The following is a 288,358-nucleotide window of genomic DNA, read 5'->3' as shown; positions in this document are numbered from 1 at the left end:
GATAATGTAATATGTAATGTTTTTCAAGTAAAATTATTGTTAATGTAGGTTAAGTGTGAATAATCGATGCAATTTATAAGAACCTGCTGACGAGTTGTATGTATGCAACTCAGCAGGACTTTAATTTAAGACTATTTTGTAAATATTTTTGAAAAATAGAACAATTTTTTTTTAATGTATAATAACTAAAGACTTGAAGACTTGTACTAAAAATTAATTTTAGACAGTTAAAAAAATATATATTTATACCCTGATGAAGAAGCTTGTGAAGGTTTGAAACCGGTCGGTACAAAAATCAAACTGAAAACCGGGTTGTTTTTTTTATTAATTTTAGAGCTAGCATTTTTGAAGTCACTTAAATAAAATCAATTGACAATTGATTGGCCTAGAAATTCTACTTTTTTAAACAGCGCCTAAAGTTATTAATTAAATTATAATATTAAAACAGAGATGATGAATATTTTTGAGGATAGAGTATGGAAGTTAAGCCCAATTGGTATACAGATTATTAAATATTTTAAAGCCTTTAATTTGCATGCTGATTGTGTGTGATAATTTCCGGCGCATATAAATAGTACTTTTATTTTAAATACACTTTTTTAAGCGATACCTTTAGTTGTTTTTATTCAATTGAAAACGTCGCACAATATTTCGGTAGTCAGATGGCAGAAGGTATCGTCTGTTTTTTTTTCTGTGTTTTAGTTTTCAAAAGTTTAAATTAATATTTTAGTAAATATACATAAAAAAAACAACAAAAAAACAGCATTAGTTAGAATGGTATTTTATCATTAAAGAATAACTTTAAAATATTTTAGTTTGTGGATTAAAGTCATGAAATTTAGTCTTATTTCAGCTCTTCTGAACATTTTTGAAAACTACAGATGGTCCCTTTTGCCATCTGACAACTGATTTATTGCCAACAGTTTAATTTACGACAAATCATCACCCGTCAAAAAAAGGTCAAGAACATTGACCTTTGAATATCCAATATCATCCACTTCGATCCGTATTTTGAATACTTCAATGTGGTGATTTGTGTGGTTTTTGGGAGCACAATGCAGCGATGATAATATTGAAGAACAAGTGAATCTTGATGAACAAGTTGAAGAGGAACCAGCGAAATTCTTAAGTTCTCGTGTTTTTTGTTCACACTACCGGATCTTCCTCGAGCGCCATCATACCGACCAAACTAAAACATTTGCCCGCCATCTCTGGGCAAGAAATTAAACTACACATTTTTAATTAAAGAATTTGATTAATTGTGCCGTCATGAACCGGTTTCATTTATCACCCTTTTAAAAAGGAATAATCGTAAAGTGTCAAATTAAACCTCTGGCCACAAGTCTAATTATTAAAATTCAATACATATCGATGTATTTAAAAAAAAGTATGTGCTGTGTTCTAATTTTTTTGCCATTTTCTTTTTTAATTAATATTTTCAGTGCTGCAGAAAAGCGTTTTTTTCTTATATTTAGTAACATGTTATAAATTTCGTTACCAAATATTTACTAACATTTGTTGAGTATTAAATATTTGTTTAGTTTAACATTTAAAAAATATGCTGTTTAACGCCAAATCTGCCTTTGTCAGATTTTGGTTTAAATAAAGTAGGAATCAGAAAAAGTTTTTGAGTAACCATTTTTCTAGTGATATTATAAGTGCACAGCCACATTGAGAAATTTGTATAAAAATATATTTGTTTTACGTATGTACTCGCGTTTATGCCAAAATACAATTTTGGTAACAAAATTTTATCTGTAATATAATATTGGTTGCGCCACATGTATCATGTATATTGTGTAGTGCACATTTACTTTGTAGGTTTCTGTGTTAAATTTATTGCTATCTACTGAGCCCTGGCGGGAATATCACCTCAAAACAGTGCTACATGTAGAGATATTTTAGATAATTTGTATGTTTAAACTCATCCAACATTTTTTTCAAAGTAAAAATAACTTTTGGATCATAATTCTAATATTACCATTTTTTTTTCGATTTTGTGGCTTGTCACATTTTTGCATAACACCATCTAAATATAATTTGTCCCATTTTTAATATTTATCAAATCATAATGTCTTCAATTTTCCGCAAACATAATAATGATATGCTTTTGTTACCTATTTGTATAAGTCTTCATATTGTGTCAATATAACGTACAAAAATAATTGCCGTTGTATCAATAATATTTTATTCGTTGTCGTTTTTTAGTTTTGATGATAAGATTGAAAGATAAAATAATATACCATATTTGATAATTCAACAATGGTCTTCACTAAATTAAATATCGTTTCAGCTTGAAAATGAAACGTACCTATTTGTCTGATTTCTTTAGAGATGAAAAAAATTTAAAAGGCCCTTGTCCTTACAAACAATTTATAATAATGCTCCTAAGGACAAAAAAGACTTAACCTTTTTAGAAAAGTTTCAGATAAAAACTTATCTTCACTATCGTCAGTTTATTATAATTATTTCTCATAAGTATTTTGAGTACTAACCTATGTATTAAAAAATACAATATTGATAAACTCTTTGGGGAAAATTTTAGAAGGAAGAACGTGTAAACATGGGCAGAACGGTGAATAATGCACAGCATGTGAGTAATGCCACTGCCTTTTAAAATAGAACCAGAACCTTCGACAAGGGTTTTTGACTCGATACTCAGGTAAAAATTCTAGAAACGGAAAACGAGTGGAAAAAACTCCGCCTTGCAGTGTAGTAATTGGCACATTTGCCCACCATGCTTGAGGTAATGTGAAATATTGGTTGTTGTATTTAACACAATATTTGTACCAAAGGTGCAAGTATTAATTTTCTGACAAATTATTTAACCCTAGGATAGCAACACATTTTTTTCAAGCGTGAATGTTAACCGAAGTGATCGGTCACCCCAGTAAAATTAACGAAAAAAAACAAAGTTTTGAAGTAGTTGAATATGGATTTAATAACTAAACAAACAATAAGGAACTTTTTTGATGTCAGTTTTCAATAAAATTAAATTATAAAAAACATGAAAAATAGGTATCTTAACACAATTAATAAATTTCCTTTCTATATTCAGGACAAGCTGGCTTTTTAAATTTAATGCACACAATTGAGTCTTTTTTATCATTTTTCATAGACATAACCGACATTTAGCTTGTTTTTGCAATTTAAAAAGTGGTTAACCCTTAAAAACCTCTTCTGGGAGGCTCAAAACAGCACAAATAGTTCTTGCTAACTCACGAGGTAAGTTTAACTGTAAACGCTGTTTCATATGTGGTTCAACCTATTGTATTGCCATTTTTTTCTAGAAGCCACTTTTTTATTTTTTAGCTGGTGTGTTATGACGTTTAACTTCTAGGTACAATTAAAAAATAATGATGCCTGTTTAATCTAGCATCCCAAAAAAAAAAATTAGAGGCCAGCGACGTGGGCCTCTGGCTGTCGAGCAACCATGCATCATTTTATCAAAAGTTAGATATCTATCAAGTCTGTTTTGTTAGTGAAACGTTGATTTTTGTACTTTGGAGCACTTTTTTAATCTCTTGGTTTGTATATTTTACTATCAAATCAATAGGCTAAGAGAATAACAACGCAAATGTATCTTTCTCATCTTAAATAGTTTCCATTATTGTTTGCGGAGTTTTCTGAGGTTTACAATATTATAATGAAGTGTTCTACTTGATGATACTACTACAAATGACTAGAGGCAGCCATTTTTCCTTTTTAAACATTACCTCGATATTGAATTAATGGCACGTTACCATCATTAGAGCCGAAAATGACATCTCCTTCATCTAATTAGACTGAGACGTTATTTTTGCAATCTGACGTTTTTTCGGTCTCCAGCATTGCAAATTCTACATCATCATTTTCAGCAATATTCATTAGGTAATGTTCAATCTCTTTGTCATTAAACAACGCTATTTTCAATCTTAAGAAACAGTTACTGAATTTGAGTATGCATACAAAATACACACGTAAATAGTAACAGGGGTGACGCGTCACCCCACATATATCCGTATCCCTGAAACCACGTCCTTCCGCTGCCCACGTGCAACGGCTACTAATTAAGCACAACAAAACAATAGAATACGTGAAATGTTAGAACAAGACAGTAAATCACTTTTGAGATATTAGAGCGTGATTGGTTTTCAGGGGTGAAGAGTCACCCCTGTTTAATCCACCATCCTAGGGTGACTATGCTTCCATATAAAATTAAGTTGACAGATAACAAAAAAAGATAAATCAAAATCTGTCTGAAGAAAATTAGAATAAAAGAAATTAAATTAAAAAACGAGTGACATGTGGAATACGTGAAATAAATATTAAAAAAAACACCGTATATTCCTCCTTAGAACAGGTTTCCTTAGTGAGGAGGACTCTAAAATTAATTTTCTTGAAAAATATTTCATGTTGTTTTAAAACAACAAGCGGTTCTAAGCTGCAATATTTTATCATACTTGTACTGGCATTGTAACCGTAAGACAGATCATGTTATCTCGAATGTAATTAAATACTGTAGATAAACCTGCTTTCACTGGAATATCAAACCTCTGATCCGTGTATATATACTATCTCTGAACCGAAACCCGGCTGTGTTCATATTATGCATATTACATTAGGTTTGAGTTATTCTGCTTCTGGATCCAAATAGTGCACAAAGGATTCATTCCTCAGAGGACATTTAATATTCTTGAAGTATTACAGGCCTTTCACAAAGAATTTCTAGGTAGCGATTCCATACACAATCATTATCGGCAAATATTAAGACGATATTCTTAACTTTCTTCTATTTTTATCTACCTCCAAACTGCAAAACCGGCTCTACCAACATGATAATTCGTGTTTTCAGAAAGATGATATCCATAAATAAAATAAAATGGAAATATTTTTTTTTTGTAGTGGCAATATTTCTTCCAAATTGTTGTCATTTGCCATTTCAACGTCAAATGATCTGACACATAAACTGTAACTTTATAAAATTTTAAAGTTTCAACAAAAAATAGGCGCTATCATTGCGGTCTAAACTTTATAACTTTACTCCGCTCTCAATTTCAAATAAAAATTCACTTATTTCTGTTTCGTATTTGACATGTGCTTTTGTGACAAATAACATATGCTTTTCCACAGAGTGTTCAGCATTTTTTTTCTTCGAATTATCTTGTCCTATGGTCAAAAGTGTCGTAGTCAGATATTTAAAAACCAAAAAATGATTAAGACACGACGCGACGTATATATTCTTACAAACCAAATTTATTACGATATTAAAATTAACATATTACAACAGAGATGAAGAAAATTTTAGAGAAGGTAATATGGAAGTCTAGGCATCTACAGGGCTTATGACCTGTCATTGGCTGGTTTAAGTGGCCACTTTACACATTGTGCAACATTCACCATTCTGCCCATATTTGAACATTTACATTCCTTCAATTCTTTCATCTGTTGTGAAGTAAAAGAGCTGAAACCTTTATTTGTGCAGGTGAGATTTATCTAATTGAATTTTTTCACCTACATACTAGGCAACGCCTACAATTTTTTTTTTTAATTTCTATATTTCTTCATGGACCCTGTAGATGCCAACACTTCCATATTACCTTCTCTAAAATGTTCTTCATCTCTGTTGTAATATATTCATGTTAACAGCTCCCCGGAGAGTTGAATCCAGTCCTTGTCTACAAAAATTTAGACAAACTCAATATGTTGATATTAAAATTGTTTGTATTGTAATTGAAATTATTATATGTTTCATATCGTTATCTATTATTATTACTATTTATTATTCTTACTATATATCTTATTTATTACTATTATTATTTATTATTCTTTAATTGTCCAGCCCTGTTCTATAAGTTGTTAACTTTGGATCCGTTTGTTAAATATTGTTAACCCTTTCGTTAATAACTGTTGCAGTAATAATTTTGGTAAATTAAGGCATGTATCATTCAAATTTAAGTGCTTTTCCGAGAAAAAAAAACAAATTTATATGTACACCTACATTTGTGTATTTTTTTTTAAATAGCTCTTATCGCATAATCGTATTTTGAACGAAATATTTTACTTTTTTTAGCGAATGACAGTGTATGCACTGAAAATAAATTTAAAATGGAGATTTATGCAATTCTTTCTGAAAGTATTTTCATGTTGCTATTTCAGAGTAAGATGAAAAATGACTGAAAGAAACATGACCGCTCAAGCTTAAAAAAAAACAAAATTTATAAAGAACACAAAGTGTAAATTACAATTTAAAATACAGCAACGACTAGGTTTTACCCTCTGGGGGTCACATTTAAGGCTTGTAGTCTGGTAAAACGGACGGTAAATTAGGAAATCATACGATTTTGCCATCTTAAAACGAATGTTTTTTTTTAATCACGCAACAATAAGAAAGCAAAAAAACATAAACTAGATCTAAAAAATATTTTTTAAAAGTATTTCTGTTACAAAATATTCTTAAAAGTTTTGTGTAACTCAAATATTATTACTTTTAGACCTGCAGATTACGCCATTTCAAATTGATACTTAACTTATGTATATTTAAAGACAAAGTATCGAACTAATTTTTTTTGTAATTATTTAAAGATAATAAGTTGAACATGAAAGTAGAAGAAGCAGAATTTTGATTTTTCGTTTTTGAAAAAAAATACAAGCGTTTTAAATTTTTTTGACATTTTCCTTTATTTCTACGTAAAATTATGCATTCGGTAATACTTAAAAAAATTAAGATTTATTGAAATATCCTTAAAACCTTTTTTTCTAAATGAATACACTCTTTTTTTCAAAATAAGATAACTTTGGTTCTAATATTTAATTTAAAACCACATCTTATTTACGTTTTCATGACCTTTAGACCTGCTTGTACCAAAAACGATAATAACAATAACGACATTACGCGATAAAAAGAAACATTCGTTTTAAAATGGCAAAATCGTATGATTTCCTCATTTTGAGTTCGTTTTACCAGGCTTAAGAGAAGAGAATATTTTTTTTATTTTAGTATGTTTTTTTTTGTTTTTTAGGAGTATATTTATAGAATATTTACATAAAGGTATGGTAATAATATGATAATAAGTAATAATATGTACATAAAACTGAAATAACATAACAGCAAGTTAAGAAGCCCGTGGTCTCACAACAAGCAAGGTACAGCAGAAACTTTATAACTATCCCTTGTCATACGTGAACCATGTGCGTAAATATTTTAACTGCCGCGTATTATACTGGTGGAGGTCACAATTCAAGGTATAGCCAAAATTAGTAAGAGTTTTTAATTACGATTTGAAGCACCGTTTTTGGAATCTCATAATAAGGTTTAAACGTTGATTATTCTTATCATTAATTTTAGTGCTTCCACACTTATAGATTATGCAGAAAGGGTATAGTCTAAGCTTATAACCGAGTTGTACAGTTTAAACCCGCACTGTGCCAGCGGATGCCTTGCAAGACATCGGACCCTTCCTATGGTATGACCGAATATAGGAGAATGTCAGTAACGTATTTGACGTGCGTTTCCATTAGTAAACTTATTAATATTATCAAAGCTTTATTATGTATAACTTTTATTTCTAATCCACACTTTTTTTATGGCAAATCCCTATATGCACGACAAGTACACAAGTGTATAATTTAATTGTTCACTGCATGATATGGAAGTCTAGGTATTTACAGGGCTTAAGACCTGTCATTGGCAGGTTTGAGACGCCACATTTTCCACCGTGAAACATTTACCATTCTGCCCAGGTTCGAACGTTCATATTTATTCGATTCTTCCAACTATTGATTTTTCAGGGGCTGAAATCTTTACCGATGAGATTTATCTGACATAATTATTTCTCTTTTGTAACTACTCGGCAACGCATGAAATTTTTAATAAAGCTTATATTTCTTCTAGGAAAAATACGTTTATTAAAAAATATGTTGAGTTTGTTGACAAAAAAAAGACAAGTTCTACTTATCACCCGGGTGATAAGTAGAACTTGTCGGCGGCGCCGGCGATGATTAATAAAGAACCTTATAGCAATAAAATTTTGCGTGATCCCCTAACAAACACTTTAGGGGTACATCAAGGCAGCGTTTTGGATCAATCCTATTTCATTCATAATGCAAATATTCTTTGTACTAAAGAACATAATGCAAAAATAATAAGATTTGCTGATGTTTATGCCATTTGCATAGATGAAAATATTTTATGAGAAACTCACCAAAAAGCAGAAAGGGCTTCTTTGACAATTTACTTCTTAACTTCAAATAAAAAATAAAAATTTGTTCATTTCTTAGTAACCAAAAAAGAATATCCAAGGTGTGAGAAATTAATAATTCATACTTCTTAACATGTAATGTTGTGTTGTGATTAGAAGTGTTAATTTATTACTAAAGTTTATTATGTAAAATATCTAGAGCTTAGTTCAAAATTCTTTGAGCTTGTTTGCGCAAGAACGAGGGATTTTAAATTCAAACCACGTTACAAAGAGTGAAATCATTTTTCGTATAAATACAGCTCGTTTGAATGTAATTAAGTCTCTTGCAGGATACACAAACTTGAGGTTAAAGTAGTAGAATTTGTGCTTCGAAAATGACCCTTTTTAAATCCATGAATAGTCTTTCTGACAGCAGATTGTTTGGTGTAAACCACGATTCAAAATGCCAGCATCGAAATATTTGAGCTTCATTGATAAACATGTTTGCCAAGCCAAAAAGTAATTAAATGGTTATCAGACTCGACCAGGATCATCTGTATTGAAATTTCGCATTAATATATTTTTAAAAAAGCATTTTAGATTGTCTCCTTTCCATGTTGCGTCAAAACATATGAAAATCAATATTATTTAGTTATTTGAATTTTTTCGTAGATTTTTTTCGATAAAACTCCATATTTATCCCAATTTCAGTATAAAACTTTCCGAAAAATTAACAGTTTTTGCAAACCAGTTGTAATTTTATTTATGTTGTCTGGCCGTTAAGTAAATACTTTTGTGATCTTTTCATACACAAATCTTGTTAAAACTATTATAAAAGTTCAAAATGTTGTAAACAATTTCCCAGTCCTAAAGATGCCTTCTTTGGCGGAAGCGCTCGTTGGTCAAAATTAAATTAATGTTAAACTCAACCAAGAAGTTAAATTTATACTTTTATCTAAATCATTAATATATTTTAAATAGAATATTATCCATGGCTTTATGCCACTGAGTTCCTCCAGGGTACGCTTGGTTACAGCAGTTTGAAGACCAGAAGGAATGTGTATTTAACTACGCACTTCTTTCGATTGTTGCGTGGTATTATTGACAACCCTAAAACTATGCTGAACTTTTATGTTCCGGATAATGGGCAACTATCATGATTTTTTTATTAGCTTATAAATTAATCTAAAAAATCACAAGCCGATCGGTACTATTCTTATAAAAATATGTTAAGAAATAAGGGAGATATAAAGGATTCAATTATAGTAATTTGAATGGTGCCAAAAACAAACAATTCGTGACGTCACTAAGTTTGACGTCATCAAATGCCGAGATAGTTTTTTCGTAAAAATGTATGATTCGAGTAGAGTAAGTGGAATGGGGTGTTTTTGATCAGTTTCGAACTTTAAACGTGTGAGCGAGAAATTAATAAAAACTTGATGATCAAAGTCAACCCTTCGGAGCGGGGTCGCTTTGATACATCACGATTTTATGCGTTTGTTTTGAACATTTTATTTTATTTTTTCTTTATTTAGATAAAAAAAATATAAGTATATAACGTATATTACATTACTACTTAAGACATTTTTAAATAAATTTTATACAAATATTTTCATTGACGTTTCGCTTTACTTAAAAAAAAAAAAACAATTCTTGTGTATAAAATGAGGAGTGACGTCTTACAATAATTTGTTTATTTTATTTTTAATCAGTAAATATTTTTTGTATAACATATAAATTATAAAAAAACGGTGTTTTCAGTCAGTGCTACACAAAAAATAATTATAAATATAACTTTTCACTTCTTTCTGAATTATATTATCCATTCTCTAATAATAAATTACTTACAAAAAAAAAAAACTCAGGTATTAAGAAATTATGAAAAGACGTGTTATTAATAAGCGTTTAAGTCGAATCTCATGAAATAATTAAGTAAATAAAAATAATATACTTTAATTCCACATAAAACAATTTTTTTTTCTTATTATTGTAAACCAAAAAATGGAATTTTAATATAAACTCAAAAATAACAATTAAAATATAAATCAAGTTTAAAATTGAAAAATATTATGACGATTAAAAAAAATGTATTAATGAAATATTTCAAATAATTGATAAAGATAAAATAATAAACCTTGCTTTCTGATTGAACATAATTATCAGTTAATAAATGTATTATTGTGTTTAAGAATTTGTTTATTGGCTGACATTATTATCGAAACAGAATGAGAGGTTGTTGTGTTTTTTTATTTGATGAAAACTTATCTTTCACAGCTTTTGAAAAGATTTATTTTACCGAATAACTTAGAATCCATTTCTTTATTCCAGGAAAGCAATTATTGTATCTGTTAATTTTTTTCTTACAAAGACGTAAGACATACTTGGGAAATTAATATTGGCCAAATTTAACAGTTTTCGACAAAATTTCACAAGAAGTGCAATTGAAGTGTATGAGGTTTTTTACAAGCATTTCGTAACAATTATCTGATTTACTAGATAAATCACTTCACCATTATTGTTCGAGGACGAAGCTTCACATTTATTTTCTCACCTTCAAAAGAAAATCTTTTAGACTCGCTCATTTGAGTCATTATATTTTGTATTTATATTCTGAAATCCCGTATGTTAAAAGGAAATCCCCAGTCCCAACATTTTACTATCGCTTGGTATATAAAATTTTCCTTCTGTTCTGGAAAACTGGCTTAAATGCTTTTAAGGATGTTAAACTTTATATTATTCATTGTATAGTGTTTCAAATAATATTTTGTAATGGTTGGAAGCAGCCTGAATTTTCATAACAGCTTTTCCTAGTATTTTAACGAAAGATTTTTTTGTAGGCCCTGTCTCAAAACTTTTATTAATAAGTTCGAATCATGTCACTCGCAATAAAATATGAATATAAAATGATCAATTTCGGCTCATTTTAGAAAACTTCTTTTTATTCGTTAAGAAATATAAAAAAATCATAATAATGGACACTCGGTGATATAAATACCAATGATGTCAAGACAATGCAAATTACACGAAACTTTTATCATTAAATAAAAAGTATATCACTATATTAAAAAAATATCTAGACAATTCCATTTCAAACTTCTTGAAATCTTACTTGAAAAAAAGTTATATAACAATTGCATTTAAAGCGTGTTCCGTGGTAACAACCATTAAAAAAAACAGTTAAAATTTACCGAAATGTATTAATGATCAGAAGTTATAGAGACAAATATAAACAATACATCCACTGATCAAAGTCGCCATACGATTGAAATGTCGCCCCATTTTACGGTCGCCATTTATTTCAAGGTTGGCTAGAGAAGGGGAAAAAATCATAAAGAGCAATACGCGTCGTTTCAATTTCTATTCGGATTACCAACATTTAAAACAAATGCACGATTCGTGGTGTACTGTTGGGCGGGTTTGGATGATCGAATTTAGTACCAACCGAATAAAATAGCTTTTCTGAGATGTTGAAAATAGTAAACGAAAGTTATGAATGAAATTATTGATTATAAGTGCTTTTATAAACACTAAAAGAGTCTTTGAGAAATCATTTATATGTACAATATGTTAAATCCGATATTCCTCCCGGGTGATAATACCCTATTACCTTAGACAGCGTTAGCATAGACTGTTTCACATTCCAATAAACAGGACTAACCTGACAATGATTATGCCTGTTGGAAGGGCTATCTCTATGTCGAACAATATGACTTTGGACATTGACATTTTTCACGTCTCTGAGGGGGAGTTTTTCGTTACAAGATTCTCTAACTTTTTAAACATATTTTTCTCTGGATATTATGTATACTTATGTGTTATTTTAGTATATACCTAATTTTACTTTAGTATTTTAATTATTTCTATATGTATGAATTAAGATATTCCATTTTGTATGAATAAATATAATTGAAATTGAAAATATTATTTAGGGAAAAATAAATTTGTAATGAACACAAATTTAATTAGGATCATGTCACAATGATAATTTGTAATAGTTGAGATATTGATTGAAACAAATCACCATTAATTGGGCTCCATATTTTGTAATTTTCTGATCAGTATCCAAGGGTTGTCTCCGTTTTCGTTTCGTTCTCCAAGGCCAACCGCCTATCTCATTATCAAAAGCCACATACCAAAAAGATGATTCGTCATGACAAATCGCTCACACCCCGTACCACAGAGATATGGCGAATGTTGCCAGTGCAAAAACCACGTGACAAAGCACCTACTTAAATTTATTCGTCACAATACATAATCATGAATGTCCTAATATTAACTTAAATCAAATTATCAGTTAACTATAAGTCAGTGTTTAATATTAAAAAGCTAAACATTTTACACTTTTTAAGAAATAACCAATTTGCTGCTCTTATAAACATTTTTTTCTACTCTCATTTTTACTCGCATACCGTCATTTAGTTCTGAAAGCAAATAAAAAAAAAATATTTAATTAGGTTTTTAATTATTTTAAGATGTCATGCCAACCGCTTTCAGGACTTTGACTCCAATCATTTCTATTCCTGCAGCAGAAATCTAGCTTTGTACAAAAGTTCACTTGCATTAAAAGAAATTAACGGAATTGATTTGTACATCACGACTTGAGCCTGTTGTTGTATCGGTGACAATTTCACAAGTATTTATTTATTTATTCATATTTTTTGCTTACAAACTATAATTAATAATAAAAATAATGTGACCTCACTGGGGTTTCCCGTGCCGAGGAATTTAGTTTTTTGAAATTACGTTTGAGAATAAAAAAAGAAGACTAACCTAAAAACAAACATAATAAACAAATATTCAGACAGTTTTAAAAATAAGGTATGTATGAACATCTTTATTATTTATATTACAAAACACACAATGAAAATAACAAAAACCTATCATCAGCTATACAGCAGGGTGTCCCAGAAAAATTAAAGTTTTTTTTTTCAATGCATACCCTCTAGTTTTGTTTGAATGATGTCAAAACACTTATAAATAAAATTTCACGTAAATTGAATCACGGCAACCCATGCCGACTTGCATCGGAACTTGTCAGAACTTACATAGTACGGCGCGAGCGAACTAAGTGTTAATGTGCTTGTTATATCGTGTTTGTTTTTATTAGTGAACGCATGGTTTTCGTTGTGTCAACATGTCTGTGGAGTTACGCAGTTCTTAAAAGGAAATATTTTTGGTTGGGGATATAAAACATCAAATTACAGGTTCTAAACTTCCCTCTAATGGACAAGTGCTGGTGGTTTTATTTTATAATATTCGCAAAGTCAATTTAAGCGTCAATGAAAGTGCAAATCTTACTATTCGTGAGTGCATTATTTATTGGGAAAAGGCACGTATACCGACTAAATCTTTACTTAACTGTGTTAAGAAACTTGTAGCCTTATACCAAGATTGGAGAAATTTGCAAAAAGATGCAAACAAAACTCAAGATGTGTTTGAGCAGCGTCGACAAGAGTTTGTTACAAATACAAAAAAAATATTTGATATTGCACATGCCGATGCGTTTCAATTAATAAAGATAAATGAAGATAAGATTTTTTGACAAAAGCATAAAGAGCCAGGACGACCCGGACCACTTATTTGGCATCCATAACACCCTTTACGTCTTCTCATGAGCCATTACAAGAAACTTCATATTCTGATTCTGAAATAACGGACTTACAAGAAGATTTGTCCATTCCAATTGAGAGGAAACAGACCGATACTATTAAAACTTCCGTGAAGAAAAATTTCGTTACTCCAAAACTGGTGGCGGCATTAGACAGGTGTCAGTTAAGTATGAGAGATTCTGTCTTTATTATTGAAGCAACTATTGAAACATTTGGCCACAACACTGACAAATTTCTTATAAGCAAGTCCTCCATCCAAAGAATTTGTACAGAAAAGCGAAAACAGCGCGAAGAAGCTATAAAACTTAATTTAAAAAACGATGTACCAGATACTGTAACTGTCAACTGGGATAGGAAACTGTTGCTGGCTTTAGATGTACGCAAATCTAAAGAAAAACGTCTACCAATTGTTATTTCATACGATAGTAAAGAACAACTTATTGCTGTGCCAAAATTAGAAAACTCATCGGGAAGCGACCAGGCACAAGCAGTTTGGAATTCTATCGTTGACTGGAATCTTGAAGATAAAGCACAGATTCTCTGTTGTGAAATTACTGCTTCTAACTAAGGCCAAATTTATGGTGCACGTGTACTTCTCGAACAGAAATTGAACAGAGAAATGTTGATTTTTGCTTGCCGCCATCACATCTACGAATTGGTACTAAAAGCTGTGTTCGAGGCCAAAATCAGCTAAGTCACTACAAGTCCCAATATCTTTTTATTTAAAAAAAATCGATCAAACTGGAAAAACATCAATTTAGAGAAGATACAAAGCCACAAAGAAACGCTATTACGTCTGAACGATTCTAAAATTGATGAACTTTTAGAGTATTACAGAACTGAATTGACCAAAGAAATTGTAAGAGATGACTATCCAGAGTTAATAGAGCTCGGCATAATATTTCTTGGCGGAGATAAAGTTAATGAATTTAAAATTCGGCCTCCAGGCACCATGCACCAAGCAAGATGGATGGCGAGAGCTATTTATTCATTAAAAATATCGTTGTTTCGCTCTCAATTCAAAATGTCAAATAAGGACAAAAAAGCTCTATTAGACGTCTGCCTGTTTATCGCGACATTCTATGTCAAGCACTTTAGCGGTAAAAGTGCCCTACAAGGACTTGTGCTTTTTGAAAGCTGTGAAGGCATACAAAATGGTCGACAAAACTATATCAAAAGCGGCTATACAGAAGTTTTGCCAGCATTTGTGGTATTTAGCAGACGAAGTGTCTATCTTGTCTCAATTTGACGATGATATTAACCAAGAAAGTAAGGTTAAAATAGTTGCTAATTTGGCCAAAGAAAATCCATCGGTCCACAATAAACGCTACATTCCATCAAGAGACGAACTTGGTGGGCCTCTTTTCGAAAAAAACATCGATGACTTTGTTTCCATGAACTGCAGATCTTTTTTCAGGCGACTCAAAATTGATGACAGTTTTCTTATGGAGTGTCCTACTTTGTGGCCTGCTAATGCTTCGTTTTAACACGCTAAAATGAAGGTGCAGTCACTAAAAGCAGTTAACGATACGGCTGAAAGAGCTGTTAAGTTGATGCAAGACTTTCATGGCTTAATCACAGTGGACGAGGAACAAAAACAATATGTATTACGTTGCGTACAAGAACACAGAAAAGTATATCCTGACTGTAAAAAACAAACCTTAAAAAGAAAATTTAATTAATAATGTCCTTTAAATAATTAATATGTATAATACATAATAAATATGATACAATAATCAAAGTACCATTGTTTTATTTACAAAATAAATATTAAGTTAAAATATTCCCCTATAGTTTCCATACAAACTTTTATATTCAAAGTTTGACATCAAGTCGGCACGGGTTATCGCTATCCGATTTCAATAATATTTATTATTTTCGTTATTAAAGTCAAATGGGACAAAATAAGAAGGTATGCGTGTCTCAATCTGTAAAAAAAAAAATGCCCTTATAGTCTGGGACACCCTACTATACAGTTGTGGAGCAGTTGATTTAGTATTGGTATGGGCGAATAAGACAATCCATTTTACTTCTACCTAGCTTTACTATCCATTTTTTTATGGCCTTTTTAAACATTTTCTCATTTCTAATTGCTTTAATAGATAGTGGAAGTAGGTTATAGATTTTAGTTGAATAATACTCAAAATCCCTTTGTCCAAAAGTGGTATTAGTTTGTATTTGTTTAAGTTGTCTATGTGTCGAGGATCTAGTGATTATATTATTTGTATGTGATGTATTGTGGGAGTCATGTCTTTCATTTGAGTAAGAGTAGTTTTTGAATCTATAAGTTAGTATTGTTTTAGCGTATAATTGTTTTGGTGTCATAAGTTGTGATTTATGGAATATTTCTTCAGTACATGTATGGTTGGAGCTTTGGTCGTTTTAGGGAGAAATTCTTCTTTTTAGTTTTAAAATGGAAAGGATGGAACTTTTTAGGAACTGTTTGTATATAACCTTACCTTAGGGTGTGACGTAACAAATGGATAATATAAAACCTACGTAAAAGGGACGTCATCATAGTTCAAAAAATAAAAAATTGTCCAAAGTAAAAGTCTCATTGTTTTCAAGTTGTTGACGTTTTTTTTTTTATTTAACGAAAATTGCTCCCTTCGCCACTCTATTCGTAAATAATACTTCAGGTAAACGGATACCAGTACCTGGCATTTGAATAATTAATACCTTATTTAATTAATTGAATGTAAACAAAATACACTTAAATAGAGGGGATCAACAACTCTATTGACATACGTATTGCTATAGTTACAGGTTTTTGTGCCCTGTAATTCACATTGAAGTGTATAACCATATGTACTTATTTGTCGAGGATACTGGCTATCAATCGGAGAGACGTTCATTTAAGTGCTCACTAATTTTGCTGACGCAACTCAGATATTCTGATCTATTTGGGTATGTTTGTCCCTTATCTACTAGGGTGCAGACCCACCTACCAATAGTTGTTTCCACGGATAGAGCATTTTTTTAGCTAAATAATATCACCTTGGCCTAATTAACCTATTTTATGACGGTTATAAAAATATGATTTTACTTTTTCTTGTTTAATGTACAAATTAAATTCAAAATAGAAACCATCAAGGCATTAATAACGATTTTTACGTTTTTTTTTGTTTCTCATATCTTTTTAGTATTCATATTTTTTTCCCTTTATTAATGCATTCTACTTGAAAATTATATTATCGGCCCAAAACAGGTTATTTGTATGTATTTACAAATAACAATTTGCATAGAAACATACTCGTGGCATAAATTTTATCGAATAAAATAAGCATTATATTCTCCAAAAGGAAAAAGTTTACTATCTTTTTTGTTTCCAAATAAGTTAATTTTGTTACAGAAAAAAAATTGATTAAATAAAAGCTAAAATAATATTTTATATCATACTGAAAAACGAACTTTTTTAATCTCACAGGAGCTTTAGGAAAGGAGCATATTTTAGCATATTTAATTGAATGCTACGGAATAATTTTCACTGTTGGAAAGGTAAAATATGTTTCGACTGGGTTGACAATCTCAAATTCAAAACGTTATTTTATTTATTCTTGATAAACACATTAAAATTTTAAAAATATTATTAAAAACGCATTTTATTGCTATTGTGAATCATTTGATTAATGGTATTATCTGAGCTTATAAATTAAGATAATAAATTAATCTATTTTGAAATTTCGGTCCTGTTCCTAAAAAATATGTACTGTTAGTATGTTTTAATGTAAAGGTAGATTGGGTAGTCAAAATGATGATTATTTATGTTACGCTCGTGATAATAAGAGTCTGCACAATCTAGTTAAAATTACTGATAACAGTGTTTGTTATTTCGTTTAAAAATATTCTTATGTAATTTTGAATTATGTTTTATGCACATTCTGTTTTATGAAAATATCATTCTGAGTTTGTAATTTAAAAAACCGCGCTCAAGGTATTATGTTTTCTTTTTCTTGAGGTTGGTAGGGCTATAAAGGGCTACGTGTCAATTTTGATCTGTTGGGTAATTTGTTTGTGGCAGCTGTGTAAACAAGTCGATATTTGGTGTGTTCGTGAATTTCGCTTAATTTTCTTAAAAAAGATCGACGCAAATCTGTCGCTGAAGAGATGCTTTCTATGAATGATACCACCGTTCAGCACATTACTACGGGTGACGAAACGTAGGTGTAGGAATATGACGTGGCAACAAATTAGCAATCTTTGGAGTGGCGCTTGCCAACTGAACCAAAACCCAAAAAAAACACGCCAAAGTCGCTCAAAAATCAAGAATGTTGATGTTTTTTTAGATTATCATAGTGTTATGAACTCGAAATTCCTATCAACAGGCCAAACAATCAAAAAGCAATAGTATTGAGATGTATTGAGGCGTTTGAGGGATAATATTCTTCGGAAAAGGCCAGATTAATGGTATGATAGTTCTTAGTTTTTGTCTCACACACATCTTCTTGTATGCCATTATCTGCCCAAAAACAACCTTCACCTTCTTCTCCATGCTACGTTTTTGCCTGATTTGGATTTGTGTGGCTTTTTCTTGTTCCACAAACTAGAATGACCACTTTGCGTAAAACATTTTGTAACGATTGAGGTGATAAAAAAAATTCACAACGGGATAAATTGAGGGAATAATATAAATTTTGATGAACTGTTTTTTTTTACTAATTCCGGGTCATGTTTGAACATACGATATGTAAGTATCATTTGCGATACATAAAAATATAATAACGCAATAATATCAAAAACTATATATATTTATTAACGTAGATATTACAAAGGTACCTAAATAAATTTCGTTATCAATGAATATAATTTCTCAAAAGCAATAATTATTATAAATTCATGTCAACTGTTACTACCAATAATTATGTAAAAAACGAAACCCTGTAAAGCTCGGTTCATCACGAATTGGGAGTTGTTTGTCTAAATTTATACTAAAAAGACGCATGCGAGGGGTTTAATTTTTTTTCTCGATAAATTAAAGAATCTTTAGATAAAGTTTCTGACGTGTTTTATTATGCGCATCAAATTCAACATTCTTTTGCCTTTTTAATTTATCTTTTTCCCACGAACGAACTCCTTCATACTCCCAGTTTACCAGGAGTTTTTTTTACTTATTATACAAAATAAAAGACTGCGGTTGGTAGTGTAGACTTTTACCTCTGTTTTCTGCTTTAAAATATAATTCCATGCATTTTCAGCATTATTTTCTTTGGTCGTTTTGTTTTCAAAAAATTTTTGCAAACAAAAAATATGAAAAACAAAAGGCATCAAAATACTCATATTACATGGGTAGGTTTTTATTTAAGGATTTTATTTGAGAAAATGTTTGTTTTCTGGAGCGTTGTAAAAAATAAATGTAGGTCAAGATACCTTTTAACAGTGCGTCTGAATATTAAATAAACCTCTCTTTATGTATTAATACCTGTCGGTAAACCAAGCAAACATAAAACTTTGCTTATATACTCGTAAGCAAGCACATTAGATTATTTTAACGAAAACTATTTGTCACGCACACATAAACATCGCTAATCAAAGATTTAAATGCAATCAACAAGCAAAAGCTTTTTTAAAAAAATGTTTTTAATAGATACATTTATTAATTTTAAATATATTTACAACTTTAAGATAAAATTTGATTGTCACATCTTTTTACAATAACATATTAATATTTGCGCTCTAAATTACCTTTTTTGGAAAGCATTTTTAAAGAGTTGTCAATGACTCGAGTTGCAGTAGAGCGGGGTTTAAATTTCTGACATTTAATCCGCGACACATGACTGACACGGTATATTTGTTTATGAGTGTTTGGAAAAATATAAAATGTTCAAAGCATTATGGGCTAACTGAACAAAATGGTATCAAAAGTTTCTGATAATAACTTTACTTAGTATTTGTTTTAAATGAATTTCGTGTGTTATATTTGAGTTTTTGAAATATACCCAAATATATTCAACAACGAACAGTTATTTAACTTAAGTAAGCACGCGTATCCTTGTAAATCTTTTGAATCTTTAAAAACTATATTTTCATTCGCCTTATCTCATATTTTCACGCTTCCGCTTGTGGTACGTTCTCATAAACTCAGCGGAATTGAAAAACCACCCTTTGATACACAAATAGCTCTGAATATGAAGTGTTTTAGTTAATGTAACACCGAAAATAAATTAAACGGGAGATTTAGGTATCCTTATAGAAACGAATGAAATTCTATATACTTTTTTTTATTTACCAATTTTTTTATTTACCATTTTTTTATCACTCAGCCCGAAACAAACGAATTGATTTGCCTGCATATTGCTCATAACATAAACAATCTAGTTTCAAAATATACTAAATAACCTTCACAGGACTAAAAGAATAGAATTTCCTGATATTTGTATTTGTAACACTTTATTCCTAACCCTTCATAAAACACCCCCTCTCTCTTATAAACACACACGGTATTCCAAAAACTGTATAAACTGTATAACCTAAACTGTATAACCTGATACTATGTGTTTGGCAATCCGATAAACTATCAGTATTAAAAATAAGAATAACGATTTGATTGTCAGACAATTAAAGTAAGGAATCTGAGAACTTATTGAGGATAGTCATCTAAATATTATGTTATCCCGTTAAATCATTTATAAATTATTGTATTTTTTGTACTTGCATATATTTATATATTTAATCCTTTGTTTATATTAACGTAAATTGTATTTTTTTCTTCTCTTTTGGGCTTCAACTGTTTTCCTAATTCTGAAATATTATTTTTATTTATAGGAAACATATTCAATGATCATATTTGCCGCAATAAATCGGTTTCTTAGAACAGACATTTGCCCATATAATTGCAACATTAACCGATTGCAACACTAGACATACTAATATTTCTGACTTGCCGACCTTTCATATAATGAGCCTACTCCTAGTACATGCAAAATTTACCAGAGTGTTTTTTGAGCCATTTTGTAACACATGAAATGTATGTATAAATTAATAAATAAACACATACGCACAGGTGTCCTCACACAAACTCTTATTTCACACCTACTTTCTTAACATTACAGTGTATTTTTGTGGATTTATCTTATTGGATTCATTTTTTCGTTTTTTTCCTTTGCACTTTGTAACAAGTGCCCAAAAAAATTCCAAATAAGTTAAATTTCCATCAAATTATCGGAAAGAAGAGAACAATTATTTTTCTCATTTTCCAACAAAAAAAAATCCGAAAACAAACCCCACATAAAAAAAATTTACCCACATTTACACCAATAGAGTTTAACGATAAGCTCTCAATTGTATGTGCCCCTCGGAAAAACTCCTCGTCCACGCGCCCGGACTCGAGGAATTCCGGGCAAATACTAGCAAATGAAAACCGCCGGTCTAATTACTGCTCAAAAACCCTGTGATCCACGATGAGACAAATACAGGGACAATACGTCTGGCTTTGACCATTCTTTTGGGCGTTTAGCCCAGCAAGAGGAAAACGTTTTCAGGGAAATTTCGCAGCCAGATGCTGTCGCGCATACGCTGCCGTCCCCTTTGAAGGCCGATTGTCCCGCATCCTTCTTCAGCTGAGAGGTCTGCGGCGCAGAACCTCCCCACTTATTACCTTCATAACACCGCATACAAAGAGGACTGCAAGCAGTGGGAACCTTCGTTCAGGTCTAGACGAAGTGAAGATCAGACTTGCAGGGGAAAGCGGTCGACGGTTCTTGGAGCCGGAAAAAAGTGGAGTTAGAGGGCAAAAGAAAAAAATACTTTTGTTCCTGATAGAAATGATCATTTATTTTATACAAAGTTGTCGGGCTATATCAATTATTGCACATCGTGCCGCAGTATGTCACGGCACAATTCGAAAATGTTTACATTTCAAATGGTTCTAATTTTTTTGGAAATCAATCGGACCAGAATCCTAGACTAGAATTGGGTTGTGGTCGCGTAACTCACGGGCCAGTTGCCCGAGGTTCAAACCCCTTTCGACCCAAACTTGGTTTTTATTTTCTAAATGTTCGTCATTTACAACTTGTTGAAAATGGCCACCAAAATTGAAAAACTCTGGTAAATTATAAGAACGCTAATATTTTTTTTTTTTTTAAATATGTGTATTTAAATATCTATCATTTTATTTTCAATAATTTTATCTGATAGAATCAACGAACATCAGATCCCAGCCAACTTTCAAAGTTTAAACTATTTCTCTTTATTGAAAGATGGGCCTAGGGAACTGGTTTTTATCCATTTTTTACAAAATAAAAGTGTTTCGAACCACTAAAAAAACTAAAGAGGTAAAATTTATCAGGTTTTATTATTTTTCTATATAGATATTGCCTGACTTGATCGCAAAGTGTAAATTACAGGATAATACTTCTTTCTTCGCCGACGTTACCAAACCAGAAAGATTTTAGGGTCCTAAAAAGGGACGCTTCAAACTTGTTCCGCCAAAGGGTACGTTTTTCCCCCAAGGAGACGTGGTCCATACAACAATTAATAACCTTTTTACCACTGTCGCTGCGCATTCGATCCGATCAGCCCAAGTCGAGATATTTGTGTTTCAAGGAATGTGATAAAAAATTAATGAAAAAATATAAGATAAAAAATGTTGTCATTTTTTGTGCCAATATCTTTTGACCGTGATGATATGATGATCGTCGAAAACCGAGACAAAAACTGACTTGTGGCTGCGTGTTTTCCGTTTTGAGGAATTTCAAATATTTCCAATACAAACCAGTTTAAATAGTTCGCGCTATTTTCACTGGCTTGGAGATTTTTCAGTGCACGATATTGGGTTTTCCCAAAGGCCATTCCATCCATCAGTCTTCGTGGATTTGTGTTGTCTACCTGATTGTACCAAAAAATAATACCCAGCAAATAAATAAATAATTAAACTTATTTGTTTATAAATTTGTAAAAACCACTTTAATTTAACAAATTACAACAGGAATGAAGAATACCTTTAATAAAGAAATTTGGAAGTCTAGGCATTTACAGGGCTTATGACCTTTCATTGGCTGGTTTAAGTGGCCACTTTACACACTGTGTAACATTCACCATTTTGCCTATGTTAGATAATTTTAAAGTTAATTTAGTTACTTTAATTTAGTTATACATCGACCGGTTTCGAGGTTACTACCTCATCGTCAGGAATTAATCTAACGTATAATTAATCGCATTAAATATTGTATGAAAGAGACAGAAAAATGAAAAAAAGGGAGAGAAAGAAGATAAAATTAATCGTAATGGGAATATTTTTTAAAGAGGACTTGAAGTTAAATTTGATTAATTTTTATTATTTGAAGTTTTTTGATTAGTGGCCTAACTAATTTCTTATCGTTCTAAATTGTCTTAACAAAAACCATTTTGTATAAAATTTCAACACCCGTTTCTTGATGAAAATTATGGTTTTCGTATAAAAGATGGTTTGCAAATTCTGAAAAATTATTATTACTGAGACATCTTATACGTTCTTTGATTTTAACTTAAAATTAACGTGAAGTTTTTCTTATATAATTTGGAAATTTGAAACAATTTAATTTATAAGCTCCCAAATTATTAAATTTATCATCCTTATCTTTACAATTTAATAATATTTTACTTATTTTATTACAAGTGTAAAAAGCTGGTCTAATATTGTTAGCTAAAATCTGAGGGACATTATTAGAAAATAAATTAATGTACAATATTCTACGCCAATGCTCATTATTATAATATAAATAGCAACGCGAGTAATTATAAGTTAGTTTAATTCCTGACGATGAGGTAGTAAGCTCGAAATGAAATGTCATTCCACAAAGTGAAAAATGTATTAGATAACAATAATATATAATCAATAATTATTTAAAAAAACCATTACACCGAGATGTAGTTTAATAATACATTTCCCGGCGCGTTTGAAATTGCGCGACAATATTTCAATAATAGCTTCTTTGTCCGTACCAGACTAATAAATTATGAAAAAAATTCAAAATGAAATTGAAAAGACATAAAATATATTTTGGAGTGGAGTGCACCGGACTTTCTTAATTCAAAATAGTATGTAGATAAAAATGTAAAATATAAATTGTAAAAAAATCGTAAAAATCCTAACATTCCGAAATTCAAATACGGTCTGATAAAACAGTTTTTTTTTTTTATCACAACGACTTTTTAAAAGGCAATAAACTGTGTGAACTACTGAAATTGCAACCCTTTGCAAGGAAGAATATCGCAATCTCCGTATGAGAGGCAATCGCTAAAAGTTTATAATTGAGTTGCAGAAATCTTCAAGGACATAGATCGCCTACTAAACCTTATTCAAATATGTTATAAGCTCACGAGTCCAATTACACTCTAAAAAGCACGCAATTCAGAAATGATTAATTTAAAAGAAAACATTTAGCATCAAATTTAAACGTCCTATATTAAATATTCAACGAAAATTATCATATTACCTCTTTAAGGCTGAGCTCTAAAATTCAATTACACGCGGTGATGTAACATTGTGTTACCTCAAAAAAAAACGTAGTTCAGACATTAAAAAAAACAGACAAAATTTTAAATAATTTCTTTCCCATAATTCATAAAAGGAAAATATGTAATTTCGGCCTGTAATTGCAAAATAAATTTAAAGTAAAAAATACGCCAGTCATATAACTACCGTACCCTCCCGCTAACTGCCAATAAACGACTGATTGAATGAATTTTATATTTTGTTTTTGTCTCTTTCACATAAACACCGGCCACAGAACAGCGCCTCAGTCTTCCTTCTTGTAAGTTCAATTCTCGCGCTTTTTCTTATACAAACAGTTTTACTGTAGTATTTGCATCACTTTCATTGGTGAAATTATTAATTAATTAATATTAATAAAGAGATTTAGCGGTACAATTTTATGCTCTTATTTTTACCGCGCGAAATAAAACATTTGTTATATTCAATTACCTGTAGTGCTAAAGTTCCTCATAGAAGCATTTTAAACAGATGATTACATGATTTAAACACGATGCATGGTGTCCGGATTCAATCTTAATTCAGTCAAATTAAATAACGATTAAAAAACTCTCATACAATTTCAGTACCTATATGGGTGCAAATCCTGATACCTTACCGAAACTCAAAACACCAAACTGCATAGTTTTAAAATAAAGTGCTTAAGATTTCGAAGGTAGACGCGGCAGACTCTTGTAATGCGGGCTCGCGCCGTTCTGAAAGACCATTGATGAAAAGTTTTCGGGCTCGTTCAGCGGAAGTATGGGACGCTAGATTGACGCGGATGGAGGCTAGAGTTCTGACTATTTTTATAGGGTCTCCTGAAAGTGTATCCGTATATTATGGAGCGTATGATCTTCGTAAATTCGACCTCATAACCAAATATCGCACGCAACTACACTGGCTCAGTATCAGGCATAGAATTTTATCACTTCTTCACAATACTTTTAATAATCCCACTTCGCCTGTTTATCTGAGAGAGCCCTTCCAACCTCACAACACGGACTATCGCTTCGTTCTAGTAACGAGAGAACCCTTTTAATAACCTCTGATTGCTCTAATTTTCTTGCCTTCTTTTTCACAGTAGTAACTGCTTGATTGTGGAATAATCTACCCACTAATGTTAGAGACGCCGCTTCTTTATTTACATCGTCATTACAAGTCAATATTAAAATGTTACGATTTCAATATTTAAGTTGCTCCCTTATTCTTCTTCTTTCCCCGTCCTCTCTCATTTCTTCATGGTTTAACGTTAATTTGTTCATATATTTTTATTTTGTTTTTAATTTGGTATAAAATTGTAAGATTCAATATGTCCATGTACTTGCAATTTTCTCAAACTGAACGGTTTGGGTAGGTCGGAAAAAATGCCTTAAGGCAATTTACCCGCCCTTATATGTTTATAAATTGTATTTATGTATAAAATGTTAAATAAACAAACTAATAAAAATGCGAAAAATAATAAAAACAACTTTTTTATGATGTTAAATGGGTAAAAAAACATTAAATGTTCAAGCAACGACTATTAGAAAACAGAACAATATTTCTGTGTTTTTTTAAACTGAGATTAATTCTTCTAACTGTCTCTTTTTATTATAAGAACGTTTAAAACTCCTAATTTGAATCCGTTATAATATCAGAGAATCATTATTATTTGTTGCCGTTTATTTTTGACATATATTTTACCGGAGATACGCGATACTCGCCGACGTAGGCTTGATAAAAATACTGTGATGGGAAAATGTAAACGGAATCATTCACCAATCTGATACTTCCGTATAACGTAAAAATAAAGTTTCGGTACACCTACAACTAATAATCTTTTTTGGATTTCTGAAGATAATGAAAATTATTGCGTGTGAACGTTTCAGCAAAATTGTCCAACCAAAAGTTACGAATTTATTTTTTTAATATCGAAAACTACCAAGTTATACTGGTTTTAAATTATAACTGTGAAAAGAATATTTTGTGATCTATTCTTTGTTGCTTTTTGTTGTTGTAAACATAAAAAATGCCGGCTTCGTGGTATTGTCAGCTTGTTTGCTTGCCATACAAGAGGTGTTGGGTTCGATTTCCAATATGGATGATGTGAAATATTTATTTTGAACGGTGTTTCAACATTAGAATATTTCATAGTCCCTGGACTCGCACCTGAAGCTTAAGACTAATCATCTTTCCTTCAGGAACAAAATTGATCAAGATACGCTGCGATTGGTGTACCAATGCAGTACGCTATGCATCTTTAAGTGCGGAAAGTGAATGAAGAAGGAAAAATAGAAAAAACATGAATAATTTAATATTATCGCACAATTTACCCGTTAAATAGATTTTGACTCTTGCTACGCTCAGGAAAAAATCTGAAAAATAAAATCTAGTGGAGATTAGTTCGCTTTTTACTGTACCGGTTGGCGCGTTCGCCTACCATGCTTGAGGTCCTGGGTTCGACGGATGCATGAGAAGGTTGATATAAAATACATGTTTAAAAGATGGTTTTATAATGCTATGTTTAACTGTTGCTGGACTGACACCTGTGGGTTGATCACCATACCATCCAGTAACAAGTGATCGAGATATACGGCGCTACATTGACAGTCTGTTGGTAATTTACAGGAAATTATTGACAAACTGCCAGAAAACTCTACTCGTCTGGGTCTTAATATTGATACTTAAAAAAACTCATATTATATGAAACAAATCCTGTCCTGACCCTAATCAGCCTCTCTACAATAATGGACAGAGGATTGAAAAAGTTGACAGCTTTAAATACTTGGTAGTTCACATAAGTGAGAATGGAAGCATGCACAAAGAGCTCGCAACCCGCCTAAGAATTACTGCAGCAACTGTTGGCATAATGCGTGTTCTCTGGAACTCTAGTCTATACTCGGTCAAAACGGGATGCCGATTATTCAACTCTTGTAAAATGCCAGCACTCCTATATGGGTACGAATCTTGGCACCTTTTCAAAACTCAGAATACCAAACTTCTGAGTTTTAAGAGTATGTGCTCGAGGTGAATATTAGATTCGATTTTAACATTGAAGTCCGAAAACGGACGCAACAGCCTCCTATAACGAGCGTTTTGAGGATGCGGCGGTTGACCTGGCCTATACATGTGCTGCATATGCCTCAAAAGATCCTAAACCCACGTTGTCTCTTCTTTAAACCTGCGGGCTCACGCCATCCTGGAAGGCCGTCGATGACGATCTTTCGACTTTATTCGGCGGAACTAAGGGGCGCTAGATTGACTTGGAGGGAGGTGAGAGTGCTAGCTGGCGATAGGGTCTTCTAAAGGCAACTGGTGATGTCCACATGCTCCACTATACAGCGGATTTGTAGAAAAAAAAAAGACGAAGGCAATGATATAGAATACAGTGCTCTTTATAACATCCTCGGTGAATAACAAGGACGTCTTATTATACGTAATATAATATTGACGATGTTTTTGAAAGTTATTTACGCTTTCTTATTTCCCAAATTGTTCCCAACCCAGAATACCGCTGGTATCAATTTGTTCGGAAAATCAATGCTCCGATAGCTTTATTAGACCATTATATTTGTCAACAATTGAGTTAATCGAATAAAGATAATGTCACACTAATTGGTATGTATGTTGCTATTAGTGATTATTTTAATTGAATAACAACAACATTGTTCTGATTACACAAATACATTTTTCTGAGTAAATGATTTGATGGTATTTTCAATTAAAATGACTCAATGGTTTATAAAAACAGTACCAGAAAATTTATGTTAGTTGAATTACATAATTCCTGTGCTATATTTATTATGGGGTTGTTATTCGTTACGAAGTTTTTTTATGCGTTTGTTAGTAAAATCTACTTATCTAGATCAATAATATAATTCTCTAAATGAGTGTCCATGACTTACAGGTGAAAAATTATTAAAAAATAATTTCGTAATAGACATTATATTTTGATCAGAAATTTGGAATCAAATAATTAGTTTGGAAGGAGGCAGGGGGGGGGTCCTTGAAAGAAAAAGAATTAAATTAAAACATGACGTGACGTTACGATTGTAAGGATACAAAATAACGTTTCGGGGGGTTTTTTAAAGTTTCCAATAAAGATACATTTATTATATAAAAAAGAAGCTCAGTTCAAAGTGTGGCTCCCTGAACAGAAAAGGAATTTTTATAGAATTGATGTGGTACGTTGAGGAATAGTAAGGATCGTCTTCTGAAAAGAGCGAAGTTAAATGCCATGATCAGAAAATTAAATGAAATTCATAAGGGTTTCAAAGAACATTATAAAAGAAGTAAAAAAGATAAAATCATGATTCAATTATGCATATTCTCTCAGCAGTCTCATGAATTGGCATCTTCCCATTGAGAAAATGGTATCACAATTTTTATGAAAATATTTTATTCCTTAATCACGTAAATTTTAACTGTCAATATAAAAAATACATTAACATATTTCAACCGAGATGAAGAACATTTTAGAAAAGGTAATATAGAAGGCATCTTCAGGGCTTATGACCTGTCATTGGCTGGTTTAAGTGGCCACTTTACACACTGTGTAACATTCACTATTCTGCTCATATTTGAACATCATTGAAGTCGAAAGAGCTGAAACCTTTATTTATGCGGGTTAGATTCATCTTGTTGAATTATTTGACCTACATACTAGGCAACGCCTGAAAATCTTATTTTTTTAAATTTCTATACTTTTTCATGGACTAGATAGATTTATCAACAATATTTTCAGCTGGTCCAAATTTTTGTAGACAAGGACTGAATTCAACTCCCTGTGAGTAAAGTGGCCACTTAAACCAGCCAACGACAGGTCATTAGCCCTGTAGATGGCTAGACTTCTATTTTACCTTCTTTTAAATGTTCTCCATATCGGTTGTAATATTTTTATATTAACAGCTTCCCAGGGAATTGAATTCAGTTCTTGTCTACGAGAATTTGGACATACTCAAAATATTGTTAAAAAATATATACCTACTCATTAAAGCCCCTTGTCAACATTTTTTACTGCAAAGGCGTTTGACATAATTAAATAAACTTACCTTGTTCCGTTATGTAAATTTACTATGAAAATATTGCTGTCATGAAAAGTAAAAATATTTTAAACCTGGTAGAAGAGTATTTTTTGTGTAATGTAATTGGCGCAAAAAACAACATTTTCCCTTTGAGGGTATTTAAAATACGTTTTAATCTTAATTTGGATTTTTCTCCGTGACTTGCTAACTAAGTTATTGTTTATTTTATTTTATTTAAATACTTTACATACATACATACATATGTATATACACATACAGTTTACTTACAAATGCAAAAGGGTGAGCATATTGCCTTTTTTTTAGGTTTTTCATAAAGGCATTTTTTTCCTACCTACTCAAACCGTTCATTTTGAAAAAATCAGTGGTATATGAACATTGAACATATTGTAGGTATATTAACATTAATGAATATATATTTTTTTAGAAATAAAAGTTCACTCAGTATATTCACTTTACTGAGGAGCGAGAAGGGGGTAAAGGGGGAAGGAAAGAGGGAGGAGAAATGAAAAACTCAAATATTCAGGAAGTGACATTTTATACGTGATTTAAATAAAGAAGGGGCGTCTCTGACATTAGTGGGTAGATTATGTCATAATAGAGCAACGACTACTGTGAAATATGAGGCAAGATAAATAGAGCGGTGAATAGGTATAAAAACGGTTTTCTCGTTACTGTAATGAAATGATAGCCCATGATGTGATTGAGGTTAGAAGATCTCTCTCAGATAAACAAGTAAAGTGGGGTTATTAAAAATATTATGAAGAAGTAAAATATATTTATTTATTAATGAACGGCCTTAGCCAATTTGTACAGTTTACATACATGTTATTTGAACAAAAAAGAATTTATAAATATAGAATGCATAAGTTAAAGACAGAAAATTAAGATAGTAAATTTAAACAAAGGTATGGATAAATAGTCTTACAGTGGCTCAGTTTAGCCATGGCATCCCTCACACTCTTGTTGATATTAACAAAAGATCTGCAAAACGCACGATGATCCGGCTCAAGAAACTACAAGTCACTGGAATAGTTTACTAGTCTACTCATTCTTGACGTTGGGCTATAGGCTTTCATAGCTTTAGTTAGATTTGCATATAGATTTTCCATAGTTAGATTTGGGCATCTCAGATACAGTTAGATTTGCAAGATTTGACATGCAAAAGATTGTTTTTTCTAGCGACACGAGAGGAAACATGAAAGGGTGTTATTTGTAACAGAGAAGGGAGATTACTCATTAAGTTCAGTATTTTAAAAATGCATATAATGTCCAACTCTGTTCTGTGGTTCTCCAATGAAGACATTTGCAAACGTTTGTCTATATCAGCATGGGAATAGGTTCCTCTTTTGAAGCCGAGTAACCATGCGACTCTTCTCAGAAAACAATGCTGGACGCACTCCAAATGGTCAATATGATACAATGTGAATATTTTTTCTATGCCTGATAATGAGCCAATGTAGTTGCTTGCGATATTTGGTTATTTGACCGAATTGGCGAAGATTAAAGATATGACGTATAAAAACATTATGCGATCATTCCTTCTTACCCATTGTAGAATACTGGATAGCAAACATCTGCATAATCTAGGAGTAAAAAAAGTAAGCTCTGGACTAATGTAAGCGTAAAATTATTCGTTAAAAAATTATGCAGTATTTTAAGTGAGTGCAAGCTGCCGTATATTTAAGCAGGTTAAGATTAAGGAACATTTTTTTCAAAAAATACTTACATTATGTAAAGCACCTATTTAGATTTAAAAAGAAACAATTTTATACCTACGATATTTTATTAAGTGTGTAAAAATACATAATGAATAAAATGCTTTGTATATACCATCTTCAAGAAACGCTTGAAACATTATAATATATTCCCAGAATCCTGAACTCCTAGAGTTTTTACTGCTTTTTTTATCTCAAAAATATTTTTTTTTTAATCCCTTTTTCTTTTCTCGGTTCCTTTTTCTCTCTTTTTCCAAACTCATTATCTGATCCCACATTCCTCGTCATTTAAATACGTATAACATAACGTACATTTAAAAAAATAAACATATCAATGCTATTATGTGCAAGCCTTAACTCCCAATAAAAAAAAAGCTGTTATTTTGAATTAATGAGGTTTATTTTTTATTTTATTTTATCATATGTATGTATTTTTTGAAAGTGTGTTTTTTTCTCTTTCTACTCGGTATTTTGCTTGGTTTTTTAAAATATGCTTTTTGCTATAAACATACATTTATTTTTTAACTATAACTTTCAATATGTTTCTTACTATGTATTCTGTTTTTATTTCGCATTTTACTGAGTTTTAAAATATTTTTATGTACATATTTATATATTTTTTATGTTTTTCACTCTGTTTTTTACTTTGTCCACCATCTTTATAACTGTTTCTGTACATTTATCACTGTTTTTTTTTTTTGGCTGTCTTAGAACGGAGTAAATAACCCTAGTTAGGCAGTCAAAGCAACTTTGTATAAATTATAATTTTGTATGTGTAATATAATATTATAATAAATAAATCAATACATAAATGTATATTTATGGTTTTTTAATACAAAATTTTGACCAATCTCTTTTTTTGACCAAACTGTTTTTTGGTTGGCTGGAAGATATTGCTTTTAGCAGTAAGTGTGACAAATTACCTATGCTTTGAATTTGAAGTTTTAACTAAATAAATATATACCACATACGAATTTAATATTAGTTAGAACGCAACTAGTTTTGGATTATCTGAATTACCGATCATAATTTTTACCCAGTTTGTGTTTAAAGCTGATGATAGGTTATTCTTAACACATGAAACTAGGTATGTTCTAACTAATATTGAACTTGTATGTTGTATATAATATATACAAAGTGTTTATTTAAAACATGTTTGAATCATATTTAAAATGACATTTTTGATATTTGTAGCAATAGCTTTTTATATCATTGTTTTATTTTTATTAAGGGTAGAGGAGGAGACAATTGTGTTTATGGTGGGGTAGAAAAAGAGGAGAGGGTTATTGTGTTTAAGGTAGGGTTAGACTTTATAGATAAAATATCAAAAATATAGCAAAGACTTATATATATTTTTTTTTTGCCTGTTTTTTTTATTTGTAGGATTTCTTAATTATTGGATTGATTAGTTTTATTATTTAAGTGCAATATTTAGATTTATTGATTGATTTGGTGTTTATTTTGTAGAGCTCCATATTTAAACTTATACTTAGAAATCAAACACTGATTTGAGTCTACTGAACACTTTATTTTATTTTTACAAATATAAACATATAAAAATAAAAACTTCGTGACAATTGTTTCGCCTTATTAGGACATTTTCAAACGAATGTGAAGATTATTTGGATTGAATGTCCTTATATAGTTATATAATTCAAGGTATTTAAGTAGAAAATAAAAATAATCTTATGAACTATAGCATGTACATTTATATTTTATATATTTTGATAAGAAATTCTTAAAAATAGAAATATTGTAAAATATTTGTTTATATAAATTTCCTCATAATGTTTTAATCATGTTTTAAAATTAAAATGAACAGCAACCTGTTATAATATTATTGATATTTTTATTATTGATTATTATTGATATTATATATATTATTTAAATTAACAAAACAATAAAGTTTCATTAATTATCTCACAATACATACTTGTATGTCAATAAATACTTACTTTGTTATATTTTCCCCGAAATTCAAATATAAATACCTAAATTCCCCATTACCTATTAAACACTTAGCCTCACCCTTAAACATTGGTTTTTCCCTCAATTGTGATTAATGTACATGCAATAGTTCATAAGATTATTTCTATTTTCTACTTCAATACCTTGAATTATATAACTATATAAGGACATTTAATCCAAATAATCTTCACATTCGTTTGAAAATACCCTAATAAGGCGAAACAATTGTCACGAAAATTTAATTTTTACATGTTTATATTTGTAAAAATAAAATAAAGTGTTCAGTAGACTCAAATTAGTGTTTGATTTCTAATTAAAAGCAATATTTCGACTCTGTTCACAAAATTAAACCCACTAATATTTTCACTGTTTTTACATATATACATATAATGTACGGTTATTTATTAAATAATCCAAAAGAGGGCAACGTGTAGTTGCCGAAACTAGTTGGTTGTATTAATAAAACATGTTTCGTAAAACCGAGTTATTTTATTTTATCTCTCAAAAAAGTACAATGTTATTCATTGAAGTAAATGCTGAAACAATATACGTATGTGCAAAAATACTTAAAGACGTTCACTGGATTTTAACTGAGTTAAGTTTACTAAATAAACAGATGTAGAAACGAATATATATTTTTTTTAGAAATGACAATTTATCAAACTGTTTTCAATATTTATGATATTATAGTACATCCGCAGATATACAAAATCTCTCTCTGTGCATGGATTTTATCAAAAAATGATTAACAGACTTCATCATTTATATCATAATATATAAATCGTATAAATCATCATTTCGTGCCTTGATGTCCTAATTCCCTGACTGTTAAATCAAGTTATTGAAAAGGTGAAGAGTTTTAATTACCTGAGCTCGTATTACAAAAGAAAGTTAACATTTATCTTTAATTTTGTCTACGAAGTAAAATTATGTTTTCTGTGTGAAAAATAGAAAATGAATAAAAAAAATCTCAACTTGTTTTATTGTTGGCCTGAAATTAAAACATAAAATAAAATTTTTCTTCTTTTAAAAAACCCGCACTATCCTGGATTCAAACTAAAGATATGTACTTTTTTTTTTCTTTGATATATTTTTTTGCCCTTTAATAATAAGAAATATATTTATGTTTTTTTTAATATTTTTTATTTCCTTTTTTAATTATCATAAAAAAAATACCATAAAGTATTTTACAGAATATTTTATTTTCTCTTTTATATGTTACAGAAAAATATCATAACTGTCTGTTTATTAGAGGAGCAAAAATTCATTAACATCTTCTTGTATACCCACGAACAGGCCATGCCTTTGTGGGATTTTTTGTTTACTATTTTTACTATTTATATATATTTCATCGCTATGTAATTGTCCTTTATTTTTTGAATACTCTGGTTTACTTCTTATGTATGTTGTAAAAAAAAAAAAAAAATTATTAAAAAATTTGAAAAAATTTAGCATATTTCAAAAACAATTGTTGGTAAATATTTTTTTTAATGAGTCAAATTTGTTACAATAAGTATTTGTAAATTAAAAGGTCACGTGAATCTATTTTTTAAGGTTTTTTTCAAAAGTCTTTGGAAGTAGGTAGAAGAAAAAGTGAAAAAATAAAATGAATCTCCGTTTTATGGTAATGAGTGACAGTTTATTTACAAGAATTGGTTTTTGGATTTCGTATTCAAATTACCGATAGTCAACTTTACGATAAGAAACCTGGGTCCGTTTTATAATTTATGTAATTTCAATTGTATATACCAAGTAAAATTTAGTTTTCTGTATATAAAATAGAATTGTGTCAACAATTTCTTTTCTCAACATGATCAGTTACAGGTTGCCAACGATTTTATTTTGTTTTTCATACAAATATAGAAACATTCCTACATAAATATCGATTTTACTTTAAACTGTTTCGATATGTACCGATGAAGATAGCGTTTGTAATCGCGGCCCTGGGCTTGTATTTCGAACGCGTTTACAGCGCGCTATAATGCGTATTTAGTACGTAAAAACGCGCCATACCGCGCTATAATTTCGTTTGGAATACCAGCCCAGGAAGTGTATGTTATGAAAACGGAAACATTAGAAAAAATCTGAGAGTCCGTATAAAAATAACCGACGCCATATCCAACAGTATGAAGGCTGTCTGGAGATCAAATATTTACTACGTAAAAATCAATTCTCCTAAACGAATGCGTACCGTGACACCTCACAGCAAAATAGTGAGTTTTAAGAATACGTGTGTTAAAAGAATATTGGATGTGAAGTTCTCGATCTACAAACATTTTTTTTGCCTAATGTGGAAGCATGAAACGAAGCAGATGAATGGAAGACAGTAAATCAAATCTTAGCGTGCTGATCTTATTTTTAAAATATATTTCAGTCTCGTTTGTTTCCTAAATCCGGAATTGGGAAATGAGAAATAGTCGGAAACGCGATTGCGTATGAATGTTAAAGCACGATCATATACGCATGTTTCCGGAATAAGTCCTGAAAATCTATGGTTTTGAGAGCGAACATCCACGTTTCTTCTTTAAGCACCGTACTGAGCTTGTGGATATTGGAGCTTTCGAGGCTAATTAAATCTATTATATAAGAAGTATAAAATCACGCTGTTCCAGATATAAAACAAAAGGGTTGGCCATAACTTTATACCTAGATTCAATTACCAAAAATAAAATAATTTTAGGACTTTCAAATGTTGTATTTACATTTTCAGAAACAACAATAAATGAAAAGTTTAATAATATCTAAGTTTTAAAAACTACATTGTCCAAGTGAGTTCCACCAGCTTGTTGACATTGTTAAGGAGGGTTCGCAAATTTTAAAAAATCACTTTAAAAAGTAGCCCGTGGGATGGCGTTTATTTCCCGTACAATGTTTTATTTTAACTGATTTTTCGTTATTGGATTATCTTCATAGACTCTTGGTTTTAAGTATTCTTACAAAAAACAATCACACGCGCTGAGATCCGTGCTTTGTGGTGGCCACTCAATGTCTCCTCCTAGTGAAATGAGTTTTCCGGGAACATCTCCTTCAAACGGTCGAAGATCGGTATCATTCGGCTTCAACTCTTGCATCAGATGAATTTTACTGGGTTTTAGATGTAAATCATTGCGTAAATTTTTTTATAAAGTGGTCTTCTTGTTGTTTAAGGCTTGGCTTTTCTTGTGAGTTGATATGCTGAATAACTTCTGGTATCTTCGCCGACTTCGGGTGGCCTTCATTCATTATTCTTACTATTGAGCCGGTTTTCTCAAACACTTTGATCCATTCCCGAATAGACTTTGCGCTTGGTGCTTGACTAATGTCTCGTAAACCGAAGTGATCGCGGTACATTCGTCTCGAAACCGTCATGGAATAACTTTTTGCGTAATATGCGTGAACACAAAACGCGCGCTGCTTTCCCGTAAATGGCTTCATGGCGACTAAAAATTCCATAAAATAGCGCATTTAACGTTACCCCTCGCACAGCGCCCATTCTACGTATTATTAAAAAAATAACAAAACGAACTGTGAACACAGTTAAAGCCCACCCTGTACCATACATAGTGGCTTTTTAATGTGTTTTCCTATTTGCTGTGTCCGGGTGGACGAAGAAAATGATTCTATCGATTTTTTTTATAACTTCGTTTATCTACCAAATTTCTCCATTTTTCAGACAGTCTACTATCGGCTTTATAAAGAAATTTACTCTACTCTTTAACATAACCATTAACAAATCAATTAAGTTTCATACTAAATAGTTACGTTAAAACTAGAAGAAAGAGAAAGATCGGTTGTTAATGGGAAATTGGAAAGTTCAAGCTGTTTGAGTATTATAAAAATCTGTAATGATCATATTTTAAGGAACCCTAAAATATTTAACGTAGATTTATTTATTTTAATCCAATATCAAGAAAGTGCAAATTGTGCAACAGCATTTAAAACGTAAGTATATTATACAAGATGCCTTTTTTATATTAATGTATTCATTTTTACAAAAAAATAATTTTGATTGCTAAAATTGCTAGTTTTATTTCGATGCATATTTTATTTACCGTTTTTATTACGTTTATATCAATGAATGTTTTTTTTTACACTGATTTAATTTTAATAATTTGCATTGGTAATATTATTTCATTAATGAAAACATGTATCAATAAGATGTATTTTATTTTCATGAATTATTTTTTACAATAAATTGATTTCATTTTTAGTCAATTTTTTTTATTAACCCGCCAACCCTCTATTAAGAGGCTTGTCAGCAGGTGGGAAAGATGGGATATGGCAGGAGGTTGAGACCAATTGAGAAAAAAATCTTTCTTGAATTTTTTCCTTGCAACTGGCGGGAATCGAACCCGCGACGCCTGTTTTACAGTTAGCCGTCTGACCAACTGCGCAACGACACCTGTCCGTTTATATTGTTAATTTTATTAAAATGTGTATTTATATTTTATTAGTGTTTATTTGTAATTGATGAAAAATAAGTTTTGTCTTTTTTTATTATAATATTTCTGTATATTATGTATTATTTTTCATTGTTTGTAAACCAAATAAATAAATAATCTATATTGAAATTCTATATATCTAACAGCTTGCATTCTGAAAATGATCACTGCTGGTTATGAAAATACATGATATATATAATCTGTTTTTTGTTTCATAGATCTGTGGCATTACAGTAAAGAAATGTTTGTCACTAAATTTAATAAAATTACATTACATATTTAAGAAATGTCTACGCAATGTTAGGTGAAGAGATACAAGTTGGAAAAAATGTATTTATTTTAATAATAGAAATGAGTAAACTAAACGTTATTAAATATTTCTATATAACCACTTACCGACTTTTCTTTGTCTACCAGTTTCGATACGTACCCGTGTTTTCGTCAGGACGCCAATTAAACCAACATGCAGAACCCACTATACACCTTCACTATAGTTGTTGCAAAAATACACGTGCATTTTAATAACCACCCCTTACATGCACTGATTAGATTTCAAAATATTTTATGTTGTGGGAGAAAATGGTTGAAAAAAGAGGGAAAGGTTGAAGGAAGGGGCGTAAATTTAACATGTATATGGTGACCATTACAATGAAACATCGTATAATGGGCTATATTTAAAAGTTGTTTGATTATTGCTCAAAGAAACCGGTAGACAAAGAAAAGTCGAAACGTGGTAATGAACATTTAGTAAAATGTTTGACCACAAAGTTAATGCTTACAAATAACACCAGGGATAGATAACATTCTAAAGAAGGTAATATGGAAGTCCTGGCATTTATTTATAGGGCATATGACCTGTTGTGGATTGGTTCAAGTGGCCATATTACACAAATATTTAAAATGTTTTCTATCCCCGTTGTAATTTATAAGTCTTAATGACTCCCTGGGAGGTAAAATCCTTGAGGTGATTTTCACAAAATGGCGCTATATAAATTATCCAAACATTATTGAAATCCTGTCTTTTGTCTACAAACATTTGAACCGACTCAAAATATTGTAACCAAGTTCATGCCTAAAATAATAGTCATAAAATAAATTAATGTCGTATAATGAGAAAGTTCAGTGCTACCGGAAATCAGATACAATATCATGTCTTTCTCGGTTTTCCTCGTTTTATGCATCCATCAACATTCGAATCGTAGATCCTTTTAACCATTCTTTCGCCGTCCATTCGCTCTACACGTCCAAACCATCGCAACACCCGTTTCTTGATTTTGTCGATAACGCATGTCTCAGCCTTACAAGTGCACGGATCTTGACATATGTGCACTAATAGACCCATACATTCGCCTGAGGGATCGCATTCAACCGACTTTTATAATTATTTTTCCAATTCCATACTTCGCTCCCATACATTAAAATCGGCAGCAGAACTCTATGGGAACAGTTTTTTTGCCTGCTGCTACAATTTGCCAAGGTTGTACTTAAAAAAAATTAACAAAAACGGTTTTCGTATAAACGAACTGCTTTGAATGACGTCACAAGTTGTTGTGTATCAACCAATTAATTACAGCGTTGACATGTTGTGATAGATTTTCGATTTCCGGGAAGCCATTTTTCTCAACGTTTAGTATTATTTGATAGCTACGAGATTCTACTTTTAAATGACACGACAACTCAAATAGAAAAATTAGTGAAATCACTGGAAGAGTGATTTTAAAATTACTTAACTTTAAAAAATCACAGCGACGAGAATACGTTACATACAAATAAAAATATTTTTTCTTTGGCTTAGTTTGAGTCTATGAATATTTTATTTTTTTCAATCTACCGAACTTCCTTATTCTAAAGTTATATTAGGTAAACAAATTGATTATTTAATTGGTATAAAAATTGACTAGACCAGCATGAAAATAGCAAATATCATCACCCTAACTCATAAAATTAAAAAAATCTCAAATTGTCATAATAAATATTAATTCGTTTTCAATTTGGACTTATATTCTTAAATATGTATTTTCATTCCATTTTTTCTATCCTTGGTTCGTCTTTTCTCTCTCTTTCCAAACACATAATCTGATCCCACATTCTTCATCGTTTAACATGTAAAACATAATGTACTTTTTTTATTTTATTAAAGTCAATATGTGCAAGCCTTCTCTCCCAATTTGAAAACCACTTTTATTTTTAATTGAGTTTTTTAAAATTTTATGTATATACCTACCTTAAGGTATTTTGATGTTTTTTTTTGGTACAAAATTTATACCAATCTTGTTTTTTTGGTTGGCTGAAAGATATTGCTTTTAACAATAAGTCCGCCAAAGTACGGTATTTTTGTACTTAAAGTTTTAAATAAATAAATAATCTTTATGTGTGTAAAATTTATTTATCCGCCAAGAATTGCATTATTTCAAATTATATATTTAAAAAAACTTCGCTACTGAAGTACAAACTGTTTTTACTCTCCCCTGAAAAAGAGGATTTCAGGGACTTATGAATTTTACAAGTAAAGCAGGCGATATACGAAGAAACACAAAACTTGTACCACTTTTCCCGAATTCTTAAGAAACGCTTTCTGACTTTTCTTCATACGAACGTAATCCCATATTTTATCCCTGGATTATGGCACTAGATGATTGCTTTCTCACGCAACATATATTTATCATGGGCGTGTCTCTATTGTTTTGTTTTTTTTATACAATTGTTTTTATGGGAGTTAAGACCATTCAAAAATCCATTAAAGCGCCAAGTTTTATTTACCGCCTTATGACGTACTGTGTACTATATGATAAATGATTTTTATAAACGGAACAGCTACCGACAAAGAAAATTTCTACAAAAATACATGTAATCAGTTCAGTTCTGGGATGCGGAAAAAAGGACAACGATACGTCGATTTTATCGACTTTTGCTAGGCATAATCAATTCAATGTTCAGTTGTCTTTTTTGCACAAAACCAATTCATCAAATTTCTCTACCGCTGCATTTCTCATATAGTGTCCATGCGGCTCGACTGTGGAATCATCTCCCATCCACCATCAAAGATGTTACTACAGTCTCTCCGTTTAAATCACGTCTAAAGAAACATCTCCTTTCTCTTCCTTAATCTCTCCTAGCTTCCTCTTTCCTCTTTTTTTCTTTTTCCCATAAAGTAATAGTACTCATTTAAGGTGATTAAACGAATTCGTTTATTTATATATTTTTTTAAATATTTAACTTTTTAATCTTTATTTTCCATTAAATATGTTTCGGAACTTAAATTATAAAAATAAAACTATTTATTGGTTGGTTGGAAAAAATCGCCATTTGGTAATTAGCCCGCCAACGTACAAATAACATTATTAAAACTAAACTTCTCTTTAATCATTTGAAGTTTTTTCTAGGATTTTAACTTAAAATGGCTCAGCTGCACAATCAACTAATAGTGTTATGTACCTTTTTACCTAAATTCTACAAGTTGTTTTTTTATTGGTCGTTTGTTTTAAGTTGTATTTACGTCGTTGATTTTAAGATTAAACATATTTTTATTTTGTATCATTCAAAATATATTGAAATGTATTTTTCATATTTAAACTACATAAAGTATTGATAAAACAGGATTTCAAATGAGCGGTTTTTATTATTATCTAAAAACCTGCTTGACCTCAGTAAAAATAATATTTGTGTAGTCAGGAAACTATTATGTCGTCTTACAAATATTTCGAATTTTTCGTTAGTAATTTAATAGCTTGTTTATTCATTTTTTTAGATCTGAACGTAATAAAAAATATATTGGTTTATTAACTATGAGCTATTTTTTTTATATACAGATTGACAAAAAAAACAAACAGCGGTCCGCAAGAGATAAAAAATGGTCCTCGAAAGATTTGGAAAAACTTTTATTTGTTCTAAATTATTAATCCGTTGTTGCGCAGGCGGTGCAGCGTATATTGTATGCAGAAAATTATGGCAAAAATTAAAAAAAACATTAGGGCTCATCTGCAAATATTGGCTGATGAATTCAATCATAACTTCCTAGGATATAATAAAACTATCTAAAAGCTAAAGTTGACCAAAAACTGATTCGCAACTCTTTTGTATGTACCTGATGATGTTACATTAATTAAAAAAACTTAGTACTTACTATTTCGACCAATTATCGCTTTCACCGTCTTATGGGCATCTTCAGACTGGTAAACATTACACAGTGTTAGGACAAATTATATAAAACTAAATTTTATCTTAAGTAAAGATACATTTAAAAATAAGTTGAAAGAGATACAATACGTACTATTTCAATATTCTATGAAAATATTTATTGTTTTATTACAATGAACAGGGTCCAACTAAAAGGACTAATTAGAGTTTTTTTTATTCTATCTGCTGATTTATTAAAATTCTATCAAATTATTTTTTATTCAATTTATTTCTAAAATTTCTAATATATCTAATTTCAGATAAAAAATTTCAGAGATAATATTTTTATGTCTTTTGATTCGTCAAAATTATGTTTTAACTCATTTAAATGTGATGCATAGTTTTATATATCGTTATTAAATCTATGTGAAGCTAAATGTTATTTCCGTCTATGTTTAATTGCTCTCTCGTTTTGTCCTAAATATGAACCAGGACAATTCCAGGTTAATTCATGAATTCCGCTTTTTGTAAACTTATTGACCTGATTTTTGTTATTAATTAATGTTTAGCCCAAAGATTTTTTATTTTAAAACGAAGGTAAAAGATTTTTTTTGTAACAATTTTATTGCTTGTGTTTTCAATATAATTTAATTTCACTCATTTTTTATTTTCTATGTGCTGGAGAAGTTGCAGAAGAAGCACAGGAAAAACACATTGAATTTCAAAATGATACGAAATGTAAGGACGCGTTTAAATCGGATTCTTTTGAACAAATGGAAAAAATTGCCTTGCACTATCTCATGCATTTCTCCACCACTTATTTATGTGAATAAGAGCTTTTTGCTTTGCGGGTTATTAAAAGCAAGTTCAGAAATCGATTTAAAGTAAGTGCTGATGCGTTTAGCTTTGAACAATGTTAGCCCCAAGATTATTTATTTATTTTATTAAGGAAATCATAGTCTTTATATAAATACAAGGTAAAAAAGAACAATTAAAAAAGTAAGACCAATAACAGATTTCACATTAATTTATTATGAATGCAGAAGGAGAGGGGAAAAAATAATCAAATTCTAAAAAAAATAATATATCAAAATATTAATACTAAATAAAAAGAACAAAGGGAGAAGACATTACATAGCTTCAACTCTATTTTCCTCCTCTCTCTCTCTGCTTCCATAAAAATTCATTTTTCTTGGTAAAAATTTACAACCAACAATAATTAATTAGATGCAGTTAGTAGATGTACATATAAATAAGTAAAAATTAAGACTTGAAATTAAAAGTAAAAATTAAAATTAAAATTAAAATTGAAATTAGATTGAAATTTTAATTTTAATTTTAATTTTAATTTGAATTTTAAAAACTTAAAATTAAAATTAAATTAAAAATTTAAGTTTAAATTTCAATTTAAAAAAAAAAAAAAAAAAATTAAAATTAAAATTAAAATTAAAATTAAAATTAAAATAAAAATTTTAATTTTAATTTTAATTTTAATTTTAATTTTAATTTTAATTTTAATTTTAATTTTAATTTTAATTTTAATTTTAATTTTAATTTTAATTTTAATTTTAATTTAAATTCAAATTCAAATTTTAATTTTAATTTTAATTTCAATTTTTTTTTTTTTTTTTTTAAATTTAAATTTAAACTTAAATTTAGAAATAGAAAGACAACTGAACATTGAATTGATTATGAATTGATATTGAATTAAAATTAAAATCAAAATTAAATTTAAATTTAAGTTTAAATTTTAAAAAATTAAAAAGTTTAAATTGAAAGTCAAAATGAAAAGTTAAAAGTTAAGCAGGAGATAAATTTAAAATGTCTTTAACAGATTTGATAAAAATATAGTGTTTACGGTTTAATATGTCGATATCACTAAAACTGTCATTAAAGGTAATCTGTATTCTTCAAAGAGTGCTATTTTTCATATAATTAGTCATTGAATTATAGAAATGTCGAAGAGTAGAGATTGACGAGCTCTACGAACAGGAACTTATCGAACTGGTATAGAAGATGCGAGCTCAAAAAGCACATTGACGCAAACCATATTGAATTTTCTTCTAAAAACGTTTTGTTTTCTATTATAATGGTTCTATTAATGCATGTTAGTTTTGAGTTTAACGAATATACGAAAGTTTATTTTTAGATTGACAAACATTTTTTTTTCTTGAACCCTCTGGTCCCTTCTAACAATGAAATCAAAGTGGTCCCTGGTTACAATCAACTTCTTTTCTATTGACATATTATTTAAATCACCGTAGGGGACCAACTTTACTATTTTTAAACGTATAACTCCTTGGGCTTCTATCTTTGAGGCTTGTTGCGGATATGGAACGAAATCATAAAAAAATACACCACAACACCCAGATCAATTGATAAAAATATATTTCTTATTTTTTTTTTTTCAACTGGCGGGAATCGAACCCGTGACGCCAGTGTCAAAGTTGGCCAAATTACCAACTGCGCCCCGATGCCTGTCAATGCATTTACAATAAAACATTTAGTTTAAATCGAAAGAATCCTGTGCCTTTATTTATATTATTTACCATTTACTTAACTAATCAAAAAAGTTTTAAATGGAATTGATTTATGTTTCCCGTTCAACTCATTTAAAAAAAAAAACAGACTGGTAAAGTGAACAATCTTTATAACCAGTGTAATTGTTACTTTATTTTAACATAGCTTTTAAAGCACTATTTAATTTTTGTATTCAAAGGATATAAACGAAAATCTCAAAAGTAATTTTTCTTATTGACAACCAACAATTATTTGCGAAATCATTTGAAGCTATATAATTTCCCTTTGACTAGAAAAGTTTCTACTTTTTTTGTCTGTGATGAGAGAGTTGCCTTGACAGGGGTACCTTTTAAAATGTCACCTTGATTAATATTTTTCCAACTGATCAACCAACCTACCAAGAGAACCGTTGATTTAAAATATTGCCTATTGAACTTTTTCCTGTGGCTTTACATTTTTTTATTCAACATAAAATGATTTCGACATTTTGACAGCAAACAAAATTAACTAATATTTTTAAAACGCACAATGATAAATTCTTCCGATACGTGTATACAAATAATATTTTGTAAACATGTCTACAAAGTCATGGGCATACTAAGTATGATACGTTAGTTGCCGCCAAATCGTCAAATGTGTCACTCAATTAGACGGCTAGGCCATTTATTTAATGCCGGCATTCAATTGAATAGCTAGGGCGTTCGTTGAATAAATTAAGATAGCTCTATATTCAGCGTGTTGGCTAGTTGAAAGCTAGGCCTTTGGAAACGGCCGAACCAAAAACCGCCAGTGGTGGTATTCTTTATCTTCTCTACCCCCTAGAAGGTGATTAATTTGAATATTTTGCAAACTGTCTGTTACACACTGATAATTAAACGTCAAATGGTGTATAAAACTACTTCAAAAATTGAAATAAAACTAATTAAATTTGGTCAATTCAACCGAATTAAGTGTTTTGGGTAATACTTAAAGTCGCAATAATGTTCCAAATGAAAATCATTGGGTTTGATTTCACGTGTTCATATTTTTTTACGTTTCATCATCCTAGGATATATATGAAGCAAAAATTAGTCGCATGGAAAAAATAAATATCCTCTTAATTAACCACGTTCTAGGGCTCTGGGGTATAGAGAAGATTCGTGATTGCACGCCAGGTTAGGTTAGGAAAGGTGTGACTAGGTTTAGTAAAAAAACTTGTTATTTTATTATTTAACTTGATGGAATATATTCTAACCTAACCTTACTTCTAAATGTAATCGTATTTGGGTTGGCTTTAAAAAAGTTGTTTTTAGTAAGTTTTTTAAAATAGTGATTGATTTTTTTTTTTACATTAAACGCCCATAGGGTTTTTACAATACAAATTTGCTTATATAAAACATAATAAAGTTTATAAATAAAAATAGGTAGCAGATAGATGAGTACAGAGGTTAAAAAATTAAGTTGATAAAAACACATGAAAAAAATTATAGTAGTAGTAATTCAAAAATTCGAAAGTTCGGAGAGCAATTCACTTGGATAAGGAAATGTTTTAAAAAATAACAAGAGCAAAATAAGCAAGTGGCTACTCTATCAAAAGTTCATATTTGAATAGAAGCTTGTGTGTAAATATTTTAATTTTTCGTACATTTTCTTGTATTTAAAAATATATATATATATGTATGATTATTTCCATGAACATGTATATTCTGATCTTTTCGGCTGTCAATTCATTGTTTTTATAAATGTAGATAATATTATAAAAGTTAACATAAATATAAATCTCAAGCTACAGAAAGTGGCTTGGTGGGATTTTAGTTTTAGGGAATGTAAGAAAATTGAAATATTAAAAATGAAAAAATGTTTAATTATATTATTAAAATAAATATTGTTAAAAAAGAAAATGAACGAGAATAGAACAAATAACAAGAAAGACAGAGATGCTGTTATGTAGCCAGTGTTTGTGTGAAAGAGATAATAGTATCCAGATAGCACGATAGATACATGTATCATGCATAAGACAAAGAAAACATTAGTCGTGTGTGTTTTTCTCAATCGTCCAGTTATTGGCGGTGCGCGAGTGTGCACGCTAGTTAAATAACCGGCATAATTACGGTTTTTTAATTTTGTTTTACTATAAAATACTTCAACTAAAATTTTGGAAATGGAATTTGAAAACCGTATGTCTCCTTTTTTTTCTAGTGTTAGTACTTCAGAATATTGTTTCTTGCATTAAACGTAATAAAACGTTACAGCAGCGCTACCAAAGGATTGTTTAGCACAGCCTTTTGAGAGTTATGATCTATCAACTGGTTTTCGGCATAATAAAAAATAAAAAAATCGTATTTTGTAAATTCGTTTTAAAAAATAATACTCTCTTATCTTATATCTTGTAAAGTTGTTGTCAAATTAATGCATTCAAATAATTGATTTTCAATTTCGTAAAAATATTATTGAATAACAATTATCGTAATCCATTTAAACAAAAAGGTTGGATATCCTTTCAAACGACCCCGAATTTAAGGGTTCTTTTATTTTTCTACTGCAAATAATCGCTTCTCATCACAGGGGGTCATTAATCATAATCATATTACCACATCGTATATCAGTATACATACATAGTCGGCTTCTACTACAAGACACTATAATAACTGGAGAGGCAAAATAAGTAAAGAACCATTTGAAATATGTGAATCATAAAAATCTCAACAACAGGACAAAAATAAAAACAAAATAAATAGGATTAAAGAATATATTGTTTTAATTTGATTTTTATTTTATATTGAAAAAAACTACAGGTGCCATATTATATTTATTTATTAACGGATATTGTCCATTTATACAATCAACGGGGTTTAAGTATAACAACAAAGGAAGAGTTAAAAACATTTTTTTTAAAGAAAAAAAGCATTGACAAACATAAAGGACATTAAGACCAGATCTGGACTATTTATTTAGTGCCTGTTTAAATCGCTGTAAACTTAAACCGTAAAATTCCAGATCTTGTCTTGAATTAACAATACGACAAAGACGGGCCATTGGAGAATTAAGAACATAGTTTGTTATATGCTGATCGATGAACAGTACTTGTAGCCGACGTCATAGTCCTTTATTTTATTATTGTATGTTAGTATAAATGTTTCAATGATTATTTTACTTGTATTCAATATATAACCTAGTATGTATGAGTCTGCGAGGCTAATACCGTGTCTAACCGGCCGCTGCCGTATAAAGGACGAATTGAGCGGAGCGTGTCAAGCTAGCGGCCCTTTCACGTCCGCTCTAGTCGGCGCTCGATTGTGCAATGGAGGGACGGAGGCGGGGGTCGGGGCTTATACGTTTTTTTTTTTTTTTTTTTTTTTTACCTAACTCTTTACTGACATGAATGTTTCCCAACCTGAAGGGCCACTGAATTTAGTTTGGTGTACCTGCACTATGTGCATTACCACCATTACAAAACTGAAGTTAAATATTTCAAACTGAATTTATTTCAAAATTTATCACTTTCATAGGGAAAAAGATTAGAATTAAAAAACCCTAAAGGCTTATACGTTGGCTAGGGGGCGCCTATTTACGTTGGCCGCTCGGGAGAATACTTGACAAGAGTAGGGGGCCGGCACCATTCCCATACCTAAGTTAACCGTAGGGTCAAATTTTGTAATCTTGTATAAATATGTGCACATGTGAGAAATAAAGACATCGATCGAAAACAGTAAACACTCTCTTTTAACTCTACTCTGCCCGATTACTTCGCCACTTCGTCTTCAGATCTTCACTACATCTTTCCTGGACTCAGCCGAATCCAGAAGCGGATTTACAACCTGCTAGCCGCCACTGCCAGCCGACAGTATTTGGAATAAATATTCATTCCTACGGGCTACTGATACCTATCGCAGCTCACAGTAGAATACCAGCGCCTTGCCGAGATTTTTAGTCTCACAATTCTTTATACGAGGCGGAAACGCGTCTCGTACAGTACTCAATTGTTTCTCAACCTACGAGTCGGAATATTGAATTTTACTTGTCCCAGTAATGATTAATATTATTGTTTTTAATATTATTGACTCCCCTTCGTGCTGCTGCGGATATCCTAACCTCTGAACACATCTTGTGGTCTTGTCCCTTTTCCCTTCTCTATGATTACCGAATAGAGCTTCTCGCTACTATCCGTGGCCCCGATATAGGTCCTGTTGGATATACAGATCTGGTGGCTTCTAAAAAGAATTTCAAAGCTTTTAAAAAGTTTTGTAATCATTTCGGCGAATTGATCATGTCCAATCAATGTAATCCCTCTCAGTGAAGAATTCACTTCCCTCTCTTCTCAATCCAATGAAGTACATATTATGTACTTCTGGATTACTTTCTTTCAGCACAAAGATGCTAAGGCTACCATATTTCAGAGAGCTCCTTCGGGCAGCTTTTTTCGTTTGACAACGAGAAAATTTTCCGTGTATGTGGGCACCACCAAGGAGACTTATGTCCTCAGATGCGGTGTGCGGTATGTGGTGGACAAGCTGTCCCAGTAATGATGGAACATCGATTATACTATTTAGTATGCCGAACATATTTATATATGGAATCAATATTAGTTTTTGTAGACTAGAAATATTTAACATTGACTCCACATCAGCATAAGAGTAATAACCTCTCTCTAGTCCAAGCATCCACGCTACTTTTCGAAACAAGCGATGTTGCACTGATTCAATGTGATTTATGCGATTCACATAGAATGGATACTGGACCACGGAGGCATATTCATATATGATATTAATTTGCGAGTGCGGATTATAAAGATTGACACGGATTAGATTTAAAATATTTATTACAAGAAGTTACAAACCATATCACCATATAATTTATCAAAAGGAATTCCAGAAGGAAGCTAAGGGCCCTGCGTGCAGATGAGAGGCAATATCGAGAAGAAATGCCGCGAGCGATGTCCTTTCAAGTGTCATATAGAATCTCGTATAAAGTGAAGTTAGGTTCGTTTCAGGTTTGCCAACTAAAAAAAGCGTTCCAGAGTTGGCAACCTGATCATGTTTATTCAAGTACTTCGCTCTCCGCTACAATATGAAAAATTATACAATTCTAAAAATAGTGTTAAATTAAGTTAAAGTTTTTCACAAGTATAATTATAGAACATGTTAGACAATGAAAAGGAAAACAAAATATAGAAAACATACGCTTAAACCAACATGGTTTTCAAGAGAAAAAAAGGAACCGGAACCACTGTAGTAAATTTAATATTTTACATTCAAACAAACATGGATAAGGAAACTTAAGATGGCTGCGTAACGTATGCATTATTTATTTTTTATTTTTAAATCATACAACACAAATTATTTTACAAGTATAATGCATATAAATTACATTCCCAGGAGTGAGGCTTTCAAGACTGAAGGAAATGGTAAATCTACCAAGGGAGATAAGGTCGTTAACATCACATGACACGATTTAAAATCAAACTTTGTTTTTTTTTTGTTGAAAATCGAATTAAAACAGTACGTGTATAAAATATAAGTGCTTTGGTAATTCAATTTTTTTTTTTAAATTTTATACATATATTTGGACTTCGGTATTTTAAAGCCTTACGTGTCATTTACGAGGCTAAGGTACTCGGACAAAATCGTTTTTATTTATCTTGGAAATGGAATGTTCGATCGCTGATTTTAGTTTATTACCTTTATGAGTCCAATTACCATTGCTGCAAAGTCCAAGAACAATGGCGCGTGAAAACTACTTTTAACGACAGTGTGGATATAGTCATTTAACTTTTTTTTTTATACGCCTCCAATCGTTTGCGAGTGATTTTGAGTCATTTAACTTCACCGCCCATAATTTAAGGCGAAACCATAAAAACACATTTTTGAATTCCGTAATTTTCTTATTTATTCTATTTTATTTATTGAGGATATCAACAGTAAGACATGTAAAAAAATATAACAAATAAAATATACAGAGAATAAAACCAATGACAGATATCCACAGAAATACATTAAATACACGTACAATACATACTAGTGTGTTTGTGTGAGTGTAAGTGTGTGAGAGGGCGGGTGAGTGGGTGTTTTATTGGAATGAGTGTGGACATGTGTGTAAATATTATTGCACAAGTGTAAACAATATAAAAATATATAATATAAAAAATATTAAAATTTAATTTGTACTGTTTAGCCGGGATGTAGTATCATGGTGGTATAAAAATGAAAACCCCGCTCTTCCAAAACTTTATTCATATTTTTCTAGCACAATTTTTTGCGAATTTTAAAAAACGGCCTTGTATTTAAAAAAAATTAGGACAACAATAAAAACCTATAAGAAAAAATATGTTTTTCAACATGGCCCCAATTACAACAGGAACTAAAAGAATTATCTTTAGTTGTCGATAAAGTAACTTTTTTACTAGTTTATACATCTATCTCTGTTAAAAATAAAAATCTGCTGACAGGGCGGTCTCGTGGTTTAGTCGAGTTTTGTGTTATTTTTTGTGTGCTCTTTGTATCATATTAATTTTTGATGAATAAAATACTTTTTTTTTTAAATGTCCCCTAACGCGATCTCACCAAAAGCATTTCTTAAATAAACATGTTTTATAGATAAGCATAATAACAGGCATTTGACAGGCGCAGTTGGTTAGACGGCCAACTGTGAAACTGGCGTCGCGGGTTCGATTCCCGCCAGTTGCAAGAAAAAAATCCAAGTAAGGTTTTTTTCTCAATTGGTCTGGGTATTGTCGTGTATTTTTCGTTACCACCATCCATATCTTCTTATTCCCACCTGCTGACAAGCCTCAAAATAGAGGCTCAGCGGATTATTCCTTTAAAAAAAACCATTAAGGCTTTGCTCGAACGTTTTAACACTTAATCCAGAAAAATAAATTCAGTAGCTAATCTTTTGAAAGCAATTTTCAACTTTTCCCAGCATAGGTTATTTTAATAACAAATATATGTGAAAATCTCGCATTATAAAAAAAAAAATGGGGAAAGTTAAAACGTTTTGTTTTAAGATGTCTATCAATCATATTTCCTACAGCTTAGTTGAGATAACGGTATTTTCATAAAAAAGAAAGAGGTTTATATTCAAGTATTATTTGAATCGGTGCAATATGGTCCTGTGGCTAGTGTCTCGGACTCACGGACCAAAGGTCTGTAGTTCAAATCCCACTTTACCCCAACTTGATTCCCATTTTCTAATAGTGAGTTATTTACAACTCGTTGAAAATGGCCCTCAAAATTAAATATTTGGGTAAATCATAAGAACGCAAATATTTCTTTTATAAAAAAAATAAATAAAAAAAAAGATCTAAATTAATGTTATGCTCATTTACAGACTTTTTGATTTCAACCATTTTTTTTACTGTAGATGTGTTCATTTCTTCGTCAGGACCATAATTGTGAACAAAATGTTCCTTCACGTAGGCTCAGAAATAATAGAATTTCTTTGACGGGCATCTCTACCCAGAATGATCCGACTTTTTAACAAGAAATAGATTCTGAATAGTCCTAATTTTAAATTAAATAACCTAACTAATTAACTAGTTGTAACATCAACAATAGGCGGCCTCAGGGTGTTCTGTGATGTAATTCACCGCTGTAATTAGGCCTTCTGGCCTGTTGTGGTTAAAAAAAAAAACTAAAAATTAAATAACAATATGCAATATTCAATAAATTCCTTACACCTATAATAATATAATCAACTTGGATTCTGAATATTACGGGAAGTTAAAAAAGTTATCTTCGACTGTATTTCAATATTTTGGGTATGTCCTTATATTTGAAGACCGACTCTGGAATTTAACCCTCTTACATGTCGCCTAAAAAAAGCGTAGTAACGAGTCAGTTTAGATGCGTTGGAACTTGCGTTCAATAAGCTCCGTTACTAATAGCACCTTAATTTTTTTATAACAAACATATATTATCGAAGCAGAACTTTGGCAACACCGGTGCGTTGGGTTCTTTTTTCACTCGAAAAAAGAAGCGTTTGACGGAAACTGCCAGTTTTCCCGCGCGTGCTCAGTTGAAAAGCCAAAGTGTAGTCCAAAATACCGGATGGGAGAAGCGTCAAAACGCTGACGTAAGTGTTTAACATTTTATTTAAATAGTGCGTATCTCCAAAATCGGATTTTGTCTAATTTCTTACTTCTTTTGTCATCTAGGCTTCGACCAAACTTCCTATCAGTTCTATATTCCTTTTCTACCATGTAAAATCACCAAATTATTATATTTACTCATTGGATTACATTTTACACGTCGAATTGACGATTTAATTTTATATATCATTGCACTCAGCATATGTAAAAATGGTATTCGTTCTATATGAACTAGTTCCAACCTCAAATTTTGCAAATTGCCAAATATAATGTTGCAAGATCTCAAAGATTTTTTCTCTGAAAGCTTGAGAAAAGGCGCAAGACGGATTCCCTAAAACACCAGCAAGGAATGAAACTCATCCATGTGTTTTCATAATGCAACGAGGAAAAGAACATCACATTCTCCAGCTTGATTATATTTCGTGTCAAATTATTTTAGGAATTTAGGTTTTGTTTGATTAGCAGAAATTCTTGTGACAAATTAAGAGTTTCACTTGGTAAAATCTTTATATATTATTTTTGTTCTCCATGTTGGTTGAGATAAATGCTGTTAGATATTTATCAGATGCAATTTTTTTTATTTTCATAACAGATCAGTCAAATCAACCAAATCGTGACCCGACAAGTATCGGCCCAGCAGCTGACGGTGCCACTACAGAAGAACTACTATGGAGATAGAACGATGGGGAGTGTAGTACTAAAACTGTTTAATTTAATACCTGTTGAAAATGTGTGGAAAAATACTTAAATACAATTTTTAAAAAATAGTGAAAAACTTATTTAAACTAGCAAGTGAAACTTGAGTGCAAAAAAATAATATTATTAATCATGTAACCCGCAGACAAGCCTCGGTTTTGCGGGAACAATTATACAATTATGTATGTATATTTTTATTTGTTTAAATAAATTAATATAAAAAAATGGTCGCTTTATAGGTATATTTTTTGTGGTAATTTGTAACATTTGTAAAGGTAGTTTTATTTAAATGGAAGATATAATGATGAGGTTGCAGGTAACATTTTTTATTCAACGACTATTCTTGTTTGTAATCGATGGATTCATTTTTAAGCAATTTTTTTGCAATCCCATCATGGCAAATAAACGCCATTTTAAAGCATTACGAGTACAAATTTTCTAATAAACATGATAATCAAAAATACTTATTGAAACTTTTTGAACAGGCAGTGTTTGAGTGTTATGAAAGAAGTGAATTTTAGACTGTATATTTTTTATTTTAAAGCAATTGTAAACTATTTTTTTTTTTCATTGATCCAAGGGTGATGCAGAATTTTATAATAGTTGATCATTTCAACAATATTCTCATTTATTTTTTGGGGGAATATTATGTTTATTTTTTTGTTAGAAGTGCCCACAACTAGGAGGCAGTCCCTCACTTTAATTGAGGTCTCATTTTACTCTTGACTGGCGACGCTGGTGAATGCGTTAATGAAAGTCAGCCATTTAATACTGGATTTATTTTTTTATAATTTACAAATGGGTACATTATTTATTTATCTCAGTGATGTCCCTTTTCCTGTGGCATTTATTGAATGGAAACCTAAAGGTACAACTTGCTTAAGGCCGATTTAAACATCGACCAAGATTCACCTAAATATTTATTTATCTTTGTTCTTTCTGATTAGACAACCCTTACATTGTCTGGGATGAGTTCGTATTTTATCTTGATCTGTTTGAAATGAGCAACATTAATATGGTTGATTTTTATTCTGTGGCCATCAATACCATGTAGGTGATCTTATGAGCACTTACATGCGTAAATTACGGTGCGCGTTACAGCGTCAAATAATGTAAAAAGACGTCCGCTTTTACTGAGTATATTATACAAATACTGAAAATTGAGTAAAATTTTAAATAAACTTATGTTTCACAATCGTGAAACTTCAAAAGTTTTTCAAGCCAATGACAAGTCACTGAATGTGTCCCATAATTATTTAATTTCGGTTTAGACATTCCTTTGTTTATATTTCACTCATGTATGGAAAAGTGTTTTCCATTAAATGTTTCCCTTTGTCGAGTTTATTAGGGAATGTTAACTTCAACAAAAATCTTTTACAAAGAGATTGATGAATAAAACAAATTCTTCTTAGGACCTCACGAAAAAGGGATGGTTTTTATTGTTTTTAAGGGATCCTGAAACCCCTCGCATTTTTCGTGACTGAATTCTTCACTAGAAGAAAACCGGAAATAAAACAACTGAACAGGGTCGAAGCGTTGGAAAACCTACATATAAAAGATTTATAATTTGAAGATGAATAAAATGTTAAAGGCGATTCTATTTTATATAAACACGATGCCAAATGCTTTTCTGCTAACTGCATCCTAGAACCTTTTGTCACGGGAGATAAAACCAAAGGAAAAAGGAAACTACTCGTACTTAACTATGAATTTTTATAGTTTGTGGTCAAACAATTCAACGAATATTAGTAAATATTTGTATATTGAAACTTAACACCGTCACAAAAGATCTTCACGGGTCGCAGTGACGTCAGGAGCCTGCAAAGTAGTGGCTCCCACCTCTTAGACTAAAAAAAGAAGAATATTACCGCTTATCGATTTTTCTGTGTCTATCGTTTTTGAGACGTATCTGTCTCTTCGTCAGGGCACAGTATGTTAATATCTATATGGTTGAAAAAGCGGTTCAAAATTGAACGAGATTATGTAAAAACGAATTCTGACAATAGTTTGTACTGACGTCAGGTATTCGAAAGGTTGGGGGACTTCGTAAGGCACATGATGGAAAGTTATTTTGAATTTTATTTAGGAGCTGGTACGAATCAGCTAGACTGTTAATAATTTTATAAAGGAAAGTGAGGTCAATAATTAATGTTTCCCTTTTTCAAGATTAATGAGTTTGTGAAAGCGTGCAGATAAGTCATGATTTGGAAATGTGAGAGAGCATCGGAAATTCAAATGCATAAAAAAAAACTTTTGTTCTGTCTGCAGCCTGTCAATATAAGTAATGTATTGTGGATTCCAAATAATGGATGCAAATTCTAGATGAGTTTTTACAAAGGTAGCTTTAATAAAGTTTTTTTATTTTAACTTGATTTTAAAGGGCTTACACGTAAGATGAAACCTAACATTTAATTTATATTTTTGTGCAACAGCTATGGTGAAGGTGTATAGTGGGTTTTGTATGTTGTTTTGATTGGTGCCCTGACAAAGAGACGGGTACGTCTCGAAACTGGTAGACACAAAAAAGTTGATAAGTGGTTAAATACAAAAGTTTAATAAAAATTAGCGAAAATTCTTCCTTTATGTAACAAATCCTTACGGTCGTAGATCAACGACACATGCGTGAAATGTGAGTTGCTTGTTTTTCAACTTTCATATGAACGAAGCTTATATTTACCGCAATAGATGTGTTTTTTTTAACTGCTCTAACGTCTGTGGAAAGATCTGGCAGAACAGTCGGCTGTAGCCTCGTTAAGAAACTTCTCCGAAAAGGAAACCGCAGAAAACTCATTTAAGAGAAGCCGGACTATTGGCAGGCATCAACAGACCTTCCGTTTCACATATTTGACAGACAGTATTCAGCATTTTGTGTTCTATTTTTATTTATTTTGACAATAACCTTTTTTATTTTAACCATGTCGCTGCGTCCATGCAACAGTAGGATAATCAGATAAAAACGCGTTTTTAGTTAAGAAGGGCATATTAGGTGAAAAAAAACGTATGACTTACTGTTACATCCATATTGTGTATTTTGCGTAAGTTATGTTTGTTGTGTTACTATAGTTTTAAGAAATTGTTTTTGTATATTTGGATACGTTTATTTATGTCAATTGTTTGTGACAATACATATGTTTTTACTAAAAAAAACAGAGGCATTGAGGGGATCTTGAGCGGTGGGGACGAGGTGTTTTCCTCTGTCCATACATCCTCCTCCTCCCTTCTTAATCTGCATAGAGTTTTTATTCCTTGGAATATTTAAAATAACTTTCTTCTATGCGCAGCTGACACAGAGTCCCCCAGGACTCTATAACAGCTGTGGGTGGATAGTGGGCTTAAGGATCTTCCCTCAGTGTTACATTCAAAAAAATAACAAAATAATATTAATTTAACAGTTTGTTTACAGTTGCTTTATTTATTTTACTTTTTATATTTGGATCACGCAGCACACGGTATGGTTTAAGGTCTCTGCTGTACCTTGCATGTTATGAGTACAATAAGCTACCGGAGTCCTATGGAACATAAAAAAATGACGATATGAATTCAAAAATTACTACTTCAGGAGGTACATGGAAGGTAAAATTTAGATTCAAGTTCTTCTTTGACCTCGGATATTTCTTCTTCTTTTCTGTCGTTCCTCAGTTCTGAAGTTTGTGATCATTAGTACTCTCACCAGCTATTCCATTGACAAAGCGTCTCCACCCTTCACGGCTTTGCGCCGCCCTCTCCACAGCTTCATATAAGGTCACCCGTGAGGTTGTTTTCACCTGGTAGATCCATCGAGATGCAGCTCTGCCTCTGCTTCTTCGTCCTGGCACAGTGCTCGTAATTATTATTTTCTCCAGATTTTCCGAGTCACGTCTAGCTATGTGACCAAAGAACTGCAGCATACGTTGGTAGCATAAGGCCGATAGGCGATTTTTTATGTTGTTTATGTTTAAGTCAAAACTTGCTTTGAAGTGGACACTTTTTTTCATAGAAGCCTATTTAAAATATGTATTTTTTACGATATTTGAGTTTGTCCAAATATTTGTAGACTAAAACTTCACTTAAATCAACAAATGGAAGAATTGATGGATGTTCAAACATAGGCAAAATGGTGAATGTTACACAGAGTGTAAAGAGGCCACCTCAACCAGCCAATGACAGGTCATAAGCCCTGTAAATGCCTTGACTTCCATATTACCTTCTTTAAGGTATTCTTCATCAATGGTGTAATTTCTTAATATAAAAATACAAATAAACTGAAAGATATCAATTTGTATGTTCCCAATAATTATGCTGGAGAGAGATCTCTAGCACTGTTCAACGCACCTAGAAGCCGTACAAATGCAAGTCAGAACTCACCCATTAATAGGGCAATTTGCTTGCTGAAAACGGCTTCTGCGGATAATATGTACCTTTTTTTCAGTACATATCAACAGTTTTACAGCTATCTGCTTTCTATTTATTAACTTCTACCTTGTATTTACTGTCATCATTACGTAATGGGTTAAATAACCTGTTAAATAACAGACTACTATTGTCAAATAAATAATAAACTAGAAGGCAACAGTCAGCTGCTGGAAAGATCAGAAAATAGATGTTTATACAAATAGTAATAAAACTTGTTTTAAATAATGGGAACTATTTTAAATTTTTATTAAGTAACTAACGCGGACTAATTTTTTTTAGGTCATTCATTGGTTGGATTCGATCATATGATGTCGAGATGACAATTCAGTAGAACTTACCGAGGTAGATAGAAATAGTACAATAGTTAGTCTCGATATGCACAAATGAAGATAGCGTTCATAATCAACACTTTCCTCAACTTGACAACACTCCCGCTTTTTCCTAATTCCAGCAAAAGTTTATATGCCTTTTTAAAAAATTATTTTATTTTATTTTCTTTTATTTATTTTTTATTATTTTCTTTTATTTTGGAAACTAACAGTACAGTTACAAAGTTTTATATTTTACACAGTTAGACTTAACTCTAATGGACCAGTGAAGTTTCCATATTATAAAGTAATTGTATGTAAGGTTATTAATGAAAGTACAAAAAAGAGAAGGACAAAAAAACATAAATGGAAGTTGTTTTTACCAGCGTATTAGTGTTGCCTTGATTCCAGAACAGTGTAAACCCCTTCTCTTAGTATCAGATCCCTACTGGAGTATCTTGTGTTATGGTTGTCGTTGATAGTTAGGTATTCGTCCATATTAAGGATGTAAACACTACCGCTCTTTACTCGTATATTTACAGTTGAATAATATCAAGTACCCTGAATTCTTTGAAAGTAAAGTCACTCGGATAAAGAAACGTTTTTTTTTATTACAAATGTGGTTTTCGTGTAACTTCCCTAACCAAATAGATCATGCGTCAACACAGAATTTGATTGTGCATGGTATAGGTATTTTAAGTCCGTGACTTGAGGTATATTTCTGAGTGGGACGAATAAATTAATGTATTAAGAACTTTTTTTTGCGGTTACAATTTCAATTTGTTCATCCCACCTCAAATACTGGCTTTTAGTTATTCCCAGATATATAACACTCTGCACACTACTAACTTTTACGCAGATGCAATTCACCATAACTGAATAATTATAATATAGTTGTTATTCGTAGATTTCTTAAGGTTATCTGGCGGAGATTGCACTAAAACGTATAAGCCTTGTTTTGTGTGAGTTTAATGTAAACATGTTTTCGTCTAACAATTTTTAATTTTAGTTTTATCATTACTAGTTTTTTTACGAGCTTCTAACCTTTTTGATGCACTATAAATAATAGCTGTATCATCATAAAACGAAATAATTTATCTTTTAAATATTTTTAAAAACGCTATAAAAACAGTAGATGATTTTTACATTAAGCCGTTTCCGTTATTTTAAATAAATAAAAACTTTTTTTTTTTAACTACCTATTTCTTTTTTCTACTTACCAGTTTCATAGCAATACAAGTTTCTTTATCAAGGCATACTTAACTAATGGATTCTATCCTATTTATTTTTTATCCGTATTATGCTGTGTATGCAACTAATAAATCAAGTCTATTCTTCTCTAAGGATAGGAAGCGTAATTTGAGGAGGATACGTTTAAAACTAGACAGGATTGGACCAAAGGAAATACTGTTTATTTGGCTATTTGTTATTTTTTTCTTAATGTGAATCACTTCTTTAAATTTCTAATATTTCTAATTTAAATATTTTATTTTCAACATTGAGAACTTTCAATACACTGTCTTTATTGAAATTCTAATTATTTTCTATCAGACGGTTTGCGAATTCGAAAAAAATATTATTATTTAGGCGCCTTTAGAGTTCTTTTACTCTAATATTAAAGATAGGGGGTGAAATCCAGTCTTTTGTCTACAAACATTTGGACAAACTCAAAATATTGTCTGATTGGTTTGAATACTTAAAAATGTTACATCTTAAAACTTCATTTTTTGACATTCATCCTTTATATTGTGTGCCCTTCATTTGAAAGAGATGTCGCAAAACTTTAAACTGCCATTACATCTCAACTTTACAAGTAAGTTTAGATTCGCAAAAGATGATTTCTTGCCAGAGATAGGAAGGCTTTCAGATATCATTTACTTAGAAAAGTATACGTTTCTTTAAAACGTTTTCCTTGGAATTTCTTAATTCAATCAATTTTGATAAAAAAAGTTGTCAAGGTCTCAGTACGTTGTTGCGTAATAAGTTTTGAAAAATCCGGAAACAGGTCATTCATCATTTTTATTTATTCATTTATTTATTCATATTTTTTCTCTTGCTGTAATAAATAATAAAATTAATGTGACCTCACTGGGGTTACCCGTGCCAAGGACACTTAACAATATATATTTTTTGAAATATTTTTACATTTGATAATAAACAAAGAAGACTATTTTAATAAACAGAGATAATCAACAAAATGTTCAAACAGTTTTAAACAATACATATTTGTGTTTATAATTAATTTATGTACATCTTTATTATTTATATTACAAAACGCACAATAAAAGAACAAAACCTAACATAAGCTATACACTTGTGGTGCAGTTGATTCAATATTGGTTTGGGTGAATGATACAACCTATTTTACTTCTACCTAGCTTCATTTTCTCGTTACTAATTGTTTTAATAGATAGTGGAAGTAGGTAGGAAGTAGGTTTAGATTTAAATAGAATAATACTCAAAATCCCTTGGTCTGTGTGGTATTAGTTTGTATTTGTTTAAGTTGTCTTTGTGTTAAAAATCTTATGATTTTATTATTTGTATGTGATGTATTGTATGAGTTATGTCTTTCATTTGAGTATCAGTAGTTTTTGAATCTGTAAGTGAGTATTGTTTTAGCGTATAATTGCTTTGGTGTGATAAGTTGTGATTTGTGGAATATTTCTTTAGTTGATGTCTGTTTTGGGCCTCTGAGTATTATTTTAATTATGGAATTTAACATTGCAACAAAAACACTATTTAAAACTGCTTTATTTGCACCAACCCACGCGATTATACAGTATTCCAAAATTGATTGGCACAATGCAAAATAAATCTTTAAAAGTTCCCTTATATTAATTATATTACGAGTTTTTTTGAATATATTCGTTAGTCTTTTATGTTTATTTGTAATATTTTTAATTTGTTGTTTCCACTTTTAATTTATATCAATAATAACTCCTTAATATTTGACATTATCTATCTATCCAATATTGGGCGATTACAATGAGCACTTTAAAGACATTCATTTTTATGCAGTTTGATGTTTAGATAAGCATTTTGTGAATAGTTTCTAGAACTGATTTAAAATGGAATGAATTTAGTATTAATTAAATGTGTTGGATGGATGGATGGTAGAAAATTTGACCATATGGGCTTCATCTAATCGGCCCTGCGGGCCTCGGTTGATTAAATCTCAGGCACCGATAGAAATTGCCCCTTTGGGACACACATTTTTTTTTTGTTATTTGGTGCAATCTAAATTAAATAAAGAAGAATTTGTTACTCAAAATAATGCGACCAAAACCACAAAAAAATTTACAAGTATATTAAATATCTACATAAAAAGTTTGAGAAGTAAGCGATAAACATTAAATAGTAGAGAATCTGTAAAAACAAAACTTCAGTTTTTTTTTACATTTTTTAAGTTATTAAGGTCAATGAAATACTGTCCATTAAAAAAAAAAATGCTAATTATTAATAATTATTAAAAATATATTTAAATGTTTAATTTTGAATTCCCGCAAAAACAGTTTCCATTGGCCACGCCCCTAATACGTCACAATTTATGATTATTTGTTTCTGGCCGTTGAAATTTGAGTCAAACATTATCACGAATCTTGACGTCACAACAACCAAGGCCAAACACGTCGCTTTTTTCTAAGAACGTTTTTATTTTTCTTTTTTACATTTATGTATGAAAACATTTCTCCACAATATTCATGTTGATTTTGCAAATGCAATTAACCATTAATCCTTTAATCCTTAATCCTTTTTATATATTTTTATCGAAATGCGTAGTATGTGATATTTCCCGATTTTGAAAATAATATCTAAACAAATATATTCTTTATTTACATTTATGTCAAGATTGAAATATCACTATCTTAATATTTAAATTGTTCGTTTATCCTTTTTTTTCCTTCCCATCCCCTCTACTCTCTTCATAGAATAGTGGTATTTTTTTTATTCATAGTCAAGTGTTAAATTCTTACTAATTTTTATTTTGTTAATCTTTGTTTTTAATTTTTGTACAAAATTTTAAGATTCAATATGTCCATATATTTGTAATTATCTCAAACTGAACGGTTTGGGTAGGTAGGAAGAAATTGCCTTGAGGCAATAATCCCGCCCTCATTTGTTTATATATTGTATCACTCAATCAGTTTTGGAATATGGGATAATTTGATGGGGATGTGCAAATGACACACTGATCAAACAAATAATAATTGCACAAAAAGCTTAAATAAAAATTATCTTAAGAGTCCCAATCAGAACTAGCTCCCTTGGTATATTCGAAAATCTCAATGTTAAATCTATAAAACAACTTTATGTAAAAGCTTTGTTTCTATACGCTCGTAAACATTATTTTCTACCTTCCGTTACAAAAACAAGAGTTACTAGATACTCCACCCTGATGCTGCAAAAAAAAAAAAATAAAAAAAAAACCTTCGGTCAAAGAGGATTAGCCTACTACTCGGTTAAAGTGTACAATCTACTTCCATTATCCATAAGGACAATTATTAAGTTCTCACAATATAAAATTGCTATTAAGAAATAGATAGTGGAGGTGGATTGCGCACGGATCGATGAGTGGATCAAGCCAAATAGGTAAAATGTGTGTACTGTGTATGAAATTTGTTATATTGGTGTGTAACAATTGGTTATGTTTTTTGTGTTAATGATAATTAGGTTAATTGGACTAGTTACGTTTTTTGTATTTTTATTATTATGTAAACTTTGTTATATGGCTATTCCTAGGCATGTTTCACATTTTGTAAAATGTTTCCCTCGGCACGGGACACCCCAGTGAGGGAACATTATTCTGAATAAAAAAAGAATTCAAACAATGTAAAAGTATGAATAAATAAATACACAAAGTATAAAAAGTGTTAAATAAATAAAATAAATGACCAAAATTGTCAAGGTTTTTTTTTTTGAATTGATGTAAAAAGTTAATTCAAATATAGAGAGATAATTATTTTTCCGATCGAATACTAAATTTTAACAGATGCAGAGGTTCCTGGTTTACTGTTGATACTCAGAATAATAAGGCTCAAATTCCTGTTCGTGAGTATCGGAGACAGACGCAATCAATCAATTCTAAAGTATTAATATTATACATTATTTGGAATTATTTGAAATTTGTTATAATTGGGTATTATGGTGACAATAATACAAAACATTTCTGCACTTTGCATTTAATACAATTTTTTAAAAAAGGCTAACACATCTTTCAAACATTTAAATTAACGTTTTGAAATATTCGACTGAAAATCATTGTTTACCATCATTTCAATTTAAGGTTACAGGAGGCAAATCACTGAATAAAACAAAAACAACACGACATGCATTTTTATAAGCACATGCACTGATTAGGCCAAACATGCACTGATTATGGAAATAGTTAATGTTGTTTGAGAAATAGTTGAAGAAAAAGCGGGGGGGATGAAGGGAGGCGCGTGAGTTTAATAGGTTTAGACTGACCATTACAGTGGAACATCGTATAACGGGCTATATTGAAAGGTTGTTTAATTACTTTAAGCCCATTATTATTATTTGTATGTAAGATTTTAACTCCTGCATTTTTATTTAAGTCGTGATCAAAATTGATTAGGTGATTTGCGAATTCGGAAAAATTGTAACGGTAAGTGGGGATATAAAAAATATTTAATAAAATTATTGACAATGTTTGAGTATGTCCAAATGCTTGTAGACTGGCTGGATTTCCTCTCTAGGGAGTTATTCATATTAAAATTTATTTCAACAGAGAGGGAAAACATTTTTGATAGGGGAAAATGCAAATCTAGGCATTTACAGGGCTTATGACAAGTCATTGGCTGGTTTGATGAATATTAGACCGTGTATAAAGTGGCCACTTAAACCAGCCAATGACATGTCATAAGCCCTGTAAATGCCTAGACTTCCATTTTCCTTTCTCAAAAATGTTTTCCCTCTCTGTTGAAATAAATTTTAAAATGTTTGACCACAAAGTTAATGCTTTATATATTAATAATAAATTGCCGCATAACTTTATCGGACAACCTGTGGAGTTAAGATAATATTGTAACCCCTAGAGAATAAAGTTGTTTCAAACTGAAAAACTTTTGTCAACAATAACAATAGTTAATAGAATCTTTAGTTCTTGGAAAGTCTTCAAGAAACTATTACCTCAAAGGATAAGACCCTATTTTCATGAACAGAGTTACTAATAAACAAGTTCAAGATTTGAAAGAGGCTTCAAACTTAGTATTTTGCTCAAAATATATGCAATTGTCTGATTGGATTTCAGATTTAGTTTATTTAAAACTAAATTGTACGGCCGAAATTAATATATTTATTTTTATAAATATTCTTTCATTATTCTAAAATAAAGTCGTCTTAAAAAAATTAGGTATTTGTAAAATTGAAAGCTTTTGATTGTAATAAATACATTCAGTTGTAATAATGAATATCTCGATTAATCTATAAATGAAGTACAAAAAAAATGCAAAGAGTATGGGTTATTTAATTATTTTGCCTTTATTGACCACAAAACACTTTTTTAAATAATGGTCCCTTTACAATGACAAAAATAACTTAAACACCCAAATACAATCTGGCAGACCACTAAACACGTATTTAACGTACTTACAGTATTTCAAATTTAATTCAAACTGACGTGCGTCCAACATAAAGTATTTCTCCGAACTGACAATTTGAAGTGTTAAAATTTTTTTGCGCGCTGCCGCCGGCCGTTTCGAATTATTCCTAAAGTTTAATTAACAGAAAAGGCATTTCTACGAGTTTTTGCCTATGTTTCTTCATCTATTTCTCGTGAGATTTTAAAAGAAATTTCAATATCTTAGATAATTAACCTTACTTTTTGTATATAGTAAACAGTTCATTTTTAGGTAATGATGCTTCTTCAGATATGGTTTTAACTAGAATTGTAATGGGAAAAATGGTGAATGAATAAAATTTTACTTACCAAGCATCCTTAGGACACGCCTTGACGACTGACTAGCTCTTCTTATCGGAACCTTAGGTCTTGTATTATTTGTCATTCGGAGCGACCGGTTATTGGACTCGACTTGAGTCCTCTCTCTCTTCATCATGTTTGAGCTCCTCAACCGGAATCCAATCATAGCGTACAAAACCGTGATGAGAGTCATCGGCGTGACGAAGAATAAAAATGTGGAAATCTCGAAAGAATGCGTCAGAATAACGATCTTCTGGGTGCAGACGACTGTGCCTTGGTGCATCACGAGACCAAATTGAAAAGCCTGGGGGATAGCAAAAGCTAAAGCCACTAACCATATGATCAGAATCAGCTTGATCGCTCTCGACAGTTTTGACATGGTGTGAGAGAGGAATGGATGGCAAATAGCCACGTATCGCTCGATCGTGAACGCTGTTATTGTCAGTACAGTGGCATTTGCTGATGTTTCAGCAGCCAGACCTCTCAGCACACAAAACACCTCTCCGAAAACGTAAGGATACCGTGACCAGATGGAGTACATTTCCTGTGGAAGCCCGCTTATTAGAAGTAACAGATCTGATATGGCCATACTGAACAAATAGTAATTTGTGGCAGTGTGCATAGACTTATTTTTTGATATTACAACACACGTGCTTACATTTCCGACGACTCCAGTTATAAATATTATAACGTAAATAATCGTCACTGGGATAACTATGTACAATGGATCTCTAGTGGGATCCATTTCTTCTTCAGTATATTGTGCAGGAACATTAGACAAACCGCTGATATTGTTTCCAATCATATCTGACACCGTGCTTGTATTTGTATCGTACTCCATTTTGTAGTATTTTTTTGTTTGTATCTGCCTTTAACTTGTTTTTATTCAGACTGTAATGTCTTACTTCTGTTAGTTCTCGAGAAAGGTTGTTTAATTTTCTTTATTTCTTTTTTTATCATGATGCGGCCTTTGTTGAGTGTCCACCAGACCTGAAAAAAGTACAGATTACAATTAACGTACCTAGTGAATACATATATATAGTACCAACTATAATTTTAGGACTTAAAGCGTTAAACATTCTAAACGGAACTTACTTTTGATCCCTTGCAAAACGAATTTTGCGTAAATAGAGATCGTGTCAACTTATTTTAAAGGAAATTTTTATTTGAATAAATAAAACTATATCCCTTTTCAGCCTTTTTAAAAAGTTTTTCATATATAAATTGAAATGTCGGAAAGCTTTTTTCTTTTAATCTTAACGTGTAATATGTTCAATAAAAAATTGTTAAAAAACAATAATGTATGGACAATCCATTCAAATCTTTAATCCCAAAAAAAATACAATTATAGGGTTCTTATGATTTACCCAAACATTTGAATTTTTAGGGCCATTTTCAACAGGTTGTAATTAATATTAGAAAATAGGAATTAAGTTATGGTAGGATAGGTTAGTAGTCACAATCAGAAAACTTTCATATTTTAATATTTACGAAAGTAAATCTCTCATAAAAACCAACAAATATACGGTCCATTAAAACCATTACCTCTACTGAATGTGTACGCAACAATTCTTTTTTTTAATCAGAAAAGAAATAAAGGCATCCTAATAATTGGCCATAGGTTTTTATCATTAAAATGAAATCGAGTGCGAGATGGCGATTTTCCTGTTTAACTTAAGAGTAAAATCCTAGTTTTTTTATTATTTGAATATTGATTTTGAACCCACGACGCCCACAGCCTAAATACATAAATACAAGTTCAACGACTTTTGTTTACACACTCGTACATCCTATATGAATAATAATAAAAAACAATATGTCCGCGATCCTACTTTCATAAAGATTTTCTGAGTTTTACCATAAGCTTTCTGTAATCTGCCACGTTAAAGGGACTAAAATGTGTTTTAGGAATTTCGTTTTATATTTTTATACTGACAAAAAGACGAGAATTCGAACATATTTCACACTGTCAAATAAATCTTGTAGATACTCAAAGTAAAACATATTATTTGATGATTTAAATATACATAATGACTAACAACAAATAACAAAAGGAGCTTAAAATAAATAATGATGAGTACTCGTTATTATTCTTTACCTTCCGTTACACTTATTACGTTACAATTATTGTTTAGCCATTTACACGAAGAAATGCAGCTTTATTTTATTTTTTTGCAACTACATGACATTGTGTGACAGTGTGATAGTTTGATTGACATTTACATAGCTTTAATAAGGATATTGGAAGATAATACTTTGTCATATGCTTCGGAAAAAAGTTACTCGTAGCTCATAGCCAAATTGCAGGAAATCAGTGAGTTTAAATATTGGTTTAGAAGACATTTTCATTAATAAACTTGTGCTGACGCCCTTAAACAATGTAAATGTAATGCAAGGGAAGTAAATAATATCACTTTTGACAAGTTATCACTTTACATAGAAGTTCATTAGCTGTTATTTTTTGTTTGAAAATGAGGTAAGAACAAACATTTTCCAAGGTCCTTAAGTTGCTGCATTACAAATACAAGAATTACTAGAATTACTAAATACAAAAATTACTAGATACTCCACCCTGATGCTGCAAAAAAATTAAAAAATAAATACAACCATCGGTCAAAGAGGATTAGCCTACTACTCGGTTAAAGTGTACAATCTACTTTCATTATCCATAAGAACAATTAGTTAGTTCTCACAATATAAAATTGCTATTAAGAAATGGATAGTGGAGGTGGGTTGCGTACGGATCGATGAGTGGATCAAGCCAAATAGGTAAAATGTGTGTACGGTTTATGAAATTTGATCTATTAGTCTATATGTATTGGTTTTGTTTTTTTATAACTGTTTTAGTTTTTTATTGTTTATTATGTTAATGATAATCAGGTTAATTAGATTTATTACGTTTTTTATTGTTATTATTATGTTAACTTTTTTAAATAGCTAATCTTAGGCATGTTTCACATTTTATAAAATGTTTCCCTCGACACTGGACATCCTAGTGAGGGAACATTATTCTGTATAAAAAAAATACAATCAATGTAAAAGTATAAATAAATATGTTTCGTAAATTTAAAATTAATACTCGTAAGTATCATTTTCGTTGTATTAAAAAGACAGTAAAGAGATATTATTTTATTAAAAAGATAGTCAAGAGGTATGATTGAATTGTGTCCACGTAGAAAGGGCATGTACCATACAAACGAAAAAAAACAGCTTTTTTTAACTCTTAAAAGGCTGTGGTAGTAAATTATTTTGCGCGCGGTGATGTATTTATTTATTTAACTTTTTGAACATACTGTTATTTGAAAATTGGCGGGTTTATTGCCAAATGGCAATTTCTTCCAACCAACCAATAAAATAAAAGTTTTATTTTTATAATTCAAGTTACAGAACATATTCAATAGAAAAAAAAAGATTAAAAAGCTAAAAGTATTTAAAAATAGAAAAAAACGTATTTATTTATGAATTACCTTAAATTAAAATTATTACTCAATGGGAAAAAGGAAAAAAGAAGAAAGAGGAAAAAGGAAAGGAGGAGAGATTAAGGAAGAGCAAGGAGATGTTTTTTCAGACGTGATTTAAACAGAGATAATGTAGCAACATCTTTGATGGTGGGTGGGAGATGATTCCACAGTCGATCCGCATGGACACTATATGAGCTAGAGAAGAAAGAGGAATTGTTGATGAGTATTAAGAGAATGCCTTTAGAATTAGAATGAAGAGGTAAACCATGAACTGATAAGCGTTGAATTTTTTTACGCAGGTATATAGGAGCGTAAGGACTATGAAGTACATTGAACAGAAGTGAGAGGGAGTGATAGTCTCTCCGCTGTCTAATTTTGAGCCATTTCAGTTGCCTACGATAATCAGAAATGTGGCCATATTTCCCAAGACCAAAAATGTACCTTATGCATGTGTTCTGAATTCGTTCAAGTTTATCAAGTTGCTCATAGCTTAAATCAGTCATGGAAACATCAGCGTAATCTATAATGGGTAGTAGTATTGCTTGTACAAGGGTGCATTTAGTACCAATGGGTGAGAATTTTTGCAACCTTCTAAGTGAGTGTAGACTGAACAATATTTTGCGGCTTAATTCATTAGTATGAGCTCGCCAGCAGAGATGTTCATCCATTTGTACTCCTAGATTTTATACGGATTTCCTGTATTGAATATTGGTACCATTGACAATAAGAGGATTAAGTGAAGGTATGTCTAGCTTACTAAGCAATCTTTGACTACCTGCAAACATAATTTGTGTTTTAGATGGGTTTATTAGTAAACCATACTCTTTTGTCCATGTTGACACGCAATTTAGTATATTAGACATCGATTCTATTGCTTCGCTGGTGTTTTCAGGTATGCAATGAAGATATAATTGTAAATCATCTGCATAGAGATGATATGAACAATTGAGACAATCTGCAATCGGATCAATAAACAGGGAAAATAGTAATGGTGATAAAACTCCACCTTAAGGTACTCCAGCGGCAATATCAACCCATTCCGATTGATGATCTGGTGTTTTGATGCACTGTTGTCTAGCTTGTAAATACGATCCGAACCATTTTATAACCGGTTGTGGCATTTTTAGTGTTTTAAGTCTAGCCAACAAAAGATCGAAATCCACAGAGTTGAAAGCGCTGCTGAAGTCGAGTAATGTTATCAAGGTTAGCATTTTGTTATTCATTGTGTATCTAATGTCATCTGTAACCTTGATTAAAGCGGTAGTTGTACTATGGTCCGCACAAAAACCTGATTGATTGGGATCAAGAAGATTATTTGACAATAGATAATTATTTAGCTGATTATATACAACTCGTTCAATGACTGGAAAAAATTGAAAGAATAGATATGGGTCTGTAATCTTTGACAGAAACTGGTAACGAAATTTTGGGAAGTGGTATAATGAATGCTTTTTTCCAAGCTTCAGGAAAATCTCCAGTATTTAAAGAATAGTGATAATTTATAATGTCAGTAATAACCGGTAAGATAATAGGAAAAATAAAGTGTATCAATCTCATACTCAGCTGATCACTGCCCACAGATTTGGTTTTTATAGAAAGTAAAATACGTTGAATATCAGTTTCTTGAACGGATAAACTAAACTAAATATAATAAATCTGGCATATACCTATTGAATTGTAATGATTGCAATTCAATCTACATTGAACAACCAAAATAAACTTTTGTATATATATATATATATATATATATATATATATATATATGTATATATATATATATATATATATATTTATATATATTTAGGAGTAAAAGAACACTAAAGGTGCCTTAATAATGCTGTTTTGCTGGCAGATTGCATTGCCGATCTTCGAGAGCTGTTAAATAGAGTGGATGCATTTGACGAACAACTAAGTTTAACAATCAATATTGGCAAAACAAAATAAATAACATTGGGCCGACTTGATTACTCCGCAATTTTTCTTAAATTAAACATTGAAAAGGTGGACAAATTAAAATACCTCGGCAGCATTCTTACAGAAACCCTTGACCCAGATATAGAAATTAAATGCAGAATTGAGACAGCAAGAGCTGCTTTTCATCAAATGAAATCCCTCTTCTGCAATGCTAATCTTTACTTGAAAATAAGGCAAAAATTGGTAAAATGTTATGTGTGGTCTGTATTATTGTATGGCTGTGAGACTTGGACTCTGAACTTGAACACTATGAATAGGCTGGAGGCTTTTAAGATATGGTTGCATTGATGTGGTTGCAAATTCATATCTGGGTCATATAATGCGTGGAAATGAGGAACACTTGCTTCATTTAATTTTGAAAGGCAAAATTGAGGGTCACAGAGGGGCTGAAAGAAGACAGATGTCTTGGCTGCGAAATATACGAGACTGTACTGGCTTCAGGACTGTGGAGCAGATTTTCAGGGTAACACAGGACAGAGATACTTTTGCCAGAGTGATTGCCAACGTTGAGGATACCTGACAGGGCACTAAGAGGAGTAGAAGAATAATATGTTTTTTTTTAATTCGAAAAACCATTTGCGAATTCTTGCTTACATTTATTTAGTCTTAGATGTATTTATTTTAAAATCTCATTTGCAGCTATCTCTAGCTTTAAGAATTCATCTTTATACGCTATGATTGGAGTACCAATAAAGGGCCCTTTGCACCACTGGGTGCAAATAAGGAAATGCTTTTTCTTTTTTTTTAAGTGCACAATATATCTCAGTATATAATGTGAATGTTTCATATTCAATTAAAATTATATACTTTGTTATTATTAGAGCATACGTAAGAATATGTTTGTCAGTGCTCTACCTTTAAATTCAAAATAACAAAATAATTCTAACAATAATATCATTATGTTCCGAAAATTGCGAGAAATAAAATTTTAAGTATTGATTTTCTTAGATCGTCACATTGGGTCTTGTAGCACGGGGGGTGTGAAAGGGATAAAGATTTTTTAATTTTTTTAATATTTTTTTATTATTATTTTTATTTTAAATCTTGAAATGGGGCGCACATAAACATATTTTTATTTGTGCTATTATAATAAATATGTACATATTTATTTCATTTATAAGTTATTTGACACATATTTCTTAACATTCTATTGGAAATTATTTTTTTTTTCTTCATAAAGATTGTTTCCTATTTCATCATATTTTTCTACTGCCTTATATAAAATATAATTTTTTGTCTTCTCCTTTTCTCTAAGTGGTAGTCTGATTTTGATTTTTTTTCTGGTATGGTGATCATGTTCATGTTTGTTTTTATCATTTTTTTCCAAAATGCTATGTTCTAAAAAAAAACGAAACATACTACACACAAACATCATCGTACTGTAAAATATTATTTGCTTGTTGTAAGTACTAATTAAATACCAAATTTACACTTGTGTATGGTTTTTTTTTTTCAAAATGATTTTTAAATCTTTATTTTGTAATATGGTTAGTTTGTTTAAGTTTTCTTGGTTTGACACAAATAATATGCTGCTACAGCAGTTAATGCCTAGTTTAATAATTGTGTCAAAAATAATTATGCAAGAATCCTTATCAACAAATCTTGAATTTTTTCCCAAATTTGAAAAAAAATGCAATCGTTTTCGTTACTATCTTAGTATTTTGAAGTAATGTAAGTTTGGAATCCATCATTACACCCAAATAATTAATTTCACTACTTCATTCAGATTTCCATAATTAACACAAATATTACTTGTATGACAAAACGTACCAAGTACGTTTACCATTAAAAAAGCAAACTTTACGATAACAATGTCAGATTTAACATATTCACACTGGTGTTGCCATATCTCAAAACTTAAGTAGCAACCCTCGCATTACTATTTGGATATATGTTGATCAATGTTTACCATACTTCCTTGATTTCATGTATAACTTCCTTGGCTGTTAGCAATTTTATCGATATAGCTGATATCCGCGCATGTCAGCAATAATTTGTCATAAGTAGTTCAGGCGTTTTGGTCATCAATTTTTAACTCACAGGAAATGTGTGATTTCCTTTCTGCATTGTTTGTTAATACGATTGTAGGTCTGTTGACAGTGAACAATTATTTCTGGAAGTCCTCACTCATCCATCATTAACATATTTAATTTGTGTAGCCATTATTTTACTGGGCAGATGCTCTACACATCCAAACCAGTGCAGCCATTTCATTTTGTCTTATGTTGCTGTGCATATTGCACAGATCTTGACATTAGTTTGTCCATCTATCTTTAACAGTTTTATCACAAATTCTCAAGATAAAACGTATTTTAACAGTAATCAGCTCACTTTCGTCCCGGTACCGGAATTTCTAAGTTAATTGCTTATTTGGCCCCTGGGATAAACACAAATTTTCCAAAGTTGATTTTAGTGCCCCTTACATAACTTTCCTGGTACTCACCCTTTTTATTTCTCTAGTAAACATACTTCCTAACAACAGAAATTCTTTTACCTGATTTTGAATGAGCCTTTTACCTCCGTTCACAATAATTTTACGTTTAAGTCATACATTTATCCCTTTTGAAAACCATGACTATCAAATTATCAACGTTTGTTGTACTATGAAAGACAAAGTTGATAATTTACACTATGCACAATGAGTAAGTTCATTCAGTATTGCCTAATTATTAAACTTAACAGCTCTGGAATGATGATGAATCGTATTTAATAGTACCCCCAAAAAGGTAACAAAAACGTTTGTTTTATCTATTTACCATGCCTTTTATTTCAGAAAACTGTAGCGTGCAGGATATAAACTAATACAAATCCTGACGAGACATGGTGGATAAATGAGCTACTTGTACATATTTAAGATATCTGAAATCAACACCTGCCCATGCGATATTACTCTCCAAGATGTCCTCTCCGTTGATGCATTGCCCCCTTTTTCAGTTTACAGAGAACGCAACTAGAAGCGCAATGTAAAAGTCTGAATGAGGATTTACACAATGTTCAAAAAGTAATAAGTCATAAGGACTTGTCGAGAGAGATAGAGAAAAAAAATCAAGTGGATCGAAAGTTATGTTTTCAAATGACAACAGTCCGCCTTCTCCCGATGAGTTTTTTGTGGTTTCCTCGTCACTAGAGCAAATGCAGGGAAGTTCTTCAAACAGGCCATGGCCGAAACATTATTTTTTGGAAAAAAAATAATATATATATATCTGTTTGAAGTAAATATAAACCTTGTACATAAGCCAGGTAGAAAAAAATACAATTTTAAGCTAAAAAAGTATGGACTTATTATCTTTTCCTCCCAATTCAAATAATTCATTGAGATTATTTTCTAGACAATGAAACACCTACATTTTGTCTGAAAATTGGTGATGCTTTGCTTTTAGGAATTTCTGGTGTAATTATACGTAATCGGGCGTTTTAGTGTGAAATTTATTCAGGAATTTAAATTTAATATATTCATCCATTTACAAGAGCTAAGTAAATGAGTTTGACATTACGCTACGCAAGTACCCTGGGGTTATTGTCATTTGAATGAAATAAAATTATGATCACAAATCGTCGATAAAACTATTGTTCTATTCAATGCAGGGCCTGTCGTTGTCCACAATAATGGCACGTATTTAAAATAACTTTTAATTTACCTTTAGATGAAAGACAAATGTATTGTTTTCAATCTTTCAAATATACTTAAGAACCAAAATGTATTTAAAAGTAATTCAAATAGATCAATCAAAGAAGAAATCGTGTGTTAGAAAAACCACATTGTTAAACGAGGCTAGCACAGAGACATGCATGTTTTATAGGCCCAAAAATATTTAATTCCTCATTTACTGATAATATTCATTGATTCCAAACTTTCAAAATTTTTCTTCTTTAAAAAAACACGCACTATCCTGTATTCAAACTAAAGATATTAACTCTTTTTCTATGATATATTTTGTTGCCCTTTAATAATAAGTAATATATTTATGTTTTTTTTTTGTATTCCTTTTTTAATTAGTGCATAGTAAAAAAATTCCTTACGAAACTTTTTTTTTACTACACAAAAATACTACACAAAAATATTTTACCTGTCTTTTTATTATAGGAGCGAAAATTCATAAACATTTCTTGTATACCCACGAACAGGCCCATGCCTTTGTTGAATTTTTTGTTTACTATTTTTACTGTTTTTATGTATTGCATTGCTATATAATTATCCATTATTGTTTTAATACTCTTTTTTACCGCTTATGTATATTGTAGAAACAAAATATTTTATTTTTATTTTAATTAAAATGTCTTATTTTTGTATGATTTCTTCTAGATTCAGCTGAAAATATTTTAAGCTGAGGTCTTTTAGTAGTCTGAAATTTGACGCCGATAAGTTTTGGGATATTCATTCAAAACTATGTATTTAAAAGGTTTAAAAGATTTTAGGGTATTTTATTGAGATAAGTTGACCTTTTATACTGATCATTCATTTTATTATTTTGTTAATCTATCTACCAAGTTTTAGCTAGCGGTATATATAATTGGAACTATTGCTCATAACTAGAAAATAAAGTACATTCTTATCTCAGGATGAGGACAGTAGAATGAACTTTGCTCAGTTTCTGACACAAAATACATAATACTCGTAATATACTGTTAATAATTTATACTTTCAAACAGTCATGTATTTGAAATTTCAGTTCCAACTTGTAGTCTGAAATATTTGTACGATGTAAGATCTTGAAACGAACAAGTTTTGGGGAATAAATCAGGAAATTCTTTAAACGTAACATTGAATATCATTTATATATTTATGAATAACAAATCTACTGGCTGCGTTTTCTGTTCAGATATTAAATATATTTTAGTTCAATTGCAACAGATAACGTCTTAAGTAAAATAAATAAAAAATAAATAATAATTATAAATCAAAACACTAAGATGGTAACAAAAAATGTGACTTTTTTTTTATTTCGGGAAGAATCCGGTAGAAGATTTGGTGATGAGGATTCATGCAATTTTTTTTACACAGTAATTTTTGAGCCAGACATTAATTTTCGTTGTAGCTTACTATTTTTATCGAACCCAGAAAATTTAAACAAATTTATTTAAAAATGTAACTTTATGCAAGAATATTTCATAGTCCCTGGACTGGTACCTGAAGCGTAAGACTAATCATCTTACCGTCATGTAACAAAGATCAAGATCCGCTGTGATTGGTGCACCAATGCACCGCACCATTAGGTGCGGAAAGGGAATGATGACGAATATAACATTAAAATAATTCAATATACATTATTCTGTAGTTTATGTATTTTCTCTTAATCATTAAGTTAAATGAGAAAGTGAAAACTTATTACGGAAGTTTATAAAATTAAATAAATTTGAGCATTGTTAAAATTTAAGTTGCTTAAGTCCGTACAAAAAACTGCTCCATCGTTTATTGTCATTGAAATCTATATTGTTTGAATACAGATATTTACTATGAACGTTTTTTTTGTCAATTTTTGTTAAAAAATATTACCTACAAATTTGGGTTATACCCATAATTAAAAACAATTGTTTTAATCGTGTTGAGTTTTATCAGAAAATTATATTTTTACGATGAAATATTTAATAAACGGTGAATCATAGAGGGAGATAAAATGTGGAGTGTTTATGGGAGGTTGGAGGAATTTTGAATTTTCATATCATGCAGGTTTCCGTATATTTTAAATTCGGTTTTGTTATGAATCAATTATAAATTTAAGTCAATTAAATTTTAGGGTAAAAAAAAAAATTAGGAGGTTTAGAAATAATTTATGTCGGGTTGAGTTTTTATAATTTATACATCAGCCAACAAAGTTTGTTTGAAGGTAAGACGATAAGTCTTACGCTTCAGGTACCAGTCTAGAGACTATGAAATGAACGGAGTTATGCAGAAAGCAGCGAGCCATCGAAGAGTGAAACTGAGATAATAGCACCTTTAAAAAAGACTTAATAATTTAATCTACACAACAGTTGGAATGTTTTTGACTTTAACAAATGATAAACCACGAATACATTTGTTTTTTTTAAATATTACAAACAAGAACCTTATTATGTAATTGAAAAGTTTTAATAATTTTTAAGTACCGTAAGCTTTTTTTAGTGCTGTGGGTGTTTTTTGCAAATTATAAAATGCTGTTTTTGTGATTGACACCATTTTCTAAAGGTGATAAATACCTTTTTTTATGTGAAAGCGGTCTGGTTATTTTTAGCAAAACAGAATTGACCTAACTGCACCCAATTAGAAAAATATCTAATTTTCATGAAATTGTGGACTGGGTGCTTTCTGCATAACTACGTTGAAATATTCTAGTGTAAAAAATATTTTGTTGAAATAAAATTTCATTTCGGCCATGTCGGGAATCGAACCCGAGACCTCTTGCATGATAGACAAATGCGCTGACCATTACACCACCAGTACTCATACCTTTTTACTATTGAATTCATGAAAGACGGCGGAATCAGAGTTTTTAGGGTCTTCGGAAAACAAAGACTGATAAATATAGATCTGAGAGAATTTGATAACAGAAGGAGCAACATGTTATTTGATTACAATATAGAGGGATGAAACAGATAATTTTGAAGTTCAACGATCTAAAGAATACAATAATTCATTTAATAAATCTCGGATGTTTTTATCACGAGAAAATTTCCTCGTATTATGTGTATGAGTTAATAATAATCGTATCTTTTAAGATCATTAATCTATTCCAAAGCATCCTCGGAGAACATTAAAGTCAACAGAACAGTTGCGGATATTAGGAAGAATACAGATTTAAGCATTTGTTTGCAGTATTTATGGCATAGTTTTTGAAACAATTTATATATATGGCATGTTCACAATAATATATCGTTCCCAAAATTCGAAAATGCAGTAATTTGTTTTAGCATTTTGGCTGCATCTCTACTAGCAGATTTGTAAATGCTTGTACGAGCTGTAAATGCAACTCCTTCATTAGTGAAAATATGAAAACTTGGCAATATTTTTTGCCGTTTGGCTTAATCGCTTAATCTCATTTTTGTGTATGTAAATTAATTTAAGTTTATTTTATTACATCTTATGTTTTTTTTTTTTTTTTCCTAAATAAATTTCGTTTCTTATGTTTAACTCAATTTAATTTCTTTAAGTCAATCTTTATTTTACTCATTCATTAAATTTAATTTTTATGATTACTTAAATTAATTTTACACACTCATTTTATATAATTTGAAAGATGGTGGAGTTCTATAATTAAGGATATATATAAAGTATGATAGTAATGCTTACTTGAAAAATGTATGTATTTTATGTTTCCTTGTTGAACTTCTAAATCATTTTTAAAAAATAAAAAAAACCTTTAAAACACGTTATGATGGACCCCCCTTTTAACATTCGATAGTCATGGTTGTATTTAAGGTATGTTTTAGTGAAAAAAAACTTTTTTCTCACTTAGCCACTGTAACAGACGCGGCGGATCACTGCTTCGTCCGTAGCAATCGCGCCCGTCACAAGAACTGTATTTCTATAGGTGCTGGTGTCAAACGCAGAGTGGCCGGGCGTAGGCGGGCCTCGGCCGACGAACGATAAGCTCCGGGGGAGGTATCGTCGCCTAGAGATCCCTTGCGGGGTCGCTAGCGAGTAGCGCTGGCGGCCGCAATCCTGAGTCAGGCAACCGGGTTGTAAGGCCGGTATCTCTCCGTCGGTGGGAACGGCGGGGTGTGTTCCGGGGAAGTATCCAAGGGTCCAAATTATCCGGGGTCCAAAATCCAATCCAAAGAGTATCCGAGTTCCAAGTCCAGGGGGGTAGCGGTGTTCGAATCCAGGTGGCGATGAGGTCCGGTTTGAAGCGAGGTAGGGAGGTGAAGTGGAGAGTAGAAAGCCTTAGTAGTGTGGTGAGATGACTGACTTTATTTTTCCCCGGCGGGGCTATATATACAACATTTTGCCGTGCGGCGGTGGGCTAGGCCAATAGCGGGCGGTGCTAGGTTGACCAATCACGCGGCGAGAGAGATAGCGAGCACATTTGCCGGCTCTATCGGTCTCTCTCGCGCCACGTATAAGGTCCCCACCCTCCCGCTACCGGCCGCAGTTCCCCGCCGACCGCGCGGCGATCAACACTTATACAGAACAACATAAAAACACATTATGGGCATACAAATATTTTCATGAATTCTAATCTATATGTGGGCTTCAGTATGGCGATCACCACCCCCGAAAGTGACAAATACTAGTCTTTATTGAGGAGGTGGTAGATCGCTTACACATACTGAAGCCTCCTATGCTACATTAAAACCCCAGGAAGGGCCGCCAAGTTGGTGCATGTACTTTTACGTCGGCAACACTCCCCCCTGCCGAGGAGGCATCTCTGCGCCGACGTCGTCCTTGATTTGCAACACGGCGAGCTTGACGGCGGGTCGTGTGTAGGTTCCGGTGGCTGTCTGGACCCGGGCGCTCCTGACTTGTCCATCCTTCCCTGGTGTGACTGCTATGACGCGTCCCCCCGGCCATTCATTCCGCGGGAGGGCGGCGTCCGTTATTATGACCAGGTCATCGACCATGATCGGTGTGGCGGCCTGTTGCCACTTCCGTCGCTGTGCCAACGTCGGGAGATATTCCCTCATCCATCTTTTCCAAAATGCGTCGGCTAGTTTCTGCGCCACCCGCCATTGTTTTCTGAGGCACAGTTCGGGCGGCGCGTCTCTGTAATCGGCCAGATGCGGCTGGGCCCCGCTCGACCCGATGAGAAAGTGCATCGGAGTCAGCGGAGCGTCGTCTCGGCTATCAAGCGAGACGTGGGTTAGGGGCCGAGTGTTTACTGTGTACTCGGCCTCCGCTATCGCTGTCATTAGCGTTTCCTCTCGGGGGGCTTGTTCCTTTAGAATCACCATAAGCGCCCCCTTTATCGACCGGACGAGCCGTTCCCAGGCTCCCCCCATGTGTGGCGCCGATGGCGGGTTGAACACCCATTTGATCCCTCTCCTTGTCGCCTCGTTCTGTAGTTCGGGATCGTGGGCTAGTTCCTTCATGGCGGCCGCCATCTCTTTGTCTGCGCCTCTGAAGTTCGTCCCGTTGTCCGAGTAGAGCGTTGTCGGATGTCCTCTGCGGGCCGCCATCCTTCTGAGGGCCTGCACCGTCGAGTCAGTACTCAACGACGGTGTAATTTCAATATGCACGGCCCTCGTAACCATGCACGTAAACAGGGCCCCGTATCGTTTCTCCCGGCGTCTTCCGATAGTTACGTATACGGGCCCGAACATGTCCACCCCACAGTGGGTAAAAGGCCTTACGTGATGATCGAGTCGGCCGGCAGGCAGCTGTCCCATGAGCGGAGGCTGCGGGCGGGCCTTCTGTATTCGACAGTAGCGGCACTCGTATATAATTTTCCTTATATTTGTCCGTAATCGTGTTATAAAGAACTGTTGTCTGAGTTCGCTGAGTGTCCGCTCTGTACTTGCGTGTTGCCGCGACTCGTGATAATGCCTTATCAATAGACGCGTATAGGCGTGCGCTCCGTCCAGTATGACGGGCGCCTTTAGTTGCTCGCTCACCGCGGGGGCTTCCATAATTCGCGTCCCCATTCTGAGGACGCTATCTTTATCGAGGTAGGGAGTGAGGCCCAGCAGGCGGCTGTTCCGCGGGAGGCACTCCCCCCGTCTAATTGCGGCTATCTCGGCGTGGTAACTGTCTGTCTGGCTTATGAGTATCCACGCCCTCTCTGATGCCTTGAGTTCCGGGGCGATGAGTGTCGCGCTTCCTGTATTCTTTTTCCTGCAGCGGTTTATGAAGCGCAACACCCACGCTGTAGTCCTGATCAGTCTCCGCCAGGAGGAAAATCTTCTTTCGTCCGGGAGGGCTGTCATCACGATGGCACTGTTCGCACACTTTATTTCACTGCTTGTATCCGGGGTCGCCGTTATTACCTTGAGCGGCGGCCATTGACTTTTATTTTTCTTTATGAAACTCGGCCCACTGAACCACATGCCGGCCGGGGAGATGTCTGGTATCTCGCCGTCCCGCGTCCCGAGATCAGCGGGGTTCTTCTTTCCTGGTACCCACCGCCACTCTTGAGCGTTCGTTAGCTCATCTATTTCCCCTAGGCGGTGGGCTACAAATGGCGTGAAGATGCGCGAATCACTCTGGACCCAGCACAGCACCGTAGTAGAATCTGTCCAGTAGTAGGTATCGCGTATATTACTTCCGCATTCTTTCTTGATTGTGGCCGCCAGTCGTGCGGCCATGAGCGCGGCTTGTAATTCCAGGCGTGGAATTGATAGCGCTCGTAGCGGGCTAACTCGGCACTTGCTAGCCATGAACGTCGCATTCCTTCCGGCGGCGTTCTCCTCCACGATGTAGGCTACGGCGCAGCTCGCTTGCTCCGAGGCATCGGAAAATACGTGCAGCTCTACTGGCTGGCCATTGGCGCTCGATACGCGCCGCGGTATAGCGCACTCGGTATTGCGTAATATGTCCACCCAAGTGCGCCATTTCTCTGCGTGTTCTTCATTCACTTGTTCGTCCCACTCTATGTGGGAGCGCCACACATCTTGTAGCAGTATTCGCGGGCGTATTGTCAAACACCCTACGAAACCGAGTGGATCGAAAATGCTCATAACTTCACTTAGCATCTGCCGTTTTGTAGGCCTCTCTGTTGGAACCTCCCGTGACACTTTAAATTTAAATTGAAACTCGTCTGTCACCGGGTCCCATTTGATGCCGAGGACCCTCTCTGTCACGGAGGTTCCGCTAATTATTTCGCGTGCGCTTTTCCCTCTCAGACTTGAAGGAATCGCTTCCATTACGGAGGGATCATTACTCGCCCAATTCGCGAGGATGAATCCGCCCCGCCGTAGTAGTTCGCTGACATCGTGGCGCAGTTGTATCGCCTCTGTTGCACTGTCTACGGCATCCATATAGTCGTCCATGTAGAATTTATTTCGCACAGCATCCCTGGCGGCGGCCATCTCTTGCCCGTGATCTTCTGCGACTTGATTTCTCACGTACTGTGCGCTGCTCGGTGAACACGCCGCGCCGAACGTCATCGACGTCATAATCATTTCCCGAATTTCTTCTTCGGGACTATCGCGCCAGAGGAACAGCTGCGCCCTCTGGTCTTCTTTTCTTATTTTAATTTGGAGAAACATCTCCCTTATATCTGCTGCCAGCGCGATCTTTCCCTCGCGAAATCGCATTATATTTCCCATAAGCGATGAGAGAAGGTCCGGGCCGTTGGCCAACATGTCGTTCAATGACTTCCCGTTGCAGCGGCTGGCGGCGTCAAATACTATCCGTATTTTATCCGGTTTATTCACGTTCGTCACTGCGAAATGCGGCAAAAACCAAAGCCCACTCGCAGTGTCTTGTCTTTCAGCCAGCGTCAGTTCCCGGGCATACCCCTTGTCTAGATATTCTTTAATCTTTAACTTGTAAGCCGCGGCGAATTCACTGTTTTTACTGAACTTTTTCTCTATGCTTAAAAATCGATTCAGCGCTGTACGGCGATTATCCGGTAAACATATTCGATTGTCTTTCCACAGTAGCCCTGTCTCGTACTGTCCTTGCGGTAGGAAACGTGTCGTGGCTCTCATGGTTTCTGTGGCTCGCGCCTCCTGACGCGATATCTTGGCTGTCGAACTTATACCTAACGCGTCGACGGCGTAATTTTGTTTAACTAGATTTTCTAGTCTCTGTTCTGTACTAAGCGCCATTAGTATGCTGGCGTTAGTCTGGCGTGTCCGCCCACCGTGTATCACCTTTCCTAAGGCTGTCACTGAGGCGATGTATTCCCCGCATCTCCGTGCCTCTCTCGTCACTATGAGAGAGGCGTTATCTTGGCCGATGAGTAACTGCGGGCACACTTGTCGCATCCTGCCTTCCCCTTCAATCACGGGCTGTAGCGGCAGACTCAGCTTCTGTATTGTGTTTGCGCGGAGAGTGAATAAATCTTCCGTAACTCCGCGCACTTTAATTGTGACTTTTCTTGATGCACTATCTGTTACGCACATTCCGCCGGCACCGTGGATTTTTAATCCTCGAGTCTCTCCCGGCGCGCCGATGTCGTTTGCTATTTTTGCGTCAATCAATGTCACGGTTGATCCCTCATCTAGTAACGCGTACGCGTTCACTCGTCCTCGCGGACCACTTAACATGACGGGAATCACTTTTAGGAGGACCGGTTCCTCCCGAGCGTAGGTGCTCGTCACTATATTATTCGTCCGCGAACTGTGGCCGTAATCGTAGTTTCTTTCATTTGAACTCGCGGCGCGGGTTTCGTTCGCGGTCGGTCTGTTTCCCCCGGCGCCCGCCGCTGCAGGCGTGTTGCGGCGGGCATTATTATCTGGCGCTCGTATATCGGCGCTAGACCGAGCTTCACTGATATCGGCACTATTTCTGTCGTGTAATGTCTTGTGATGTGTTCGGCGACATCCATCGAGGCCGCACTTTTTTACATTTCTACACTTTATCGCCCGATGAGTGTTCGATAAACACGAAAAACACAAATTCTTTCGCTTCACTATGTCCCATCTTTCCGGAATACTACACTCTATGTATTCCTGGCACGTTTGTAGTAAATGTCCTCGTCCGCACAAAACACATGACGCTACACTTTTCCCGTTTCCCTCTGTTGAAATCACTGTATGCACTTGTTCTCGCTTCTGTGGCTTCTCGCGTTGTTTTCCGCTGTACACTTGCGGCTCTATTCCGCCGCCTATCATCGAAGATTCCGTTAAATCTTCCAAGAAGAGCGCGAAATCCTTCGCGGAGGGCCTCACCCGGTTTCCTCTTCTGCTGTACCACCAGAGAGACTTCATGCACAGCGGTAACTTGCTCACTAGTTCACTTAGTAGTTGTGGCGTAGACATGTAATCGCCACCGAAGCCTTCTAAGGTCGCTATCGCGTTCCGAACTGCGCTAGACAGATCTACTAATGCTTGCGTAGATCCGTCGTTCTGTATGCAGCGGAGCCTTCTCACTTTTTCCAACAAGGAAGACGCTACAATGTCCGGCTGGCCGTAGTGTAGCTCCAACGTCTTCATTATCACCCTCACTTGGCTTGGATCCACTAGTAATGACGACACAGATTCTCTTGCCCGTCCTTTTAACGCACGCTGTAGACGCAGGAGGTTTTCTGGATCCGAAAGGCAGCACATCTCCGTCGACTGAGTGTACTGCGATTTGAAAGTAGCCCATTCCTGCGGCTCTCCGGCGAAGGCGGGTAGGTCCTTGGCAGTAGATTGGCGCGCTATCATGGCGCCGACTCTGCTAACGTCCTCTGGGGCTGAAGTCGGGCTTCTTCCTTGCGAAGCCTCTAGTAGAATCGCCATTTTTGACAGCACCGTCATGATGCCGTCCATATCCGTAGTACGCGGCGCGGGCTCGGGATTCGTCTCCAAGAGCACGCGTCGGTCTTGATCGTGTAGTGAAGCACGGAGCGTTCGAACCTGCGTCCTCAGCCGCTGGACTGTATCTTCGGATGTGTCCGACTCGGCTGAGTCCTGATCTGTAGCAGGGTCTTCTCTCGGTTCCGTGCCTCCTCGACCCGAGCGGAGTGAAGGGGTTCTCGAAGTCATCTCTAGGCGCTCTGCGATGAATATCCGGCTCGAAGGACCAACTTGTAACAGACGCGGCGGATCACTGCTTCGTCCGTAGCAATCGCGCCCGTCACAAGAACTGTATTTCTATAGGTGCTGGTGTCAAACGCAGAGTGGCCGGGCGTAGGCGGGCCTCGGCCGACGAACGATAAGCTCCGGGGGAGGTATCGTCGCCTAGAGATCCCTTGCGGGGTCGCTAGCGAGTAGCGCTGGCGGCCGCAATCCTGAGTCAGGCAACCGGGTTGTAAGGCCGGTATCTCTCCGTCGGTGGGAACGGCGGGGTGTGTTCCGGGGAAGTATCCAAGGGTCCAAATTATCCGGGGTCCAAAATCCAATCCAAAGAGTATCCGAGTTCCAAGTCCAGGGGGGTAGCGGTGTTCGAATCCAGGTGGCGATGAGGTCCGGTTTGAAGCGAGGTAGGGAGGTGAAGTGGAGAGTAGAAAGCCTTAGTAGTGTGGTGAGATGACTGACTTTATTTTTCCCCGGCGGGGCTATATATACAACATTTTGCCGTGCGGCGGTGGGCTAGGCCAATAGCGGGCGGTGCTAGGTTGACCAATCACGCGGCGAGAGAGATAGCGAGCACATTTGCCGGCTCTATCGGTCTCTCTCGCGCCACGTATAAGGTCCCCACCCTCCCGCTACCGGCCGCAGTTCCCCGCCGACCGCGCGGCGATCAACACTTATACAGAACAACATAAAAACACATTATGGGCATACAAATATTTTCATGAATTCTAATCTATATGTGGGCTTCAGTATGGCGATCACCACCCCCGAAAGTGACAAATACTAGTCTTTATTGAGGAGGTGGTAGATCGCTTACACATACTGAAGCCTCCTATGCTACATTAAAACCCCAGGAAGGGCCGCCAAGTTGGTGCATGTACTTTTACGTCGGCAACAGCCACTGTTTATTTCTAAATTTATTTCAACAGAGAGCACGCCTGATAACAATTTTCCAATTTTTATACTTCATTTTTTACCAGGTAGTAATTCAACTATATTTGATTATGTCCAAATGCTTGCAGACTGCCTGAATTTCCTCCCTAGGGAGTTGTTTATGTTTTAATTTATTTCAACAAAGTGGGAAAACACAAAACAAAAACATTTAAAAGTCAATTAAAATTCTATGAGAGTCATTTAACTTTTTTGAAATGTTTTTGACGAGTGATTTAACATTTTTTTAAATTTAATTATAATTTTTACTTTCTTCACACTCATTCATACAAAGTTTGTGCAGCACAAATTTAAAAATGGCATTTTGCCAAATCTTCAAAAGTTGTATCAAATATTTCTAGAATTCAAAATGAGAAATTTCATAAAGTTAATTTCAATTATATGCAAAAACGTTCAAATTTAAAATAAACATTAATAATAAAATAATAATAATAATCATAGTTTATTAAAAAAATAACAATTACTTTATCTACTTCATATACACTTAGTTAATAGATTTCTCTGGATCATGTCTAGTCTGCTAAACTAGGAACAACTTGTTTTAAGGCAGACATGTTAATGCAAAAATAAACAATAACATTACTACCTACTAGTCAATTTATTATACAGTTATACAATATTAATTTATGCCATTTATTATTTAAGAATGTATTTTGAGTAAATTTTCTGATTTTTCTCGACCTAAACCTTATAACTATTTTTTTTTATCATACGGGTTATAGTTTTACAATGTTCGGGTAACTTATTAAATATTTTGGGGCCCAGAAACCTGAAATTTCTTTGCTTAAATTCAGAGTTTGTGATAGACCTCATGACCCATCGTCTTGTTTGACTTTTGGTATTGTGGGAGTGTTCTTTTTAGTAAGAAAGTTCTCAGAAAAAAATATAGTCATATATTTATATGCCCTCTGTTAATTTTACATATTCTTGACTACTTAATCTCAAAATTAAATTTCATACTACGTCATGAAAGGTGTCGATTTTGATGCATTTTTTTTTAATAATATAAATTGGAAAAAAAATACACATAAAAATGCATAAAAAGTATTTTTTAAAAAAACAACTTAAACCACTATAGATATAAGGATTGTAAGGCACCCTTTTTTACTCTGAAAATTCAACCAACAATTGGCGTGCGTCTTATGGTACGATGCGTTTTATCGTATCGTTGTATCTTAATCCATATTTATTATTATCTTACTGGCTCCAGAATTATATTTTGGTTTTAATAAAAAATACGTATAGCTTTCGGACACTTGTAAATTGAATTCAAAGTATTTGTTTTAAAATAGCCGATGGTCATCTTTTCAACTTTTCCTAAATTCGCCGTACACTAAAAAATGCCAAAAATTCTACAATTATGCTATACAGTGACAGCATGTCAAACTTACAAGGATTGAATGATCCAAAGTCCACAGATTCAATTATTTACGAAGTTAAAGAGCTTGCTGAAAAAAATACCGAACATGTAAAAAACGAAATCGCAATGACATGGATTAAAACACACGTTGGTAACATGGAAAATGAGCGAGCGGATGAATTAGCGAAAAAGGCTTCCAAAATGAGAACTCTCCCTACCTAAGACCATATTCCCATATCATTCATTTAAAAAAATAGTGCGAGAAAAATCATACGATACTTGGAACAAAAGATATTTATCAAGTGATACTGGCAAAATAATGATTTTGTTTTTCAAAAATTTAAAAGATGCTGAGATATTGGATACTTTTGGGCGGACTTAAGAGCTAACTCAAATGCTTTCACGTCATGGTGCTTTTTGAAAATATATTTGTAGATTTTAAAAAAAGAGATAATGATCGCTGCCCTTGCGATGGACTCAGTTTTCAGGACGTCCTCCATATATTACACTATTGTCCTATGTTTGACGCCGAGAGGTTGGACTGCATACAAATGTGCGCACAATACGCGCGCACAAGAAGTAATTAAAAATGAACCCACTGCCGAAAAATACATTGACTTTCTAAAGGCCATAGTTACAAAAATGAAACAAATTAATGAAGGAATTGATTCAGACCCGTGAAAAATAAATATTTTGCAAAATATACATACCAGGAAAAAATCTTTGTATGCATAAGCAAAGCAATGAATAACGGGAACAAAAGGAAAAAAAATAAAAAAATAATAACAATACTCTATACTTTAAGGTGACAGTACCCGAATAATTTTTTTTTTGGGCTTTCCACGGTAAGTCGTATTGATTTGTGACTTTCGGTTTTCATTTTCCGAAGTATTTCACCAAAGATACATTATAATTGAGCATTTTGAACTAAGCCTTTTGGAGTAAGTAAGCCTTTATAAGGAGAATTGAATTGGACATTTTATTCATGGAAAAAACCTACGTTGGTAGGTGCCGTTATTAATTTTCAACAATGTTGAGATCTGATGACATGGCTTTAGTTGGCAAAGTAATTGCAAAAAGAGGTAGCTTTTAAATTGTTTATGAAATCTACTAAGTAATATTTCGAAACGCGTGGTAACAAAACCTTTTTCTCCGTGCCCTGGGGATGAAAAATTCCGATATGTCTATAAAATAGAAATAAAACTCTGAAAGGGGGTTTTCCACTCAATAACTGCTCTCAGTTAAAAGTTCTTAATAATGAAATCAATTGGAGATAATTCCGCCTCGTTATGTAGTTGTTGACCCCTTCGCCTACCAATTTTGAGATCCTGGGTCGGATTATGGGAAGGGTGAACGTGAAACATTGATTTTGAAGGTTTATCAAACTGTAATATTTCATTTTTCCTAGAAACGTAAGACTGATCGATCACCTTACCTTCATGTAATAGATGATCTAAAGACTCTGCATTTGGTTTACCAATGCAGCCCGGGCACTAAAAGGAGGATGATGATGGAAAAAAAAACCGGAATGAAAATGAATTAGTTGTCGTAACGTTGTTATGTCGTGGACTCACGAATCAAACCCTGTTCTGTTAGAACTGGATTCCTACTTTCGAGCGCATTTATTTCATTTTATATAATCATTTTATATTCTCATCAGTTCAACATCGATTTTTAAGACAGATAGACTAGAGATTGGGCTTATTCAGAGACCAATATACATATAATAAGTTAGAAACTAGCTTAAATATATCTTCTCTTCAAGACCGTCGAAATGAATCTGACTTTCTAGTCCTATTTAAAATTCGGTAAAGTTTGGTAAACTTTTTTTTTAAGTAATGGCATCCAAAGCGTAATATTTTTTGATCTCTTATTCACTACGAAACTACGAAACTAGTTATTGGTTTATTAAACTTTGTGGGTTGAAGTAACAACTTGTCAATAAATTATTTTTTTATCTATTTTATGAATTACTATGAACTTCATTGTTTTCAATCAAAATGTTTAAAATTATATGAAACCAAAATATTTAAAAGAACGCCTCATCTATTGTGATGAAGAGTATTCAGTAAATTTGCGTTGCGAATTATGCACTAAATAACTCGTAAATCTTTCCACTTCTACCAGCCACAAAACATGCAGAACTTCTAAAGCTTGCCATATATTTCTATAAAATTCGGTTCCACGATCAATCTAAGTTTAGATTTTAGACGTTGGATGAACGTATGCGAGAGATCAGAATGTTTGTTCATGGAAATAGATGGGGTTTCTAGACGGGGGCGCTAGATGGCACTTTATATCATACCAAACTACATATATATGCGTAAGTTTTATTTATTTATTTATTTATTTATTTATTTATTTATTAACGGACATAGTCCATGTATACAATTTATAAGGTTTAAATATTACAATAAAAGAGTAGTTTAAAACATTTAAAGAAAAAAGAAAGAAGCATTGACAAACATAAGGGACATCGAGACAAGATCTGGACTATTTATTTAGTGCTCGTTTAAATCGTTGTAAACTTAAACCAAAAAAGTCCAGATCCTGTCTTGAGTTAACAATACGACAAAGGCGGGTCATTGGAGAATTTAGGCCATAGTTTGTTCTATGCTGATCGATGAACAGTACTTCACTGTTTCTCAATCTACGAGTCGGAATATTGAATTTTACTTGTCCCAGTAATGATGGAACATCGATTATACCATTTAGTATGCCGAACATATATATGGAGTCAATATTAGTTCTACGTTTTTGTAGACTAGAAATATTTAACATTGACTCTATTTCAGCATAAGAATAATTATCTCTCTCTAGTCCAAGCATCCACGCTATTTTTCGAAGCAAGCGATGTTGGACTGATTCAATGTGATTTATGCGATTGACATAGAATGGAGACCAGACCACTGAGGCATATTCAAGAAGAGGGCGAACAGTTGAGCAATAAAGAGTTTTGATTGTACGGACATTAGTAAAAGCAGAGGATATTCTGTTTATGAAGCCAAGTAATTTCAGTGATTTATTTACTGTATTATCTATATGCTCGTTGTATGTCAGTTTATAGTCCAAAACAACTCCTAAATCTCTGATGGACTTGACTACATCAATTTTGGAGTTTTCTAATAGGTACTCGAAGGAAATTGGTTGCTTTGTTCTATGAAATGACATTATTTTGCATTTTTTAATATTTAGTTCTAATTTATTGACTTTACACCATCGGTTAAAAGAGTTAATGTCTGATTGAAGAAGAAAGCAGTCTTGTAAAGTTTGAATTATTTTGAGAATTTTGTTGTCGTCCGCGAAGAGCCAAAAACGAGAGTAAGAGAATGATTTAGCAACATCATTAATAAACAAATTGAAAAGCAGGGGTGCCAAATGAGCACCCTGAGGTACACCCGATGTAACATCAATACTGGTTGATAAATAGTTATTTATCCGAACATTTTGTGTCCTACTAGTTAGATACGATTTAATAAATGATAGTAATGGATCTCTTATTCCCAAGGCATGTAATTTATACATGAGAATTTTATGATCTACTTTGTCAAATGCCTTAGAAAAATCTGTATAAAGAACATCAATCTGCTGACCATTTTCGAGTGCTTTGACAATAACCTGGGTATAATCTACCAGGTTAGAGGTGGTTGATCTGGCAGATCTAAATCCATGCTGTTCATCGATCAGTATATTCTTAAACATGGGCGTGATTTTGCTAGCAATTATAGCTTCAAACATTTTAGGGATACAAGATAATGTTGAGATAGGCCTATAATTGCTAACATTAGATTTATCGCCTGATTTAAAAATAGGCCTTATATAACTTATCTTCCATAAAGATGGAAACTCACCAGATGACAGAGAGAGATTAAACATGAATGAAATTGGTTTAGAGAGAGTGTAGCTACAATTTTTTAATAATAAATCTGGAATACCATCAGGTCCAGTGGTCTTTTTACTAGTTAATTTGTTCATAGAACGGAAAACATCATTCTTAGAAATTGTGCAACTGTTTAAATCTATAGTATTTGAATATTGTAAAGGGATAGCGCAGCATGAGGAATTATTATTTGCAAAAACGGATGAAAAATGAGTTGCAAAAAGATTTGCAATGTCGGCACCATTAGTTGCTCGTCCGTCATTGAGGAACATAATTGACGGTATATGGTGATCGCTACGCTTATCCGAAACAAATCTCCAAAACTTTTTCGGGTCATCGTTTATCATCTGCTCAGTATTGCTAATAAAGACACTGTAACAGATTCTTGTCTCTGCTTTTACCATTTCTCTCAATTGGGAAAATATTTGGTAATTTATTAGGTTGCCAGTTGATTTATATAATTTGTGATTTCTTTTTTTCTCAAATATTAAGTTTTTTTAAATACGGACTGAACCATTTTGGAAACTTTGGTCGGATAAAGTTAGCTTTGGGGATGAACATATTTATTGCTTCATTCAAACATTCGTTAAAGTTAATTACAGCCTCATTAATATCAGTATAAGAAAAAATAGTGCTCCAGTCATAGGACGAGAAATATAAGTTTAACCCATCATAATCACCTTTATCAAACTTGTAATGCGCATTATCGTTAGGCTTAAGTGAGTCAATATTAAAGGCATGCGTAACATTAAAATCAAGTGGTGGGTGATACTTGTCGATGGGCAACAAAGGATCAATAGATTCTAATACAGAAATGTTAGGTATAGTACTGAAAATCAAATCTAGACAGTATCCTGAACAATTTTTTACGAAATTTAATTGATACATGTTCATGTACGCAAATGAATTTACTACCACCGCTGTTTGAGGGGTATTGGGGCTTTGTGTTTTAACTCCACTTCCATCATTAATCCAAGATACTTTAGGCAAATTATAATCTCCACATATCAGCACAGAAGCTGCATCAGTGGAGACTCGCTCTACCAATTCTGTGTGGGCCTTGTAAGTATCAATAGACGAAGAAGGTGGAATATAAACACAACCAATAATCATTTTTTTGCAACCAACTGAAACACATAATATAATTTGATCTGCAATATTGCTAGAAGACTCAACGGTGTAACAAGAATACAATTTATTTACACATATCATGACACCACCGCCTCGTCTTTTGTTTGAAGATACTGAACGATCGCAACGAAATATATTATACTCAGCTAGTCCTAGTTCGGTTGACATGATATTGTCAGATAGCCAGGTTTCCGTAAAAAATAGAAAATCGTATTTACATCCTGTAGAAAGATTGCATCTCAAGGTATTTAACTTAGTGTTTATGCCTCGAATGTTTTGATAGTAAATAGAGAAACTACGTTCGAGATTCCGACGTTTTAACTTTGGACTAAAAAATTAATCCGTGACAATTCTTTTGTTTCGGCAGATTGACGGGCAGGACAATCTCTAGTTCCCGTTACGTGGGTGGCGGGTTTCTTAAAGAATTTGCACGTGGCACATATCGGAGACTTGTCAGGGTTGGGGCAGGCATCACGGTTATGTCCGAGTTTGGCACAGTGGGAACAAGTAGGTGAGTCAGCAGTGCATCGAGATGCTATGTGGCCATAAAGTTGGCAATGACCACATCTCAAGTAATCGACCCAGTCTCTGACTTTGTGTAGCTCCCAATCAATGGCCAACTTGGAGAAAGAAATTAAGGAATGTCGCACAGAGGGAGGAACTCTAAATATAAATGTACATGTCCCTGTTCGAGGGCCAGATTTATGTGACATTATGACTTGTTTCTTTAGATCCTCGAGCGGTATACCTGTCTCATCATGAGTCTGCAGATGTATCGCATTAATGACGTCATCGGGTGAGGTGTTTTGTTCCAATCCATGGATGGCAATGCGTGGGAGCCTATAAGTCGCCACTGTTGCTTTTAATCCAGCACCAGATATTTCAGGGTTATTAGCAAGCTTTAAAGCTTCTCCGTGAGAACTTGGGTGAATGACTATTCCCCCACTTTTAATTTGCTTCACTCCTGTTATTTTAACACCTATTTCAGTAGGATTAAGTGCGATCTTCATTTTTTTTAGAGTTGATTCTGATGTATATGATGTAGATTTATCTTCCGGAAAAACAAATACAGCAGGCCGCGCTGGGAGTGCTGGCGCTTTGTTGATTGTTATCGGGGGCATCGCATATTTTTTGTTTGATTGTGAGTTCGTTGATGTTATAGAACTCCAAGTAGGTCCAGATAACTTATTTGATTTCAGCGCTTCAATAGAGCCTTCCAGTTTGCCCATTGCAAGTGCCATCTGATTCGTAACAGTCAAAACTCCAATTAAATCGGTCTGTATACGAACTTGTTGGTCTTTTGTGGCTCGACAAGACGGCTCAGTGAGTACGGCCAGTGCACTATGAATTTTAGAGGATATACTGTTGATGTAATCAACGGCACTATCCATAAGAGATTCATCAACTGACATTTTAATGGTTGATTTTTGATTAAATATTAATTTTATATAAGAGTTATTACAGTTGCGCCTGTAGTAGGCAATATACACAGCACTTGTGGCAAAGATGGCCGCAAACAATCAAATTATATCACATGAGAATCTTTTTAGCTTATATAAATGTCATCAGACTTATTATCGATAATTAAACTTAATAAATACGTAAATAGGATATGTATTTTTATTCGTTCATAGAATGTTTGAAACACAATCACTTTTTTAATATATAAACTGTAATCAAGTATATTTGTATTTTTATTTTTGTATTTTTTAGTTTTCTTTGGTATTAGTGAAGGATTTGATAAGATAACACTCACTCAGGAACTGTGCGCAATGGCGCATCGAATGATATATGTAAAACAGTAGCACAGTAGGAAACACAATGGTTAAAACAATTTACAATAACTGTTCACAGAAACTGTGGGTAGTACTTTTGAGTGTACTTGATATATTGATGTTTTATGTATATATTGTACATATTTTTAATTTTATTTTATTTTTATACATTAAACGGCCATGGAGCTTTTACAAGACAAATTTGATTTGATAAAACATAAAGTATATAAATAAAAATAGGTTCCAGTTATACGAGTAGAGGTTAAAATATTACGTTTATAAAAATATGTTTAAAAAGTTATAATAAAAGTAATTCAAAAGTTCGTAATTTGCTTGTTACAATGTGCAATTTAATAAATATGACATGAATGAACCTTTGCCTAATTTATATTTTAATTGGTTATGTTTTTTATGCTTATTTTAGTTCTTTATTGTTTATTGTGTCAATGATAATTAGGTTAATTTGATTAATTACGTTTTTTTTTCTAATTATTATAAAACAAAAACAAACAAACCATCACGCCGTTTCCCCGTAAGGGTAGGCAGAGAGGATAGAACGCCACAACACTCTATCTTTGCATACAGATCTCGCTTCCTCTACATTCATACATCTTCTCATGCACGCGCGCCGATTATTTCGACTTTTGACATGTCCATCTTTAAGTATTTGTTGATTTGGTCATGCCATGTCTTTCTCGGTCTTTCTCTATTTCTGCATCCATCAACATTCGAATTTAAATATTCTTAGCCGTTCTCTCGCTGTCCATTCGTTCTACATGTCCAAACCAGCGCAGAGCTCCTTTCTTGATTTTGTCGATAATGCTTGTCTCAGCCTTACATAATGTACGGATCTCAACATTTGTGCATCTATCGTACATAGTTTTACCACACATTCGCCTGAGAGATCGCAATTCGTGATCGATCGATCCTGAGAGATCGATGTTTACTTTGTTAAATAGCTAATCTTAGGCATGTTTCACATTTTGTAAAATGTTTCCCTCGGCACGGGACACCCCAGTGAGGGAACATTATTCTGTATAAAAAAAGAATACAAAAAATGTCAAAGTATAAATTGATAAATAAATAACTAAACAATGTTATTCACATTTATTACGGCTTGTATATTTGTTTTATCAACCGATTGTTATTTAACATTACGTGTTAATTTAATCTCGTTTTTAATTTTAATTATAAAAATGGAAACTAACAAAAGTTAAAAAAATATTTTTGAACTGGATGATATTTATGATAAAAATAACTGATTCTAAAAAAAAATATTTTCTAGAATCAGTTATTAGAAGCTATCTCAGTTCGGCAGTTTGAACGTCTCACCAACAAAAAATATGTTTGTTTTCTTTCACTATTCATTAAACTTATTGTATATATAGCGAAATGTAAATTGCTTTTGCTTTTACAATTACGTAAATATATCACCAATTTTTTTTTCAATGTGCTGTATCCTGGAGCAGTGAGAGAACGGGTGTATAAGGAAATGAAAGCACACACAGGAATAAATTATACTAAAATAGACCTTTTGAAAAAGTGTCACTATTTATTATGTACAACACGGTCTTTTTTGAATTTAATTCTAATAAACATTTCACAAAATTAATAAAGAAACATTTTAAGCATTTCTCATTAAGAAAATGTAATAACAATTCGTGTGTTTTACTTTATAATGAGAAGTGACGTTTCAAAATTATGTCTTTTCTATTTTCTCTTTTAATATAATTATTTTTTTTAAAGGAATAACCCGCTAAGTCTCTATTATGAGGCTTGTCAGCAGGAGGGATTGAAGGGATATGGAAAGAGGTAATGTAAAAAATACTCCACAACACCCGGACCAATTGAGAAAAAAATATTTCTTGGATATTTTTCTTGCAACTGGCGGGAATCGAAACCGCGACGCCAGTTTCATAGTTGGCCGTCCAACCAACTGCGCCACGGTGCCTGTCATCATTACAAAAGTTACAAATAAGATCACATGATACAGATACAATGTTTTTGATATCATTTTTACACATCCATTTCTGTCTTTTGCTGGACATAACTAACACAATCATTGAACATAGGTTTATTTGCGAATAATCATAATGACGTGCGGCGTTTGCTATCGAAATTATTTGTAGTGTTTTTTCATTTCTTTTTGATTTACATTAGATTACTGTTAGTTTTATATTCGAAAATATTTTTTAAATCACTGTTATGTTACTTGTGTAAAACTGTAATTGGCTAATATGTAATTTGTTTTGTTTTATATTTAAGATAAATAAAGCTGTTGGTTATCCAAATAAATAATAAATGAATAAATAAAAGCCTCTGCAATGTTTTTCCATATATTCCTGTCTTTCTATCATCTGGGCATCGTGTGGGGGGTCTCCCTCTTATTTTTTTGTCTTGCGAAGTCTCCACTCGACTACCCTTTTATTCCATCTTTGGTCGTAAGTCTTTGGTCTGGCTACTGTACCGCAAATGACCAGCCACCCTTTGTCCGTTATTCCCGACGTTCAGCGTACTTCGGTGTTTCTTTTTTGGGTCTCTATTTGCTGGTGGGACGCACAAGATGTCAAACCGTAACAAATTACAACAGGGATGCAGAATGTTTAAGACAAGGGAACATAGAAGTATAGGCATTTACAGGGCTTACGACCTGTCATTAGCTGGTCAAAAAGGACATTTTACAATTTGTGTAACATTTACCATTTTGCCTATGTTTAAACATCTATATCTCTTCAATATAACCATTTGTTGATTTTAGTGAAGATAAAGAGCTGAAATGGCAGGTCTTAAGCCCTGTAAATGCTTAGACTACCATATTCCCTTCTCTAAAATGTTCGTATAATCAACTGGACAAACTCAAAATATTGTAAGGTCAAAAGTTATTTATCGACTATATTCGAAACGGATAAAAAATTATTGATTTCGTTTTTTTTCTTTTATATTCTTTCCGCACCGTAAGGTACACCAACCGAAGCGTAAATAATTATATCGTGCTATAATATTTTTTGTCCACCTCGTGGTATAGTAGTCAGCGCGTTTGCCTACCACGCAAGTAGTCTTGGGATCGATTCCCGACATGGTTGATGTGAAATAATTATTTAAAATTGAAAATGAATCGGGCTGGTAGCTAGTATTGTCTAAGATTCGAATACCACCTTTTTCCAATTTAACTCTTATTTTCAACCGTTAAAAACGGCATCGAAATTAAAATATTTTAATAAATCATTAGAACACAAATGAATTTATTTTTTTATTTAAAAAAAGCAGGTATTTTTACACTTGAATATTTCATAGTCCCTGGACTGATACCTGGATCGCTAGATTGATCATCTTACCTTCATGTAACAAAAAATTAATGATCAAGATAGGCAGAGTTTGTGTAAAAATTGCGTGCCCTATGTTACGGAAAGGAAATTATGATATTTTTCAATGTTTAATGATAGAGATATATCTACTACTGCTACTACCATCACGCCTTTTCCCCGTAGGGGAAGGCAGAGAGAATGGACCGCCACACACGTCTATCCTGGCATACATTCCTAGCTTCTTCCACATTCATACATCTTGTCATACATGCCCTTCGGTTCTGTCTGCTTTTGACATGACCAGACTTAGGGTGTTGGTTTATCGGATCATGCCACGTCTTTCTTGGTCGTCCTTGTCTCACGCTTCCGTTCATTTTCGCCATTTAAACTTGTTTTACCATTCTATCATCGTCCATTCGTTACCAAACGCGACCAAAACATCTCAGAGACTCTTTCTAAATCTTATTAATTATACTTGACTCAGATTTACACTCTCGCCTAATTTCATCATTCGTAACCCTATCATACATTGATTTCCCACACATTCGTCTAAGAAATTGCATTTCAACCGCGTTCACTCGGCTTTCATCGTTCCTCTACCAGTTCCATCTTTCACTTCCAAACATAAGTGTTGGGACTGAAACTCCGTTGTGCACTGCCAGTTTAGTTTCGATTGACATATTTTTATTAGCAATTACCGTTCTTAGTGCTCCGTTCATTTTGTTGCCCGCATTCACTCTCCTTTCAACATCTTTTTCTACTCTTCCATCCGTTGAAAACATGCTTCCCAGATACACAAATTCTTATTAGAGATTTATACATATATCACTGTGTTACATATCGTTTTTTAATTATTTATTAATCTCTTAATATTTAGTCACAGAGTGATTTTTAACTATTGTGTGGCTGTGATGTCACACTAGTCTTCACACGATACAAGACTTAATATATATATTTTTTTTTATATGACGAAGTTTTTTTTTTTTTTTCATCTTCAAATGGACATTTCCACATCGGATTTTGTTTGTAAAATGTGTATAACTATGCTGGATTTTGATTGATTGATAGGGACGAGGTTGTCAATTTTTTTAAAGTTCGAGATTAGCAAAAATGTACAAATCTGCTTTCCTTCCATACTTTTTACTTTTATTTGCTTTTTATATATATTAATAGTTTTTATGTTTTATTTTTTCATTGTGTATTTTTGTTTAGTTTAATTTAGTACGTACTATTATTTGGCATATGATTTATTGCTCCTATTTCTTACTATAGTATTGAGCGAGTTTCTAGAATACATATCACAATTATCATTTCAAGTATGTTTTTATGTAAAAAAAATTCGGTTGATTTAAATGATACTCATTTTTTGTTTTTTTTTAGTACTATTATATTTTACTATTATTTTTTTGATTTTATTGATACCACTATTTTGTATATTTGATTATCTGTGATTCTTAATTTGTAAAATTTTATATTTAAAAAATGAAACTAGCCGATTATTCCAGCTTATTTTTTCATACAAATAAGTATATTATGTTTTTAATGTACTAACACCAGTGCGGGTTTTTTTCTCTTAGATTAAATTTGCAGATTACACAAATTATTTGAAGATTCTTGATTTGGAAAACATTGTTTCTTAAGGACTATTTTTTTTTTTAATGGTATTTTTTAAACATAAGACCATAATTACTTTCATGCGTCATATTGCAGGACATATAGCGCTCCACGCGGCCGTTTTTAGCACTATTATTATATTATATTATTATTATAAATTACTTGAACAATGCGGCCAGTTGACATTTCAATTGAATACCTAATATCGACTGAATTCATAGTGGTATTTATTATTTATTTTTTAATAAATTATGTATTAAAGTAATCTTTATAATATAATATATCACGAAATTACATCCTTTGAGTTTATTTCACTGATGAGAGTTTTGTATCACACAGAACCACAGAAAAATATCAATTTATTATATATATTTTTTACATTATATTATGTACCTCCAATGTAGGTACAAATATATGATATTTTTTTATAGCTTACCTGTAAATAAAATCACCATTTGCCACTGCTTACTACTCAATAATACAACACAGATATGTTATCCTGCCTTAACTCGCCATTGCAACAGACCAGACTTTAACACAACACACGATAACAAGAGTTCCTAACTTTCCATCGGAGACATTGTGTCAATCTATGAAGGTACTGGACATTAGACTTTTTTTTTTAAAGAGTCATTGACACATTTCGGGTGAAGCGGTTACAATAGAAGATCCCAACAGAATTTAAATTATTTAATACCTAACATACGTACGAGTTTCGTTCAGAGAAATATTTATTCTGTGGCCCCAAGAGTGTTAAACGCGCTGGATGAACATATTAAGTTCTCCGAAGCGAAAGCCATTTTCAGGAGAAGTGTGAAAGTTTGGATTCTGTCCAAGAGAAGAAACCATTGCAGGAGACTACTGTGAAACATTGCGTAAATTTATTTACTAGAAGGCAGATTGTCTAAATCTTTAGTTTAAGTAATAATTTATTTTAAAAGTAATCTTTACTAATGTGCATGCTTCCACTTTCCATTAAATTGTTTCTCAACTCAATACAGAACTCTTGGCCTCATAGAGTTAAGGATACGTTTTTTTGTCATCTGTATATTTACGTAAATAAGTAAATTAAAAAAAAAAAAAAAACATACGTTAAGAATGAACATGATGTAAAAAAACTTGTCAATGAAGAATGTGCACAAAACCTGTTATGTTGTTTATAGCTTAATCAGGAGGAAAATTGCACATCAAGGTTGGATAAATGCAGCGTATATATCTTCATTTAATCATATTTTATTGTAAAGTCATATTCTTAATCATTATGTCCACCATTGGCTATGATTAATTTTTATTATAAATGCATTTAATTATAGTTATCTTTTAACCCTTTTAACACATATTTTGTATTATTTTTCTCACCCACATTCAAATTACGAGCATTTTCTAAATCTTTTTAACTTTGACTCCCTTACAAAACACCGTGTTGTTTTTTAAAATTATAAACATTAAAGTTAATACCAACCTTGTTAGGAAAATACAAATAAATGCGAGATTACATCCAAACATCGGGATATATTAAACCTGCCTTCATTTTCAAGCAATGCAACATGCCATACACCTTTGGCCCACATGTGTCGGGAATAAAACATTTTACTGCCGAAACAGCAAAATCAACATATTTCATGACCATATGAAAAATGTATAAGTTCGTGTCCAATTTTGACTAAATTCAATAATTTATATCAAACTTTCAATTGCGTTCATTTTATCTATATACGAGTACTTATATACTCAAATCTAGCAATAGCAAAGCTTTGCTGGGTTTCGTTATAAAATATGATCTTTTAACATTTCCCTTTTTTCTACTTGTCAGTAAGTCAGTTAGTCTTAAGAGGTTAAAAAATAATTTCAAGGTTTGATAGAAACAGGCGCTATGAATTGCATTATTGCTAACAAATTAATCATTAGTGTCATTGTAAAATACTAAGTTATTTTAAGGATTTTGATTTTTAGATTAAAAAACGCAACTATAAATTACTTCAAAAGACCAAATCCATGACAAATAAGGTTTATTTGCTTATTTTATTTTATCGGGGTTTATTACATCTATTGCACAACAGCGGGTAGAAATATATTCACCTAGACTAGAGTTAATTTTTAAAATACTTTATACTCGCATATCTTATAATAAGAAAAATAAAGTTTACAATAATTAAATAAAAACATAATTCTTATCCACTCTTTATGCATTCCTCTTCTAATCCCGCCCTATTTACAGTTCATTAAATAAAATGTAAATACTCCTACTTCCATTATCAAAAAAAAAATATGAAAAAACCTTTAAGCATTTACAAACTCTACATGTAATATATTTTGTTTACTAACTTTGTACAATTTGTGGAAATATTTTATTGGATCTGAGCACTGAATACATAATACACGTTCTGGGTGTATACAATATATTTGTTGTTTACTATAAATATATATGTAAAACTGTTTCTACGAATAAAACAAAATAAAATAAAATAAAATAAAATAAAATAAAATAAAATAAAATAAAATAAAATGAAATAAAATGAAATAAAATGAAATGAAATGAAATGAAATGAAATGAAATGAAATGAAATGAAATGAAATGAAATGAAATGAAATGAAATGAAATGAAATGAAATGAAATGAAATGAAATGAAATGAAATGAAATGAAATGAAATGAAATGAAATGAAATGAAATGAAATGAAATGAAATGAAATGAAATGAAATGAAATGAAATGAAATGAAATGAAATGAAATGAAATGAAATGAAATGAAATGAAATGAAATGAAATGAAATGAAATGAAATGAAATGAAATGAAATGAAATGAAATGAAATGAAATGAAATGAAATGAAATGAAATGAAATGAAATGAAATGAAATGAAATGAAATGAAATGAAATGAAATGAAATGAAATGAAATGAAATGAAATGAAATGAAATGAAATGAAATGAAATGAAATGAAATGAAATGAAATGAAATGAAATGAAATGAAATGAAATGAAATGAAATGAAATGAAATGAAATGAAATGAAATGAAATGAAATGAAATGAAATGAAATGAAATGAAATGAAATGAAATGAAATGAAATGAAATGAAATGAAATGAAATGAAATGAAATGAAATGAAATGAAATGAAATGAAATGAAATGAAATGAAATGAAATGAAATGAAATGAAATGAAATGAAATGAAATGAAATGAAATGAAATGAAATGAAATGAAATGAAATGAAATGAAATGAAATGAAATGAAATGAAATGAAATGAAATGAAATGAAATGAAATGAAATGAAATGAAATGAAATGAAATGAAATGAAATGAAATGAAATGAAATGAAATGAAATGAAATGAAATGAAATGAAATGAAATGAAATGAAATGAAATGAAATGAAATGAAATGAAATGAAATGAAATGAAATGAAATGAAATGAAATGAAATGAAATGAAATGAAATGAAATGAAATGAAATGAAATGAAATGAAATGAAATGAAATGAAATGAAATGAAATGAAATAAAATAAAATAAAATAAAATAAGTGTGCGACGTTTGTGTTTATGTGTGTGTACGTGCGTAAATATGGCGTGTGTTTTTCCGTGAATGTTTCCCAAAATTTAGAGTTTGACAATGTTCAGGCATTTGTTTTTCCCATTATTCAAATGTCATATATAGCGGGTTTAGTTTTCTGTGTAAAATATCTTAAATATCTTTATATTGAAATAAAACTATTTGTTGGAATGTGTTTGCTTTTATTGTGTTGAAATTAATTAAAATACAAATGATTTTTTGATAATCGTATCCGAGATTCTAGAATAAAAATTATTTCAAACGTTTGGTTACAAAAACTCCCACGTCAGATATGGCGAATAATTGGGCAAAAGTGACGTTAAGTCTCGCAATGTGCTATTGAGATGTAAATCCAAAATCTTATCCAAATCTTATCCAAAGTATCCATATATTGTGAATCATAAAACGGTGGTCAAATATAATATAATCTCACAATATTATTGATTCAACCCATTTAGAGATACTAAATTAATAATAAATATGGTATTCGCAGATACTAAAATTTCATAAAAAGTGGTCAAATATTTTAATAAATAGCGTACACCTGTAAGATTAAGCAGAAAAACAGCCTTAAAACTAATTCTACAATGAGTCACCTGAAGAAATAAAAAAAATTAAAGCCTTGAAATATTTCAAATTATTTTTTTCAAATATGTTCTTGAGAAAAATTTATATAAAATTGTAGTGTAAACTAATATAAACTTTTTATAAGTTTACATTGGTTCTTAAGATGTTATGAAAGTATAACAAAATATTACCTGTAGAAACATTTTGCAAGATTTGAAATGTTTTGAGACATTTGTATAACTCCATTATAAGTTTAGTATACAAAGTTTTAAACGGTGTTCAAATACCCAAAAACCTTTGTTTTTACTTTATCAACATGTATTTGACTGGATTAAAAACACTTACGCCAATGTAGGAAGTTGACTCGAATCGTGTCAAATTGAAATTAGTGCAAACACACATTGAAGTACATACAAAACTACCTAGTAATATAACAAGATACTGTTTTCTTCTGAACAAGTGCCGTTGTTCGGGTGGAAGAGATCAGTGTGCTTAGCAGAAATTGAATAGAGATTTCGTTTGTTTGTTGCTAAAATGAGTGCAAAATAAATTCATTTTAATTAAAATGAAACAGTTGTGTTAAATTTGAGTTTACTTACAAAATGAAAGCATAACGTTCTAACAACTTAACTGTGTACGTTTGAAAACCATGCTATAAAAAATAAAAATAAAATTCTTTCCTGTTTATTCACTGATAAAGAAAACCTTCTTGTCAATGGAATAAAGAAGAAATTACAGAGTATTTTACCTGTCGTTGGCTGGTTTAGGTGAAAAAATATATCATTTTTTAATCAAATAATGACATTTTGTGTTTTTTTTTTCAGGATTTATTATCACCTAATTAAATACATTTTACTGTCTAAGATACGATGTGTGGTTTACAAGGGATGCATTTGGTTTGCATGTTTAAGACACTCGGTTCAATAGTCAATATCCGACAAAAGCAAATACCACTATATACACCTTCACCATAGTTGTTGCATAAAAATATGAAACAAACCCTCCTGATATTATATATATAATCATATATATACATATATATATATATATATTTATATTTACATTTCATTGATAAACCCTGACGGGTTACATACATTTAACAAAATATTTTTACTAGTAAAATTCACATTCTACTGTTAATAATAATATTTTTAACAGCTTTTGTAAAGGTTGTCTAGGTCTTTTGTTTAGTTTTGTCTGGTAGTTTATTGTATAATTTCAGTCCATGGTTTATTAGTTTCGATTGTCCTTTTCTCGTTTTAAAAGGTTTTATAGATATTTTTCTGATATTCTCGTATTGTGTTCATGACTACAGTTTTTTTGCAAGTTTTAATTCTTCGTCTACAATTACATCAGTGGCTAATTTATGAATAAAGTTAAGGATTCTAGTTTATAGAGTCCAGTTACATAGGCTTCATACATTATTTTTTTTCCTTTATTGGAACAAAGTTTTTGATTATAAAAAAAAAGACTTGATAAAGTCGCCACTTTGCTAATTAAATTTTTGATATGAATTATCCATATCAATTGTCTGTCTATTGTTGGTCCTAAGTATTTAATATGTTCAATTTCAGTTAGTCGTTCATTATTTATGTAAGCATCTACTTTGTGTCATTTTTTTCTGTATTCAAAATGGATAATATTGCATTTTTTTCATCGAGTGAGAGTAAATTTGTGTTTGTTCATTTAGTCAAAATAGTAAGGTCTTCGTTTGTGTCATTGTTTGTTAATAAGTCTGTTTAATTTTTAAAGAATAGTCTAATGTCGTCAGCATACATAATATTTTTTTCCTTTAAAATTATACAGTGATAAGTCATTAATATATAAAATATACAATAGTGCTTCAACTTGGTAACACTTGGTATACACTACTTGGTATATATGCTTCTACTTGGTAACAATTACGTGCACTACTTATAACAATAATAATAAAAATATGTACATTATTTCAAGCTATAATATAATGATACTACTTGATAAGAATTAACTGCCGGGAATTTTTCTTTCAGAGAATCACTTAATAACGCCCAGCCCGGGGGAGAGGGATGGCTTTCTAAGGAATCCATCCAACGGCCCCTGTTAAAGTTTCAATAAACTTTAAATCCATATAAACCTTCATAAAATTTTGTATTTTACACCTTTTTTGATTATATACATTCAAACAATACTTAAATTAATATATTGTAATTAATTAATACTTAAATAATTTTACTTTAAACTCGTTTATTGCCATTATTACCCATATATATAATGAGGAATGACAACCTTGCTGCACTTGTAAATAACGAAAAAAATAGTTTAGTCTTCCATGAGTCTGTCGATGTCAATCATGACAAAACCCGGTCAATGGTAAAAAATAAAAATAAAGGTGAATAAAACTGTATATCTGCGTATTTTTATTATTATAATCAAAATGCAGTTCCACCAAGAAATGTCAGTAGAAAAACTCAATAACTAATTGTAATTTATGAAAACGTTTGATCTTGTGGGAGAAATACTAGAAATAAAGGGGAGTGGAAGAATTTCAGATAGATTGTTGTCCCGACGAAGAGACGAGTACATCTCAAATCTGGTAGACAGAAAAAAGTCGGTAAGTTATCTGATATTCACTATTTAGTAATATTTAATAAAACGTTTGACGACTAAGTTAATGCTTTAATCAATAATGTATTTATAAGCGTTTACAAAGCTTTAACATGGATCTTATTTTACAAAAATACAAAATACTATTCGAAAAAAAGCAAAAAAAACTTATTAATGACCGACGAATAGTTTAAAAGAGATGAAATACATTTTTTTATGTTAACCGTGAAAAATATGCTTATTTGAAAATATACATAGACCTAAAGTATAATTTGCAAGTTATAGGCAGATATCGATAATGTAAGAGATGTAAGGAACCTCTAACGGATATCAAAAGACCGGAAGTTGTTTACACAGTGACAAAAAATATTTCTTCAAAGGACGTAGTCTTTTTGAAGAAATAAAAAGTCATAAAAAAAATTTGATATCAACTTAAATTAATTGTAATAATAAATGTGTAATATCCAGAAAAAAGCAAAACATGATTTGGTTGAGATGAAATTTTTTGAAATTTTATATCCCTGATAGTTCAAAGTAGACTTTTGTCTTTTTCATGAATGAGACAATTTTCAATGTTATTTCCAATATTAGTTTTATAATGTTTTCAATTAAATGGTAATAAATATTCACATATATGTAATAACGAATTGTTTAATCAAGCCTCCAAACTTCTTCTTCTTTTTGTCGGCCTCGTGGTGTAATGGTCAGCGCGTTTGCCTACCAATCCAGTGCCCTATACACCATTAGGTGCAGAAAGAGAATGATGATGATGAACAGCTTCTGGAGTTCTCGTATTGTCACAGGTCTGTTAGGCAGAGCTGGCGCGATCAATACATTTATACATTGCGCTTGTGTAGTTAGTATCGGTGAATGATGGCATCGTATGACATCGCCAGTCATATTTATTATGACATAATCTTTGTCTTAGATGCGCTTATGAGCGTGACAGAGACAACTATTGCTTTGTTTGTTGCTAATGATTTGATAATAACATATACACAGGACATTCCTGCGTTCGTCTGAATTTTGCTCCGATTCTTAATAGTGAAAATATAATTATATATATTTAATATATAGGTATTCAGCTTTGGATTTAAAGCACTGGTTTATAAATATACGTTCTTAAGTAATCACTTATGCATAGTTAAATTATCTAGTGCTGGCGCGCTCGCAAAACTTACACAAACGCATTTTGAATGTACAGAATGTTGATTTAAAAAACCTGAACATTAATTTTAGTTTAATGGCTATGTTTTTGAAAAATCTATTTTAGATAAGATGGTTGTGTATATGTAAAAAAAAAAAAACATCAGTTTGGAAAATGTCATATAATTTTTTTTTTAAACAAGTACATTTCGATAAAATATTTTATCAACATATTACAACAAAGATCAAGATCATTTTAGATAAGGTAATATATAAGTCTAGGTATCTACAGGGTTTATGACATGTCATTGGCTGTTTTAAGTGGCCACTTTACACACTGTGTAACATTCACCATTCTGCCCATATTTGAACATCTATATTCCTTCGATTCTTTCATTTGTTGATGTTTGTGAAGTTACGCGGTATGTAAAGTGGCCACTTAAACCAGCCAATGACAGGTCGTAAGCCCTGTAGATGCTAAGACTTCTCTATATTACCTTATCTTAAATGTTCTTAATCTTTGTCGTAATATTCTATTGTTCACAGCTCCACAGAGAGTTAAATTCAGTCCTTTTCTACAAAAATTTGGACAAACTCAAATTATTAAATAAATAATAATTTTAGTTATTTATTTAAATGCCCTGAGACTTTTATATGTATCACATTTGTGTATAAATTCGTTTACTACCTTTTAAAATTCAAAAGTGTCATATTGAATATATCTAAATCATTTGCGTATTCATTTGCAAACGCGTGAATTCTCCTTATAGACGAGTGTGCACTGTGGTTAGTTGTAGATATATTTATTCAGAAGAGTTTAATAAATCGAGTAACTCTTTCGATATTATTTATATGCACTTTATAATATGGTGACCATACAACCGAGTTGTATTCAAGTTGGCTACATACTAAAGCAACGTATGAAATTCTCATTACATAGACCAAGTCAAAAGTCTCTAATCGTTCGCAACAGAAATCCGAGAGTTTTCATGCTTTTATTATGCTATAGTAAATGTTCAATGATATTTAATTTTTCATCAATTATAATACCAAGATCAGTCATTTCGGTCACTTGCTCTAATTTTAAAGAATTTATAGAGTATTTGAAAGCATTTGGGTTCCTATTTCGGCAAAAAGTCAAAACTTTGTATTTGTCAACATTGAGGAATAAATAATTTTTTTCACACAATACATTCAAACAATATAAATTAGATTGCAAAGTTACGCAATGTTTGTTACCTCCCTTTATATTTTAATATCATCAGCAAACAGCAAAACTTCAGCATCTCGGAAACATGATGTCGTTTACGAAAATTAAAAACAATATAGGACCCAGATGCTTGCGGAAGACCGCTGATTGCACAGAAGCAATCAGATATTTTTTTAAAAATTTTAACACACAACAGTTTATCTGACAAGTAGGCCCAAAACCATTCAAAAAACTCTCCACGAAATCCCAAACCAAATAATTTGTTAAGCATCACCTTATGTGAAACATTATCAAACGCCTTGCTGAAATCAGTATTTATACTGCCAACCTGTTGATTCTTGGTAAGAGCTTCACCAATAAAATTTTGATAAAGCATTAAGTTTGTGGCAATTGATTTTCCTTTAACGAAGCCATGCTATTTACAATAAATTATTTCTAAGATTTGCGGTTGAATTCGATCGATGAGAATAAGCGACTCAAACAATTTAGGTATAACAGACTGAATGTATATAGGAAGGTAGTTTTTTATATCGGTATCATCGCCCTTTTCGAAAATAGGGGTGACATAACAGGACTTCCACTTAGAAGGAAATATTTATTTATTATGTAACAAAACAATAGGTTCAGCCAGTTCTGAGGTACTTTGTTTTAAAAAAATAGGAGGGATGTTATCAAGACCAGCTGGTTTATTGATATGCAACGAAAGAAAACTCTTCCGCAATATGTGGTAGTAAGTTTACAGCTAGATAATGCAATAGTTTTGTCAAAATTATAGGTAGGAACTTTGTGGTCTGGAAAAAGTTCATCATGTACATCCTTAAAAAAAATTACAAAAAAGTTTACACTCTCTTTTGTCGAACTCGCTATTTTACAGTTAAAATGCATATTTGCGGGAAATTAGAAATGTTCATTCTTAATTTTTTTAATACAATTCCAAAGATTATTAGATTGCAAATTTTAGTTTTCAATGTTCTTAATATAAGATTTATAACAAATTTAAGTGAGGATTTAACATTATTTTCTTGTTTTGGAAAATTCATTGTAGTCATTGATATTTTGGCATTACTTAAATATCTTATGTAGACTTTTTTTAAATTCAATAATTTTTTTAGTTGTGTGGATTCTTTGGAAACCACGGTGGATTAAATTTATTTTTTGGCTGGCATTCAGGAACAAATTTATCTATATGTTGAAAAGGCACATCATAGTACTAACAGACATATAGGTTAGTTATATCGTTATTCAAAAATGTCCAGCTTGTGTTAGATAAGTAATTGGCGATTGAAATAAAGTCAGATTTTTTATAATTAAGAGAAAAATCATTCTCGTTTGGACAGTTGTGACATAAGTTTAAATTTAAATTAAGAGGTATGATAGTATCTGTTGCAGTACTTACTTGGACAATTTTTTTTTCAGAGATAGAGTTTGTAGTTTTGAGTAGTTTAGATGAATAATTATTATTTATAGCTACCAATACCCCACCACTTTTTGTTTCAGAACTTGTTGTTGACGTTTGATCATATCGATAAATTTTATGAGTTTGGAAACCGAGTTCTTCTGATTTAGTAAAAGAGTCTAACCATGTTTCTGTAAATAGATAAATGTCATATTTGTGAGTAAGTAGAGCAAGTCTTAACACTTACCTTATTGCTAAGACTTCGGACATTTTGGTAATATATTTTTAATGTTTTTGATCAGTTTTTTGACGATCTTGTACAATTATCAGAGTAAAGTTTATGAATTTTATTGTAAGATTTTTTTGCCCTTTTTCTTACGGGTGTCTAGTTCATCTCTTAAATTTTTGAGTTGTTTTGTTTGTAATGGACTTTGATTGGAATAAATTCTAATATTATTTTTTAATAATCGACGCTTATTTAATAATATAATTGGTATGGTGGAATTTGTGAATTCTACTTTCACTGCTCTCGGTACATCTTCCCAAGGTTTTCCAAGCCAATACATTTTTTTTTTAATTCAGCCATAGATACATCTAGTTCTGATAAAATATTTTTAATGATAGATTCATCTTCCATGAGCCTGTTAGTTTGAGTAGTTGCATTGCTTTCCGGAACGTTTCAAACTATTATGTTATTTGATCTACAATATCTTTCAGTTACTTCTGCAATGGTTTCACAAATAATAATATTATTAGTTTTTGCAGTGGAAGAAGACAAAGATTTATATGCCATCATTTCTTCTTCGAGACTTGCAGTTTTTGCTGCCATCTCTGACGACATTTTTCCTATGGCCCCAGTATCTTATACGTTTTCAAAATAATTTAAGCTATTTCTTTCTTAGTAATTTTTTTACTAGGGTTCATAAGTGTTTTGGTTATTGCGTCAATAGCTACCTGAGCTCCAATAATAAAATCACAAACACTCATATTGGCCAAACAGTGGTACGGTTACCCGATATTGAATGCAACCGACGGGCGAGGCAATGCAGACAGCCGACGTGAGTAGGATAGAGAACTTGAGTAAATTGACAAACTCGATAAACACAGCAAATCGAAAAAAACAACAAACACAGCAAAAATACTGTCAGTGTGTAAAATTTTATTTCATAAGAAAAAGATTTGACAAGAGTTTTTGTGATTTTCAAGTACAAAAAGCAAAAACACGTCTGACTTTGACAGTTATAGAATAGTATCATCAATTGATATAGTCAATAAAATGCATGGTACAAGTTATATTGGAGAAAATATATTTACAAACTTATTGATTAAAAAAATCCCATTATTTATACACTTTAAACGATGAACTATAAAAATGTAACTAGTGGAATGCATTTTAATTACATTGCATTAATTTTAATTTCAAAATGATGACCACAAAATACTAAATAAAAAATTTACTTCTGTCAAAATCAATAACAATATTTATTATATTTTTTGAACCCATTGTGTTTTTTCATATACACATTATACCCAACCCTTTAATCCAACAGAGATTTCTTTAAGAGTAAGCACATTTGGCTAAAATTATATACATCTTTTTTCAAATCACCATTCTGTGTATTTTAAATGCGTTTGTTTGAGTTTTGTAACGCGCCAGCTCTTCTTAATCGATCTGTAGACTTTTTTATAACTCCTTGATTTGAAGCAGACTACAGTGTGGATCTTTGTTCTGGGCCTACGAGTTAAAGTACTATGTTATGGTAGAGATGATTCAGAAGAAACTTCTGAAATATCTTTAGTTTTTTTTTGTTGTTTTTTTTTACTTTTGAGCATAATGTTATTTGTACATTGACGGGCTTATTGCCAAATGGCAATTTTCTTCCGACTGACCAATAAAATAATTATTATAATTTAAGTAAAAAAATACATTCATTAGAAAATGATGATTAAAAAGCTAAAGTATAAAAATAGAAATAAACGTATTTGTTCAAAAATTACATTAAATCAATACTATTACTCAATGGGAAAAACAGAATAAAGGAAAGAAGGAAAAATTAAGGAAGAGAAAGAAGATGTTTTTTAGATATGATTTAAACGGAGATACTTTTTTTTTTATCAAAAGCATACAAAAATTAACATATAAAATATCAAGTCCTACTGAACTGCATAAAATGCAGTTCGTCAGCAGGTACTTATAGTTAAATTCCAATGTTTATATACATAATCTTATCTCTTAAATTATATAAATATTTAATAACTCTTGATACTATGGAAAAAAAGAAAATACGTACATCGAAAATAAAAAAATAAAAAAATTGTCTAAATAAAATAGAAAAACACAAAAAAGTTTCAATATGAAAAACCACGTTTTAAAAACCAGATTCTCAGCAGACGTATTTCTCTTGAGCCAGATAAGTTTTTTTGATTTTCTATATTTAATGGGTGCATGTCATACATTTTTGGTATATTGTACTCAAGTGTTCTTTACCAGTATTTATTTTTGAATTAAGGGTGAGCTAGTCCATCTACACTAGTGAACCGAGTATTATATACATGCTCCAATTTATTTCCATATTCAGATAGAAATGCATGCTGAGAAACCAGCTTGGACCATAATAAAGCTCTAACGGATAAAATATTTATAGATTTTTACAATGAGGATATTGGAATATCGTGTCGCTGACAGTACAATTTTTTTTCAATTAATAATTTGATCATTGAATTTTGTAAGTGATGAACACGGTTTATGTTTATATTACTGGAAAAAGCCCATGAGGTTAAAGTGTATCTTATAATTGATTCTGAATGTGACAAATTAATTATTCTTAAGGTACTATCAGGGACATAATATTTAAATGTATACATTTTACCAACTATTGATCTAAGTCTATTACACAATTTTTGTACATGAGTATCTCATTTAAAATGGCAATCGATAGTTCACCCTAAATAAACATACTCACTAATATTTTCTAATTTATCAAAATTGCAGGGTTGTATAATATTTTGATGGATACAGTGAAAATTATGAGAAATTATACAGGGATCTATATCAAATTTGGCATTTGGTGATTTAATTTGCATTAATTTGGTCTTCTTAGCATTGATAATCAAACCTACATCATGTGACCATCTTTGCAATCGTATAAAATCATTCTGTTATTGTTTCTCAGCAGAAGCTAAATTATTATGTGAAATCATTAGTGCGGTATCATCAGCAAACACTAAATGTTAAGCATTTATAAATAACTTATTCATAATTGTTGCATACAGTATATGTAAAGTAGGACCTAATATGAAACCCTGAGGTATTCTGGTAGTTACACATTTAGTCTCACTTAATTTTCCATTTATTTTTACACATATTTTTCTATTTGACAGATAATTCACGAATAGTTTTAAAAGGTTTCCTCTGATTCCATAATCATTTAGTATTTCAATTCATTTTAATTGATTTATCGTATCAAAAGCTTTAAAAATATCTATAAACAGTACAAGAACATGTTTTTTTATTATCAAGGTCAGTAACATCTTTGATGGTGATTTGAAATTTGATTTCACAATCAAGCCGCATAGACAGTATTTGAGTTAGAGAAATTGTGGATGAGTATTAAGAGAGTGTCTTGAGAATTAGAACGAAGTGGTAAACCATGAACTGATAAGCATGGAAATTCATCACGCAGGTATATAGAAGTAAGAACTATGAAGTACATTAAACAGAAGTGAGAAGGAGTGATAGTCTCTCTGCTGTCTAATTTTGAACCATATCAGTTGCCTATGATAATCAGAAATGTGGTCATATTTTTTTAGACCAAAAATGTACCTCATGCATGTATTTTGAAGTCGTTCAAGTTTATCGAGTTTTGCACAGCTATAATAAGTCATAGAAACATCAGCGTAATCTAGAATGGATAGTAGTTATGGTTGTACAACGAGTATATTTAGTATTAATGGGTAAGAATTTTTGCATCCTCCTAAGTGAGTGTATAAGTAGACTGAAAAATATTTTACGGCTTAATTCATTAATATAAGCTCGCCAGCATAGATGTTCGTCATTAGTACTTAAGGGAGTTCGAATAATATCTGCGGTTGTACCTATCAGAATTCATATTGAAAATGCTTGGCGGCAGTAATTTGGAGAAAAGAAGAAATGCATATTTACTTTTGTACTTTATCAGCTTGTTGCGTTGAATTACGATCAAATTGAGTAAAAAGAGACTATTTTTCCGAGTGTTTCTAACGACCCGCTACATTATTCTCCTTGCGCTGCTCCTCAATTTGCTTCTCGCACTGCCGCCCTCTCACCCGATGTTGCCCTCTCCGCCCACACACTGCTCTACTCGCGCAATTAATTGCGACGCTCCGCGCTTGTCTTTCTATACGATGAAACTGTGACAGCGTGCACGCTAGGCATTTTTAGTAAAGCTTATTATATCAATGTCATACAAATAAATATACATAATTCAAAAATGATGACGCAATTATGTGGCCAGCTACTTGCGCTCATATTGCCAGTCCTTTGACTCGCGCTCAAAAACCGACAACATAGGGAGCGGTGGGCATGACGAGAAGCATGACGTGCGGCATGATGAGTAATGTTACCACACTACGTCTCTGTCTCCTTTCCTCGCTACTTCCCATGCCACTCATCGAGTGTGTGGCAGGCCCATTAGACATAGGTGGTGTAAGCTATTTTATCTTCCTGCCTGCAAATGGTAATTCCAGTAGGACGTGCAAAATCTTTACTCAACCGTATTTCTTCGGACATTGACATCTTTCGTGTTACTGAGAAAAAGTTCAGAGGGGATAGCCTATTTGACTTTAATTACTGGGTATTCTTCTTCGAATGGATTTTTCATTTATATTACATTGTTATTTTTTCACGGGTTCAGATGCTTTAAAATGTTTATTTTTGATGTTTTTATTAAATACATTTTATAAAATTGAAATTCGAAAGTTATAAAGAAAGTTCCATTTATTTTCTAATAGAGCCTCTTAAAGAAACTCTAAAAGTAATTTCAAAAGATAATTAGAATTATCCGTTTTACAAAGTATCCTTGAAACTTGATTGATTATTCATTACTTTTTTTAACGTAGGTAGTCAGGGAAACCATATTTTTTTCATAAATATGGAGCATGTAGATATCAGACATCTTTAAAAGAGTGTGTCTCTAACCAATAATCCTGCTTCTTTGCTTATCAACCCAAGTTAACAGGAGCGAATCGTACAAATAAGTGATTATGCTCAATTTACCGATATGCTATATTTAATTATGCTCTTTTTTTCTTTTTTGTTTTTAAAAAAATAATAAAATAATTGTCATTTATTTTGAATCACCACCACCGTTTATATCTTCCCTAAAAAAATATATATTAAGTGCGCTCAACCCGTTTTCAGTAAACGATGAAACTAGTCTAGTCAATTACCTCAGCTTATTCTCCATATAAAAAAGTACACTTAATTTTACATATTTATACAGTCGCGGTTTTTTAGTACTAAAACAAGGATGCAGATAAGACATATTAATTGATTATTTTCCATTTGGCAACTAGTATTTCGAACATTATTTCCGAAGGACTATTTTTCTTTGATATAATACCGTTGACATATTATCATGTATCACATAGAACATGTGGCGTTCGAAGTGGCCGTTTATGGTTTCATTCATTTAAAAATAAATCGGCCAGTGCTCAGGGCTGATATTTTAATCATAATGGAAATATCTTCTGGATGTCATTGTTTTATTATTTAATAAACCTCACGTAAACCTTACGTAATAAATAATAAAACTACGTTTGTCGCGAAGTAAATAATAATTTTTGTTTGAGTTGATTTCTACAGAACCACAGAAAAAATAGCCACTTTTAATTATACAATTTATATATTTTGTACTTATAAAGAGGTACAAATATATAATCATTTTTTGTAGATTACTCATAAAAAAAATCATTGCTTACCACTGCAAATTATACGAAGGCGAGATGATTCGTTTTACTCTTCAGGTACCAGTCCATCGTTCTCATCAAACCCTAATAGGCACCGGATGTTGCATTGGTAAAATTAATGCAGCCTTTCTCGATCGCCAATCTGTTACAGCAGCGTTTCTTAACCTGTGGTCCACGAACCCCTGGGGGCCCGCAAAAATATGTAAGGGGGTCTGCAGTCTTATCTCTGGACTATTTAACAAAACTAAATAAATACCACCAAAAGTCTCGCAATCGCTACGCTAACTTAACACGGCGAACGTGCAACAACGAGCAGTGTGCGCGACTGACTGAAGTGAAGTAAGTAAGTTACAGTGTTGCCATTTGTCATTTTGAAATTCCTTTTTTTATTTTTTCTTTCGAATCCGCCAAAAATTCCATAATTTTAAAAATCTCGTTAAATACGAAATTTTCCCGCTTTTAGAGCACTCCAGTCCGCCAAATATGACGGGAAATCCGTCAAAATGGCATTGCTGGTCAGTTAGTGAAATAAGTGCGTGCAGGTCGTAACTCTTTTTACTAAGGGGTTCCTTAAAAATTGTGCTTGATTTCCAAAGGGTCCGTGGCTCAAAAAGCTTAGGTAACGCTGTGTTACAGGATGGTAAGGTGATCAGTTATACGCCTCAAATTGAAATATTGTTATTTAGAACCATCTTGCAAAAAAATATGTCATGTTAAGTCTCTCAGATCAGATATGACAGTGAAAGTACATTTCTCCACATACCTGAAACCGTTTTAAATACGTAGGTCCACCTATCAAGTTTAAACAAAAGCAATGTTTTTGTCAACTAATGAGTAAAATTTTAAAAACATATAATTTCATGTATTTCACGGTGTATAAAGAAACCACATAATCACAAACAATAACAGGTTTAACGTCATGTAAATACATAGACTATCGAATTTCTTTTCGTAGGTATATCTGTTGAAAGAAATATATATTTGATTGTTTGAAATTTATCGAGCTTTTCATTTTTTTCGAGAATTCTCGAAGTGCCTCTCCAATTATTATTTTTTAGATTGACAGTCATTTTGGTAGATCTTTATTCTTCGTTGTTCCCCCTTTCTCCTCCTTCCTTTATCACGTACCCCTCGTCAGCATCTTTAAAAGGTCTTTGGATCATTTTATCCCAACATCATAGTATATAATTCAAGTAGTGAAATACGGTTAAATGTGATTTTAAACGAAAATATAAAACTAGTTGTTCATAGATGGCGCTTTTATATTTTTTTATTGAAAAATGACATTTTTACGTTTATTTTCAATGAAAATTTTACAAATCTTGGTTTGCAGAAACTTTACATTACTTTGATTGAAACAAATATCATAACAATATAATTTAGGTCTTTTTCCTAAAACGGTGTACAAAACAAAAAAAATATTTGTGAAAATGACCTAAACTATACTGTTTTGGTATTTGCTACAATTAAAATAATGTAGTCTCCACAAACCAAATTTTATAAAATTTCCATTGAAAATAAACGTAAAAGATATATTTTTTAATAAAAAAATATAAAAGCGCCATCTATGAATAATTAGCTTTATATTTTTGTTTAGAATCACCTTAAATGAAATGTTGATCCTGAATCTAAATCTGCTTAGTTGTGATTGTTATAAAATTAAATAAATAAAACGACTTATTTGCGCTCGGTAATTTTGCAAAATATTTATTTCGTGTACGTATGTTTTTCTAGTCGCACCCAGTGGTTCATAAGGCACTGGTTAAGTGCGCTTGCCTCCTAAGATTCACGATGCTAATAGGAGAATGATGATAAGTTTTTATGTAAAAATGTATCCTTTTTTAATACCAATTCCTAAAGTGCTTTCTTAACCAGCAAATTTATTAAAAATAGCCATAAAAAATATTTTAATAAGTTTTTTATTGTATAAAAGCAATAACGTTTTCCAAGCCTGATGGTGAATAGGGCACTGCATCGGTACAACAGCCGCAATGTCTTTCGATTGTTTTTGTTACATGAAGGTATGATTCATTCATTCATTTATTTTGTACTTTACAATTACGTTTTTTTACAATTTCATGAACTTTAGCTGTGTCCAATTTAAGCCATAATAATTAACAAGATGGAAAAAATCAAAGCAAACTTCAATTGTAATAACATGTGATACAATAGAAATAAAATTCAGAAAAATAAAATATCAATAATGAAGTATACGAATAAAACAATAAAGAATAAATAATAATAGAAAAAAAACACGAAAAATAATTTTAAAAATTAATTATACAAATTTACTTAAAGACATCATCAAATATACAAAATAATAGAATCATCGATCAATCAAAGGAAAATTACACAAAAACATAGTGAACATTTGGTTTATAAAGTAAAAAATTAAAGAAATTAAAGCAATAGATAATAATAAAACTAAACATTTTGTACTAAATTAAATAATTAATTAATTATGACATAATAACATTAACACACACAGAACTTTTTTTGATAAAATCTTAGTTTTGTCAGTTATGTATTTATCAAATTGGGTTGTAGCCCTGTGGCTAGTGTTTCGGACTCACGGATCAAAGGTTCGTAGTTCGAATCCCACTCTGCCGCAATTTGATTACCATTTTCTAGTGAGTAATTTACAAGTCTTTGAAAATGGCCCTTAAAATAAGACATTTGAGTAAATCATAATAACGCAAATATTTATATTGTTCTATTAAAAAAAGTATATATATATATAACTTATAAAACATAAACACAGAACTTTTTTTAATGAATTACTTTAAGGTATTAAATACCTTTTGAATTAGACTTTAATATAAAATAGAAGAATTTTAAAAGTTTTCTTCTCTTTTCTGAGAAAACATTAATTTCCTTAGCCACTTCATAATCGAAATTTTAAAAATAACCTATTTTGTATTATGACCTCTTTATCTAATAACAGCTAAACAACTCTTTATAAAAACCAAAAATTTAAATATAACTGAAGTTTTTCAACTTGAACCCTTAAAATTTATTCATAAATTAGCCACTAATGTAATTATAGACATAGAATTTAAATTTGAAAAAAAATAATCTAGTAAACATAAACGCAATATGAGAATATACTCTTCGAAGAATACAGATTACCTATAATGACAGTTTTAGTGACATCGACATATTACACTGCAAATACTTTTTTAATCAGATCTGTTAAAGACATTTAAAATTAATCTCTTGCCTAACTTTTAACTTTTGATTTTATGTTTTAGTTTTAATATTTTTTTTTAAAGTTATAAATGAAAACATATGTTTTTATTTTGTATCATTTTTCCAAATATTCTGACCATGGGAAAATTTTCAGAATGTTGTCAATCTTATTCGCCCTTGTGGTGTAATGGTCAGCGTGTATGCTTTCCATGCAAGAGGTCTCGGGATCGATTCCCGACATGGTAGATACGAAATATTGTGTTTTTGCATTTAAATATTTCAAAGTCCCTGAACTTGATCATCTCACCTTTATGTTACATTTTTTTTATCAAGATACGCTGCGATTGGTGTACCGATGCAGTGCCATATGCACTATAAGGTACAGAAAGGAAAGGATGATGATGTAAATAACTCAATATTCATGAGTGGTAGCCATTATATATTGTGATTTATTTATATTTGTTACAACGCTTGTATGTGTATTTGTACATATAAAATATGTGTATATGTGTGTATAAGCACATATGTGTTTGTAAAATTGTACGTACAATCGTGTTGTAACGTAAAACCGATTAAATAGTATTCTCACACACAGGCTATGCCAGTGTGGGATTTTTTTATTTATTTCGTTGAATGTATCTTGTAATTTTTTTAATTTTATATTTTACCAGTCTACGTATTGAAGAAATATCAATAAACACAATGAATTAAAACTTGTCTAGCGGTATCTTAACCTCGGGCACCTGATCAATGAGTCCGTAACACTACTATCTATAATAATGAGAGAACGATAGCGTAAAAAAATATATATTCACGCCATTCGAAAAAAAAAAATCATTTGATCAATACCAGGTAGAGTTTTAAAACGAAAATTGATTTACCTTTAAAAATTAAAGATCGTTTTAAAAAAAAAATTGCATAGCGACATGTTATTATTTAAAGCCAGAATCTAGTATCGATTACCTGAAAAAAAATTACAAGAACACGCAAAGATCCGGCTTAAGAAAAGCGTAAAAAATATGTTTTATCGTGTGTATTAATCCCTTATTTCAATAATTTATTGTGGATGCGAAATAGAAAATTATAAATTAGAATACCTTCAGGATCAGTTTTAAGGTGTTATTTTTTAAAACAAATCGCGATTTGACGCGAATCACAAAAACCCTAACCTGAAAAATTACGTTTTAAGCGGATGAAAAAACGGCCCTCAATTGAAGAAACACTTTTTATTCGTATTGTTATTTTGTTCCGCGGTAAATCGTAATATTTTTTTCGTGAGTCGAAAAATGTTAAATTTTTTACCAAATTGAAATATAAAAAAGAACTTCGCAAAAACAAAAATCAAGACGGAAGGTTTTTTGTTTATTATTATGTAAATGTCACGTACTGCTATGGATCTCGGAATTAAAATTTAACACGATCTCCATTCGGACGGAAAACTTTTCTCAAATTATTTTAAGTGAGCATTTAAGAAAACTCGAAATAAAAATGCAAAAAACCCTACGTCCTTTTTCACCCCTCGTTAAGAAGTAACAAAGAAACAATCTTTTGAACCCTTAAAGGTAGGTATCATCAATTTTCACGTTCCTTTCTTTTCTGAACCTTAATGTTAAATTAATAAATTGAAAATGTTTTTATCACGTGAAACAGGTGTTTTTATTGAACAAATTACTTGATAGGAAAACACTTGTGAATTTTAAGCAAATGGCAATTGCATAGAAAGAGTCACAAATTATTTACTTAAATTGATTCGTAAAAATTTCCAAATAAATATAGCTAGAGAGGTTTTTTAGTATAAAAATATGAGGAATTTAAGGCACTTTCGGTGTGTTCCATTTTTATTTTTTTATAAATTTGTACAAATCATTTTAACTTTTGAGTTATACATCGACCGGTTTCGAGGTTACTTCTCCATTTTCAAGATTTGAACTAACTTAGAATTACTCGCGTTGCTAATTATATTATTTTATATATTATTTTTAACAATATGTCTTTCTCGTTTATTTCTTATAATATTTTGTGATTTAAATAGCAGTGCGAGTAATTTTAAATAAATTTAAGTCTTGAAGATGAGAAAGTAACCTTAAAACCGAATGACGTATAACGTATAACTCAGTAGAGTTAATGTAATTAATACAAATTAATAATTAAAACGCGTATATAGTTTTATTTCACTTTTATTTACATATTTTACCAGTGACCGGGTTTCGTCGTGACCGACATCAGTCTGACGATGTCGGTCACGACGAAACCCGGTCACTGGTAAAAAATTTAAAAAAAATTATAAATAAAAATGGAATATAACTATATCCGTATTTTTATTATTATAATTAAAATGCAGTTCCACCAAGAAATGTCAGTAGAAAAACTCAATATATTGATACAAATTAAAAACAAATTAGTGTAATAAATGTTATTAAATGTTTGTATATAACCACTTACCGATTTTTCTATGTCTACCGGTTTCGAGACGTATCCGTCTCTTCATCAGGACACCAATTAAACCAACATGCAAACCAATCGTTGTCCTGACTGTTTAATTGGTGTCCTGTCGAAGAGACGGGTACGTTTCGAGATCGGTAGACATAGGAAAGTCGGTAAGTGGTTATATACAGATATTTAATAACATTTATTGAAATGTTTGACCACAAAGTTAATGCTTTAAATACTAATATTAATAATATCACACTTTAAAGTAAAAAGGTTTTTTACGTTATAAATACTACATGTTTTACTAAATGTTATTCCATAATTGTAAATCAATTTATATTCTGTATGTTCTAACTATAATTTTTACTTATTTATTTACAAACATAAGTTTATTGTACATTATTTGAGACATAAGTCCCAACTCCACGGGACTAAAAGTCCTGTGTTGAGATGGGACGAGCAATTAGTTGACACAGACACATGAGTATATCAACGCAAAGATAGAATCAGAAAAATGAAAAAAAAAAATAAAAAACAAATATATGGCACATCAATATGGTTAACGGTAAACTCAAACATTCGGAAAATCTTCAAGGAGTTTCCTATTTAAATTCTTCCCACTTAGGAAAATCCAGTCCTTAACACCTTCTTTGAACCTTGTTATTGTTATTATTTTTTTATGAATGTAATTAAACACTTTTACAGTTTTTAAATTTATTTTTTATTGTATTTACTAAAACTATAATCCCATCAAGCCACGTTCTGTAGCTTGTTGGTGTTAAGAACATTTAAGAAAAGAACAAAGTGCGTTCTTTTGTCCCCATCCTTTTGAATTGTAAATAAAAACCAACGATCTGTGCATTGCTAAGAAACACCCTCATCCGATTGACAAAGTTTTCAAAATGTACTTTTATGTTTTTTATTCGGTGGCTTATGTAAGGGAAATATCCTGATAAAGAAAATCTGGTGGAAAAAAGTACGCCTCGTGATTTATTGGAGCTTGTAACTACAATGCCTCAGCTCCCGGGTTCAAAATATACATATTTAAAAACTCCTGGACTAAATCTTAAGCCTAAAATCAATCAAATGATCAAGGTACGTTACGAGTGAAGTAAAAATTCAATTTTCTAGTCACCAATATGTGCGGATAAGTACATCTCGAAATATATCACTAGAAAGTCATTCTACAATAGCATAATCTTCATCGTCATTCCCTTTCCGCACCCAATTACATAAAAATAATATGATCAGTCTTACTCTGAGGGTACCAGTCCAGGGATTATGAAATTTTCTTTCTTCGGGCGTTTTGACGGTACAATATCCAGAAGTTTACAAAAACTAGGTCTAAAAGGGTCACAATTGTATTCAGTGTCCATATTTTTGTATTGAATACGATAATACTCAATTTGTTGATCACATACATCCACACCTTCACATCCAGTTTGTTATATTTTTTTATCATTTGTAGAGCCTGTATGTTTACATGTGCTTTGTATGGCTCGTGCCATCTCTTGTCTGTTGAAACTTCAGTTCAGCTTCAGTACAGTTTGAGGCCATCACAACCGATTTCGTGTCTCGCCATTTAAAGCAAACAATATTCTCACAAACAAGTGGCTGGAAATTTTCCTGTCGCATTAGCCTGTCTGCTTTTAGTTTAAGTGCTAGTTCCGTGAATATCAATAGTAGTCAATATTTTCATGAGAGAAAGAGTTTTGAAATACCTATTAAAAAGAGACAGCTATTTCGATATTTCGTCCTTTCTGCTTATAAGTTAAGGATATTTTCCACAAGGTCATCGTCCTCATTTTTTTCACTTGAACAGTCCATCTCTGAAATGTTTCCGTCTCCAATCGCATTCAAAACAAAATCGTGGAATCCTTCCTCATCTGGTACTTCATTGAGAGCATCTAATGAAAAAAATAAAATATATAATGAATAGTTCGGAGATAAATTTATGTAATGCATTAAAGTCATTTAATATACGGAATCCACAATAAAAACTACAAATACACGTAGAAAACATAGAAATATGTTTAATTAACAATTCTTAGTGGAATTCCATTGTTATGATGTAATAACTTATATTTCAATACACTAGTCTGAAGATGCCCATTAAAGGGTGAAAGCGCTAATTGGTCTAATAAATAAGTGGAAGTGTACCAAGTATTTTTCAATTAATAACTTGTATGTAAATATAAGTTATTACATCATCGAAACATGTCATTACTGTATAAATATTGCAATGAGCAACGTCCCAGCCCGCACGCTAGTGCCGGTGTAAATGCAATCGTAAATAACTGCCACAATTACAAATATTAAAAAAAAACTAATGAACCTTAAATACATGTGTAAACTACACTAATTCCATCGCACATTACCTATATAATGAATATTTATATTTTTTTTACTTACGTAACAGAGTTCGACCTACAACGTGGCGTGACATTTTGACAGCTGACACTGACGCTTCTAGCGACATTTTTCTAAAACTAATGCCTTAAGAGTATTGCTTTAGACCCGCACAGTGAATAATGGCCGGCATATGGCGAAAATTTTAAAGCTTTATCGAAATTTTATTTTTTTTACATTTAGTCAACAAAGTTTGGTCATTGCGTATGTTTTCGTTAGTAAACGTGTCAGTTTGTTTTTGTTAAATAGTCCTATGTCGTCGGTAAACATAATTATTTTTCCTTTAAAATTTTTCAATGATAAAATGAAATTCATTTAATAAAATTTATTTAACAGTGGACCCAAGATCGATCCTTTTGGTACACCAAAATCCACTTTTGTATTTAATTGTTTTTTTCATTATATAGGTATATTGTTTAACATATTTCTTGATCAATTCATATTTTTGACGTTTTACTCCTATGTTTTTTAACTTATTAACCATGGTCTCTACAAGCAAAGTATCAAAAGCTTTTTAAAGTCCATGATTACTCCTGTGATAACAATACTTACTACATGTTTGCTTGTATGTACTCAGTATTTTACTATGTTTTTTAAATATGCTTTTTGCCATACACATACATTCATTTTTTTACTATGACTTTAAACATGTTTCTTACTATGTTTTTTGTTTTTATTTCGCATTTTACTGAGTTTTAACATATTTTAAAATACATATTTTTATATTTTTACTATGTTTTTACTCCATTTATTACTTTGTTTTTACTAAGTTTTTACTATGTTTTTACTAAATTTTTACTATGTTTTTACTGCATTTTTTACTATGTTTTTATTCGATTTTTTACAATGTTTTTTACTTTGTCCTCTATCTTTATAACTGTTTATTTATATTGATTACTGTTTTTTATATTTTTTTACTGTTTTAGAACGGGATAAATAACCCTAGTTAGGCAGTCAAAGCATTTTTTTGAAATTATTATTTTATGTATGTAATATAATATGATAATAAATAAATAAATAAAATGTAATTGGGGAAATTCACAAGAACGGTCCCTGTTCCTTTTTTTTCTTGAAAGCAGTGTTGGTTAAGAGATAGTGTATTAAGATTTTTGATATGATCCATTAATCTCTTGTAAATGTATTTTTCAAATATTTTGTTGAAAACTATTAAATTTGCAATTAGTCTGTAGTAACTTTGATCTGTTTTTTTACCTCCTTTATAAATTAAAGTGATTCTTGCTATTTTTAACTCATCTTCATAGATACCTTCTTCCATATGCAAATTAATCATTTTTGTTTGTTTGTGGATATTGGACTAAGCGTTTCTTTAAAAAATTTCACAAGTGATGATTTAATTTTGTCATAACTCGGAGAAGCATTTTTTTTTTCAAATTATCAATGATTTTACTTTTTTTCCTATTGTTGCGGGTCTAAGAAAGAGGGTAGCATTTATTTGGTACTTCTGCTATATTTAAACATGGTGCATTTATTTTTTTTGCAAGTTTTTTTCCAGTATATCTATAAAATTCACTTTATATACATTTAATTAAATGTTAGTAAATAATGCTAGGAAACTGACTTTTCTATCTAAGGGTTTCGTCATGACACTGATAACACTATAATGCAAATCTTACTTTACACCTTCACCAGTACATAGTTATACTACTACTACCATCACGGCGTTTCTCTGTAGAGGTAAACAGAGTGAAGGGACCACCCCAAACATATATTCTGACATACATTCCTAGCTTCTTCCACATTCATACGTCTATTCATACATTTTCTTCGGTTCTGTCTGCTTTTGACATGACCAGACTTAAGAATTTAGTTTATCTGTTCATGCCACGTTTTCCTAGTTGCACAAAAATATGAAACCAACGTATTGATACGAAACATGCTTATGGTAGTTAACATCAACATGCTCTGATTATATATTTTATGTTTGTTGTTGTGGGAAAAATAGAAAAAAAATGTAGTGTAATTAGTGTCCTGACGAAGAGACGGGTCCGTCTTAAAAACGATACACATGGGAAAGTCGGTATTTAGTTATTTACAATCATTTACTAACATTTAAAAATAATTTTATATTAACTCAAGTTTTAGAGATGGCATAAGAAATAAATTGAAGAAAGATGTTTGCCTTTTTATCGACAAACAAATTGCACTATTTTAAATCAATAAATTATATTTTATAAAGGGACCCAAAGCAACAACCAACCCTGCTACCAAAAAAACAACCCTGAATCGATTTATTGAAAAAAATAAAAGTGCCAAAATAAATAAACGCATTTTGTTTGTCGATTTCTTGGAACCAGGGACATCAACTTTCCTAAGCAATTACATAAAACAGTTTTTATTAACAAACAAAAAACAAAGAAGGTGCAAAATTTAATCCAATACGGCAAATATGTATTTATACTTTTTTTTTTTTTATTTGTTAGTTTTTATATTTTAAAAAACTTTTCTTGTTTTGTGAACTGATCATTCGATTATTATTTACTAATTCTTACCCCTAATTACCAATAATCCTGATAATAGCTCTTAGGAATATTTGTTAATTAAAGCGAATTTTTAAAAATACCTTATTATTTTTTACAGAATATTTTCTTTTCTCTTTCTTATATAACACAAAAATATTATAACTGTCTAATTATTATAGGAGTAAAAGTTCATAAACATTTTTTGTCTATCCACAAACAGGCCATGCTTTTGTGGAATTTATTTGTTTACTATTTTTACTGTTAATATATATTTCATTGCTATGTAATTATACTTTATTTATTTTAATACTCTAGTTTACCTAATACGTATATTTAAAAAAAAACGAAAAAATAAAATAATAATAATAATATATAAATATAAGGCTCATTTTTTCCAAATATTTTTCCTAGAATCTTTTCATCCTCTGTTCACTTAATTATGCACCCCATGTCTACATACCCAATGAACAAAATGGATAATTAAAATTTCTAGACATTGTTGACATTAAAAATATAATACAAAATTCATTTTATGCATTCTCATAAAGCATATTCGAAAATTTTACAATTCATATAACAAAAATTTAAACTTTATTATTTTCTGATTCGGTTTCTATAGAAAAAAAATCTTTTAGGTAAAATAGATTAATTTTATTTGTGCTTTTTCTTAATTGTGGCTTTTTTTTCTATTTTTTTTTAAATGTTTATTGGGGATATCCACAGTAATATATGTTAAAAAAAATACAGAGGATAAAACCAATAACAGATATCCACAGAAATACATTTAATACTCGTACAATACATGTTTGTGTGTTTGTGTGAGTGTTAGTGTGTGAGAGAGTGGGTGTTATAGTGGGTGGATATGTGGGTAAATATTATTTCACAAGTGTCAAAAATATATAAAATTTTGAAATCTAGAGATAAAATAAGATTTAATTATAGAAACTAACTCTAAAAGACAAAAAAATGTGTTTTAAAACGCGCATTTTAAATGTTAATTTGTTACAATCAAACGGATTAATAAGGGAAAAGTTCAAATTATATTCACGAGCTAGACGTATAAGCGGAGAGTTCTGAGCATAGTTTGTACGAGCTGCCGGCACATGAAATAGAAAGCTCGACGTGTGACGGGTGCGGTAGCCAGGGACATTCAATGATTACTTTGACATAAGAGCCGGACTGTCAAGGCGTCCACTAAGTATGTCACGAAGGATCCCCATGTCTTATAGTAGACGGCGATTTTCTTAACTAAGCAAGTGGTGCTTTTTGCAGGAAGACATATAATTGAGATCGGTATTCCTGCATCTCCAGTTAAGATGTCTAAGAAATGTCCATTGAATTTTCTCGAACATTTCTTTATGTGTGACATATTGTGGAGACCAAACTAAAGGGGCATGATAGAGTGAACTGCGAACATATGCAAAGGAGACCATTTTAATACACGCGATACCTTTAAATACCTGACATGTACGAAATACAAAACCAATGTTTCTATGTGCACGGGTCAGTATGTCATCGAAGTGATTCTCAAATGTAAGTTTGCCATCAAGAATAACACCCAGATCGCGTACGGTATCAACTCTCTGAACAGTATTATTGTTATAAGTTTAGTCGACTTATTATTAGTTCTGTTGGCCTCGTGGTGTTGTGATCAATGCGTTTGCCTACCACACAAGAGGTTTTTAAATAATAAATAAAGTGTGGTCTTACACTAGAATATTTTGTAGTCACTGGACCGCATCTGTAGCGTAAGACTGATCATATTAGCCTTATGTAACAAAAAATATCAAGCTCTCTCCGATTGGTGAACTAATGCAGTGTCCTATACACCATTAGGTGCGAAAAGAAAATGATGATAATAATTTATTTGTTCATGAGAAATTCTATTTGTTTCATATATTTTTTAATGTTTGCAGTTTAATGAAGAAAACCGGATATTTATGTCGTAACAAATTACGAAACTAACAACCAAACACTTTAAATAAATTGGCCAAAGTATCAGCTACTTGTTAGGTAAAAAAAAACTAGCGATTTCTAGCCAGATTCAACGTTCCAACTACTATGAAAACAATGGTTTGACTTGGAAAAATAAAAGAAGAAAAATAAACAAATTTTTCTTTCTTCTTTTTTTTCGCCTAGAGTCAAATTTTCCCCTTTGCCTTCCATTTATCTACTACACGCAAAAGAATGTTATTAAATACTTGTGCCTTAAATTAATCTTTGATATTTATTCCATCTCTATGTATTTGGTATGGTGTAGCTAAAATCGGATACTGAAGTTTTTATCCGTAAAGGTCGTATACCGTATTGTATTTTATTTTTTTCGAATAAGAGTTTTAAGTTATCAAAGGAATATTATCAATTGAGGTAAAGTTGGAGCGAACCCAAGCGGAAAACGAAATTGAAACGCTTAAAAGGTTTTTTAATTACAATTGGATTCCCAGTAGGTATCTGAAAAAAATATTTCAGAGCTTATAGATTTAGCTGAACATTTTTATGCAAAATTGTGTTTTTTTTAAACTTGTAATGTCCCATCCCAACACAGGACTTTTAGTCCCATGGAGTTAGGACTTATGTGTCAAATAACGTGTAATAAACTAAATGTATTGGACAAATAAATAAATGTTTTTTCTCTTTATTTTTGTGCAGTTAAAGAATTGAACCCTTTATTGGTGTGCATGAGGTTCATTTGACTCAGTTATTTGACCTACCAAACAACGCCTGAAAATTTAGTGAAATAATTTGGCCAGGTGAGTTTTACCTGCATCGAAAAAAATTTTTAGATCTGTAACTTCTCAAAAATCAGAATTTAAAAAATATGAATGTCAAAGTTTAGACAAAATGCTAAATGTTAGACATTGATCCGGGAACAAACTTATAGTATCTTACTGATGCATGGGAACAACAATTTGCAACTTACAGGAGATGGGTTCTCACTGATCCATTATTTCAGACTAATAAAGGTTTTTACTAAAAATTCTGCCATTTTGAATAGTATGTACTTTTTTTTGTTCTTAATGGTTATCCTCGACAGCGTTAGCACATACTGTTTTACCTCCTGGCTTCCAGAACTAATCTAACTTTGGTTATGCTGATTGGAAGAACAGTCCGGCAGCTGAACATATATATATTTCTCCCTAGATTATTGCTGTTATAAAATAGACACATAGACAGCAAATGTCGTGTGAGAATAGGCAGCTCTTTAAATTATGTATCGGAGTTTCCACTGGAGTGAGGCAAGGTTGCGCCCTTGCACCGTTCTTATTCATCATATTGGTGGATTTTATCTTATGCAAACCAATACTACCTGATTAAAGCATAGAAGTAAATTCCCTCCTAAACTCGTGTGACTTGGACTATGCAAATGATACGGTTCTTCTTGAAAATAATTCTGGTGATTTTCAAGAAATTGATGATAAACTGCAAGAAAAACTCTACTCGTCTGGGTCTTAATGTAAATACCAAAAAGACTTAGATTATGTGTAACGAATTCTGTCCTGACTTTGATCAGCCTCTCTATAATAATGAACAGAAAATCGATAAAGTTGACAGTTTTAAATACTTGAGAGTTTACGTAACACAAAAAGCTCGTAACCAGCCTAGGAATTGCTGGAGCAACTATTAACATGATGCGTGTTGTCTAAAACTATAGTTTATACTTGGTCAAAACAAAATGTTGATTATTCAACTCTTGTGGAATGTTAGTACTTCTATATAGGTGCAAATTTTAGTACCTAACCAAAACTCGGAACATCAAACTGCTGAGTTTTGAGAGAAAGGAAACTTGAGGAAAATATTAGGCATAAGGTTGTTCGATTTTATAAATAACATTGAAGTCCGAGAACGGACCCAACAGCCTCCTATATCAAGCGTCTTAAGGATGCGGTGGTGAATCTGCCTTAGACGCGTGCAACTCATGGCTCAGGAGAACCTAAACCCAAGTCGCATGTTCTTTAAACCTGCGGGATCACGCCGTTCTGAAAAGCCGTCGATGACGATCTTTCGACTTTATTCCGACTTTATTCGGCGAAGTCAAGGGGCGCTGGACTGACGTAGAAGGAAGCAAGATTGCTGGCTGGCGATAAGATCTCTTGAAGGCAACTGGTGATGTCAATATGCTTCGTTTAGGATCGGACGTTGAAAAGAAGAAGAAAAATGAAGTACACAAATTGTAATTTTTTTTTCAGGCGTTGCTTTGTAGGCAAATTGGTTCAGCTGGATGAATCTCGCCCACATGCAAAAGGTTTCAGCTCTTTCACAAAAGTCAACAGACGGAAGAGAAATGTGGAGTTTAAACAAAGGTAGAATGGTGAATGTTACACAGTGTGTAAAGTGGACACTTAAACCGACCATTGACAAGTCCTATGTCGTATGAACACCTAGATTTCCATATTCCCTACTCAAAAATGTTTTCCTCTGTTGCAACAAATTTATAAACAAATTAAAATTTTTGAAACATGATCGAAACTATGCTACATCGTGTATTATGAAATAATTAATCTGTATTTTGTATATTGATACGTCATTATATTTGCAAATTAATTGATTTTGGTAAAGAAATTTAGTAATAAAAAAATAATTGCACTATGATAAAATTGTGTATTTAAAAATTTAAGTATGTAAATTTAGTGCCCACTTTACATTTAATTTATTTCTTACAATGTTTGAGTTTGTCCAAATATTTGTAGACAAAATACTGGATTTCACCCCCTCGGGTATCATTAAGATTAACAAATTACAACAGGGCTAGAGAATACTTTAAATAAGGGAATATGGAAGTCCAGGCATTTACAGGGCTTATGGCTTAATATGGAGGAATTCAAACATAGGCAAAATGGTAAATGTCACACAATTTGTATAGTGGCCACTTAAACCAGCCAATGACAGGTCATAAGCCCTGTAAATGCCTAGACTTCCATATTCCCTTATTTAAGGTATTCTCTATCCCTGTTGTATTTTTTTAATCTTAATGACTCCCGAGGGGGTGAAATCCAGTCTTTTGTCTACAAACATTTGGACAAACTCAAATATTGTAATTAAATAAATAAAATTTAAAGTGGGCACTAAAAGCATCCAATGACAAGTAATCAGCCCTATAAACACGTAGAATTACAAATTTCCTTATCATAAATTAATAGTCTCCTTCTCCCTTATAATATGTCAACAACAATGTCTAATTTTCCATTAGGTTAACTCCTTAAGCTTAGTTCTCGACATCTTAAACCATGCAAGGTAATCGTTTGTCCGCATATTATCGGATGTACAATTCCATTCAATGCAATGTAAGATATTTAAAGCTTTATACAACACTTTTAAACGCAGTAACTTGGAGTTTGCATCCGTTGCGTGGAGCCCACAATACATAACAAACATAGAAAGGATTAAAAATGTTCAACGAAAATTTTTCAAAATACCTAGATTATAAAAACAGTAAAACGCTTTGCACTAACAGCCAATCTGCTAAACAAAATAGTTTTTTTACTCTTGAAAATAGACGCACTATATCTGAATTATGCTATTTATATAAATTACAAAGTAGACTCTTTTAACCTACTCTCCAAAATTAATCTTGTCGCCTTTCGTGTGACAAGAAAAAAGTATTTATTCCATCTGCCAGTCTGTAGCACTAACTATGCACAACACTCTTTCCTCTATCGTTTTTGCTCTGAATTTAATGCTTTTTTTTCATCTATTGACATATTAAACACGTCTCTTAATTTATTTAAAAATAATATAAGACTGATTATTTCCGGCTGCGATACGATCCCACTTGCTTTTTAATGATGCTCACACTTAAACACACCTGAATACTTACTCCCACATACACACAAACACACCTATACACGTACTCTAATACAAATACACATAAACACATCCTTTTGTTGAACCAAAATTTAATATGTTTGATTTTATATTTTTTTTAAACTTTGCTGGTCTGTCTTTAAGCCGTATCTTTTTTATGTTATTACATCATTGTCGACTGTTTGTTTCTGTAAAATAAATCATTACTGTATTAAAATGCTATTGTTTTGCATATTATTGTCTTTTGTGAATTTTGTGAATGAAATTTCAAGAAACGCATTAAAAATGTTGGGCTTTATTTTGAGAGACACAAAAAACTTCAAGTCCATCTGATCATTGAAAATATTATACTGTTCTCTTGTAAGAAGTCATTTTGATTTTAATTCATCAATATGGTCAACCTGCTTAAATGTTCATGTTTATAATATAGAAAACGTTCCACATAAATTTCTACGATATATAAACTACAAATTAAACATTCCAATACAAAAAGTGAATTATGACTATTTATTATCACTGCTTAACCTAACGACACTTTCTGAAAGAAGAACTATTAATGATCTCATTGTATTGTATAAAATTGTAAACTCTCTTTTTGACGTACCAAAAATACTTGAATTGATCAATTGTAGAGCTCCTGCTGTCAACACTAGGAGTACTTAATTGTTTTATTGCTCCAGTACTTCTTCCAACCAACAAAACAATTCATTGATACCGAGACTGCATAGGTTAGGTAACACTTATGGAACGGCTGCAGACATTCTGTCCAATTCTTTATTATCTTATAAATCCACAATATCCAGTTTATTTGTAGCTGCTCGTCAAACTATTTTTGTCAATTCAATTCCATAAATTAAAAAAATACTTTGTTTTTTTTTATTACCTTATACCTGTTTTTTATTTTTTACTATTATATCAAATTGCATAATAGTATTGGCAAATACGCATTTCATAGATACATATTTTTATTTCTTCTTTTTTTGCGATAATATATGCATGCTTGTTTATTAATTTAACTTAAATTCGTCTTTATTGCTTACCGTAACACTTATTTTACTGTTTGCTTTACAGAATTTATTTCATAAGCTTATATCTTTGCATTTTTTTGTTTATATGCTTACTGTTTTTTCTTGCATACCTTTGTTAAATTTGTTTTTTTTAAAAACTTTTTATTACAGCCTTTCTAACTAATTTCACATATTTACAAATTTTATACAGATTTTGAATTACTGATCTCATACAGATTTCAAATTTTCAAGAAAAAAAAAGGTTTCAAGATTCTCAAAGTTGGTGACACTCAATACTGCCGCATAAAAAACTGATTATCAATATTTAACACGGGTGTGGCATACAGTGCGTTGATCCGTTGCGACGAAGCAACACAACGCACTAATGAGGCCTGTCTCTAACTCCCCAGATATTGCTTCTGGTGATTTTGTCTTATTTCGTTCCCTACAAATTTATCTACTAAGGAAAAAAACATTCTAAAGTACAAAAGGAACTTTCAAGTGTTTTGAATCAAAATTAGAGTCTTTCTACACTAATGGAATGAAAAATCTACTGATTAGATGGCGAAAAATTGTAGATAATATAGGAAAATATACCATTGAGTAAAAAAATAAATTTTACTGTTTAAAAATTTCAAAAAATGCACCCTAAATTTTGGACAGACCATTTAAGAATGACATATGTACTACAATTGTTTACTTAGTGACAATAAATATCCAATAGTGATTATATTTAAAAAACTATTCTGTTTATTATTTAGTATGTTAGCATGTATTTTATTTTTAATTTTTTGTAATTTCCTTTTGGGCGTTAATGAACAAAATAAATAAATTATTTAATTAATTGATACGGGTATTATTATAGTGCATATTTTATCATGGTTTTATTATTCGCAACTATGTGATTTCCGAGAACCATTTTGCAAATACAGGGTATTAGTTACTGTAGATATTATGCTAATCATTATTTAAGCTTTAGTTTCAAGTTGCGGTTCTATTACTCATCCTTCCGATACACAGCACTAATGGCACCCTAAAGTATACTTAGAAGTTTCCTACTTGAATTATTCGACTACATAATTTACATTACATCGGCTGATATTAAAATATCGACGATAATGTAATAACAATGGAGTAAAACAAAAAAATGCATTAGGTGCATATTTCTACTGAACTGTACTGTCGGTTTCGTGGTATAGTGATCAGCGCGTTTGCCTACCATGCAAAAGGTCTCTGGTTCAATTCTCATTGTAGTTGACATTTATATTTATTTGAAACTCTGTTTTCACACTAGAATATTTAATAGTTTCTGGACTGGCACCTGAGGCGTGAGACTGGTCACCTCACCTTCATGTAGAAAAATGATCGAGATACACTGCAATTGATGTAGCAATGCACTTAGTGTTCGGAAAGGGAATGATGATGATAAAGCGCATATTTATATAGGCCAAAATATACGTTTCAATAATAAATAATCACAATTGTGATAAAAATACTGCAATGTCTTACATATTTATTATATAAATAAAAGACGAGTGATACTTTAATCCACAAATTTGGAATATCCAGTGACCGGTTTTATCGCTTTCGCAACATCTATCCCTACCACTGTTTTGTATAAATACATTGAACTCCTTAATAAAGATATCAGTCTCGAAGATGTCGCGAAAGCGATGAAACCGGTCACTGGATATTCCAAATTTGTGGATTAAAGTATCACTCGTCTTTTATTAGTATGGTAAATTACAATGAACTTCCATCAAGAATTTTCACTTGCAAACTTAAATGTTTTATATCGTACATAAAAGAGACAATAAAAGATGATTCTGAAAAAAAAACAAGAGCATTAAATTTTTTGTTACTAACTGATCTTTTTATCAGAAATTGATGGTTCTGGGTTCCACTACCGGTGAGATCACAGAAATAAAGTGCAATTTATTTGTATCAAGCTTGGTTGTTCTGTGCAATAATTCAGCACTTTTTTTAATGTCATTTCTTTTATAAAAAAATAATTACAATAATAAATAACCAAATTTAGGATTTAAGACCGTAGCGCAGTTGGTTTCACGCCCAACTGGGAAACTGGCGTCGCGGGTTCGATTCCCACCAGTTGCAAGAAAAAAATCAAAATAAGATTTTTCTCAATTGGTCTGAGTGTTGTGTATTTTTTGTTACCACCTTCCATATCCCCTCTTTTTCACCTACTGACAAGCCTCAAAATAGAGGCTAAGCGGGTTATTCCTTTAAAAATTAAAATTAAATAATAATTATTATTATTATTAAAAAAGGGACAGTTTTATCCATTTTTTGTTTATTCTTTAGCCTTCAAATCATTGTGACCCGAATGGTCGGATTTGATATATAGAATCAGTGACAGCCGACTGTTTCCTGCTAATAATTTTAAAATGTCAAAACCAGAAATATATTTATTTTATTTTATTTTATTTTATTTTATTATAATGTTTTTATGATCCACCCTTGAAGTAATCACTCACAAATACGGTGCTATAAAAAATGTGAAAATGTATTATTTTTATTAAAATTCTTTGTCATTTAAAAGGTAGTTCGTTTGACTTATAATAAAAAAAACAGTTTGTTTTCAGCATATTTTTGTCTCTTAAATGTTTTGCCTACAATTAATTTCAATGTTTCATATTGTAAATCAAGGTCAAAACTTACGTATTATTTTTAAAAAGTAAACTGAAACCTCGTTTTCAATGAATTTTTACACGGTTTCATAATAACACGAAAAAAAAAAATATTTATTGTGTTCTCACCGGGATAACCTTTCGTTCCTTACAGAAAGATTAGAAAAAAAAATGCTTTCTGTTTTTTTTTTTTGAATTATCTAGTCTAAGGCTTCAACTCCATGCTAATTTGTAAGATAAGGCAGTTTTATTATCAAAAGTGTGAATATGATTTATTTTCTAACTATTTTCAGAAAAAAACTTAAGGTAGAAAAAATATGCAGTAAACATTTTTTTTTTCAATCCCGAAATGATTTTTGTACAAGAAAACCTATGCATCATAAGAAATCTTCCACAACCTTATTATCATCGGTTGATTCATGTGAACTAGTGACGTTGAAAGTTGAAAGTAGTTTGCCACATTAAAATACTTTTTAATATATTTTCGTACATTTTCAAGAAACTTTACGATACAAATCGATGCTCTAATTTTTACCGCTTGTAAGAAAAAAAAATTGTATCCAATATCCCGTACGGCTGAAGTTCCTCATCATAAATAAACGTAGTACTTTATATAATTGGTACACATATTATTTATATTTTTATGTATTTCATTGCTTTATATTTGTTTTATTATATATTATACTAAATTATTTATGTTTAAGTAACATGTATTCTTGGCACATATATATACTTTATATTTGTATAATAATGATTTTTATTTCTTACATTTGATTAGCTAGGCATTTATAATTAAGTAGTTTTAGTTTTTCTTTTTTGTGTTATTGTTTTATTAGTATAGGACTACTTACGCTCTAAAGATAAAAAATCTCCATATTAGAACAGGCTGTGCCATGTTAAACGGAGACTATCATAAACAAAGAAATCTCCGTTTCCATTTTGCATTAATTGGTTTTATATAGATTCCCTGTCTTTAAGTATGTATATTATTTTTTTGCAATAAATTTATAAATAAATAAATAATAAATAAAATAAATGAAAAACTATTTGTCATTGGGGTGCCCTAAATTTACCTCTTACGTACTTGGCGAATAAAATATGGTGGAGATAGTGAATAATCTTAACTACATTTTTAAAAGTATTTTGATGTCATGTCGTATTTAAGAAAAAATGAGGTTTTATAAATAGATTAAAAAAAACAAATATTTAAAATTGAAAATCATACTCGGAAAAATATGATATCTAAAAAGTGCGAGGAAAATTCTATCAAATAGCTATTTGGTTTTTGGAACGGACATGTTACGAAAGAAGCCCTCTGTAGCTCAATTACAAATAACTATCGACGTGTTAAAAAACATGCTAAGCATTTGAGCGTTCACAACATACAACAAAAAAAAAACGAACATGCTTTAGTTATCGCAGTCATAAGTCAACGGGTGTGTAATCTCTAAGGCAACGCTCGTGTCGGTTTGTTTTATGTTTTGCTCGTAAATTAATACAGTTCACTGGTGAAAAATCGGCGTTTACTACAAAAAAAATACAATATATTGCATTTGCAAAATAGTAAGGAGTATATTATACAAAAAAGTGATTTTAAAATACAATTACTATGGCGACTGCTTTTCTTGACATTTAGCTAAATTCAATAAATAGCATTATAAATAATAAATTAATAAATATAAATAGCAGTGTTGGAATATTTTCCATCTTTACACTGGTGAAATTTAAATATATGATTGCGCAGCGTATACGTCGCGAAACGTAAATATTTTGACATTTAATATTAGGTGATCACGGAAGTTCCATTGTGATCGCGAATACGATAAACAACCATGGTGAGAAATTGTTACCGCGTCGCTTTTAAGCACGTCGATAGTTATTTGTGATTGAGCTACTGTTGTATTTAATTGCATATTACGTTCTCTGGCGGATGAAAAAAGATAAAAAGGCACTAAAGACTATGAAAAAAAGAAAACTTAAGTACTTTGGGCATGTGATGAGAGGTGAAAAATATATCATTTTGCCAGTTATTCTACAGAGAAAGATTGAAGTTAGACGTGGCAGACGTAGAAGGCGCATCTTTTGGCTAAAGAACTTGCGTGACTGGTTCTATTGTAGCACTCAATCCTTGTTGAAGGCAGCTGCCAACAAAGTGAGAATATCTACGATGATTTCCAACCTCCTTTGGAGAGAAAAAAATATTTCGTTTTTAAAAATCCCGAATTGATTTCTACATAAAGAACCTATCCAGCATTGGGTTTATATATTTTTTTGGTTAATTTACTTTTTTTACACGGTTAATTTACACGGTACCGAGTGGAACGTATTCTCCGCGTAACAAGAAACTCCGGCGTATTTTCATTATATTTTGATGTTAAGTTTTAATAAAAAGCTTCTGGTAATTAAAACTTAAGCAAAAGCCAGGAAATTATTAGATGAATAAGAGATTTTAAACATTCACAGAGCTAATGATCGGTAATTAATAAATTAAGATATATTTACTCGTAGCACAACATTAATCATCGTTTTTTTAATTTCTTTGATTTGTTAATTTAAAGAAAAGCAGGAAACACTATGGGCCTTACTCATAAACTTGGAGTAAAGTTCGCCTAAGTATGGTATAATGATTTGAATGGGAATTCTATCCTCATTCCCATCCAAATTATACCACAATATTTAGGTGTATGTCTCTGCAACAAATAGTCTCTGGAATGTTTGATGTATGCCCGGAGAGCGGATTGGTGATGAACGAAAGTAAGTCAAGGGTGATGGTATTTGAAAGGGGAAGTGAGGTTACTGACTGCATAATAAATGCAAACAACGAATGTGTTGAACATGTACAAGAATTTGTGTACCTGGGAAGCATGTCTTTAAGAGATAGAATAGTAGAAAAAGATATTGAAGGAGAATGAATGCGGGTAACAAAATGTACGGCGCACTAAGCACAGAATTGCTAATAAAAATATGTCAATCGAAGCTAAACTGACAGTGCACAACGAAGTCCCAACACTAATGTTTGGAAATGAAACATGAAACTGGCAGACGAGGGATGAAAGCCGAGTGAACGCGGTTGAAATGCGATCTCAAAGACGAATGTGTGAAAAAGTCATGTATGACAGGGTTACGAATATCAAAATCAGGCGAGAGTGTAAATCTGAGTCAGGTATAATTGATACGATTAAGAAAGGGTCTCTAAGATGGTTTGGTCATGTAGAACGAATGGATGACGAAAAAATGATAAAACAAGTATATTAAATGGCAAAAATCAAGGGTAACCTGAGACGAGGACGAACAAGGAAGACGTGGCATGATCAGATAAACCAAAATTGTAGATCTGGTCATGTCAAAAGCAGGCAAAACCGAAGGGCATGTATGGCAAGATGTATGAAGCAATTATAAGCTAGGAATGTATGCCAGGATAGACGTGTGTGGCGGTCCATTCTCTCTGCCTACCCCTACGGAGAAATGGCGTGATGGTAGTAGTAGTATTTAAGTGTAACTTCATGCCAGGTTTATGAGTAAGGCCCTTTATTTCTAATTTATCAAGTATCCATAAAATATTTTTAAAAATTGGTAAAAACCATCCATCGTAAAAATTTTGTTTGTCTATCAACAATCTAAAATTCTTATGCTGTAGTAAACCATATTTTTATTTAGATATTATTTAGTGATGCTATTGTTTAATTATTTTTAATTTTTCAGATAAAGTGATTAGAAACAAACATTTAATTCCATTTGCGTTCAAACATGATTTGACCTCCTCGTGGTTTAGTGGTCACCGCGTTTGCCCACTATTCTGGAGGTCTCGGGCTTGATTCTCGACACGGTTGACGTGAATTTTGAGTAAAAAATCGTCTGGACGTCCATGATCAATATACGCTGCGTTTTGTGTACCAATACAGTGCTCCATAAAGCATTAGGGGCTGAAAAAGAAGATAATATTTTTTTCAAGGGTAATTTTTTTAAACATTCAATTTTATTCAGCCTCGTGGTATAATGGTCAGCGCGCTTGCCTACCATTCAACGGGTCTCGGGTTCGATTCCCGACATGATTGGTATAAAATATTTATTTAAAAGGGTGTTTTCACACTAGAATATTTCATAGTCCCTGGACTGGTACCTGAGGCGTAAGACTGGTCATCTTACCTTCATGAAACAAAAATGATCAAGATACCCGTGATTTGTGTACCAATGCAGTGCCCTATGCACCATTAGGTGTGGAAAGGGAATGATGATGATGAAATTTTATTCAGAAATACATTACTTTATTTTGGATATTAAAAATACTACTATACATTAAATATGTTTTTTGTAAGTTGAATATATTTTTTATGAAAGATTTATTACTCATAAGTTACGAATACAATTTTTTTTTTAATGCATTTTATTCATTAAAAATTATCAAAATTATTGTATGTTTTTATGACCTTTATTCTTATATTTCATTGCTAATTTCAACATACTTTATTTCCCTTTTTTTGCATGTTTCATAAAACCTTTTAAGCTACCGTATTTATTTTAAAAGCATGAACAAGCCTTAAACATTTTTACACTATTTTAATAATAAAATATTTGAAAGGTTATTTTATTTATGTCTGAAAAGAAAATTACAATACGAACCTTTACATAGTGTAATGGAAAATCATAAAACACAGTACAAAGAGACTCACAAAAACATATTTCCTAGCTTAAGCTACAAAGCATATTATTATTATATAATAATGTATAACATGATTTGTACCATATTGTGCTGGAGAAACATAGTACATTTTTTCTTTAAAAATATATTATGTTTCATTGAAACGATACGCGGAACTCATCAAAGCTGCTCATGAAAGAAATGTTGAGATCAAATATAAATTTTAAGGCATGATAATATATCCCTGACAAAACACCTCCATTAAAATTACAAAATAATAATAATAATACCTATGTAGGATGTTTCATCAATAGAAAAGACTTCAAAAATATTAATACTATCAAAACAATGAACCTTTTCTGTGCCGGTAGGTATTGCTATGACAATTCTCAGCAGGTCCCAAAAATTTAGGCAATTTTTAGAAAAGATAAAACCTTAGATATTTTTTTTTAATTATATGACAAAAAAAATTCATAAAACTTACCAAATTAAAACGCGATGTATCATTTAACATACCATTGTTTCAGAAAAACGCAATTAAAATTTTCACAATATATCATAGTTTTCACTTGTCATATTCATTCGACATTTTATATCTTTACATACATAATTCTTTTGTAGATGTGATGTCAGTGAGCTCCAAAACGGCTTAATCGATTTACGTGCGGTTTCCATCAAAATGTAGATCTTTGCGCTGCGCGTGTTCGTAGATGTTCGTAAATTTTCAATCGAATGTGTAAAAAAAAGTTAGAAGCGCAAATATGTTTTTCATCGACCTACCAGGGTTGCATACGACGAGAATGCATTTATTAACAAAAATGAAAGAATGTTGTGTTTTTGTGTTGAAAAAAATATTGTTTTTGAATGTTTTCAAACAATATTCGCTTTTTATGAATCCCAATTAGATTCTTTCTCACATTCTTTATATTTTTTTCCCACTTATTTCTTTTTACTGGATTTTTAGTAATACTAAACTTATATTAACTGACATTCCATACATTTTAAAAAATCACATATATGAATAAACTGCACCCCTGTTGGTGAGAAGAACATAGTTTGACATTTGCAAAAAGAATTTGGTATTTGAAAATTAACTACTTTATGTTTTGGAATTCAACCATAAACAAGTACCTTGGTACCTACTTATCAATGAAAAGTACTTTTCCAAGCTAATAACAGGCAAACCAACGTTTTCACAAAATTAATTTGAGCAATATTACTATTTAAATTAATATTATGCAGAATTAATGCAGGAAAAATATTTATAGATCGTACAAACATCGTATTCAGGTCCCGACAAAGAAATAATATAAAATAAACAAACACAGACTCAAGCATTTCATTACAAAATCGAGAGAAATGTCATTAAATGTTATACAAGTACATTTTATATTATAAAATGCTGTTAGCCGAAAAATAATACGCAATCATAGAATTAAGAATAGTCCAGAAGGAGCGTAGAATCATATTTGAATACATCGGACTGTGTCCAAACATCCTCCCACTATGCTCTACTTTTGCTGCGCGCATTCGTTATGTCGCCGCGTAATGTTGCACGATGGGAAAAAATATAATCATAATATAAATTTAAGGTAAAAAAAAAAGCTATCTCTTAAGTTCTCTAAAATTTTATTGTGCCGCGGAAAAACTGATTGATACAACAGAGTAGATAAGTAAAGGGTCATTTAATAAGAGTAATTGTATTAAATAATTTTGAACTTAAAATATCAAACAAATTTTATTTTACATAAAACGGATATTTTTATATGATGTTAAATAATATTTGATGTTTTAAAGATAATGTCGGTCAAATGTCCACCACAGAGTTGTTTGATCCGAGGTCCAATTTTCATTAGATCTCTCATTAGATGAGCAAAGTAGGGTAAAAAAATTACTACCCTGGCAACACTAACGAAATGACTTTGATTTCTTCGACAATCTGACAGATGGAAAAATAATTCAATTTTTAAGTAATGTATTTGCTACTTACACATTTATTTGCTAACTACACGTGAAATGTGATCCCATCCTGTTTTTTTAAGATCCTAGCAGTATTCCTACACTTTAAAATGACACAGCACGGCGTAATTGAATTCAAATCAGGAGTTGCGTACTGAGCGACGTCTACAAAGAAACTAATGGGTCAAAAAGTAAAACTACTGATTTATGAGTAGTTAATTCGCCTTCTGTTTGATGCTCGTATTCGGTTTCTGGACTATTCTTAATTCTTTGTACGCAATACTAAAAGGGATTCTCAAAATTATGTATCAACCATGCATTATCGACGAGTGTTAATGTCAAAACGCACTAGGGCGGCACTGCGCCACACTGCGCGGCGGTCGCGGAAACACGAAATATATTTTTCACCGTTCTGTATGAAATAAACCCCATCATGGCTGCGCTACACTACGCGCCACTCCAATAAAAAATTTGTCGTTCCGCGATGTTGATTTTGGAGAATAACCGGATGACTTGAAGTTTCCCGATAATAAGTAATTCTGGGGTTTAACACGGACTTGGGAATAATGCGTTATTTTCTAAATTGTTAATTTCATTACTGTTAAATTTGCACTTCACAAACGAAACCGGTTCCACACTTAATTAATTTCATATTCCGTACAAGCGGTTAAAATTCAGGATCCATCTTTCTTGCGCGAACAGGAAAAATTGGTTTAGAGTTAAACCCCTGTATAAGATCAATTTTTCATAAACGAGTAGAATTTAAAAAGCGAATCATCCATGTTATATTTAATTTATATTTGGAATATTAATTTACTTAAAACACTTTTAATTTGGAATGCAATTTAATTTTGTTCAAAACTGATTAGACCATAAATATTTCTTAACAATTTATCTCTGTTTTATGTGACTTTGAATTCTCCATTCACTAATTCAATCCACATTTTCCATCTGAAAATATCTCAAATGTGCAGAAATCTGTTAGCCATAAATTGAAAACGTTTTTTTGACATGTATCCTAATGAGATATTATTATATTTGCTACTAAAATACACGATTGGTGGTTTTTCTTGTAATGTAAATTAATTTTATATCTTTTTAAAAAGTTTGAATGTTCATACAATTTAACTGTCAAATAATGAATGCTTTTAATTAATAAATATTGTTACATCGCAATCTAAAATATATATATATACATATAACCCTTCCCTCCCGGTGATGTGTAGCAAGTACACATTGCATTTTATAGCTTTAATACGTTCATAATTAATACCTCCTCTCATTCTTTCTGGCTGCGATACGCTTTTACTTGCTATTTAACTCTTGTGTGGCTGTGATGTCACACTAGTCTACATACGATTCAAACCTTGATATATCTCTCTTATTTTTTTAAACGATAAAGCTGTATTTTTTGTAATCTTCAAATGGACATTTTCGCACCGAATTTGAAAAGTAAAATTTGTATCACTATGCTGGATTTCAATACCAAAAATATTTATCCTTGCTGCGCGAAGAATGAATGTGACGCCAATACAGCAATAAACATTTATCAGAAAAAGCAAGAAGACAGAGACTCTGTTTTGTGGCCGGTGTTTGTGTGAAATACTGTGAATGAGATTCAGTCGGTCATTTGCAGTGATGGGGGACGCACGTTTGTAAGATAACCGGCGTATTTATGATTTTCAATTTATTTTTCTATGCCAGGGCAACATTATATGTTTATTTTTATAAATTATGAAAAATAATTGTCAATCAGTATGTTGTTGTTTTATCAAATGTTTGAACTTGAGAATATTCTGTCTTTTGCTTGTGGTAACATGATGTTTCATCACCGCACGCAAAGGAATTATTTACCACAGTCTTTTAAGAGTTGATGAAGCTCACACGTACACATATTTGAACACTTACTCCCACACAAATACACACGAACACACCTCTACTCTGGTCTTCATACTAATATTGTATTTACTAGACTCATCTGGTCAGTGGGTGGGAAGCTTAGGTGGGTACTTCGCCCCGCAAGTTGTCCATCACAGCACTTACATTTTTCCTTTAAAAATCAAATTTCTGAAATTTCTAAAGCGTTTTACGCTTAATTTTACGAGCGGGAAAAATAAATAAGAATTACCTTATTTAGTTCTTAAATTAAAAAGTTTTAAATTTTGGTTTAACACACCTTTATTTTGTACCACAATTAAATATGTTTGATTTTTTTAGAACCTTTTTTTACTGTTTGTTGTTGCAAAATAAATAAATAAATATAATAAAGAATTGGTTTAGATTTTCGTTATTCCTCTTTTATACATTTACATATAGGTTAAATATTTTTTTAATCAACAATTAATGCTTATTAGGAACAGAAAAGGCATTTTATCCAAAATCAGAGACAAATCACTTATACAACAGAAAGATTACCAATGTGTCGCATATTGCGGAGTACGTAGTAAAAAAGTAATCCTAATATAATACACTTGTCTCATACACTCTTTACATCAGACTCTCGATAACACAGGTATATTTGGGAGCGAAAGAGACAAAATTTACGCGTCACAAGCGCGAACAGCAATATTTCTAGTACTTGTCGCAGACAATCAGTTAGTAGTTACCGGATTTTTGTCTGGGGTGGTTGTTTCGCCCGCGCTCCGAGCATGAGCTAATGGTTTTTCCATGTTTGTAGCAATAAGATTTTAAATGATTTCTCTTTTGACTTTAACTATAAATTATTGAAGCGATTGCCTATGAATATTCCATTTTTATGTTTTAAAATCTCTCATTTTTTGCATGTGTAATGGCTACATGGCACCGTAACGCGCGAAAGTTTTTAGGAGAGTAAGGGAAAGGTAATTTTCTCTATTATATATGAGGAAAGAGACCGCATATTTTGTTCACAATAGGTTTTGTCTCTTGTATTATCTAGACTGATCTGGTCAATGGGTGGGATGCTTGGGTCGGTGCGTGCGTTTTTCCTTAAAAAATCTAATTTCTGACATTTCTAAAGCATTTGACAATCCTTACGTGCGGGGAAAATATATAAGAATCACCTTTTTAGCTCTTATATTTAAAAAGTTTAATTTTGTCGATAAGTGTTATCTTTATTTTAACTCACAAACCATAAATACTGTTTTCCGAATGTTTTCATATTTTGGTTTATGTTTTGTTACATATTACTTATTTTTATATCATTATTTATTGATAGTGACATAAGTGCTACAGTAAATTAATGTTTGTCTTATCAAGTTGATGTTGACAAAATAATACACCTTGAATTTCTCGTCATTTAAACGCATTACGCCGGAGAAGATAATTTGTCTTGATAAAATATACAGCCCTCTTGAATTAAGCTCCAGTCCGCGCTTTACGTTAAGTCCGGCTTAAGGAAATATACTAAGCTGATCTTCATAATAATATATGTATGTTACGTAAAACTAAATTTGTATGTCTTTAATATTTTGCTAATATTCAAGAGTATTATAGTTCCTCGCATTATATATTCTTACATTATTGTATCTTTAAGAAATAAAAGAGTCTAATAAGACTCCAAAAAATTCAAAACAAAGCGATAAAAATAATATTAATACGTGGTAGACGCACTGATATTGAAAAAATTACTAATTTTCAAGATATAATAACAATTGATCACAGATTCAAATTCAATGTTGCTCAGTTAACAAAATTAGAAGAGTCGTCTTGAGATAATTCTAAAATAAACTTTGAAATATTACGTTCGTTCATAATGCAACAAGAGGATCTAAAAATATAAGGCTGGAAAAGAAATTAAAAGCTATGTCCCAGAAGTGTCTCATATACAAAGGAATAAATGTGTTATTTTGGATATTTGTAGCACTAACTTTGTCTATCATTGGTATATTTTAGAAAAAGATAAATAAAATCACTTTGTATTTAAATTTATTTCAAGAGAGAGAGAAAACATTTTGGAGAAGGGGATATGGAAATCTAGGCATTTTCAGGGCTTATGACCAGTCATTGATTATCATGACCTGCCGGTGATTTGGTTCAGCCGGATGAATCTCACCCACGTGATAAAGGTTTCAGCTCTTTTACTGCACAAAAGTCAACAGATGGAAAAGTTGAGGAAATGTGGATGTTCGAAAATGAGTAGAATGGTAAATGTTACACAGTGTGTAAAGTGGCCACTTGCCACCAGCCAATGACAGGTCATTAGCACTGTAAATGCCTAGAGTTCTATACTCCCTTCTCAAAAATGTTTTACCTGTTTGTTGAAATAAATTTAAATATGAATAACTCCCTAGGGAGGAAATCCAGCCAGTCTGCAAGCATTTGGACGTACTCAAACATTGTTAAAATTACTTAGTTTTATGAATCACTTTTTATTTACACAGCTGACTAGATTCGGCAACTACACGTTGCCCTCTTAAAGGTTAAATAATAGCCAAACATACATAATATTTCAAAGAAACAGTGAACAGATTAGTTGATATAGATAAGGATCGAGGAGGGGGTAATTGTGTTTATGGTGGGGTGTAGGTAGGGGAGGCGGAAATTGTTAAAGTGGGGTTGGACTACGTAGGGAAAATATTAAAAATAGGACTTTGACCACGTTTAATTGATTATTTATTGTATCAAAATTTTGATTGCCGACATTTTTTATTTCAAGTATTTCCAAATGACTTTTTAGTTGATTAGTTTTATTATTTAAGTGTATAATTTCTATTTTCGCTTCAAAATTAAAGGTGTGGTTATTTGTTAAAATATGGTCAGCATATTAGGAATAATTGTTATTGTTGAGACATCTTGGGTTTATTCATATTCTAATTATAAATGACCGCGACGTTTTTTCTTCATGAAAAGGGCTTTGCAATCATAGCAATTTGTACCCCCCTTATGTATCTAATTTATTTGTTTTATCTTTTGTATTTTAAATGAAATTTTCCATATTGTTATTTGTTTAGAATGCCAGTCTTACGTCACTTGGAAAGTCTTTTAAAATTTGTTTGCTTAAGTTGTTAATGTACATAAATCTCATCCATCGTTTATTGTCATTCAAAAACAGACATTTACGTTTTTTGTTTTTGTTTGAAATATTATCCACTGTATTTGAGTTACATCCATTATTAAAAGCACTCGTTTTGATCGTGTTGAGTTCTATCAGAAAATTGTTTTTTGACGTTGGGATATTTAATAAACAGTAAATCATAAAATGGAATGTGGTGTTCATATGTGAGGTTGGATGTTTGCTGAAATAGGGAAATATCACGTTTTTTTACATTTTCAAAGTAATAAAGGCCTATTAAAAATACTGTCCAGTAAAAAAAAAATTTCGTTACTTATAAGTATCATTCAGTCGTATAGTATCATTATAGTCGGCTTCGTGGTGTAATGGTCAGCGCGTTAGCCTGCCAGGCAAGAACTCTCGGGTTCGATTCCCGACATGATGAAATATTTATTTAAAAGGGTGTTTTCACACTAGAATATTTCATAATCCCTGGATTGGTACCTGGAGCGTAAGACTGATCATCTTACCTTCGCGTAGCAATATTAATCAAGACACGCTACGATTGGTGTACCAATGCATTGCCCTAGGCAGCAGGAATAATGATGAAAATAACTAGTATCATAAAAAAAAATTTTAAATATGTAATCTTGAATTCCGCAAAAACGGCCATTCCATTGGCAACGCCCCTAATACGTCACGATTCACGTTTATTTGTTCCTGACCATTCAAATTTGTTAAGAACATTTTCACAAATTTTGACGTCACAACTATCAATGCCAAACATGTCGCGTTTTACTAGTGACGTATTTAAAAAATAAATATTTCTTAAATTTATGTATGAAAACATTTTAGCGCAATATCTATATTGATTTTGAAAATGCAATGAATTATTCTAGATCCATTTAATTTATTTTTGTCGGTATTTGTAGTATGTGATATTTTATTGTTATGAATGAAACGTCAATATGGAAACCGTTCCCTGACCTGTGGCAGTATCCAGTACTAGAGTGTACTGATCTTGCCTCATTTTACCTTTAAAATATTAGCCCGATCGGTATTGTGTTCACTTATTATGGATCACCCTTCTATATTTACAGATCTTTTTATATTTCTTTACTGCTTGTCTCCTCAGTGTGGTCGATTAATCCTTTACGTTTTATATTGTTAATTCTTTCGAAAAACTCACCTAAAGAAAACCATAAAAACAGACGTTATAATTATAAATGAACGTGTTATATTATCATAAATATTTAAAGCATTATCTTTATAATTTGATATTTAAGTTTGGTACTTATTTAAATACTCGTTACACTTCCACTTGTTCATTCGACCAGTTAGCGCATTCACCCTATAATGGGCATCTTCAGACTGGTAAAAATTAAACAGCGTATGGATAATTTTGTCAAACATTTGACTAAATGTTATTAAATATTGGATATAACCACTTACCGACTTTTCTTTGTCTACTGGTTTCAAGACGTACCCGACTTTTTGTCAGAACATCAAATTAACCAACATGCAAAACCCACTATACACCTTCACTATAGTTGTTGCACAAAAATAGAGAGAAAAATAAAGAGAAGCATAATGTTTCTAACCGACGTCGAGCTGTCGTGAGGGATATTGTAATTCCAGAATATTGAATATATCTTTATGTAATAAAGGCAATGTTCTTTTGTGTATCCTGTGCGATTTTTAGCGAAATGTAGATCTTTGCCGGGCTGGGCCGGGCGTGTTTATCGCTATAAAAATCTTCAATTTATGAAGTAGAAAAAAGTTAGGGGCGTAAATGTTTTTTTTGATGCATCACTAGGGTTGCATTCGACTAGAATGCATATAATAAAAAAATTGTGAAAGTGTTACTTTTAGTGCCTTATAAAAATTTGTTTTTGAATTTGTACAAACAACATTAGTTTTTTATTAATACCAATCAGATTATTTCCTAAAATTCCTGGGTAGTACTAAAAAAATATTAACTGACTTTCAATACATTTTTGAAAATCGCATTCCTAAAAAAATGCACCCCTGTTGGTGAGAAGAGCCGAGTTTGACATTTGCCATCTGAATTTTGTATTAAAAAATGCGTTATTTTAATTTTTGAAATACAAACATAAACAAATACCTAGGTACATACTTAATTTCAATATTTGAAAATGAATTGTTTGAAGCTCTGGAATTCAATCATGAACAAGTACCTAAGTACCTACTCACCAATGAAAAGTTACACAACTTTTTTATGTTTATCCGAATGGTTTTTAGATCTTTTTGTGATGTTTTGTAAGTATACTTGATAATGTTTAATCATAAGAGGTAACGCGGTCTGACTTTTCTTCATGCAAACGTATTCCCGTATTTTCTCTCTAGATTATGGCACTAGAGTAGAGATTTTTTTACCCACTATAGATATTTACCAATGGCGTGTCCTCTTGTTTTGTTTTTTTATAAAAAAAGTTTTTTATGGGAACTAGACTTTCCACACCCGTAAAAAAGCACAGTTTATCTACTGCCTTTGGGCGCTCGGTATAAAAATATATCTATTTTTGAAAAACGCAAAATGTTCCCATACAGAAAATGTTATTCTCATACTCTCTTTAAAAAAAAAACTAAATCGGTTCATTTTTGAAGTGCGGAAACGGGACAGCGAAACGTTGATTTTGTCTATTCTAACAAAAGGTCTGACATACAGTTGTCTTTTTTGCACAGTATCGAGGAGGCATCTGCAAGACAGAGATAGGAAAACAATTTTCGAATACTTGTTTATCAAAATTTTCTATCCTCACAATTTACGTAAACCGAAACACAATAATAATAATGTACACTTTCATATCTAATTTAGACTAAATACAATAATGATTGATATCAAACTTTCGATTGTTTTCATTTAATCTGTATACAAGTATGTAATCAAATCTAGCAATAGCAAAGCATTGCCGGGTTCAGCTCGTTTTTTATTAACCTTATTGACGATTTACTATTATTTACTCAATAATTTCTTATTTTCCTAAGATTTTTTGGTGTTACAAACTTCTTCCGCTTACATTTATTCACTCTGTTTGATCCGAATTCACAATTATTATTGTTTTATTTTTCACTCAGAACAGTTGCTCGGAAATATTGACAATTAACGTGATTTATCGGTCAGATAATTCCTTATAATAACCAAAGTAAGAGATTTTTAACCTTTCCTATTTTTATTACCTTTAAAAATTAAAAAAAATATATTTTTAAAGCCAGATCTTTATACTCACGATTAACTTTTTGAAAATGGAAAAAACTTGAAACAAAATGTAAATCAATCTTTTGCAATTCTTAAAGAATATGTTAAATAATAATTTTAAATAATTTCTAACAAATATGACAAAAAAAAACGATAATTTCAACGCTACACTTGAAACTTCAACGTAGCGATCGGATTTTGAATGGACATTATTCAACAAGATATCGTATCTAATTAATTTTGTACTAATTAATTCCATCTTATTTTTAATTAAAACTGTTTAAGCTTATCCAGTTAATAATTTTAAATAACTGTATAATTTAAATTGAAAAATAAATTTAAAACTAGTTACATACAAATTACGTTTATTCTAGGGCGGCTCTAATAATATGAACAAGAAATGTGTATTTATATTTTACATAATCCAGTAAGTAAACCTATTTAAGACCTACCTTAAATAATTTGGTTGTAAACAAAATTTAAGCTTCTTCAGATAATAAACTTTACAATTTTCTTTTATGTGTATTCTTGTAATAATAGTTTATGAATGTTTATCAGGGCTCTCGGAATTTAGTGAGTAAATATCTTATTTTAATTTAAATCTACTAAAACAACCGACGGATTAAGAAAGAACTTTTTACAAGACTAAAAATTTAATGTTTCTGTTTTAGCTGTGACATTTATGGTAATATTTTAATAATCCCCGAGTCTTTGTAATCTGATACTGGAATTTAAATTTCTTTTGAGTTTTATCTAAAAATAGTAATATCTCAACGGGGTTGAAGGAAATAAATCCATATCTCGAACCACCCCGCTGCTTACAATAGAGTTGTAAAAAAAGAAAAATACCTGATTGTGTCGTGTATAATTTGATTCATAAAACGCTATAAAAATAGGATCTTAGAGGTTCCAGCACATTGCTTCGCCACGGGTTTATCTCGCGACAGTTTTTGGTGTGATTTCCGTCAGCTTGAAAATGATGAAATATTGTATTTTAAAGTACAATGACTGCAAAATGTTTTATTTAAAAGTACTTAAAATAATATGAAGGATTATTTTATCCCGTCAGCTTGAAAATGACAAAATATTTTCTTTTAATAGTCCGTTTAAATAATATTTAAGACCATTTATCCGCATTCAATTATTTAAAATCCATCCCGTCGCCTAGACTTTAAGTAAGAGTGATTCAGGGATCCAATCCCTGTTCACCAGAGTACAAATTCGAGAATGGGTTAAAAAATAATTTACCAAAAAGCTCGAGCATTTAGATTATAAACCTCTAGACAATTGTAGTAGTTCGATCGTTCAAAACCAACCCATCAAATTTCACGAGTTGAAATACCAAGGCCCGGGTAGTTCTACAGACTATCTAAAACCCAGTAGCAGTCATAGCCAGGAAACCTCTTCAGCCGTGAGTCCATGTTTATTCCCGATAATCTTTTACCAGGACAAATATAATTAACCAGCTAAGGTAAGCTGTTGTATTATTTAGATTCAAGGGAATGACATCCCCTCCAGGTATTCATAATATTTATAAAGCTGTAATTATAAGCCTAATTTTAGTTTATTTGATTAAAATAAACATGCTCCTCCAAGGTTTCACTCAAATCGAATTTTTATTTCTTGTTTGCTTTTAGTTTGTGTACCTCTCTCACATGAAACCAGACCCTGTGGAAAAGAGAAGCAGAATATGGTGAAGTGGTCAGAGACCACACCTACGAAATTAATCCAACTGAGCTAAAAGCCGTGGCTGAAACTTAACAAGCGTGCCAAGACTTTTCATTTATAAGTAGGTACCTAGGTACTTGTTTACGATTGAACTCCAAAACTAAATATTTTTCACATTCAAATATTGAATCGAAGTAGGTACCTAAGTATTTTTTTATGGTTCAACCCAAATAAAAATACAAGAGAATACTAAAGGCTGATGCCTGCCCCTGTGTTCATCGTCTAGCTCAATCAAAAGCAAATAAGACCCTACTAAAAGGGAAGTTGCCTAGGAGTACGCAAATTTCATAAAGAAATTTGTAAAGTAACATTCATAACATTCATACATGAGAAAACATCCAAAGTGCTCAATTATATGAATTGCATGGCCCTCGGAACCATGAAATAAAAAAAGGTTTTTTGAAAAGAGTATTTTTAATTATTGTAATATATCCAAATGAAACATGATCTACAATTCTAAAAAAACGTTTCCTTTCATTCCTCCCAATTTTTTAGGAGAGATTTTCCGATTCTAATAAACTAAAACAAATGACTTGATGAGATAAATCCTTCTATAAAAAAATGGCAATTCAGGCTTGAATAATAATTATTTCCTTCAAGCCAGGGAAGAGTTCACGTCAGAACGTACTAATGAATAGAACCATTTAAAATATAGACAGATGGAATTTAGCTTTTGAAAATGGCATTCAATATTGTTTTAACTAATAAAAAATTCACACTCGAATTTGCCAATTAAACATCCAGATAAGGTAGAAATCACATGAATACAAATTATTACGATACTTATAAAATATTCACCACGTGAAAAAATATAACAAGGGTTTATATTTTAAGGAAATATTTGCACCAAGAAATTATTTAAATAAACTCTCTCAAATCAAAGATAAATCAAAAGGATTGTTGAAATATTCAAATTTACCCAACAAAATGTATTTTATAAGCAAATACGAGTACTACTAAAACAAAATCGGAAATTTAGTTCTCCCAAGTGTTCTCCTGATGTCGGTATATAAGGTTTTGCTTTCTTATTCTACAGATGATTTCTTCCAAGTTTCCTGGGTAATTATTGGTTCAACGGATTTCCTTCGAAAACGTCTGGAATATTGAGTGGAAATGGTCATCGTGTGATTTTTTTGTGCAAATGTTATTTCTTGTGGAATATTTGACACCATCTTAAAATGAATTTTTGACTGTCAAGCTTGAAGGTTTTCTGTTGGAATTTTGTCAATTGTTAAGCTATAAATGCCTCTTGGAATGGTTTAATCTTCAAAATGTAAATATATAGAGAATTGTAACAATATAATATAAGGTGAAAGGTTGAGATATGATTTTTACGTGGTTGAGTAGAGCTTTTTTAAAAAAATATTAAAAAAACGAGAACTTACGTCAAATTTGACGCCCCAGGATTGATTTGGGATTACATTTTTTGATTTGAGTTTTCCACGGTCCGTTAAATACTCGGAAATCACATGTGGAAGTTTTAAGCTCTATCATCAACGAATTTTAAGAGAAAAGAAATTGTCAGGTTAAGCTATTTAACCTTAGCTCGGAAAAAGCAGTTCCGACATCAGTACAAGTGCGCGTCAAATAACGGGGCTATTGATATTCAGTACCTACGCGTATGACTGAATTCGGTACACATATGACCACCATTATTTTCATGATGCGGCTGTTTTTAGCATTATTCATTTGTCGAATAAATCGGCTGGTTGCCATTTGAATCGTCATGGGAATGATTATACCTACGGAGCTCATTATGTTTTTTTTACAAACTTTTTTTATAAGTTTTTAATTGAAGTAATTAATAGTATGGCTAGATAATATAATATATCACGAAGTTAATAATTGTCGTTTCAGTTAATTTCATAGATGAGAGATGTTGTTGTGTCACACAAAACCACAGAAAAAATATGAATTTAAAATTTTTGTTAACGATTTTATATTATCTACTATGTAGATACTAATTTGTAAAAAAAAATTATAGCTTACTAGTAAACAAAAACACTGATCGCCACTGTTTTGAGCCCATTTTTATTTCCAGAATTATTTATTGATCTTATTGACAAGTTTGTGCAAATGTTCAGCAGTGTCCGGAATAATGACAATGACATCAACGTATCTTACGTAGTTAATTACTTCGAAAAAAATAAAATATTATAGACCTTTTTCTAGTTTTCAATGACTTTATTTTTAAAAAATCATAGAGAATTTTCTTTTTTTTGTATTGCGCATATAAATTTTCCTTTTTAACACTTAAACTAATAATAATTATGAATAACTTATACAGCGCCATTTTCGTAATATAATACCTCAAAGGCGCTTTACAAAGCGATTATATAAAGATATAAATTTAATTTTAACTTTTTAATTTAAGAAAAACAATGTACTTTGTCACCACATGCTATTTTTTTATATTTATTTACATTTCAAAAAACCCGTTAGGGTTACATTAGAAATTTAATATTGTCAAGTCATTTTATGTCTCGTCTAGTCTAGTTAGTTCAGTCATCATGTGCTTTTTCAGATTGATTTTAAATTTGTCTCCAGTAAAAGTTTTCAAGTAGTAAGGTAGTTCGTTGTAGTGTTTAAGTCCATTATGTAGTATTTTTGACTGTCCTGTGTTTGTCTTTGCTTTTTCAATATGATAGTGTGGTTGTTGTCTGGTGTTATATTTGTGTATGTCAGCATTTTTTACTTATATTATGTCGTCGTCTTGTATGTTTCCCAGTGTTATTTTGTGAACAATTTTTAAGGTCTCAACTTTAGTCAAGTAGTTTATGTCAAACTGGTGTGTTTTTTTGTACAGTTCAGTCATAGAGGTCAGGTAGGGTAGGTTGTATGTTAGTTTAAGAATTTTATTTTATTGTCTTTGTATTCTTTGTATGAATTTATTCAAATGATTTAGAGAAAAAGTGAGTTTTAAATTTCTTCCGAAACATCACTTCACTCTCACAGTTTCGCACCTCTGCTGGGAGAGCATTCCATGCCGTAGGGCCTGCGACCGCAAATGCGCGTTCGCCAAATTTAGTGCGCTGTTAACGTAGCGGTATAATAACTTTTCCTTTCGACGTTGATGTAGCTGATCTTAGCGTAAGACGTCTGTCAGCTAGTTCATCTGGAATGCAGAGTTCCCTTAGATATTCTGGAGCAGAGTTGTGCAGTGACTTATACATAAGCCAACAGAGTTTATATTCCACCACCTGTGGAAAACGTAGCCAGTGTAATTCCCTAAACTAATATCAACAATATTTTGAGTTTGCCCTAATTATATTAGATAAGGACTGGATTCAACACCTCTGAGAGCTGCTAAAACCAACATATTACAACAGAAAAGAAGAACATTTTATAGAAGGTTACATAGAAGTCTAGGCATCTACAGGGCTTGTGACCTATCATTGGTTTGTTGTAATATGTTGGTATTAGCAGCTCCCCAGGGAATTGAATCTAGTCATTATCGACAAAAATTTGTACAAACTCAAAATATTGATAAATCCGCTCAATCCATGTAGAAGTACAGAAATTGAAAAAATAAGATTTTCAGGCATCGCCTAGCATGCAGATGAAATAAATCAATTAGATAAATCTCACCTGCATAAATAAAGGTTTCAGCTCTTTAACTTCACAAACATCAACAGATGAAATAATTGAAGGAATATAAATGTTCAAATATGGGCAGAATGGTGAATGTTACACAGTAAGGAAAGTGGCTACATGAACCAGCCATTGACAGGTCATTAGCCCTGTAGATGCCTAGACTTCTATACTACCTTTTCTTAAATGTTCTTCATCTCTGTTGTAATATGTTAATATAAACAGCTCCCGAGGGAGTTGAATCCAGTCCTTGTCTACAAAAATTTGGACAAACTCAAAATATTGTTGATAAATTACCTGGTCCATGAAGAAGTATAGAAATTAAAAAAAAATAATTTTTTTTAGACGTTGCCTAGTATGTAGGTGAAATAATTCAATTAGATCAATCTCACCCGCATAAATAAAGGTTTCAGCTCTTTAACTTCACAAACATCAACAAATGAAAGAATTGAAGGAGTATAGATGTTCAAATATGGGCAGAACGGTGAATGTTACACAGTGTGTAGAGTGGCCACTTAAACCAGCCAATGACAGGTCATTAGCCCTGTAAATGCCTAGACTTCTGTATGCCCTTCTTTTAAATGTTCTTCATCACTATTGTTATATGTTAAAATTAATATTATTATATATTGTTAACCGAATTTCACTTGAATTTTCCTATTAATTTTATTTAATTTCTCAAACGATACACGAAAATATACTGATTTCGACGAATAATTAAATACCTCATTAAAAGTAGCTGATTGGGGATTTCAGAACTAACAAAATGTTAATCCTTTACATTGATTGGAAGTGGTCAGGATTCGAAAAGGATAATGATTCACACTAGTCAGGATAAAAGGGCAAAAGGAGGATTTTATGATGTTTAATTAGGTCTAACGTACAAGAAAGAACCATTTGCCAGCAAAAAAAATTTTTATCACTGTGCGAATGAATTTGAATTGATGGTTATTTGTTGAGTTCAACGTTTTCCGTTTCTTCGAGGCTCATTATATTTTTAAAATAGGGATATAAACATGTTTACTCACAATGTCTATTTCAAAATACTCTTTATTGAAAAAAAAAATAATACTCGTAAAGATACAATGGGAAAGTCCAGTAAGTGGGAAGTTGGATATTTTTTTTTCTCAAACGCGGTAAAAATGAAAACATATAATTGTACCGTAAAGTTCCAAAATTTTTTTTCTTTGTACCACAACACTCCAGAAAGCCCAATTACAGTGGTGAAAAACATCACAAAACAGCCAGGCTTGAGAAAAATCATATTGAATTTTTTTCTTCTCCCGGGAATCGAACCTGGAAACTTCCGTGTGTGAGTCAAGCATCTTGTCCACTGCACCACGTTTTATGTATTTTGATGGGTACAGGGTTCTTTTAAATGTCAGAAAAACTCACCGACTTGAGAGAGTTCCACAAGGCAGCGTCCTGGGACCGATCCTGTTTTTGGTCTACATAAACTCCGTAATGGGTAAAAATGGGTGAAAAACCATTCAACAATGTTTTAAGTATGTACAAATACTTGCAAACTGGCTGGGTTTTCTCCCTTGATAGTTGTTCATATTTAAATTTATTGCAACAGAGAGCGAAAACATTTTTGAGAAGGGAATATGGGAATCTAGGCATTAAGGTCATAAGCCCTGAAAATGCCTAGAAATAAAATTCCCTTCTCAAAAATGTTTTCCCTCTCTGTTGCAATTTTTTTTTTTTAAATCGTTCTCCGACAACACGGTTTCGTTATTTGGGGCTGGTGACTGGAAATCTGTTTTTCAAAAAGCAAAGTTTGGTAAAAACATTATCGAAAAATGGTTAGATCGTAATAGTTAGATGATTATCGTCTAGCTCTGAATATTGATCAAACGAAATCCCTAACGTTTCGTATAAATAATAGCAAGTACAACACCAAGCAGTACGCTTAACCTGGGAATTTACTCTGATAACACATGCCAACTTTTAAAAAGGGTAGATTCTATAAAATATCTTGGTGTTGTCATTGATATGAATATAGGTAAAATATCTTGGTGTTATCATTGATAATATGAACACGATGGGAGGCGCAGGTCTAGTCACTGACTTCTCGGTTAAGAAAGCTGTGCCATATGTTCTGCTCTTTTAGAGACATTCTGGGTATTGGCACTCTCAGAAGTGTGTACTTGGCTCTGCTTCAATCCACGGCGAGGCTGAGGAGGTTGTGCGGCACTCATTTTAAAGCCTCTAATAATTTCGCAGAAATTATTGCTGAGAATCACATTCGGACGTCTTCTAAGATATCCATTGGAACAGTTGTGCTTTAAAGTACTAAATGTAAATGCAACTTTACTTAAAAGAGCCACTGACACACTCCTTGTCGAACAATAAGAAGAGGTCTTAGCAAAACGTTTGTACGAGGTTTTCCCGGGGAATTAATTATGTCAAACCCAAAACTCCGACGACTTTTGCTCAGAGACACCTATCTTGTATTGCACCGAGAGTGTTTAATATTTTGGAAGAGTGATTTGAGCTCTCAAGGACAAAATCTATTTTCAAAAAAGAGTTTTACGACTGGATCTTTTTTAGGGGGAGGGATTTGAGAGAGAAACTATTTGATGGTTTTTCGAATATTTGAGGTAGTTTATTTCAATTTTATTTTTTTATGTACTTAAAATGGTTTTTTTGTTTGCATATTCCTTTTATATGCTAATGCGCCATGTATTTTAAATAATGTTTTTGTTCTGTGCTATATATATTGTACGGTGATATTGATTGTAATACATGTATACATGTATTGTTATACATGTATTCGTCCCAACTCAACACAGGATTTTGGTTCCACGGAGTTGAAATTTGTGTTTCAAATAAATGTATCATTAATATATTGTACATAAGATAAGTTAAATAAAATATCAAATAAAATAGTATGTTAATAAATAATAAATTTTGAAAAAAACTGTGAACTTCCTCACGACGCAGTTTTAATTGTTTTTATATTTTTTTGGAAAGGAAAATAAATACCCTATTACTTACAATAATGTTTTAAAATGATGTCATTTCTATTTTTTTCTAAACAAATATTTCAAAAACTACAAAGAAATCACAAAAAGTCGTGATTTTAATAATTGCCCTATAAAAAATTCCGAATATAATTTTAAACTTCTTCATTTCTGATTAAATTTTTGTTTACCTAGGTACCTTATAAATTTCAATAAGAAAACAAAAAATATATCTTTGTAAGTAAAGTTTTTTTTTTTAAGGAATAACCGGCTAAGCCTCTATTTTAGAGGCTTGTCAGCAGGTGGGAAAGAGGGGATATGGAAGAAGGTAGAGAAAAATTCACCACAACACCCAGACCAATTAAAAAGAAAATCTTTCATAGATTTTTTTCTTTCAACTGGCGGGAATTGAACCCGTGACGCCAGTTTCACTGTCGGCCGTCTAACCAACTGCGCCACGACGCCCGTCTTCAATTTGAGTTTTGAAATATAATGAATTGTTCAAAGTTTCATGCTTACGATATAATTTTGATCTAACTCGTTAGTTTGAAGTCGAATTTCAAATTATTTATTAATGTTATGATAACTATAATCATAATTTTATTTTTTCATAAAAAACAAAACAGATTTAAGAATTAAGACACTGGTTACAACATATCGAAAGAAAAAAAAATAAAATGCGTCCCAATTATATTTTATGAGGTTAACTTTTCTTATAATTAGAAATCAAACACTGATTTGAGTCTACTGCACACTTTATTTTATTTTTACAAATATAAAAATAAAAACTTCGTGACAATTGTTTTGCAACGAATGTTTGAAAATGCCCTAATAAGGCGAAACAATTGTCACAAAGTTTTTATTTTTATATGTTTTTATTTGTAAAAATAAAATAAAGTGTTCAGTAGACTCAAATCAGTGTTTAATTTCTAATTATAAGATTAGATATGGAGTTCTACAAAATAAACACCAAACCAATCAATAACTTCTCTTGTTCTCTTGGTGCCCTGTCAGGTATCTCCAACGTTGGGAATCACTCTGGCAAAAGTCTCCCTGTCCTGTTTTGCCCGGAAAATCTGCTCCACAGTCCTGAAGCCAGTCCAGTCTCGTATATTTCGCAGCCAGGACATCTGTCTTCTTCCAGCCCCCTTGTGACCCTCAATCTTGCCTTTCTTGCCGAAAATTTCCGATTTTAATATTGGTGGTCCATCCAAGTCATTATCATTATAAGTTAGGTTGTAAGATCTATTATCTTTAAATAATTCAAGAATATACTTCTCCCAAGTAAGCATAATTTCCTTTTCGTCTAATATTAATTTAATAGAGATGTCAACCAAATATGATGGAGTAGTTTTTCGTGTCAAACAGTCAAGTGTCGCCACTTGCTTCCTCCGCTGGTCATTCCTTTTCCATGGTGGACTACTTTTTAGCTCTGATTTATATGTAGTGTCATCTCTTTATATTATATTCTAATGCTAAAACCACACAAGATTAACAGAAATATTTCATTTTTAAGAGAATCTACAAATATGTTTTTCCAGTCATTGAAATTTTGACAAAATACATTTTAATGGATTGAAGAATCTTCCCACGGCTTTTAAAAAATAATAATTTAGAGAAATTACAACAGGGATGGAGAATACCTTAAATAAGGGAATATGGAAGTCTAGGCATTTACAGGACTTATGACCTGTCATTGGCTGGTTTAAGTGGCCACTTTACACACTGTGTAACATTCACCATTTTGCCTATGTTTGAACATCCATATTTCTTTAATACTTCCATTTGTTGATTTAAGTGAAGTTAAAGAGCTGAAACCATTATTGTTGTATAGAGATTCATCTAACTGAATTATTTCACATACTAGACAACGCCTGAAAACAATTTTTCAATTTTTAAACTTCTTCTTGGACCAGTTGGTTTTATTACAATATTTGAGTTTGTCCAAATGTCCGTAGACAAAAGACTGGATTTCACCCCCTTGGGAGGCATTAATGACTCCCGAGGGGGTGAAATTCAGTCTCTTGTCTACGAACATTTGGACAAACTCAAATATTGTAATAATTTAGAGGTAAATGTTATTGTGATAACATTTAAAAAATATGCCCTCGTAGCACATTTAAAAAATCTGTTTAGAAGGAGGTATTATTGTGATAATAATAACTGAAAAAAATTATTCTCATGTTCCATTTTTTTTTTTTAATTGAGGTACAAATTAAATATAGAGAGATAATTATTATTGCGTTCGAATATTAAATTTCAACAGACAAAAATGACCCTGATTTAGCGTTGATACTAGGATAATCAGGCGTAAATCCCGTGCGCGAGTATAAGGGACAGACGCAAACAATTAATTCTAGATTATTAATATTATCGATACCTATTAAGCTAGGTTGTCGCGACTTCCGTTCGGATAAACAGGTCGTAAGTTGACGGAACCCTATGGAATTAAAATCATTTTCGTTGCTAACCAGCTTCATGTATTTTATAAAATAAGTTTGAAATCAAATAAAAGTATATTTTCTCAATAAAATCCTAGAAAAAAACCAACAAAAAGTCTACCTTTGATAAACAAAAAACTGCTTGTTTGAACAGACGAAATCGAACTTAATGCACCAAATGTCGCAATATTAACACAATATTGACCATTTTTATTATTTTTTTTATTTAATTTATAAGACAGGGGGTCACGTATCAACATATTATTCTATCGAAAACAAAACGCAGGAATAAATATGGTTTTAATATATCAAATATCGTTAAAATGCAACGAACCCGTTTACCGTGTACTCGCAATGAGACCACACCGTGTGTGGCACACAATTGTAGTACTACAGTGATGTGTAGTGAGCTAGTGAGCAACACGCACACTTTTCACCGTGTGGACACCACAAACGTGTTTTAATACATTTTAACACGGTGTGTTATCGGGCACACTCGCAGATTGTAGTCTTCAAGCAGCGTGGCATATGAAGATAGCCCCACGGTGTAAATTCACATTATTTGTTCATATATTTATTTTGTTCATTAACGCCCAAAAGGCATTTACAAAAACCAAAAATGAAATACATGCTAACATACTAAATAATAAACGCACAATATACATAAAAAATATGTGAAATTAGTTAAAAAGGAAATAATAAAAAGTTTTACAAAGTAAAAAAAAAACAATAATAACAAAGATATGCAGGAAAAAACAGTAAGCATATAAACAAAAAATGCAAAGATATTAGCTTATGACATAAATTCTGTAAAGCAAACAATAAATAAAGTGTTACGGTAAGCGTAAGCAAGAAATATATTTTTATGTTAAATTAATAAACAAGCAAGCATATGATATCACAAAAAAAAAATGAAATAAAAATATGTATAAATGAAATGCGTATTTGCCAATACTACAATGCAATTTGATATAATAGTAAAAAATAAAAAACAAGTATAAGGTAATAAAAATAAACAAGTAAGTATTTTTTTAATTTATGGAATTGAATTGTCAATAATAGTTTAACGAGCAGCTACAAATAAACTTAATATTGTGGACTTATAAGATGGTAAAGAATTGGAAAGAATGTCTGCAGCCATTCCATAAGTGTTACCTAACCTATGAAGTCTCGGCATCAATGAATTGTTTTGTTAGTTGGAAGAAGTACTGGAGCAATGAAACAATAAAGTACTCCTAGTGTTGACAGCAGGTACTCTAAAATTAATCAATTCAAGTAATTTTGGTGCGTCAAAAAGAGAATTTAAAATTTTATACGGTACAATGAGATCATTAATAGTTCTTCTTTCAGAAAGTGTTGTTAGGTTAAGCAGTGTTAATAAATAGTCATAATTCACATTTTGTATTGGAATGTTAAGTTTGTAGTTTATATATCGTAGAAATTTATGTTGAATCAACACTATATTTTTGTTTTTTTTTTTAAATTATTTAATAACTATTAAAATTAATTAATAACTTGTAAGTTTGCATGTTGGTTTAATTGGTGTCCTGATGAAGAGACGGTTACATCTCGAAACCGGTAGACATAGAAAAGTCGGTAAGTGGTTATATACTAATATTTAATAACATTTATTTAAATGTTCGACCACAAACTTAATGCTTTCAATATTAATAATATTTTTTAATTAATTTATTATTTTTATTATTGCGTCACTTTTTTCATTAAATATTGTTTTTATTGTAGGTTACTGTTTTAGTTGATAAATATATACATATTATCTAGGATACATACTCAAACTTGGTAAAGATAACCAGAAAGCGGAGTTGCTAAGAATAATATGCCTAATTTAAGCTGCTTTTGGCAAACTAAAATATATTTTCTAAAATAAACAAGTCCTTGTATTTTTAAAAAGACAAGTCTAGGAAACATGTGTATTGTCGGTGACAAAATACGGACTAAGAACCATGTCTGTAACTCAGAAAAGTAGCCAGAATCTAAAATGCTCGCAACAATCCATTGAAAGACCGATGCTCGATATATGTCTAAAAAACAGAATAAGAAATGAAGAAATAAGGGGGTGAACAGACATCCAGAATAACAAAGTGGAGACCATGGGCAAACAAAAGAAGTGTTAGAAGGCCACCAAAAAGATGGGTCGATGATATTGCCTAGATAGCCAGTAAAACATGGATGATGAAAGCGGGTGATAGAAAGGAAAGGAGACGTTTGGAATAGGACTTTATCCAGCAGTGGAGAGGGAAAAGCTAAAAAATAAGAAGAAGACATGTTTTTGTTATAATGTGTTTCTGGTCTTAGAACAGGTTTAGTTACCTTAGTTAGACAGAAACATTAATATTATAAGTTTTTTATTATTACGAGCTTTTTGCTGTGAACGCTGATACTACAGATCGCGTGGTACTAACTATCGCGCCTGCAGTGAATGAAAACAACTGGTCTCGTGGCAAAAAGCTGACGAGCAGCGTGGCTATTATGTGATTGCACTACGGAACTCACAACATTGCAGAAACAATGATAAAGTGCTAAAGGTTTATTTTATAATTTTATGCAATAAATAATACGTACGTATATACATAAATAAATGGTTGTTTTCTATTCTTCGAAATGGGAGTTAGTGTTATACAGGCTCCTGACGTCACTGCAACCTGTGAAGAACTATTGTTACAGTTCACTAAGAATCAGTTCTCTCCGTTCAAGCCTAGGTCTTGAAAGTGCCTAGCTACTGTGTGGAGGGTGAGAGTTCTTATTTTGCTAAATCTCCCCCTCCACCTCAGATCTATAAAGTACCGAGCTATTAGGTAGGGGCTAGCTTTTTAACATCCTTGAGTTTAACTCGGGTTCTTGATTTAATATTTTATCAACTAAATTATCATTATGTCCATTATTATAAGCTATTTTACTATGTTAAATTATTTTAATGATATTTTCTAGTGGAATGTTAATAATTAACCTATGTATCGTTAAATGGAATGCGGAATGTTTATGGGCAATTGGATGGTTTGAGGTATTATGAATAATTGTTTTTGTGTATGTTTATAAACGGTAGATATCGAAATCATTTTAATTGTTATTTTTTTTTTTTATTTCTTTACCTAACAAATTTAGGGAATTAAGAAATGTCTAAAATTTTCGGTCCGACCCTGTAAATAAACAAAAAACGTCGTCCACATAACGTCGCCACAATTTGAGACGCTTGAGAAGTGGTGATGTTTCAAGAAAAAAAGACTTGATTTATTCATTTCGTTTCAGTATACTGATACGAAAGAATACAATTGGAAAGAATTCATTAGTTAAATAAACCTTGAGAAAGAAGCTTGTTTAGCTCTGAAACAGGTCTCTGGAAAAAAAAAAAGTTTTTAAAACAAAGTTGTTTTATTTATTTTATTAGATTTAAATTTATAAAAGATAAAACCTGACAAAAAAATTGCTATTAAGTATAAATATACTTTTTTTTTTACTTGTCATTAGTTTGAATTGATCCACAAGATAACCATTTGTATAATAAGTGAGTAAATATGAAAAGAATTAGGGTTATTTATGAATGCAACAGCTAGAAAATAATTCGATATTTTTTACCACAGTCTAAAAGCTTTGAGATTTACTTAATTGTTAATTAATATGCATATTCACAATTAGCATGAAGTTATCTTAAAAGCAATGTTTTAAAATAAATATTCCTATCAAAGAGATTTACATTTGAATGTTACTTAACCATCCTGTTGGCGGGGTATTTAAATAATAATTTTGCAAGGAAATGTAATGCATAAATATAAATCTTACAACTAGACATTAGTTTATTTATAAAATAAAAAGCAGACACAAATAATTAAATGAAACATAATAACCGTTTTGGAAGAATGAAGTTTCGTAATTTAAATTAAAATGTACTTAATTTTGTTATCAGAAATAATTTACGAGAATTTTTTTTTTTTAAATTCGTTATTACACTAATGTGATATTTTTAGCATTCATAAAATGAAAACCTCTTTTTACGTTAAAGAAGTTAAGTGTTTTTTTTAATTTTTTTATTTGTTAATTGACTATTAACTAAGCCGATTTTTTTATGTATCATATTATCAGTGCCATTATTTTTTAAATATTTTTTTATTTCTGAAAATACTACGTGTGAGACGTTTCAAGTTCTCTTCTTCTTCTCGGCCAGTTCTGCCGAATGGTTCGTTGACTTACAGTAAACCGGAAATCTTTTACACCTTTTTTATCGTTGATTGATTTATATGAATTTGTGACGTTGTTCAAAGTAGTTCATTATTATTAAAATATACATTTTTTTTTTCATTCATTTTCTAGAAACTTTGCCAAACAATTAAATGCTCTAATTTTACTTAATTAATCAGTGCATGTGCAAGGTGAAGGTGTACAGTGGGTTTTGCAAGTTGGTTTAATTTGTGTCCTGACGAAGAGACGAGTGCGGAGACAAAATCGGTAAGTGGTTATATACAAATATTTAATAACATTTAGTTGAATGTTTAACCACAAATTTAATGCTTCAAATATTAATAACAATTGAATTATTACAGTTTAATATTAAACTTAGGCTTCCTAATAGAAAGCCGGGTTAAAATTCGACTACCCTAACAATACTCGCATTGTTTTATTTAACAATCTGACAGACGGTAAAATAATCTAATTATCATATAATATTATTTGTGAATTTGCTACTTACACATGAAATGTGATCCCACCCTATTCCCTTTTAATCCCTGCAGTATTTTGAAACTTAAAAATGACACAACATGGCGTTATTAAATTTAAATCTGAAGTTGCGTTCTGAGCAACGTCTACAGAGTAACTAATGGTCAGTTTGATGTGCGTACCTACGCAGTTTCTGGAGTATTATTATTCTATGCTGATAGTTTTAATAATCCAAAAATTCCAAAATTAATAACTGAAAAATAAATTCACACTTCAAGTAAAGCGAAATATTTATAAGACCAGATTATTCTTTGATCAAGAATCGTTTTCATACCGAAAACGATAAATTTTAATGTTTAATTGACTGAGTTAGGAGACCTTTTAAAAGGCAATTAAAAGCAATTTTGACTTAAAAAAGTACGGCTTTAGTGATGTTTTTTGGGAAAAAATTTGGCTTTTTGATGTAATCTTTTCAAAAATGGCCCAATTTCCTATTAATTAATTGTTTTTTTTTTCACCATATAAAAGCTTACACAAAAAGATGTTTTAAAAGTTGCCGGAAAATATAAGTAGGATATGCGGTGTTAGAGAAATACGATAAATAGGTATATGAACAAAGTTTTTCAGCCACTCTTTTCCATATTATGTCTCCTCGATATTATGCAAAAACGACAACTGCTCGTCGAACTGATTATGACTACCTAAAATCGAGGCTTCGTCGACCCATTTTCTGCACTCTAAAATTAAACCGATTTAAATATATCTTCTCTGTCTTCTTTTCCACATCCGCTCCTAAGTAGAGCATGTGGGCATCCCCAGCTGCTTCCAGGACACCCTATCGCCAGCCACTACTCTCGCCTCCTCCCACGTCAATCCAGCGTTGCTTATTTCCGCCAAACAAAGTCGAAAGATCGTCATCGACGGCCTTCCAGGACGGCGTGAGCCCGCAGGTTTAAAGAACAGGCAACTTGGTGTAGGTTCTCCTGAGGTATGCGCAGCACGTGTCCAAGCCAGGTCCGCCGCCGCATCCTCAAGATGTTTGTTATAGAAAACTGCGGTGTCCGTTCTCAGATTTTAACGTTTGTTATGAAATCGATCCACCTTACGCCTTATATTTTCCTCAAGCACTTACTCTCAAAACTAACAAAATAAAAATAATAAATGTATCCGAACATTCTATTTTTATTTATTGATCGAGTTGTTTGTAATGTAGTATTTATTTAGATAAATGTAAAAAAAAAAATAGTTATTACGTAAGTTACTAACTTCAGACGCATTATGGTTTTTTTTATTTATATTTTCTAATCTTAATCTTATTGAATTATTTAAGCAACTTTTGCGTAAGTCATCTCTCTGTTTTTGAAGATCATACAAGGGTTGTGTATAACATTATCTGTTCCTTAAATATATTTTTTTTAGTAGGCAATTTTAATGGTCGATTTATTTCATCACAAAACGGTTTTCTGTATAATTTACTTCCCATACAGATGTTTAATAGTTTTTTTTTTATTAAAGCTCCATTCAATATATATTTTTTTAGTTGGCACATTTACTAAAACGTGTTTTTTTTATTATGTATCGAATCAAAGGCAAAAAATTAAATATCACCCCATTTCCCCGTAAATGTAGGCAGAGAGGATGGATCGCCATTTTCGTTAATCTTAATGACTACCTAGGGGGTGAAATTCAATATTTTGTCTATGGACAAAATAAAATTGTTATAATCAAACCAACTGGTCCAAGAACAAGTTTAAAAATTGGAAAATGGTTTTCAGGCGTCGCTCAGTATGTAAAATAACTCGATTAGTCGTACAGTCGGACACTGCACTAAACCATTACACAGTCGCACACTGGCTATAAAATCCCGAAAAAAATATAAATAAATAAGGAATAGTTGTAAAAATTCAGTTTTTTTTTTTTAATGAGCAGTTTAAATTCTAGACCTCATTTACTAAATTTGGCATGAGATTATGGGCACGAACTCACGCTGCATTTTTACCGCTAACAATACCGCGTAAGGCACACCGGAACTGCTCGACGTCGACACGATCGAAACCCGACAGAATCTCCGTTTCTCTTGTCGGCTTCAGTTCAGTTAGCTTTTTACTCTCTTTCTCTAAGACCTTTAAATACCCACATAATATACATTCATGTCACGGTTACATTCAGTGTTGTTCTTAATTTAAACGCTTTTAGTATAATCTTGTATTCATCATATTTTATAATAAACCTCAGACCAATGTAAGTGAATCTTTCATTCAATTTCATGCAACCTTACAACAAAAACTGCGGTATTTATTTATTTTATTTTATTAGGTAATTCAACAAATATAAATACTAGAAAACATACAATTTGAAAGTATTTGTTAATAAAATTTTACATGCATATATATCTTCAACTATAGAATTACACAAAATAGATTTATATACTAAGAAATGATATATATTTTTATATATTGCTTTTATACAGAATACAGTGCAATAAAAAATCAGTTGTACTTGTTTACTTATTAAATAAGATCTATTCCTAAGGGATTATTCGCAAAAGTTGGGTTGTGGTCCTGAGGCTAGTGTCTCGGACTCACGGACCAAAGGTCCGTGGTTTGTATCCCACTCTACCCATTTTCTAATAGTGAGTTATTTACAGATCGTTGAAAATAGCCCTCAGAATTAAATATTTGGGTAAATCAAAAGAACGCAAATATTTCTTTTTACAAAAAAAAAAGCTGAGAGAGTTGAAAAATGACAATTTTTTTGTTTCAGCAGTAAATATTATATTCCCCACACATGCGGACCATAGGTGTGTTGTATGTAGCATTACTTTTTAAAAAAGGCCATTCAAATATTTCTCGATGTCTGAGTGTTCTCAATCCCGCATTTATTTGTATTTTGTTGAGGAAGTTAGTATCTACTTTAAATTTTAATATTTTAGACAGAAGTTTTAAATCGAAAACAACGCGGCATTTCATCAAAGAATCAAAATGAAAAGGAGTTAGAAATTCCTTGTAATTTGAATTTAAACTTACCATTTTATTCCAACAAAAGAGATTACTTTAAGATAATTTGATACATTTACATATGGAAGCTAGATTGCCAAACGTCTTACAACTACATTGCGCATGGACGAGTAAAATTTTAGCAACTGAAGAATGATTTAAGTGAATTTACTAAAATAAACATAGAGCCGAGCAATATGTCAAGTATCACTTATACATAAATAAAAATCATATTAGCGTTTAAAACTTATACAATATAATACAATAGCAACGCACTTCCCCAAATGTAAGAAATTTAGTGCTAGCTACTGAACTCAAACCACAACACGCTGGTTAGTGGTTAGTGTATGTTCACACAATATTTGTGCTACCAACAGTATCCGGTAAACAATTTCGGTAAGCATCGTATCCGAAAATATATTACGTTGCATCAGATGTAACCGACCATTGTTGTACATAATTATGATGTATGAATAAACATAAGGTTTAGTTAAGAACTTTTGTGTCTATTTTGTGTCAATTAAGATGATTCATTTTTGAGACTACGGAAATTACTCTTTAATATATATCTCAACCGAGATGAGGGAACGATATGGAAATGATAAAATCTAGCCATTAGCGATACTTATGACCTGTCGTTGACTCTTTTCAGTGACCACTTTACACATACAAATATAAAGAACATTAAACAGATATCGCATACTATTTATTTATTTATTTTATTAGGTAAACAAACAGTATGTACACATACATTGCCAATTTCTTTGTATATTAGTGTAAGACACTCATGCACACACCAAAAAAATTGTTTACACTTAATACAATAATTTAAATTATGTTCAATATAATAAATGTAAAAGAAACGAAATGAAAAAATATTTATAAAATAATAATGTTAAATGTCTGCTTCTCTCAAAATTTCTATAATTTTTGACCTAAATTTACATACATTGTCACAAAAAATATCAGCCTCGGTAAATATATTGTTATATTGGTCGCATATTCTAGGTATTGTAGATTGTTTAAAATAGTTTGTTGACGCGTTTTCTGTGTAAAACAAAAGATTTTGTCTTGTCGGTCTAGATGGCACACGGAATAGAAGTCTTTCTAGTAGGTTAGGAGAATCAATTTTATTATTTATTAATTTGAATAAAAATAACTGGTCCAACATTATTCTTCGATTTTTAAGAGAGTTTATTCCATGGTACTGCATACTTTCAGCATGATTAAAAAAGTTAATGTTTAACCGGTAGTCGACCTGCTTAAAAAAAATTTGTTGGACCCTTTCTAGTCTATTAATACTTACATTATAGTAAGGTGACCAAATGGGAGTACAGTATTCTACCTGGGGACGAACAAATGTTTTGTACAGTTTTTCATTTGTCTCTGCATGTTTAAAAGCTTTTGATGCTCGCATAATAAGTCTGACCATTTTACATGTTTTTTTTAGAACTGATTCAATATGAATATTAAACATTAGTTTCGTATCAATAATAACACCTAAGTCGCGAATTTGACTATTTGTTATAGAGATAGGGGTATTATTAAAAGAGTAAGGAAAGCTGATTGTTGTTTGTTTGACATTTACTAATATTTTATTCCAGTAAATTTTGATTACAATACTGAAAAAGTCTGTCGAGATCTTCTTGCATTTTTGCACAGTCAGTGTGAGATTTAATGCAGGCGTAAAGACCAATATAGTGCCCTATTCATCACTGGTTACGGGTAAGAAAATTATGATATTAAGACATTTGCGGGAAGAAACATTTTGTGTGATTTTTATTTCGTAGGTATTTTTTTTTTTATTTCTTTTTTTTAGGACTACAAATGGCTCGAGTATATTCAACTCATAAGCATCAACATTTTAGTTTACTTTAAATATGTATTATTTTTATTTTTTTTGGTTATTTGCTTGGCTAAGTAACTCCGTATTTTCGTTAATAGGTGTTATACTTTTAGTTATTAGGCTTATTTCTTTTTACGATAAGTATAATTGATCTCCCCATAGTTGCTGACTTGTTTAGAAAGCTTTACAAGGGATGTGTCAAATATTAATGGAGCAGAAGAGGGAAGGAATCCTTAAATTAACATTTGTGTTTTGGACGAAAGCTTCTGGCGATTTCATCCCTTAATGCGGGGCCTACCTTACTCAAATTCACGCTTCAAAAAATACTATCACGGAGACGTTAGGCTGATGTAAAAGTTTTTTTGGTTAAAACAAACTTTCCGTGTAAGTTGTGCACAGCTCTTCAAAATACTATCGGAACATCTAGAAAAGTATCATGTATAAGGGTACTATTTACAAACCCGACAAAATCCAAATTTCTTTATTTTGAGCAAATCGCAATAAACTGATACAATACTTAACTTCAACTTTTTTTTAACTTATTTTTTTTATTATAATCAGTAAATATTTTACTAGTAAGCAGTGGTGACATAAGCATGATTATGTCAAGAAAAAGTAGTGAAATAATAAATTTAAATTTTACATTCCACATTTACAATACTCAAGTAGAGGTTGCCATGTTTGCTACAAACCCGACAATTTTAAAGTCAAGTTATTACAAAAAATAATATCAATTGAGTTTAAGTACGTCTATCGCACTGTGTCACGCATTACTTTTTGAGCATTATTAATTTTGACATTTCCTTCGAACATTTCAAAATAAAAACCTTGTGCATGTTTGTGCCATTTTTTTTATGTCGGTCCAAAAATAGTTTATTTAACATAAAAAAAATCATTATGTTATTTTTGTTTCATTTTTTTAGAATCTTCTGGTGAAATTAAAGAGATGACCAGGAAAATATTATACGAACTCATGATATGCTGTTCAGATAAGAGTTTGGAAAAAAATCTTTTTCAAGTAAGTGAAGTGAAGTGAAGAAAATAGTGATGAAGAAGTCAAAACACAAGAGAAATGTGAATCAAAAGAATTTGAATGTTATTAAGTAATACAGGCGCCGTGGCGCAGTTGGTTAGACGGCTATCTGTGAAACTGGCGTCGCGGGTTCGATTCCCGCCAGTTGCAAGAAAAAAATCCAAGAAATATTTTTTTCTCAATTGGTCTGGGTGTTGTGGTGTATTTTTCATTACCTTCTTCCATATCCCCTCTATCTCACCTGCTGACAAGCCTCAAAAAAGAGGCTTGGCGGGTTATTCCTTTTAAAAAAATAAGTATTTATTAACATATTACAACAGAGCTGAAGAACATTTAAAAGAAGGTAATATAGAAGTCTAAGCATCTACAGGGCTTATGACCTGTCAATGGCTGGTTTAAGTGGCCACATTACACACTGAGTAACATTCACCACTCTGGCATATTCGAACATCTATATTCCTTCAATTCTTTCATATGTTGATGTTTGTGAAGTTAAAGAGCGGAACCTTTATTTAGGCGGGTGAGATTCATCTAATTGAATTATTTCACCTACATACTAGGCAACGCCTGAAAATGTAATTTTTTTAAATTTCTATACTTCTTCATGGACCAGACCAGTTGGATTTATCAACAATATTTTGATTTTGTCAAAATTTTTGTAGACAAGGACTGGATTCAACTCCCTGGGGAGCTGTTTATATTAACATATTACAACAGTAATGAAGGAAATTTGAGATGTATTTATATTTTAAAATTTCAATTTTTATTGCAATATTTTTTTATACAAGTAACGTGTTTTTTTGTAAAATGAGAGTAAAATAAACTTTGTGGATACAAACAATTGCTTCAAATTTAATTCTACATAAAAAAAACACAACAAATAACTTAGGCTAGTAATTTCGTCAAAGTACTCGTCTGTGGCAACGCCTCCATACCATTCCACTAAGTAAAATACACTACCTCGTTAGCATTTTTTTTCCATATTTGATTATATTCACATTTTTTGTTTGAAACTTTGCCCGGCTTATACGTACTCCATTCTTAGCCAAAAAATTAAGTAGAATGGTGTAACATGTAACACAGTAAAGTGGCCACTCAAACCAGCCAATGACAGGACATGATCCCTTGAAATGCCTAAGCTTCCATATTTCCTTCTCAAAAATGTATTTCCTTTATGTTACAAGTTTTGATCTAAATAACTTTCTAGGGAAGAAATCCAGCATGTCTTAAAACATTTGCTCATACTCGGGACGTTATGGAATAAACAAACTGGTAAAAGAAGTATACAAATTAAAAAATGGTTTTCTGGCGTTGCCTTGTAGGTGAAATAGTTCAACCGGATGAATTTTATTTACATGATAAAGGTTTCAGCTCTTTTACTTCACAAAAGTCAACAGCTGGAAGAGTTGAGGAAATGTGGATATTTAAACATAGGCAGAATGATAAATGCTACACAGTGTGTACAGAGGTCCTTTAAACCAGCCAAGGACAGGTTATAAGCCATGCAAATGCCTAGACTTCCATATACCCTTCTCAAAATTATTTTCCATCATTTTAAAAATTGATCAAGTTTTTCAATATTTGTTTCTAAAATGATGGAGTTCACGTGAAACGCAAATATTGTGAAGGGATTTATTTGCTTAATGTAAATAAAAAGTCTTCGCAAAACCAAAGAAGTTTCATTATTTGGAATTTAAATAACGGTTGGGAGTTCTTGGCATTTTTTGATAAAAACAAGTTGAATTCAACTGTATGAATGCACTTCATTGAACTTCGTATCCATCTTCCAAGTAATATTAGATGAAAACTCGTAAAAGTGAAATAAAAATTTATCTTTGTATGTTTGAAGAAAATAAACATACATGTGATGTAAAATTGTGGATAGCCTAAATAACACGGGGGCCGATTGTACTTTTTTTTGAGAACTTGAATAAGTACAATCGGAACATTGTAAAAATTTCAGTCCAGAGTGCGTAAGCATATGCATTAAACCCAATTTTAGGGGAACCAAAAAATGCCCTCGAAACTTTGGAATAATAATTTCAATCCAAAGTGCGGTAGTATGTGTAATGTTAAATAAGATTTTACTGGAGTAAGACTGCAGTTATTTATCAAGAAAATATATATTTCTAATTTTAATTTAATGACCGTGATATATTTTTCCACGGTGTTTGCTGATGACTAAAACCTAAGCATTGAAACTTGTAACATTTGCTACTCCTCATAGAAAATAAATGCAACCAATCTTTTTGATTTTGTCTGTGACGAACGCATCTACCAATGTCGTTTTTTTGTGCTTGCATGTACAAACTAGGGTTTTAAGTTACTTGAATTCATGCCGATCCAATGTCTCTAGACACTCCATCTAGACACCAAATCTACTGAGTCCCTTTTTTTAACCTAATATCTTTTTTATGTATAATTTATTAAATATATCTTGATGTGACCCTAATGTCACACGGCCAGCGCCATATTATGAAGTCTAAATGATTCGGTATTAATAAATCAGGGGTTTAGATTATGTCGTAATCCATAAATAAATTATTGCATCATATTAAAAAAGAAACGAAAATGGATTTTGTCTAACTGAGAATGGAACGCATCAAGAAACTGTCATGTTCAGCAAAAATGCTGTTTTGTTTTGAGAATCCTTCCAGAAGATATGATTATGGCTTTTAAATTGTAGCAGCAATCAACTGACATGATAAAAAATCCTACCAGATGACCCATGACTTCAGACGGAACACTACGACGATGATGCCAAGATGACATTGACTCCGATTTCGACGCATTGCCATTATTTATGCAAGATTTCAATCACATCAATAATTTTAAATGTTTTTAACTAAAAATAGCTTAAGTAGTATTTTTAATGCAGTCTGGAATCAGGTAGAAATGTAACTTAAAAAATAAATGTATTTATGTTACTGTAATTAAATTCATATGCTGCAAAGACCAGTGTTTTCATTTCAAATATATTTCCTCTAATTTATTTTTGGATTTATATAATAAGCTTCTAGCCCATTTGGATCTGTCATGTTTTAGCGTTGTAGCCTAGTCGGTGGTGATTGATTTTGTGAATAGAAGATCAAGGGTTTGGGAAGACGATTTCGCGTACACTCTTTCAAATTTCAACTTAATTTTTATTTATCGATCCTCCACGAATAAATCATTGTAACATGTTTTGTATTTGTGGATAGTTATTTAAAAATAGGTGAAAAAACAAAACGATTGAAAATTGAACTGCTCCAGACTAGAAAAGGATTACCCGTGCCTGGCCCAAATAATAATTTAAATTCCTGGTGCCAGTTGAACCGAAAGATTTGATTTATGTTAGTAAATATTTGTATTTAACCACTAACCTACTTTTAATGTCTACCGGTTTCGAGACGTAGCCGTCTCTTCGTCAGAACACTCACTACACCAACATACAAATACTAAAATACACTTTCACCTTTACCATTACCGTAGTATACAATAATATAGTAATTACATGCAGAGTTAAATTAAGCCGGCAGATATTAAAAGTCGGTAAATGGTTAAATTAAAATATTTACTAACATTACATCCCTCGTTCTACAGAGGATTACAACTACTGCGGCCAAACATCATTATACCTATATGGGACGGAAGGTTTTCAATAATTTACCACAAAATTGCGGCATGAAATAAATTACGGAAAATTTAGGGATAAATTGAAGAAAAGCTTTCTAACATAATTAACATTTACCGTATTTTGAAAATAAAGATGTACGTATATGCAAATGTGCCTGTGTATATCAAATTATTAGTTTTGTGTTTTAATTAATTTTTTTTAATGCTACATTTTCTCAACTTTTAAAAAATTTCATTTATTTTATCATAATTTTTAATTTTTTTTTATTCATAAATTTCAGAAAAAGTCAATGTTTTTGTTAAATTCTAAACATCTCTACTTTTACACATCTAGTAAATGTTATCACTGTAACTCTCCAAAAAAGAGACTAGGTCTTGTGCTTGGAGAGTGACTTACACTGTTTTAGTTGTTTATTTATAAGAGTTTGCATGAAGTGTTTGACTACAAAGTTAATGCTTTGAACATTTAAAAAAAATACAAAAACAAACAATACAAATGAGTTAAGTGTAACAAAAATAATTAATTATTCATTTTCGTCAAAGCGGGTTTTTCGTTTTTGTTTTTTGTTTTCGTGTTATTTATTTAGAACCAGTTGAGCACAAAAAGTTAATACATTCCTTTTTTGAATATAGGAAAAGCATAGGTTACAGTTTATTACTAAATTTATTGCATATTTATTTATTTGTAACATTTCAAAACATGTATTATTTATAACCAGGGAAACTATATAACACGGCATAATTTTAACGTTAATACGGGTGGACTCTGGTTAGTTGTGTATCTGTCTAAAATGGGCAACATGGCTTAGCCTATTATAAGATGGAGATATTTTGTGTTAAAAGTTACTAAGAAAACTTAAACTACTAAATTATAAACGAACAACAGACTAAATATACGAATTTGACGAAAATTATATGGTGCATAAAATTTATAAACAGAATGGTAATAAATATAATAAAAACTAATATAAATAAATACAATCGTACACAGGAACGCAAATAATATGTGAAACAATTAAATAATGAAAATGTTTTTTTTTTTATGTATAGTCATTTATTTATCGAAAAAATCTTTCGCTTTATTATTAAGTTATTTTTCTTTAAAAATTTATTTACAATTTAAATATTTTATATCAGTGTGTTGTGTGTACAGGTAATTTGCATAAACAATAAATCATAATTAATTTTAGTTTTGGTTGTTTATGTACCTTTTTTTCTAATACTTTTAATTTTTAAGAATGTATTTTTAGTGGTGTTGTTACCACCTTTATGTAGGCACCTAGTTGGTGGCCTAATTTTGTGATGTACAAAGTTATGTGGGTGCACAGAATGAGAGCAAGTAAAACAGGGTACTTACGTTTTACACAAAGATTTATTCACGAAACTAAACTACTGAAGCTAACACCTTGAAAGAAGGATTCTAATAACTATATTAGGCAAAATAAAATGAAGTTGGTAAATCTAAATTGGCGGTAATTTTGTGCCTCGAAGACGCGTGCGGTGAGGTCGGAATCCGGTAGTTCTCTCCTGGTCGGTTTGGCCCGTTCGTACGCTCTACGTCGGCGTTCGGCAATGTTCGGCTCGTGCCGTCGTTGTCGACCCGCCACATATTCGTCTGTTTGAAGATATTAATCAATGTATAAGGTGCACGTCAATCAATTCATTTATTTGTACGGAACATCACATTAAGTGAGAAAATGAAGTACTGGTACGTTTACATGAGTTTCAAGGAAAATAAGTTCCGGTCAAAATAAGACAGTTCAACAAAATCTTCCTCTTTCTCAATGGGCTTTCATTTCCTTTAGATGTGAAATGGAGGCTTTCAAAACTGTTTTTGACAGCTGTAAGATTTGGTAGTTAGCTTGAATATATTTTTTAGGCAAAATTCTTTTATGTCTTTTCATTTACTGCTTATCCGCTCAGAAAAAAATGCGAGCCCATGACAAATATTGCTTTTTGGTTCCGTAAAGAGAAATAAAGGTTGAAACATAATACTTTCAATTTTAATTTGGAAAAAAACTTCAAGTAAACGATTAATCAAAATATTGAATTCGTAACGTAATACCTAACTTCTGATCCTAAAATGGACTACATCGAATATGAAATTAAACTGGTTAAGAAATAAAGAATTGTAGAACCAAAGTTCTTATCGCCAAACAATAAGTAAACTTAGCTATGCAGAAAGCAGCCAGTCGACAATTTCTAAAAAATGATATATTGGTTGTTTCGGGTGCAGAAAGGTAATTTATATGTTCTGTTTAAAACAGCCAAACCGCTTACATACCAAAAACTGTAATAATCTCAAACTTGGGCATCCAGACAAATCCGCAATAGCGGAACACTTTATAGACACAGGACATTTTTTCGCCTTTGAACCAAAAATTCTACGTAAACCTAGTAATTATAGTGCACGAATAATAAAAGAGGCAATTGAAATGCACAGACATCCAGATAATATAAACAATGACGACGGGCTTAAATTAAATTCAACATGGTTCCCAGCACTACATATGACAAAAACGAATAGATATGTGCCTACTGCCGGCTGCGACACAGTACAAATTACTAGTACATAAACATAATTATTATTTCCTACAAAACTATAAATGTGCCTACTGCTGACTGTGACACGGTACAAATTACTAGTACATAAACACATATATTTCTTTATAAAACACACTGTTTTCCCTGAAGATGGCTCCTGCAATGGTAGCCGAAACGTCGGATCAAATCCAACATACACGGTATTACCCAAAAAAGATACTTAATATTAATATTTGTAATAATCTCCTTCTAAAAATATTTTTGAACACAAAAACGGCATTTTTCAATTTACAGAAAACAACCTGAGCACAAGTAAAGATCTTACAATATAGATCCTTATGGGGTAATTTATGTCTCCAGAAAGCTATTTCTCTTAATTAAATTTATATAGATAAATACAAGTATGCGTACTGGTTACAACGCCTATGGCCGATAAGATGGCTAATTAGACGATTTAATTATCAGTGGAATTTAACTTTGAAAAGCAACAGGTAACATGACCTGTTGTCATGGAACAGTAGGCGACAGCCGACTGTTGCCTGCTAGTTTATTATTTATTTGACAATGGTAGTCTCTTACTTTACGGGTTGTTTAACCCATAACGTAATGATGACTGTAAACACCAGGTAGAAGTTAATAAATAGAAAGCAGATAACTATTGGAAACATACAATCTAATCTCTTTCAGTATATTTGTATTTTATATACTTCCAGAATTCAGCTTGTAAAAATGTTTCCAAGAAAAATTTGACGAAAAAATTCGAGAATGTTGTAATCCAGCAACCCTGCTAGAAATAATTATGGATTCAAGAAAGGGTAATTATTATTTTCTTTAAGACATAAGTATGGTGAAAATCACTTCAAGATTGTCTAGCGAAAAAAGAAGGAGAAAAGAACAACTCAAACATTTAGATAGAAAAAAGAGGAAAAGGGAAAGGAGGAGAGATTAAGGAAGAGAAAGGAGATGTTTCTTGTTATTCAAACATTGTGCTATCGTTCTAACTTATTGAGCAATTCAGAATTAACATCTGGATAATATACATCTGCTTAGTTAAGGAGAGAATACCTTCTGGGACTACATAAGGTCGCTAAAGGCGGATGGCGGGACCTAATGACCAGTAGAGGCTAATTTTGAAAATTATTAAAAAATATATATTTTATTTATTTATTTTATTCATTTAGTTCATTTTGTTCATTTTATTTATTTTGTTTTTTATTTTTTTTATTTTATTTTACTAATTTTTTTAAATTTTATTTTTTCTGTTTATTCTGTTTTTTTTATTTTTTTAACTTTTTATCTTTATTTTTTATTTATATTATATTATGTGGTTTTCCCCATACATTTACTCACTTTTATAACGAGCTAAGGATGTGGTTCGATTCGTAAGGGTCCCAAATTACGAAAGAGTATTCTAGTATGCTGCGGACTAATCATACAATGTGCGAATTGCAGTAGTGTTATTGAAATACCTAGAATTTCGAAGTTCAAATCCAAGCATCTTACTAGATTTATCTACAACACTAGTAATATGGAACTAAAACGTGAAATTCGCTTGTGATATGTATAGGCTTAGGCCGAATATGTCTGCTGTGGCCTGTTTTAGAAGCTTCGCTTAGTTAATATATCATTGCCCCTGGTCTGACGCCTGCGCGAGATTGATGAATATTCCATTAATCGAAGCACGCTACACTTTTCAAGTGTTATTATTCGATTGAGTATTTCCGAAGGCATAATTGTACGTAGAAACAAAGGAAAATGTCACAAAAATGTATATGATTTCAAATGATTTTATTTCTTTTTGAAAACAAAAAAATTAAATTTAGCTTCAGCCACTTTCATGTTCAATTTATTATTCTAAAATTAGTACATTTTTTTTTAGTTCAATACTTAGTCTTTTTTGAGATCCCAGATATCTAAGTTTAATATAAATTTGAAATGGCGTAATCTGCCGGTCTAAAAGTAATTATATTTTAGTTACATAAAACTTTTAAAAGAGTATTTTTTTACAGAAATACCTTTAAAAAATATTGTTTTCATCTAATTTATGTTTTTTTTATTGTTATTATTGCGCGAAAAAAAAAAACATTCGTTTTAAAATGGTAAAATCGTCTGATTTCCTTAATTTGCGTTTGTTTTACCAGACTACAGCCTTCAGGTTTAACTCTATGTAATCCAAGAATTTGTAACATACTAACAATGAAACGTCTTGACAAAGAAAATTTGAGATAACCATAAACCTTCGAAAATTCTCCAAGTCCAAAGGTCACATAAAAACAAATTCTTGTCACTAATTCAAGCCACAAATTTACAAAATTAAAAGAACAGAACGCCCCAATAGAAAATGAAAATCACTCAATTTAAATTAGAACATTGGTACGGTGATCAAATATACAAAGCAAAAATGTTTATTAGAATTCTGTTCAACAAAGATGAAGCTATTGAGAATATAAAAATATAGGAATGTATGTATATCCAACAACATTCTTGAATTCCACATTTACGCACGGCATTTTTAGACTATATTCCCTAGGTTGGAATACGACATTCTCATGCGTGTTAGTTTTACTACAGAGAAATTCAATTATTAAGAAAACTACCAACAGAGGGACTAAAAAAGGAGCAAGTATCTATAGGCAAAATGCGGAATATTATAGAGTACCAGACTCGACAAACGTTGTCGACAGACTTTTTATTGATAATTAGGTACCTAGGTACTTGTTTATGGTTGAATTCGCAAATTAAAAATGATTGATTTTCAAGTGTAGAATGCTTTTAACATATGTCAAACACAGCTCTTCTCACTAACAGGGGTGCACTTTTTTTATGAATGGGATTTTCAAAAATGAATTAAATGTCTATAAATATTATTTGAGTATTACCAAAAATCCAGTAAAAGAAAAAAGTAGGAAGAAATTATAAGGAATGTGAGGAAATAATTTGATTGGAATCCATTAAAAGTTAATATTGTTTGTAAACATTCAAAAATAAAAACACAAAAAAAACTCTAGTAGGACGATGAAAAAAAGATTTGTGCATCTAACTTTTTTTTACAGATTCGATTAAACACGCGCAGCGCAAAGATCTACATTTCACTGAAAACCGCACGTCAATCGGTTAAGCCGTTTAGGACGAGTCCAGTGACATCACACGTAAAGATATTAAAGATATTAAATTATCATTTTACCACGCATATGACATAATATTATATCTGTTAATGTCTGGACTTCAACGGCCACACCTCTGTTAAAAAAATTAAGAGGAAAATACAGAATTTCAATTCAAAGTTTTGGACATACCCAACATATTATGAGGATAAATATTTAGCAAAAAAATTATTATTTCATTGAAAGGGAAAACATTATTCAGAAGGGAATATTGAAATCTAGGCATTCACAGGGCATATGAACTGTCAGTGGCCGGTTCAAGTGGCCACCTTTGACACTGCGTAACATTCACTATTACATCTTTATTCAAACATCCACATTTCCTCAACTCTTCCACCTGTTAAATTTCTTGAAGCAAAAAAGCTGAAAACCTTTATTTTGTGAGTGAGATTCATCCGGCTGAACTATTTTACTTACTGGCAACGCCTGAAAACAGTTTTTCAAGGAGAATACCTTAAAGAAGGAAAATGGAAGTCAAGGCATTTACAGGGCTTATGAACTGCCATTAGCTGGTTTAAGGGGCAAGTTTACACACTGTATAACATTCACCATTTTGCCTATATTTGAATATTCATATTTCTTCAATTCTTCCATTTGTTGATTTTAGTGAAGTTATAGAACTGAAACCCTTATTGTTGTGAAAAGATTCATCTGACTGAATTATTTCACATACTATGCAACGCCTGAAAACAATTTTCCAATTTTTAAACTTTTTCTTAGACCAGTTGGTTTTATTACCGAGGGGGTTAAATTCAGTCTTTTGTCCACAAACATTTGGACAAACTCAAATATTGTAAATTTTTATATGCCATACTTCATTTATACTAGTTATTTCATATTTTTTATTTAATTGGAAGTTCAACAAGAATACATAAAAACATACATTTTTAAAGTAAGCATTACTAACGTTCTTTATATATATTATCAATTATAGAACTCCACCATCTTTCATAAATTATATCAAATAAGTGTGTAAAATCAATTTAAGTAAAAATAAAGATTAAGTTTAGTGAATGATAAGAATAAAGATTGAGTTAAACTTACGAAACAATTTTTTTTTTCCTAAGAAAAGAAAAGAGAAAATAAAAACATATAAGATGTAATTAAATAGACTAAAATTAGTTTGCATGCACAAAAATTAGGATTAGTTAGTTTAATCAGAAATATTTTGAGTATGTCCAAATGTTAAAAGACAAGCTGAATTTTCTCCCTAGGTTCAACATTCTCGAGAAGGGATTATGAAAGTCTAGGCATTCACAAGGCTTATAACATGCCGTCGGCAGATTCAGTGTATTCCTTTTTTTTTGCAACGCCTAAGCCAAAACCTTTCAAATTTAAATCATCAGTAAGATATTCTTTTATGAAATTTACTGGTAGATTTACCTAAAAAAACAACATTTCCATTTTAACCACAGTTAATATTTACCATTTTCACACACTTTTCCGAGGGTTTTTATGATTGGAATTTGCATAAATTCGCTCTTATATAATAAACGTATTAAGTCTGTAAAACTTTCAAACGAGACAGGAAAAAGCAGTCTTTACTAATCACGCTCGTCGTATTATTCCAAGCGTTTTTATGACAGGGGCTCCTTTATAATATTTCAGTAAAATAAAATGTATGTTTTGTACTACATAAAATAAGACATGTGGACAGGTTTTTTTGCTTACAATAGTATAGACAAGGGTGAAACGGGTAAAAAATAATTAAATTTTCAAAGAATATTTTTTTTGAGATCCCATGAGATATGCAATTCAGCAGAATATTATTTCTGAATGATATTTAAACTGTACATATTTCAATAAATTTTAAAAAACTATTTATGATAAAAAAAATAGGGACATTTTCTGTAGGTTATAATAATTGTGTTAATGAGCGACCACGTGTCGGTTAAGTATTTTATTCGATGCACAAAAATACTATTTTTGTACGAAGATTTATTTTATTTATTTATTTACAGACATAAGGTTATTGCACATTATTTGAGACATAAGTCCCAACTCCATGGGACTAAAAGTCCAGTGTTAAGATGGGCACAGCAATTCGTTGACAGAGACACATGATTATATCACCACAAATATAGGATCAGAAACATAAAAAATATTTTTTTTAAAACATACAAATGGCACATCAATATGGTAAACAGTAAACTCAAACATTCGGAAAAGCATCAAGGAGTTTTCTATTCAATTCTCTCTCACTAAGGAAAATCTTGTTCTTAATTCCGTTCTTGAAAATATTTTTTATCTTTAAGAGCTTAATACGCTTTTCCAAAATATTGAACACTCGGTGTGATTAAAGAATCTCTGAGCGACAGTCGTACGGGTTTTGGGTATGACATAATTCGTGCTCTGGGAAAACCTCGTATGGACATTTTGCTGAGACCTCTCCTTATTGTTCGACCAGAAGTGTGTATGTGCTTTTTTTAGGTACAATGACTCATATCCACTACCCCTCATCTACATTTACACTTTAACTTTACTATATGCACGGCGAGGTGTCGTGTTTAGTTTAAAAAAATTATTACATTTTCCAAAAATATATATTTTACTCTAAAATCAACAAATGGAAGAAATGAAGAAATATGGATCTTCAAACATATGCAAAATGGTGAATGTTATACAGTCTGTAAAGTGGCCACTTAAACCAGCCATTGACAGGTCATAAGCCCTGTAAATGCCTAAACTTCCATATTACCTTTCTAAGGTATTCTTCATCCCTGTTGTAATTTGTTGATCTTAATGACTCCCGAGGGGATGAAATCCAGTCTTTTGTCTACAAACATTTGGACAAACTCAAATATTGGAATATAATTTTATTTGCTGCTCAAATATTGGAATATAATTTTATTTGCTGTTTTTACGGGGGAAAAGCAAAGATAAATATGAATTATCATCGAGAGAATTCGGCAGAAAAATATTTTAACAATTTTGATACATTCTTAACATAATGGGATTGGATTGTGTAAAAAATAAAATGATTATTATCATGATTGTTATAAAAGTTATTGAAAAATATGCTACCTTAATACTATTAGACCCAAATAGGGTTAAATTAATAAATAAAAAAAAATCCAAAACTGCATATGTTGTTGCTTGTGTCACTGAACCATCAATATTATTTATTGCTCTGCGTTTTTTCAATTCACGCTTGTTTTCTTTTTTTTTGAAATACCCATTTTTCAATAAGGTTGATCGTAGAATAGCATCTGAAAGTAGTCGCGTCGATACAAGATTGCTTTTTCTGTCAACTGTCAAACTGACCGTTATCTGTCATGGCGCTGGAAAATATCTACGTACTGCGCACACTTAAGCCCAACTTTAAATCCCAGAAACTGTCCCTTGAAAAAAAAAAGCCCAAGATTTGGCACAAGAATTATTGTACTATAAACTGCACAATCTCTTTGAGGTATTATATTACGCAAATGGCGCTATATAAGTTATCCATAATAATTATTATTATTAATCTTGTTCTATTTTCTGACCCATATAAAACGAGCAATAACAATTTTAATAGGGTTTCACGTGCAAAGTATAGATTAACTGGTTTTATATCAAACGTGTTAACATAATAATCCTGTTATTATTTTATTTATTGATGCAAATCATAAACAGGTGGCCTCTTTAATAACATATTCATGACAAATTAATATTCAAAAGTGATGTAAACAAAATCATTTATAATATTCATAAATTCAAATTAGTTTGAGACGAGTCTTTAATCCTAGTTTCAAATGCCGAAATATCGTATTTGGTAGTTTCGTGAAATCGGTATTTTCTAGTATAAAGTCTGCATCATATGGATAAAAGAAATAGTCAGATTTTGATTTAGAATAATTGTTTGTGAATGCCAAATTCGAAAATGAGACCAAATTTTTTTTTTTTTTTTTTAATTTATTTGGAAGTTCAACAAGAATACATACATTTTTTAAGTAAGCATAACTAACGTTCTTTATATATATTCTCAATTATAGAACTCCACCATCTTTCATAAATTATATAAAATAAGAGTGTAAAATCAATTTAAGTAATAATAAAGATTAAGTTTAGTGAAAGGAAAATAAAGAAAGATTTTTTATCCATTTTTTTGCTTCAATTCTGCCCACGCATACAAAAACTATGGGAAAATAAAAATAAATGCGGTAATGTCACTTTTTAAAACGACAGTAATTTAGTCAAATTTCGTATAAAGCTTTTATTTATTTATTTATTTTTATCAATTATAGAACATATAATACAAAAAATACATATTATACTCCCAGGAGTTATTAAAGAAACTTATTTGGGACCGTACATAAAAAAACATTGTTTTGACACTACATATAAATACATCCAAAATAGAAAGAAAATATTATTGTATAAGAAACATAAAACACAATAATTTACACCATCTATAAAAATTACATTAATAATTATCACAATCAAAAAGATTTAAGAAATATTTTTTAATTGCGACACTACTGGATTTTTTATTCAATTTTTCGTGTTTTAGCTCATCGGGCAATTTATTATATTCAGAATTGCCAATATTTTCCAAATACCTACTGCCAAACTTTATTGAGTGAAAATAAGATACATGAAGATTTCCTGAGTAAAGCGTATTGTTATTGTGAATATCATGACCAAACGTGTATTTTAAATTTGAGTGAGCAGAAAAGTTTATGATATTTAAAATAGTGTTGGTTATGTCATGCAGTGGCATCACCTTGAAAGGAAGTATCTTTGTTTGTCGGTAGATATCCTTGACATGGGAATCCCATTTAAGTCCAAGACTGTTTCTTAGAGCTCTGATTTTTGCTGGCAAAACCTTATATACATGATAGATAAGATAGGTGGGAATGAATCATAGCGTAGTAGACGGCAAACAAAATGGAATGCGGAAGCAAGCCTCTATTTTTTATTTTACAAGCTCAAATTGGTAGATCCATGAAAGTTTGGAGTCAATAAATAAAGAAACACTTAATAATTGCATGTTTACAATACACTCAAAAAACATTAACAATAATAACACAAGTACAAGCAATGTCTTTTTGAAAAAGATTTATAGGAACTAAAAGAGCAGACTGCCATGCAATATAAAATAAAACTCAGCGTAATGAAAAAAGAGGGAAAACCAAATTAATGATAACACATTATTAGTCATGCACAAAAAAATACATGGCCTTACTTATAAATCGGGTATAAAGTTAGGCTTGAGAATAGTCGTAGAATAATGATGGTATAGAAAAAAGTATTACTTATAAATCTAGCATATAGTTAAACTCGGTTTAAATCTGGGAAACCTGCACATTTTGTGGTATAACAATGGAATAAGTGATCTGTCCAAAAGTCATATTTTTCGTTAATCAAAATGGATAGTTTATTCGTTTTTTTTTTCAATTTTAAACAATTTCGAAGTCTAGCGACCTTATCAATGCAATTCAAGTGATTTTTAATTATTTGTTTAAATAATATCTAAAATTTTATATGTTTGTATGTATTTTTATTAATTGTGATAAAAGAAACACAAATAAACTATAGAGTTATTTTTTTACTTCTCCTCTTATTCCTAATTTTGATTTCTCTTTCAAACGGTTTTTTCCGTGTTCTCGATTACACTGACAGTAGTCTGAATTTGACTTTGACGTTTGTTTGTGTTTGTCACATATCAGTGCTGATTTTTGAAATAAAATAAGCTTGAAATAACCTGTGAATTAAAACAGTTAAACCGGGTATAGTTATTTTTTAATATAAACCTGGTATAAGGAAATCTATTAAGTAAGGTCTACAAAATTTATTTCTAATTTCAAAAACACCGTACATACTATATTAAGTGATTTTATATAAAAATAATAGTAAATAAATAAAAATAAAATTTTGAGCCCACACACATTGAAAAATAAAAATTTAATTAAACAAAGAGTACATATAAGATAATTTATATATAAATGTTGAAGCCGAATTATCATTTTAGTCAGAATAAATATTGGCTAGTTAAATAACACAATGGCTCCATATTTTAAAATGGACGATTGACAATAAGCTATATTGTCAATATTTGGCATATTATTTTGTAAATAAGCAAAGGTTTTAGATCTTTTGAAGACAGCATAAGAATGACCAATTTATTAATATTATGTACTTTATAAAAAATTAAGTAATAAAACTAAAATTGTCAACAAATTTCATGTCAACCTTCCCAGGAATCGAGCCATGGTAGGCGAATGCGTCAATCACTACACTTCGAGATTATCTTATTCAGAATTTCTACCTGATAGTAGCGATCGAGTCTAAAACAGTCGTTCTGTTCAAAACATATATAAAATCGTATTATAAATTTGCCTGGACACAGACAAGATGTACATATAAACAGTTGTCTGCAAACACTTGGACATACTCAAAGTATTGCCGGCAGTATTTTTTCTTGCTTGTTTAATTTTTTGGCATCTTGCTTAGATTTCTGATCTGTGTAATACGGTCATTTTGATGTTCTGACCGGTAAACAACGAGCATGTCACTTGTCAGTATATTTTTATTTTAAATTAAAGCTGGAAATTAAATGTTTTATTTTTCATCTTAAATTTTATTAGAATATTTTAAAATACCTAGTATCGTATTATATTTTAACTAATGAATTTTAATTTGTTCATACCCAGTCTTATTATTTGTATTTGAGGGGGGGGTCAGTGCTAGATTAGCTACTGAAATCACTGCGACCTGTATAGGTCTATTGCGATAGATCCCCGTGAATAGTTATCGCCCTCCAAGCCCAGATCTTTAAAAAGTAGGCAACTGTGCAAAAGACAAAAGCTCTCATTTTACTAAATCTCCTCTTACAAATAGAAATTCGTAAGGTATCGAGCTATTGGGTAGAGGACGAACGAGCTCCTTAACATCTACAGGTTTATCCAGTGGTCCTATGGTCGAGGATGAGGCTTCTTTTATGATGTAAAGCATCACATTCACATATAATGTCAGCAGATGTTTCCTCATCTGCGCCACAGAACCTACATCAAGAAGTTTTGGAAAGGTTCATTCTAGCATGGTTTTTCGTTTAATCTGCAGTGCCCTGGGCGGGCTCTAGTAATAACCCTCGCTCGATTTCGGCTGAATTTTATTAGGTCAAAAGCAAACTTTTGTGAGTACCCTTACACAGTCTGCTTAAATACTTGCAAAATAATTATTACCATTATTTTTTTTTCGTATTTTCGAAATTATGTAACATGAATTTTTAAGCAACACTAGGTCTTTAATTGAAAATAAACGGTAAAAGTTCATTAAACACCTGTTCATGTAAAGGTATATATTATGTTTTTTCGATAGAATTAGTGGAGTTTTTTTTTTTCATAAAAAGGTTTTTTTGCGTCTTCATAATTAAAACAAATATGTTAATTTTAGATGTAGTTTGAACGATTTGTAAATAACTCACTAATAAAAAACAAAATGTTGAAGTTTAGTGGGATTTGAACCTCGGACCTCTGGTCTGTGAGTCTGCAATAATAGCCTCGAATCACAACACAAATGTTATTTTAAGTACAACACGTAATGTCAACCTTCCCCTGATTATCGTGAAAATGAAAAGTATGAATATAATTCGTGGCACACCGATCCAGTCAGCTAGAAACGATTTTTTTGTGTAAACCCGACTACCGACTAAAACTGAAAAAAATATAGACGTATTGAGGAATACAGTAGATACGGGAATAAATAAATCTTAAGAGCCATGACACTATGTTTTTTTAAATTCTACAATTCAAACCTGCACGCCGCGGCGTGACGTGCTCCCAGCTTGACCTTTGTTTCCAAACAAATAAATGAATGAATATATTGGTTATATATTTTTAGAAAGCCGTGCGTGAATATTCTCATATATTTAAATCAAACAGCGCAATTTTTCGAAATCTGCCCCTAAGATTGATTGGTTTTTTTAATGCATGTATGGTATTTTTAAGCTTATTTGATTTGGAATTATGGAAGCATTTTTAACAAAATGTCTATAACAAGCGCACTGAGCATGACAAGAAAGGCAATTTGGCTATTTTTTACCTAAGTTTCTGCATTTATTTCTCGCGTCATTTAACGAAAATAAAATTCAAGATTTTAATAACTGTACTCCTCCGATAATTACCCAACTATCAATATGGAATTAACAGTTCAATCATCAGTAATATTGCTTCTGTTTAGGATTATGCGGAGTTATGTTCCTAATACCTGATCTTTATAAGTAATAATTTTTTGCTCCATGTTTTGAAAGAGGTTACAAAACTTCAAAGGTTTTTGTTATATTTTATATATATATTTAATAGTGAATGCTTAAACGCAACGTCCTGGATATAATTTCATTCTAAAGGATATCCCAAGAGGGGTTTGCCTTTCTGAAGATCCTTTGATCCAATCGCACATGTGTACCAAATCTTACACCGTTTGATGTAACGAGTACCTACGTATTCAATTTATTGTGACATACGCGTACCTGATTTTTTCCAATTATTTTGTTAAGGAAATACTACCTAAAGATAATTCGGTTAAATTTTCAATCACGTGTACTTTTTTAACACTCGGCTTCATAGCATATTGCTCTCCCCCGTTTAGAATCCTAAAAGTCTAAATAAAAACGACTTAGAAGATTTTGATATTTTCAATTTCTGACCACAGATTGATATAAAATAATAATTATTTTGTGATGCACGTTCATTAACAAGTTATTAATTTTAAAAATCAATTGATTGTCAATTTTAAAACTCATAAAATAATATGATTCAACTGCCACATTTCGGAATATAGCAGTTTTGAAGACTTATAAATTATTATAGGTAAATATCATGTAATATGGGCAGTATGCACTTCGTATGCGGTTATAACAAACTTTTTAGTTATGGCAGTTTGGCTAAGTGTACAATTATTATTAAATGTCATACTTTTCATACATACTTACTAACTACATAAATACAGTTTTTTTTACTTATGGCACCCTTGATGGGGGTGCAATATATTAATGAGAAAAAAACATAATCAAATTACAAATCTATGTATGTATATAAAACAATTTAACAATTATATTTTCGGTAGTTCATTAATCATCATCATCATCATTATTTAATCAAATGTTATCTTCAGTTCAAAAATAATGCACAAACATAAAATTTTTAAAAAAACGTATTTTTGTGTTACAATAATAGTATAATAATGTCAGTGTCCGGTCGAATATCAAATACAGATCTGTGGGTAAAAAAAATAAAATTACCAGAATCCTGTACGAGAGTTTTTGACTCGATGGGTGTATTAGGTACAAATTCTAAATAAAAAAAAATCATATTGAAAAACGTCCATCTTGCAGTGTAGTGGTTGGCGCCGGGTTCCGAGTTTGATTTCCGGGAAAGTTGACTTAAAATATAAAATGTTTGAGGTGCCTGTCCACTGAAGTATTTATTTGTCCATATAATCACTATCTGACACTTATTCTAAAATTATGGAAAAAATAATTTAAAAAAATATTTCTAGAAAAACAGGATGGATTGAAAAAAAAATGGCAATCTCTGGTATCACATATCTAAATATGTAGATTCCGGGATAAAATCATGATAAAACTTCTCTTAAACATAAGTTTACATTGTAATTTATTTATTTACATACATAAGGTTATTGTACATTTTTTGAGACAATAAGTCCCAACTCCATAGGACTAAAAGTCCTATATTGAGATGAGACGAGCAATTATATGACACAAACACATGATTATATCACCACAAATATAGGATTAGAAACATAAAAAATAATCATTAAAAATATTTTTTAAAACATATGTATATATTATGGCACATCAATATGGTAAACAGTAAACTCAAGCATTTGAAAAATCGTCAAGGAGTTTACCATTCAAATCCCTCCCACTAAGAAAAATCCAGTCCTTAACTCCTTTCTTGAAAATAATTTTCGTCCTTGAGAGCTTAATACGTTCTTCCAAAATATTGAACACTCTCGGTGCGATAAATGACATTAATGATTTAAAAGCTATTTATTCGGTAAAACACGATAAGTTAAAATAGATAATATTACTAGGGAAGAAAAAAGCATTTATTTTGGTTTACCGCAAGGTAGTATTTTGGGACTGATTTTGTTCATTTTATACATTAATTATGTATGTTTGACACACAAAAAAAATGGTGACATAATTGCATTTGCAGATGACACTGCTCTAATTTTTACTTGTTATCGTGTTTTTGTTTATTTTGCATAAAAATGTCTCTCTTAAAACAGGTTGTGCCTAGTTAGGCAGACTCCTGGAGAATCTATTACGTAAAACATGTAGTCGATAAAAAAATTGTATTTTTTGTTGATAAACCGTGATCATAATTATTATTTTGAAAAATTTAAAAGACATCACGTTTTATATTTCATGAAGTCTTAGTGACATCAAATGGACACCAGATCATTGGAACAATACGCATCACCCCTTGGTAACTGTACATAAATGCACCTTTCATCTTCCATGGATTAAAAAATGCTACCATATCTACTTTATTCGATCCAGAAAACCCGTTTTGTCAAAATATTTTATTTTTAATGTAGCCATTGAACAAGTCTATTTTATTAAAGACCTAGGTGTTACTTTTGATACTAAGTTAATTTTTTCACATGACTATGAAAATATATCCAATAAGGCTATGCAAATGTTACCTTTTGTCATTTGTAACACTCAGCATTTTCAAAATATTGAAACAATCGTAATTTAATTTTGTTATATTGTAAGATCACGCCACATGCATCTGCAGTTTGGAGTTATGTTTATTACTGCAACTCATATGATCTTGAACGAGTACAGAGAAAGTTTTTTAAGATATATTCATTTTCAATTAGGTCTACCTTTGTCAGAAATAAATTATTTGGGATTTATATCCCAGTTTAAATTTACCATTACTATCAAGCAGGAGGACAATAAATGACCTCTTGTTTATTTATAAATTATTAAATAATAAAATAGATTGCCCCGAACTGTACACTTTAATAAACTTTCCTATTCCACATAGACCAACAGGACTCAATTTTTTGTTTTGCAATCATTATCATGGTACTAATTATTCATTGAATTCACCGATTATTCGCATGCAGCGACTTGCAAATCAATACAATAGTAATTTAGATTTATTGTATACCACGCCGCTGATGATCAAGGCCTGTGTTATGAAAAAGAATTAACAATTAAAAATTCAAATAATGATTAGTTCTTCACTTTTGTTTTAACTCTTAACTCTTGTGTGTATAATTTTTTTTTTAATTTATCATAGTTTAATATTTATATTAAACCATGAAGTAAACTTTTTAACTTTCCTTTAAAAGCACTTTTTTTCTCTCTTTCTGTTTTTTAAAGCTATTTATTTTTCTTTTATAAATGTAAATATTTATATTTGTTCCCAATGTAATTTTTTTTTAAATATACAAATACTGTTAACCATAGTATACTTTTCTGTATGTTTTTGTTCTTTTTTTAATATTATGTTATTTTTTGTTGTATTTTTTTCCACTGGTTTTATTGTAATTATGTTAAAGGCTCATGGAACCGTAAATAAATAAATAAATTAGCAAGCAGCCTGTTAGCCACGTGTTCGGCAGTAACTACCTACAATCTACAAAAGCTGCAATTCGGATATTTTTATTTATTTTGTTTACAATGCACAATGTAGTAACGGTGCTTAATTTATTTAGTATATTTATTATTTACATATTAGCGTTAGTGCTTTACAAATTATCTACTCTCCCAAGTATTTATTTTTTGGAAATCGTTTGAAAAAATTTTAAACTGCTAGAATTACACTCGTCCATGCGCTTTGTATCTACAAGAAGATTAGTAATCTTGCTTCAAGTTGTAAATGTTATCATCGATCAAAATACGTAACATTTGTAAATGAGGTCTAGAATTTTAATCATCCATGCGCTCAGTAGTAGCAAGATCTGTTATTATCTAACTTTTATTTTTAATATTGAGTTTTTTTATTTATTTTTATTTCATTTAAACACTAAACTTCATTGTCAAATTAAAACATAATGTAAATGGGTGCTAGATTTCTTAACATCCATGCGCTCTGTAAGACGTACTGCAATCTAGCTCCTATGTTATTATTAATTTGTTCATAATTGAAAACTAGGAACTAGAATTTCAATCGTCCATGCTCTCTGTAGCTGCAAGACGTGCTGGGATATTTATTTATCGTACAGCGCCTTTGAGGGGATTTTCACAAAAATTGCGGCATATAAATTATGCAACTATAATAATAATAATACAACAACAAACCATTACGCCGTTTCCCCGTAAGCGTAGGCAGAGAGGATAAAACGCTACATCACCATCTTTGAATTCAGATCTTGCTTTCTCTACATTTATACAGTTTTTTTATCACATTTAATGCTTATATCCTGTACAAAATTTATGGTATGAAAACTTAACTGTTCTTTTTATGTTTGAAAATCTTTGTTTTTAATACTTATCATGTATGACTGTATGTTTTCTAAATAAAATAAAAATCATCCCATGCACGGGCGCTGATTATTCCGACTATTGACAAGTCCATCTTCAAGTTTTTGTTGGATTTGGGCATGCTATGTCTTTCTCGGTTTTCCTATTTTTCTGCATCCATCAACACTCGCATTGTAAACATTTTTATCCATTCTTTCGCTGTCCATTCGCTCTGCATGTCCAAACCAGCTTAGAGCTCCTTTCTTGATTTTGTCAATAGTGCCTACCTCATCCTTACATATTGTACGGATCTCGACATTGTGCATCTGCTTTACATAGTTTTACCACACATTTGCCTGAGAGATCGTATTTCGACAGCATTCAACCTACTTTCATCCTTGTTTTTCCATGTCCATACTTCGCTCCCATACATCAGATTCGGGACCAGGACTCCATTGTGAACTGATAATTTTGAAACAAAAATAATAATAATAAACACAGAAACTCAAGGGTTGATATTATAAATGGAATATTCTTAAGGTAAAAATAAATTACATACATTTCTAAATATCAAGAAACCAAACAATAAGTTTAAACCACTTAAAACACATGATGAAAATTAATATTAAGTTAACTGAGTATATATTGTTAACAACGTCTTTTCAAAGTTTAATTGGGTTTATGTGTTACATGTTTACTTTGTTTTTAATTGATTATCTTAACGTTTTAGATTTAATAATGCGCAAATGTTTTTCGAACCAACAAAAATTAAATTAAGCAAATATCTATAATTTATTTTTATAAACCAAGTACTGCTAATTACATTTTTATAAATCACGAGAATTCAGCAAAATTATTAAAACAATTTTCAACAAAAAATTCCATTATAAAAATTTGTAAAGAAGAAAAAACAAAAGAATTTGAGATGAATAAGTCACTCAGATACCAAAATAATATTAAAATTCCTAAATTCCACACAAGTCATGGTCAAAATAGCTTTGTCTACAAAGGTGAAAATTTTTTAATAATCTCCACAATGAACTAAAAACAATTAAAAATAATATATCAATAAATAAATTTAAAGTAAATCTTAAGAATTTTTTTGAAAACGTGTAAAAACTGCATTAAATGTTAATTAGTATGAATGTATTATTATTTTATGTTTTTTTCATTATATTTTCTATGTTTTTTTTTCCTCATATACTCGTTTATTCAAAATAATTTAAACTCTTATAAATAAACAACTACAACAGTGTAAGTCAAGAGTTATTTTATTTTAATAATTCATGGACAATTCTTGATGGAATTCCATTATAATGATGTAATAACTTATATTTACATATAAGTTATTAATTTTAAAATACTTGATACACTTCCACTTACTTATTTGACCAATTAGCGCTTTCACCCTTTAATGGGCATCTTCAGACTAGTCAGTTAGTCTCTTTTTTTGGAGAGTTACAGTGACAACATTAACTAAATGTATAAAAATAGATCTGTATAGAATTTTTAAAAAAACAAGTACATTTTTTATGAAATTTATTAATAAAAAATAATAATAAAGATAATGTTAATAGAGGTATTCGAAAGCTTTTGATTAGTGAAAAGAATAGTTGATAGGCCTAAGGGAGGGAGGCATCTAGGGTCCCCAAGGTATTAATATTACCCCATATTGTATTGATATTACTAAAATGTTTTTGTGCGATTTTTTTTCAAATTTGTCTTTGTTTTCCCCCGTGAAAACAGCAAACATTATAATTTAGAGCTCTAGAGTTTAATAATCTTTGGTATAAAAATGAGTTTGCACGTGCGCTTTTTGCTATTTGGTGGCTTTTTTCGAGTCATAACTATAAAAATCCGGATTTCGTTATTTTTATTTTACAAACATTACCCCTAGCAACTACGCACTGTATCGCCGCTAACGCGTCGAAAGAATTTAAATCAATGCTTTCAACAATGTTTTGAGTAAGCTTAAATATTTGAATACAAACGCTCTAGGTGCGATAAAGGAGAGGTATATCTGAGCAAAATAAACTAGAAGTGGATAATGATAATGAATAACAAAATAATTTTATTAATATTATTAATCTTTAAGACATTAACTTTGTGGTCAAACATTTTTCGAAATGCTATTAAATATTTGTAAATAACCACTTACCGACTTTTCTATGTCTACCGGTTTCGAGACAAAAATCCCACTTCTTTAGACTATCATACCCTCAATTTTAAATCTGGAAATATAATATATTACTTTTGTTAAGTTAGAATGAAATGATTTTTTACAAAAATGGCGCTATATAAATCAGCCAAATATTAATATTATTATATTATCATTAGAGTTAAAAGTAAATAATATGGAAATTTTTCACATTAGGAAAGCTTTAAAAAATAATGTTCCTTTGATCAATAATCAAACAACCTTTCAATATAGTCTTTATACAATGTTTCACTGTAATGGTCACCCTATTGAACCTATTAATCTCACCCCATCCCCCTATCCTCTCTACCTTTTCTCAACTATTTCTAAAGCAACATAGAATATTTTCATAATTTAATCAGTGCATGTTTGTCTTAATCAGTGCATGTGCTTATTAAAATGCATGGCATGTCGTTTTATGTTTTTGTGCAATAACTATGGTTAAGGTGTGTAGTGGGTTTTGTATGTTGGTTTGCATGTTGGTTTAATTGGTATCCTGACGAAGACGGGTACGTCTCGAAACCGGTAGACAAAGAAAAGTCGGTAAGCGTGTACAAATATTTAATAACATTAAGTGTTTTTATTAATTTCGAAATAGGTTCATATTTTAGGTACTGTTCTCGCTGGTGATTTTTATGTATGGAAAAAAAATTGTAACTTAACTAGGTTAAATTATTAAACATGGCGTAAATAAATAAATAAAAATAAGCTTTTTATTCTCCTTAAATAAGTGTGTATCATAGAATGAAGAATAGTCCAGAAGGAGCGTAGAATCATATTTGAATACATTGGACTGTGTCCAATAATTCCCCCACTTAGACACACTTTCGCCGCGCGCATACTTGAAGTCACCGAGTAATATTGCCAGATCGCGAAGAATATAACCATAACACAAATGTAAGGTAAAAAATTAACAATTTGTCAATTTTTCTAAAATTGTATTGTGCACTCAGAAACATTGATTGACACAACAGAGTAGATAAGTAAAGGGTCATTTATTAAGAGTAATTGAATTAATGAACTTTGAACTTAAAATATAAAATAAATTTTATTTTACATAAAACGAATATTTTTATTTCATGTTAAATAATATTTTATGTTTTAAAGATAATGTCGGCCAAATTTCCACCACGGCGTTGTTTAATCCGAGGTTCAGTTTTCATTATTTCTCTTATTATAGAAACAACGTGTTAAAGAAACCACCTACTAGATAGAAACATATAACAATTTCGACAGACTGTAAATCATGTACTCATGTGATTGCGGATTATAATTCACTCAACCTCATTGTCATGAGTATAACTGATATCTAGATATTAAAAATTCGATCACAAAATGTAAACATTGGCTGGATACAAGAACACTGCGGAATAATTAGCAATGAAAGAGCTGACGAAAAGGCTCTGGAAGCAACTTTTAAAAGGACAGGTCCTGATTTTGCTGACTTTCCAATAAGTTTTACCAAGAGAAAAATAAAAAGCAGAATGTTACAACTCTGAAATGATTGCTATTTTAAAAAATTCACAGAAAGGGTAACAAAAAGTTTTTTCCATCTATTAACCATGCTTTTGAATTCAAGAAACTGCGGCGTGCAGAATACGAGCTTACACAAATCCTGACAGGAAATGGCGGATTTATGAGTTACTTGCACAGATTAAAGATATCTGAGATCAACAATTGCCCATGCGATGTTGTTTCTGTCCAAAGTGTCTCCCATCTGTTGATGCATTGCCCCTGTTTTAGTTTACAGAGAATGCAACTGGAGGCGCAATGCAGAAGCTGAAATGAGGATTTACACAATGTTAATGTATTAATTAGTCATAAGGACTTATCAAGAGAGGTAACATTATCCATGATATATATAGTAAAGGCAATAAAAGGTATCAATGATAGCAGGAATCCAAATGCCGAACACTCTTCAAGTGGATCGGAAGGTCTGTTGACGAATGACAACAGTTCGCCTTCTTCTGACGAGTTTTCTGTAGTTTCCTCGTCACTAGAGCAAATGCGGAGAAACTCTTAAAACAGGCCACAACTGAAATATTCCACCCAATCTTTTCATATTATATAAACTAAACAAAGTTTTTCGTTGAAGTAAATTTAATAGAATACCTTTTTTCTAAGTTAACAAATAAATAACTATCCTTTTGAAGTAAATATAAACCCTGTATATTACAAGCAAGGTAAAAAAAACATTCAACTCACACATTCAAAAAAATAATCAGCAAATTATAAAAAACATGAATTGACCAAAACCTTTTTAATATTATTGATAAAAATAGAGAAATGCAATGGGCCCAGGTAGCATCCTTGGAGGACACCTGAGTAAGTACTAAAATTTTTTGATGCAAACAAGCCATGTGAAACGTATTGATTTTGTTTCGGGGGTAGCTTGCCATTAATTTCAGCATTCCATCCGAGAAACCGATCATACTTAGCTTGTTGAACATAACATTATTTATTTATTTATTTATTTTATTTTTATTTTTGCACCACAACAGGCCAGAAGGCCCAATTACAGTGGTGAATCACATCACTGAACACCCAGGCTTGAGAAAAATCACATTTAAATTTTTGAGTCAAGCGTCTTGACCACTACACCACGGAGGCCGCCATTATGATCGACTGTACCAAAGGCTTTGATAAAGTCGTTATGTGAACAGTCAACCTGATGTTCTGCATTTAATACGGCCGTAATAAAGTATGTTAATATAATTAAATTTGTTTCAATCGAGTGACCTTTTCTAAACCCATGTTTTTCATGTATTATAAATGGCTTAATTCGAGATGCGATGATTTTACTTATTTAAATTTCAAATACCTTAACTGGCGCTGAAAGTACGGCTACAGGTCTATAGTTTTCTACGGATGACTTAGAGCCACCCTTGTGTATAGGAGTAACTTTAGATATCTTCCAAATTTATGGAAAGACTCCCGTATTTAATGACAAATTAAATAAAAAACAAATCGGCCCCTTTAAAAAATCTACGCATCCTTTAAAAAAGAACGTTGGGAATAATCTGGTCCAAGAGAATTGGTTTTATTCAATCTATCTTTGATCGTAGCTACATCTTTCTCATTGATATTTGGAAAAACAATAGATTGTGCACCGTTTGGCGTAGTACACTGCTTAGTTAATTAAACAATCATTTATTTAGCTTTGCTCAGTTACTATCGAATACAATTTTAAGTCTGTGAGGTATATTTATAACCTTGTTAAAACAGCTTATTTTCAAAGGGAACAATACTTAACGCTAGCCCGAAGCAACAGTAAGATATGTCTGAAGAATAATCAGACTTTTAGGTGAGCAAGAGGGTTTGACTGAATTAAATTATTTTAAACATATTATGAAAGTTGTATTTCTACAAAGGGAAATTATCTAACTTGAATATATATTATTTGACAACATTGATGTATTTTATTTATTATGTTTTTTTATTTATTTTTATTTCAAATGAAACATTTTATTTTTCTTTTCTATATGAACACCTTACTAGGCATAATCTATGTCAAGGCAATTACAAATAAACGTTATTTTTATATTATGTTATTGTACATAATACACAAATAAACTATAATAGATAAAACTGTATTGATATAAACATAAAACATAAGAAGCAGACATGCAACAAAATTCCAAGTTCAAATAGACTACTGTTTTGGTGCGGCGACCATTTCAGGGCAGTTTTCGGGACCCAAATCCAGAAGGCATTTTTTAACAAATAATTTGAATTTCTATTTATTTGTTTTAAATTTTAAATCAAGAGGTAGAGTGTTGTTAATTTTGAGAGCAAGGTACATGTGACTCCTCTGACCAAACGATGTTGTAATTTAAGGTGGCACAAATAGTTGTCTCTTTTTTTATCTTGAAAAGTGCCCTAGTGCACAGTTGCCTGATGCCCAGAACACATACTCGTTCAAACACCTTCGTGGTGGTTGTTCTGATAGGGATTCCAAGCAGAGCCTTGAGTACATACTTTTGTACTATTTCCAAGGCATGCATAGCACTTTTGCTGGCTCCACCCCATGCGATAATTTCGTTATCTACAATGGTTCGGCACATTGTGTAGTGAACTTAATTTAAAGTTTTTTTTTATCGAGAATGTTTATGGCCTAAGACAATTACATGAAGAAACTGAAAAAAACGAACATAAAACTATGTAGCAAAGACAAACAAGGGCAATAAAATAATAGTGTACGAGTCCAGCCAGATAATTAATTAATTGATAAAAAAAATATTAATAAATAAACAATAAATTACTTATTTAGATATCTCTCAAAATAAGTAACTTTAGGTTTACCGAACCATTGCTTTGGGCTTGCGATATTGAGAAAGTATATTTATTTTTTTAATATCTCTACCTACCTTGGCATTACAAAGCGGCCATATCGATTGGTGTTTTTAGGAAGATATGGCTTTCAATAAAAAAAACAAATTCTTATATTTATTTCTCATAGTTAGAGACAATATTTCTTCGATGGCATGGCGCATGCGCTGTAACTACCTCTTATTTTCAAATTTTAGTCACTAGATGGTGCTGTCTAACTGTCAAACTTTATTCCGCGTTCAATGTCAAATCTCGTATTTTAGACGTTTCTGTGATAAACAAAACCATCGATTTCATTGTTATTTTTTTACACCTCGTGATGCATAGGGCACCGCATTGTTCCATTTTTGTTACATGAAGGTAGGGTTATCAGTCTTAAACTTTGAATTATTCTAGCGCTTTTCAAATTTAAGAAAAAAAACAGTTAATATATTATTTTTTTGTTTAAAAGCGTTTATTTATTCATATATTCAACAATGTAGTTAATACAAATAAATTACCGTTAAATCAACAAAGGCAAAATAAATTCACGCATAATTATTTTAAGTATTATATAAAACTTTCAGTGCTGATAAAAATATTTTTTTGCAGAATTTTCAACACGTAGGTCGGCTGTAGGTACCTACTGAGAATAAAGCTACTTAATGTTTTATTCATGCTAAAGACCCTTTCTAATCGTCTACAGAATAGAGCCTCTAAAGTTGTTTAAAGCATTCTAAATCGAGTTATAATTTTCAGAATATCTTTTCAGACAATTATAAAATGGGTCAATCGTAAATCTTAGATGTGGAACCCAGATTAAAATACTCAAATTATTCGCCACGGAGATCTAAATGAATAAATGTACTGTAAAATTGTTTGTTAATCTCGCAATTAGGTAAGTTTTTCAGGACTGCTTGATAAAAATTATCTGAGAATAATTAGAACTCCAGGGACGTCAAAAAACGCGTTGATTTACTGCGAAACCTCAGAAAACTTTTCTTAAGATGTAACGCAATTAAGGTCTCCTCATTTTTGTTTGCACCACTACAGGCCAAAAAGCCTAATTACAGTGGTGATTTAAATCATGGAACACCCAGGCTTGAAAAAAGTCACTTTTTTTTGTGTTCTCACCGGTAATCAAACCCGGAATCTTCTGTGTGTGAGTCAAACGTCTTGACCATTACAACAAAACATTCTATGACACCTGTGTTTTACAACAGAAATGAAGAACATGTGAACGCAGTTATGCAGAAAGCAGTTAGCCATAGAAAAGTGAATCTGAGATAATAGCACTTTTATGAAAAGTGTGAATAATCAAATCTACACAACAGTTGAAATGTTTTTTTCTTTTGACAAATGATAAATAATGCTTTTTTTTTAAAGTTATACAAATGAAGAATTTCATTATGAATTTGATCAGTTATAATGATTTTTAAAGCCTGGCTAAGATGTGCATTTTGTAGAATACAGCCAGCCTTAGAGAAACTCTGCTGTTATTATTACTAAGAAAACTTTGTTGTGTCATGGTGTATTTGACAAATTATTTCATATTAAACACTAAAACACGGAAAACTTTTTATTTTAGTACAGGCTGAGCCATGTTAAATGAAGACTACCCTAACCAGAGGACGCTCAGTATTCATTTTGTAACTCACGAGTTTTATATAGTATTCAATGTGTACTTATTTATGCAATACATTTAATTAAATATATATATATATATATAAGGATATTTAATTTCAAAAAAATACTTTATTTATCTGTTATAACAACGTTGAAAATAGTTTTACTATTTGTTTAAAGAACTTCTGTTTTTTTTTTTAGTCTTGCTGACCACACAACCTAAAATATGCATTTTGCAAAATATCAGCAGATTTAATAACTTCATTCAAAATTTGAACGTATGAGGTGACATTCGGTACTAAAACATATGTTGTAAATACAGGCATTTTTATACTAACGAATTTATTCAATTAAAATACTTACGTAACTATATTTTTTAATTTATTCATGAGAACTTGATTTTCGGAGGCATTAATCGTCCCATCAGCATTTATACCATAAGCTACTTTTTTAATAATGTGGGTGTTTTCAGCAAATTGAGATATGCCGTTTTTGTGATCAACACTATTTTCAGAAAGTGATTATTAAATTTCTTTACCGAAATTTTTATTACACTGCTAATATTGCTTTAATAAAATTTTATTAACTACCTTTGGTTGAAAGTCTTATCTTAATATTGCTTTTTCAAATTTTAAAGATTCTTCACAAAATTGTTATTCTTTCTTTTTTTCAGCTGCGCTTGGCATGTTTTCATACTTTTAAACCACCTTCTTATAATTACTTTTAGAATTGCTTCTAAAAAAATATATTGCTTTTCTTAGTATAATTTGTCATTATTTTTGAAGATGTTTTTTAAATTAACTTAAATTTCTTTTCTTTTATTTCGTTCTTTTTTGAATCCATTAAAATATATATGTATATATATATGTTTTTCCTTTTTGAAAATGTTTTTTTTTTTGCATTTGAGCACTTTTTTTTTATTCCTATTTATTTTAATTCTTACCTTTTAATTACTTTTGTAATATTATATTATATTAATATTACAAAAGTAATTAAAAGCAAAACATAGAATTGTCCTTTCTGCACTCGATAACATCAATATTTTTAAAATTGTGAACTGGCTGCTTTCTGCGTAACTACGTTCATGTTTAAATGGTTCTGTGGCCTGTCGCTCACACACTAAAAGGATCACTTTAAGATATCACTTAAGCATACTGTAAATCAATATAAAATTTGTATTGTAAATCATTCATTCATTTACCCATTAATATTTCTTTAATCTGTTAGATTTGATGAAGTCTAAGTAAAAGGTTGTTTCTCTTTGAAGTTTGAAAAGAAAATTCTTTAAAAAAAAAACAATATTTTTTGATAAAACATTAAATTTATTAAATTATAACATCTTATAAATAATATAATTATAAAAAAGGTTCAAACTGTCAGTAGGGTCACAGTGGGTCACATCTTGCTGAAGGGTGTGATTTTATAAAATGCTGCTAACGCCCAGTTGCTTTCCACCGGCAACATTACTGACTGGTCCAACTCGTTAACGCTCTCGCCGCTAACCCTGGGCTATGGGATTACACTCCCAACGGTGCAGATAACGAGAGGATGAAAGGCGAGTTTTTGGCGCCTCCGAACCAGAACCCACCAGCTGAGGTAAGGTAACCCCGACAGAAAAATCCATCATAGAAGGCAACGGGAAACCACTCTGGTCATCTTTTCCCAGGAATCACTATGGCGAATACATCAAAGAAGCAGTTGTACTGGCTGCGGAATACAAAAGCAGCGCAGCATCGAGATGCTTTCGCTTTAGTGATCGCCAACGTCGGGGGACCTGACGAGACACCGCAAGAAGAAGATGAATAATATTGGTGATAAAAAAAAATCTTTTGATCCAACTTCACACGTGTATATGATACCTACGTACAATTTTATCGTATGTTTATTTGTGATTTTTTTTTTCTAAAATTAATGAAACATATTTTTAAGAGTGACATGGTATTTATTTTTCTTCGGGCGTTTAATATTTATTTGATGTTTATACATAAAAACTTGAGACTGAGTTTTTCTTTTAAGAGCAACGATCTAAATGTCAAATTTTCACTGGCGCGCGGCATGTTTAAAATTTCTTATAAATTCTAAATGCTTTGTTTAAAGTCAGACTAAATGATTTTCAATTAAGTCATTCTTTTCTATAGCACTTTTATGAGTTTATTTGTATTTTCATTTAGTTATATCAGACACGGGTCTGTTCCAAATTAATTTCTTTCTCGAATCGTGATTATTTAGTTTATAATTAAGTTTTTGCTGTATTTTTCATCTAAGATGACTTATGTTTTCAAAAAAATATTTTTTCTATTCTGAAAAGTGCATAATGCTTTGAAACACAAATACAAAACACTATTTTAATTTCGAATCGTTATTGGTGTGAAATGATTTTTCCGTCCTTTAAATTAATTTGTGAGTAAAAAATCGATCAGTTCAGAACATATGAAAATGATTTTGCTATCATTATTTCTGAAGAATAATTTGAATTTACAGAAAGGCTAAATAACTCATTAAGGTAACATAGTGCGAACTTTTTGGACAGTCAACTCTGTATTGAAAAAATAAAATAATGAGCGTAACGTTTTTTATTTTGAAAAAAATCCAAAACCTTGTAGGTTAGACAAGAGTTTTAAAAAACTATTAGAGAATAAATAAAGTAATATAAATTAGTAAAATAAACACCAAAAACAGTTTTTTTTATGTAAATCTAAATTTCACAATATCTCAGATTTCGTTTGATAGAAATCAATTGATTTTTTAAGCGTCGGCGTCGTACTAAAAGGTTTTAATGTAAACGCAAAAATTTTGCCGCAACATTCGTAGGTGTCAACTCAAACAAAGCAACTTAAAATAATTCTTAGAATAATAGTATGTCATCAAACTAACAACAAAACAACCAAACAAACCATCACGCTGTTTCTCTGTAAGAGTATGCGGAGAGGATAGAACGCCACATAGCTCTATCTTTGCATCTTCCTCTACATTCATACATCTTTTCATGCATGCGCACCGATTAATCCGATATTTGACATGTCCATCTTCAAATATTTGTTGGATTTGACCATGCCATGTCTTTCTCGGTCTTCTTCTATTTCTGTATCTATCAACACTCGCATTTTAAATACTTTTAGCCGTTATTTCACTATCCATTCACTCTACATGCCCAAACCAACGCAGAGCTCCTCTTTTTGATGTTGTCTGTTTTTGATCTTATCTTAGCCTTACACAATGTACGGATCTCAACAATTATACAACCATCGTACATAGTTTTACCACATATTCGCCTGGAAGATCGCATTTTGACAGCATTCATCCTACTTTTTTCCCTGTTTTTCCAAGTCCATACTTTCCTCCCATATATCAGAGTCGGGACCGGGACTCTATTGTGAACTGCTAATGTTGCCTCTTGCGACGAACATTTATTTGCTAAGGTTGACTTGTGCACCGTCACTCTGTTCCCGGTACTCACCCACCTTTCATTATCTGTCTCAATCATTCCATCCCTAGTAAACATACTTCCCAGATACACACATTCTTCTACCTCTATTTAAGTATAATCCTATTCGCAGTGATTTCACATTTAGCCATACTTTTATTTCTTTCAAAAATCATTACATTTGATTTATCGACATTGGTCAGCAAATCGCTTCCCTTGCATAAATCGTAGACGTTTGCTACCAAAAATTGCAGTTTCTCTTTGTTATTCAAGAAGCACGGAATCGTCAGCATACAAAAAACAATTTTATATTATGTAAATTATTTCTATAATTAAAAATTGTGACTGTTATAAAACTATTTAATTATAATTTCCTAGCTAATAAAAAAGAAATTGAAAATCGTTATTTTACAAATATAAAGTATACATATGTGCCAAGAATACATGTTACTTAAACATAAATAATGTCGTATAATATACAATAAAAAACAAATATAAAGTAACGAAATATATAAAAATAAAAATACTATGTGTACCAAATTTAATAAAGTATTACGTTTCTTAGTCTACATATACTTTTCAAAAAAATCTCTCTCTGCTCTATTTATATATGCAGTTATTTTTATTTTAAAATTTGTTTTACATTTTGAGTCTTTTATATTTGGCAATAAATCGTAAATATTTTTGGAGCAATAACATTATATTGCTTTTTACCAAAGGCGGCTTATACGAATGGGACAATACAGTTAATTTGTGTTGCTCAACGAGTGTTAATATTTTGTTGGGTTCTTTTGACCTCACTTAATTTATCATAAAATTTAAGTACTAGGCACCACACAAACAATTGTCTTACATCCAATATCTTTAACTCAGCGAATAGATCTTCCGTTGGATACCTCAAAGGTTCATCGAGAAGGATTTTCGTGATCCATTTTTGTGCTATTTTCACTGGTTCAAGGATTGAACGAGAGCAACCTCCCTAAGCTAAATTGCAATATGATAGTTTGCTTTGGCAAAAAGCAAAGTAAATTTGTCTCATAAGTTGAGCATTCAAGATATTTCTAAGGCTTTTATAAATTTATGCTGATTTCTGTATTTGCTGGGTTATTTCTACAATTTGATTTTTCCAGCTTAGTTTAAAATCTATTATGACCCCTAAGTATTTTATTGAATTTACTTGTTTTAAATTTTCACATTTGCACAAAATATAAGCTATGCACGAAATATTATTGTTTTGTTTTCTAATTGATATTTATTTTTCGTTTTTTGATAAAAATATTATCATTATTCAAATTGTTTTAGCGTCATTTAATGAAAAAAAAAAACATAAATTAAATAGAGGTTCTGTCTAAACACTGGAATTTCTAAATTTGTCGGGACCTGAAACAAAGAACTTTTTTTAATTTTGAAACTGTGATATAAATTAATAAATACGTTGAACAGCCATGGAGACTTCACATTTCCCAGTTTGACTCCTTCGGGAATGTCAAACCACGATGTATATGATCCACTAACCCTAACACATGCTGTGCTGTCCTTATACAGATAATCAATAACCCATGTCAGTCTTCCGTTCACTCCATACAACGATAACATCTTACATAATTTATCACTATTCAACGTTTTTTGCACATCGACAAATGTGTAGAAAAGCTTTTGGTTTTTAGCAAGAATTTTTCCTGTCATATTTTGTTAAGCAAATATTTGATTCATACACCCTCTTACATTCATAAAACCACTCTGTATATCCTACACTCTATTCTTAGTACCTTTTCTTACTCGCTCAATCAGAATTTCTCCATACATTTTGCCAACAGCGCTCAAAAGACTGATTGCTCTATAATATGCGCATTCCACCCTTGAGCCTTCTCCCTTGTATTGAGGCATAACAACAAATGTTTTCCTATACGGGGAAATTTATTCTTACTCTGAACTTCGGTTAAAAAGCTTGTGCAGCCATACAAAAATTATTTCATTACCCCGCCTAGAACTAGATAACTCAGCAGTAAAATTGACAAAACCTTACCCTTTTCCATTCTTCATATTTCTTTCATACTAAGACTTATCTCTGTCGTACCATCATCTGCATTGAAAGTTACGTGAGAAATATAATAATATTTATTTCAATTGAAGCTTTATGGTAAAACATAAATATATGTTTATTTATTTTGTTTATTTATATTTTTATTTTATTCATTTTTAATTTTTATTTTATTTTGAATCTTGAAGTAGGGCTCACATAAACATATTCTAATGTGTGCTCTAAGAATATCAATGTGCATATATTTCATTTTTAAGTTGATAAACATATATTTCTTAACCTTCAGTTTGAATTATGTTTTTTTTTTCACAAATGTGTTTTCCTATATAATAATAGCATAATGAGTCGGGTTGTGGTCCTGTGGCTAGTGCCTCGGACTCACAGATCAAAGGTCCGTGGTTCGAATCTCACTCTACCCTAACTTGATTCCCATTTTTTTATAGTAAGTTATTTACAACTCGTTGAAAATGGCTGTCAAAATTTAATATTTGTATATTTTGGTAAATCATAAGAACGGAAATATTTTTATCAAATATTCAATTCTGATTAATTTTATTTTGTAGTTGTTTTTTTTTTTGTTTGATTTTTTTATTTATTTATTTACTAAATAAATCACACAGACTTTTATTCAAACACAAGGTTCAATATGACGATTGAAGGAAGTAAGATGAAGTGCATATTTTATATTTATTATGGATACAGAAGGAGAGGAGAAAATAAAAAAGTTAATTTTTAAAATTAAAAAATATACATAATTGGGAGAAGACGTTGTATAGTGCCATTTCTACTCTCCTCGTCTTTCTCTGCATTTCCATGTTCATTTATATTTAAAACTAAAATTTCACAGACAACCCACAATTCATAATATATATTACAATATATATGAAGAGCATTTGAGAGAAGGTAATTTAGAAGTCTGGGCACCTACGGGGCTTATGACTTGTCATTGGCTGGTTTAAGTGGCCCCTTTTATTCACTGTGTAACACTAACCTTTTTATCCATACTTAAACATCTATATTCCTTCAATTCTTTCACCTGTCGATGTTTGTAAAGTAAGAGAACTGAAACCTTTATTGCTACGGGTGAGATTCATCTGATTTAATTATTTCACCTACATACTAGGCAACGCCTGAAAAAAAAATGTTTTTAATTTATATACCTCTTGGTTGACCAGGTGGATTTATCAAAAATATTTTAAGTTTGTCCAAATTTTTTGTAGATGAGGACTGGATTGGTGTATATTAACTTTTTATCAAATTCAATTGAATTCGTTCATCAAATTAAAACGTATTTTTGAATTTATGTAAAGGAAATTTAATGTATTCATTGATTGATTGATTGATTAATTTGGTGTTAATTTTGTAGAACTCTATTTTCAAACTTATAACATAAGAAATCAAACCCTGATTTTGAGTCTACTGAATACTTTATTTTATTTTTACAAATATAAAAACAAAAATTTCGTGACAATTTTTTCGTCTTGTTAGGGTATTTTGAAACGAATGTGAAGATAAGATGGATTGAATGTCCTTATATGGTTAAATAATTCAAATAAAAAAAATTAACAAATAAAAAAAATCTTATGAATTATAGCATGTACATTAATCATAATTGCGGGGAAAACCAATAGTTAAGGGCAAGGCTAAGTGTTTAATAGTTAATGGGGAATTTAGGTATTTCTTTTTGAATTTTCCAAAAATTTATAACAAAGTAAGTATTTATTGACATACGTGTATTTATTGTAAAAAAATATGAAGTTTATAGCTTTATATCTTAAGTTAATATTGTGCAAAATAAATATCAATAATATTATTATAGGTTGGTTTTCTTTATAATTTTACTACGCGATTGAAATACTATGAAGAAATTTAAGAAAAAAAATAGTTCAGAAGACTCAAATCAGTGTTCGATTTCTTTTATTATAAGTTTTATTGTATTCCCTTAAATATAAAATATTACAGCATTTTGCGTCGTCGATAAAGCAGCGCTTCACAGTAAAAAGGTAAATCTGGAAAAAATCAAGAAAGCGACATTACGTCAGATTTTGACATGGGCGAAGTAAATTACGAATATAGATTGTTGGAATTAACTATAAAGGCTTATTGGAAAGAGATTGACTTAATCAACTTCAATGTGGTTGCTTTGTTTTTTACGGTTAGTTTACAATTTACAGTAGAAGTGTTAGTTTAGTTTGTTTAGATATATAAAATTAATAAAATAAAAGTTTTTTTTTACACAGCAACACAATCATTTTATAAGACAATCGATTGAACGGAAATACTTTTATGTTTATTTATTGAAATCTACAGTCATATATACAATAATACGGTTGTATGAAGAAAAAATATTTCGAACTAGCGGACCCGACCTGCCTTGCCTGCTATTAGCTGGTATTTTCGAAAGGTAAAAAGATATTCAAAAGTATTCGCATTTCCGATAAACTATATTCTAAGTCATATTTGACATTGAATTTGACATTTCAATCTTTTCGTTTCGTGATTTTGTGATTTGCCGTTGCCCAAACCAAAAAAAAAAAAGATTGCTATATCTCGTCACCCTACGCCGTTCAACTCTAGATTTTATAGAGTTTGTTACATTAAATTATTATTTGTTTTATTTGTTTGTTGTAATCTATTTTCTCTTCGTTCACAAAAATGTGGCATTGTTATTTAATAAATAAAAAACAGAAATCAGAAACTTGCATAATAGATTGATTTTAAAACGTTTTTTCAATTCATTTTGTCGATGAATAATACACTTAATTATGCACGCAGTTGTGATATATGGATTATCAAAACACAGCGAACAGAAATTAAATAGGGAAATATCACATACTACGATTACTGATAAAAATATGTGAAATGGATTTAGAATAATTAATTGTATTTTTAATACCAACGTGGATATTGTGAAGAAATGTTTTCAAACATAAATGTAAAAAAGAAATTTAATGAAATTACGTTGCTAGAAAAACGCGACGTGTTTGGCTTCGGTTGTTGTGACTTCAAGATTTATGAAATTGTTCTGCATAAATTTCAATGAGAGGAACAAATAAACATAAATCGTGACGTATTACGAGCGTGGCCAATGGAATGACCGTTTTTGCGAGAATTCGAAGTTACAAATTTAAAAGTATTTTTTATGCTGCTAATAATTAACAAAAAAATATTTTTTTACTTGACAGTATTTCATAGACCTTTATTACTTTAGAAATAGAAAAAAACGTGATATTTCAAAACAACGCCAAGTGACTTGCGCATGTATTGATGCGTACGTCAAATACCACAAAATTCGACATCAGCTCAACCTACGGTACACAAACATAACTATGAATTATTTTCAGAAGGCCAATTCCGTGTTTATAGCGTATAATAAAATAAGTAAGATAAGTTTTATAATATTCACGATCTTCCCAGAAGGTTTGAACGGTCAATTATTAATAAAGCTAAGATTTCTTATCATTTCAAAAATATTCATAGTGAAATTTTAAGGGTTTTATGTTCTGATATGCCAAAATTAAAAAAAATATATTGATATAAAGATATACGTTATGCGTCATAAGTTAAGTTATACAGTGTGTTCTTGAAATCCTGTCACATCTGAAATCACGATGATCAGTATAAGCGAGAAGACATATTGGCACACTAAAATATTTTTTTAGAACGAATAAAATTTTTAAAAATAAAATATTTAAAAAACAAATGGTTGTTTACTTCTGCAGGGGAGAAACGAGGGAGAAAGGGGGAGTCTGATACACCGTCAATAGCGCAGCCGCGCCCCCCTCGCTTCTCCCCTGCTGAAGTAAGCAACCATTTGTTTTTTTTTTATATCTTTGTTCTAAATAGTTTTTTTAATATGCCAATATGTCTTCTTGCCCATACTGATCATAGTGGTTTTGGATGTGGCAGGGTTTAAAGAACCCCTGTATAATACAAGAATGAAATTTGGAGAAAAAAAATGTTGCATTAAGGTAAAATGGTAAGCCCTTATGATTCAGGCACCTGTCCGCGTTTCTTAACTGCTTTGCATTGGTGCTCTAATTTTTCTAAGTATTAAGATTATCTGTTACATGAAGGAAAGGTGATCAGTCTTACGCTTCAGGTGCCAGTCCAGGGACAAATAAATAATTAAATGGAAAACCACCTAAGAAATAAAATATATCACGTCAACCTGACGAGAATCGAACCCGGGACCTCAAACATGATATCTGAACACGCCAACCACTACAATGCGAGGCAGACTGATCCCAGTTGATTTCGTGTTTTACGATTTCTACTTGAGAGTAGCCATCGAGTCGAAAACGCTCGCCTAAGGTTCTGGTTGTATTTCACAAACAGAACTGTATTCTGCATCCAACTAGATCAATATAATATAACAAAAATTATAAATCAATTATTATTAACCAACAAAGTTTTCAATTGATCTCTTTGTGTGAAAATAATTTCACAACCTCTAGTACGTTATGTTCAGCATGATTAAACATGGCCATTAAGCTTCTGACGGTAATAATTGTTTAAATATTAATGACATTAAATTCTTTTAACGTAAATTTTAAAGCCTATTTACTACATATCAAAGGGTTGAATGCTACGCTAACAATGTTTCGACATTCACTTTGTGAGTAACAAATTTATTAACTCCATATATATTAAAGCTTTTAAAGTTCATTATGGTTTTTCTTTTCAATATTTTATTTAATTGATCTAAACGACAATTAAATCTGGTAGCAATCATTACCACAAGAAAATCACACTACTGTACTGTTTTAATGTTTGGAATCAATTTATATTTTATTTAAATATTTGAGATTTAAATTTTAAGAGGTAATTATTTTATTTTTTTGTCGATATATGTATATTGATTTTTTTTATTTATTTTGTTTTATTTTTTATCTTGTTTTGTTTATATTTATATACATCCACTATTTTTTTTTCTAAACCTTCCAAATCGCGATGAATTCGTGAATTTCTGAATCTACTTGTATTTTTTTCTCTCTTTTTCTACTTTAAAAGTTATTTTAAACCATTTTATCTGTTTTTTTTTTTTCAATAAGCTATTTTTTATTTTCAAAGCATCAAAAACAAAATAAATATACGTTCAATATTTTATATATTTGAATCCTAGTTTAATTATAAATTTAGAATATAATTTATATTGAATTTTGAGCATCCGATGGCAAACTATTATTTAATAAAATATTTTGAGATTGTTCAAATGTTTGTAGACAAAAGACTGGACCTCACAGGGAGTCGTTAAGATGAACAAATTATAATAGAAATAGAAAACATTTAAGAAAAGGGAGTAAGGCAGTCTAGGCATTTAGAGGGCTTATGACCTGTCGTTGGCTGATTTAAGTGGCCACTTTACGTACTATGTAACATTCACTATTTTGCTTATGTGTGAACATCTTCTTTAATACTTCCATCTGTTGATTTTAGTGAAGTAAAAGAGCTGAAACCTTTATTGTTGTGAAGAGATTATTTTTATCGAATTATTTCACATACTAGGCAACGCCTGAAAATAATTCACAATTTTTAATCTTCTTCTTGGACCAGTTGGTTGTTGAATGTTACACAGTGTATAAAGTGGCCACTTAAACCAGCCAACGACAGATCATAAGCCCTGTAAATGCCTAGACTTCCATATTCCCTTTTCCCAAATGTTCTCCATCTATTTTGTAATTTGTTGATATTATTTAATCAAGGATGAATAAATTTGTTTCAATACTTTGTTTTTTTTTTAAATAATGTATCAATTTATTTATTTATTTACATACATAAGTATATTGCACATTTTTGAGACATAAGTCCCAACTCCATGGAACTAAAAGTGGGACTAAAACTCCATGGGACGAGCAATTAGTTAACACAGACACATGAATATATAACCACAAATATAGGTTCAGAAATATATTTTTTTTTTTTTTTTTAAAACACATATGGCACATCAATATGGTAAACAGTAAACTCAAACATTCGGAAAATCATCAAGGAGTTTTCTACTCAAATCTCTCCCACAAAGGAAAACCCGGTCCTTAATTCCTCTCTTGAAAATAGTTTTTGTACTTGAGAGCTTAAATGGCTCTTCCAAAATATTGAACACTCTCGGTGCGATAAATGAGAGATGTCTCTGAGAAAAAGTCGTACGGGTTTTGGGTATGACATAATTCGTAAGGACAACCATACGGTATGAGAAAACCTCGTACGGACATTTTGCTGATACCTCTCCTTATTGTTCGACCAGAAGTGTGTAAGTGCTTCTTTTAGGTATAGTTGTCTCATATCCATCGCTTTTATGTATTGGAACAACTGTTCTGACGGGTATGTTGGAGGGCGCCGGAATATTATCCTCAATAATAATTTCTGTGAAATTATAAGAGGCTTTAAAATTGACGCCGCACAACCCCCCCGGCCTGCTATTCCATTAATTGTAGTGGATAGGTCGCAATCAAAGTGGGTTGTATTTAATTGAATAAGACCCTATATTAATAATAATCATAATAAACAATATTTTAAGAATGTCAAAATGTGTGTAGGCAAAGCTGAATTACACTTCACACTAGGGAGTTATTAATTCTAAAATTTGTTGCATTATAAGAGGAAAATATTTTTTAGAATGCTTACGACCTGTCATTGGCTGGTTTACTCTACAAAATATTTACCTTTGTGCCAACTTTTAATCATCCACATTTCTTTACTTTTCCATCTGTTGTCATTTAAGAAGCCAAAGAGCTGATATTTTATTGATATGGGTAAAATTCATCTGGCTGAATGATTTCACCTACTAAGCAACCCCTAAAAAAATTTTTAAACGTTTTCACGTCTTTTTATACTCTTACGCCCCAGATAAATCTGGCCAGAAGAAAAACTTACTTTTCCTTACGAATAACAAGGGTGGTAAAATTAAACCTTAACGATCAAGTTTTTTATAATTTTTTTTACAGAAACGGCCTAAGCTGTTACATAAGGAAAATTTATACAAAAAATCTAAATAAAAAGAACATAAAACTATGTAGTAAACACAAACATGGGCAATAAAATAATGGTATACTATTTATTCATAAACACAATAAACATATAAGACTTCGAGCTAAACCATACCAATGCGTCTTCAACCCATACTGTTTTAGTAGCGAAGAGATCTACAAAAAGCCGGAAGGTCTATCCCAAAGAATTCGAGTTGTATGACGAATCGACTAATCTACACATTCTCGACTTTGGGGCATAAAAACAAAGATTATTCTAAGAAGCTTTGATAAAAAGCAGATTTTGATTTCTGGTGACACGGTTGAGAATATGAATATAAATTGATTGCAACAGAGATGGGACATCTTTTATTACATTAAAAAAAAAAAAAATGTATATAAATATTTACAGAACTCTTAAATAATTATTACAAAAACTTTACAAAGATTTAAAATATATATTGTAAAAGCCAATTTGAAAATGAATAATCCTTTGAAGGTTTATTAACTCAAATACTTTCTGAATTAAAACCTTTATTTAAAAAACATTGTTCTTTAACACAAGTTGCGTAACTGGATACTATTTTGAGTAATACAAGCTCAAGGATTTTCAAAGGTAAAATAACCATTTAAATGAATATGCTAGAGAGTTTTTAAAAAGTATTTCCAATGTGAACAAATATTTACAGTGTTGAAACACATAAACACCCGAAGTCCACATATATATACCCATATACCCAGGACCGCTAGAGGTTATACCAGCTGATTTAATCAACAATTTTTTGAGAATGTTCAAATGTTTGCTGACATGTGTTTATTGTAGAGAGGGTAATCGTCTTTGAGAAGAGAATATAGAAAACTAAGCGTAAATCCTGTGTTTTCCCTCTCCGTCTCAATCAATAAAGTATGAGTAGAAACATTTGGACATACTCAAGGGATTGTTAATTATTTTTTTCACTATCTTAATTCGCATATTTTTTTAATGTTGTAGAAATATTTTTAAACTAATACTTTTGAGAATTTTAATAAATCGGTGTAGTTTTTATATTGCCAAAAATGAAGTAGGGGAGACCGAGGAGAGATGTAACAGGAAAGTTGAAACAATGGCGATTTTGAGAAATCTTCAATAGATGGCGGACTGGCAACATCGTGCATTTATTGTTTTTTTGATGTGCCACTTGATGGAGTCGGCAACAGCAGGCTACCGGGAATGGTTGTGTGTATACGACATCTGGACGGAAAAAAATACCAAAAGTAAGTATTTTTATTTATTTTGATAGCCTGTTATTCGATATGTATTACGTAAACGCTGACGTGATATTATTTTTAACAACATGCACTGACTATTCAAGTTTTAAAGCATGATATTGTTTTTAATAGCTTGCTACTAGAGGTTAAAAGTCATTATTACGAACAAGGCCTGGTTTTTGGGGCCAAAAAAAGTTGAAACAGCTTGTTTTTACTCTCCCATTTGATTTTTTTTTTTACTTTAATGTTTTGAGGTGTAATTTTCGACACCGAATAGTTTATTGTTCTTGTTTCAAAACGCTCAATAAATGTGTATGAAATTGCTATAATTTATGATTACTGCACGATATAGCCTAACCAACATATTTTTATTGATGAACATACCAACGGTTGATTACAGCAGTTAAATTTGTTTCAAGCGTATTTTTCTAAATAAGTTTTCTTATTGAAAAAAAAATAAAATAGTTTAATTAAAAAAATAATTGTTCTCCCCAAATACCAAACTGTTACGACTTATCATGACCTCTGTTTCAACTTACCTCGGTACTAGGAGAGTTGTAACGCAGGGAGTTTTGTCAGTTTTTGCCAATTTTCTAATTGACCCCAATTATTTGTTTTTGTTATTTTATTTAGATTACATCGTGTATAAAATTGGCTACGTTAAAATAAAAATTTCATTGAGGTAGGTCTATTTTAGGCTGATACATACTTGGTAGTGTAAAAACCAACTGTTAAACCCTCCTCGGTCTCCCCTCACAATGTTTTGAGTTTGTTTAAAAGGATTCAGGTGGATTGCCTTCTGTAACATGTTCTTTATATCTATTATAATACATTAATATTAACAGCTCCTTAGGGGGTTGAAACCAGTCCTTGTCTACAAAAATTTAGACAAACTCAAAACATTGCTGATAAATCCACCTGGTCCAAGAAGAATTATAACAATTGATAAATATTTTCAGGCGTTGCCTAGTATGTAGGTAAAATAATTCAATCGAATGAATCTGACCCGCAACAATAAAGGTTTCAGCTCTTTAGCTCCACAAACTTCAACAGATAGAAGATCCGAAGGAATGTAGATGTTCAGATATAGACAGAATGGTGAACATTACACAGTGGGTAAGTGGCCATTTAAACCAGCCGATGAAAGCTCAAAAGCCCTGTGGATGCTTAGACTTCTATATTTCCTTCTGTGAAATGTTCTTCATGTCCGTCGTAATATGTTTGTTATAACTCATATAAAAAATGTTCTCTTTCTAGTAAACAGCGGGTAAATAAAGAGTTACGTGTAATTGAAGGTAGATCAACGAATATTTACCCCAAGGTAAAATTATTTACCCTTGTATTTATCATTCCCTATCTGGCTTTCCGAGAATTATTCACCTGTCATGAGTTGATCAAGTAGGTACTGTCAGACGTAGACACTAATTGGACCTGTCCAGAACAGGTAACTAAAATATTTTTTCCAACAATCTTTTGATTTCAAGAAAACGCAGCAAACGCAGAACTGACTCAAATCCTTACGGGCCACGGAGGTTTTATGGGCTATCTTCACAGCTTTAAAGGGGGTTCTCTGGTTTGACGGTTGGATTTTTAAGCATTTTCGGGGTTCTTTTTTTGAGAACCGATTAAGAAATATAACTTTGGAGTTTTTATTATTTATTTATAAGGGTTTCAAAAGAATACATATAAATTTTTCACTAAAAATATTCAAAGTTATAACGCTCTGAAAACACGTCCCTCGAAAAAATGGACCCTCACTCCCTCCACAAAATCAGCTGACTGGCTTATTTCAAAATAAAAAAAATGGTGGTGCCGTAACCTGTAAGATTATATCCACGAGATGGACTATTATGAAAAAAAAAGTTCGAAAATTGGGTTATTGATTGACCTCGGAACAAAAAAAACGAATCTCATGTATTTTTTGTAAACTTTTTGTTTAAAACAAAATTGTCAAATTTTTAATTTTGAGGTAAAAATAGATTTTTCTATGCGTCTATATATGTTGAGTCGATCCTATAAATTTAAAGTGAATCGGTCAAGCCGTTCTCAAGATATGGTGGAGGAAAATTTGAAAAACATAGTATTGAGAAAAACACGTTTGAAGTTTCAAGTACAGTTACAACTCATACCAGCGCTCCAAATACCTGCCTCTTCTAATTGCTGTATCTTTATAATAGCTTTGAATTTTAAAAATTTACTTTAACAACATATTCCATATATATTAAGGAAACAATTTATCCAAAAAATAAAAAAAAAATTGAACCCATCAAACCAGAGAACCCCCTTAAGTTTTCAGAAATCAACACCTGTCCATGTGATGACGAGACACCCCAAGATGTCCTTCATTTGTTGATGCATTGTTCCATTTTCAGCTAAGAGCGAATGCAGTTAGAGGCGCGATGCAGAAGTTTGTATAAGGACCTAGAAGATATCGTAACAGTAATAAGTCATAAGGACTTATCGCATGAGGTAATATCATACATGGTAAAAATAGTAGAGGTGATTGTTGAAATAAATTAAAATAGGACACAAAATGCCGAACGCTCTCAAAATGGAACGGAAGGTCTGTTGATGCATGTCAATAGTCCAGCTTCTCCTGTATAAGATTTTACCACCGGATCCTCACTCTATAGTCAGAGAAATTAAAAGGAACATTCCTTTTGCAGTTAATATAAGCCTTGTACATAATAATCAAGGCAAAAAATAGACAACTCCTTTATTAAAAAAAAGACCCTGATTGGAGAGTTGAAGATAGTTACAAATACATTTCCTGGTAAAATAGAACATGTTTTGGAAGTAGCTTGACCGCTTGGACAATATTGTTGTTGTCAAAATTGTTTGTACTTGACTAGTTAGCGGTTCGTTTTGTACCGAAAATTAAATGTTTTTTTCTGGCAGTCACACGTAGACCTATTGATACGTGGAGTGCGCTGGGAAATGGGACGGACATAGATTAGTATAAATATGGTTAAAGTGTACTGACGATAATTAGAAGAAAACTCACCATTTAGATAAGTTAAACATTGATAAGAAACAAAAATAAAGATTTCAATATTAGATTAAGTATTTAAACAAATTTTATATTTTTCCATCACTTCCATATTCTTAAAAGTTTCAAATCTGATAATTAAAATGTCCAAACATAGGCGAAATGGAAAATGTTACACAGAGTGTGAAGGCCACTAAAAACAGCCGCTGACAAGTCATAAGCTCCGTTAATTCCTAAACTTCCATATTCCCTTCCATGTTTTGTTTACCTCTGTTGCAATAAATTTACATGTTTATAACTCCCCGTGGAAAGAAATCCAGTTTTATTTTTTAACATTTCATCATACACACTCAAAATATTGTTGATCAACTAACTCGTATAAAACTAAGTATAAAAAAAAATGGTTTTAGTCATTGCTCAGTACGTGAAACAGTTCAGCCAGACGAATATCACCTACATCACAATAAATGATTTGGCTCTTTTACTTCAGAAATGTAAACAAATAGAAGAGTTGAGGAAGTGAGGGTATTTAAACAAAGGCAGAATGTTAAATATTATGCAGTGTAAAAAGTGGCCACTTAAACCAGCTAACAAAAGGTCGTAAGCCCTGCGTATGCCTTGACTTCCATGTTTCCTTGTGAAAAATGTTTTCCTTTTCGGTTGCAATAAATTTAAAGCTTCATCTCGGTTGAAAAAAATCTTTGAAATATCTTTAAGAGTGTGACGATATGTGAATGTTCAAGCATAGCTAGAATAGTGAATATTACACAGAGCGTAAAATGGATACTTAAACCAGCCAATGACAGGTCCTAGGTCCTGTAAATGCCAAGACTTCCATATTTCCTTCTCGTAAATGTTTTCTTTCTCTGTTGCAACAAATTGAAATATTTATTATCTTACGAATGCACAATAAAGATGTAAATATGGTATTTTTGGAAATCGGGAATAACGTTTACAATTTTAGGGCGGATTTGAAGTTTTTTTTTTGCAGTTGTTTTTTTTTGCACTAAAACAGGCCGCGAGGTCCCATTAAAGTAGTGAATTATAACACAGTTCACCCAGGCTTAAGAAAAACACATTTTGTATTTGTGTTCTCACCAGGTACCTTTTGTGCGTGAGTAAAAATTCTTAACCACTGCACCACGAGGCCGCCAATGATATAATTATCAATGCATAAAAAATACGTTTTCGTTACGGATTTTTGAGTTCAAAAATAAGTACATACAAAATGGCATTCAATTGGCGTTACGTCACTTTAATGCATCCAACAAACATTGTGTTCAAGTATGGCGCGGTAATGTATACTTGCCTTTTGTCTCATAGGGCGCAAAACATTTGGTTTTCAGAAAATACATAATCTACGTATTTTAAACCGCCGTAGAAAATTTATCCAGTGACGCACGGAAAAAAATGAATACAGACACGTATCGTCATTTTTCTTTTGCTTATTTAAAAATAAGAATTTTTAAAAAAACTTGAAAAGGCCCTAATTCATGTACAGTTTGATAAGTGAACCAATACAGTGTATTTTGCACCATTCATTTATTTATTCCTATAAAGATACATGGCACAAAAAATAATAATAACGTATCCCTAACTCTATTAGGCCAAGAACCGTGTCTTGAATTGGGATACAATATAATTGAAAGTGAATGGATGCATATTATTAAAGAACACTATAAATAAAAATTAAAACATAAACATTAATTTTAAAAAAGATTTGGGCAACACGCTAAATAGAGCTATTTATAAATCTATGCAATGCCTCGCAGCAGTCTCCAACAATAGATTTTCCCAAAGACGAAATCCAAACTTGTTCAATTTTTCTGGAAATGGCTCTCGTTTTAGATAAAGGAACAAAAAATATTTAGATATGCAAATTTCAATTAAGTATTTTAATTTCATGATGCTTTTACAGATCGAAAAAAAAATTCTTGTCTTAATTAACATCAGCATCTGCGCTTTTAACTGCACACTTAGTTTTAAAATGTGTTTTAGTGGTGTTAACAATTATAAATTATGATATTGATACCCAATTAAAAGCCTCACAGGTCGTATAGCATAACGTTCGTAAATATATATAAATAGATATGTATAATATATACTAGCGGACATGATAGACGTTGCCCTTCCCGAACGTTGTTTTGCGTGCTATTAGCTTGGAAAAAGACTTTTCATTGATTAGTAGGCACACAGGTTCTTTTTTGTGATTAAATTCCAAAACATAAAAAAACACTTTTTCAAATATGGCATTCTTTTTGCAAACGTCAAACTCCGGTCTTTTCACCGCTAGAGGGGTGTAATTATGTACAAATACAATTTTTTTAATGAATTGAATTTGATATTGTTTAAGCATTACTAAAAATCCAGTAAAATGAAATAAATGGGTAGAAATTATAATGAATTTATGGGAAAATCTGATTGAGATCCACAAAAAACTAATCCTGTTTGTAAACATTCAAAAACAACCTTTTTTTACCCTAAAAAAAACATTATTTTTCCATTTTTCGTAAATGTATTCTACTCGAATGTAATCCTGGTAGATCAATAAATAAGACATTTATGTTCTTTACTTATTTTTTACATATTAGATTAAAGATTTTAATATTTACGAACACGCACAGCGCAAAGATCTATATCTTTCTGAAAACCGTACGTAAATCTGTTAAGCCTTTTAGGAGGAGTTCAGTGACATCACACGGACAGAGGAATCATATATATAATGATTTATATATGTTTGTCTTTTAGGTATTAAATGAGAGGGAAATAAAAAGAAAAAACTGAATGAAATGTAATTTACACCGCTCCCACTATCGGGGATTTAAGAAAAGCCTTTTGAGGTTTTCGAAGAAGTAAACTGAAGATCTGATTATTATTATGACTTATGAATTTTATAGGAAACATTCAACTTTTGCCAAATATCGGAACCGTGAATTTACCTAAGAAATATAATATCCTTTTTTAAATTTATATTGTCAGGGGATCCATTACAGTTGTGTCGCGATACATTATTTAAAAAATTATTATTTTTCAGCTTTATTTCAATTTGTTCACGGAATGAGCAAAAAAAATCTTTTTCAAACAAGCAATTTAATCTAGAGAGAATAATTAAAGGTCAAAAGCTTTTGAGTAACAAATTTCATTTATTGGAATCGAAATACGATTCCTTATTATTTATCTTCCGGCTTTCAAAATGAGAAGAAAATCAGTTTGCGATTTTCTTATAATTGTATTTTATATTTTCATTCTCATGAGCACTGTGGGAACATGTTCAGAAAAAAATATTATATGGAGTCAAGAAAAATAAATTTAAAATTTAAACTAAATACAATGTTTGAGCAAGAAAGTTTAGATTATAAAGAAAATCAAATGTAAAGGTCGATATAATTACAAAAACCGATATCATGCAGTGATATGTATTTATTTATTTAATAAATAATGTGTGAATATAAATTAATTTTAGTTAATAAAAATAAAATAAATTACATCTTATATTTTCTTATTTTCTCTTTTCTTTTCATTAAAAAAAATAGTTTTTCATCTCTTGTATGGTTGTTTTTTGTGTTTCTACTGTTATTTTTTCGTCAGAACCTCGTGCTTGCCATTTACTGATTAGTAATTTATAATTTATGTGAATTAAACATTAAAATGATTGTATCCACGCTCATCTCCTTTACATGGAGATATTCCGAAGTCTAAATATTTTTTTGTTTATGCGCAGAGATATGTTATTAAATTTCGTATATGTTAGCCCGCACAAACTGCAGCGTTGATTGAACGATGTATCCGTTATTTCATTTATTGTTTTTCCGTCGACCATACATAACATTAAGTATTTTTTACAAATATTTAATTACCATTACACTCCATGCCAGTGAGTCTCAACGTTTGAATTTGGTCATTTATATTCTTAACTTCTCTTTTAGTAAATTGTGTAGTCTCCTTGGTGAATACAAGATTAAGTGGTTTACAGTGTCTAGGAGAAGATGCTGTAGGATTCCTCGAGATGATAACATTGTCACTATCTTTAGGATTACCCGACACTATTTGTATCGGAACAACACAAATTCTGATGTATCTGTATTTAATCGCAATTCTTTAGTTTTTCAGCGTTTTGACTTTTCGCTGCTATCCATAAAAAAAATTACCGGTCTTTCACAAATATTTGGATTTCGTATTTTCAGTTGCGATGATAGGAAAAGCAATATAAGCCACCAGCCATTCTTTTTATTTCTTAATATTGCGTTCATTTGTTAATTTTTAGTTAATCTATTTAGATTTCAACTGATATACAAACTTTGATAACTGATTTTACCGAACGTCTTTCGTGCAACACGCGTTTTGCACTTTTTCAACTTACTTTTTAAACATATTTTTTTTCTTCTCTTGGTAGTATTCCAATAATGTATGCCATAATATACTCAGAAGTTGAACCTATCCAAATAAAAACTTTTTTTTTGGCTCAGTAGTTACAGATTTAAAAAAAAAAATTGAATGGGGCAAAAAGGGGCACTTAAAATTTACTTAAACACATAGTCAATACTTGTGTCTGTCTTATGAGATGAAAACTTAGGGTTGATATTGGTTGATTTGGTACTTTAAGGCTTGACGCGATTGAATTATACATATATATTTTTAAATGTTAGGGCTCAAAATCACAGCCAAAATAAAAACATCTGAGACTTATTTTATAATAAATAATTAGTTACATATTTTTAGCTTCAGAAACCATTGCAAAAACTACCAAAAGTTGTCAGAAAATAATGAATTTACTATTTCAGTAATAATACTTTACAGTTCACAAATTTACAAACAAAGCCGTCCGCCCAGAAGTCAACTTTTGAACTGACGCAACTTTCTCGGTTTGTGTGTAAGGGGAATGGCACACGAGTCACGTATAGGTAGTTATATTGTCATTTCTTAAAAATATTAACCACCTGCTTCCAACTAATTTGGAGATTTCGACCAGGTTTTTGGGAATTTTCGCCTTAGTGCGACGGCTTGAAGTTTAAACTATATAAATATATTAAATTAAGATAAATATGGACAAAACAAGGAAATAGTGGGAAGGAAAAGAAGGAAATTGATACGGAGTGGAAAAGGATGATTTAAGGAAAGTAAGAGTGGAAAATTGCATTTGATTTAATGATTAAATGAATTATGAATGAAGAGCAAGAAAAGAGACATGTGGAAATCTGTTATTGGTAGTGAAAATCTGTTATTGGTTCTGAGTTTATACCTTTATCTATTTGTTAACTATAAATATATATGTAGAACTGTTGGTTTCCCAAATAAAATAATACGAATGCGTATACAGTGATGAATATTAAGTAATGATAATTGTAGAATCTACTAACAAAGATCCTTTACCCTTTTCTGGTTCTAAATTAGCAACTTTCACTAACTCAAACATTAGGTACCTACTCAACATTTTCAGTAGGAAACTTATAGTGGCATTGTTCTCTTTTCCGCTAATTAACCGTTAGATGTAAAATAAAATTTTATTTTAATCTAAAAACCAAGAAATGTTTAAAATCATTTCAGCTCGTTTAAACTAAAAACTAATTAATTAACAAATTATTTTTTTGCCATGGTCAAGCTGTATAAATTTAATTAAACTGAAAATAAATTGTAAAAACGAAGTTAAACCCTAAAATGGCGTTTTTGTCTCTCAGGTAAAAATCCTGAAAAAGAAAATCGAGTAGACATAACTCCATTTTTTTGTGTAGCGATTAGCGTGTTCGCCCACTAACCTTGAGGTGCTGGGTTCAAATAGAAAAAGGGTGGACTTAAATATTGGTTTTAAAGGTGGTTATGCATTGCAATATTTCAATTATAATGGACAAAGGCTATTGTGATACTAGTGAATACAGCTTTTTGTTGCAATTCGTGTTTGCAATATAGACTTGAGGATGAATTTTTTTCAATTTACATGTTTTGAGACAAAGAACTATTTAATACCTAAAACCTAAAATTAAAAAAAAAAGATTTTTACAAGCACAGCCTGTTTAAAAAGAGCTACAATACAGTCAAAGAATATTTGCACAACAATTGAGCTTGGCATTAGCTTCGTGATTAATGATTTTAATTTATTGATTTTATTTTTTGACCTAAACCTTCGCACCTATTTAAATTGTGTTGTTTATTCAAAATTATTAGTTTGATAGGTTTAATTCACTAATTTTTTATTTATATTTTATTGTAATTTTTTTTGTCACGTTTATTGGCGGTTGGTAGAGATTCAATGAATCCTATATAAAAAAAAAAAATAATAATACAACAATAAAGCTCAGTAAATAAAATATGAAATATACAACATTATTTTGGTACGTGTATTTTGTACATACACAAATCTGGATTTCTCCCAGGGGGGAGTAGGTATATATTTTTTATTTATATCCCTACAGAGATGAGGTAGAATTTTTTCAAATTCAGGATTAAATTACTTAACTTCATCAATACATAGATGGCGCTCCAACTCGCTTGTGAATGGTTTCTCGTTAAGTAACATTTATACAAAAATCAAAAATGTTATCTGTGTGGATATTCGCTAATAAGCGGAATGGGGAATGTTGCAGTACCTACTTAAAGTGGCCACTTAACCCAGCCAATGACAGGTCATAAGCCCTGTAAACGCTCGAATATCCATAATCCTGAATTTGAAAAAATTCTACCTCATCTCTGTAGGGATATAAATAAAAAATATGAAATATACATTTGACATGTTTTTTGACAAATAACAATATTTTTTTAAAATACATAAATAAAAAGAGCAAGGAGATATTTGATAATTAAAACAAACACAAATTTTAGTAATAGAAATTATTTCTTTTAGAAATAACAGTACTTTAAAATTTCATTGATAAGAAATTCTTTAAAATTCAGGGCATGAAACACACTTTTTTTCCAATGTATATAGTTTCATAAATGTTATATATTTTTTTTTTTTACAATCTACTTTACATATTAAGTAAACATTTTTTTAAAGGAATAACTCGCTAAGCCTCTATTTTGAGGCTAGTCAGCAGAAACTGTAACTTTACAAAAAAGAGACTAGCACTTGTGCTTGGACTGTTTTAGTAACTTGGAGATATATAATATACATGACAAAAAAAAAAAAAAAACACAGAATAAAAAGAAAAACAGAAAATAAAAGTACAGTTATGCTTATTGAAATAGAATGCTGTTTTTACTTGTGTTCAAAAAATTTCTTCAAATTTACTTTGATTTTATTTACTGATATAATAGTTAATAATTCATCGGGGAGATTATTGTAATTTTTTATTCGTTTAAAAAAGACCATGACTAGTGTGGAATCTAGAAATGTTGATATTATTTTGGTATCTGCTTGACTTGTTTATCTCGAATTTGTTTATTTTTTCTTCTTTTTAAATTTGTTTAATAGAACAATGTTTGAGTATGTCTAAATGCTTGCAGATTGACTAGGTTTCCTCTCTAAGTAGTCATTTATATTAACATTTATTGCAACATAGAGGGAAAACATTATTGAGAAGAGAATATAGAAGTCAAGGCATTTAAAGGACTTACGACCTGTCATTGGCTGGTTTAAGTGGCCACTTTACATACTGTGTAACATTCACCATATTGTCTTCTCAATAATGTTTTCCCTCTCTGTTGCAATAAATTTAAATATGAATGTCTCCCTAGGGAGGAAATCCAGCCAGTCTGCAAGCATTTGGACATACTCAAATATTGTTGAATTGACTACCTGGTAAAAAAGAAGTATAAAAATTGGGAATTTGTTTTCAGGGGTTGCCAAGTAAGAGTTGAGGAAATGTGGATGTTGAAACATAGGCAGAATAGTGAATGTTTCACAGTGTGTAAAGTGGCCACTTTAACTAGCCAATGACAGGTCATAATCCCTTTAAATGCCTTGTCTTCCATATTACCTTCTCAATAATGTTTTCCTTTTCTGTTGCAATAAATTTGAATTGTTTAAAATAATTTATTTTGTAAGAATTGTCTGCTGTATGAATTTTAAATAATTTATATTGGTTTTTCGTATTGAATTTTGAGGGTTTCGTTAAAATTACTTTATTTTTACTTTAAATATGCTATTAGTTCTTTAAAAATTTTTGTCTACTTCTTGTTTAAAACTTAAATCTTGATCGATAATGACGGAGTGCTGTTTGCGTAATATTTGCCCAATTTTTTTTAAATGTGCTTACATAAATAGTATATTGTTTACAACCGCTGTAAGATAGGCCATACTTTGAACGGACTTAAATATTAACAATTCCTTTGTGGATTTTAAAATTATGCCTGACATAATTGTGGCAGGCTGTGATGCAAAACAGGCTTATTCGGGAACTTAGACTACAAATAAAATCTGCTTCAAGTAAATTGAAATTTAACTGATTGTGGACGGACAGAAGAGCAACGCCAAACATTGCCATATTCAGACACAAGATGAGGAAAATACATTGTACCGTCTTCAATTTAAAGTTATTCTCTGCATATGAGATCCGAATTTATACATATTTTTATATATACGCCTATTCAGGTATTGTTTAAAAAGTATCTTCATCGTCATAGGCTACACAGCCATTAGTGGGCCTTGGCTAAATCCATGAGTCTCCTCCACCGTTGCAGGTCTGCTACCCTTCATCTCCAGTTCCTTGCTTTCAACTTTGTCGTATCTGCACTGATGCAGTTCATTCATCGTATTTTGGACCTTTCTGGTCTTCGTCGTTCTAGTGGCATAGAAAGAGTTAGGCGTTTAATGATTTTTCGTCGTCAATTCTAATTATATGGCCAGCCTACATTGGTTGATTACATCGGGCGCTCCGTAGATTTTTAATAGCTCTCTATTATAGCGACGACGCCAATAAGTAATTTTCTCTCACAGGGCCATAGACAACTCTGAGGATTCTTTTTTCAAAAGCTGCAATGGTTCTCTCATTTTTTTTGGTCATAACCTAAGTTTTGGAGGCATATATTAGTACTGGTTTGTACAGTATTATCTTAGTATCTTTACAAAGCATACATAGATAAATACAAAATAAAGAAATAATTTTATGTATGAAATGAAGAAAATAGAAAAGTATAAATAAAAATTAAGAAAATTAAACATAAAACATAAAACAAAAACCAACAACATTTTAAACAGTTAAGAGTTTAAAAAAAAAATTTAAAGGAATTATATAAATTTTTAAAAATTAAAAAAGCAGTATATCACAAAATAAAATGAGTCAAAACTTGATACAGTGTATCTTATATTACATGGATCGTGACCCTTATGAAAATCAGTATTTGCAGAAAAAAAAAGAAAGAGTGAAGAGGTAAATTGCAATGATACAAATAAGACCAATAATAAGAAAGGTGATACAAACAAAGACCGACAGTTGAAGTTGACAGTTAACAGTATCACGGGCGTGGCATGCACGCGTTGTTTTTGATTAAAATATTTGTTGAAAAATATAACGTGTTCTAGTTTTTCTGAATTTGACCACAGATTTCACTCAATTTTTGTAGGTATTACATGACACAATATTCATTGGGCAAAATATTGCACAAAATCCTGTACACTTTTTTGACTCACGTACGTACGTAATACAAGCGTATTTAAGTAGGATTAAAATTACTAAATATCTTGGGATTTATTTTGACAAAAAACTTAATTTTAAACATCATATAGATAACATAACTACTGGGATTCATTAAAAGAGTAACAATATTCTATTAAAAACCGGAAACTGTTATATGTCCTGTGGCGGCTTTCTCTTACGTCCATTGGGTGAATAACTTCTCAAAATTTGCCACCAATTAAAATAATTAATTTAAATACATTTTAAAGAAAATATATATCGTCTTATTGATTACTGTAAAAAAATAAATTGTACATTAATACCTCAAAATGTTATTCAATGACATTTACTTAAAGTAAAAAAAAAATACGCCCAATTATACGATCAAAGATAATTCCATATCACGGTGTAGCGAAGTTAGAGACTTAGGAGTTACTTTTGATAGTAGATTGCTGTTTGCGTCTAACATAAATTCTATTGTTGAGATAGCTAACCAAATTCTGGGCTCCATTTTAAGAACTTCCAAACCCTTTAAAAAACCAAACCCATTAAAAACTTTATACAACACTTTAGCACGTAGTAACTTGGAGTTTGCTTCCGTTGTGTGGAGCCCACAATACATAACAAACATAAAAAGGATTAAAAATGTTCAACGAATTTTTTTTAAATACCTAGATTATAAAAACAATAAAACGCTTTGCACTTACAGCCAATCTGCTAATCAAAATGGATTTTTTACCCTTGATAATAGACGCACTATATCTGAATTATGCTATTTATATAAATTATTAAATAATAAAAAAGACTCTTTTAACCTACTCTCCAACATTAATCTTAATGTCCCCTTTCGCGTGACAAGAAATAAGTATTTATTACATCTGCCAATCTGTAGCACTAACTATGCACAAAACTCTCTCCTCTGTGGTTCTTGCTCCAACTATAATCCTTTTTTAAATTGATATGTTTAACACGCCCCTAAATTTATTTAAAATAAATTAAAACCCATTCTTTCTGGCTACGATACGATCCTACTTGCTATTTAATGATGCTCACGCTTACACACACCTGAACACTTACTCCCACACAAATATACACAAATACACCTCTACACTTACTTTCATACAAATACACATAAACACACCCTTTTGTTGTACCACCATTTAATATGTATACTTTTTATTTAGAAACATCGCTTGTCTGTCTTTAAACCGTATCTTTTTTATGTTATTATATCATTGTCAACTGTTTGTTTCTGTAAAAAAAAAAAACAATGTAATGTTATTTAAAAGTTTTTTTTTTAATTTTTCGACTGACACAACTGCCAAGTTCCAGAACCAAAAAGATGAAATACTAAATATATCACAACAAAATGTAAACCAAAAACTTGAACAGTTTCCTACGCAAATAAAATAAATAAATAAAAACTCTTTTAAGGATGGAAGACATAGCAAATTTTGGAGAAAGAGAGATTTGGTCATTAATTTTGAAGTATATCATTTTAATTTGTAGTATATCATAATTTTGATTTTTCTGCTTTTGTAAATAATATTATAGTTTAAAATTTAAAAACGTCTTTAAAAAAATTGTTATCTGTATGTCCCTAAATGAGTTTTTTTTTTTAAAAACTCCTTGGGAATATTGTATATAATTATGTTTTCAATATAATAAATAAAAAAAAATAAAAAAATAAAAAACATTACATGTTACGCAAACGATGCAACCATAGTGACAATCAGAAGATGATTTACAACGCATATTACAGAAGTTTCATCCATCTTTAAGAATTTTAACATAAATAAGTTAAATCTATCTTAGTTACATAGTTGGTTTGTTTTCCCAAAAAAATAAAAATTCTAGTATGTTTAAAATAATGTCAATTTTTTTTAGTGTGGCTCAGAGAGAAATATACTTCAAAAAATTCGGCCCGGTGCGACGCGGCCGCTGAAAAGGTTAGTCTTTACTAAACTTGAACAAACAAAAACGATTGTAATGTTTTGTCCAAGTGAACATTTTGCCATTATATTTGGATAGCACTAAGCTTCTTTACTTTATTACTTACGAAAAATATCAGTTATGTGCTAGCACTAGCATTCATGAACGGTCGCAAAGCCTGCGCGTTATGACGCGTAATATAAATTATATAAATATGTCGGTATTACAAAAAATGAAATAGCCAACGGTTTATTCCAGCCCAGAATTCGGGAACACATTTTTTTAAAAGCAGTAGGAGGCTTTATCTACTTTTCTCGTAATATTTCTCATTCAAAACGGGTAGGGTTCGTATTATATTGCTCTTATTCCACGTTCTTTGTGTTTTAATATTTAAAGCAATTCCATATCGTAAACGTTTCATAAATCCCAACTTACGAATAATCTTTTGTTAAAACGTTCTCTTATTTATTCAAAATACAATTTTAATGAATTTCCAAGACAATAATTATAATTTCAATTGACACGAAGTTATTAATTCTACTGCCATCATGCCTAGGGTTGCCATATTTCGCTAGGGCCTCGTCGGAACGTTCTGTAATGAAAATATGTTTTTACAAAAAAGTTTTTATTTCGCATTTTACTGAGTTTCAAAATACTTTTTATAGACATTTATATATTTTTAATGGTTTTTATTATGTTTTCACTACATTTATTACTTTGTTTTTATTATGTTTTTGCTTCGTTTTTTTACTATGTTTTCACTACATTTTTTACCATGTTTTTACTTCATTTTTTAATTTGTTTTTCAATTTGTCCTGTATCTTTATACTCGTAACTGTTTCTGTATATTGATTACTGTTTTTCATATTTTTTTGACTGTCTCAGAACGGGGTAAATAACTCTAGTTAGGTAGTCAAAGCAACTTTGTAAAAATTATAATTTTGTGTATGTAATATAATGATAATAATAGATAATAATAAATAAAAATAATGGTTTTTCAGAAATATCTTCCAAATATTTTTTAATGTTTAATCTTCTAAATGTACTTGCGGAAGAATTACCGACGAACATATTTTTTATATAATTTAAAATTAACGTATTACTGCAATATTGATTCTACAATCCCTGGCAGCAGCGATATTTTTTATCGGTCCTTTTCACTATGCCAACATCAATGATTTTTTTTCCACTATGGTTTTATGAGCAGAAATGAAAATTGAATACTCGCTCAATTTCAAAAATTGACAACGAAACACCTTTTTCTTTCACCTATCGACTTCCACTCTATGTAGGCAAGTTCAGCTTCTATGATGTTCTTTAGATTCGTGAATTGCTGAAACCATTTGCCACCTAATTTACCCATTTATTGTCAGTACGGCCATGGAAGATTTTCCTCGATTAACAGCGTTGTACTGTGTAAGTTTAAATCGGGACATTATAGGTTTCATCGGGACAGAGGGCTCAATAACGGTGTCAGTCCCGATATATCGGGACGGATGGCAACTCTAGTCATTCCGTTTTCTGTAGGGGTAAGCAAAAGGATGCCATAGGGTAGACTGGGTACGATTGAAACACTTCATAGTTGAAAAATCTCAAATATTTAGAAAACTACGATGTGATGTAGTGATGTGATCCTGCACTCGTCACTACGTCTGGCATGTTTTCAAACCAATTTCACTTGAACCAGCAATTAACAAAACCGGGCGTACGTAGGGGGAATAACTGAATTTGGCGCCCAAAAGTGAGTGTTAATTCATCATCATCATTATTCCGTTTCCGCACCTAATGGTGCATAGGGCACTGCATTGATGTTAATTGGCTTACAACTTTCCTTTTAACTTTGTTCACAGTTGTGTTTTCACCGATTTTTTTATCCTAATGTTATACACATTTAATTATTAAAGTATATATTTATTTTATTTTATTAATGTTATTTACTAATTTATGCTCTTTATTTTCATTTTTTTAAGATATAAGATTTTAATATCTACAAACACGTGCAGCGCAAAGATCTACATTTCGCTGAAAACCGCTCATAAATCGGTTAAGCCGTTTAGGAGAAGTTCGGTGACATCCCACGTATAGAAGAATTATAAATATAAAGATGGTAAGATGATCAGTCTTATGCTTTGGGTGCCATTCCTTTGAACTTTGAATAACTGAAGCGTAGTTAAAAAAAGAAAGAAAAAATCATGCCAACCATGTCGATAATCTACTACTGGGACTCACCCTGAAACCAATTCCTACTCTCATCTGACCTACTATCGTCTTAAGGACAGAGTAAATAAACAATAAATAATCAAAATGTCCAAATTATAGTTCTTATGTAAATTGCTGATACGCACATATATCAAATTGCCGACAGTCAAAGACTAGCCTATAATAAAAGCCACTAAGTCTTTACAACAGTCACTTATTTTAGTTAGTAATCCAGTTCAGGTTTACCGCAACCTCTTCGTTTACTTATTATTGCACATTCTCATTCGTAAATCTCTACTTAATAGAAAATGTACCTAAATACACCTACGCAAATTTCTAATTAGATGTTATTGAAAATAATTCCGTTCAGTATGGTGACTTTAATCCCCTACGAACTATTAAACTTTTGTATAACGGTAGATACTCTTTTATGGGTGAGAATCCTAGAATCCTAAAAAAACTAAACTTAGTGTTTTGGGAGTAAATGCTTAAGGAGAATATAAGATATAAGGGGTTTGACAGATACCCCCATGTGAACAAAAAGTCCTCGTTACGCTAGTTTTAAAAGTACCGAAAGTAGACTCCGAAACAAACCCGCATTGTGAACTTTACATGTTTTTATTTATCTATCTTTAATAATGTCCCATCAATACTAATTTATATCAATGAAACAAAGTGTGCGCAAACAATAACAGTTTTGTTTATTCATAAATTACTTACTTATCGGGTTCGGACTTCAGACCTTGCCATTTGTGCCAGACGTGCATTTGTGCCAGACGTGCAGCTACAGATATATCGTCTTGTCAGTGGTTATCCTCAAATCATCCTCTTCACGAGTATGGATGTAAAATTACGTAATTTTACCAAAAGTCGCGGTAAAATACCGTAATTAACGGTATTTTACGGTAATTTTCGGTAAGAAACGAATTTGACGTACTATTTTTTATTTTTCAAATATATTACAAATACGAGTAGCTTTGTTTTAGGACACTCTACGTGACTGCAAAAACCAGGTTTAGATCCATCGGGTGATTGTCGAGATTTATTAGAAGTATGGGACGTTCAAGGTCATTCGGTATGTACTTTTTTCACTTTTTTTTTAAAAAAAAGGTTATTATGTTTTGAAACAGGATCGGTGGACATAAGGTCCTTGGTAAAACCTTAAGTTTGTGACCTTGAACGACCAGCGCTTATGTCGCAATTTCGAAAAAATGGTGCTTAAAATCAGTTTTTTGTGTATAATTACGTCCCTGAAGGTTTTATGGAAAAAAAATATAAGAAAGTCTGAGAAAATAAAATTTACTTACCTTTGTAGGATCGTTACTTTTTTTTTCGTAGGATCAATACATTCCAAGATACACGTTTGAACATCAAATACATTTTATCAAAATAGCGGAAAAGCGCTATTAGCACTAACTTTTTACTAATTATATGATAGTTGCCCTACCAAAAGTCATCATCATTCCATGTCCGCTACCTAGTTGGAGCATATGGTGTTCACAAAGATCCTCCAGGCAACTCGGTTGGATGCCAGCTCCTGTGTAATAATGTATACCAAAACGTATTTTCAAAAAAAAAGAAAAGTAAAATACATAGTAAATAACAAAGTAAAAGATGTATTTTTTTTTTAATGTATATAACCCGGCGATGTGTAGCTTGTACACATTGTACACAACTATAACATCTTTATAAATATAATAAATACCTGGTTTAGATTTTCAGTATTCCTCCATTACACATTTACATATCGACTGAAATAATTTGTTATTAAATAACAAGTACTTATTAGGCACAAAGAAGCATTTTACCGGAAATCGGGGATAAATTACAAATATCATCAAAAATGTACTCACAGTATAGGTACCACTAACACCTAGCGTTACTCATCCACTACATGTCCAGTTACGTAGTCCAGTACTAGCTACTTAGTAGCTCTCGGGAAGTTGTCGCGGGTGCACGTTTCGCTCGAGTCGTTAGCGATACCCAATGAATTTGTCATGTTTTCAGCAGTTAGATTTGAAACATTATCATCTTTGAATTAAATGGTGGTTAATTAAAGCCATTCCCTATAAATATTCTATTTTTCCCTTTTGAAATCTCTTTTTTTTGTTTAGTGACTACACAGCACCGTAACCCGCGGTTGTTTTAAGGACAGTGAGGATGGTTGATAAAAAAATATACAAAAAAACAGTATAAACGGAGTCAAAAGTAATGAAGATCTCCAAAAATTCAATCACGAAAAATCAATCAAATTTATCGACAAAAATTTCCTCGACCAATTTTTATTTTTTATTTTTTTTTATTTCATTTATTATTTACATACAATATTACATTTTAGTTATTTTAAAACATTTTTAAAATTATTATTTTTTTACAGGACTCACCAAACCAATGAATATGGCTTTTTCTTCTTCTTTTTTTTTCTTCTCAAGACTGGGATCACATCATCTACCTATCTTTTCTGGGGTCGCCCTACTGGTCCTTTGTTTTCCCACTGTCTCCATTTCAGAACTCTAGGTGTACATCTCTCGTTTGCCCGTCTCGCAACACGATCCGCCCATTGCAATTTTAACTAAGCGAGACTAGCTGCTGTGCTACCGATCATTGTTTGGCGTCTGATCTCTTCATTTCTAATTTTATCCCCCAGATTTATTTTACCTAGCTTTTCTTGAAATATGCCTACTGTATTCAAATTATAATCGTTTAATTAAAATGAAGATTTAATCACCGCTTTAAGTGTTTTTTTTTTTTTTAATTATTTCAACAGACAGGGAAAACGTTTTTGAGAAGGGAATATGGAAGTCTAGGCATTTACAGGGCTTATGACTTGTCATTGGCTGGTTTAAGTGGCCACTTTACACACTGTGTAACATTCACCATTCTGCCCATGTTTGAACATCCACATTTCCCGAACTCTTCCATCTGTTGACTTTTGTGAAGTAAAAGAGCTGAAACCTTTATCACGTGGGTGAGATTCATCCGGCTCAAACCAAAATCACCTACTAGGCAACGACTGAAAACAATTTTCCAATTTTTATACTTTTTCTTTTACCAGGTAGTAATTTAACAATTTTTAACTAACATCTTCAATGCATCACCACTGATTGTCTCTATGTGTTCATGAAATGTCAGAGGGCTTACAAATATATCTATTATAATTCCTAATAGATGATTCTTTGTTTATTTGACCAGCAAAATTACTCGATCAAAATCATAAAAAGTCAGCCGGATAAAACAAGCAAGTAGCATTCAATAGCAATAGCATTCAATAGCAAGCATAGCAATAAAGTAGCATTCAATACGAAATCTAAGATTTTTAAATCTTATAATATAGACAATGTTTGATTATGTCCAAATGCTTGCAGACTGGCTGGATTTTCTCCCTAGGGAGTTGTTCATATTTAAATTTATTTCAACAGAGAGGGAAAACTTTTTTGAGAAGGGAATGTTAACTCCCTAGGGAGAAAATCGTTGTTGTTTTTTTTTTAATCAAACCTCGTACCATGCCCTTTCTTATACCCTCTTCTTTATAAACATCTGTTTTATTTATTTATTTTATTCAACCACTCACACACACGCACTTTCGTGCACACATTAACAGACGCCTATGCGTCTATACACACACGTTTACATACACGAGCATAAATACAAACATCGCACACAAACAATAATGTAAACTGTCTTCTTATAAATTAATATATGATATATCATTAGATTAAGAGTGGATTTTTAAAGTTCTTTCTAGTAATTTAACTGTCGGCCTTGTGGCGTAACGGTCAGCGCGTTTGCCTACTATGCAAGGGGTCTCGGATTCGATTCCAGCAATAGTTTATTTGAAGGTAAACATGAACAGAAAAAAATATAAAAGGAAAAATAATGATACCCACTAAACCGCGAAACCAGCTTGTCAGCAGGTTTCTTATTTTTCCTTTACAAAGAAAAACGTTAGAGAAATTATATAAATTTAAAAATAATATAAGCACTATTAAAAACTAAAAGCATACGTATTTTTTGCACAAAATTTATTGACAGAAGTTTAAATAGATGACTGTTAACATAAAATAATAATCAATCTGAAGCTTTATTACATATTAGCCATATTCATTTAAAAGGGTGTTTTCACACTAGAATAGTTCCTAGTCCCCAGACTGCTACCTGAAGCGTAAGACTAATCATCTTACCTTCATGTAACAATAATGATGGAGATATGCTGCGATTGGTGTACCAATGCAGTCCCCTATACACCATTAGGTGCGGAAAGGGAATGATGATGATGATTTTTGATATATTGACCCGTATGTCATCTACTTTTTGTTATGTAATAGCTGTAAAAATCTCAAATAAAATAAAAGTCGGAATAATGGCAAGCGTGCATGAGAAGATATATCAATGTAGAGAAAGTGAGGTCTGTATGCCGACAGTGATAAGGTATTCTATCCTCTCTACCTATCCCTACGAAAAAACGGCATGATGGTTAGTTTGGTTGAATAATAAAATTATATTCTTCAGTAGTCGAAAAAATATTTTTTTTCCTGAACGAATCAAAAAGGGTGTATTTTTTTCAGGCTGTGTCATATTTATTTCGGAGGATATCGATGAGGTTAACAAACAGCCTTCATTCACCTGCACACTTCCTCCCTCTCGCGAAATATTTGAATTTTAGATAAAAACATTGTTGAAGGATCCCCTGTAGAAATATTTTAATAGAAACCACTTACTATTAAAACATAATATTATTTATTATTCCATTCATCTCTCGGATTGGTTTCCATTACGCTGTTGTTATTTGCTAAACATTTTATAAAATAATATTTGAACATCATTTAACGGTATGTATACACTTGGGTTCTACGTTAAGACGTACAGAAAGGCCGCTGTCCGGATGAGTTTAAATAAAAATTAGCCGGCCGATATTGACGAACATATTATATTCTTAAATATCGAGGCGTAATTGTTTATTTATTAATGCATAAAATACAATTCTATTGTTGCATAATTACGATATTTCATGTCTTGACTTGCTAGTAAGTCTTGTGTTAAATCGGAACTCTAGTTAACTAAATCAATACAAATACTCGTATAAAAATACGAATATTTTGACGCACATCAATATCCAAAACAAACGATAAAAATAATATTGAAATATCAAAATATAATACAGATAAGTTATTAAATAATACAGTGGTGTAACAAAATTAAGATCATTCAAACAATTTTTTTATAAATAAAAAAAATCTCATACACAAGTTTTACTTTGGCGTGACTCCTTCATATGTTGAATTAATATTTAAAATTCTTAAATAATTAAAATGAAATTGGCTCTTTCGTAAAATTGCTGCATGTCGATAAAGCTGTTTTACTTTTTCCTTTCCATCGTCGATATTTACATAAAAGAGTAATTACACTAGACAACAATGATTTTGTTACGAGAACAATTCTCACCGATTCTTAGGTAGTCCCTAGTTAGGTAATTAATAAATTTATTTATTTATACATTTTATCATACAACACTTTTTTTTACACTTTGCCCAGCAAACAAGGGTACATACCTCGTTCCAAGCTAGGCAATTACATTTTAATAAATAATAACAATTCACAAGTTAAAAGAAAGAACAGATCAATAAAATATAAACTTACTAGTTTACACATATTTATACATACACGTATATATAAAAATACACTTATACATATATATACATATTTAAACATATACATATACATAATATATATACACATATATACATATTTCTACATATAAATATATATGTACACATACATTCACACATACATATACTTATGCGCGTACACATACATATATATACACACATACAACATTTTAAACAATCTCCACAATATTTGAAGTGTTTTTGACTTTGAAAAATATAAAACAATGTATACAAATCTGCAATAGCGGAACACTTTATGGACACCGGACATTTTTTCGAATTTGAACCGAAAATTTTGCATAAACCCAGTATTTACAGTGCACGAATAATAAAAGAGGCAATTGAAATACACAGACACCCAAATAACATAAACAAAGACGACGGGCTGAAATTAATTTCAACATGGCTCCCAGCACTACATACTACAAAAATGAATAGAAATGTGCCTACTGCCGACTGCGACACGGTACAAATTTACTAGTACACACACTATTTTCAGCAAAACACTCAGCTTACCCTGAAGATGGCTCCTGCAATGGTAGCCGAAACGTCGGAACAAATCTAACACACACGGTATAACCCAAAAAAGAAACATATTGATAACAGTGACCGTGAAAACCTTCGAACCTATTTAATGTGTACATTTATTTTTTATATTACAAACATGAATCTAATTATGTATTTAACCGGTTCTAATTATTTTTAAAGAACCGTAAGAATTTTTAATGTTGTGGGTGTTTTCTGCAAATTAAAAAATGCCATTTTTGTAATCGACACCATTTTCAGAAGGGGATCAATACAGTTTTTTGCATGAAAGCTGTCTGGCTGTTTTTAGCAGAACATAGGATTGACCTCACTGCACCCGATAAAATCAATATCCTTTTTTTATAATTGTGGACAGGCCGTTTTCTGCATAACTACGTTTAATTGATCCTGGCACTTGACACTATATAATAGCGAGGCGCGCTGTCGTTATGATTGAGGCTAGGTGCAATCGATATGCGTAACACGAAATGCTGTGAACTTCAATATATGGCACTGGCGTGAGCGGATTCAGCGGCTGTTGTCAAAGGACTGATGCGAGATGGGAGGGTTAAGTAGATTTGCGAATATTACAACCGATACTGATGCAACTGAGCAGCTAACTATGTTGAAATGAATAACACCACATTTTTCCCTTTTTCTAGGAGCTTCTCCAACTCTGGTGAAATATCCGTCAATGTACATTCATTTCGAAATAAATCATTTCGCAATTGCCACGCGCCGCGCGAATTTTTGATGCCTATTAAAATGTAGCAATAACTGATGTGTAGCTGTGAAATCAAGTATTTATTCTGTTAGACACTTGTGTATTGGGATTAGGTGGCTAAATTCCATCAATTTAGTTACATGTCACGTACACACATTTGGTTATTACCTACAGCTACAAGCTACGGGGACATTTTCAATACATATATTATTGTATTTTATTTTATTTTTCTCATAAAAACAAAACACCTTATAGAATTTATACAATAGTTTCTCAAAAAAATTTCTTAATTGCATTTATTTATTTATATTTTTACATTGTTTGTATTCTTTTTTTATACAGAATAATGTACCCTCGCTAGGGAAACTTTTTACAAAATGTGAAACATGCCTTAAATTAGCTATTTAACAAAGTTAACATAATCATAACAACAAAAAAAACGTAAATAATCCAAATAACCTAATTATCATTAACATAATTAACAAAAAAAAACTAAAAAACATAACCAATTTATATAGACCAATAAAACAAATTACAAAAACAGTACACACATTATGAGGATAACTTTCATTAAAGCAATCATTTTTATGCTTAGTAGTTGTTTTAGTTTATCAGTTTTATGATTGAACATGTTAGTGAGAGTAAGTACATATATATTGTTTGAAGGTGTGGGTTATGACCAAGAAATTCCGGAGGGCGAAGCACCCTCCTGAATTTTCTCATCCACCGACCAGATGAGCCAAGCAAAGCATGAGACCATTAAAACTATCTACCAAAGCAAATCTCCTCCACCGCACGTGCCCTATGCACCACACGAATCCTCAAATATACATTTTTCGAATTCAACATTTGTTTATTCTAATCTTCATAAAATAAAGACCCCGATGGAGACAAAAATATCGTAATGATATATCAAAATTTGTAAAGCCATAATACATTATCTATTCAGATAAAACACGTAAAAACACCATTTAAAACTTTAGGCGAATAAATGTTGCTTTGTGAGATCTAACTTTGCTATAACGTCCTGCTGTCGCTTTTGCTATCTTTGTAACTTTTTTGTTGCAACAGAGAGGGAAAACATCTTTGAGAAGGGAATATGGGAGTCCAGGCATTTACAGGTCTTATGACCTGTCATTGATTGGTTTAAGTGGCCACTTTACAGTCAGTCTGCAAGCATTTGGACAAACTCGTAACATTGTTGAATCTTCATGAACACCTTGATTTAATCATATAATATATATATATATATATATATATATATATATATATATATATATATATATGTATATATATTATGTGATTAGATATATATATATATATATATATGTGTCCGGACACAAGACCTTCCTTTATTTCAAATCAAAACATTTTAATATAGTAGTTACTTCTCAGTCCCGCTCAGTTGTTCGCCATGTTGGTTGCGTTTTCCATAGAAGAAACGCTTACCGCTTTCATTTCATAGATCAACGGGGTTTTTTTGATATGGGAGTTGCATTATTTTTTACCTTGCTTATAATATACAAGGTTTATATTTCAAAATAAGGATTTTTCTGTTATTATATTATTTTATTTTAGCTAAACTGGATCGGGAAGGATATTCTAATGTGGGCTAATCAGGAACTTCTCAGCATATATCAACTATCTATCTAATCTATCTAATCTATTTAAATATTTAAATTGTTCCTTTACCCTTCTTCTTTCCTTTCCATTCCCTCTCCTCTCTTCATAGTATGGTGTTAAATTATTTTTTTTATGTATATATTTATTTTTGTTAATCTTTGATTAAAATTTTTGTATAAAATTGTAAGATTCAATATGTCCATGTATTTATAATTTTCTCAAACTGAACGGTTTGGGTTGGTAGGAAGAAATTGTCTTAAGGCAATATGCCCGCCCTTGTATGTTTATTTATTGTATATGTATATAAAGTGTCAAATAAATATATCAACGGGTTTGCCCGTACAAAACAAAGCAAAGCAAAAAAAATTGTGCCGATGTACCTATCTATAATTATTTTTCACAGTGTATATAGGTGTGTGAGTATTGAATGTATGTGACAATGTGTAGTGAATATATGTGGACTTGTTGACCATGATTATTAAAAATTATCAGTTTTTTTTTTAAACCTTTATGAGGAAATCTATCACCTTATCAATCGATTTAAAATTGTAAATAAAAATTGTCAACAACGCTCCGCCCTAAAATCCAAATTTAAATACTTGTAACTTTTTAAAAAAAGTAATAAGGCAAACGTTGCATCATTATACTCCAGCAAGCGGTGATGGAAATAAAATAAACGAAATGTAAGGGATAATAATGTTTGAATAACAGAATTACAGAATATACCTACGCAATATTTTATGAAAACATAAAAATAAAGCTAATAAAGCGTTCCATCGAAATACAATTTTAAAAATCCAGTTTAGTTAGGAGAAGAAAACATAAAAACTGATAAAAATAATGATGAGGGTGATGATGTATGTGAGAGTGCGTGTGTGTGTGTGTGTGAGGGAGGGTGGGTGTACGTGCGTTCGATATGAGTGAATAAAGTGTTGTAATGTAAAAACAAATTATAGAATACTGCCGTCATAAGAAAAAAGGACGCATCTAACATTTTTTTCAAAAATGAGTTAAATACATATTCGGAATCAGGAAAAAAATACGCATCTACTAAAAATGCATCTATCTTCCAAAAATAACCACAACCCTATTATTTTCACTGATAAATGAGACTAAACTGCAAAAAGTCTTGAAGATTACTAAATATGAAAGGCTTTTCTGACTTGTATAATTATTGAAGACTGATTAAAATACTTTTTTTTTCTTCTCTTCCGTTTTTAAAAACATCTGAAATTAATGTACCTACTCGTTTTCAATTAAATTTAAGATCTGCTGGTAATTTCGAAGTTAATTAGTTATAAGGTCGGCGTAACTATTTTAAAAAGCAGTAAATGGCCAGTTGCGTCTATTTTATTTCATTGAGTAGAATCTATTGGCATATTAACACTAAAAATGAAAAACATTTACTATTTTACTAAATAAAAAGGGCGTTTCTAGCCAGAAACGTATTTTCATGTATTTTTTTACTTAAAAGAAAACGAAAACGTTTTTTTTTAAATATAAAACGTAAACTTTATTAAAATGTATATGTATATTCCGTTAGAGCAATCCATAATACAAACTGTCGCATAATAATATACTTAATTTTTAAAGTATTTTTCACACAGCGAATTTTTCAGTTTCCGAGTTACAAAATTTATTTTTTCTTTTTTTGTTTTATGTAGAAACGTCTTTTTTATGATGGCAGAATACTATATATCAATTATACATATCTGTGAAGCCGAATTAAAAAAATAAATTCTTTGAGAATTCTCATTTTTAATCAGTCACTGTTACCTGTCACTGGCTGGTTTAAGTGGCCATTTTACTTTATTCACCATTTTCTGCCCGTGTTTAAACATTTACATTTCCTCATCTCTTTCATCAGTTGACTTTTGTAAAGTAAAAAACTGGAAATGCCTAGACTTCCATATTCCCTTCTTAAAAATGTTTTTCCTCTCTCTTGAAATAAATTTAGATCTTAACGACTCCCTAGGGGGAAAATCCAGCCTGTCTGCCAGCATTTGGACGTACTCAAAACATTGTTGAAAATCAGCGTTTATTAAAATTGTGTAAAGCTTTATCCTTTACATAATATAAGTAATATGGTGAGTAGGGTACATTAATAAATTGTAAACTGTAATTTTACATTAAATATTTATTAATTTCGAATATATGAGAACAGGACGAGTAAATTAATAATTATTTTTTCTTCGTTGGAACTAAAGATATAATAATATACAGATGAAATATATTTAAAACTCAAAAACGACAATTCGTGGGTTACGATATTATACGTAGGAGGTGTCGGTATGTAGATAAAAGGTACTATCGACATTATAATATATTTTGTGCACGATCCACTTACCAAAAGATTGGCTGCTACTTGTCTTACATTTTCTTTTGTGGTCATTACAATTTAACGTAGTTATGCAGAAAGCAGGCAGTCCACGATTTTGAAAAATTTAGAAATTGTTGTTATCAGGTACTGTATCTGCTAAGAACAAACAGGCTGCTGTCATACAAAAAACTGTAATAATCAACTTCTGAAAATAGTGTTGGTCACAAAAACAACATTTAATTATTTGCTAAAAACACCCACAGCACTAGAAAAATCTTACGGTATTGATGCTGATGAGAAAATTAATGCCTCCAGAAATCTAGTTCTCTTAAATAAATTAAAGTGTATTAAAAACATAACAATAACAACAACAAACCATAACGCCGTTTCCCCGTAGGGGTAGGCAGAGAGAAAAGAACGCTATTTCACTCTGTCTTTGCATACTGACATCGTTTCCTCTACATTCACTCATCTTCTCATGCAAGCACGCCGATTTGATCGTTCCATATATTTCTTGGTCTTCTTCGTTTTCTGCATCCATCAACATTTGCATCGTAGATCCTTTTAGCTGTTCTTTCGCTGTCCATTCGCTCTACTTGTCCAAACCAACGCACCACCCCTTTCTTGATTCTGTCGATAATGCAAGTCTCAACCTTACACAGTTCACGAATCTTGAAATTTGTGCACCTATCATCCATCGTTTAAATCAAAAAAATCTACTCTTAGGTCAGCATTCGAATCGGAAAGAGGAAAACTTGTCGAAATCTGGCGCTCCCCAAACACTTAATTCGGATATCGTGCTTTTGCCGTTGCCGGCCCCTCTGCTGGAACCGATTGCCTTCAAACTTACGAATCATCGACAGTCCCAGTTAGTTCAGTTTTCAACTAAAATTTCACTTCTTTAGATTATCGTACCCTCAATTTTTAATCAGAAAATATAATATGTGACTTTTCTTTTGTCAGAATGTAAGTTTAAGTAAACAATTGGAAAGCGCCGTTGAGGTGATTTTTCACAAAAATGGCGCTTTATAAATCAGCCAAATATTAATTAAAATTATTAATCGTTTTACCACACATTCGCCTGAGGGATGGCAACTGACTGTTTTTAGCAAAATGAATATTTTATATTGTTTGGTAAGCCAGACTTTGAAAAATTATTAAGACTCCTTGAACAAAATATTTATTTATTTTTTAAGTTATTATAACAAATGAATTAAGTGATTATTCTTTGCATTTATAAATGTGAAATAATATTTTAAAATAAATATAAAAAAATTGTAGTTAACCACTAATTTTTTGATGTTTTTTTTTCTTTCCACCGACCGGTTTCAAAGCAAACAAGCTTCTTTGTCAAGGTTTACGTAACTAATAAATTGATTCCTTTTTTTTATCATGTTCACTAAATACTACACGTGGACCCAATAAATCAAGTCGTCTTTTCCTTACACGGGTGGTAATTTGATATCACTATTTTCGAAGTTAGACAGGAGAGTCATTAATTATTGTTTTCTGATTCTGAATCGCTTTTTTAATTTCTAAGATTTCTAAGTTGTCTAATTTTAATATTTTCTTTTCAACAGGAAGTACTTTTAATCCAGTGTCTTTATTGAAGTTATGATTATTTTCTATCAGATGATTTGCTAATTCAGAAAAATTATTATTATTCAAGCATCTGAAGTGTTCTTTTACTCTAATATTATTGTTGTTTTATTTATTTTATTATGATGAATAACCACAAAGTTAGTGCTTCAAATATAAACTTTATGTGTACACAATATTTTGAGTTTGTCCAAATTTTTGGAGACAATTTATGCGGATGAGATTCATCTAATTGAATTATTTCACATACATACTTACCATACCCAAAATATTGTTGGTAAATCCACCTGGTCCATGAAGAAGTATAGAAATTGAAAAAATAATATTTTCAGGCGTTGCCTAGTATGTAGGTGAAATAATTCAATTAGAAGAATATCACCCGCATTAATAAAGGTTTCAGCTCTTTAACTTCACAAACATCACCAGAGGAAAGAATTGAATGAATATAGATGTTCAAATACGGGCAGAATGGTGAATGTTACACAGTGTGTAAAGTGGCCACTTAAACCAGCCTTTGACAGGTCATGAGCCCTGTAGATGCCTAGACTTCTATATTACCTTCCCTTAAATGTTCTTCATCTCTGTCGTAATATGTTTATATGTAAAATAATATGTTCAATATATAATGTCACAACATACATCAGAGTTTTACAAGGGCTGGCCGATTTCTGCAAAATGCACATCTTGGGTTGTGCGGTCAGCCAGACTTTCAAAATCATTGAAACTAGTTAAATAATTTTTATTGATATCCCTACAGAGATGAGGTAGAATTTTTTCAAATTCAGGATTATGGATATTCGAGCGTTTACAGGGCTTATGACCTGTCATTGGCTGGGTTAAGTGGCCACTTTAAGTAGGTACTACAACATTCCCCATTCCGCTTATTAGCGAATATCCACACAGGTAACATTTTTGATTTTTGTATATATGTTACTAAACGAAATCCATAATCCTGAATTTAAAAAAATTCTACCTCGTCTCTGTAGGGATATAAATAAAAATATATACCTACTCCCCCTTGGGAGAAATCCAAATTTGTGTATGTAAAATAATGTTGTAGTTAAATAATCATTAAATTCGTTTTTGTACTGAAAAAAACTGATGTTTGCTTTATTTATAATTTGTCAAAGTGAAAAACATTACAACTGTTGTGTAGATTTGATTATTCACTGTTTTCACAAAAGTGCTATTATCTCAATTTGACTTTTCTATGGCTGGCCGCTTCTGCATAACTACGTTTAATTGTGGTTATAAAAAGTTTATGGGGTCGTAATGTCAGTTGGCAATTATGTTTTGGCATTATGTATACAATAAAAAAACAATTATTAGGAATAACATTATGTTGCCGATGAGAGTAACACTATTAATTTCCTTTCCGATGTCCTTGGTGTGCGCAAATAGATCTTATAATTAACTTGACGTATGAAAACTAATTGCTTATTTGTGGAAAATGTATGTAAAACTGTTTTTAAATTGGAATAAATATACACACATTTATTCTTTTTTAATATAAATTAGCAATTTTTACTGAGCTATTGAATTAACTGGCTCGCGGTGTAATGGTAAACACGTTTGTCCACCAAGCAAGAGGTCTCAAGTTCGATTATGATTTCGGCATAGTTATAACTCAATTTTTGGAGTTACTATGGATTAATTTATGGGCTTTACTCATAAACTTGGCATAAAGTTACGCCAAGGCATAGCGATAGAATAAAGACGGAAATAACATCATTATTTTTTATTAAAAATAAAAAAAAAATATTTGCGTTCTTATGATTTACCCAAATATTTCATTTTGAGGACCATTTTTCAACGATTTGTAAATAACTCACTATTAGAAAATGGAATTAAGTTGGGGTAAAAAGGGGTTCGAACCACGGAACTTTGGTCCGTGAGTCCGAGACACTAGCCACAGGACCACAACCCGATTTATTATTGTATTCTACCACTATAATAAGGATGGTATTCTCACCCGTATTCTGCCACTATGCCAAGGCGTAAATTCATAAGTTGTGGAACAAGACGCGTTACATTCAGAACTGTTTCTTCACTCTGCTCGAAGACAGGAGTAAACTTTTAACTAGGTAAATTCGGGAGAGTCAACTTCGTGTTTAGTTAAATCAGTGTAATTTTTCAATACTGTAATTATTTTGTGATTGCATAACCGAACATTAATATTTGTTCACTTCGATCGTACAACCAATCAAGCGCGCGTTATTGTTTTTCTTTTTAATTATTACATTAAATAAATTAATATTATAATCATAAAAATACGCATATTCTTTTATTCCACTTATTCGTATTTTTATTATTATAATTAAAATGCAGTTCCACCAAAAAATGTCAGTGGAAAAACTCAATCCAAATTAATATTGTTAATAGGATTTTATTCCGGTCAAGAAACAATTAAATATCGTAGTATAAAAAAACATTAAAATTAATATTTCACGTCCACTCTGCCAAGAATCGAACCTAGGACTTCAAGAATGGTACTCATCTATACTTAATTTTCTAATTTTGGATTTTTATCTGAGAGCAGCAACCGTCGAAAATACTCGTCTAAGGTTTTATTTTTATTGTTATTTTTCACACAAAACAGCTATGTTATGTTGTTCCTGGACTGGCTCCGAAAGCGCAAGACTGATCAATCTACCTTCAATTAACACCTGGGGTGGTATTCTGAACCACTCTCGTGGGCCTCTCTACCTCGTTAAAATCATTTTGGTATCCTGAACGAATCTCGTAATAGGTATCGTTAAAACCACGCATGCGCACAGCACACAAATAAACTAACCTTGTAAATCTGGCAAACGTCAAACATGCGACCCGCGAGATGTTTCGTTTTTAAAAATGTATGTTTATTTTTTATTGTGAGCTACTAAATTGGCAATTAAATATATTGCGTCATCTGTAAAAACTCAAAAGACGCCATTATACAAATTACGACAAATCCATTTGTGCTCATAAATTGGAGGTTCGTAAGTTTTTTAAAATTTGTCTGGACATTTTTAGTCTTTGTCAAAAATAACGGAGTTAATACAGGTAAGTACTCGTAATTAATACATTTAATCAATTTAAACACGTAATATACTGTCAAAATATTAGTCAGATCGATTTGAGGTCTTTTTTCCTCGATCCAGATCTGGCACAGTTTGAGTATGTCAGTCGGTGTTGATTATATTTTAACACTAAATTCGTTTCTAATTTATATTAATTATTAATTTATTTACACATACATAATCAAAGGGAACTCGGGATACACATTTAATGTATCTTAATCATGCTATAAAGGTTCCTAAAGATTGCCATATTGAAGCTAATTGAATGACAAGACGATGCATTGATTGATTATTTAGTATTCCCAAAGACATACGGGGGGCCGTCGCCTTTTGTAATTTCTACTTTTGCGTAATTCACTATTTCAGACATTTAAATAAATTATGTTTTTTACAGATTTTTATCACTAATGCAAACATTCTTCGCTTCCATGCAGGTGCTCCCTCGGTTAACTAGTGATAACTATGTTAAGATAATATGTTATGAGGAAAATAATGAATCAGGTCATTAAGGAAACTGACAGGGAAGGTGTGCCTACATTAAGACAATTTCAGTAGAATTATAATATATGGAACGCAATAAGCAATATTGGATACTTGTGGGCTGAAATAAAAAAGTAAAAAATGAAAGGTTCCTGTAAACAATTATGCCCGCAAATGATGAATTTTGAAGAAACTCTGGAAACTATCACAGATGATATAGTATAGGACTTCAACAATGAAGATGTTAACGAGTTAATTGAATATCACTCAGAACCTCTGTCAAATGACTGCTTAATTGCAACAACTGGTAAATGAAATACACAGTTAATGTAAGGAAAAAGCTGATAAAATTGTCTTTGACACTAAAAAATATGAATGAAGCCTTATCTATTTTGAAAATTAAATACAGCATGTTATTATATAGAACTCTTTATCAAGAAAACAAAAAATATGGAAGTATTTAATTAACTCTTGAAAAATTTATAAAGAATCACCTGAAAGCACTTAAACACCTCATTAACTTAATTAAAAAATACATATTTTTTACATCCCTCGACTTTCGAACATTCAACATTCGCACACATTTTCAGGAACCAATTATGTGCGAAAGTCTACTGTATTTCAATGCTTGGGACAAGATGTCGCTCTAATGGTTAGTAATACTGTAATTATATGTCTGTATACTGATAACATAATGAATCATTACATGCAAGAACATTTTTTGCTCAAATTATAATTGAAGCTGTAAGGTTTAAATATCAAATCAAAATGCATATAATTTTTAAATCTTTATTTCAGATTTGCTGTCCTAATCTCTAAATGTGTAAGTACAAAATGAACCAGTGCAAGATCTGTTTGTTTGATCCCATATCGTTGAAATATACTTATTCTTCTGACATTCTCAATTATTAAAAGGTGTCAAACCAAAAAATAAAGTCACTAATTATTTTCATTAAGGTTGTGTAAGGTATCTCATCATTTTCCTATCCGCACCATGTGGTGCATAGGGCACTGCATTGGCGCATCAAATACAGCATATTTCATCATCGGTTACATGAAGGTAAGGTGATCAATCTTACACTTCAGGTGCTATTCCAGGGACTGAAACATTGCAGTGAACGTTAAGAATAAATATTTTCTGTTGATCCTGCCAGGAATCGAACTTGGGACCTCAAGCACGGTTGGCAAACGCTCCGACTACTACCCTAGGAGGCAGACATATCTCTACCCAATTTCCTTTTCCGGAATTTACATAAGAGTTGCCGTAAAGCCGAAAACGCTCGTCCAGGGTTCTGCTTTAATTTTTCAAACAGAACTGTTTCCTTTGTCAGCTTGGACACGGACAAAGGGTATGCAATATTATGTTTCCCAGAATTTGAGTTCATTGTTGGTTGCCATAAAGGAATAATAGAGCATTATATATTTAATCAATTTATTCTAAATTTGTTGCAACAGAGAGGGAAAACATTTTTGAGAAGAGAATATGGAAGTATAGGCATTTACAGGGCTTATGACCTGTCATTGGCTGGTTTAAGCGGCCACTTTACTTATTGTGTTTAAACATCCAAATTTCCTCAACTCTTCCATCTGTTGACTTTTGTGAAGTAAAAGAGCTGAAACCTTTATCATGTGGGTGAGATTCATCCATCCAGCAACAAATTTAGATTGGAATAACTCCCTAGGTAAGAAATCCAGCCAGTCCGCAAAATTTGGACATACTCAAAACATTGTTGAATTAACTAACTGGTAAAAGAAGAAGTATAAGAATTGGAAAATTGTTTTTTTAGGTGTTGCCTAGTAGGTGATTTCAGCCGGATGATATGAATGACAGGTCATAAGCTCTGTAAATGCCTAGACTTCCATATTCCCTTCTCAAAAATGTTTTCCCTCTCTGTTGCAACAAATTGAATTTTATTAAATTATTTCTCCCTAGGGAGGAAATCCAGCCAGTCCGCAAGTATTTGGACGTACTCATAACATTGTTTTATTTATTTTCACTATGGTACCATATCCATAAAGTCTGTATTATTTTTTTTTAAATGTTATGTTGAATATGCATATTAACATTTCAGATTGTTTTTATTTTATTTTTTATGGCTTACAAATAATGAACAATACAATAAATTGGTATAATATCACAATTTGTTATGTTTAGAAATTTTTCATGAATTCACATTTAGTGAACACAACATGCACAAATAATTAATAAAGTAAAAAAAAAAACTTTTTTTTAATCGACTAAATTTAATTTTTGTAACTTTTTATGAGTATTTAACATTTTTTTTGGACTTAAATATTGTTATTTTAATTTCACTACATTTTTTCCCCTATGCTTATTATTATGGCATAACACGGCAACAGCCTAAAAAAAATTAGTACATTAATATGTAAACTGTTAATCAATTGAGTTAAATCGGGTTGTGATCCTATGGCTAGTGTCACAGACTCACGGCTCAAAGGTTCGTGGTTCGAATCCCACTCCATCCCAACTTGATTCCTATTTTCTAATAGAGAGTTATTTACAACTCGTCGAAAATGGCCCTCAAAATTAAATTTTTAAGTAAATCATAAGAACACAAATCTCTTTTAAAAAAATATATAGTGAATTTTTATACTGTAGAATAAATAAATGCAGGTAATCATCATCATCATTTCAATTCCGCACCTAATTGCATAGGGCACTGCATTGGTACACCAATCGCAGTGTATCTTGATCTTTTTGTTACTTAAAGAAAAGATGATCAATCGTACGCTTGGGGTGCCAGTCAAGGGACTATGAAATATTGTACTGTAAAATCACCTTTTAAAATAAATATTTCATGTCTACCATGTCAGGAACTGAACCTGAGACCTCTTGCATGATAAGCAAACGCGTTGAGAGGATGTGAGAATACATTTTCTTGTAACAAAAGGTAATATAAATAAAAATAATTTCAAATCTACTGTTTTCGTAAAACTAAAGTAAATACAATTCTTGGCCAGAGCCCTTATTTCTCCCGGTGAAAGTGATCACGTTAAGGTTCCTTATATTTGAAATATGTGTTTAAATATTTATGTCTGAGATATGACTATATTTTAATTACGTGTGAAAAGGAAACTAAAACACCAAAATATTTTTTCAATAACAGTACTTGCACTGTAGTTTATAAGTTTTTAGGTATAAAATAATAAAAAAGAACTACAAAAAACTAACTAGAATTTAGCTAATGCTCTACATTTGTGAGAAAAGGTTTGAGTGTTTGATGTAGTTGTTGTAGACTCATTTCTGTAGTCCGCTTTTCTGCTCTGCCACATATTTACTCCCATTTTCTCAGATGATCATAAAGGTGTTAAAAATTGACACCAAATTGCAACATTTGATATTTCCTCTTTGCTAAAAATAAAAAATTATATAATTTACAATACATTTTTAATTACATTTATTACAAAATGACATACTAAAATAAGCACTTAAAATAGTAAAATATATCTTATTTAGGTTAGTTGGAAGTTATTCATCAGGTATTGCAATATTGCAGGTATTGCCAATATACATATTTTTGTATATTGTACTAAAGTTCATCAGTACACGCAAAAATCAAACACCTTAATTATTCCGCATATTGTTAAACCTTTTAAAAAGAAAACTTTGAAGGCTATATTTTGTGATTTATATGTTTTATTTCTCAGAGCAAATTATTATGCAGTAAAGGTAATATTTTTAAAGTTGTCTGTAGGTATTGTGATTATGATATTGCAATTCAAATATGTGTAAGCTGATTAATTCTAAATATTCAAAATGATATAAGCGATGTCATATGTAATGGTATAACTTTGTATTTTCCATATGGTGACAAATTTCCTTTTGTTAGGACATGCCAACGTGAGCTGTAGAGAAAATATTTAATATAATATGAATTTTAAACTAATACAATATACTATATGTACTTTGGCTCTTAATCTGTTTGGTAATAAAAAAACATTTGAAAAAATAACAAATTGGGTATTATTTAAAGCAAATCTAATAAATAGTTTAATATGGAAATAAATGATGATTGATATTTAAATATACAAATGTATAATAACTGTGTAGGTAGTGATATTTCATTGTTTTTACAACATCTTTAATACCCAGACTGGTATCTTAACTATAAAAATATATATATTACAATTTATATAATGATAACTGAAGTATTGTATCCTTTTTTATTTAGATTTATCTTTATAATAAAGATATCAGTCATAAAGGTGTAGCGACGAATCTTGCTACTGATTATTTCAGATTTGTGAATTTAAGTACCACTTATCTTTCATTTTTTAGTAAATTAAAATTTAAAATGAGAATTTTCAAGAGTGCAAAAAAAACTTGAATTACTTAATAAACAACGTGTCCCACCTCCAAGCAGATGACGAATATATCCTATAGTTTGATATCCATATATTCCATTACAGCATAAATTTAAAGAGCCAATCGATATCATCCCTTCGAAGGATCCGCTTTACTGGTTTAATATAATCTGAAAAAATACACTTATAAAGGTTAAATTATTTACAGATGTTCTAAAAGAGAATGAGATTTTTTTAAGAAGATAATATCATTAAAAGTCTAGACATTTATAGAGCTTACTATTTACTACTATTTTTATTAATATTGATATAATATTTGTTTTAGTACAAAGGTATATTTAAACACCACTATTCATAACATAAATTATATTATATTACAATAACTTTAATAATATTGTATCCTTTTTATAACACATGCTGTGAGCTATTATAAAGGGTGATGGGTTTAGCAAAATTAAATATCTTATGTGTACGCATGTCCAATTGTCTTTCATTGTTTCTTAATAAACATTTGTAATTTTTCACGTCTCTGAGGGAGTTTGTCGTTACAAGATTCTCTTACTTTTTTAACATATTATTTTCTGGATATTATGTATTATTATGTATACCTGTGTTATTTTTATAATATACCTAATTTTACCTTTTTATTTTCATTATTTCTATATGTGTGAATTAAGATGTTCTATTTTGTAATGTACATATATATGAATAAATAAAATTGAAATACCACCACTAAACCACTATTAAATAAATATTAATTATGAGGAAGACTAATGAACAAAGAAGACCAAGAAAGAGATGGCATGACCGAACCCAACAAATTGTTTGAGAAGGATCTCATCAGTGGTACGGGCGGTACGGCAATACTTTGTAAGGCTCCCCTCCCACTAGGCAGCCTGGCTGCGGCAGCTAATACTACATATGACGGCTTATTAGATACCGCACACTAGGCAGCCAAGAATTCCTGGCTGCGGCAGCCATTAGAACGCGTTTGACGTGCACGGCAGCCAACTGGCTGCCTGCAGCCAGAACGAGACAAAGCAAATGTATGTGACTGCCTCAGTTGCCTGCACTTGTCGTAGCAGCCAGAAGTATTTTATGAAACGAATTTGCAATGACTTTCGATACAGAAGATCCATAAAATAATTTTGAAATGAACCCTTTCAAGTAAAGGATGAATTCAATATCTTCTTTTTGGTTTGCGTTTCTTACGAGATAAAATGTAAACAAAAACATCTTCCACATCCATTTTATTTGGACTGGCCGTCAGGCTGGCTGCTTTAACTGGCTGTGCAAAATTTTGACTGCGGCAGCCAGGCTGCCTAGTGGGCGGTAAGCCTAATTATCAAAAAAAAAATAAAGGGGAACATAAAAGCTGTTAATATATTACTTGCGATTTTAACCAAACAAAAATACCGCTGAAACGATAAGTATTTACTTACATAATAATTATTTACATTACGAATATCAACAATTAAAACTAACAGTTCGCAGTAGCGGTATTGCAGTACCACTGCGGATATGGTATTACTTCAAAAGTTGGAAAAATCAGCACACATGCATGAGATTTTGTATGACTGCAAACGCATGTGTGTTGTATATCCTCTGGCTGTCACGGGGAAAACGTCTTGGTGGTTTGTTTATTTTTTACTAACACTAGCTTATTCTTAACCTTTTACAATTTATAAATATTATAATGATTAACAACTTGAGAAAAAACTCGTAAGGTAGGTTTAAACCGTACACAATATATAAGTTTGATTAAAATACCGAATTAGATGAACATACCTTCAAATGATGATTCCTGTTGTTGCGCAAGATGTACATTTAAGGGACGCTGTGGTTCGTATGTAAGTTTCTATAGAGTACGTAGGTATTTCACAGAGGTTCTATAAAAATAAACAAAATCCCTAAGGACATGTAGATCCGGGGCATACTTATCATTTACATAAGTAGTTGAACTGTCACTGTATGTTTGTTTATGTTTTGCATTGTTGCAATATAAAAAGTACAGTTTGACGTGAAGAAAAAATAAATACCCCACATGGCAAACGTTATAAATTTTCATCAGGATAGCAAAAGCGTTATATTTTGTAATAGGTATATTCATCTCGTCAGTGACGCATGCGCACGAGTATATTTTCTCATTTTCGACACTCACGCTGTTGCGGGTAGATATCGAACTATGAAACGTCAATTATAAAACCGTCTAAATAACGAGAAATAACGATTGAGGTTTGGTAAATTCAACATAATTAAGTATTTTGGGTCATTCTTAAGGTCACAATAATGTTTCTATTGAAAATCATTATTTTTGGTTTTATGTGTTCGAATTCATTTACGTAATTTGACATGTAATCATCAGAATTGCCATATAGAAAACCAAGTTTAACCGCGTTCAAAAAATAAAAATCCCTAAATTACACCACGTTATATTCTCGTCCGAAAGTCGAGATCATCTCGTGGGTGTCGAGAGTGATCAGAATACCACTGCTGATCGAACTATGTTGCATTAAGTTAGCCGATGTAGTAAGTAGACTATGCCTAATCTAATGGATGCAAAAAGGGAATAATGATGAATTTTATTAACTTGTAAATAATAAACTCAACAAAACTCTAGTTTAAATATTATTTTGTAACCCTTACACGTTTTTCCAAATATAAACATCCATATTTCTTTAATTCCTCCACTACTAAATTTTAATGAATTAAGAGCAGTAGCTCAATCACAAATAACTATCGACGTGCTCATAAGCGACGTGATAACAATTTCTTACCATGGATGTTTATCGTATTCGCGATCGCAATGGAACATCCGTAAACACCTAATATTAAATGCCGAAATATTAACGTTTCGCGACGTATAATCCTGCTGCGCAATCACGTATTTGAATTTTGCCCGAGTAAATATGGAAAATATTCCAAAACTGCTGTTTTGATTTATTTATTTATTATTAATCGTGCTATTTATTGCATTTAGCCGGCGGTTGGCAAGCCACGTGTCAAGAAAAGCAGTTGCCATGGTAATTGTAATTTAATTTTCAATTTTTTAAGTTAGATATTCGTTACTATTTTGCTAATACAAAACTCGTATATTGTATTATTTTTTTATAGTAAACGCCGAATTTTCGTCAGTGAACTGTATTTATTTACGAGGAAAACAAAAAACAAACTGATATGAGTGTTAACTTAGAGATTACACACGCTTTGACTTATGACTGCGATAACTTAAGCATGTTCATTATTGTTCATTATGATCGTTCAAATGCTTAGCATGTCTTTAAGCACGTCGATAGTTATTTATGATTAAGCTACTGAAACCTTTATTGTTCTAAAGAGATTCATCTGATTGAATTAGTTTACACACTAGGCAACGCCTAAATATTGTAATGAGTAAATGAAATAAAGGGTCAGTCTTTTGTCTGCAAACATTGGGACAAACTAAAAGTAAAAAGTAAAATCTTTACTTTCCAAAAACGCTAGAGAAAAACATAAAATATGCACGTTCAAACAATGGAAAAAAAAATGAACTGTACGGAAAATGCCCGAAGCCATTCTGACTTCTTCATTCCCTTCTCAAAAATGATCTCCATCTTAGTTGTATTCCTACACATTAATTTAAATTTATGAAGAACAATTAATTTCTTTTATATTTTCTTAATTATTTTTTGTACATGCATTTTAAAATACTAACGCGGAAATTAGATTTTTGTTCATATTTTGTGGGCATTCTGTTGTTGATGGAAAATAATTTTCCTGCTTTTTAATTTCATTCAACCTTTTTATTTCTAAGAAATACCAACTTTGTAAAAAGTTTACATTTTAAGGGTATTTAGATTCGTATTATTAAATGTGCCGGCAGCAAAAAGCTGAATGATCTAAACTTTAACACTTCAACTTATTAACATTTTGATAACTCAGTAAGCATCTCATATTCTTTTAATAAAAACAGTTTCAAAGCTCCGTAAAATGATTTCAATCATTTCGTATTTCGAGAAATCACAGTATTTTTATTATAAGATATTTTTTTCGTATTTCTTAGCTATTGACATTTACGGGCTTAAACATTCGGTTATTACACTCCATGGCTTTTTAATTATTAATTTGTTCGTTCGTTTCCGGGCGGATAAAGAATTTGGTAAAGTATCCAAAATAAAATACTTTTTATGTATTTATCTCCACTTTTATTTTTTAAATAAACAAGAGTGTAAAGTGTGTAAAATGTACTTAGTATACCCTCATTGATTTTTAATTGCTTTACTTTTCTTGGTCTGTAAATAAATCTTTTTAATTTTTTATTATTTTTTTTAAATATATTTTTTTTACACTTATTTGTTTATAAATTTGTATAAACCACTTAAATTTTTTTAATTTTTTTTTAATTACACTTCGACCGGTTTCAAGATTACTACCTCATCGTCAGGAATTTAACTAACTTATAATTACACGCGTTGCTATTTATATAATAAAATATTGTATGAAAGAGACAGAAAATTGAAAGAAAGAGAGAGAAAGAAGATAAAATAAATCATAACGGGAATAGTTTTAAAAGAGGACTCGAAGTTAAATTTAATTGATTATTTATTATTTGAAGTTTTTAATTAATGGCTTTACTAATTTCTAATCGTTCTAAATTATCTAAACGAAAACCATTTTTATTGACATGCAAAATTTCTACACCCGTTTCTTGATTAAATTCATGGTTTTCGGATATAAGATGATTTGCGAATTCTGAAAAATTATTATTACTCAGACATCTTATATGTTCTTTGATTCTAACTTTAAATTTACGTGAAGTTTTTCCAATATAGAAATTTGGGCAATTTAAACAATTTTGATTTGCCCAAATTTCTATTTTGGAAAAACTTCAAATGAATGATTTAATTTATCATCCTTATCTTAACAATTTGTTAATATTTTACCTATGTTATTATTAGTATAAAAAGCTGGCCTAATATTGTTAGGTAAAATTTGTGCTTTATTATTAGAAAATGAATTAATGTACAAAATTCTACGCCAGTTCTCATTTTTATTGGAAATATTTTGGGAACTGTATAAGTATTTTTTCCTATAGTTTAATTTAAGTTTTTTATTCAAAATATCGTCAATTAAATTTAGTTCATAGCCATTATTGAAAGTAATACATGCTAACGTACTAAATAATAAACAGAATATACAGAAAAAAAAAGGGAAATTAGTTAAAAAGCATATGATAAAAAGTTTTACAAAGTAAAAAAAAAAAAAACAATAATAACAAAGGTATGCAAGAAAAAACAGTAAGCATATAAACAAAAAATGCAAAGATATAAGCTATTGAAATAAATTTTGTAAAGCAAACAATAAATAAAGTGTTACGGTAAGCAAGAAAGACATTTTTAAGTTAAGTTTATAAACAAGCAAGCATATATTATCACGAAAAAATAAGAAATAAAAATATTTTTCTATGAAATGCGTATTTGCCAATACTACAATGCAATTTGATATAATTGTAAAAAAATAAAAAACAAGTATAAGGTAATAAAAATAAACAAATAAGTTTTTTTTTTTATTTATGAAATTGAATTGTCAATAATAGTTTGACGAGCAGCTACAAATAAACTTGATATTGTGGACTATAAGATGGTAAAGAATTGGACAGAATGTCTGCAGCCGTTCCATAAGTGTTACCTAACCTATGCAGTCTCGGTATCAATGAGTTGATTTGTTGGTTGGAAGAAATACTGGAGCAATGAAACAATAAAGTACTCCTACTGTTGACAGCAGGTACTTTAAAATTAATCAATTCAAGTATTTTTGGTGCGTCAAAAAGAGAGTTTACAATTTTATACAGTACAATGAGATCATTAATAGTTATTTTTTCAGAAAGTGTTGTTAGGTTAAGCAGTGTTAATAAATAGTCATAATCCACATTTTGTATTGGAATGTTTAGTTTGTAGTTTATATATCGTAGAAATTTATGTTGAATGTTTTCTATATTATAAACATGAACATTATAGCAGGGTGACCATATTGATGAATTAAAATCTAAATTACTTCTTACAAGAGAACAGTATAATATTTTCAATGATCGGATGGACTTGAAATTTTTTGTATTTCTCAAAATAAAGCCCAACATGTTTAATGCCTTGCTTGAAATTTCATTGACATGATATACAAAAGACAATTTTTCATCAAAAAATACCTCGAGATCCTTTATCACTGATACTGTAGAAAGATTGACACCGCCAAAACTGTAACAAAAAATGCGCGGTTTTTTATTCGATGAAAACGAATGATCTGACATTTTTTAGTGTTTAAGTTCATTTTATTTTCTTTACACCACTCATCTAGAGAATTGAGGTTCTGTTGAACGGAAAAACAATCTTCAAAGGTCTTTATCACCTTATATATTTTAAGGTCATCCGTTAAAAAGTAAAAACATGACGTCATTAAAAAAAATTGTAATGTCGTTGATAAAAAGTAAAAAAAGCACTGGACCCAAATGAGAACCTTGAGGTACACCACTGGTAGCCTTATAAGAATAAGAGGAAAAAGACCTTACTTTAACAATTAATTGTCTATCGTTCAAGTAACTAGTTAACCAGTTTAGAAATTTGCCTCCAAAACCCATTTTACATAATTTAGCTAATGGTAATTTATGACAGACCTTGTCAAAAGCTTTACAAAAGTCAGTGTATATGGAATCAATTTGTAATTCCTTACCTAGTGATTCACTTTTATAATTTTCATAAATAAAGAGGTTAGTAAAATTAGATCTATTAGATGTAAAACCATGTTGCTGTGGTACAATAATACTCTTAATTTGCACCGATATTTTATCAAGAACAATACTTTCAAATAACTTCGGTATTGTAGGCAGGATACAGATTGGTCTGTAGTTTGTAATGTCATTCTTATCGCCCTTTTTGAATATTGGGATAAGATAGCTAAATTTCCATTTATATGGAAAACACCCTGAGGTTCAAGAAGTGTTCAAAATATTTTTTATTGGTTCAGCTATTATAGGTAAAGAAGATTTTGAAAACAGTGGTGGGATATTATCGGGACCAGCAGATTTACTAACGTCTAGGGCTTTTATTTTATTTATGACATCATGAAGAGTAATTTGGCAGCTAAAAATATCCAAGACGCTATCTAAGGCCATGGAAGGAATGTCGTTATCGGTTATTACATCGTCAAAAACACTTTTAAAATAATCTGCAAATAAGTCAGCAACTTTATGTGGGTCATCTGCTCTAATGTCGTTCAAAAACATTGAACTGGGGATACTGAATTCACCTTCTTTAAGAGAATTAGTAAAATTCCAGAATGTTTTAGGATTACTAGTGACAGAAAGTTCTATTTTATTAATATAAGATTCATAACATGCCCTAGATAACTTTTTACAATCGGCACGTGACTTTTTGAATTCCAAGTAATGTGCAAGAGAGTTAGTTTCTTTAAAGCGTTTGTGGATACTTTTTTTATTATGTACAGCAACAATGGCATTTTTACTAAACCATATTGGAAAAGTAGAAGTTTTGGCAGTGCATAATGGGACATACTTATTAATAATATTATTTAAATTCGAGTAAAAAGATTCTAGCGTATCTTCTATGTCATTTTGATTGGTAAAAGACCAGTCGATTTCCCTGAATGATTTTACAATTTTTGCGTAGTCCGTCCATATAAAACATACACAAACATATACATTACATGCGGCACATATACATAGCATAAACCACTCAAGATGCACATTCAGCAACTATCCCAAATAATCGACCCCATGAAGAAATTTTCTGTATAAATGCAACGTACATAAAAGTCTACATCAATACTGAGTCCATTATAATTTCTACAGGTAAGTCTTATGAATAAATTCGAGGTTAATTGTTTTAACAAGGTATATAAAAAAGGAAATTTAATCTGGTATAGCAAAGAGGACAACGGAAACCAATATTTTGTAAAAGATACGGCAAATCAACTATATTATTTAGAATTTTGAAAAGAAAAATTAGATAACGTGTAAGGTGCCTTTTTTGTAGTGATTCTTTTTTTGAATATTTCAAAGGTGTGTAGGTGAATAAGCTAACCTAACCTTACCTAACCTAACCTCTTTCTAAGTACTCGATCATTTAGGACTCATGTTAAGGCCCAAGCATTCAGTATTGTATCGTCTGAAAAAATAAATATTATTTTTCGTAATTAAAACTAGTTGCAATGGTTGACAGGAGATGGACCTATCAGTTGGCGAAACAAAAAAGGTTGTGTTATTTCAGTAATTTCCTTCGCGGACACGAAGCCGAATAAGATCCTGTGGGGACCAGAGAGTTGTTGTCTATGGCCACAGTGCCCAATGGACCTATTTAAGGGCGCGTAACACGTCACTCGCCCTTCTCTGTCTTCACCAGTATTCAAATTCACTCTAAAATATTATTCCTGTAATCTTTGTATTTTCATGTGTAATAAACCAAAAATTGTAAGTAACTTAAATTATTTTATTTATTTATTCCATTAGGTTAAATCCATTCAATCATAATATTTTTTACATGAACTAACAAATAGCTACTACCAAGTAGAGTTTAATAATAAATCTCTACAAAATGGTGACCCCGACGTAATTATTTCACTTATTCTATGGTTTCATTAAAGTTTCCGGTTGTAAAAAGTGATTTACAAAATAGTTCATAATAAACTATCTGAATCTTAAACAAGGGTTTTTGACTTATTGGCTTTTCTCATTATCCCTCCCCTTTTCATAGCGTAGATTTTTATTAAATTTTCGTTTCTATAACAACAACAACAACAAACCATAATGCCGTTTCCCCGTAGGGGTAGGCAGAGAGGATAGAACGCCATAACACTCCATCTTGGCATACAGACCTCGCTTCCCCTACATTCATACATCTTCTTATGCACGCACGCCGATTATTCCTACTTTTGACATGTCCATCTTCAAGTATTTGATGGACTTGATCATGCCATGTCTTTCTAGGTCTTCCTCGTTTTCTGCATCCATCAACATTTGCATCGTAGATCCTTTTAGATAAAAAAATGTATATATGTTATTATATTTGGAATTCATGGTTGGTGCATTTGTTTTTCATGCTTGCCGTCCCAGATTCGATTCCTGGAAACCCTCCTAACTCAACGTCAACCCGTCAATTCGTTTTAAAGTTGACCAGAGTTTACCAGCCAATGACAGGTGGTAATCCCTGTTAATGCCTAGACTTCCATATTCCCTTCTCAAAAATGTTTTCCCTCTCTTTTGCAATATATTTAGAACTTTATAACTGAACCACTTTTGTCAAATAAACTTAATTTGTTGTGATTCTTCTTGTAACTTTTATAGCTAATAATTAATTAGTTGTTCAAAAGGAAATTATCTTTCTTCCAATGCTCTTCAAACATTTCGCCCATTTCGTTCGTAATTCTAACGTATTTCATTTAATTTCCTAAGCATAAAGTTCTTATTGGATTACAGTACATGATTAAAATATAATTTAATCTGGACTTGTTAATTAATTAAGACTTTAGTGGACGCTAATCTCACAGATGATAAAATTCAGGTTTGATTCCCGATGATGACACAAAAATTAAATGTGGTTTTTCTCACCATCTCTTTATAAATGTAAAATACATTTTTTTTTTGTTTACGTACTAATATTTTTGTAAAAAGTACAGTATATTATGCCCATTTATTTTTTACGTATTTATTTAATTAAAAATATATATATATGTTTACTATGTTCCGTGTTACTATAGTCTTTATTGTATTCTTTAATACTATTATATTTTTAAATTATTCGGAAGTTATGAACATAGAGTTTGGGATACGATATTATTTTTTTGTATTTGAATGAATTGTCAACATTAAAAAAAAAATTATACCCAAAAAAATAACATCCTACCTATTATTTTGTAGATGTATGTACTCTCGGCAAATTCAGCCCTGGCAAACCATGAAAAAAACAAATACATTCCTAACTTTTTTTCCACTTAATAAACGAAAGAGTTTAAGGGCTATAACTGTGCTCATGGCAAAGATCTGCATTTTACTGAAAATCGCACGTATATCGATACAGTATTTTTTTAGTATATCAAAAACACACATACAAACATTGCCTTTTTTATTATATATATAGATATAAACATAGATTCATTAAATTAAAAAAAACTGTTCTTTGTCAAAAGTGTATTCTTCGGCACGGGATTTGCCGGTGAGGAATACATTATACCTAATCAAGTGTATTTTTTTATAAATGATATACTTAATAAATAAAATGACAATTCCTTCGTCTTTTTTTAGATATCGGTGTATTTCGGATATGCCAGGATTTTTCAAGTCAAAAATTGAGTTCATCTACAGGTTTCTATCAAGAGTAATAAATATTTCATCAGTGATGGAAACTCGTAGAAGGTAACATTAAACTTTTGGAATTTACCGAACTACGATTCGTTGATTTAATTATTCAAATAAACTTTTGTGTCTTGTATATAACATAGTTAAATCAAATAAATAATTGAAAAAGTGTTGAAGTTAAACGTTCGCAAAATGGTAAATGTTATTCTAAGTTGTCACCAAAAACCAGCAATTATCAAATCATTTGCGCCGCAAATGTGTAACTTCTGTATTCTCAAATCAATTTCTTCATCTCTGTTGAGATACTTATTGGTTAATTGTGGTTTTCATTTTTTTTTTAACCGCAACAACCCAGGAGGTCCAATGAGGAGCTTCAGTCCTACGGGAAATTGGATACAAAAAATGTTTTCTTGCGCGCGGTAAAAATTGGAGCATTAAGTTGTATGACAAAGTTTCTCTGTCCAGAATGATCCGAGTTCCTACGTTTAATGATTATACTAATCGGTTTCGGTTTATCGTGGTATTAGGTACGAATGTCATTCGTCATTCATCATTCACATGGATTCTTGGTTCATAATAACGCAGGAAGGGTACCTTCTACCTGTGTACCTGTTGCCTGCTCTGCTTCTTACAACTTACAACTCACAACCTGGTCTCTGTTACCGGCAACCTGATGGCAAGACGCGATCTAACTAGAGTCCAAACAATGAGGAACTTCAGCTCTACGGAAAATTAGATACATGTTTTCTTGTGCACGGTAAAATTGGAGCATTAAGTTGTAGGGCCAAGTTTCTTGAAAATGTACGAAAAAATTAATAAATAATATTTTAATAAAAACGCACTACTTTGATCGACGTCACTGGTTCATATGACCAACCAACGATATAAGAGCTGTGAAGGTTATACAGTTGGCTTACCGTAAACGAACCAATCGGAATAACTAACAGAAAATAACCTCTGACGTCACACGCGGAGTTATTTCAGAATTACAAAACTTTAAAAAAATCATTTCGCTGATAATACGATGCACAAATTTTATTTTTTTTATTTTCAGCTTAGTTTAATAGACTATAAAGAAAAAACGACGCTGAATTTCCTCATTAAAGTGGTGAATTACCGTACAAAATACCCCGGCTTGAAAATAATCACATGTTCATTTGTTTGTGTTCTCACAGGAAATCGATGTCGAAACATTCCGCACGTAAAGCGTCTTAACCATAATACCACTGAGGTAGCTAATATAAAAAAAAAACAATAAAGTTTTGAAGGAAAATAATTTAATAAATAAGGCGTCTTTACAATTTCACTTTCTTGCTTTTTAGGCTTTTTGACAAAAAGTTTTCTCCGCTCGAGCTTTTCTTTTGAACTTCGCCAATTCTTTTATTTATTAACGTCTTTATCTCGTTTATTGTTTAGAAATATAAAATGATGTTGGATTTTATGGACTTGAGCTGTCATATTATGCATACGAAATAAATTAATACTATAAAAGACGTAATGAATAAATAATACACTATAATTTTACGGAAAATTACTGTGGATTTATGCGCATGCGTGATTTGGCCCATAAAAGAGCCATTAAAATGGCGCTGGTTTTTCATTCTTTCAATCGTGTTTTTTATAACATCAAATAAAATTTTATATTTAATCATTTGTGCTAAAATGAAATATACATATCGATATTGAATTTGAAATTTGCATTAATTTATCTCTTATTCTCAGAAAAAGCTTCTGTGATAGAAATGTAAGTAATTAATATTGAATACAACGGGAATAAAATTATATTAAGTTTTATAATTACCTGCCTCACTAGGTAATTGAAACGGAAATCAACAAATAAATTAATTTAGTAAGCAATTAGATTCAGATAAAAATAACGATTAACTATCAAAATAATTCAAACATTGTTCACCTACCTTCAAAGAATCTTCGATTACTCTTTTACACAAAACAAACTCACACCAAATTATTATTGTTGTAAAATTATTCAAAAAACAAGAAAATAACTGAAATCAACACCATTCAAACTGATTAAAAACTCACAAACTTCACAGAAATACTCGTGGATTGTATCAACTTTTAATAATTTTAAACTCCCGTAAACTCAAATTTGACATAAATTATTATCCGTACTTTTAAAAACACCTGATTTAGCCATATTAAAATACTTTTACTATCACTAGACCTGTTTTGATGCGATAAAAGTTGTTTTGACTGAAATTATACGCGATCGAAACACATGAACGAGTTTCTCACGGACGCGCGAACGCGTGCTACTCCGCTTAGCACAGAATGAGTACTGAAGATTGAAGTTAAAAGGTAAAGCGTGGGATGTTTGAAAGGTTCCAATTCATTGAAATCTCTCCGTGATACAGGATTTTCTGATTTAAAAATTAGGGTTTCAGTTTTACAAAACGAAACTTGCGAAAAATAGTTTATTCCAAATAGTAATTTAATTTCGTGATGTAGTTTTGCTTATTTTCAACTAGAAAAATATGCTTGCCTTCCTTCAACTATCTTTTTGGTTTTAGTAAAAATTTACTTATGTTCGCTTCGTTTTATTTGAAGGAGAGTTGTCTCTTATTCTCGTTACACTCTATTACACAAATTATTGGAAAGTCATATAAATATGTACCGATGTAATACTTTTTTTTTTAATACTTTTATTCGTCTTGTAAACTAACTTAAATTTTAATTGTTCAACGATTTAGTTCATTCTCGTAAAAAAGGGAATTTAATCTGGTACGACGACAACGGAAATCTATATTTTTATTTATTTATTTATTTTTACATAAACGGCATAAATTGCCTTTAACATATTATATTTAACATAAATATGAAAAAAAATACATATATAAATACATAACAAAAACTTATAAAATTGCATAACTATAACAATGGTAACAAGTAGGTAAATAAACATAAGCAACCAAAAATATTAACGAAATAAATACATAAACATGAAAAAACAAAAAAAGGAAAAACATTTTTAAATATATAGAAAAGTTTAAGAATAATATTGCGAGAGAAAAAAATAAATCAGACTCGTTTTATAACTATCAAGTCCAGAACCAAATACATATATCATTTTGTAATAGTTACACGATAGGTTTTTAAGATTTGGTTTATAAGATTTGGTTTGGTTTATTAATAGACACTATTCTGATAGTAAAGATGACCAAAATATAGACAGAGAAGACCCATCAATGCCAGGGCCTCTTAGCCACTTATACCAGCTAATAAAGGATATTCCCTCCTTAAAACTGTTCTCAATATCTGTTTAGTATTAATTTTGATTAAAATATTCAGTTGATTAAGTTTTAGACAGTCAACTGTGAAACTGGCGTCACGGGTTCGATTCCAACCAGTTCCGATAAAAAATCCAAGAATTTTGTTTCTCAATTGGTCTGGGTGTTTTGGTGTATTTTTCATCAACTTTCATATATCTTCTCATTCCTACCTCCTGACAAGCCTCTTCAGGCTTAACAGGTTACTACATTCAAAATGTACGCTTGGTTTCATAACAAATTGGCGGCGTCCGTAGTGTAGTGGTTAGATCCCGGGTTTGATTCCCGGAGAACAGACAAGCATTAAATATTATTTTTCTCAAGCCTGGGTGTTCTGTACTGTAATTTACCGCCGAAATTATGTCTTCTGAGCTGTTTTGGTGTAAAAAAACAAATTTGACTAATCGTCGTTCCTTTTCCGCACCTAACGGTACATAGGGCACTGCATTTGTACACAAATATATATTATGTCTTGGTATTTTTACAGGACCTCGACTCACATGTTTTATACGTGTTATGATTCATATCATTAATTGTAGTGCTTTCGCACTTATAGATTACGCAGACAGAATATAGTCTAAACTTATAACCGAGTTAAACAGTTTACACCCGCGCTGTGCCAGCGATTGAGTTATAAAGGTGCTACATTTGCTTTGTTTCTTTGTTGTTCTCAAAATGTGTTATTTTCTAAATGTTAATAATATTTTTGTCCCGAATTGAGTTGTTGTAACTCCTGGAAATGTTATTCAACGTATTATACTTGTAAAATACTTTGTGTAATTTGATTTATTAATAAAAAAATATATAATATAAATAAAAAAAAATCAATTTATTTTTCAATAACATAGACATATTTAACTGCAGTAAACTCACTTTTAAAACCAAAATTAAAAAACTATTATTTGAAAAAAAATTTAAAAAAAAAAAAAATATTTTTACATTATAATTTCAAATTGTTTCTATTCACTCATATCATATACACACTTACCCTGTTCTTAAACCTACCCTCACACCCATATACAATCACACACATATTCACATACCTACCAAAACCACACTCCACTTTTTTACACACGCATCCTCACACAAAAAAAAACTCGCACACATGCACTTCTATGAATCATATTTAACTGAACTGGATTTTTATAATTGTATTTATGTGGAAAACTGATTTGGCTTTATTTTATTTTTTTTATAATGTTGTGTATATTTTTTTGTATTGCTGTTGTTTTTCTTAATAACCAAAAATTAAAATTAAAAAATTAAAAATAAAATAAAAAATAAAAAAATAAAATTTATTGATCATTTTTGTTACATGAAGGTAAGATGAGCAGTCTTACGGTTCAGGAGCCAGTCCAGGTACTATGAAATATTCTAGTGTAAAAACACCTTTTTAAATAAATATTTCATGGCAACCAATCAAACTCGGGACCTCTCGAATCGAATAAGTCTTTTTATTTAAATAAAACACATTTCACAAAGTCTTGTAAACGGCAAGAATGTTTTCCGTCTTTGCTGTAGTATAGATCTACATCTTTCCAGTGACATTAGCCACAGCAAAATATTACGGTAAAATAATATAAAATATAATGATTCAAAAGCAATGGATTGGATGGCATTTTTTTCAAAAACAAATTTAAGATAAGTGTATATTTTTCTTAATCTTCGATCCTGCGGCCTGGCCTATCTTGCATTACCGATTATTTTAATTGGAGCGCTTGGTTATTGAAGGTCTTCTAGTAAGATTCAGCTTCAATGTTCTTCCGGTAACTCCTATTAAGTACAAATAACGAAACCAGGAACAATTTATCCTCATTATATTACAATCCGGAAACTCAATTTTTATTAGTAAGGTGTAATTGTTAATTAAAACTTCTAAAGCCTCGATCACATTACACAGGGTGTTCATTAAACCCTGTCACATCCAAAACCACGATGATCAGTATGTGCAAGAAGACATATCGGCACATAAAATATCTTTTTTAGAACGAAAAACATTTTTAAAAAAAAAATATTTTAAAAAGCAAATGGTTGCTTACTTCTACAGGGGTGAAACGAGGAGGGGGGAGGAGGGAGTATGATACTACGCCGCGCTTCCCTCACTTTTCCCCTACAGAGGTAAGCAACCATTTGTTTTTTTTTTCTTGGTTTTAAATATTTTTTTTAAATATGCTTATGTCTTCTTGCCTATACTGATCATTGTGGTTTTGGATGTGACAGGGTTTAAAGAACACCCTTTATACAAAAGAGCGTTTAAAAAGTCAAATATATTGCACAATTCTGGTATTTTCCACAGTCCATTCCTGTGGGATAATCTAGAAGCAACAAACATCCCACCCGCGCTACCATGTCGTGAATACTTGTGTAGGGCACTACATATATAAATATATTGTTTTTTTTATATTTTTTTAAATTTTATTATTGTTTAGTATTAAAATTTATATAAACCATGAAGTAAACTTTTTAACTTTCCGTTTAAAGCACTTTCTTTTTCTTTTTTTTCTTCTCTTCCTCTTTTTGAAAACTGCTATTTTCTGAAATTTACGTTTCTTTAATGTAGGTAAATATTTATATTTGATACAGATGTAATATTTTTTTATATATAAATACTGTTTACTATTGTATACTATTTTTTATGTTTTTGTTCCTTTTTTAATATTATGGTATTTTTTATTGTATTTTTTCCACTGGTTTTATTGTATTATGTTAAAGAAAGATTTTTTTCTCAATTGGTCTGGGTGATGTGGTGTATTTTTCACAGCTTTCTTCCATATCCTTACTTTCCTACCTGCTGACAAGCTTCTGAAATAGAGGCTTAGCGGGTTATTCCATTAAAAAAATATATCATTCGTCTTTTCATTCTAAAATAAAATACAATGAACTTCCACTAAGTTCTTTCACTAACAAACTTTAGGACAAGTAAATGATTTTTATTTCTTAATTTGTTGCCAAAGAGGGGATTTTTTTTTTAATACTACTTCTACTACCATCACACATCAAAGTAGGCAGCAGGCAGAGAGGATGGACTGCCAAACACGTCCATGGTGGCATACATTCCCAGCTTCTTCCACATCATCTTATCATAAATACCCTTCGGTTCTGCCTGCTTTTGACATGACCAAGCTTAAGATTTTGGTTTATCTGATCATGCCACGTCTTTCTTGGTCGTCCTCGTCCCACGTTACTATTAATTATAGTCATGTATACCTATTTTATTATTTTTTCGTCATCCATTCGTTTTGCAAGACCAAACCATCTTAGAGACCCTTTCACAATCTTTACAATTATACCTGACTCAGATTAACACTCTTGCTGAATTTCATTATTCAAAAAACATTTTTAAGAAGGAAATACGGATGTCTAGGCATTTACAGGGCTTGTGATACGCCATTGGCTAGTTTAAGTGGCCACATCACACCCTGAATAACATTCACCATTCTGCCTATGTTTAAACATCCACATTTTCTCAACACTGAGGGAAAAAATCCAGTCTGTCTGCAAACATTTGGAAAAACTCAAAATATTGTTGACTTTTTACTTGCTTATATTATATCTTTCAAAAGTTTAGCTCAAAGCTTAGCGACTTTAGTGTGAATATTACAAGGAATCCATACCGGAGGGTCGTATTTAAGTTGACTTCACATTTTAATCATAAATCTTTTAGATGGTAAGATGTTTCAGAATGAAACCAAAAAATGTAAATGATTTGATTTTTTTATAAGAAAATTAAAAATTTACGCCTCTTTCGAAATAGATACTTTAATAATATCAATTTTTTTAAATCTTGTTAAAACTAAAACTAGTGGAGGCGTATAAAAAAAAAAAAAAAAAAACTAAAACTCGTGATTAAAATATAAAACACAATTAAATACATTAGTCAAACGAATAAGAAATTCTAGTATATTTAATATTTATGAGACTTTCTTAAATTTGGACAATTTAATAAGATATATTTGTTAAACTGTCGAGTTATTCCATGAAAATGCGACAAAATTTGGAAAAAAATATTTTTTTCGTATTAACTTCATGGACTCTGAAATATGCTAAAGAACGTTTGGTGGTTTATTTATTATTTTTATTCCAATAAAATGGCTACATAGTGAGTGCAGTGAGAATTCTACAATACTATACAAAATTATCATATAAATTTTATATTTGAAGCACTTGTGGTGGTCTCAGCATATTCCGCCATCGCTCGAACAGGGGTGATTGGATCCACCCTGCAGTGGCTTGGAAAAGCGCTTGTTGTAGCTTTTCAGGCGTTCCCATAGGCTCCAGGTTCCTTGGCGAAGTAGGGCAGCAAAGGTACCCGTCTAGCTGTAAACATTTCGAAGGCGCTGCAGTACCTAGGCAAAGGCCGTCTAAATAATTACCTGTATGCGTTATTATACCCTTATCTTATTTCATGCTGCTTGCGTATAATTGTTCCATAGTTCCGCTGTATACATGGACGTCAAATTCGATTTAAAGATGATTTTCTTCACTTCACTACACTAAAAGAAGCATCTTCATCGCATCGGCGGCCTCCGTGGTGTAGTGGTCAAGACGCTTGACTCACGCACGGAAGGTTCCGGGTTCGATTCCCGGTGAGAACACAAAAATTAAAAAATGTGATTTTTCTCAAGCCTGGTTGTTCTGTTATGTCATTCACCACTGTAATTGGGCCTTCTGGCCTTTTGTGGTGCAAAAAAATGAAATGAAATGAAAAAAAAAAAAGGAAATGAAAAAATAAAAAATCTTGTTTGCATAGAGACCCTGACATAGATGACTCTTTTCTGTATCTCTATGTCCTGATCATATTTATAATCATCAGTGCGTATGTGCCCTAGATACTTAACTTTTTTTATTTTTTTTATTTATTTATTTATTGAAATCAATCAATTCAATAATAAGGTTACAGTATTATAGGTATTTAAAACTAGACTTAATGTTGTAAAACTTATAATTACGTAATGTGTCATAGATAAATTTATACTACTTTAAATAAAATGTTTGTACATATTTACCATTGTAACTTTAAAATAAAATGAAAAAAATATTTAATTTACCCATCACTACTCACCCACGGTGACAATGCCTGCATGCTGTCGCTGATTTCCCTTTTGAATTTATTAATATTCAAGTTGAAGATATCACTCGCATTGGTTCCAATAATATTATTATATAAGTTGCATATTCTATAAATGCACGATTTTTTTGCTCCATTAGTGTTTACTTTTGAAGTAACCGTTAAACGTTTGTTGTCTAGGAATACAGGTTTAGTGGTTAAGAAGCTCGAATCACCCGCGGAAGGTTCCGGGTTCTATTCCCGGTGAGAACAAAAAAAATTGTTACTGTAATTAAACACTGTAATCGGGCCTCCTGGCCTGTTGTGGTGCATAAAAATAATTAAAGTGTTAACTTTATGGTTTCTAGTCTGAGGTTTTCGAAGATTGTATTCCATTATTAAGTAGAGGCTAAGATGAATGAATCTTTGCCGTTAATATATTTTTAAAAGACTATAAAGTTAATTATGTTACTTTTCAGTGGCATCCGTACGCATTTTGTTGAAAAATATGACTTGTCAAATAATGTAACGTGAATTACTTAAACCATGTAAGGTGAGTTAACTTTTTTTTCATTTTTTATTATTTTTCATCGTTATTTTTTTATCGTTTTTCTGTCTTTGTAGCGATTTCTTTTTATCGTTAATGAAAAAAAAAAGAATTTTTTACAGTTTCGGTTGTTTTTTCATTTCTGCTTACACGTTTACCTAATTAGAAGAGTTTTAGCATTATAAACCTGTGGATAGAACTTCATGTATCACAATGTAACTTGCGTTACCAAAGCGAATTTTTTTTTTTTTTACCTTAATTGAATTACTATTTTTCTGAAAATGTTTTCATAATCGATGTTGAATGTACGAAATAAATATTTTTTTATATTACATAGATAAAAACACATTTAAATTAAACACATTGAAAAATATATTGGTTGCGAAGGATTGTATAGAAATACTATAAATTCAATAAAAATTGGGGAAATTATATTCTATCAGTAAAGTGAAAAAACCTTCAATATTTCCATGAAAACGCCTTTCGTATTATTAGACATTTCATCAATTGAAAAAAAATTGTAAGTCATATTAAATTTTACAAATGAATAATACTTCAAGGTTTAGGGTTTTTACTAAATTCAAGAAGAAATTAAAAATATTTTTCACTTTAAATTAGTGTCGTTTTTTTTAATTACTTTTTACTGGTTAACTTTTTGTACATAATTCAAATTGTAGATTAGCGGGCCTGTTGCCAAATGGAATTTTTTTCCAACCAATTATTAAAAAAAAGTTGCATGTGTATAATTTAAGTTACAAAACGTATTCAATAGAAAATTTAATAAAATCCTAAAGATAAACAATAATAGAAATAACTGTATTTGTATTTAAATAACGTTAAATACTATTACTTAACGGGAAAACGGAATGAAAAGGAAAGGAAGGGAGGTTAAAGAAGACAAAGGAGATGCTTCTTCATAAAGGATTTAAACAGAGATACTGTTAAAACATCTTTGTATAGTGATGAGGGTGGTTACACAGTCGAGCCCGGACACTAAATAAGAAAAAAAAGAGGAATTGTGGATGGATATTAAGAACATGCTTTGAGAATTAGAACGAAGAAACCATGAAATGATAAGCGTTAAATTTTTCACGGAGGTATATAGGAGCCTTAGGCGTATGAAACAAAGTGAACAGAAGTGAGAGGGAGTGATAGATTCTCCGCTGTCTAATTTTGGGCCATTTCAGTTTCCTCAGATAATCAGAAATGTGGTCATATTTAAAAGACCAAAAATATACCTAATGCACGAATTCTGAAGTCATTGTCAATATACGAAAGACATGCGAAAGTCAATATGCGAAAATTGTATTTGTAAATAAAACTTGTTGAATTTAAAAGTCTACAATGTACAAAATAACAAGCTTTACTCAAAAATTAGCTATATTTTTCAATTTAAAATTTGTAATTTTTTGTATTTTTTACAGTAAAAATAGAAAAATTTCAATTTGCGGTCATGGATTTAAGATAGAGACGTTTAAAAAACAATATTTTTATCTGTTTAAATAATCAGTTTAAGCAATCATACTCCAGAATCAATAAACCATTTGAAAGTCGTCTTTATTTCCGTAAATAAACGAGGAAATGAAGGAAGAGAGAACTCGTTGATGGTATTCGCAAATCGCTACTGTATTGAATTAGACCGTATCACAAATCGACCCTATAGCAAACAATTAGTAAAACCCACAATTTGATTCAATCGTGCAGCTATCTCGATTAGAGTTTCCTCTAAGAAAATTTCTCTAGGTATTCAAATACTGTACTTAACTCTTCAATCGTTTCAATAGCCAGTTAAATTTCAAGGCTATGAGCCATGTGACTACATACCAAGACAATCTTTAAAAAATTAGAATCGGGTTAAGGTTCGATGATATTGTTGCGGAGTCAAGATTAGTAATTCTCCCCGTTTAGGTTTACATCCCAATCTGCCAAAACTCGATTCCAATTTTCAGAAATAGAAAGTATAAAACTTAAATCTTAACTTAAACGGAATCAGCCAATAGTAAGAACCCTTAAAATTCATGAATGTACAAATGCAAGAAACAGCGTCTGTGACTGCCAAGCTATAGAAAAGGTCGATCATACAAAATATCTAGGTATGCACAATGATAGTTAATTAAAATGGAACATACACGTAGATAAGACAGCAACCAAACTAAGAAAAATGATATATTTATTTTAAATCATTAGAAACATCCTAAGCAAAACTACTTTAATCAATGTTTACTATGCTCTAGCACATTCAATTATCAGTTACGGAATAATAGGATGGGGAGGAACAAGTAAACCCATATTAGAGCCATTATTGAAAGCACAAAAAGCCTTACCAATACTCTACAGACAGACTTTTTACAGAAAATCCAGTACAAGACATTAGACAAATATACATAAAGACAATTTCAAGACGTTTCCATAAAAATCCTGACAGACATAATGACGGACAACCAATTTACGACACTGGGCAAAGACAAAAAACAATACTTCTGCTCCCAAAGAAAAAAACAAATAACGGATATAGGCATTATACTTTTCTGCCCCCTAAGCTTTACAATTTTTTAAGCAAGGATATATTGGTAAACAAAATGAAAAACAATATTTTCAAAGCTCGAGTCCATAAGTGGATTGCTAAAAGACTAGATAGGAATCTGAAGAATATGTTTCATAATATATCAGAATATAATTTTGGTTTCTTGAAAGTCCTTTCTCGTTTTATTGATGTGGTTATGTTTTAAAATGTTTTTTTTATATTTCTTTGAATTTTAACACAACAATTGAGGTGAAAGTATATACAATTTTGTATGAAATAAATAAAACACTGACACTCTGGAACGTGCCTGTGGGCCAGTGGAGTGGCTACATCCATAAATAAGAATCAAATTATATTGAATGTACCTATTGTAAAAACATTTTTTTATGAACTAAATATTTGTATTTTATATTAGATTAAATAAATAAATAAATGTTTGGGTAAGCTTTAATAAAAATCATGGAGGACGAGCAAATTATGAAAGCGTTACAAATGTAGTAATTTGCTCCCACAGACGTACTCTGTCGTTATTCTAGATTTGTCTGTTTTGAGTTACAAGTGCAGTTTAACCATTTATTTTCTTTCTTAGTGGTGCGGGTCAGAGCTCCTGGCGTCGACGTTCTATTGTGACAGGTCTCCGTGAATAGTTCTCGCCGTCCAAGCCCAGGTCTATAAAGAGCCTGGCTACTGTGTGGAAGGCGAGAGTTTACATTTTTCTAAATCTCCCCCTCCAAGCCCAGATCCGTTAAGTATCGAGCTATCAGGTAGGGGGCGAGCTCTTTAACATTCTCCGGTTTAACCAGTGATCCCCCGAGGATGAGGCTCCTTTTGTAATGTGAAGCATCACATTCACATATAATGTGTATAGGTGTTTCCTCATCTGCACTGCGGAACCTACATCTAGAAGTTTCGAAAAGGTTCATTCTAGCAAGGTGTTTGTTCAATTTACAGTGCCCTGTAAGGGCTCTAGTGATGATCGTCTGTTGATTTCGGCTGAGGTTTATCAGGTCAAAAGCAAAACTTTGCGAGTACCTTTTTATCAGTTCCTTCGCACGGTGCTGACCAGGTATTTTTTGCTTTGCTTCCTGGCCCATGACCTCAGCACATTACGAGGAGCACATTAAGGCAATCCACAGTAGGTTACAGGGCCTATTGTGACACTCACTTATTTCTACAATTTTTGACCGAGATATATCACGAACTTCAGTATTCTTTGAAATCAATGAAGATCCGTGGTTTTAAGATAGTTTTTTATTTGTTAATAGACTATTGAACAAAACCAAACATATTTTTTTTTGTATCATATTATCAGCGCAAAGATTTTTTTAAAATGCTGTATTTCTGAAATTACTCCGCATTGGTCTGTTCACGGTTAGTAAACCGGATATCTTTCACAGCTCTCGTATCATTGGTTGATTTATATAAACTAGTGACGTCGTTCAAAGTAGTACGTTTTTATTAAAATGTATTTTTTTCGGACATTTTCAAGAAACTTTGTAGTACAATTTAATGCTCAAATTTTTACCGCACGTAAGAAAACATTTTTGTATCCAATTTCCCATAGAGCTGAAGTTGCTTATCAAGTGTAGTAATTAGACTTAGTGGGTAACAAATTCTTTTATGTATTTTTTAATTATAAAATAAACGCTGCTCTGCAGCACTGAAACTGAAACTGAAGTAAAATGCTGAAAAAACACCCCATTCATTATAATACTACAGTGTTCTTCTCATATCCTTAAAGTCTGATGACCAAATACCACAAAAAATATTAGGCATTTTAAGTCAATATACATTAAGTTACGAACATTAATAAATTTCAATAAGTTGTCATTAAATAAATAGCTTGGATGCATTTGGCTAACAACTGGGTTTAACAATTAATGTTGACAAAACAAAATTATTAAAATTTGGCCGACTTGACAACTCCGCATTTTCTCTCCAATCAAAAGATAGTGACATTAACTCTTGTGTGGCTGTGATGTCATACTGGTCGACATAGGACACAAGACTAGATATGTATCTCTTATTTTTTTAAATGGTGAATTCATACTTTTTGTAATCCTCAAATGGACATTTTCGCGCCCGATTTGCACAGCTAAATTTGTATAACTATGCGTTAAGTAAATACAAAAAATATTTATCCTTGTTACGCGAAGAATAAATGTCCGCTAATTCAGCAACACACCTATACAGATACCTTATACAAGAGAGTGCACGAAGATATATGTCATGACAAGGAAGACAGAGACGCTGTTCTGCGGCGGGTGTTGTCTAAACCAGATTCATTATTCAGTCGGTTGATGACAGTGATAGGAGACGCACGCGCGTAACATGCGATGATTTTGAATTAATTTTGCTATAACAGGGTTAAATTATATGTTTATTTGCATCAATTATGAAAAAGGAATTATTAAATAGTATGTCTCCATTTTTTTTTTTTCTCATGTCTGAACCTTAGAATATTCCATCTTTTACTAGTGGTAACACGATGTTACATCACCGCGCGCAAAGGGATTATTTACCACAGTCTTTTAAAAGTTAAAAGTGTGGACATGTTTATGTACCTCGGCAGCATTCTAACATAGACCCTTGAGCATAGTGTGCGTCTGGGGGTGTGAATCATTAAAAAAATTAAGGAATAAAATGTTTTACAAGTAAAGAAGTGCAAGCACAAACATCATATTTATAATAAAATTAACATGAACTTAGTAACAGTTTATTTTGAAGTGTTTAACGTTTTAATAAATTACAATATTTGAGTTTGTCCAAATTATTCCCTTATTTAAGGTATTCTCCATCCCTGTTGTAATTTGTTAATTTTAATGACTCCCCAGGGGGTGAAATCCAGTCTTTTGTCTACAAACATTTGGACAAACTCAAATATTGTAATGAAACCAACTGGTCCAAAAAGAAATTTAAAAATTGTTTTCAGGTGTTGCCTAGTACGTGAAATAATTCAGTCAGATGAATCTATTCACAACAATAAAGGTTTCAGCTCTTTAACTTCACTAAAATCAACAAATGGAAGAATTGAAGAAATATGGATATTCAAACGTAGGTAAAATGGTGAATGTTACACAGTGTGTAAAATAGCCACTTAAACCAACCAACGACAGGTCATAAGCCCTGTAAATGCCTAGACTTCCATATTCCCTTATTTAAGGTATTCTCCATTCCTGTTGAAATTTGTTAGTTTTCATAAATGTTTTTTAATTTTCTATTTTTTAATATTTTTATTAATATTCATAAGGCAAGATACATTAGTTAAGGTGAAGTAAATGAATGCTTTGACACGGTTGTGCCCAGTGAGGTATTTAAAGGGAAAAATAATATAACCTGTATTTTGTAATAAAATCATTCAATAAATTACACTGCTGTTTCCCTGTATTTGCGAATAAAAATAAGAAAAACTGCTTACTTGTTTTACCAAATTTGTTCACCACAAAACTCTTCCATTAAACACTTAGTTTTTTTTTTCTTGCAAAAAGCGTTGAAATTACCAAGAAACAAATGAATTGTTTACTTTTTAATTGGAATTTCAAACGCAAGCGCACTTCTCTTGTTTTTTTGCAGTAATGTTTGTATTTCCAGTCGAGTAAGATGAATCTACTAACACGTCGTTAGATTTTATTGTATGTAGTCCAATCATTTCTCCCGAGGGGTCCATCGTGGTTAAATTAATTACTCAACTGGGAAGAATAAACAGGGTCTTTGTTGACTAGCTCATTAGATTTAACTCTGTCGAAAGTAAAATCAAATAAACTAAACTAGGATCATGTACAGTTTCTCGACGCGGACACTTCGCGGTATTAGAACGACATTAAATTAAAACGATATTAGAATCAACAATGTTGGAGTATGTCCAAGTGCTTGCAGAGTTACACAGTGTGTAAAGTGACCACTTAAACCAGCCAATGACAGGTCATAATCCCCGTAAATGCCTAGACTTCCATATTACCTTCTCAAAAATGTTGTCCCTCTCTGTTGAAATAAATTTAAACGGTATAAGAATGATTAGAACGACAATTCGTGATGCTAAAAACGGTAACGTTGATATTATTTTACTAGCACGTAAAATGCTATTGTAATGCTATTTTAAAACTGTAATATTTCACCGTATGGTCGTTTACACACCATAGAAAAAATTCACCCGGCCCGATAAAAAACATAGAGTGGATTGACTTTTATCGATTATTAAAATACGGAGCTCCGCAAGGATCAATCCTGGGCCCATTATTATACATTTTTTACATTAATCATCCATCGGTATGTATATAACTTGAATGAGAAAATAATTATGTTTGCCGATGACATTGGACTCGTCAACAAATAAAAACATGAAAAATTACTTCATCAAATTATCAAAATGACAAACACATAATTTTGAAAAGTTCATACATTTTAAGACGAAGGAAAAAAAGCTTTTTTTTTATTTCTTATTATTTATTCATATAAAGTTACATATTACAAAAAAAAACGAGTCCCTAACTCTATGAGGCCAAGAGCCCTATAATTAAAGCTAATATAAACATAGAAAGACTAACTGCACTAAAACATGTAAAATATTTAGGACTCAACATAGGCCAACAGTTGAAATGGACGATACAAACATTCTAGTTGACAAAATAACATCATTATGCAATTCATTTAATAAATAAAAAAATAGATACCTTTGAAAGAAAATAATTTGAATTGTGAAATATAAGTTCAATCTTAAGTATTTTTTTTGGGATAAATAATTATTTCAGATTTTTTTTTGTGGAAAAATATTTTAAATATAAAGCATTTTTTTATATACAGACCACACACGAGTTAAATATTATAACAAGAATAGTTTCAGGTATTCTGATTACCCATCATCAAGTTTAACAATTAACTAAACCAAAATACAGAATACTGAATAGTAATTAGGTACTGATAGGGTTAGATATAGGGGGTAAGGCTGGGTGGAGTTGACGTGGTAAGGCCGGATGGGGTGCAGGGGGTAAAATATGGTGGGTTTTTCTATTTATTGGAAATAATGAAAACAGGGGGAAGAATTTCGGAATACAATATTATTAATCAAAGGTTTGTCAGAATTTATCTTTTTTTGGATTTCTATATTTTCTAAATTATTCGTTATTATACCTTTATTTGTAAAATACAAAAGTTAAATTTTATGTGAATGAAAAAAATGGTTCGTATCTTTATATGATTTGCGATTTCAGATCAACTATTGCTAGTAAGTCCGCGGAGGTGTTTGTGAACTCTAATTTTTAGATTTCTCGCAGTTCGGCCAATATATTTTCTATTACAATATCCACTTTGTAATTTCAAATGCATCGTTTTTTTATTTGGAGCTGTTGGGAATTTTCCCTAAATTGTTATTTGTATAGAACGGGGGTTGGATATTGGGGGGTAACAAATGATATATGCCAAATTTTATAGCAAAACAATTAAATATTTCTGAACTTTACCAGTAAAAGAAAAAAAATATTAAAAAATACAAATTATACGCGCATAATTGATATTGTATGATAATTCATTTTTTAAATTATTTTATTAAATAATTTGCAGGTAAACACGCGAACCACTATGAAGCCGACTAATCTCCACTGGATGTCCTTTTGCCGAAATTTCACCCGCAAGTAGAAACTAAAGATATCAAACAAAAAAAGAAAATAATAAATAAGTATCCACAACCCTAATTTACCAGGCCGGGTGGATTGGCACGATACATGGATGGTGTTATTCAAAAATGTGTCAAGCTTCAAAATCGATAAAAATTAGTGAGTGTCAAAATTATGGTCCAAAAGTGATATTCTTACTTTGAAAAAAAAGTTTGATTATTTTATATTTACAAATTCTCTGTAATACCTCGATGTGTTAACCAAAATCCATGCATCTAGATCAAAAACAATGAACCATAGCTTTAAGATGCCATACGTAATGTTTATTTATTTTTTTATCAGATAACAAATAAACATACAATATTACAACTAAAAACCATTTTTTACATTAATTAAATACACATATTTACATTAACGTTTCCCATTACGTAAAATTAATAAACAATTCTTGTGCAAATTAAGATATATATGTGGCTAACATGACAACAATATTGCAAAAATGTGCTACCCCTGCAAAAGACGCCTTTTTTGACAGAATAGCTGACAAGTTTTGTTTATTACAAATTGCAACTAACTTTTTGTATTGGAAGCAATCCAAAGGCATTTTTAACGTCCGGCTTAGAACAAATAGCTTTTATTTAAATTTTATTTATTTTTTACTAAAAATTTTCATTTACTACATATAGTTTTACATAAAAAAGATAAAAATAATAAAACTTGAAATATATGAATAAATTTATGTTGTTAAACATATTTTTGCGTTATTGTTTTTGAGGTATTCTTAAACTTAACAGCCAAACCAAATAATTAATCATGGTTTTAAAAAATGCTGATGTTAACTTCAATTATCTCATTCAAGTTTGTAAGTGAAAATTCCTGATGGAAGTTCATTGAAATTTATTTTAGAAATAAAAGACGACTGATACTTAAATCCACGAATTTTAGAAATCTTCCAGACTGGTACCATTATTTTTAAAAAATATGCTTACGCAAAATAGTAAGGATAGAGATGATACTGTGATGATTTTTAATGGAAAAACTTGGAATGAGCTTAATAAAATGGCTAATTAAGACTTAAAAGTTTTTAAAGAGTGGTTGGATCAAAGTTACTTTACAATGAATTCAGAAAAAACCCACTACCTAACATTCACATTAAACAATAGAAATAGACATAACCATATAGACCTTAAATCTCACAACAAAAACTGCGAAGACCATACAAACTGTTCTTCTCAATGTGTTACTCTGACCGAAAAATCTAAGATGAAATATCTGGGAATAATAATCGACCAAAATATTAAATGGAAAGAACAAATAGATTCAATGTGCAAAAGACTAAGAAAATTACTCTACATATTTTTAAAGCTGAGAGGTATTTTATCGACGGATCAATTAAAGACAGTTTATTATGCTCTAGTACAGTCAATCATTCAATATGCAATAGTTGGATGGGGGGGGGCTTATAACGCTCATCATAGACCCTTAAAAATTCTACAAAAAAAATCATTAAAATAATACTTTATAAACCATCCTTGTTCTCAACTACCGAACTGTTCAAAGAATTTAATGTTTTAAGAGTGGAGGATATCTACAGAAAGTGCTGTATGCTCCAGGTGCATAAGGAGAGCCTCCCATCGGACCGTATTACGGGAAGGTTGAGAACAGGATGCCTCGCTCTACCGAGAATTAAAACTACCACGGCCAAACATCATTATACTCACATAGGACGGAAGCTTTTTAATAATTTACCACAAAATCTACGTTAAGAAATAAATTACGAAAAATTTAAGGATAAATTAAAGAAAAGCTTCTTGACATAATTAACATTAACTGTATTTTTAAAAAAAGAGATGTATGTTTAATATGTGCCCGTGTTTACAAATTTTGTGTTTTTATTTAATATATTTTTTTAGTGTTATTTTGAGTATTTATTTTTGTGTGAAGGGTCTTTTAATAAAGTGTTTTGAGGTAACTAATGAGTTGATATAATGATATCATAATGAGTTGAAATATTGTTGTAATACATGTATTATTATTGCGGTTTAATCATCTCAGATTGAGGTTGACGTGGCTTGACACATTTTTGTATAACACCATCCACGTGCGTAATGGGCCTATAACTGAGTAAGATATTTCGGCGTTAGGTAAAATTAGAGTAGATTGACATTTATTATATTCATTTAAAAGGTCGACGAATTTGCTCCAAAATAAATCATTCTGAAACCAACTGTAAAATTCAAAAACGAAATCGAAACGAGTAATGTCTGCTACCAACATAATCAAATAAAAATAGTGTTATACTTAAAGATGACGGTAATTTTTACATTAATTGGCCGATTTTTTATTTCGATTCACGTATTATGAAATCTATCTTAAATTTTGTTTAAATGATTTATTTATTTTTACTTTATTAACATAGGTATACAGATAAATTATAATACAAACATGTTTTGTTTAATTATTTTTAAAAAACAAACATTTCTTTTTACTCAAGATTTAGAAACAAAAATTTTACCTTAAAATTATATTATACATTCAGTAGAAGTTTCAAACAATTTAAATATAAATGATAAAACAAATTAAATTATAAAATATTTTAGAGGATTCGTTTATATATGGCGATTTTCATGTTATCGATTGAGGGCCGTTTTAACAAAGCGAAATATCTACAAAATGTAAATTTTTCAGGAAAATGTTTTTTCATGTTAAAAATAAAACTATTACGATTTGAAATAGAATAAAAACTACATTTTATAAATATATAAATTCCTTACACATGAACTAAAAATCAATCATGTAGAATCAGTAAAATTATTTATAAAAATGTTTTAAATTCTCGAATTTTCACAATAAAGAGATATCTACATATTTTTTGTGATAGGAATGTATGGAAAATTGATTTTGATGATGTTGGGAATTAAATAAGTTTACTTTTGCATGAAATCATTTTAAACTGATTTTTTGTAAAATTTTATGTCTACTGACACATCTAAGTACCTATGTAAATAAACACATTTAGGTATTTACATCCTATATATTTTTTACATACATAATAGCACAAATAAAGTGATAACAAAATTTTTTTTTTTTATTTTTTTATTATACTTCTTTTTTGTTGGCCAAAATCATGTTTTATTTGTGATTTTTTTTTCGATTTTAAAAAAACTTAACACCCCAAAAAAATATGTAGATATTTTGCTTTGTGAAAACGCTATGTAGTGTAGTTATTTATTTTTGTACAAACTCACGATATTTGAACCACTACAACTTCGCATATATATTGTTTTGTTAAAATTTTATTTCACCAATCGATAAAGCCATGGAATAACCCATTTCAATAAAAAAACGCATTTGGTTTTTTTTTGTAGAAATTTCACTTTGTGAAAACGGTCCTCAATTATATCAAATATTTCATTACCATTCACTATCTTTGAAAAAGTTCAAAAGGTTTGTTTTATAGGAACCATACTACCCTTAATTAAAAACATATATCCGATACGTGGGAAAACTATTGCCGAGTGTATGGTGTCTGTTTATTACGGAATTACTAGTATACGCTACAAAACGATAGCACATGACGAGTAATTCTTTCAGGGGTAACTGAAGTTGATGAAAGATAATAGTTCTGGGCAATCCCATATTCAATTTACAATTTTGAATAAACTTCAGTTTAGTTTTAGCAAATTTAATGTTTTTGATATAAAAAAAACATAATTTAAAAGTTCAGGACTAATTACAAATTTAATCGATGTTTTCATTTTTACCAAGTAATATCAAACATGCCTTTAATACAAATAACTACATTGGTAAATTATTGCTTAATAATTAAGATAAAAATGGTTTATTGAATAATTCATTTTTTTACCAACAAAAATGCAATTCTTGTCTTTCAGTTTACTTTGGAAAAACATCAAGAAATTTTGATCTTCTTGTAAAAGAACATATGAGGTGTTTTCACAATAATAATTTCTCCGAATTCACAAATCACCTAATCAATTTAAATTATGACTTTAAAAAAGTACAGAAGTTAAAATCTTACATACAAATAATAAAGGGTTAAAAGCAAATAAAAGGAAATATTTCACATTAGGAAAGCTTTAAAAAATAAAGTTCATTTGATCAATAACCAAGCAACCTTTCAATATAGTCCGTTACACGATTTTCCACTGTAAAGGTCACCCTAAACCTACTAAGCTCACCTCACCCCTCATCCTCTCTGCCGTTTTTCAACTATTTCTTAAACAACATACAATATTTTCATAATTTAATCAGTGCATGTTTGTCTTAATCAGTGCATGTGCTTATTAAAATGCATGTCGTGTTGGTTTTATATTTTTTTGCAACTATGGTGAAGGTGTATAGTGGGTTTTCGCATGTTGGTTTAATTGGTGTCCTAACGAAGTGACGGGTACGTATCAAAACCGGTAGACATAAAAAAGTCGGTAAGTGTTTATATACAAAATATTAAAAAACATTTAGCTTAACTTAAAAAATTATAGCACGGATGGAGAATACCTTAAATAAGGGAATTAATTAGTTAAACGATGCTCCTTAAAAATTGTTTTTAGACTCTTTCCAGAGAATTTTGGCGACAATTGTAGTATTGAGTCCATATTGTAAAGTTGTACTCTAACTAGCTTCTCACTAATGAAGTATACATCAACTTCAAAGTGCCTTTGTTTTTTAATTCCTTGGTCACACGTCACACGTCACACGTAACACGAAGCCCAACATTTTCAGTGATTAACTAGTTGCGTTGTTTATGTGACTAATGAAGAATAATTTTTGATCAAAAACGACACCCAAGTTGCGCACCTCAGAAGTTGAGACTAATTGTACGTTACTTTATTAAAATGAATAACTTATAAAGTGCAATTATCGCAATATAATATCTCAAGGGCGCTTTACAACGTGATTCTATAGATGAATAAACTTACTTACTTAGTTACGCATCAGATTATCAAATAATATGGGTCTTATTATTTGACATTTTAAAATATTTTATTGAAACTTATTAGCGGAGCACCACTGCAACATTTTATCTAAATAACGTTGCAGAGTTAGACAATCTTTTACAGTATTATTAATAAGTTTAAAAAAGCCTAGAATTTACCCTTTAAATTAAATTTTGAAAGAAATAGATATACCCTCAATTGATGACATCTTCGAAAAACTGCACGACGTCGGCACGATCAAAGCTCGCCAGAATCTGCGTGTCTCTGGTCTGCTTCGGTTCAATTGGCTTTTGCTTTTTTCTCTCTCTAAAACTTACGAATACCCACATCATGTAAATTTGTGTCACGGTTAATTCATTCAGTGTTATACTTAATTTAATCACATCTTTGAATATCTTTTATTCGTCATATTATCTATTGAATCTCAGAAAAATGTAATTAAATCTTTCCTTTAATTTCACGCTACCTTGCAACAAAACTGCGATAAGTCAAACCAACCCTTTCATACAAACAAAAAAATTCCCTCCAAAAGCGTATATTAGACAAACTTTTAAAGAAAAAAAACCCACTAATTTACAAAATTCTCGAAACTCTAGATTTCTAAATAATGTAACTTTACACAGATGCAATACAACTCCAGCTTTAAGTCATTGTTTACATCTTGGGGAAAAAACATTGGTAATCTTCCAGAAATCATAAAATCAATATTCAATATTAAAACATTAAAATCTAGCTTAATAAAAAAACACATGAGACCCACCCTATCCTGAATACCATACAATAAAAAATTGTGTATCTTTTATAATATAATATCTAGTTTTCAGAAATCTGTTTAAGATAGTAAAAATGAAATGTAAATAAAATATTATATGTATGGATACTATATACAGGGTGTTCATCAAACTTCGTCACATCCGAAACCACGATGATCATTATGAGCAAGATAACATATTTACACATAAAATATTTTTTTAGAACGAATAAAATTTTTAAAAATAAAATATCAAAAAAAGCAAATGGTTGCTTACTTCTGCAGAGGAGAAACAAGGATGGGGGAGTGGGAGTCTGATGCGCCGACACTGCGCGGCCGCGCTCCCCTCACTTTTCCCCTGCAGAAGTAAGCAACCATTTGTTCTTTTAAATATTTTATTTATAAAAGTTTTCATTGTTAAGATATTTTTTTTAATTTACTAATATGTCTTCTTGCCCGTACTGATCATCGTGGTTTCGGATGTGACAGGGTTTAAAGAACACCCTGTATATATATATATATATATATGTATGTACCAACCATTTTAAAATTTTAAACTTATTTTGTCAAGATTTTTTTACAAAAATACATGAAATTGCTTTAAAAATTTTCATGTCAACGGCAACCAGCTATATCTCCCCATCATCAAATATATGTACATCCATTTGAATAAATACCAGTACAGAAAGGGTAAAAAACGATAGCGTTTTCCTACTAGACCTTGATAGATATTTATAATAAACGTATGTATAAAATGCCTAAGGGAAAGTGATGACGTACGGAAATGTTTAATCTTTTATATTCTCGAGAGAGTCAAATATAGATTTGTCAAACCCATAATACTACCACAAAAATTGTTGGCAAAAAGGGTATGAGAAAAAAGTCCAATGAAAATGAGTCTTTACTCTCTTGTAGCGTTGCGTTACCACAAGCAAAAAACGGAATATTCTAAAGTGCAGTCATTTGAAAAAAAAACATCAAGACATACTGTTTCAAAATTCTTTATCCATAATATATAAAAATAAACATATCATTTAGCCCTGTTTGAGCGAAATAAATTAAAAGTCATAAATACGCCGTTCATCTTACATGCGTGCGTCCCCCATCACTGTCAATAGCGGGCTGAATCTTTTTCACTTCACACAAACACCGGCCACAGAACAGCGTCTTTGTCTTCCTTGTTATGAGTTCTATCTTCGTGCTCTCGTTTGCACATATTTATTGCTGTATTGGCGTCACGTTTATTCTCCGCGTAGCAAGGATAAATATTTTTTGTAATAAAATCTACCACGGTATACAAATTTTACTTTGCAAATCCGATGTGAAAATATCCATTTTAAGATTACAACAAATACAATTTCACCATTTAAATAAATAATAGGGATGTTTCAATTCTTGAATTAAAATACATAAATGTAGACTAGTGTGAAATCCACACAATATTTAAGTGCATAATTTAAAAAATATATATTTCCTATCATTTATTTCCTATTCTTTGTTCAAATTAATTATTTTTTTCCTTTTTTTGTTTTTGGCTATTTAAATTACATTTATTTCAAATGATCAAACCATATACGAGTATTTATAGTATTTTATGTGTTAAGAGACCTATATCTCAACAGAGACAAAATAAACACTTAAAATAAATCAAACTTTACTGATAGAATGTCTCAACCAAAATCATAAATAAATACAAAAACCCAGCTCACATTGACACAACCAGGAACAACCTATGTTTGTGAACATTTTAATACACCGGAACCTCTTTAATAATCCCATGAATATAAGCCGTTCCCACACTGGTGGATTTTTTAAAGCTGGCGCGTTCGCAATACTTACACAAATGCATTGTGTAGTATTTGTCAATAAGCTCATAGTATGACATCATTATGAAAATAATATCTGTCTCTCTCGCGCTCAGACGCGCTTATGAGCGAAACATAGACAACAATTGCTTTGTTAGTTACTAACTAAGGAACTACAAAACATCAAATCACTGGTACAGTTTAAAGTAGGTTTGAGGTCTTGGATTAGCATGGAAGGAACAGATAGACACATTCTTTAAAAAATAAATATTTAAATAAAAAATAAATACAAACTGCAAATAAATCATGTTTTCGTTGTATCAGCATGTTAATTTGGTTTTTCTTTTCATGGTCATGTCATAACATATTTATATGATTTAAACTTTTTAGAGTCAAGATTTGTGATAACGTTCTAAACAAGTTTCAATGGCCAGGAACAAATTAACATAAATCGTGACGTTTTAGGAGCATGGCCAATGGAATTACCGTTTTTGCGGGAATTCAAAATTACAAATTTGAAAATATTTTTTGTACTGGACAGTATTTCATAGACCTTTATTATTTTTTAAATGTAAAAAAAAAGTGATATTTCCCTATTTTTTTTATATTATCGTGTGGGAGGTCTTCCTCAACTTCTTTTGTCTTCACGAGGTCTCCTCTCAACTACCCTTTTAGTCCATATGTGGTCTTTTGATCTGGCAACATGTCACACAAATGCCCATTTAAGTTTAGCCAATCTTTCGACTACGTCCGTTACTCCCGACTTTTCCCGTATCTCGATGTTCCTTATCCGAGAGAAAGTTTTTTATGTGTAACATGGCTCTTTCATGTTATCTCTGTGCTACGATTTGGTGAGTGAAAGTGTTCTATATGTTAATATGTATTCATATGTTAATACTGGAAGTACACATTGGTCGTACATTCTGCGTTTCAGACTTCGGGGAATGTTGCTGTCGAAAAACTTCTTCATATTGCCATATGCCTCCTCTTTTACATCTTTTTACACTGTTTCGAAAAACCACGCTACAAAACAGTCCAACCAGCCCTTTGTTGCAGATATATTTTTAGATAACATTGGGAGTTAAATATTAAACACTAATAATATTTTAATTTAAAATGTCTTCTTATGGAAACGGTATGTCGATGATTTTTTTAAAATTTAGACTGGAACAGAACCTTAAATAACTTTATTTCATATTTTTAAAAATACTATTGATGAAAAAATTAAATTCATCTTAGATGACCAAAAAAGTCCAAATTTTATAAATAAACTATGTTGTTTTTAAAATTAATGTGTATCTGCTATCAGTTTTCTCCAAAAACCAACTAAAACGCAGTAAACCTTATAAAATACTGGATTTTAGGCTGTAATAATTACTAAAATTCACTAAAAGTTTTTTTTCTTGCAGTATCATGTTTTAATACTGCATTTGAACTAGTTTTGGGCAACTTTTTGTCAGATGCGAAATTGAAATACTTTTTCGTTTTTTTTGTTATGACTTTTCTCATGATTAATCGTTTTCACCATACATGCCCATGATAAAATTTAAGAAAATTAAGTTTTTATCAATATCATTGTGATTTACATGTTTGTTTTTTTTTGCGTTTTTCTCGTAAGTGAATTATCTGAGTTACGGTGGTTTAGAGATTGCACGGCAGGCAGTATTCAGATGTATTTACTCCCGTGCCCGCAGAAATTAAAAAGCGGCAAGTTTTTTTTATTTAATTACTGGTATCTGTATTTATTTTATTTAAAAACCGGTATTTCTTACATATCAACTCTCGCTACTTCCACCTTCCATGGAATCACTTCTCTACAATACTGCAGAGTGTGTGTGGAGCCAGGATCTGTAGAAGGTACCACCTGTATCATGTACCAATAAGTAAAACATCGAATGCTAAAAACGCTTTTTTCATAGGACTTTTTCAGTGTACATTACAAAATTTCAAGACACAAACACAAACATCACTCGGTCAGATTTAAAATTGACACTAAAAATGCATTATGTAACTTAGTAGACATTATAATAATAAAAATGTACATTGTACATCTCCCTTCCTCTCCTTTTTCTTTTTTAATGCATCTTTGTTCTAATCCCGCCCAATTTACAATAACCTTCTGTTCTTCAAAAAAATATATTTTCTTTGATTATTAAAAAATATATGCATGAAAATAACATTTTTAAATATATACACTTACTTGTATTTATACAATATGTATTATATATTTTTACTAACTTTGTACACTTTGTGGAAATCTGTTATTGGATTTAAGTTTTTATACTCTATACCTGTTTGTTTACTACAAACACGTATATAGAACTTTTGGTTTCCTAAATATAATAAAATAAATATCTCCAAGAGCGTCTTTATTTTTTATGCTTGTCTTAGTAGTCGACATTTACAGAAACTCCGTGTCACAGAGACGACGAGGACCAGCAAGGGCCAAAATGCGATGAATGGACTGCATCAGCGCGGATACGACAAAGTTGGAAGTGGGAAACTGGAGAGAAAGAGAAGCGGACTGATAAGAGTGGAGGAGACTCCTGGATTCAGCTAAGACCCACTTAGGGCTGTCGAGCTTATGATGATGATGATTCTGGAGAAAAGTATGTTTTATAGTTTGGAAGCCGTCTGCTTTTAATTTTAGAGTGCGTTTCGAACCTCGAACCTCGGACCTCCTGATTCGAACCAACGGAACCGTTATTAAATACGATTTTATGCAGAAAACCCGTAATATTTTTGGCAAACATTTTTTTATTATTATAAGAAATATATTAACATTAAAAATTATAAAATATTTAAAGTAATAGGCCTCAAAAAGCAAAAAAAAACGGATCTTTTCACTGCGTAATTATGTAGAATATCTTACATAGTTTAAGTTTTACGGTTTTTCATTAATACATTTATCTTATTACTAATTGAAATTGCGGATATGAATTTTAATTTAATATTAAAATTTTGAGCGTAAATTTTAACGCGACTTACACAAAACACATTATGTAATTAAACATTCAATTTATTCAAATTTTCAATTAACGATCATATTTCAATCTTGGTAATTTTCAAATTTTGATAATACCACGTGACAAAATATAAATAATATTATACC

At 31.3% G+C, this 288,358-nt stretch overlaps 1 protein-coding gene and 2 long non-coding RNA genes across 4 annotated transcripts; 1 reads left to right on the top strand and 2 right to left on the bottom strand.

The window, feature by feature from the left end:
- Positions 1 to 64,384: 64,384 nt before the first annotated feature.
- On the bottom strand, positions 64,385 to 263,022 carry LOC148278936 (pyrokinin-1 receptor-like). Its single transcript, XM_088230690.1, has 2 exons — positions 262,638 to 263,022; positions 64,385 to 65,373 (listed from the first exon to the last, which is right to left on the bottom strand). Exon 2 carries the CDS (start codon positions 65,222 to 65,224, stop codon positions 64,385 to 64,387), a length of 840 nt encoding a protein of 279 aa, XP_088086816.1. The 5' UTR covers positions 65,225 to 65,373; positions 262,638 to 263,022.
- LOC148278938 (uncharacterized) lies at positions 246,566 to 246,988 on the top strand. Its single transcript, XR_015823026.1, has 2 exons — positions 246,566 to 246,705; positions 246,852 to 246,988. It is a non-coding gene; the product is annotated as an uncharacterized LOC148278938 (long non-coding RNA).
- LOC148278937 (uncharacterized) lies at positions 249,165 to 252,209 on the bottom strand. 2 transcript variants are annotated; one of them, XR_015823025.1, is made up of 3 exons: positions 252,168 to 252,209; positions 250,408 to 250,549; positions 249,165 to 249,426 (listed from the first exon to the last, which is right to left on the bottom strand). It is a non-coding gene; the product is annotated as an uncharacterized LOC148278937 (long non-coding RNA). The 2 variants fall into 2 exon arrangements; XR_015823024.1 differs by having other exon boundaries at positions 250,429 to 250,549.
- Positions 263,023 to 288,358: the final 25,336 nt, after the last annotated feature.

The sequence above is a fragment of the Micrasema longulum genome, unplaced genomic scaffold (assembly GCF_059751315.1).
Source record: "Micrasema longulum isolate JH-2025_06_02 unplaced genomic scaffold, ASM5975131v1 h1tg000807l, whole genome shotgun sequence".
Taxonomy (NCBI): Eukaryota; Metazoa; Arthropoda; class Insecta; order Trichoptera; family Brachycentridae; genus Micrasema; species Micrasema longulum.
This window is presented reverse-complemented; position numbering and strand designations above follow the sequence as displayed.

Bases quoted from the DNA above. Each gene is read 5' to 3' on its own strand.
- LOC148278936 (XM_088230690.1), bottom strand. From the start codon at position 65,224: ATGGAGTACGATACAAATACAAGCACGGTGTCAGATATGATTGGAAAC.